Source organism: Musca autumnalis, unplaced genomic scaffold (genome assembly GCF_047663935.1).
Source record: "Musca autumnalis isolate F117 unplaced genomic scaffold, ASM4766393v1 scaffold_1, whole genome shotgun sequence".
In the NCBI taxonomy this organism is placed as follows: domain Eukaryota; kingdom Metazoa; phylum Arthropoda; class Insecta; order Diptera; family Muscidae; genus Musca; species Musca autumnalis.
This window is the reverse complement of record NW_027411644.1, coordinates 152,081,415-152,369,772: the sequence shown is the minus strand read 5'-3', so window position 1 is coordinate 152,369,772 and position 288,358 is coordinate 152,081,415. Positions and strand designations below refer to the sequence as shown.

General features: G+C 36.2%; 1 protein-coding gene across 5 annotated transcripts; it reads left to right on the top strand.

Annotated features, from left to right (window-relative positions):
• The first annotated feature begins 88,657 nt into the window (after positions 1–88,657).
• On the top strand, positions 88,658–267,857 carry LOC141388578 (uncharacterized). Of its 5 annotated transcripts, none has more exons than XR_012408894.1 (5): positions 88,658–89,564; positions 112,693–115,643; positions 201,968–202,388; positions 266,086–267,068; positions 267,555–267,857. XR_012408894.1 is itself a non-coding variant. In XM_073958499.1 (4 exons), exons 2-4 carry the CDS (start codon positions 113,515–113,517, stop codon positions 266,593–266,595), a joined length of 3,060 nt encoding a protein of 1,019 aa, XP_073814600.1. In that variant the 5' UTR covers positions 88,658–89,564; positions 112,693–113,514; the 3' UTR covers positions 266,596–267,857. The 5 variants fall into 5 exon arrangements, 3 of the variants coding, with proteins under 3 accessions (XP_073814600.1, XP_073814601.1, XP_073814602.1); XR_012408895.1 differs by lacking the exon at positions 88,658–89,564 and adding an exon at positions 112,444–112,581; XM_073958499.1 differs by having other exon boundaries at positions 266,086–267,857.
• The last annotated feature ends 20,501 nt before the right edge of the window (positions 267,858–288,358 follow it).

Sequence of the window (288,358 nt, the reverse complement as noted above, 5' to 3'; positions counted from 1 at the left end):
CACATTGGCCATGTGCCAAGATGGGTTCATTCATCAGAGGCATGTTTGGTTGCTCTTTTGTCAGCTCTCTTTTTTTGCAAATGAACATTTGAAGAAAGAGAGTGAATCGCTGTAATAATGTAAAGTTCTCTTAAAATTACAAATATTTGCCTTTAGACGGAAGGGTGAAAAAGCCTTTCAAATTAGTAAAAATGGCAAACATACTTGCAAGCCAAGAACTTTTTAAATATATCGCTTATTTCAAAATTAATTTTACTTGAGTGGGTGTGTCATCGGTACATCATTTTTATATCAAATTGTGAGTCGATTCACGATGTGTAGATATGTTGGGTTAAATGCCAATTGAACAAAGACGAGGTATTGTGAGGGGTTTAAAGCCAGGAAGGCACCTGATTAGTTGGCGAGCACATAGGGGAAACATAGGCCAAAAGTTGCTCAAAAAAGTAAAACAGTAAACAATAACCTGACCCTTTTCCCCATTCGCTATGACATTCCGCGACTTTCTGCGGTTAACCAATCCAACGAAGCAGGCGATTGAACCCAACCATAATGAAAGCAAAAAATTACATGTTCGAATACTACAAAATTAGGTGAACATTAAAAAAATATTTTCGCGAAAGCTTATATTTTTTGATTGTGCATATTCTCCGTACATTTTTATAACCTTAAATATTTCAAATTGGTTTTGCATCTTCACTCTTTAATAATGGTGGTACGTCTCTTCTATCATGTATGTATATTTTTATGACAAATTGTAAGATAACTCAAATTTCAAATTTGCGGACCATAATTACTTTTGGTGATTTATGCGTTTGAGTCTCCAACATTATATGCAATCATAATATTTTGCGCATATTTGCCCAATTCTGAAAAAAATCTCATCTTTATCAACTAAACCCATTGAAATATTTAAATATGGAAGTATTTAAGAATTACATTTACAAAATAGAAATATATTTCAGCGTTCGCCAAATCTATTTATTTTATTTGTACACATGTGTATTGTAATTGTAATTGTTCCACAAACATCCCAGGCGGGACAGGGGAGACTTCTCTCACTTTTCAACGGTGGCAAAATACCCCTCAGTAATGTTGGCGACATTTTCTGAGTATTTCAGCCTTGTACAACTTCTCTACAAGTGGTGTCTTATACACGCCGTTCGGACTCGGCGATAAACAGTAGGTCCCATATCATTGAGCTAATATGAATCGGGGTGCACTCTTTGATATGAGAGAAGTCTCCCCTGTCCCACACATGTGTATTAGATTCATAAAAATCGCTAAAGAAATTTGTTTTTGCATCTTCACTCTAGTTAATAGCGATACATTTCGTCTTTCATAAACAACTTTTATGATACCCAAATTTCAATGGTGAAAAACTACATGATACGAACGTTTGCGGACCGTAGTTAGTTTTTATATTTTATCCGCATAAATCTCGAACATTAATTCAAACTGAATACGCTACGCATAGTTGCGCCAATCTGAAATAATCACATTTTCGCAACTGAAATCAAAAAATCTGATGTAAAACTGTAAAAATTTATGTAAGCAAATCTAAAATTTGGGTCTGACTTATAACCGGAGCTCTTATTTATCAGACTAAATCAAAACTTTTGATATATGTTTGCGCCATTCCGATAAATCACAGTTTTTTCTCAAGTAAAATTGGAATTAACCCTGCGTTTACAAATGCCAGTATTGGCAAGACAATAGTAAAAGTACAAACCTTTTTCACAAATACATTTATAAATTTTCAAATATGTATAGAGAAAAGTATGAATGTATTGGTGAAAATGGTTTGTAACTTTACTATTGTCTTGCCAATACTGTCTGTGTGTAAACGCCTAGTTATATAAAGCTAATTTAAAAAATTAAAAAATATATATTTTGGCAACGTTTGCCAACACCAAATATGGGCCTGTCTTATAACCTTGGACCGAAGATATGATTTGTGCAAAATATTATATCATTCGGATTATAAATGAGGTTTTTATGAGTTTTAAACAAGAGAAAATTCACTAGATCCAAACGTATAGCCCAGTCAAAATAGACATTGAAATAGCAGAATTCCCACAAAGCCGAATTTTTCTGGAGATCTAGGTTTAGCCATTAGAAGCAACATCCTAAAAGTCCCTATCGATCACATGTGTGCAAAAAAAGTTATTCGGGGTCAAAGGTTAAGTTTAGGGACTTTTTTCGGTTTTCTGATCATATATCGAAAACAATAAGATTTTTGGGAATTATGCAAAAAGGACGTTGTAGATTATAAAATTTCGTACGAATGGCCAATTATTTCGTTGACCATAGGTTTTAATATTTAACACAATATTCCTGACAACATTTTATAAGCAATAGGGAGCAGACTTATACCCATATAGTTAGAGCACACAGTCTTATGTTCTTTCTTGTGGGCAGGGCACAGGAAGCCCAGGTTCCAATCCTCGCATTCTTTCTGCAAAATGGTGCTAAGTAGCTGATGCATACACATTGTCAGTGTTCCAATTCCGGTTTTAAACAGCTCGGCTGGTAGGCCATCGCCTTCTGCTGCATTAATATTCTTCAGCCGGTTTATTACTGTCTTTACCTCATCTTGGACGATTGGTATATATTCAATACCATCTTCTGGGATTTAATCTGCTGTATCTTCTTCGACTTCGCTAGAAATGGATACCAACAATTTGTTATTTCCATATCCTGAGCACACTACGGTATCTGTAATCAACTACCTTGCTCGTCTCTACTGGAGGATGTACCTGTATCAAAGCCATCTATTTCATGTTTCACTTTTGGGTAAATTTTTTTAAAATTTTTACAGGGGAAAGACGTTTAACATCTCCCCTTTTCTCCCGATACCTCTCTCGTGCGTTGTTATTGATTGTCGAGTAGCCCTATATACCGCTTTCTTCTCTGCGGTAGCAGCACGACACTCTTGTTCATACCATAGCACTATAGGTAATTTGGCCTGTCTTTGAGGCAAAAATTAATAGCGGTGGATATGTGGGCTTTTTATACATTTTTATAGCTTTATATGTAAAAGTAAGATAAAACAAAGAATTACAATGTAAAATTCGGATATAGCGAACATCGGTTATAAGAAACTACGTTTATAGCGAACAAAGTTTTATGTTTCCAAAGAATTTCTCTTAATATTTGTACATACATTGAACTTCTTAAAACGATCACGATTATAACAAACAAAAATTGTTACCCCGCGAGTAGAATTTTTTACAATTTGTTAGGATTTTCAGGCCCGCTTTAAAACACAAGCGATAGCGACGAATTTAAGCACTGTTTCAAATATTTTAACATATGATATTTAAAAGTAGGCTTTAATAAGAATTTTACAGACGAACTCGTTTACAACGAACGCCGGATATAACGAACAACTTTTCTTTTTCCTACCCACTATTCTCATTTTACCTATTTTATTCGTTCCAACCCAAAGAACGCGAATAAAACAAAAGAAAAATGGTTACAATGAACTAAAGTACTGATCCGCCAAAAGATTTTTATAAACGTTGATATGTTAAAAATATTGATTCGCGAAAAGATCTTTATAAATATTATTTTTTTAAAGGACCAAATAAATCACGCAATCGTGATCCCTACTTAGAACATATTACGGCTACAATTAACAAAAATGTTGACCACAACACGCCTGTACATTTTTAGAACACCTGGTGAATATTTCTTTAAAGAAAATGTCTTTTTAGTTCAAATCGGATGCTTTTTTGTGTTTAATATTTCCTTCACCAAACAAAAAATTTAAAAAATATATCGAGCCCTTCCTGCGAAAAAGGTGTTAGCGACAAAAAGCTAATTTTACAGGAGACGGTTTTTATTGAATAACTTTTGATATAACCAAAATTGTTTATCCAAATTTGGTATACTTCTGTTATTAAATCCTATTTACTGAAAAAAATAAAAAAATTGTGGAATATCTTCAATATAACGGTAGTTTGTGTCGCTTACATCTTTTTCGCTGTCACGCAATCAGGCTTTTACTTTGAGAAGTGGCGGTTACATAAAAAAAAATTATTTGAAACAAATCATTTTTAGAGTAATTCTTATCTACAATTTAAAAACAAAGCACACTAATTTTATAGCAAGTATTTATTCGAAGAATTATAAGATTAAAACATATTTCTTGTAATATAGTTGAATAACGACATGGTATGTAAATGTGCAATTTGATGTAAGCGACAATTCGCTGTCACAAACAAATGTACACAAAAAGCAAAAATGGCGCTTACATCAAAATTGTTTTTGCTCTAATTTCGTAACGGTACATGGCTGAGTTCTACAAATTTGGAAGATGATGTGTTGCAATATTCTTCATAGATTTCCGTAAAAAAACGAAAATCGAAAAAATGTCGCTTACATCTTTTTCGCGGGAAGGCCTCGATATATTTTTCTGCAAGGAGGTCACCTTCAAAAAAGTGATATAACTCAAAAAAACGCAAAAAATCGCACCTTGGTAATTATGTAGTTGATTCAGAACCCTTTGCTGAAGATATTCCCGGTAGCAGAATTACGGAGGTCACCTTCAAAAAAGTGATATAACTCAAAAAAACGCAAAAAATCGCACCTTGGTAATTATGTAGTTGATTCAGAACCCTTTGCTGAAGATATTCCCGGTAGCAGAATTACGGTCAAAGTTGGAAAATTTTGTAAAAGTCTATAATATAAAACTGTAATTTTGTAAAAAAATAATTCTTAGGTTGTATCCTATATGACGATTTCTTCTGCTGTAACAAACATTTTGAAGATAATTATTTCTTAAAATAGAAAGTACACACCACCACAATTCCACTGAATATCATATCTTTGTATTTAATTATTACCAAACTCTTACAAATTGCGTTTAAATTCTGCTCTGACTTTTAATCTTTTTTAACATTTTTTATTTTGTCTTCGAAATTTTGATTTTAACTTCGAATTATACCGCGAGTTTTGAATATTTTTGAAAACAAATTGCACATCCATAGAATTTGACATGTTCTTTCTTCGAATCAAATTAGAAAACTCGCGTTATTAAAAGTGCAAAAATTGACTTTTTGCCTAAAAACCTGTCCAAATTACATATAGTGCATAGGTTCCTTGATTAAGGTTTCTGGTATCCAAGTATGGGTTTTGAGGCTGTGCCGCTGTGCTTTTGGGCCAGTTGAGTGGAATATGCTGTGGCTATCTGTTGTGATTGCAGCTTACCTACGTCCAACTTCCGTGTTGTGTCTGTCCGTACTTTATTTGCTGCGTTTAATTGCCACAACAAGGTGGTGCTCAGAGTTTATGTTTACTCCTCGGAACGATCGTATATCCAAAACGCTCGATGAATGTCTTCCAATTATCAGAACGTGATCAATTTGATTTCTTGTTTTTTGGTCTGGAGATAGTCAGGTGCCCTTATGAATATCGAGATGCTTGAATCTGGTACTGCTAACTACCATGTTTTTGCCGCTGCGAGGTCTATCAGCCTCATACCACTGTCAGATGTTTCACTGCGGAGACTGAATTCCCGATTGTTGGGCCAAAGATATTCTCAATTCCAATTTTGGTATTAAAATCGACTAGAATAATTTCAATGTCATGTGCAGGGCAAAGGTCACATGGTTCTTCTACATTGGGAGCATGAGCGCAAAAAATAACTGATGTTGAAAAATATAGTTTTTTTCCAAATTGTAGCAAGTCTTTCATTTACTGGGGTGAAGATCATGCTTTATGTCATGACAGCTATAATACAGTGCGTCACCTTTACGTGTTGTTGTGACGCCTTTACGAATCCATCGGGTTTCCTGTATTGCAGTAATATCTGACTTGTACTTTTCAAGTACATCTGCCAATACGTAAACTGCACCTTCTCTATAAAGAGTGCGAACATTCCAGGTGCAGATTCGCAGATCATGGTCCTTAAAACGTGTGCGTGGATAGTGAACTTTAGAGGAATTTGTTTTTCGTTTTCTTTGGCTTTTCTAAATGCTATGCTTTTTGATGGAGTAGGTTACTAGCCTAACGCCTAACCGCGGTACCTGTTAGCTCACTATCTTTAACGGGTGTAGAATCACTTGATATGAAAGAGGGAGCAAGATATGTCCTGGCTTTGTCATGTTAAAGGCGGTCAGTGCTGTTGCTTGGTATCCCCTGTGTTACCCAAACAATTCACATATATAAATATTTAATAACGTATTAATAGAAGTTACCAAACTTGATCTTTGTGTACCACTCAAATCTGATATGCCTGATGAGCTGAATAACCGTTCCGCTAGATTATGTTTCAATACCACTCTTTGGATTTAATTAATCAAATTAATTAAAATTGGCGTTAAGATTGATCGGACTAATCCTCATGTTGCCGAAAGTTCTGGTAACACTGTTTGCCATATCAAGCTTTTTGTAGAAAATTAACTTATGTTGAAACTGAGGTATGGGGTATTGTAACTCGCGATCAGTATTACTATACTATAACTTTTTCACCGCATTTCGGTAAAATAAACTGTTTTAGCCCGATTCACAGAGGGGTTTCTTAAAATAATAATTTGAGCGGAAGCTGTGGTCGTTTTAATGTAAAAAATCGGAAAAAATCTTTGAAGGAATCGAGTTTCATTATGTGATTTTCCAATTAGTGGTTTTACAACACAATGTAGAGCTTAACGCTCAAAGGAGAAGTTAAAGAGTACACTTCAGAGTTGAAGTTTCTAATGTATGATTTTTTAATATATCCACTGTATCGACCTCAAACGGATGCTGACATTTTGAAACCTGAAAAATGGGGTTTTTTGAATTTTTGCTCTAATCGGGACGCGCAGCTGGATTTCCCTAAAAGCTTATTATTTGATTGCAGTACTCGCGATTTCGCATTTTTTAATGTATAACATGAGGGTGTAGCCCTCACAGGATCACACTAATCTGCGCCCAAACACGCAATTTTTGTGCGTAAATTTTTCTCAAAAACCTATTTTTTTGATTTACAAACGTCATTCGTTCTGAATCTAACAAGCCACGACGCGTAAAAATCCACCCACTAGATCGGCGGATATGATACCCCTCAAATTTCGAAAATTTGCAAAAAATTATTTTGAAAATATCGCATATTAAAACGCGTTTTGGATGTGTCAGTTCTACTTAAATAAATAGAGCGATACACGTGTTTAAACTGCGCGAAAACAGATATTTAAAAACTCTCGTAAATCCAGAGATATAATAGATTTTTTCTAAAAATTTAGTGCGATGCTACATCCACGGTTATTGATGGATCGCAATGAAACGGCATAGAATAATGTATTTTTTTATGGTGATTATTGAAATCGGATGCGCATATAAGTAAATGAACTTCGCGGAAATTATGACCATTTTAATGTATTTTGCACCCTAATATGCAGCAAATGCTACATCGTGGCCGCAAAATAGAATTTGACAAACTGTACATCAAATAATAGGGATTGATTCGCTGTGTTGGAAAATCGGATGCGCATCATGTCATTTTCATAATTAGGCGGTTTATATGCGTCTCAAATGTTGTAATATTCAATATATATATATATATATATATATATATATATATATATATATATATATATATATATATATAGGGCATCGACAAGCTCTCTCCATCTCCTTCTATCATTGGCCAGATGTTTTGCCTGGCCCCAGGATATATGGGCTGATTCAAGCTCTCTTTTTGTACAACGGATCCATGTGTTTCTTGGGAGTCCTCTCTTACGTTGTCCTTGCGGATTCCAGTCTAGAACTGTTCTGGCGATGTCACTGTGTGGTCGCCGAAAGATGTGGCCTATCCAAGTCCATTTCCTCCTTCGAATTTCTACCTCGACAGGGCTACAATTGGTTCGGTGTAGTAGTTCCGAATTTGATATTTTATTAGGCCAGAAGATTCTCAGAAGTTGGCGTAGGCACCGATTGATAAATACTTGGAGCTTTCTAGTGGTCGCTTGCGTAAAACTCCAAGTCGTACAACCATACAGTAGAATAGATTTTACACTGCAGTTAAATATCCTAATTTTAGTTGTGATTGATATGGCACTACACCTCCAGACTTTATTGAGTGATCGGAACGCATTTCTAGTTTTGTTAATACGATCGCTGATATCTGCTTCTGATCCGCCGTCTTTGGTAATCTTGCTACCTAAGTAACAGAAGTGTTCTACGTCTTCGATAATTTGTCCGTTTATTGAGAGTGGCGTTTGACTTGTTGTACCTAATCTCATAAGCTTTGTCTTTGCGGTGTTTATTTTTAGACCACCTTTTGAGGCATTTCGGGTAAGCGATTCCAATTTGGTTTTGATGTGGTCGAAGTTGTGGGCGAAAAAGCAAATGTCATCCGCATAATCGATGTCGCCATGGAAATCATTTACATTCCAACGAATGCCATGGGGGGCCTCGATGTTTGTTGTCTCTAGAACAGAATCTAGAAGTATAAGGAAAAGTGTGGGGGATAAGAGACATCCTTGCTTTACACCCTTGCTGGTTTCGAAGGGTAGACTTTCTTTGCCGTTGAAACGGACGGACGTTTTGGCGTCTCTATAGAGTTCCCTGATTAGGGATTCAATTTTAGGTGGGAGGCCTTTATTTATAAGGGCGTTCCACATAGCATCTCGGTAAACGGTATCAAAAGCTCGCTCGAAATCCACGAATAAAAGATAGAGAGGTGAGTTTAATTCAGCAGATTGTTCTATAATTATACGCAAGGAGTTGATGTGATCTGCACACGATCGACCAGGGCGAAAACCCCCCTGTTCCTTCCGTAAAATTGAATCGAGCACTGGAGATATGCGCTGTAGTATAAGTTGTGCCATTACCTTGCTAATTGCGTTTAACAATGTTATTCCTCGCCAATTTTTACACTGGGTAAAATCACCTTTTTTTGGGATTGTAACAATTGTGCCATTTTTCCATTCGTTGGGAAAGACATTTATCTTCCACACGTCTCTTATAATTGGGGTGATAGTTTGCGCAATGGGTTCCGCTCCATACTTGAGTAGTTCCGAGGGTATGTTATCCGGACCAGCTGCCTTTACATTTTTGAGTGACTTTAGAGCTCTTAATACTTCTTCATACGCAGGTGGATCTGTATTTACATCTCTCCTCGGGTTGCGGCGTAATGTAGAAGTAGATGTATATGGCTGTGTCTCATTATCTGAAGGGTTTTCAGTGCTGAAAAACCGACGCCAGCGATCTATTTGCTCATCAGGGCTGCTTAATTCCTGTCCGTTTTCATCCTTGATTGTTGAAATAGGCCTAATATTGTTGCCACTCATTATCTTAATTGTTTCGTATACACCACGAATATTGCCAATATTAGAAGCTTGTTCTGCTTGTTCAGCTAGCTTATTGTAATATAAACGTTTGTCTCTACGAGCTAAACGCTTAACAGTATTTGCGGCGGTACGGTAGTTAGCTTTGGCCTGTGTTTTTGCTTCGTTTGTTTTGGATTTTAGGAATATATTGCGTAGGCGCTTACGGTGTTTTATTGCCTCGAGAGTCTCGGTTGTTATCCATGGCTTTAGAGTTTGCTTTGCAGTTCCAATGACGGTGGTCGCTGCTTCTCTGCACGTTTCTGCTATATTTTCCCATGTGTTCGAGGTGCTTCCTTGGAGCCTTTCAGTAAGCATTAGCTTATATCTGTGCGCGACTTCTGGGTTTTGCAGTTGCAGAAGATTTAGTTTATTGCGCTTATGATGTTGACGCTTTATATATATTCAATATAACATTATTTTAACGTTATGCCACAATTGGAATTCCTTGTGATTTTATATAATGTTCTAAAAATATTCGCCAATAGGAAAACTTTAAGCGAAAAATTTGTTACAACCGAATATCATCATTATTGCGTGAAATTTTGACGAAAATGCCGAAGAACTCAAACATTTTTTCTCCAACTTTTCCTATGAAACCATAAAAAAATAAAATTAGAATAATATGGCTTTAATTTTTTTGTAATATTTTCTTCGTATTTTTGCAAATAACATGAATACTATAGCTTCAACCTTCACAACTTAGGTTTCCTTTTATTCCTCAAAATGTCTGGATGCTGTTATAATTTTTTTTATATATTTTTCGTAAGTATGAGCGCTATTGTATCAAAAATATGTTTGTAAATACGTGAAATTATTTAACAAATTTGATTTGTCCCGAATCCATTGAGACTTTGCGATTATTTTTTGCATCATTGCAAAGGTTACGAATTCAGTTAACGATAATAGGATATAACAGCTAACTATATTAATCCGCGATTTTTTTTAGATTTTTTTCTAATTATCATAATTAAAACGGTCATATCTTTTGCGCGCAACAATCAAAGTTAGTAACGAACACAGATTTGGAATGCTGATTTTTTTCTTAATCTATGTACCAAAAATCATTGATGTAGTATCAAAATTTTGTTTTGATTCTTTTGAAATGGAAAAGACAATTTTAGACATTTTTCCTGATATGTCTTTGGGTTTTGGTAATAAGAATTCCGTGAAAGATTCCCTCATTTACTTTTTTTCTATTACTTTGACCATGAATTTCTTTTCTTCACAAAACACCATATGATGCAACCTTTGCAATTACCTGTTACTAAAGGTTGCAATATTTAATCGTGTATTTTTGATGTTAACCCTCTACAAAAAACCGGAAAACTCCATATGAACAGAAAAAGTAGATCATTTATATTTGCCAATTAAAAGATACACTTAACACATATCCTGTTGTTCTACAAAAGTTGTACAACACCACTCATCTGCATCTCATTGTTGTTGTTATTGCAACAAGCAACAACAACACGTTACCCTCACATTGTAGAAGTACACTTTTAGACATTGCCCCAAGTGCATTGTACCGGAACCAAGGTTCCGCAAAATAAAAGGGCAAACAAAATAAGCCAAAAAGAAATAGCTGGCACGTTATATCCATCCACCTCCATCATCACCATCGCCATCATCGTCACTGACTGACTAAGTAAATATTCGGCCAATGACACTGAATTTCATTTTGACCGTTGTGACTCTGTTTTATTATTTATGATCACAACAACACTACATCGTGAGAAATGTTGACGGTGAACTAAGTTCTTTATAATAGGCCAATAACAAATTCATTTGGCCCTCATGACTGTCATGTTATGCCATGCGCCCTAACATTGAAATAATTGGAAAATCCCAAAGTCGAATAAATACTTAGGTGTCTTCAGTTCTCAGGTAGTTTTTGAAGTCTGGCAGCTTGACAGGTTAATAGTGAATCACATACATATGTCCACTATTGTGTTGCCAGTTGCAAAGGCTCTAGAAGCCCTTTTCTTTCCCATAAAGAGGAGTCGACAATATTTTGACTTGAGACCAATATTTATAAATTGTAATTTATTGAAAATTTTTAACCATCTCTCATCTCATGTTCTCCGTGTACTGTACCTTTATGTGAAGTTAATTTACATCTGTTTCTGTTTCATTTGTCGCTTCGTTGACTTTACGTTGGCATCGCTCATGCATTCTACCCGTGGTACAAAAAAACCTGTGTGTGAGCAATCGTATTTTATTTTTTGTGCTGGCTTACTGTTGCGTACACTGAAAAGCTTCTCCAAGCTATATATAATAAAATAATTTAAAATTTAAAATCATTTTTTTTTTTGGATTTCCTACCCCAAGACTTTTTCAATTTGATCCAGATCCAAAAACCTTTATATGAAAATTTTCTTTGTTTCCATATTAATTTGTATGGGGTCAAAGGTGCATTTTCACGAAAATTCTCTAAATGCCACAATTATGGTTCGATCGAATCAAAAATTTACCATTTTTGAAAATCGGATCTGAAGGTGACGCACTGTATTGTACCTGCCATAATATAAAACATGAGTCTGGTTGCGCATTTGTAGTTGGATGGAGGTAAAACATCTGGTCTTCCGCTTCAACCCAGTGAATGAAAGAAATTCGGATAAAAGCAAAATTCTTCAAAATCACCTTTATTTGTGCTCATGCTCCCACCGAAGCCAGAACATAGTCGTATTTTACGAGTGCTTGGAGGAACCATATGACCGTTGCCCTGCCCATGACATTAAAATTATTCTAGGCTATTTTAATGCCAAAATTGGAAAGGATAATATCTTTGGTCCAACAGTCGGGAATTTCAGTCTCCACAGTGAAACATCTGATAATGGAAAGAGGCTGAAAGACTTCGCAGCGGCAAAAAAACTTTGTAGTTAACAGTACCTGATTTAAGCATCTCGATATTCATAAGGCCTCATTGGGTCTCCAGACCAAAAAACAAGAAATCAAATTTATCACGTTGTGATAGATGGAAGACATTCGCCGAGGGAGTTGGATGTACGATAGTTCCGAGTAGCAAACATAGACTCGAACCACCACCTTGTTGCAGCAAAGATATGGACCTGATTAAACATAGCACATAAAGTACGAACAGACACAACACGGTAGTTGTACATCGGTAAGTTGCAATTAAAACAGATAAGACAACATATTTAACTGAACCATGCAAATAGCCGCAATATCCATAGTTGGATACAAGAGATCTCCCCCAAGGAACCCATGGCATGACCAGAAGTGTCGTTCTTCTACTGTAACGTAGTTTTGAGACAAGTAATCTCCCTTTCCTGGGGGTTAAATCGTGTTCTTTATGGGGAGTATGAAAACACCCGAAGGTGGAGTGAAAGTATTAGCCACCGCGCAAAGGTATAGCTCTCAAAAGTACTTTCCAACCTCTTTTCACTCCCGTGTCGTTTGGTGGACTACGAACACACATCTGTACTTAAGCCAGTTTTTTTCCGCAGGAAGAAGAAAAGCGGGAATGTGAAAAAATGGAGATGTACATGAGCCAGAATGAAGTCCGAAAATTCTACCAAAAAGTGAAACATCAAATTGATGGCTTTGGTACATACAAATCCTCCTATAGAGACCAGCAAATAATTTGGTAACAAATTATAATAATTTTGAGGTAGTTAAAGACTACGTCTACCTCGGCACCGCCATAAACACAACAAGCAACATCAGTTGTAAACAAAGAAGAAGAATAGTATTGGCCAACAGAAGCTACTTTGGCTTAAGTAAGCAGTTTCAAATCAAGAATATCAATGAATGGTTACGAAACATGGGTACTTGCGTAAGCATATAAGGCAGTGTGAGAGAAAAATTATTCTTAGGATCTGCGGGTCATTAGATGTTCACGGTGAATATCGCCGTCGTATGAACCAGGTGCTTTATCAGCTACAAAACTACATCAGTATAGTTAAACGTATTGAGCAGAACTGGACGGCCAAGACTTTGATGGAGTCAACAAGTGGAAGACGAGATCGAAAACACGATATTCAAATTTGAAAAAAAATAATGCAACAAAAAGAGGGGAATGAAAATCTTTTTTTAGTTCGGCTTATGAGACAGTTGTTCTGAAGACTAAGTATTGGTCTGTTCCTTTACTTTTGAAAATGGTAAAACCGGAAAAAGTAGCAAAAGTTGTGAACTGCTCTCATATGAATTGTATGGTGTCAGTAAAGGAACGCTTTTCGAGTAAAAAGTGGTAAAACTTGAAGATTCTTGCACGTAAAGGAACAGAGCTTATGTATACTGCATGTGTATTTTAAACACATTACTCCATGGGAATACCAACTTTATTTTTCTGTATTAATTTGTCTCCGCATCCTCTAACAGGCTCCATGACTTCATCCATGTTTGTGTCTACAATTGTTTTTGCCATAAAAAAATAAATATTTTAATTATGTTTACAATGCACTTTTAACAAAATGAAATTGTATTTCTGTTTGTGTACGACACACTCCTACAACAATAACTAATTACAAGCCAATTTCTGTCGTTTTCATGTTGCATATGTTAAATGTGCAAACATGCAGTGAATCCATAGATGGGAATTATAGAGACAACAATATAATAATATCCTTTTATCTTCTTATTCCATATGAAATACATTTGGTGCATCAAATCATTAACGGATTCTAAATTGTTTAGTCCTCAGTCTTTGTCATATCACTTGTACATCACTTGCAACTTCCCAACCCTGCATTTGCATGCAGTTGAACTTTAATCATTCTCTTGTCCGTATGAAAATAAAAAAACAGAGAGAAAAAAGAACGAAACAACCTGCACTGCATTTGCAAATGCAAATAGCGACAAGTGTGTAAATATCAAAATGCATTGTCCTCCCTAGAATGGGGATTTTTATTCTTGTATTCAAACAAATTCCTATCCAAATGGCAGAAATGTTCATTGACGCCCTGGTGGCAGTTCGATTGGTGTGCTCTTTGTTGGTGATGTAGTTGTTGAAGGTTTTTGTGTATGAATATTCGGATTTGTATATAAATCTAGAATTGAGAAAATTTTGTACACAATGCTTAGCCGGTGTTTCCGTTAACAGTCCAGCCATTTTTGAAATGTTGGATAATAAATTATATGTGAGGACGCCAGTCCTTTGTAGGATTTAGAACTTATAAATCTAAGACCCGTAGAGTGAAACAGGAAGTTTCCCAAGGCGGGGTTATATCTTTGGCATTGTTTAACCTCTACCTCTCCTGAATTCCGCCTCTCCAGACGGCATAGAGATGTCATTTTGGAAAAGTTGAACTCCCATTTGACTGATCTTACCACTTTTTGCACGCGGGGAATATACAAATATCCGCCACTAAATCTGCGATCACTCTGTTCACCACATGGACGGCAGAGGTGAGAACAGAGTTGAATGTCATGGTCGATGGTAGCAGAATTCCGATCACAAACAACCCTAAAATTCTAGGGGTTACATTCGACAGCTTGTTCAAGTCTTCTGCGCATGCCACAGCTCTCTGCGACAAGCTGAGATGAAGGTCCTCAAGTCCCTATCCGGCAGCATTTGGGTTGCACAGGTGACGAATCATGGATCTATGCGTATGAGCCTGAAAAAACAGCAAGCGACCGTGTGGGTCTTCAAAGAAGACCCAAATCCAATGAAAGTTGTTTGTGGAAGAAGCAGTTCGATGCAAATTGATGCCTGTTTCTTCGCCAAACAAAAAAAGAAAAAAATAACCATTGACAATTACAATGCGAGCTTTCATACATCGGCTCAAAGCAGCGCCGCACTTTGTCGCGAGTTCATATTAGGTGTGGCCAAAAATAGAAGGAGTCATCGTAGGTGCATCAATTTTGGTACACGCACTTATTGTTGACTTACAATCTCGAGGGCAAAAAACTGGGATGTTTGGTCCACGTTTTGATATAGCCCCCATAAAACCGTACATCTCGATTTTCGGTATTTTGAAAGTTTTAGTCACAATATCCAACCGAAATGATTGAAATTTGGTGTTTATTCTTCGGCAAGGGTATGAAGGGGTATTTGATATAGCCCCTATATAACGGCTTCTCTCAATTTTCGATATTTTGATGATTTTAGCCTCATTGTTACACCGAAATTGCTGACATTTGGTATTTAGCCTTCGTTAGCGGTATAAAACTTCTCTTTGCAATTTGTCGGTATACGTCCACGCCTTCATATAGCCCTCCCGATTTTCGGTATTTTGAAGGTTTTAGCCTCATTATCACACCGAAATGGCTGAAAATTGGTGTTTAGCCTTCGTTGGGGGTATATAACTCTCCACCTGAAATCTGTCAGTGTAGGTCCTCGCCCCCATTGAACCGTACCTACCGATTTTCGGTATTTTGAAAGTTGTGCCCTCAATATCCACCCGAACTTTGGTGTTCAGTCTTCATATTTTTTGTGGGCTTATTGAATACATCGAACTCTTGTCTTCAAAAATGAGAATTTTTCTTTAAAAACGTTTTTTGACCGATTAGCGGTCAAAAACGGCCAAAGCAACTGCAACAAGTGAGAAAAGGATATAGTCGGTACTGGGCCGATTATGTGATACCCTACACCACTACCTCTGTGCATTATCTTTTTACTCGAAAACGTTTTTTTTAGGGAGATACGAAAGTTTTCACCTATCTGGCTTTTATTCCAAATTACTTAAGGCGAACTGAACCAAAATAATTAATATTTAATTTTATATTTGACTACTTCGACATCACCAACATCAATATGCTTCTATCTCTGTGAGAAATTTCGTGATGATCCGGTCAAAATTCCAACCTGTAGTGTGATTGCAGAAAAAGTGGAAAAAAGGGATGTATTACCGACTATTGCGATATCGCTATTATTTGACCACCTACGCCAACCTACTTTGCATAATTGTAAAGATGGGATTTTCTACTTTCATAGTCAGGCTTTGCTTTTGGAAAGTCCCCAACCAAAGATGTAATACTCGTCATTACAATTAAAATTGCAAAAATTAAAAGTTGTGTGTTTATTTGCGACTATTGTGATATCTTTATTGTTTGATCACCTACGAGAACCTACTTAACATCGTTAGAAAGGTGATATTTTTACTTTCATTGTCAGGTTTTGCTTTTGATAAAAGTTATTAATTTTATTCCCGCACATCAGGAAAAAATGCGTGTACAACGATTTTCGTAGCCAGAAGATGCTGTTGAAGCGTTCAAAAACCATGTTTTGTCCGTCGACAATTAGTTTGATCTCGTTCGAAAGTGTATAAATCATGCTGGAGAATACTTTGAAAAACAATAAATCCATTTTTGATGAAAAATACTCATTATTAGGTCAGAAATATATATAATAGCCCTTGTAAGAACTGCATGGACTTTAATTAAATATTTTACAAAAAAGTAATAAAATCGTGGGCTCTAAAAAAGATGTTTCGTGGAGGGACATTTTTGATAGTTTCAAATTCTACTTATCCTTAATAGCCACCAAGCTGAGGTTAGTATACAAAATCATAACCCGGTTTTCGTTAAACTTCCACCTCTAGAGAACAGTGTGAAATTGAGTGAATGAATTGAATTAAAATTGCCTTCACTTGGAACAGTTTCGTATTATATTGTAATTCTAGTATTATTCAATGAATGAAGGCTTTCCATCTATCAATTCAATTGTAAATGCAAAATGTGAATGATATTCCCGTTAAGTGGAGTTACTGGATAAAAAATTCAATATCAGTAACATGTGGAAAATATCACCAAACTAAAATTCTACTGTATTTTCAATATGTATTTTTACAAATATTACCTACTACAATATGAGATAACAAAAACCCATTGCATTTTTCATATACATGTTCAAGATTATCAGACAAAATTTTGATAACATTGAAACTTAGATTCGATCCAAGTAAAAAATGTATTTCTTCATAACCGTGCAAATGTTTCTGCACTACATTTTTTATGAATCCAATTAAAAGTTTTGAGAGGTTAAACGAAGCTAGGATGTAATCCGTTTCCAGTCCATACCTTGTGTTTGAATCAATGTAAAGACGGAATAAGAATACAAGTCAAGGCATGTTATTTTAACATGTTTTGTGCGAATTTATTATTTACGTATTTTATTCCTTTATTTAAAATTATTTATTTTAATGTTTTATAATACAAACAGTAGCCTAAAACAGTAAAAAAGTAATTCAAAAGTTCATAGTGATCACAGGCCGTGAACAAACTCTTTCCATCTTGGTCGGTCTTTTACTAAGACCTTTATTTGGTTCGATGTGGTGTTACGAAATTGATATTCGTTTTTAACCATATGAATCCTAGGCCTGTCAGACTTTCCGTGACCCTGCGGATTCCAATTGAGGGTTTGTCTGGCTATATCGTTGGATGATCTTCTCAATATATGGCCAATCCATTGCCATTTGCACATACAGATCTCATTTTCGATGGGCTTGCAATTTCCTAGTGTAAGTAGCTGAGTATTTGTTAACCAATTTGGCCAGAATATGCGCAGAATTTTCTTTAAGCATTTGAATAATTGGAGTCTCTTTCTGGAAGTTTGGATGGAGGGTGCAGCCACTCAAGAGCACTGAATTTACGCTGTAGTCGAAGATTTCGTGCTGGTTGAGATGTTGTTTTCGTGCCAACTTCTGTGTATATCTACTGGATTGTGTATCTTTAATTCTTCCGAACTTGTTCCACCTTCCACTTACATATCATGCTATACTTTACAATTTTACATATATTTTTATTGAATGTAACACCTACATATGTGTTCACATAACAACTTTTGCCAAGAAATTTATTAATGCCGTCTTCTTTGTTACAATTGATTGGACATTAACATTGAGCGACGCTCCTCAAAGTACTGTCGCTTGCTTATACCGTTAAAAGAACTTTGAAAGCCTGTTATGCTTACAAATTATGCAATAGGTATGCTAAAGAATTTTACTTTACATTCTATTGAAACAGATGCATGCCTTTTTATCGCCTTATCTTGGTTAGTACCCAGCAATTTCTATCAATTGTTTGGATAGAATGTGCATAGGAATATTAGCTAAGAACTATGATAATATTTATGGGTTATATGCAGCGTTTGAAAAGAAACAATTTATGGTAAAAACCAAAATTACTTTACAATTCCATTTAAAAAAAATTAAAAAAAAAATTGTGAGGTTAAGGACAAAATTTTGGTTTCAAATCCGTTCGCGTTCACAAAATCTTCAAATGTAAAATTCCAGTTTACAGTGACCTTTTTCAAGTGCGACTTCATACTTTTCACAGCCGCCTTCCACATGCCGCCCATGTGTATTGCACATGGGGGCATGAAAGTCCACGTAAAATCCTTGCTCACTGTATTTGTCACGAAGCTTTTTTCCTAAAGTTTTCAACAATTCAGTATGTTCTGGCAAGAGTTTCTGGTAAGCACCGACAAAGTTACGCTCATTATCCGAGTAGAGCTTTTTTTGCAAACCATGCTTTGCAACGAATCTAAAAAAGTAGCCAGGAAGGCATCTGCGAAGAGTTCGGAACAAGCCTCTAGATGGACGCCATGCGTAAAAAACACCCAAAAACTGCAGTGTGTCGTTTCAATAATTTTGCGTTTTTGAGGTAATTAAGTCATATCTAATTCTGAAAGGATCAGCGAAGTCCACTCCCGTACAAGTGAAAGTGAGGAAAAATGTGACTCGTTCTCTTGGAAGAGCCCCCATGAGCTGATTCTGGAACTTCTTCTTATGCATTTTCGTATGACACTCCGAACCCTTGGAATATGCCTGCCTTTGACTCTGAGCATAATTTGTATTCAGAGTGAATCAAATTACCTCTTCCCGTTCTTTAAAAACTGGCAAAGTAACAAAAGTTGTAAAAGTGGTAAACGATTTTCATATATGTATATTGTGTGAAAGGGAATGCAAAATGTATAAAAAGGGTAAAAATTGAAAAAAAAAAAAAAACTTTTCAGTTCTGGAACAGAGTTAAAGTTTCATGAGTATATTGAATTAAAATGTGGCCTAACATTATATGGGTAAAATGACAGGTAGTCTTTCATTAAATCTCAATCCAGTGTTATTAAATCTTCCTCCAACTCTAATGAGATCTTCTTCATTTAAGAAGTGGTTCAAGCCCATATTTTCGTTCTTTGTGGTTTCTCCTCAAGTAGTTCATCATAATTAAGAGGATAAAATGTCTTTATGTGCTGAAGCCATCATTCTTCGTTTTGCCTCTATAATTCTGCAGTCGCAAGCGGATCTTCAGTAGTAGAGTATATCCCAGGTTCGGCATCGACGTCAATGAAAGAGTCGAATGATTTTTACTATACCTCGGATAGTTCTATCCCGTATTCCGCTTGAATATGTATTTACTTTTAGAAAGAAGAGTGATTGATGTTCTTTTGTTCTTTATAGTTGAGTCGAATATTCTAGGTGTTATGGTGCTATACCGATAACTTCTGCGGCTTCACAAATATCCAATTCGAATCGCGGTAATTTGAAAGCCTCAATGGGGCGGAAAGAAAAGGGAAAATAGTTTAAGGCCAGCCGGGACAATTTAAAGCGATATTATTATCTGTAATCTTGTTGCGAAAAAGACACACAGTCCAATAAAACTTCTTGTAATCGTATCGCATATCCAAATTCATTAACTTCGCCAACATTATAGCTCCGCAAAACTCCAATTCAGGTATTGTTAAATTCTTAAGTGGTTCTACTTTTGTTTTCGCTACCAGTAGATGGCTCGTTGGGTGCTCGACTCGTATGTACACTACTACACATTATGCTTTTTCTGAAGCATCCGATAATCAATGTGCTGACACAACTGCTTTCGGCGAATACCATAGGTATTTCAAGTTCAGCAATGGTTAGTAAGTTTTCGAGGAAATTTCTCCAGCATACGAACTGCTTCATTCCATTCAACTTTTTCTTGCCAATGACTTTGCCTAAGTAGCTTCACGAGAAATATGATGGGCCCTATATAGCCAAGTGGATCGTATAACCACGCACTCACAAATTAAAAAATCTATTTTAGTAGTCACCAATGTACGAGGGATGCACGAAAACTATTTGGCCTAGACAACACCGCGTGTTGCCATGCGCCACTTGATTTTTTTGGAAAGTTTGACAGTTTTTAGCCTAAACGTACTCAGGACAGTTTGTCATACGTGGTTTACAGTGACTTGAAAAAATCGCTTTGCCAAAAAAGGGAATTTACTTGTGAACATTTTCGTCCGATAATTTTTCACAAATTTCGACGTAATCACGGAAAGAGTGCATCGATTTAATTAAATCATTGTCTGTCGATAAAGGGCCATTCTATAGCACTATGCAAAATTGGTTTAATGATATCAATCGTGACCGACACTCGCCAAAAAAAAAAACGAACGTCGTGAAGAAAAATTAAGCCGTGCGTGAACGAATAATGCAATATCGTAATGTTATGTACCGTGAGATAGAAGCATCTTTGGGTATTTCTTCCTCCAACTAACATTTGATATTGCATAGACATGATCCGGCGAAATTGGACAATCGTTCAAAAAAGGCTCTTATTGATTGATGCAAAAAAATTCTGAAAAAACCAATGTTGCTTCAAACGACGTCTATAAGATGCTTAGGAGCCCGAAACAAAACAGGAATCGACCGTTTAGGTCTTCGAGAGCGAGCCAAACCCAGCGAAAGTTGTTCAAGTAAATAGCACTTCGAAGTAAATGGTCGCCTGTTTCTTCGGCAAAACTGACCGTATGGCGACTATTCGGCTTGTGAAATGTAGGACGGTTAATTCTGAGTGGTACACTACAATTTGTTTGCCTGAGGTCTCCTGAGAAATTTGAAAAACGAATAAAAGAAGGCGAATCTTTGTGCATCATGACAATACGAGCTCTCACACATCCAGCGCCCGTTTGACCGGACAAAACGTGGAATTGATGGGCCATCCGCCGTGCAGCCCTGACTGGGGATCCAATGACTTTATTTGATTCCAGCATATCAAGAAAAAAGCGTGGTCTACGATTTTGATCCCCAGAAGATGCGTTCAAAAACCATGTTTTGGAGGTGTCTCAATCGGAGTGGAAAAAGTGTTTGAACAAGTGGTTTGAGTGCATGAAAAAGTCTATAAATCTATTTACTTTGTTTATTATGAGCTTCCACTATATTATGCGCTTTTCTGACAATACATGACATAGGTTTTATATCTTTATACTAGCTAAACCCGGTGGGCTTCGCTACCCCGACTAACATAAAATATAGTGGAATGCTATAATTATATTAACTTTTTTATACCCTCCACCATAGTATGGAGGGTATATTAAGTTTGTTTTTCCGTTTGTAACGCATTGAAATACTCATTTGCGACCCTATAAAGTATATATATTCTTGATCAGGGTAAAATTCTGAGTCGATCTGTGCATGTCCGTCCGTCTGTGGTAATCACTCTAGCATCCACAAAAATGGAGATAGAACGCTGAAATTTTGGGAAAATGCGCATTTTGTTTGCAGGCAGGTCAAGTTCGATGATGGGCTATATCGGTCCACGTTTTGGTATAGCCCCCATATAACGGTACCCCCCGATTTACGGTATTTTGCCGTTTTCAGCTACATTTTCAGACCGATTTAGCTATAATTTGACATTTAGGGTTCTTAAGTGTCAATAAACTTATATAACAAAAGTTGTGGACATAGGTCCACGTTTTGGTATAGCCCCCATATAACGGTACCCCCCGATTTACGGTATTTTGGCGTTTTTAACTACATTTTCGGACCGATTTAGCTATAATTTGACATTTAGGGTTCTTAAGTGCCAATAAACTTATATAAGAAAGGTTGTGGACATAGGTCTACGTTTTGGTATAGCCCCCATATAACGGTAGCCCCCGATTTACGGCATTTTGCCGTTTTTAGCTACATTTTTAGACCGATTTAGCTATAATTTGACATTTAGTGTTCTTAAGTGTCAATAAACTTATATAACAAAAGTTGTGGACATAGGTCCACGTTTTGGTATAGCTCCCATATAACGGTACCTCCCGATTTACGGTATTTTGACGTTTTTAGCTACATTTTCAGACCGATTTAGCTATAATTTGACATTTATGGCTCTTAAGCGTCACTAAACTCATATAACAAAAGTTGTGGACATAGGTCCACGTTTTGGTATAGCCCCCATATAACGTTACCCCCGATTTACGGTATTTTGACGTTTTCAGCTGCATTTTCAGACCGATTTAGCTATAAATTGACATTTAAGGTTCTTAAGTGTCAATAAACTTATATAACAAAACTTGTGGACATAGGTCCACGTTTTGGTATTGCCCCCAGATAACGGTACCCCCGATTTACGGTATTTTGACGTTTTAACTACATTTACAGACCGATTTAGCTATAAATTGACATTTAGGGTTCTTAAGTGTCAATAAACTTATATAGCAAAACTAGTGGACATAGGTCCATGTTTTGGAATAGCCCCCATATAACGTTACCGCCCGATTTCCGGTATTTTGACGTTTAAATTCACATTTCTAGACCGAATTAGCTATAATTTTATATTTAGGGTTCTTAGTGACGAAAAAACTTATATTCGAAATAATTATGAACGTAGGTCCATATTTTGGTATAGCCCCATATAACGATACCTCGGTATAATGGATTTCGGTATCCCCATATAACGGATTTTCGGTATTTTGAGAATTTTACCTACAAGTTTGAACCGAATTATCTGTAATTTGAACATTTGACATTTGAAATTCTTAGTGGTCACCACACCTCTCCACCAAAAATTGTCAAGAAAGGTCGATGTATTGATAAAGCTCCCATATAAAAGTACCTCCCGATTTTCAGTAATTTGATTATTTCAGCTACAATATGAAACCGAACTAGCAGTAATTTGACATTTGAAGTTCTTAGTGGTCACAACACCTCTCCATAAAAAATTGTCAACATAGAACCATGTTCGGATATAGCTCCCATATAACGGTACCTCCCAATTTTCAGTAATTGGCAATTTTAGCTACAATTTTTAACCGAACTAACTGTAATTTGACATTTGAAGGTTGTAGTGGTCACCACGCATCTGCATCAGCAATTTTCAACATAGCCCCAATAAAACGATACTTCCCGATTTTCGGTACTTTGCGGATTTTACTTAAAATGTTTAACCACGTAGGCCCATGTTTTGGTATAGCCCCAAAACAAACCTCCCGATTTTCCGTACCTTAGCTTTATTTTTTTGGGCGAACTTTCTGTAATTTGAAATTTAAAGGCCAACAAATATTCTGCAACAAAAATTTTTCATTTAAGTTCATATTTTCGTATAGCCCACATACCTCCGAACTAGCTGTTAATGACATTTGAAGTTCCTACGTTATTTACCGATTTTCGGTATTTTGAGAATTCTACCTACAATTTTTAACCGAATTAGGAGTTATTTGACATTAAAGGCTCCCATCAAAATCTGTCAACATAGGTCCATGTTTTATTATAACCCCTATATAACGGTACCTCCCAATTTCTCGCCCACCAAAAATTGTCAACATACATAGTTAGATATAGGCACCATAAAAAAGGGCCTCCCGAATTAAGCATTTTATTTACATTATCTGACATTTTAACGTACCCACTTAAAGTTGGGGACAGGAATGAAAACTAATTATTCCATTTTAGTTCAGAATATTTTATGGTGGAGGGTATGAAAAGTTCGGCCCGGCCGAACTTAACGCTTTTTTACTTGTTATTTTTTAACGTATAAATACTATGGTATTTTTGTATTGTTACGGAATTAGGGTTTGAACTTAATCCCGTGTAGACGTTGTTTTATTCCCCGATACGATTTGTACCAAATAAAACAGGGTTCGTTTTAGATTACGATTCTACAATGCTTTATTGACTTTATTCACTTCAGCTATTCACACAAGACTTCACTTTAGTTGGTTTCCACTTTACTTACACTTACGGTTTAAATATCGCGTTCAGATCATAACTAACTAGGCCGGCAACTGCACCCGCGTATTTATATCCGCTCGCCGATGCTTAGACGTTTCTAGCATCCCTCATGTAGAATGTTCCACTATGTTCCAACGAGATCCGGATGCACATACACACATACCCGTATACAAACAGACAAATTTAATGTAAACAGTTTCGAACTTACTTTCCCACCACTGCCGACCGAGGGGGCGACCTCCCTTTTACGTAGGGATCGCGTACACACCATGATCCGCATCATGATGGGGTATGAGAGGGAAATTGAAAACCAGCTACAGAATTTACTTCATCAGCTAGTTAGTTACTTACTAATACATTTTTATATACTATTCATTTAAAAATAAAATTATGTTAGATTTTATAAGGTCAAGGCTCATGCCAAAGTCTACATTACAATACATGGAATTAAAATCTACACACATTTTGTTAATAGGATCTCCCATAGAGTAATTCGTGCGGTGGAAATCTCTAAATAAGGGTTGATAGTTTCTAATTGTTCTACAAGGAACATTTATTCTAATAGATGATATTAAGAAATCCGAGGGAATATTACCCATTAAAATTTTATGCACCATCATAGTGTTTAACATTGTGCGTCTACTTTTTAATGTAGGTAATCGAATTAATTTTAACCTGCTTGTATATGAAGGCAAGACAAAATCGATATTCCAATGTAAACCTCTCAATGCAAAAAGCAAAAATTGTTTCTGCACTGATTCAATTTTATCAGAATACCTTGCGTATTGAGGGTCCCATACAACAGAACCATATTCTAATATAGGTCTTACAAGTGACGTAAATAGTTGTTTTGTTATATAGGGATCTGAAAATTCTTTGGCCCATCTTTTTATAAATCCTAAAACTCCATGCGCTTTATTAACAATAGAAATTACATGATTATTAAATTTTAATTTTCGATCCATCAAAAGGCCAAGATCAACGAATGATGCTACAGTTAATAATTGAGAACCGTTAATATTGTATTGCCTACGTAAACGAAAGTGATTGGAATTCTATAGCGTAATTGTTGTTGTAAACTCGATTTAAATGAACTAAATGCTTACTAAAAATTTACGTTACAATTCAAATTCTTAACTTAACAGGTATTCATCTAAATTTCTTAAATCTATCAGTTATTTTCGTAACAGTATGTTTCAGTGGGTAACACTCCTCCTAAAGCCTTATAATCTTACACTATTAATTTATCTTTATTTCTACAGATTGGATTTAGATTTTCCTGACTGAATTTATTTAAGTTTAGAACCAGGTTTGAAAACCTTAAGTTTTAGGATAGTTTTAATTTGTTTTATATGTACAGGGGACTTATTGTTTCCAGGCCATATACATTTTAACATATTGTGATATCTTGAATTACTCTTAGGATAGATAACTCCCACTTTTATTTATAAATTGGACATACGTATCAAAAACATCCCAACATACCAAAAAAGCTTGAGAATTATATTATAATAAGCTTACAAACATAAGCCTTAAGCTTATGAAAGACTTGAGACATTAGTTGCAAAAAGCTTAAGTCATAATTGTAGAATAATCGAAACGGAACCCTTGTATATAAGCTTAACCTTGTAATTGTATAATAAGCTTATGCAATTAATATTGTCTTAAGCTTATCCTTGTAATTTTAAAACAATTTTTTGAATTTTTATTCAAATTTTTTAATTTAGTTAATATTTCTACATTTTTAATGATTTTACCTATTTTATTGTTATTTTTTATGAAAATTATAGAGCTGTTCAATTTGGTACAGAGGTTTCTATTTATTACTCGTAGGATGTTTGGTATTGAAAATTGGATATATCAATCCACATTTTGATATAGCCCCTTTAGAACTGACCGCCCGATTTTCGGTATTTTCAAGGTTTTAGCCGAATTTTCGTACCGAAAGGGCAATAATTCGGTATTAAGTATCCCTTGGAGGCATACAACATTTCTGCAAAGAATTATCGAACGATACCTCCCGAGTTTCGATATTTTGGAGGTTTTAGTCTCATTATCCCACCGAAATGGTTACAATCTGGTGTTTAGTCTTCATTGTATAAAGCATTCGCGCATAAAATATTCCCCACAGTTGCAGGTTTTTTATGTAGCCTCCATAAAACGGTAACTTCCGTTTTTAGGTATTTTCAAGGTTAAACGGCTATATTTGGTATTTAGTCTCCCTTGGAGGTATCAAATATTTTAGCAGAAAACTGTCGATATCTCCCGATTTTTTTTTTTTTTGGATTTTGAATGATTTATCCACATTATCCAACAGAAATGGCTGAAGTCTGGTTTCAATAAAATTTATGGTGGAGGATATAGAAGTTCGGCACGAATGAACCTAACATCGTTCTTAATTCTTGTTAAAAAAGTGCTGATTCATTGAACACGTTATTATTTTATACTCCTTAACATGAAACCCTCAGTGATTCATAAAATTACTTCAAAATGCTAGTTCGATTTATCTAGACTTTGATGTATTAAAATCGTGGTCTTGATCGTGTTATTCCAAGCATTCAAGTCAATGTTCATGTCATGTTTGCTGACCCAATTACTAAATTTAGAAATCTTGTCTATAAGTATCAAGTTTTCAAATTTCGGACGCAATCGTGGTATTCAACTTACAAAACAACCATTAATGATAGAGGCTACAATTGTTATGTTATTGAGATTTTGCAATTTGTTCAAACCCTCCATTTATCGTTATTCTCTTATTTCATCAACTTCGGTCCAGCACAATAACAATACATGCACAATATTTTGCCTGTAATTGTTATGGTGCCCGATGATGATTTAGATATATTATAGATACACCGCGTTGCTGGCCCGTCGTTTTAGTGACAACTGCACAATTTTTAGACGTTATACTTATTTAACCAAAACTGAAATTAGGATTTGCTTCATTTCTCAATAATTTTTTGAATTTCGGCCAAGTGACATTGTACATTATCGGCTTTGTACTGTATTCCAAAACGTGGGGTTGATCGCGCTTTCCCACTTATTGAATCCGCCGTTTTTGTAGTCACACTTACTAAAATTAAAGATATTATCTATAATTATTCATTTTTGAAAAATTGGCCTGACCGCGATATTCCACTTCCGAGATGACCATGCAGGATGAATGCAGTTATTACCATAGTATTGAAGCAATTTTTAAGCAATACGTTCAAAAATATGTTTGATTTCACGTTTTCTTAAAAAATTTTGTGGTGGAGGTACCCTGGTCACTCCACTGACCAATATAAAAAATAGCTAAAAACCTATTCTCAGACCTAAAAACTCCTCATACAAAATTTCATCGAAGTCTGTCCAGCCGTTTCGGAGGAGTTTAATTTCGAACATCATGGCAGTCTCGAAGAATTTTATATATATATAGATTTCGGATGAAAGACGATCTGTGAAACTGCTATCTTCTCCAAGCTAAATTAAAGTCCTCAAGGCCAAAAGTAACTGTCTTTAATTGGTATGTTTTTACAGCTTGTTCGTAACTCTATTTTTCGGACGCACCAATATCTGACGGTACCCCTTCTGTATGTCACCAGTGAAAACAACTTCTTAAAAGGCCAAAAAATTATAATTTGCACCTTATTTGCGATCAAAGTTGGTCCAGGTAGCGAATCATTCTTTAAAGAGTAGCCACTTGTAGTCTTGTTTGACCCTAAAAAACACCTCTTACAGAAGATAGACACGTTGCAACCTTCTGATATATGTGTGACTGTAAATCCAAAACATCAATCTGATGGCTTGCAATTGGTAGGTTCCTTGGTGGTGGCCTTTGGTATACAAGTATGGCTTTGGCCGATTTGTAACTTGAGATCGTTTCGTTTGCAAGTGTTAACATCACCGATCACCATAATATGTCTTATTTAGGGTGTTGGTATTAAACGAAAAAAGTTTTTTTTTTGCTTTTTTGGACTACTCTAGTATATGTTTTCTTCGTATAAACAACCCTATTCATTTGCAACATATTCATACAACTTCAGAATTTGATTTTTCGAGAACGGAAAAGTTTCAAATTATTTTCAAAGTGCAAGCGTGAGTAACATCCACTAAAAAAAATTTGTTTAATCCTGATTGCAGGGCTTTTAAAAAAGTAAAAATGTTAAAGCATTAAATGCCGGATCTTGACAATTTGTCTATGATATTTTATGGACGGCGTATGGTGGTTTGTTCCTTCTCCAAAGTATCGTAAACTTTTGTGTGTTCTTTGGATGTAAATTAAGTTTTATTTCCACCAAGATCAACATCAGTAGGGATTTGGTGGTAATGCCAACACCATTAGCACCACCAACATTATTGTCGTCGTTGTCATCCTCATTGCAACAAACAGCACCGGCATTCGTTTCCGTCTTTTAAATGCCAAATGTTTTCCACTACAATCGGTGGTGTTGTTGTTTTTTAATAGACGCATTTAAAAATAGTTTCGTTACTTTTTATAGCAGTTTTTTACGGCAATCCACTTCAAGAAGTATGAAATGAAATATGCATTTTTTCTGCATTGAAGAGCCAATGCCGGATGAAAAGTGTTGTGATTGTTGTTTTTGTTTATTAAATTCTTTGAAGGATTTGAACTTTTAATGTTAATGCCACACGAGTGGCACATACAGAAAAACATATAGAAAAATTGTCGGAAAAAACTAACAATTGATGACTAGTTTAATACTCTTTCAAGAGATATTGTTTTAATAGCATTCATAAGGTTTTCATTTATTTTTTGTTCTTTATCTTCTATAAATTGCAGTTTGCGGTCTTTACTGAGTGATTGTTTTTTCTAATCTAAATTTATGGCTAATAATTGTGCGGTAGATTCTTTACTTATTGCTATAATGGAAAAAGTTAATTAATAGATAAATTATACATATAAATTAAATTCAAATACTGATTAAGCACTTGCAACTGAGGTCTATAATTGTCTTCGTATATAATAAAGCAATGATAGCATACGAGATGACAAACAACACAGAATTGAATTGCAGAATCATCTCTTGTGGTTGGTCGGTAACAAATACTGGGTAAATTCTTAAGTAATTCTGGGTATAATTGGAAATCTGGGTATAATTGGAACCCAATTTTACTATGTCCGTCAGTCAGTCTGTCTGGATGGATCAACTGATTCGGTCCAAAATGTTGGGATTCGTAATATTTAGATCAAGTACTGCCATATCGTTTCACTACGACGAGAATCTCTCTCAAGAGTTTTGAAAATAAAACTCTCGAAGAGGGTAACCGATTTGGGGAAACTTTGGACATCATAATATTTCTACCAGACAAAGATCAGGTTCTAATATGAACTATATCGCCCTACACTTTTGGTCGATTCAAGATCAACACCGTATGGTGTTAGCATAAGCACAGGCGCGCTCAATGTTTTTGACAACGGCTGTTGTCATTTTTTGAATCTGACCACGAAACTTGTCAATATGAACATATGTGTGCTTAATTACGGTACGTTGTCCATTCTGGAAACCGTTGACAACATCTCGTTGTCAAATCGACAATGGCGTGCTCATTTCACACATATGTAGGTATAAGAGAATTCGAAAATCTCGTCCTAATTTTTCAAAATTCTAGCTCATCCCCTTTACACAATAACAAATTATATTAAATTCTATAATATTTAGTACAAATTTCAGGATTCCAGCTCTATTTCTTCTCCCAAATTAAAATTGTACCAAATTTGGTACCATTTAGTACAAATAAGTGTGTATTTACAAAAACCTCCTCATTATGCCCACTCATTATGCCCACTCAATACACCAACTGTATCCAAATACCGAATTTAATTCCATTCCATTTGAATTACAGCTCATCGCCTTTAGTACTTTTTCAAGATTCCAGCTTTCAATTGTACCAAATTTGGAGCCATGTAGTACTTATAAATACACATAAGAATAAATTCCCAAACTACATCCATATTTCTTATCTATCTTCTCACACACGCACATATCTCAATCATACACTTTAACTAAAATCTTAATTTTCCATTTCCGGATTCCTAACTCTATCCTAACTCCAAAATAAAAATTAGTACACAAAGTTATGATTCCGAAAAGACCTCCATATCTTATACTCCAACAAAAATTTTAATTCCAGATTTCAGGATTTAATCTCTATCCGTTCACCCAAATTCAAATTGTACCAAATTTAGTACTATTTAGTACACATAAGTAAGAATTTCCAAAAATACCTTCATACCTCAATCCTACACTGCAACAGTAATATTAATTCCTAATATCAGGATTCCAGCTCTCTCCGTTCACCCAAATCCAAATTGTATCATATTTGGTACCATTTAGTGTTTTTCGTACACATAAGTATTAATTTCCAAAACTACCTCAGTCCTATACTCCAACAGTAATCATAATTCCAAATTTCGCAATCATCTGAGGATAGCTGCGGCAAAACCAATATCACCGTTGTGGGAAACGACATAAAAGAGTAAGTGGAGGAGTGAGCGAGAGCATCGCAAAGCTAACAACGAAACAAGTACAGTTGTCAGGGGCTCAAAGACGCAAATTCAAAAGAAACCGGACTCGACTAAAGAAATAACAACAGCAGACTGCCAAGTATCCTTCGACTGAGACTATCGAGAGGAGTTCGGACATGAAGAGGGTGAGCGGGACTTCGAAATCTTCTGAAATCGTCGGGGACCCAGGAAAGAAGTCTAACCGCTATGCAGTTATCGACAACAACACACAAATTTCTCATTTGACCATAGCGTCGGTGTACGTCAAGGGGTACGGCTGCAAGCTCGAGACGGAGCGTTTACTCTAGGTCCTTGGTGTCTAAAATGAGACCTTTACAGTGAAGAGATGGAAGGTCTTCCACAGGGTGGAGAAGTAGGTATGGAAGGAAATATATATGTTCAGAGAATCTAATAAACGAGGTACATGAGTGGAGGGTCTTAGAGACCATAGATATATTTTATTTAAAATATAACCTTCCGAAAAAAATCCAAAACAAATTGGGCTAAGTTCGGAAAACGAGTTCGGACAAGCAGATAGAAATGTCCACAATTGTGCATTTGTTTGGGCTAATTGGTCGAATTGAGAATGAATAAAAATCTAATTTAAATTCATCATTTTTCCCAACGTTTCGTCGGCTTGTTTCCGACTTCTTCAGGGGATATTTTTATTAGAATTTCAATTAGTCATTCTTATTTCACTTATAATTATTTGCACTTTGAGAAAGGAAATCTGCCTACGAAAAACGCTGGATGACAGGGGCAATTCGAAACAAGTGCAGGGCAAAACGTAAAAAAGCATCTGTATTCTGAGTCAACTACCAGGCAAATTAAAGGAATACAACAACATAACAAGAAACGCCAAACGAAACTCCTGGAAGCTATTTTGTGAACAGGTGGATAGCGTAAACAACGTAAAAAATAAATTTCTATCCAAAACACATACTCAGACTGTGCAAATGGTTGATGAAAAGGAAAAAAGGATGGAAACAGCAGAAGGCTTAGGGTTGATAACACATTTCCCGGCTAGAACTGAGGCATCGTCTGAGTGGGCTTACTGATCAGAAGATGCACCAAAAATCGGCAGCTTAATGATCAAATAAGCTATCATGAGTTTTTCACCATACAAAACAGCTGGACCAGACCAGATCTTCCCGACCCTACTACAGAGGGAAGTGGACTGCGCTGCACGCCATTTTCACATATATTGGACGAGGACCAAACCATGTCACAGAACAGTGATGGTAGCATTGGATCTGACCAAAGCGTTTGATACGGTTAGCAATGCTAGGCTGTTCGAGGATATAGAGAATACCACCCTCCGGCCTTTTCTGAAACGCTGGGTCATCAACTATTTGTGTGGTCGCCAGTCATACGTGGAATTCAGAGACAGGAAGTCCAACCCCCGTAGAGTGAAGCAGGGAGTCCACCAAGGAGGGGTGATATCTCCGGAACTGTTTAATCTGTACTTTTCTGCAATTCGACGGCCTCCCGACGGCATTGAGTTAATTACTTACGCGGATGATTGTACACTCATGGCGTCAAGTTCCAACATCGGTAACGTTTGTGACAGACTAAACGCCTATCTCATTGATCTTGTAGAGTTTTTCCACGAGAGAAATATGAAAATATCCACCACTAAGTCCACATCCACACTGTTCACTGTTCACCACATGGACGGCGCAAATGAAGCACCCACTGAATGTGCAGGGCGACTGTTCAATTATTCCGACCACAAACTACCCCAAAGGGGGTCACATTCGATAGCATGTACAAGTCGTCCGAGCATGCCACAGTTATCTGCGATAAGTTGTCAAGTCCCTAGCCGGCAGCACTTGGGGTGCGGATAAAGAAACCTTGTTAATCACATACAACGCGATAGGTTGGTCTGTGATAAGCTATGCGGCGCCAGCGTGGTTTGTTAACGTGAGTGATACGCAACGGGATAACTTACAAATCTTCCAGAATGCTGCCCTTAGAACAGCAACAGGGTGTCACCTCATGTCTGCAGTGGACCATTTACATGAGGAGACCAAGATCCTTCCTGTGTCTCGACACAGCAGGATGTTGACGATGCAGTACTTGCTTGGATGCTATAGGCAAGACCAGCCAAATCACCATCTGGTGGATAGGATTATCGTGATCTGGAAAGGGAGGTGCAGAGATATAAAAGAGAACCTCTAGGTCAACGTTCTTATCAGCCAGGTTTGAGATATATTCACACTGATGCGGTTGCTGAGGCTCTGGCAGCCTATAGTGCGAAAATCGTCCTCGATGATCACCCACCACCCGTGGCAGCGGAGGGGCAACAGATGCTAACGCAAATGAGAGTCTTACTGGCACAACTAAGATCTGGTTGGTGCAGTCGCCTCAATTCTTACTGGGCCAAGATTGATGGCACGCGGAATATCTGCCCAGCATGTGGCACCAGCCCGCACACTACGCAGCACCTGTGTAACTGCCCAACAAACCCGACTAACCTGACTCCGCGCTCACTTTGGACTAATCCTATTCAGGTGGCGTCCTTTCTGAACTTGGAGCTGGAAGCAGAGCCGAATCAATAAAATGAATTTATACATGTTCTTGTAGAAGCTGCTACAACAACAACAAAGTCGGACAGGGAAAGCCACAGAGAGGATCCTATCTCCTCTGTTGTGGGTTACTACTATAAATAGTTTCTTAAGGACCTTAACCGACGAAGGATTTGACCCAGTCTGCTACGCAGGAAACGTTCCAAAGGACATGCTGCATAAACATTATCGGGGCAATGAGGAGCACACCGACTAGAGCTTTAGAAACAATTTTGTTTGTACACCCAATAGAAATTCAAGTAAGGTATGATGCAGCCTTCGCAGCTTCAAGGCTAAAGTCGATGAGCGAGTGGATTGAAAAAGACCACCAAGCATACCACCAAAACATACTAAAGGTCACAACGGGTGAATCTATAAATCAAATAGTATCAGACCGTATACCTGAAACTAGTGAAGTAGTATTGTGTGAAGCTTTAATACCAGACAGAGACATGTGGATTGATGGAACTCTAGCACAGATTCACGCTGGAAGCTGCGGGTTTACGGATTGTGCTTTGCTAGGGGGGAGAACCGGACTGTGCCTCTATATCATGGAACCGGAAACGAAAATCTCCCTCCGACTGCCGGATCAAAATACGATCCTTCAGGCGGAAATCCGAGCGATAACAGAGGGTCTATACTGGTTTCACACTCACACACCCCTACCACTGCAAACATCCTTACGGACAGCAAAGCAGCCATCAAGGCTATAAAAACCAAGACAGTGAAATCTAGAACTGGCTTGGAATGTATAAAATCTATAAACAACTACTCCCAACATGGTACGGTAAACATTACATGGGTACCACGGCATATAGGAATTGGGGGTAACGAAATAGCAAATTCCTTGGCAAAACAAGCCAGGGAGCAACCAACACCATGCCCTTAAAAACCGACGCGTCTAGAGCTAAAGGCATGGACAAAAAATGCACATATATCCCTCCGGAGTAGTGAAGAGAAGGAAAAAAACACAAAAATCATATGGAACCCAGGACAAAACAAATAAACTACTTTTACTAAGTAAAACGTGCATCAGCAGATTAACAGGCATCCTTACAGGACACCTGGTGCCATCCTGACCTCAAATTAGAGCGCATCAGTCGTTTCGTCTGGTCAGTCTGTCCGTCAGTCACTCACTCACTGAGCTCTTTTATATATATAGATATATAATGGTCCATATTACGAAGGTACAATTTGTTAATGGGGAGTCCATACTTCCTGAGATAATGGACAAAAAGCTCCCAGACTGTTATATGGGACTATACCAAAATATTGAACTATGTCAACCATTTTTGGTTATTCCCATTGTAATAAAAACCGCGGAAACTATACGGAATCAATTTTAAAATTTATCCACAAACAGTTCTTAATCCTACCTATCTTCGGTTTTGAGGTAGGTTTGGAAAAAGCTATATTAACTGGTTCTACTTTATTAAAATTTTTCGATCAAATATTAATGTGCATAGGTTGGGACCAAATCGGGTACTCCTTTAGAGAGTTATCTCGCACATTAGCAACTTTAGTAGTAGTTTTGTTGTTTTTTGTAGCAGTTACAATACGATATTCAGACATAGGTTCTTATAGACTCCATGACTGCATCAGTATAAATACCAGAGAAACTCCTTGGGTAACTCCCTGTTTCACCCAACGGGGTTGGACTTCTTGTTTCTAAAATTCATGTACGACTGGCGACCAAATATATAATTGGTGACCCAAAGTTTCAAACAATGCCTGAGGGTAGTATTTTCGACATCCTCGAACAGCTGAGTACGTCGGACCGTATCAAATGCTTTATCTGATCTAATGCTACCATCACTGTTCAGTGGCAGTGGTCCTGTTCTCGCATCTGTCACAACCGCGCCCTAGACGTGACGGACGTCCGATCATTCTTTTTCCAGTGTTCGATAACGCTTTAAGTGCTCATCGACTAATCTGTTGACTTCCAATGCCAGCTCTCTGACTCTGGGGTAGCTAGGTTTCGTACATCGAAGCTCATCACGCTCAGTCATTAATCCAGTCGCCTCTGCTAGAAAATGAAGTGTTTTCACCATCTGTGGTTCAATTGGTAACATAAAAACTTCTATACATGTGTCGTAGGTACGCCATTCGGACTCGGCGATAAAAAGTAGTTCCCATATCATTGAGCCAATATACAAAAATCGGTGTGCACTCATTAATAAGAGAGTCCCCATTGTTTCATCGGGGATGTAGTGGGGACATAAGTATGAACTCTACCAGCAGGAATATGGCGAGGAGCTGCAGTATCAGATGAATTGGGCAATTATAAAAAGCGTAGGTTGGTGAATTCTTTAAATTGGCTTTCCCATTACAACGGAAAGTACGGCGTTTAGGGGTTATGAAGTCGGGAGAATAGAGAGATGGTGCGACCAAAGGGAAATGGCGGTTGCCAAATCACGTCATTCTTCAGACCAGGTGATATGATGGATAATCTCTGCCAGGGGCCATCACCCTAGCAACTACATACATGTCCTAGCAATTTTAAATTTGAAATTTTTTTGTCACAAAATATTGAAATTGGCCACATGGTTTCACGAAGGGCCACGCAAATGTTGTCATGGTACCACTTATTGTTCCCTATCAGTTCGTTATTTCTCAATAAACGATTCCAGTTCCAACATCATGTTTTAGAGTGTCCTGTAACTTTCCATATTTGCTCAGAAGCTTTATCTCACTGTATACACTCTACAACCTTCTTGGACCTCTTAGTTTGTTACTTGAAGAGCGGACGAATATAGGGTTAATTGCACTCTTTTCGATTGGGAAAAGCTGTGGACTGAAGTCATCGATCATATGCTGGATGTAGAACACCGTGGTAATGCCCAACCTATCCTTATCTGGTGACACTAATTACGCAATAAATCGATATCCAGCGAACTGGACAAGGTGCTAAGAGCAGTCTCGACTTTAATAATGGGAGCTTTCAGAAGTGCTGCAAATGCTGCACTGAAAGCAATGCTGAAATTTCAGGCTATAGGACACAAAATTAAACGTCAGGCAACCCGTATTAAATCTTTGGCTCGACATCAGCTATGGGCATGGATGTATCCTAAATGAATTAAAATTTTAAAGTGATGGGAAATCTGGCGACTATATATCACCAGTCATGAAATTGGAAATTGTTGAGGTCGTTATCCCAAGTAGACATGAATTAAAACAAAGTATCCCTGCTCTGAACGGTCTGGACTTGTATACGGACGGCTCCAACATAGAAGAATGTACTGGTGTTGGCGTCTACTGTGAAAGGCTAGGTCTTGTACAAGTTGAACAGCGACTGCAGTGTATTGCAATTTGAGATCTTCGCTACCGCGAAGGCAGCAGAATTGATAACAAGTGAACTGGTGACATTATGTTGAAAATTCCCTAAGATTTTGGTGAATTTCTGTAATTGTCGGAGACAGTTGACTAGAATTTACAAAGTACATACATGTGTAAACATACACATTGTCAGGAGAATGGAATGTAAATTCCAACTATTTTAGTGTTAATGATCGTCTGAATGATTTTTCAGTTTTGTTTAAAAATTTCTCTTGTCACCCGTTCGGTGGTGCTGCTTGCATTCATTGCCACCATTCAGCTGACATGTCACTTTGAGGTTTATTGTTAAATATGAGAATGTACGGCGTAAGCCGACTCTGTATGCGGCATATTCAAATGTGCACTCAATGCAATAAGAAAGAAAGAAATGACTTCAGAAAGTTCAGAGATTCACTGGAAGACAACGAACGAACGAATCTTTGGGCTGGTTAGTCGTTGTCTAAGTTACACATTTTCAATTTGCAGTTGAACGAACATCTGTCGTTTGGGTTTTAGTGTTTTTTTCTTGGTTTACTATTCATCCAGCCATCCCGCTCAGCCAGCTATATGACGATGATGATGCTGCGATAGATAGGCTTAGATACATCGATGGTAGGAACATTTGTTGCGGCCTGATTTAGTTTTGTGGCTTAAAAGAAAGTAAACGGGCGGATGGATGACGTGCGTTTGTTTATGTTGACTGCTTTGATCGGCTTGGCAACAACACACTCTGTTGTTGTCTAAGCTTTGGAAGTTGGCAGAAATTTTCAATTGTCAATTAATCAAGTCAGCGTAAAATATGGCGGTAGAAAATCTATTTACAACTTTCAGCCTTCAATTACGAACTTTGGTGTTAGGATTGCCATTGTTGAGAAATGACTAATAAGAAAACATTCCTAACAATTTGACCTTAGGGCCTATATTGGCCAAGATCACATACAATTACGCATTAGATGCTGGATTTATGGTAAATCGGAGGGTTTAAAACCTAGTCTTCAGATTCACACTGGTTTATAAGAGAATTGGGACAATCTGCGCCCATGCTCCGACCAAAGATAAAGATGTAAAGACCAAGGATATATTCTACATGCACCTAGAAAGAACATATGATCACTGGGGGGGGGGGGGGGGGGAATATCTTTGGTCCCACGGTCGGCAAGTTGAGCCCTATCGTCATCCGATTACGCAACTCCCACGCAGACACCACAACAACAACCCCACACGCAGCACTTAACACCGTCTGGACTTTGGGGATTTTAACCAGTGGATTATAGTGCTGGCTGAGCAGATTGATAGCTCTACGTTTTGCACGGTCAATGAGGAAGCCCCTACCCTACAGTCACCTGGTCTGATAAATGAGGACACCTGGCAAACCCGCTATTTCCCTAGGATCAGACCATCTCCCCATAATTTTCTTCATTAGCAGACCGCCCGATTTCATCACCTCTGAACGCTCTGCTTTCATCAATCATGGGAAAGCTATTTGCTGAGTTTCATAGAGTCCTCTAATCACCGCTTCCAAGGTCCTTCTGATGTTCGGGTAGCGGAAAGAACGTTACGAGATATCATCACTGCTGCAGCTGCGTATTCCTGCTGGTCGAATACCCGAAGTGAGACCAAACTAGGGACTAGCAAATGAGCATGATGAACTTCGTCTTGTTAAACACAGTGACCCCAATTTTTTCGTCCGTAGCAAAGACCCTTGAGGCCTTAGTCCTCACCAGCTTCAGAAATAGCTATCCAGTTGTCGATCATCAGCATGGCTTCCATAAGCAACACAGCCCTGCACGCCATCTCCACACAAAATTTAGGCGGGGACTCAATCAGAACAAGCCATGTGATAGAACAGTGATGGATGCCCTTGACTTTTCAAAAGCCTTTGTTACTGTTGCATCCATCTCCGGCCAAATTTGAAACGTTGGATAATCAACGATATGTGTGGACGCCAGTCGTACGTGGAATTCAGGAACAAAAATTGAAATCCCGTAGAGTGAAACAGGGAGTCCCCAAGGTGGGATGATATCTTCGGATCGGTTTAACCTCTATTCCGCCCCAGACGGCATTGAGATAGTAACGTATGCGAATGATTGTACGATTTTGGCGTCAGGTATCTTCCCTGATGATATTTGTGAAAGGCTGAACTCCTATTTGACTGATCCACGTGAGGAATATGCAAATATCCACCACTAAATCTACGGCCACTCTGCACACCACACGGACGGCAGATGTTAGAACAGAGTTGAATGTCATGGTCAATGGTAGCAGAATTGCGACCACAAACTACCCCAAAATTCTAGGGCTCACATTCGGCAGCATGTTCATGTCGTCCATGCATGCCATAGCTATCTGAGACAAGTTGAGATATGGGAACAAGGTCCTGAAGTCCCTAGGCATCAGCACTTGGGTTGCATTCATACAAACCTTGTTGATCACATATAACGCGACAGGTCGGTCTACTGTAAGCTATGTGATGTCATTACGGCCCGGGAATATAAGTGCAACACGATGGATAAATATTTAAATACATGCCTCGTCATGTCTTCAGTGAACCATCTACATGAAGAGACAAAGATTCCTTTTGTACAGCAATGTAATGACATGCTTTCGTTGCAGTATTTGCTAGGGTGTTACCGTCAGAGCCATCCTAATCACCCCACCCAGGCACGTTAGGAGGGATCTTCATGACCTAGAAAGAGAGGGCCAACGTTACAAGAGATAACCCCTAGATCAACAAGCAGGTTTAAATAGAATTCACACAGATGCAGTCGCAGATACCATAAACAACTAACGTGTGAATGCGATCATCGGAGTACATTCCCCATCTATCGCAGCTGAGGAGCGTTAGTTAGCACTACAAACCAGAGTCGTTTTGGCGCAACTACGCTCGGGATGATGCAGCCGGCTGAATTCCTATAAGGCAAGGATCAATGACACCGTACAAAACATCTGCCCAGCATGCGGCCCGCCACATTTCTAAAACTGGAGATAGATGCAGATTAAGCAGAAAAAGTACATACATAATATAATATACATAATATAAAATAATGTTTCAATAACAACCGGAGTCGTATGAATCACGAACTGTACCAGCCGACCGACACCGAGCTAGTTGGCAGCCAACTACAACGATGTATCGAGCTACAACGATTGAGTTGGCTGGCCATGTCAGTAGGATGGATAAAAATGCCCCTACCAGAAAAAGCATATGCATATGAAGCAATTGACGGTAAAGGCCCCAATGGAAGGCCAAAACTCCGATGGAAAGACAAATTGACGATGTAATGGTAAAACATGGAATCCATAATTGGAGAAGTAAAGTAGAAGAGGGTGCCACCGTGGTGCAATGGTATGCCCACCCGCCTTGCACTCAGACGGTCGTGGGTTCAGGCAACATCAAATTTTCAACGGTGGCGAAATACCCCTCAGTAATGTTGGCGACATTTCCTGAGTATTTCAGCCATGTAAAACTTCTCTACAAGTGGTGTCTTTAGGACACCGGATTCAGCGATAAAAATTAAACCCCATACCATTGAACTAATATGATTCGGTGTGCACTTATTGATATGAAAGAAGTCTACAATTATTATATTTTTAAATTAGAAGATAGGTGCGTTTGTAAATCTGTTCTAACTTGGGTGTATGGAACAAAATGTTCTGTTTAGAATAAAAGTCATCTCAGTAGGTAAGTATAGGTTGACCATAACGCCCAACCTGAAATTAGACCTTGTTCCCATTGATCGTTATGACAGGCAACCCTATTAAAATGAATTTTTCATCATCGTTAATCTTTACTTTCATTTTGAACATTCGCACATCTGGGCAATATAAAGTAATTCAATCTGAAAAGACGGCACGGCACATAGCCTCTAAGTATTTCAAATGACAGCGGTTTAAAAGTCAATTTAAAAAAAGGGCTGCGGGTAATGGGCTGTTGTTAATATAAAATTACCTCAGTTCATAAGCAAATACCAACCAACGTATGTATCTACTGTACATAAAAAGTATGTGCGGGTAAGAGACATAACATGTCATCGAACTGTAGTTACACAATATTTATTGAATGCTGATTACAAGCGATGTTCCATAATCAGATGAGGTTGTTACAGTAAATCGCAGAGTTCATCAAATCATCTGGTTAATTATTCACCATGTAGCCTTCGTCAAGTTGCATTGACTACCGCCAATGTAATGCCGGCATTTACTATGAGTTCTTGAACTGTGGTTCGTTCACACGTTATCCACCAATTCGCCTCAGGCAAATGTGAGTGTGGAAGGTTAAATTAGTCAATATTTCGACATCAATGTGTGTGTTTTTTGGCAAATAATCGCGGATTTATCATATATCATTCTTCGTATTTTTTATTTGCGGAATAGAAATTCACCTAGCGCACATTACATCTACATAAAGGTTTATTTAGCAAGGTTACGCAGGAGGCGATTTCAGGCCTTAGTCTTCTTTTGATGTCAATCATTTTTGTAGCAAGGACTGGACAAGAAAGCCTAAAACCATGGTAAAATCAACCTTCGAAGTTTGCAGTCAAATGTTTTCTTAGATTTTATTTGCGGAAGATTTTAGGGAAAATTTTAAATTTTCACTTTATCGTGCTTTTAGGGCATGAAAGGCAACTCGGAAGACCGAAACAAAAGAAAAAATCGGGATTCCTTCCTTCCTTCACAGTTAGAAAAAATACTAATATCAATATAAATATGTTCAATTTGTGAATTTGTTATTCTACGAGTATAGAGTAAACGACCACAAGTGGTACCATGTGGTACCACCGCAGGGATTGGGTTAATTTTTTAAATCGGCTAATAAATGGCTAAGATGACAGTTGAGGTTCTCTGCAGTCACGAAACTTCTCCACCAAAAACTGTCAACGTATGTTGGTAAAGACTCCATATAACAGTAACAGTACCTCCCGATTTTCGGTATTTTAATAAATTTAGCTACATTTTTTGACCGAACTACCTGTCATTTGTCACTGTTGGTTCCCAGTGGTCACAAAACTTCTCCATCAAAAATTGTCAACATAGGTTCGTGTTTTGTCAACATAGGTCCTAATTAGATATTCGAGGTTCTAAGAGGTCGTACTATTTCTCCATCAAAATTGTTAATATAGATCCGTTCGTTTTGTATGGCACCCATATAACGGCACCTACGATATTCGGATTTTTTAACTGGACTACCTGTAATTTGACATTTGAGGTTTTCTGCAGTCACGAAACTTTTTCACCAAAAATGGTCAACATATTTCTATGTTTTGGTATAGCCCCTACATAACGGTACCTCTTGATTTTCAGTGTTTTGGGGCATTTAGCTACATTTTTTGCCAAACTATCTGTATTTCTCTACCAACAAAAGTTCACACTTTGATATAGCGTCTCCCACATATAGGTACCACCTGAGTTAAGACATTTTTTATAAATATTGCCTGACCTAATTTAGGTATTTGGTGTATCCTTTGTCGAAAAACTTTACTTTTACTTGTTCTGCTTAATGTGGCTCTGGGCCTATCTCCAGTTCTAGGAATTCGGCTGCTTCGATGGGTTGTAACCAAAAAGCTACTGGAGTTAGTTGAGCAGGTTTGGCAAGACACTTGAAAAGGTGCAGTATGTCATGCGGACATGCTGGGTAGCACCATCCCGAGGATAGTTGAGCCAAAACGGCTCTGGCAGCTGACGTTCTTCAGAAAACCGTGGTGTTGTACTGGCAAAATCTTTGTCTCCTCATTTAGAAGTTCCACCGAAGACATGAGGTGGCATCCAGTTGTACTTCTCAGTGTGACATTCGGACAGGTTTGAATATGTTTCCATCGCGTTGTACTTATATTCGCTGACAACACTGGCGCCGCATAGCTCATCACAGATCGATCTATCGCGTTATGTGTGGTCAACAAGGTTTCTTTGTCTGCACCCCAAATGGTGTTGGCTAGGGACATGAGGGTCTTGTTTCTACATCTCAGCCTGTCGCAGATAGATGCGTAATGTTCGGACGAGTTGAACATGCTGTCGAATGTGACCCCTAGAATCTTGGGGTTGTTTGTGGTCGAAATTCTGCTGCCATCGACCATGATTCAACACAGTACTCAAATCTGCCGTCCATGTTGTGAACAGAGTAGCCGTTGCATATTCTTGGGAATCGTCGTGGGAAAAGGTTGCAATAAGATCAGTCGAATAGGAGTTCTGTCTTTCACAAATGACAATACGGTACAACCATCAGCATACGTTACGATTTCAACGGTGTCTGGGGGAGATGGAATACAGGTTAAACAGTTCAGGAAATATCACCCCACCTTGGGGAACTTCCGGTTTCAATCTATGGGGCTTGGACTTCTTATTCCTGAATTCCACGTGTGACCGGCGTCCACACATATCATTGATTATCTAAAGTTTCAAACTTGGCGGGGGCTTGTCCTCAAATAGCGTTGTGTGCTTGACAGTTTCAAAGGTTTTTAATAAGTTGAGCGGCACAAACACTGTCTTATCGCACGGCCTGCACTGGTTGAATCCTCGACTAATATATGTGAAGATGGCATGCAGCACGGCAACTATTTTGCTTACGGAACCCATGCTGATGAAGGGCAACTGGATAGCGCTGTTTCTGATGCTAGGGATGAGTAAAACATCAAGAGTCTTTGCTACGGGCGGCAAAAGCAAAATTAGTCTGTACCAGACATTTTTTGGTGGGGTGCAATTCCCGCCCCCAACATGACCACCCTCAACATACCCCCCTCAATACGCCCGTCTTCTTTTTACTCTTCGAGTAAACTCGTACTCTATTTCGAGCATTTTCACTCCCACTCTGTTTTCTTGCAAAACTCGTACTTTCAAGTACTCGTACTTGCAAACACTTTTCACTCGCGAGTAAAAACGAGCAAGTCTGAAATATGCTTCGCGAGTGACGCGTAAAAATAGACTACTCGCGCGAGTACTCCCGCTCGAACTCCCTCGAATTTCACTCGCGAGTAGAATTCGAGCGAGTATTTCGGTGCTCTGGTCTGTACGATTCATCTGGCTTCATAGCGGGACCAATCTGTCCATTTTCCAGACTTCGAGAATGATGTGGTTGGCTAGCGACAGGTTGAGAACTTTAGTGAAATACTCGACACCCGGCTTATCCAGCTGTTTCAGCATTACCATGGGCAACATCATCCACTGTAAATTTTGGTGGTTCTTCCTTGGCAGAATGAAATCTAATTGGACGTAGTACTCTTCTCTTCGCCCTGTCACTACCGGAGTGCTCGACAAACTGTCGTTTGAAATATCTTGCGCACCTCTTCGTACAAGTCAGCGTAACGTCGCCAAACATGACTGAAGTCTTATTCTTACTCTTCAGATGTTATACTAACTAATTAACCTGTTAATTTCCAGTGTCGGTTCCCCGACTCTGGGTACAGGGGTTGGCTCGATGAAGCTCATGGCGCTCATTTCCTAATTTTGTCGTCTCTGCTCGGAAATCTGGTCTCACTTCGGTGATTCTTCGATCAGCAGGTACATGGCGAGCGGCTGCAGCAGTGATGATGTCTCGGAAGTCCTTTCTGCTATCCGAACATCAGAAAGGTTGGGCAGATCCCTGAAGCGGTGATTAGTGATCTCGCTGAATGATTGAAGAAAGTGCTTCGTTCAGAGGTGAAGAAATCGGGCTGTCTGGTGATGGAGACAATTTTGGGAAGATGGTCTGATCCAAGAGAAACGACGACGGGTTGCCAAGTGACGTCGTTTGCCAAACCAAGTGAAACAATGGTTATGTCAGGCGAACTGTGACACTCTCCTCTAATTCTGGTAGGGGCGTCGTCATGGACCGTGCAGTACGTAGAGTTTTCAATATGCCCAGGCAGTACTATACCCCTGTGGTAGTTTCCGAGGACGGAATGCTACAACTCATGTAGAACATTAAAGTCCCCCTAGACTAAACGCTTATGACCTTCCAGAAGCGGCGTAATATTGGACTGATAACTGTAACTGTACGTGGGCTGTTCCACACCTGACTGCTACCCCCATACATTTCATGTACGGGTTTATTACAGATAGGTCTGTATTGAACAGACTGGTGCAATAGGAAAGCTAACACCCCACCTCCACTCCTGGTGCGATTCTTCTTCAGTACGTTGTAACCATCACAACGCTGTAAGCTGCAGTTGAGCTTGGTTTCCTGTAGCGCCCCAACCATTCTTCCGGCTCATGAAATCCACTATTTCCTCGATTTTACCTTGGAGTTCATTGAAATTAAATTGCAAAAAGGATGCATTTTCAGGGATTGGATCAGGGGGACTGCGGGGTATTTTCATGACGACGATTCAGGGGGTTGTGTTACCACAGCATGCAACAACATATGGCGAGTAGGTATGTTAAATTATGGTATATTTGCACCTAAAAATTTGACTTTCATTTGACCATTGCCAGCTGCCACTGTCCAATATTATTCACATTTTAAACAGTATAGGTATGTATGTGTAAATATAATATTTTTCTAGGGCTTCCTTTTTCTTGAATGAAAGAAAGAATTCAATATTTTCCAATATGTTTAACAAAATGTTTAAAACAAGAAATTCAGTCATACTATAGAAATATGAGAACAACAGAGACGTCATTCCGGAGCACATTGACAAAGTGTAAACAGTTGTGGCCTAACATTTACGTATATTGGACATATTAGTATCCCACCCATAGACTGACCTTTAGACGTAAATTGTTTACGACAAAAGTTAAAAACCTCTAATTGGATTTAAAAGTAGCCATTTAAACAGGTTCATAATTTTCTATGCTGTTTTTGTTTTGTATTGATGCAAATAAGTTATGACACTTTAAGCCAAGCCACCACACCACATGATTTTCTACATATGAAAATTAATAACATTCTTGTCATAACAGAAAGTCTTTGTTTTTATTTTTACAGCAGTCTTTGTTTTAAAGTGTAATGATTAAAGCCCTGACATAATTTATACACATACTTACATACATACAAATAAATGTGTATATATACATTGTAAAATACATATTTTTAGATATTATTATACATATGTTAGATATTGACTTGGTTTTCTTGATCGTATCTGTATGATAGTATGATCATAGACTGGGAAACAGGCTGTTCTTTGGCACATAAAAAAAACCGAAGTTAAATTCATACGCCCACATGGCACGAATGGAAGGACGACGCCGAAAGGCTGCTGAACAACATGCAGCTGTAAGAGACACCCACATCACTGTCCTACAAAATTGATGCTTAAGGTCGTACAGATCAATCTGAAGCACTCTAGAATCGTTTTGGATAATCTGTGGATCTTTTTGGTCGAGGTGGATCTGGACATGGGCATAACTCTGGTATCCGATAGAAGACAAATCAAAAGTAGATAATTGAACTGTATCCGATAAGAAGTCTTTGTCAGATCACAATTGAATACTTTTCAATATACATATGGTAAAAACCAAAAAAAATTTACAATCAATGAATCCGAGTTTCGCCCTTTCAGAATTCGCGAACTGTTAACATATTTTATATAGTATGACTGACATGCTTTAAAATGATATGTTTTAGGAGGAATCCCATAATGTCGATTATTAAAATTAATTTACGTGGAAGCGGTGTTGGCATCCATGTAGAAAACTGGGTAAAAATGGATTGAAGTCAACAAGTTTGTTTATGCTCTCTTTCGATTTCTGGCTTAACCTTACATTTTATATATCTATGCCCAAAAAAAGACTCAAAGAGTACTACATGGGCAATATCGACACCTCCAAATAATAGTATGCTAAGTCTAAAAAGTGAGTTTTGCAGGGGAAGCTCTCAAAGTGTGGAAATTTTTTTGAACTTCAGTACTACGCTAAGTCAATATTTGTTTATAACTTCTGTTCGGATTGACCGATCATTACCAAAATTTGAAAGAATTTAAGTTAAAGGACGTTCGACACCTCCAAATAATAGTTTGCTAATTCTGAACAGTGAGTTTTGCAGGACAAGCTCTAAAAGTTTGGAAATTTCTTTGACCTTCAGTACCATGCAAAGCAAATATTTGTTTATAACTTCTGTTCGGATTGTCCGATTATTACCAAAATTTGACAGAATTAAGGTTAAAGGACGTTAAATATAAAAATCTAAAGAACTTGAAACCATGCTACGTCGACTTAGCATACTATTGTTTGGAGGCGTCGATATGATACTAATATATGATCTTTCGGTATATCCACTGCATCCACCTAAAATTAATGCTGACATTTTGAAGACTAAATTTCGGGGTTTTTTGAATCTTTTTAATAATTCGGACGCGCAACAAGATAATATCCAAACCTCATAATAGGATTATAGAACTCGTGATTTTATGTGGTTAGTGTATATCTCATGAGATATCCTAGTAATTGGAGTCTTCAGGCCAAAATTTGATGCGTGAATTTTATTAAAAAACCTATTTTTTGCGTGTAAAATTTACAAATGTTATTCAATTTCCTTTGATCCCCGCGTGAATTTAGTTTTTTTATTTGACGGATCTAATGAGCCCCTCACTAAAATGGTGGATATATGTAGATGCCTTGAAAATAGGCAAATCTGCAAAACTATATTTTGACAAATCAGCGTACTAAGCCTAGATTTTCTTTGAACATTTTTACATATATGGAATCCTTTATGCGCGATTATAATATTTGCGAAAAGGCATGTCATAAATTACAGAAATACGCGAGTGATATGGGTCTTTTACGCAAAATAAAATATGGAGGCACATCCGCGGTTCTTGAATAATCTATTTGAAATTGGTGTATGTTGACGTATTGATGGGTGCTCCTTGATGGGTGCTTCTGAAATCGGATGCGCATCAAAATAGTAAGCACATTGAGCGACTTTTACCCACTTTAAGTTTTTTTTTGCATTGTGTAATGCAACTGACGGCACTCTTTGACCGTTGTGTGAAACATAGTAATATGTATAAATATTGAAAGAGATTAATTCGCTGTATCCAAAAGCGGATGTGCATAATTCGGGATTAACAGGCTTTTTAATTTTCATATTTTTTAATGATTGTAAGTTGAATATTACTCTTAACTTCCTATCCTTATAAGTTATAACAGTAAGCATTAAATCCTTCGCGATGATAAACCATGTTTCTTGATGAAGTTTTAGCAGTATACATTAATTATTGTATAGGATTTAGCGAAATAGTTGGAGAACTCCCAAATATTTTCTCTAATCGAACCAAAAAATATATTTTGCATAATATTTTAACGGGTGACGTAGGGGATGGAAGATACCAAGGAACGGTCCTGACCGGTTTTAACATGGCAAAGCCCAGGATTTATCTTGGTCCCTCTTTCATCTCAAGTGGACACTGACCTCCCCGTGGTGTCACCTGGGGAACTGCCTTTAACACCCGTTAAAGGTAGTGAGCTAACATGTGCCGCGCGTTCACCCATAAGAACGTTAAAAACTTGGGTTTGGGCGTCGGGTTAGTAACCTACTATGAAAAAACGAAAGAAAAGAAAAACAAGCCCACTAAAGTTGGCGAACCCCGCAAACGTTTTAAGGACCATAATCTGCGAATCTGCACCTGGAGTGTTCGCACTCTTTATAGAGAAGGTGCAGTCTTCGCATAGGCAGACGTACTTGAAAAGTACAAGGCCGATATTACTGCCATACAGGAAATACGATGGATTGGGAAAGGCGTCACAACAACACCTAAAGGTGACGCACTGTATTATAGCTGCCATTACGTAAAGCATGAGTTTGGTTGCGGATTCGTAGTTAGTCGGAGGCTAAAACATCTGGTATCAAGCTTCACCCCAGTGAATGAGAGACTTGCTGCAATTCGAATAAAAGCTAAATTCTTCAACATCAGCTTTATTTGCGCTCATGCTCCCACTGAAGAAAAGGATGAACAGACCAAAGATCTATTTTACGAGCGCTTAGAAGAAACATATGACCGTTGCCCTGCCCATGACATTTTACTCATTCTATGCCATGTATGAGGCTGATAGACTTTGCAGCTGCAAAAAACATGGAAGTTAGCAGTACCAGATTTAATCATCCGGATATTCATAAGGGGACCTGGCTGTCTCCAGATCAGAAAACAAGAAATCAAATTGATCATGTTGTGATAGATGGAAGACATTCATCGAGCGTGTTGGATATACGATTGTTCCGAGGCGCAAACATTGATTCGGACCACTACCTTGTTGCAGCAAAGGTACGCACCCGCTTAAACGTAGCAAACAAAGTACGAACAGACACAACACGAAAGTAAGACATCGGTAAGCTGCAATTACAACAGATAGCCACAGCACATTCCACTCAACTATCCCAATTGCTTAATCAAAGCACTCCTCATCTCGATAACATATCAGCGCAATGGCAAAGCATTGCCCACTCCATGCAAACAGCCGCAAAATCCATACTTGCATACCAGAGACCTCCACAAAGGAATTCATGGTATGCCCAGGAGTGTCGTGCTGCCACCGAAGAGAAAAATGCGGCATATAGGGCTACTTTACAATCCGTAGCAACGCGTAGCGCACGAGAGAGATACAGGGAGAGAAGAAGAGAGGAGAAACGTCTTTTCCAGGGATGCAAACTGTTCAGAGGTAAAAATTGCTACAGCCACATACGCACCATAGGTCTGTAGCGATTTTTACCTTAAAACAGTTGACATTCCTGTCAAAAATCACCACAAGTAGCGGGAAAATCACCAACTTGGCACCCCTGGTCTTTTCCGCAGGAAAAAGAGAGATATGGAAAAGCGGGAGTGTGAAAAAATTGAGATGTACAGGAGCCAGAATGAAGTCCAAAAATTCTACCAAAGAGTCAAGCATCAAACTGATGGCTTTGGTACAAGCACATTCTCCTGTAGAGACCAGCAAGGTAATTTGGTAACTGATACAGGTAGTGTACTCAGGATATGGAAAAAACATTTTTCAAAACTGTTGGTATCCAAAGCAGCGAAGACGACGAAGATACCACAGTCCCAATCCCAGAAGATGGTATTGAATGTATACCGCCCAGCCAAGATGAGGTAAAGACAGCAGTAAATCGGCTGAAGAATAATAAGGCAGCAGGAGCCGATGGCATACCTGCCGAGCTGTTCAAAACCGGAGGCGACACGCTGATAAGGTGTATTCATCAGCTAGTTAGCACCATCTGGCAGGAAGGACGAGTACCCGACGATTGGAACCTGAGTATCCTGTGCCCCGTCCACAAGAAGGGAGATAAGACTGTATGCTCTAACTATAGGGGCATACGTCTACTCCCTATTGCCTACAAGATCGTGTCAGGGATATTGTGCGAACGACTAAAGCCAATGGTCAACGAGATAATTGGACCATATCAATGCGGCTTTAGACCTGGCAAGTCCACCATTGACCAGATATTTACCCTGCGGCAAATCCTGGAGAAGACCCAAGAGATGCAGATCGACACCTACAACCTTTTTGTCGATTATAAAGCAGCGTTCGACAGCCCGCTGCGCTCAAAGGTATTCCAAGCTATGTCTGAATTTGGTATCCCTGCAAAGCTCATCCGGCTTTGTAAAATGACTTTAACTGACACGAGGTCCTCAGTTAAAATAGGAAAGAACCTCTCCGAAGAGTTTGATACCAAAAGAGGTTTCAGATGGTGTCGACGCGCAATGCGTCCATTGAGCTCGGACCGACTATGGAAGTTGGTTCCTATAATATTGAGGTAGTAAAAGACTTCGTCTACCTCGGCACCTCCGTAAACACAACAAACGACATCAGTTGTGAAATAAAAAGAAGAATTGTATTGGCCAACAGATGCTACTTTGGTTTAAGTAAGCAGTTTAAAAACAAAGCCACATCTCGTCAAACAAAAATAACATAATACAAAACGCTGATACTACCCATGCTGATGTATGGCTCCGAAGCCTGGGTACTTGCGCAAGCAGACATGACAATGCTTTGTGTGTTTGAGAGAAAATTCTTCGAAAGATCTACGGACCAATCTGCGTTGACGGTGAATATCGACGTCGAATTAACCACGAGTTGTATCTGCTATACAACGACATCAATATTGTTAAACGTATCGAGATGCAGCTACTGCGTTGGTTAGGCCATATCATAAGAATGAGCGATGATGAACCCGCTAAAAACGCGTATAAATACGGCGGTGCACGCAGAATTGGCAGGCCAAGGAATAGATGGCGCAAACAAGTGGATGATGAGATGAAAAAGCGATGTATTCCAGAGTGCAAAGCAACAAATAGAGAGAAATGGAGATCTTTTCTTAGTTCGGCCTATGGAACAAATGTTCTGTAATGGGCTAGCTAAGTAAGTAAGTAAGTAATAATATTTTGACAATTAGCTTTTTTATCTTTTGTTGTTGCTATAATATGCAATTTATATACCCAATTGCTATAAATTCGGTTTCATACTTGTCTATGCATTGTCTAGATTCTGTAAATATTTATACCCTCAGCCTTTAGGCTATGAAGGGTATATACAGTTTCATACGGGCAAAATGTGCCTCATCGAAATAATGGTTTTAGACCCCAAGTATGTTTGGACGAAATGTGTTTCAGACAATTTGGAGTCGATTGAGCAATGTCCGTCCGTCTGTCTGTCTGGCTGGCTGGAGCGCACGAACGGATAAACCGATCCGGTTCAAATTTTGGCTTTCGTAATATTTTACCCAAACTTAGTTTAAGTTCGAAGATGGGCTATATCGGTCCACTCCTTCCGGTACCTCCCCCACAAAAGTTCGAAAATACTTTGCCCATCGTGGAGCGTGTACCAGACTTAGATAAGGTTTCAATATGGACTCAATCGGTCGACTCCTTGGGGTACCTCCCACACAAAATTTCGGAAAAGTTCAGTTTAGGGCCAGCTCTCGAATCGCTTTGATTTTAGCAGCTTGTATTCACTGCCCTCCATACGACGGTACAAGTTTCAGCAGGGGCAAAACCATACTTCCCGAGAGACTAGCCTGAAAGTTGCAAAAAACCCCTATGACACCGTGTGAGGTGGTTGAAGCGCAAGATAACTCTCGAACGGAACTGCCGATTCGGTCCAAAATTTGGCCTTAGTAATATTTTGTCCAAACATAGTTTAAGTTTGAAGATAAGCCATATCGGTCCACTCTTTCAGGTACCTCCCCCACAACAGATCAAAAATGTTCGGAAAAATTGTTCGTACGGTAACTCTTGAAGGTAGTTGCCAAAATGGTCTATACTTTACACATCCTAATACATCTACCAGATATAGATCAGGTTCAAATATGGACTATATTTGTCCACTCCATCCCGTACCTCCCACACAAAATTTCGGATAAGTTCACTTTAAGACCTGCTATGGAATCACTTTGATTTTTGTTGAGACAACTTGCATTCGTTGCCTCAATTACGATGGTAAAAGTTTTTTTAGGGGCAAGTCCATACTTCTTGAACAAACAGCCTGAAGAGTGTAAAAACATCGTAAGGCACCATATGTTGTGGCTGGAGATCCACTTCCATAACGGTCAATGTCGATTTGAACTTTAATCCTAATCAACATTGTTGTCGGTTCAAATATCCAAAATTTTTAAGACCCCCTAAATACATACGTATTTGGAATTTTTTTTTTTCAATATACGCAGGCTGAGGGTATATCTCTGTCGGCAAAGCCGACTGATACTTTATTACTTGTTTTAACTTATTTTTTAGATTTTTGTACGGACTCTGGTGCAGGATAATTTGGATTTTCTTCAAGATTTTTTTTTTTTTATTTGTTCATTTTTCACGAAAATAAAAATAAATTTAGTTAGTATTTAAACATCTACGCATAGATATGGGATGCTGTTAGCGATTTATGCATAAATTTTCTCATACAAATAAATAAGACATATTTAAATATTTTTTCTTTAAATGAGAATAAAACCCGCTATAAATTTCGCGCGCATCGGCCAATATTTTGGACGCGAACGGATTTGAAACCAAAATTTTTTTTCTTAACCTATATCCCAAAATCGTAGATGTGCTCGCAAAAAAATTTAAAATTTTGTCAAATGGAATTGCAAAAGAAATTTAGTTTTTACCATATATAAATAATCAGCTCTAATTAAATGTTTTCGCAATTGAAAGATAAACTTCCACACAGATACAGCCCCTAACGCGCTCGAAGAAACACTATCCGCCATGTGGACGTCCGAGCCCTCAACCTACGTAAACAGTCAAGAAAAGCCTTCAACATCAGCTACTAAAGCGGATTTTGTCAGCCTTACAAGGATAAGTGTAAGGCTAAGTAAAGTTAGGGCAAAGAGTCACTCAAATCCCACATATACAATATAGAGATTTCTTCAAATCCTTTTTACGGCGCACATTCCCGGTTGCACTGATAGAATCATCAAAGATCAAACCAATACTACAATAAATAATGACAACATTGAAACCGACAAGAGAATAAGTTCGAGTAAAGCATAGATGAACAAGATGAGCACTCACCATACAAATGCTCTCTTCGTGTTCATCATTGGAGTAAAGTCATATGAGCTATTAACAGCTTCTCTCCCTACATGAGAGATGGTATTATACCAAAATGCCACAAAGCGCGGAGAGCATAATTAACTCTTGGATAGTGTACATCAATGGTGAGCAAAATAGAAAAAGAGAAAATTTAAGGGAGAATTATTATTTAATTTTTCTTGTTGTTTCATTACATATTTAGACATTTTTAAGCACTAATGTTACCTAAAATCGTGCTACAAATGAATTTTTAAAGAATTATTACAAAAAATACTTAAACGCCAAAGTTTTGTTGAATTAATTAAATTAAGAGTATTTTACAGAAACCACCAGTGGATGGCCGTGCACACGTCTGGTGTACATGTACAGTAGATGTTTTCATACTCAAAGCAGGAAGTCGTAGTTACGAAAATGCTAAAAACTTTAAGCCTTTATCATTTCTGCTTAAAACTCCCGAAAGCCTAATCGACGTGAATATTCGAAAACTGATGGAAAACTCAAATAACGTACATATCTTCTAGTCAACACGTTTACCTTAAAGCACGCTCGACAAAACGACCATTAAATACATCTTAATGAAAGCACGCACAGAAGAGGAGAAGCAAAACTCCGCTGGGATGACCAAGGTAATCAACGTATCCGCGTTTGAAATTCTTAGTCTTATGGAAGAAATGTGCTGCGACAGGCCATCTAAGAAGCAAATCGCTTTATATACTCAAGAAAAGCATTTTGTCACCTTCGAACATTACTACATGATAGTTTAGACGGTGAACAGCATGTTGCGTTACTCACTGACATAATCCCAACTAAAATTTAACATTGAAATGAAATCGAAATTACTATAACACCACATAATCAAGGCGTAATGACGTTTGAATACTGTATTTTTTCTTCTCACAATTATCAGTGTTGTGTATGAATTCACACTACAAAATCAATCACATTTACGGCTGTGAGAATTGCATACACCATGACTCCCTGTCCGTCCGCCTGTTGTCGATTTGTCTCTGTGTAACAAATTAAAACAAAAGTGTTTTTGAGGAAATTGTTTGCAAACCATTATTGTGTTGAGGCGTATTAACGTTTGTTTGCGTGTCAATAATTAGTTTTAATTGTTTTAAATCTACAGCGGCGACGACTACTTCGAAGATATTCATTCACTTGTTCCAATTCGCATCGCGAGGGACTCGAATCGAAACGAAAGTGTCTTTGCAATTAGAAATTAAACACCTTTGGGTTATTTCAAGAAATGAAATGGAACGGTGCACGGGTAATTGCGCTTAACGCCTGTTTTAATGAATACCCCTTTTGTTTTTAGTTGTTTTTTATTTTTCGTTTTTCAATATTAGTGAAAGTTTGCGAAACATGGATCATATTATTATCATTGCAAATGTCTATTCGTAAGTTAATAGAGGCTAACATTTTTAAATTGACAAATAAACTAGGATTGTAATAGAATTGTGATACAACAAGTAAAAATGTCGGCTTTGCCGACAGAGGTATACCCTCAGCTAATGTGAATTGAAACTTTCATCTACGGACAGATAGAATGTATTTATCGTATCTTCAGAATTTTGTGGTCCTTTTTCAACATTTGAATTTGCCGACAAAAATGTGGATTAGGGATTAACACAAATGTTGAACTTTTGTGGGGGAGGTACCCTTAGGGAGGACCGATATGGGCCATTTTAGAAGTTAAACTAAATTTTGACAATATATTAGGAGATCCGAAGTTTGGAACAAATTGGTTGCACCATTCAAATGATATCGTCCTAACATTTTAGTGACATTTTTAAAATATTGGGGAGAAATACTGGAAGTTGGGGACCGGTATTGCCCCATGAAACTAAGTTTGGATAAAATGTGACTAAGACCAAATATTGCACCAAATCGGTAGAACAGTTCGAGAGCCACATATGGTGACATAGGGCTTTTTACACTTTTCGGGATGTTTTCCCAAGGAATATAAACCTGCTCCTGAAAAAAACTTTTACCGTCGTAATTTAGGTAGCGATTGCAAATCGCTTCAACAAAAATCAAAGTGATTCGAGAGCAGGTCTTAATGTTTTTGAGTTTTTCATATATTCTAACTATGTATTTAAAAGGTCAAACCCCAATAAAAAACCGTAAAAAGACAAAAAAAAAAAATAAAAAATAAAAAAAACTTGGAATCATTTTTTTTTTCAAAAAATTTAAATTTTTTCCTTGGGTTTTCATAAAACTCTTATAAAACTCATATGCATGATACAATAAGAAGGTAGCATTATCAGCCCAGCTGATGGTAACATAATGTGTCAATTGCATTGAATTTAGGTCAGGCAGTTGCTGCTACCTTCTTATTGTATCATGCTCATATGTGTATTAAAAAAATGTCAATTTGTGTGAAAAAGCTATAATTTATATGGGAAACGGCATGGTAGAACAAGAAATGGTAACAGCAATACCCAGCTGACTGAACTGGGGTGTAATGTAAGTGTCAAATACCATACGACATTTTATATATTTATTTCTATGTTCGATGTGTATTAGGGATATATATTTTTTGAAGAAAAAATATATTCATATACCCATAAAGACTTCCTCATATCAATGAAATGTAACCTCCTCCAAGTCCGAACGACGTGTCGCACACTAAAACACCGCTTATAGAGGCGGTGCAACATTTATAATATAGTGTGGTATTTTGATAAGTTTGAAAAAATAAAGCCCTAAAGTATAGTACACATTGACAAGCAAAACTGACAGTCATCGAGGTCTATTTCGTGAATATCAAAGCCTAACTGAAAAATTTCTTTTGTAATATCTAAATAATACCGTATATATTGTATTTAAAAGGTTTTTCGCTAAATAAAAGTTGTTATTTGCAGGAAAAATTTCCTAAAAGTACGTTGGCTGTAATTTTTGATTGATAGTGTGTACTCCCCTTAATAAACATGTGTTTTTTGATTTCAAAAACAAAAGATTGAAGCAGCTTCTACTTTTGCAATGAATTTTCAGCGACCTCAAACATATTTGCAATAATTCTACTTTCTGCGAGAAATTATGCATTTAGTGGAATGGTACGGAAACATTCAAATTGAAAACCTAACGAGTTTCCATTCTTGTTTTCCAAAATATTCAATCAAATGAGAAAAAATATTAGTTTTTGTAAATTCCAATAATTTATAGACATTTCCTAATTTTGTTTACATTTATTTTAACATTACAAACAAAAACAAATTCCTATGTGGTTGTTGTTGAGTTGTATTTGTATACTTTACCTGGTTTGTTCTACCATGGGGAAACGGTATGGAAAAAAACGCAGATTTTTACCCATGTAACTTCAAAAACGGACGGAACGGGACTGGTACCAAAGTATATATGGGCTGAAAGAGGACACTCTCGGGCATTATTCTGCGAAAACGGAACATAACTTTGTTCCCTAAAAGTTCTAGTCCACTAAACTTGGAATTTCACTAAAATTTAGTACGCTACGGCAATTTGTTTAAACGACTCGTAAAGGCAACAATCCTACCTACCAAACAAAAAAAAAAAAAAACAAAGAACACAATATCTGTTGTAATTTCTGAGAAATAGCTGTTTCTTTCTCGAGAAATTTGCAAAAATTACGTATTTTCCAAAATTGGGAAGCATTTTTCGTCTTTAGGAGCACACCACACCCACACCTTCCAATATTTTGATCTAAATGTTTGCTTTCCTTAGTTTTAATTTGTTTACTATCGACTCCCATATAGAAATTAACAATCGGTGACAACAAAAAATGGGGGTTTTGGCCAGGAAAATCGATTTCTGTAGTGAATTCTCTAACTGATTTTTTGAGTTATCGACAAAATGAGTTACAGAATTCCACTACTGAACCACTGTGCGCTGTCACATCAAAGCTCATGAACGGAAAAAAACTGATACGTTAGGACTAGACTAGAGTTGTTCTCTCTGGGTCCCAGGTCATAACGAAAAAGTAGAAGAATTGGCCAGAGCCGGATATCCTTCTAACGAACTTCCGAAGGTGTCCACCGCATCGCCAATGAGAGTAGTTAAAGAGGATATCTTCAAGCACTATCTATCACAAACAGAGATCAGATAGAAAAATCTACATGACCACATATCACATCAAACGTACAATGTTCCTGATTTGCAAAAATCGACGGAAGCTGGCAAGACATATTGCGGTGCTAATCAGCTAAATCTATCAGATAACAACCACTGCAGCAGAATTTAGGAAGAGAAGGAAACGGTTAAAATATTTCTTATGATGGATTAATTCGTTTTTCCTATGTACTATATGCGGGGCTTTTATAATAAAGTATTAGTTTTAACAGTTGTGTGGACCCACGTCATGTGCATTAGTTATTAAACGATAGATGCCTATTATAGAAGTACAGAAAACCTCAGGTTTAAGTTCCTCGATCTTAAGTTGATGAAGGAATGAATAAGAAGCTAATATTTAGATAGCAAATTTTTATTGTTGATGTCAAGGACAATGGTTTTATAACAAGAAATAAAGTATCAGTCAGCTGTGCCGAACTAAAAAAAGCAAACATAATACTTCTGACGTATATAGGGGGGTTTGAGTTGTTGGGCCAATTTCTCAGGAAGCATGGATTTGCCCCCGAAAAAAATTAACTAGGACCGCATACATAACATGTTGCCAAAAATGTAAAAGCTATCGCAAACCTTGTGTGGAAGGTGCCCGAAACTTCATCCAAAAAGTGCAGTTTACGCTCTAGGCCCCAATTCGACAATGTACGTTTGTAAAGATATAAATATCAAAATTTACATCAAATTCGAAGATAAAGTATATATGTCCACCCATCCTCCAAGAAAGTTCAAATTATAGAATAGAGGCCACAAAATTTTGAAACCGCCCTTTATAAATAACACTGTGCTTCACCAAAGTTATGCAGGGGTTCTGAGGTACAATTTCACTTTAGTTAGAGTCAATGGAAGACGAAAATAGATTTGGTTTTTTTGGTCACTTCATTTTTTGATTTTATAATGGTAAATGTACAGAAGAAACGGTGTTTCTCAGATTTACAACTTCAAACGATCCAAAGTTTGGCGTTAGTAATATTTTGTCCAAACTTAGTTTAAGTTCAAAGGTCCACTCCTTCGGGTAACTCCCCCACAAAAGTTCAAAACTTTTTACCAAAATTATGCGCACAATAACTCTCGAAGATATTAACGGATACATTGCAGGTTCGAATATGGACTATATCGATCCACTGGGTACCTTCTCCACAAAACAAAGTCCATACTTCTTGAAAAAATGGATCGAATGCGTTAAAAAATACACTACCGCGGATGGTGAGCACGGCAACTCTCCAACTGGATACGGGGTTGTTCCAAACTTTGCATATCGTAGTGTGTTTATATAAATATCAACATTTTTATTTAAGTGCAGTTTAAGGTCTGTTCTAGGATTCTTTGGAAATGTTTACGAAGGTCCAACCACATGTCTGAATTTGCGGTCTGAAGAAGTGTTGCAAACCACATTTCTGAATTTGCGTTTTCCGTTATAGTCCTGATACTCAAGTAATTCGATAGATTAGGAACTAGGGTAATTGCTTATGCGGACGACCTAGTCATTCTAATCATCGAAATGTGGAAGGTCCTGTTTACAGCGATGTTATGTTTTTCGTTGGCGAGTACATGGTCCAAACGCTCTAAATTATACGGTGATCAACTGAAATGACTAATGGGCCCAATATCTATCGAAAGAAATGACTCCCAAAATAAGAACCTCCTCGAAAATGGACTATGTCAGTTCATACCTTCAGGTACCTCTCCCACAACACTTTTGAGCTTTTATCCAAATCCATATTTGTGTCGGCATAATTTTTTAGGGAAAAAAGACTTTCAATTCACACAAGCTGAGGTTATATCTCTGTCGACAAAGCCGACTGATTGATACTTTTTACTTGTTTCGATTGTCAAAAACCCAAATATTTTACAAAGTATACGACGCTGTATACGTATGTATTATACGTTAGAAATTTATGTTCTATACGTCACTGTTTCTATGGGTCATCTAAGCGTTTTTTGGACTTTATGGTACATAACGAGCTCGACAACTAGAGCTGACAAACCGACTATCGTTTTGATTACTGTCGACTTTTAGTGGTTCGAGAATAACGAAATACTAGGTAAAATCAGAAAAAAACTACAAGAGCTGATGTTAGAAACAAAACAAAATTCGGACGTAACATCCAATTTTCTTAATTTTGTTGACCAGTATTATTTATACAAGGGCATGTCGACAGAAATAAATAATTTTTTGACAACTAAAAGTCGACAAAACAGGAAAAAATCGCCGGAGGATTTTTAAATAAATCGCGGTCAAAGTTCAAAATTTTAGGTTTATTTTAGGTTTTCGCGATTTTGCTTGGAAACCGCAAGTCCTATCGAAATGGGGCTAAAGGAAATGTAGTAGCTGTACAAATTCTCTAGAGAATTTACCTTTATGATTTGTTCCTAGGTTGTTCATTTTTGAGATATAGAAGTTCAGGTCACATTTTAGGTTTTATTGTTAGGTTTTCACGATTTGCTTGAAAACGGTAAGTCTTATCGAAATAGGACTAGAGGAAATCTTATAGCTCTACACGATTGGCTTTCGTAATTTGTTCCTAGGTTGTACCATTTTTGAGATATATAAGTTTAAGTTGGGAAATTGCAGTCATGACATTATTTTATAAGAAGACGATACACTCAGTAAATTGTCAAAACTTAAACTTCTATATCTCAAAAATGGTAAAACGTACGAAAATGTCATGAATGACAATCTTGTAGATAACTGCTACAACAGTTTGTTTAGTTCAATTTTGATAGGGCTTGCGGTTTCCCTGCAAAATCGTGAAAACCTAAACAAGTTAAAAAATGTGAATTTTGACGGCGATTTATTTAAAAATCACTCCGGCGATTTTTTCTGTTTTTTGATTTTTCTCATCTATGAACATTGTAGTTTCAGAATCCGCAGAAACTTCCCAGGTGTAGGCTACTTCCATTTAAAATTGGTTCAAGAGCACCGTGAAATGTAGAAAAAAACTTACGTTGCTACTACTTATTAAGTAATGAGTACGGTGGCACAGATCGTGTGTGCCCGACTTTGTGGAATAGTTGTTTTTGGTAATAATAATAATATTCAACAAAATATTGCAATTTACCCCAAAACATTATGCAATTGAGTGAAAACGCTGCGCAGTTTCCGTAAGGGCTACACCTAGAAAAAACAAGCACATTACAATTTCTCTGTCTATACATTTATTAGTCTATGGTCAAACTGTTATTGATACTTTTCATTCATAATTTTGCGTTTTAATTACTCAAAAAATGTGTTACAGAATTTCACTACTGGTGTGTTATTGATTGTGTGCAGTGGTAAGTACGTCCTCCTTGCACTCGGAAGGTCTGCGGTTCAACCCCCGACCAGAATATAAAAATTTTTTGGCGGTGGCAGATCCCCTCAGTGTAATGCTGGCTTACATTTCCCGGGTATTTCAGCCATAAAAAACTTCTCTACAAGTGGTGTCGTAAGATACGCCGTTCGGATTCGGCGATAAAAATAGGTCCCATATCATTAAGCCAATCCCCCTTGTGTCATCGGGGCTGTTGTGGGGACATATGAATTTATGTGTTATTGTTTACTTGCTGAGCGAAGCCTACTACTGCTAAGACAGGATTTCGATCTGTTGTGCCACCATGTTTTTATCGAAATAATTATGACTGAAAACTATGATTTCTATGTGGGATCATTGACATCGCTGACAGCTCTCGATTAATGTTTGTCCGTAAAACAAACTTGTCAAAAGATGGTGAAATGTTGCTGAAATGCGATAGTTTAACCGGAAATGTTGCGTCGAGTGTCACTCCAATGTGAGCGTAATTATCATTTAACTGACACTTGTCTTCTTGTTGTGTCTTAAAGCGCAGAAAAAACAATTAACATTTCATTAAAAAAAGGTTTGTAGAGAGAAGAAGTAGAAGAAGACGACACCTAACATGATGGTAGCAAACATACATACATCAATGACAATAACACGCATGTAGGGTTGGTGAAGTGGGGCCGACAGCCAGCCAGTCAGTCTGTGAGACACAGGTTGAATGAAATGCAAAGCAAACTTAGCTTTAATTAATTTACATTCTCTCGAGTACTGCTGAATTTATGTCAGTTGGTGTTTTGATTTTTTGCCTTCTTTTTCTTTACCGTTGTTTTTTATATGTTTTGTTATTTGTTTTTTTTTAAGGTCATCACACCATTCGTCGTCACATCATCACTTCACTTTCTTGTAAGAAATGTGCACGTCCAGATGTGTACTACTGCCGCAGTTGGCATACCATCGCAGTCTCATAAAAAAACGCTGGAAATACATTCGGGTGTAACGAATTTGGCGTTTATGCGATCTCTTACGTGTAAACTTGATTCGTTAAAACATTGCCCTTACACTGTCAGTATTTATTTGTCACTAATGCAGGCTCCATTGGAGAAAGGGGGCAAATCTTCGAATCAAATTTTTTATAGAACCTGTACCAAAACGTTAACCTATCACAAACATAAATTTGTCCATGTCTATTCTGGTTAGAACCTGGTAGGGACGGGACGGACGGATGTTCAATCGTTATACCAAACAAACTTACGTTACCCTCTCCACCGTGTTGTAGGGTGAAATAAAATGTTAGAACAGGTAGAGAAACAGAACCTTGCTTATTTCAACATTTCCATTTTCACATTCTGGCAAAGGGTCTTCAGGGTTTTTAATATTCTGAATTGATCTTACTTCTACCCTAATATAATAATATGTAAATACTTATGAATGTGTGCTGTTACCGGTGAACCCAGTTGTTGACGGTTGATTATTGACGATTGTGGTGGCGGTAAAACACAACAAATCACCACCGCATTGTTGGACACTTAAAATTCTATCGTCATTTTTAAGGAAACATCAAAAGTGACAGACAAACGCGTGACTAGCGAAAGTTTAAACTCTTCTTTTGCGGCTTCAAGTAAATCTTTTTGTTTCGTTTTATTACGATTTAGGTGAAGTTTCATTACTTAAATGCGATTTGGAGTCATCAAATTCTCAGTTTATTTATCAGCCGGAGAAAATATTCATCAAAATTCTAGTGAAAGTAAATTATTTTGCAATTAAAGATTTGCATACAATGTCAGACAGACAGTAAGGCACGCTTTGAATAATAGCAGGCGAAATTGAAAGGCGAAAATAATGTAGTTGAATGTTTTTATCTTATACATGAAACATTTTTTAAAGAATAAATTTGCGATTGCAGATATTTATGTAGGTACTGTGGGTGGAATTAATAACACTGTACAACACAAAAAAGAATTACAAGATAATTCGACCAGATTATGAAAGAGGACCGAAAAAAGAAGACACGTGTATCGGCGTTTTGAAAGTTTACGTCAGGAAGTAACCTAAATAGGTGTGGCAAGTTCCGCCCATTTCTACAGGTTTTGAAATATTCGACATCAGATTCCTTGGAATCCTTGCATTTGAGGTATAAAGTGTCTTTGGCAATATTGCAGACAACAATGCGGGGTATCTTTTTATGAAAAATTAACCCTCATGCGCGTCATTAAAGGAGTCTTTTTGGTCACTTTTTTCAAAAACTTTTAAAATCTCCTTTAAAATGTGATCGTAACAGATCAAAATATTCTACAAAATTATTTGTCATAAAATTTTATTATAGGTCGCCGAATACACCAAAACTCTAAATCGTACCTAAACGCCAGGAATCTGGCAAAAGTAAAATCACGTTTTTGGGTTAATGTTTTACTTTATTTGAATTTATTAAGTTTTGTCCCACAAAACTTCATTCTAGATAGAAGACGTCAAAGACAAAAATAATCTCCATCAAATTTCAATATAATTCGCCGAATAAACGAAACATGTATTTGCAATATATATCAAGAAAATATATACATCAAGTTTGCCAACAAAACACTCAAATATTTTTGAATTGAGCACACATAATCTTCTGAAAGAATTTATTATCAAAAAACTTCAATAAATTGTATTTTGTGACCGCAGATAACGAAAATGTGAATAAAAAACGTTAAAAGGTCCTAAATCATATATAAAAAGCGAAGCTTCTGGAGATGTTAAATATAATAGCTACAAATTTCTTTTGTTCAGAGACTCACAATGAAATTTGATTTGGAACAATTAATTTTTTGACACAACCCCCCAAAAGTGATATTTTAGGAGATTTTGACTCAGTATGGAATAAATTTTAATTAAGAGTCTTAAAGTTTAAGAAATAATTTCTACCTATAATATCTAATTTTGTGACGTCATTTTCTTAACAAAATATTTTACTCAGATATCTAGTTTGTTCTGGGACTTACAATGAAATTTTGTGTAAAATATTTCTTCTTTTAACACCTTTCGTCTAGAACTAAATTTTATGCTACTTTTATGCACCAACTCGAAAAAAGAACAAAACAAATTTATTCAAAAAATATTTTAGTGTTTTGTTGGCAAACTTGATGTACATATTTTAGTGATATATATTGCAAATATATATTTCATTTATTTGGCGAATTATATTGATATTTGATGGAGATTATTTTTGTCTTTGACGTCTTCTATCTAGAATGAAGTTTTGTGGGACAAAACTTAATAAATTCAGATAAAGTACAACATTAACCCTAAACCGTGATTTTACTTTTGCCAGATTCCTGGCGTTTAGGTACGATTTAGAGTTTTGGTGTATTCGGCGACCTATAGTAAAATTTTATGACAAATAATTTTGTAGAATTTTGATCTGATACGATCACATTTTAAAGGAGTTTTTAAAAGTTTTTAAGAAAAGTGACCAAAAAGACCCCTTTAGTGACTCGCATGAGGGTTAATTTTTTCATAGAAAGATACCTCGCATTGTTCTCTGCAATATTGCCAAAGACACTTTATACCTCGAATGCAAGGATTCCAAGGAATCTGATGTAGAATATTTCAAAACCTGTATAAATGGGCGGAACTTGCCATACCTATTTAGGTTACTTCCCGACGTAAACTTTCAAAACGCCGATACACGTGTCTTCTTTTTTTCGGCCCTCTTTCATAATCTTTGCGGGGTTTCTTGTAATTTTAAAAAAGTTAGATTTTGTTGTACAGTGTAATTGTTCAAACATAACACTTGATGTTTCGTGCAAAATACATAACATTTCTTTTTGAACCAATTAGGTTATTATACCCACATCCTTATGGCTAATGGCTTCATCGTGATAATGGCTCATAAGTCCAAATCCGATTCATATAATTTCTAGTCGATCTAAATATGTCGCTAATATTTCTTCCAAACTTCATACTACTCTGCTCCGAACCAGGGAAATCACTTGTGATGTGACCTGCTTTAAAGTAGAGTATTATGATCACCTGTTTCTGAAATGGGGATGATCCCCTGAATCAAAAAAACAACAATGGAATATGATTAGTGAAACTGAAGATAAAGTTAAGGTGCAGGGACTAAATAGCTCAGTATTGCCGCGGATCCTACCAATCACACCTCGTAGTCATCAAACGATCGAGAGCAACAAATTTTTCACACACTTTTTAACATTCTTCTTCACAAATTTCATATTTATTCTAGTGGGCCACCCCTAAATGAAAGGAACGAACACAGTGCCTTTCGACGTATGATTGTTGGAAGTGACAAATTTATTGACAAAATGACATTTTGAAGTCGATGCCAACTCTAGCTCAAAAAACAAATAAGAAATTTAGACATTTTGTATCCACCATTTCTGTAAAACCTAATATTTAAAAAAAAATCGATCGTTGAAGGACTAGAACCTAAAAATATATGACGATCGGTTCATTAGTTTTCGAACTAGAGTTGGCATCGCAAAACACTTTTATAAAAACAGTGTTTCGTAGACGGCTATTTACCACAAAACTACGTAATACGTAATATGTCCTTTCAGAATGTTTCGTAGTTTTCTTGGAAAAAATCATAAAAAATGGCTTTTATTGGGCCTTACATGTGGGGGTCACTCCTTAAACAATTTCGGAGATATCACTTCACCTTGAGTAGCTCCCTAATTCACTCTACGGGGCTTGGACTTCTTGTTTCAGAATTCCACGTACGACTGGCGTCCACACATATAATTGATTATCGAACGTTTCAAACTTGGCAGGAGGATTGTCAGCTCGATGTCCTCAAACAGTGAGGAGTGCTTGATAGTATCAAACGCTTTTGACAAGTCAAGCGCAATACATCACCGTTCTGTAATATATGTGGAGATGGCGTGCAGCGCTGTTGTCGTGCTGTGCTGCTTATGGAACCCATGCTGATGGTCGACAATTGGATAGTTATTTCTGACGCTGGGAAGGACTAAAGCCTCAAGGGTCTTTGAAACGGTCGACAAAAGCGAAATCGACCGGTACGATTCACCTTTGCTGACATCCTTGTCTGGCTTTAGTAGAGGGACCACCCTGCCCATTTTCCAGACTTCGGGAACGATGTGAATGGCTAGCTATAGATTGAGAACATTAGTGAGATACCCGGCACCAGGCTTATCCAGCTGTTTCAGCATTACCATGGAGATTTTATCAGGGCCCAATGCTTTGGATGATTTAGCTTTCCTGATGATATTCGCAACACCTTTGCTGACATCCTTGTCTGGCTTTAGTAGAGGGACTACCCTGTCTATTTTCCAGACTTCGGGAACGATGTGGGTGGCTAGCGATAGATTGAAAACTTTAGTGAGATACTCGGCGCCCGGCTTATCCAGCTGTTTGAGCATTACCATGGAGATTCTATCAGGGCCCAATGCTTTGGATGATTTAGCGTTCCTGGTGATATTCGCTACATCATCGATACTAATTGTGGTGATTCATCGTCGGCAGTACTCTTCTCTTCACCCTGTCACTCACGGGTTGCTCGACATCAGCGCAACGTCGCCAAACGTGATTTCAGGGTTCGAGAGTGGCTTAACTGTTGCCCAAAATTCACTTATTCCGGCATCACTGTTGCAAGTCTTTAGATGATTTAACCGTTCTTCCGCTTATGTTCACCGACCAACCTGTTAACTTCCAGTGTCAGCTCACTGACTCTGGAGTCACTGGGCTTGGCACGATGAAGCTTATCATGCTCATTTGCTAATCCCTGCTACCGAAGATCAGAACATCTGTACTGGATATCTCTGAAGCTGTGATTAGTGAACACTCTGAAACTCAGCCAATTAGATTTCCCATGATTGATGAAATTGCGGCGTCAGAGGTAATGAAATGGGGCGGTCTGCTTGCTGATTGGCACAATTATGGGGAAATTGTCTGATCCAAGAGAAACGACTAGTTGCCGCCATTTGTCAAACTAAGTGACACGATGGTTATGTCTGGCGAACTGTGACACACTCCGCTAATTCAGTTAGCGCCGTGCTAACTATACCACCTTGGTCATTACCGAGATCAGGTGACGTAATGGTTATATCAGGTGATGTATACCAATACATTCCATGTACGGGTAATTAGACCCAGGCTCAAGCGAGATAGGTCTGTACTGAACAGACTGGTACAATAGGAAAGCTAATTCCCTACCTCCACTTCTGGTGCGATCCTTCATCCGTACGTTGTAACCATCACAATGCTGTAAGCTGCAGTTGTTGTTGAGCTTGGTTTTCTGCACTGTCATGACCATGATATCCTTCCGACTCGAAAAATCCACAATTTCCCCAATTCTACCTTGGAGTCCATTGTAGTAAAAATACAAAAAGGATGAATTTCCAGGAATAAAACAGCAATGGCTGGTGTTGTTATTGTGTTAAGTCCTGAGTGGGCGGCTGCTATTGCTGTCGCGAATTCTGATGACAACAGCTGTGGGCTGTGTTCAGTGAACGCAGCATGCAGCAACCTATTCCCTGTCGTAATCCCTCGCATGAACGAGTCCAGAACAACCCCTGAGAATCACCCACTCCTGACATCTATTGCATATCACCGAAGTTTGAATGTGGGGATGCCGTTGTGACAAACTGAGCTCATATAAATTGGTCCCGGGCTTTCCTTCGTTTCGACACGTACCAAAAGGTTCCGGAGCAGTCAGTCTCTGCCGTGTGAGCTGTTGGACTTCCTGCCGAACTGTTCAAGAATGGTGGCGATATACTGATAAGGAGTATGCATCAGTTGACTGGCTGGAGGAATGCAACCCCAACGATGCTCTACTTTGTGCCGTGCACAAGAAAGGAAACAAGACGGTTTGTGCCAACTACAGAGGCATAAACCTCCTACTCGGTTAACATTAACCCGTGCCAACTTATAGATTATTGTTTCCATAGTAATTTCTATAGGGCCATAGGCGCATTTTCACCAAAATTCTCTAAATGACACAACAAGTGAGCCAAGGCTATAATCGGGTCGGGGCCGACTATGTGATACCCTACACCACTACCCCTGTTCATAAGCTTTTGACTAATAAAATTCAAAATATTAAAATTGGGATAGCTTAGCGCCTTTGCTTTGAATGTCTTCATTAACACAGGTCAATTTTTTGAAACGCATTTAAGTGGATCGACAGTACAACCCAAATAAAAAATGGAAAAGTGGGATGTATGCCAACCATCAATAGGCTTTTTTCTCTGTTAGACCTCCATCAACCCCCAAAATTTTGTGAGGATCCGATCAAAATTTCCTAGTGTTATTCCACAAAAATGGAAAAAGGGATGCATTACCGACTATGGCGATATCTCTGTTGTTTGACCACCTATGACAACCTACTTCACATCGTTGTAAAGGTGATATTTTATAATTTCCTTGCCAGGTTTTGCTTTCGATATACCTCCTACAGAAGGGAGATATTAACTTTGAAATAAAACGTTGGTCTTTTTCCAAATATTTTTTTTGTCACATTCCGATCCCTGAATAATATCCGACCATTATCAAAAATCAAAAGGTTTTTTCCTCTGTGGGAACCCAATTACACCCAAAATTTCGTGACGATCCAATTAAAATTGCGACCTGTAGCGTAATTTCCAAAAAGGTGGAAAAATGGGATGTATTACCGACTATTGCGATATCTCCGTTATTTGGATACCTACGCCAACCTGCTTTACATCATTGTAATGATGGGATTTTTTACTTTCATTGTCAGACTTTGCTTTTGGAAGGTCCCGAACCAAAGCTGTGATATTCGTCATTATTATTAAAATCGCAAAAATGAAAAGTTGTGTTCTATTAGCGGCTTTTGTGATATCTTCGTTGTTTGACCACCTACGACAACCTACGTAACATCGTTGCAAAGGTGATATTTTCTACTTTGATTAGCAGGTTTTGCTTTTGATATACCCCTTTTAGAAGCGGAGATATTCGCTTTGAAATAAAACGTTGACTTTTTCTCCAAATAAGTTTTTTGCCCATTCCGACCCCTGAATATTATCCGACCATCACCAAAATCAATATGCTTCTTTCTCTGTAGGATCCCCATTAGCCCCTAAAATTTCGTGACGATCCGATCAAAATTGCGACCTGTAGCGTGATTACAAAAAAGTGAAAAAATGGGATGTATTGCCGACTATTGTGATATCTCCGTTATGTGGCCACCTACGCCAACCTACTTTGCATCACTGTAAAGATGGGATTTTCTACTTTCATAGTCAGACTTTGTTTTTGGAAGATCCCCAACCGAAGCTGTGATATTCGTCATTATTATTAAAATCGCAAAAATAAAAAGTTGGGTTCTATTAGCGGCTATTGCGATATATTCGTTGTTTGATCACCTACGAGAACCTACTTTACATCATTAGAAAGGCGATATTTTCTACTTTTATGGCCAGGTTCTGCTTTTGGTATACCCCATATTGAAGCTGAGATATTCTCTTAGGAAAAAAACGTCGTCTTTTTTCCAAATAAGTTTTTTGCCCATTACGACCCTTAAGTATTATCCGACCATCACCAAAATCAATAGGCTTCTTCATCTGTGTGACCCCCATTAACCCTCAAAATTTCGTGACGATCCGATCAAAAATGAGACATGTAGCGTGATTTCCAAAAAATTTGAAAAATTAGATGTATTACCGACTTTTGCGATATCTCCGTTATTTGGTCACCTACGCCGACCTAGTTTACATCATTGTAAATACGGGATCTTCTACTTTCATAGGCAAGCTTTGCTTTTGGAAAGTCCCCAACCAAAGTTGTGATATTCGTCATTATAATTAAAATCGCAAAAATGAAAATTTGGGTTTTATTTGCGACTATTGTGATATCTTCGTTGTTTGATCACCTACGAGAACCTACGTTACATCATTAGAAAGGCGATATTTTCTACTTTTATTGTCAGGTTTTGCTTTTGGTATACCCTGTATAGAAGCTGAGATATTCGCTTTGTCTTTTTATCCACATAAGTTTTTTGCCCATTCCGACCAGATCGACTCAGCTCGTCGAGACATTCATTTTGGTATATAAGTATGGGTCTACGACCATTATTTCGATGCGTTACAAACTTTTTGGCCAAAACCAACTTATAATACCCTCCCCACATAGTGGTGTAGGGTATAATTATGGTCCGATCGATGCAAAAACTTCACCAGTTCATAATTGGAACTAAAAAACGATTTCTACAAAAATTTTTGAAAATCGGATCGGATTTTGATATATCTATATAGGGCCCAAATACCCAGCTATGTCAAAATCCGATCAGATTTTTAAAACTTTTTGTAGAAATCGTTTTTTTAGCCACAATAATGAATGAACTAGTAAAGTCCAAATCCATTTTCCGAACCGATTTGGAATGGGGTGTGGTAAATTCCAAATGGAGGTCATGGTGTTAGACCAGAAGAGCAAACCCCCAAAAGGGGTTTAAACTCTCAGGCAAATTTTTCATTTTATGATAAACTCCCCGAAGGTGATAGTACCGCCACTTGGATTTTTCAACGTCCCAGACCATGACCCGAAAATTGTTGCACAGTGTAATTGAAAATCTGTATATAAGTTCTAACACCCTTTCAATATGATTTATTCAAGCACGGCATCGTACTGGAGTTCAATCATCGTCGGCTAAATTTGGTACACTTCATATTTAAAGGTAGATAAACATAAGTTCGACATTTGAGATTTTATCCTCCCGCTGTTTGTTTTTATTGCCAAAATTTGGAACAAAAACCACCACTTTTGTGGAACACTTTTCGTATTGTCCTCAACACGTTCAGTTCGGTTCATTGGGTTTTGTCAAATGTGTGTATTTTTTTGGATTAATTAAAAGAAAATAACCAACAGCATAAAATTGGCAAATTGGGCAAACTCTCTCAACACCACAACAACAATGATGATTACCTCTCATGTATCGAATACTTGAGGCTGTTGTTGGTGATTCCTTGAAGCATGTCAATCATAAAATATTAAAAAACGACCCTTTGTTAGGTGCATAATTCTTTTGCCGTTAGTGGAAGGGGCGGGAAAAGTGACACGATATTTTGCTGTGTGTGATGTGGTGAGCTTGGCTTTGCCCATGTTAGCTTACCCACAGTCGGGCACATCTGCATTTGCATGCGGACACAATTCATTCATGCATTCATTCACATTTCAATTATTAATTGCTTTGAGAATGCAGTAAATTTCAATGAAAACGAAAGCCGAGACAAACAAAAAGAAAACCATTAAGACTTTTCAACGACTTTCTTTGTCGCCACGCGAGCTCTCCTCCCACTCTCGGAAAGTTTGACTGACGATTCAAACAAATTGTCTGCAATGTTTTTTTTTGGCTCGTCTGTCTACCAGCAACGGAGGAGTTCAATCTCACACTGGTTGTGATGCGCCCAGTTGTACTGCTCTGCTTAGTTGACGAGTAAGCTTGCATTGGAAGCAGGCACAACAGTGTGGATATGCGGTGCTGCGCTTTAGCAGGCATTCTTAACCATTCCAGCGCATAATAAATGAAGCCAAACATTGTGCGATGGACGTTGTTAGGCCGCCGCTACCTCACACTACTGGTGTTATGCTTTTGTCAGTAGCAGCAGCCCAGCCGCAGTATTGTATATCGAAGCAGAACTTTGTTTGTCCACACCGACATGCATATTTAAGTATCTACGTACAAGTTGTGATTACTGGAGTCGCTGTCATCTGACTAAATTGCATGCAGCTTATCAAAAGGGTGTTCATTACTTTTGCAATGGTTGATTAGATTGTAATGTGTTTTTTCTGCAACTGGAATAGTCGAATTCCTTATAGAGAAGGTGCAGCTTACACACTGGCAGATGTACTTGCAAAGTACTAAGCCGATATTACTTAAATACTGGAAATACGATGGATTGGGAAAGGCGTCACAACAACACCTAAATATGACGCACTGTGTTATAGTTGCCATGACAAGAGTTTGGTAGCGGATGTTTAGTTGGCCGGAGGTTAAAACATCTGGTCTTCAGTTTTACCCCGTTGAATGAAAAACATGCTGCAATTCGGAGAAGAGCTACGTTTTTTAACATCAGTTTTATTTGCGCCCATGATCCCACTGAAGACACATATGACCGTTGTCCTGCCCATGACGTTAAAATTATTCTAGGCGATTTTAATGCCAAAATACAGCGGCTAAAAACATGGTAGTTCGCAGTACCAAACTTGAACATGTCGACATTCATAAAGGCACTTGGCTTTTTCCAGACCAAAAACAAGAAATCAAATTGGTCACGATGTGATAGATGGAAGACATTAATGGATCGGGTTGTAAGTACGATCGTTTCGAAGAGAAAATATCGACTCGAATCACCACCTAGTTGCAGCCAAGGTACGTACCCGATTAAACGTAGCAAATAAGGACACAACACGGAAGTTGGACATCGATAAGCTGCAACAGATAGCCACATAAATACATACTTACTCTCGAAAACAGGAAAGAAGGATGATAGAACGGCTGTTACTTTCAACGGCATGAAAGTAGCGATGGGCCAACTTTGAATATCAACGGTAATGTTTAAGCAACTCGATGAACCCGGAGTGGAGTATTTAACAAGTGTCCTCAACCTATCGTTAGCCACTTATATTGTACCAGAAGCATGAAAAGTTGACAGGGTGTTCCTGCTACTGAAGCCTTGCAAAGATGCCAGCAGGATTGAATCGTGCTGGCCGATTTCCATCCTGTTGCCAGTACCAAAGATGCTAGAGGCACTATTCCTCCCACCATAGAAAGCTGTTTTCCAGTTGCCATCATCACCATGGATTCCGGAAAATTCATAGTACTACAACACCATTATACGTCATATTCAGACATATCAATAGAGGACTGCACAAGAACAGGTTGTGCGACCACACAGTCATGGTGACATTTGACCTATCGAATGCCTTCGATACCGTCAACCATGCCAAGCTGTTCGAGGATATAGAGAAGACTACTCTCCAGCAGAAAAAAATCGGTTTCTGAACATAAATCCACTGCCACACTTTTCACCACGTGGACGGATGAAATGAGACCCCCGCAATAAACATATCGGTCTACAAAAAAAATAATTGGAATATTTTATTGGACGAAGAAGCAATCGCATGGAAATAATTAGACAGCGGAATTTTACGCACCCCTATTTTCGGTCCGAATTATGTCAAATCTTGGGACTGGGCATATTTTTGGCTTCTGATTAAATTGCAATCGAAACATATGACATATGCAAAATGCATAAATTTTGCATATGCAAAAAATAATATGTGCATATTCAAAATTTATGCATTTTACATATTTTCTTATGCATCAAATATTTCAATAATAGGTACAAAAATGTTTATGTGTAAAATATTTCTGTTTAAAATTCTCTTCAGACAAGTCAATAAAATAGAGAAATGTATAACCACAGCCGCAACCTACAAAATACCGAAAATCCGGAGGTACCGTTCTATGGGGGCTATATGAAGACGTGGACCTACACCGACAAATTTAAGGTGAAAAGTTTTGTACCCCCAATGAAGACTAAATACCAAATTTCAGTCATTTCGGTGGGATATTGGGGCCACAACCCTCAAAATACCGAAAATCGGGAGGTACCGTTCTATGGGGGCTATATGAAGACGTGGACCTATACCGATAATTTTCAGGTGAAAAGTTTTGTACGCCCAACGAAGACTAAATACCAAATTTCAGTAATTTCGGTGGGATATTGGGGCCAAAACCCTCAAAATACCGAAAATCTGGAGGTACCGTTCGATAGGGGCTATATGAAGACGTGGACTTATACTGACAAATTTCAGGTGGAAAGGTTTATATCCCCAACGAAGACTAAATGCCAAATTTCAGCAATTTCGGTAGGATATTGGAGACACAACTTTCAAAATACCGAAATCGAGAGGTACCGTTCTATGGGGGCTGTATGAAGACGTGGACCTATACTAGCAAATTTCAGGTGAAAAGTTCTATACCCCCCACGAAGACTTAATAATAAATTTCAGTCATTTCACTGGGATATTGAGGCTACAACTTTGAAAATACCGAAAATCCGCAGGTACCGTTCGATGGGGGCTGTATGAAGACGTGGACCTATACTGACAAATTTCTGGTGGAAATGTTTATACTTCCAACGAAGACTTAATACAAAATATCAGACATTTCAGTGCGATGTTGAGGCCACAACCTTCAAAATATCGGAAATCAGGACGTACCGTTCTATGGGGGCTATATGAAGACGTGGACCCAAGCCGACAAATTTCAAGTGTAAAGTTTCATACCCTTCACGAAGACTTAATACTAATAATCCTTATATATATTTTTGCATATGGTTTTGCATATGCTCATTTTATGCAAATATGTAAAAATATGTCAAAATATGCACGATATGCAAACATTTCTGGGTCTAATTTGTTTTATTTTGTGATAAAACGAGTTTCTGTCTAATTCCGCTGTCTAGTCATTATACATATCAAATTATGCGTAATCGCGAGTACTTTAATCCTATGATTGGTTTTTTGAAATTTGAAAATACAAAAAAAAAAACTCCTAAAAATGCTTCAAAATGTCAGCATCCATAAAATGTGGATGCAGTGGAAATTTTGAAAAGTGATACATTAGAAGTGTAATCTTCATTTTGTATTCTTCTACTTTTACTTTGGACAGATGTCCATCTTTTGAATGGTTAAACCTCGCTAGCTTCAACGTGTTTTTGCCTATGTTTATTTATTTACGCGGCCATAACTTCCGCGCAAATTAAATTTTTTAGTTTTGTTCAAAAACACTTATTTTGATCCAGTAATAGTCATAGTTACTGGTAAACTACAATAGTTCGCGTATTATAATAGTGCAAACCCTGGATTTATGGAAACTATTTTTTTTGTCCTTCACTCATATACTTTATAGCAGAGTGAGGCAGAGAACATTTTTGGGTCTCTCTTGTGCTCTCAATGAGCGTAAATTTGTTGTTGTTCACAACGTGTTAGCATCTACACAGGCTGTGAGCGATAACAAATTTACGCTCACTTAGAGCAAATGGGCTCTCTTGTGAGTCACAATGCCTCCTCCTGCTTTATAGGATCGAAAATGATTATTCCAGTACATTACATATAAAAACACGGTATTTCGAATTGGAGAGGTAAAACAACAAATAGAGAGGAATACAAACCTTTTCTTATTTCGGCTTATAGGATAAATGTCCTGTAGAGGGCCAACTAGGGGGCCACCGTGGTGCAATGGTTAGCACGTCCGCCTTGCACTCAGAAGGTCTGCGGTTCGAATCCCAGGCCAAGCAACATCAAATTTTCAACGGTGGCAAAATTCCCCCTCAGTAATGCTGGCGACATTTCCTGAGTATTTAAGCCATGAAAAACTTCTCTACAAGTGGTGTCGTAAGACACGCCGTTCGGACTCGGCAATAAAAAGTAGGTCCCATATCATTGAGCCAATATGAATCGGCGTGCACTCATTGATATGAGAGAAGTCTCCCTTGTCCCATCAGGGATGTTTGTGGAACAATTATTATTATTATTATAGAGGGCCAACTATGTTAATAAGTAAGATAGTTCTAGGAATTTTGCCACATTAGCTGCAATTTGACAAAACCCTCATCGGAGAGGATTTTAGTCTAAATTGCTAAGTTATTTCGGCGTTTATACTTAAATCAAATAGTTTTTTTCTAATTATGAAGAATATAAAACATTTGAGCCCTGCAAATTTAAATAGGGGTTGCGAAGTCGCCGCTCTTCTATGTTTATCATGTTCAGCTTCGGATAAAACTCTGGTAAGTCATATATTTTTTAGTGGCCGCTTAACACCTCCGTGACACCGGTTACTTTTCTAAGTTTTCCATAACCGAAAATATTATCTATAGTAGTACGAAACTAAGTTCGTCTCGTCATTCGGCCACTATGATAAGGATCCCACTATGATAAACTGACAGAGATAAATATACAATAATTATTACTTGTATTTTACTTCCATAAACGTATTGAACAATTTTCATCATTCCAAATTGACTATTACCTATTCTAAATAGAATAGGTTAAATGCATTTTTTCTTGCTTGTGTCAAATCCTCTAGGGTAGGAAAATAATTGTCAAACGACAACGAAATCAATGCGGAAAGAAGCCAAAAATTCACTCGTGGAATATAAACAGAAGAAGAAGAACAACAAGAAAAAGACGGGCCGGAACGATAACATAAAAACAAATTGTCAAGTGGTGTCGAAAGCCTGAAGTCTCTTGTCTTCAGTCATTGTATCATCGGAAGGGGCATGAACTGCTCAGGACATAGATCTCACATTGGTTGACATTATTCTTTAGCTGCCGTTTTCGGCAGTCTGACTTATTCTTCCGGACTTTGAAGGAGACGAAATGGAGACCGAAAAGTTTTTATGAAGTTTGCCGGTTTTTTATATGTATGCCGCGCACACACACACAACTACACATAGAAAAACCCAAAAATGCTGCATGCCACTCATAGTTTACTCAATGGATGGATGATGGTCTGGTCAAATGGATGAACATCCATAGATACAAACATACCATATGTACTTACATAAAAATCTATGTACACACAATGAACATTTATACATCTGCACTATTGAGTGGTAGAGGGCAATGTGTGGTACTATAGAAATTTTGGCTACATGCCAATATGGAAAAACTTCACAAATTTATTGCCAAATGGAGAGAGAGAAATAAAGCTTTCTAGCATTTAGTTTTAGTCTATAGACGCCTTAATGGGACATGGCGGGAGGGACTTCTACCGGCTTACACAAACGATTCGGATGCAAATGAATATCAATATGTCAATACATTTGGAACGCGCATACAAATACAAGCAGACCACACCTGGAATAATTGAATCTGAATATCTATGAGAAGATTTAATTTCTATACTCCACTGCATTTGCTTGGGTCAATTTAAGCTGCATATGTACATTCATATGTGTTTTATTTTGTTTTATAACCACAAAAAGTGCTAATATTTGTATGTTCAAAAGCCAATATGGTAAATTCAATATGTTTTTATACGTACATACATCAATTTTATTGAGTCTGCATAGCTTATGAAGACTTGACTTTAATGATTAAAAAAATTATCTAGGCTGGCAAAACGGAACGTTTGTTACAATCATGGATGGTCTGCCGAAAATTATGACGTATCTGACATACATTTCTGACGTATATTACTTACGTCAGAAACGTCGTAAAGCTAGCCAAAAAACAAGGTTTTTGACAAAATAAGCAATCCAATTTTATAACCTAACAAGTAAGAACGGCGTTAAGTTCGGCCAGGCCGAACTTGTTATACCCTCCACCACGAGTTGTATTGAAGTAAAATGGAACAATTAATTTTCTTTAGTTTATAAAGAGGACTAAATTCCAAATTTCACCAATTTCGGCAAAACAATGTGGCTAACTTTCAAAATACCGAAAATCGGGAGGTACCGTTCTGAAGGCTTGGACCTATACCGACAAATTACTGGGGGAAAGTTTTATACCCCCAACAAAGGCTAAGTACCAAATTTAAGCGATTCCGGTGAATAATTGTGGCAGAAACCTTCAAAATACCGAAAATCGGGAGGTACCGTTCTATGGGGGCTATATGAATGCGTGGACCTATACCCACAAATTTCTGGGGGAAACATTTATACCCCCAACGAAGACTAAGTACCAAATTTCAGCCATTTCGGTGGATTATTGTGGCCACAACCTTCAAAATACCGAAAATCGGGAGGTACCGTTCTATGGGGGCTATATAAAGGCGTGGACCTATACCGACAAATTTCTGGGGGAAAGTTCTGTACCCCCAACGAAGACTAAGTACCAAATTTCAGCCATTTCGGTGGATTATTGTGGCCACAACCTTCAAAATACCGAAAATCGGGAGGTACCGTTCTATGGGGGCTATATGAAGGCGTAGACCTATACCGACAAATTTCAGGGGAAAGTTTTATACCCCCAACGAAGACTAAGTACCAAATTTCAGCCATTTCGGTGTGATAATGAGGCTAAAACCTTCAAAATACCGAAAATCGCGTGGTGCCGTTCTATGGGAGTTATATCAAAACGTGGACCGATATAGTCCATTTGCAATACCAACCATCCTAGGAGTAATAGAAACTTCCATACCAAATTACAAAGTTCTATCTTAAAAATTGAGAGCTGTATCTTGAGAACAACAGACGTACGGACAGACGGACAAGGTTATATCGACATAGAATATTACCCTGATTAAGAATCTATATACTTTATAGGGTCTCCGATGACTATTTCGATGTGTTACAAACGGAATGACAAATTTAATTATACCCTCCATATTATGATGATTTTTCATAATAATAAAACTCATTTTATTATTACTTTTGAGATCCAGGTGTAAGCTCCTTTCATTTAAATTTGGTTCAAGAGCACTGTGATATTTGTTTATTACTTCGCCCGTAAATTCTTTGAATCATTCGTAAAGTAGAGGTAATGTTCGGAATATATTGTAGATGGTGTGCTAAGTGCGTAATCCAATTTATTGTTCAATTATTTTAAAGATTAAAATATTAATAAAAATATGCTTTTATTATCAAAAAGGTACGGAGGCTCTTCAATAACAAAGACAAGCTTGCAGAATTAATATTAAGTAAAACAAGTAAAAAAGAATCAGTCGGCTTTGCCGACAGAGATATACCCTCAGCCTATGTGAATTGAAACTTTCATTTACGGTCAGATCGAATGTATTTAGGGTCTTTTCTGTATTTTGTGGCCTTTTTGAACATTTGAACTTGCCGACCAAAATGTGGAATAGGATTAAACTTCAAAGGTGTAGAAGAGGTACTTAACAGAATGGACCGACATAGTCCATTATGGAAATGGATCTTATTTTGGGAGTCATATCTTTTCGATAGATATCGAGATATCAGTGGGTCAGCCATCGTATAACTTTTGGTCCAGTATGCCAGAAAACATGGACTTGTCCACGGAAAATATAATATTCCTGTAAACAGGACCACGACGAACAGCATCGGTATACATTTCCAAAGCATCTTGGAACAGACCTTAAACTGCACTTTGACACTAATGTTGAATTTTTGAGGGTGAGGTACCCTGAGATACCTCCATTTTATAAGTTAAACTATATTTGGAAAAAATATTAGAAGATACCAAGTATGGACTAATTTTCTTCAAGATATATCGAGGGTTATCGTGCTCTCCTGCCACAACATACCGTCGGTGTCATGCTCAAGTGTTCCATACACCATTTGTCCGTTTTGAGATAATCGCATTTTAATGTTTTGCTTCACAACTGCGTTGAGCTGACTAAAGAAAATATTTATATATTTGACTTGAATTATTAATAATAGTATATAGAACATATTTGCAAAAATATTGATCAATATGTATTGGAATATAAAAGTTATAGAGAATTTTATAAAAATAGAATTTTTGTCGATTTGTTCCATATCGACACTCATGACACAAATCTGAAATATTGAACACCATATGGAACAAAGTGACAAAAAATTTTTCCACCTTTTGGTCTCAATAAATTATAAACTTTTAAATCGAATATTAAAGTTTTGATTTTTGAAATGTGTTTTTCAACTTGTAAGCGTAGATATCTCGGAAATTAGAGTAGATAGTAGAAAGCCAAACCCCTAGAAACTACCTGTATCTCAAAAAGTCAAAAATGGCGTATATAACACTTAAGCATGACACCGACGATATGGGGCGATAGGGGTTATTTACACCTTTCGGGCTGTTTTCTCAAGAAGTATGGATTTGCCCCTGAAAAACCTTTTACCGTTGTACATAAGGCAGCGAATGCAAGTTGCTTCAACAAAAATCAAAGTGATTCGAGAGCAGGTCTTAAAGTGATCTTATCCGAAAATTTGTGTGATAGGTACCCGAAGCAGTGGGCAAATATAGTCCATACTCGAACCTAATCTATATCTGGTAGATATATTAGGATGTATAAAGTATGAACCAAATCGGTCACTCCCTTCAAGAGTTATCGTGCGCATAATTTTCCCAACATTTTCAAACTTTTGTGGGGGAGGTACCTGAAGAAGTGGATCGATATCGCATGTTTTCACATATTAACAATGTTTTTACAAAATATTACGAAGGCCAAGTTTTGGACCAAATCGGTTGATCCGTTCGAGAGTTAGCTTGCTCTCCATCAACTACACACCGTGACGTAGGGTTTTTTTTTGCAACTTTTAGGCTATTTTATCAGGAAGTATGGAGTTGCCCCTGATGAAACATGTACCGTTGTATGGTGGACAGTGAATACTAGTTGTTACAACAAAAATCAAAGCGAATCGAGAGCAGGTCCTAAACTGAACTCCGAAACTATGTGTGGGAGGTACCCGAAAGAGTGGACCGATTGAGTCCATACTAGAACCTTATTTAAGCCTGATAGAAATTTCACGATGTGCACGATGGACCAAACCGGTTACTTTCTTTCTTCAAGAGTTATCTTGCGCACAAATTTTCCGAACATTTTCAAACTTTTGTGGGGGAGGTACCAAAAGGAGGGGACCGATGTAACCCAACTTCGAACTTAAACTAAGTTTGGGCAAAATATTACGAAAACCAAATTTTGGACGAAATCGGCTCATCCATTCCAGAGTTATCGTGCACACCAGCCAGCCAGACAGACGGACAGACGGACGGACATTGCTAAATCGACTCCAAATTTTCTGACACGGATTTCGTCCAAACATACTTGGGGTCTAAAACCATTATTTCGATGAGGCACATTTTGCTCGTATGAAAGTGTATATGGTAATATTCAAAAAAGTTTTACAATCGTTGAAGTTGAGGTTTACCATTTAATAAATCGCGAACTGGAAATACATATATTTTATACAATATGAATATATAACCTGTGTTGGTGGTGATAAAAAATGGGTAAAAATGTGTTGAAGTAAACAAGTTGTTTTGTGTTTTTTCTATTTCTGGCCAAACCACGCCACATTCAAACCTGTGGTCAAAAAAGTAATTAAATAATGCCCCTTGGGCAAGACAGGTCTAATGTATTGTTTTCGATATAAACACTTCATCACACAAAAATTGATCCTTACATTTTGAAGTTTTGATTTCCGAGTTTTTTTTTTTTGATTTTTTGTTATAATTAGAGGGCGCAACCAGATAATGGCATAAACAATTTATACGATTGTAGAACTCGTTTGATGGATATCTCATGAGTGTGCTCTGTACAGCTTCCTAGTAATATGAGTCCAAAGTCGAAAATTTGTTGCGTAAATTTTCTTAAAATCCTATGTTTTGGCTTTAAAAATTGCAACTGTGACACAGGTGCCATTGAACCCCGCGTGATTTATTTTTTTTATCTAATGAGTTCTTCCGCGTTCGAATCCATCCACTGAAACAGAGGTAATAGATACCTTGAAAATATGAAAATCTGCAAAAATATTGTCAATGAACCGTCTAAGAAACCTGGGGATGACATCGACATGGGTTTACTCAAAATCGATGAATAAATTATCGATGTTGGTTCACCTCTTGCAGAAGAAGAAACTTTTTTGTATTAGTATTAAGAACGAACAAGAGAGTTAGCCGCTAGGTTAAAGGTGAGATCGTCAATTTTGTACTTACTTAATCTTTTTGAATTAAATAAAGTGAAGACCGCCAGCGTCTTAGTGAATTAAAACAACTTTATTTAATTTGTTTGTTATCAATATACTTGTTGTGTTGTGTATGTTTGTGCTACATCCAATTTATTATGGTTGCTTGTCACGGTACAACAACTACGTTGCATACCTTCGGTTCCAAAACTGATTTGTAGTTTTTGAACCCCTTTAAGACTTTTTGACCGGAAAGGAACTTAAACAAATATATTTTGGCAATTCCGCGCATTGAACCGTGATATTCTTTGAAAAATTATACATATGCAAAGTCTTCACCAATCAGAAACTCCCTGCGAGAATTATCTTGTGGATTTTGCCATTTTGGTTTGTGCCGTCAGGGTTTCTTGGAACATTTAGGCCAATATCTCAGGAAGTATGGACTTGCGCAAGAAAAAAATTGTACCGCCGTAAAGGGAGCCGCAAGGACAACTTACTGAAACAAGTTTCAAAAAAATTCACTTTATCCGAATTTTGTGTGGGAGGTACCTATATCTGGAAGGAATAATACTACGTGCAAAGTTTGGACCAAATCGATTACTCCCTTCGAGAGTTACCGTTCACACTATTTTACAGACAAAATTAGAACTTTTGCCGGGGAGTTACCCGAAGGTGTGGACCGATATGTCCCATCTTCGAACTTAAAGTTTGGACAAAATATTACGATACCCAAAATTTGGTTCGAATTGGTTTATCCGTTCTAGTGTTATCGTGCGCACCAGCCAGTCAGACAGACGGACAGACGGACCTGGCTAAATCGACTCCAAATTGTCTGAAACGAATTTCGTCCAAGCATACTTGGGGTCTAAAACCTTTATTTCGATGAGGCACATTTTTGGTCGTATCAAAGTGTATATACCCTTTCTAGCCTAAAGGCTGAGGGTATAAAAATCGAGCCTTAATATTCAAAGATTATTTTTTAGAATATTTACAACAGTAAATAATCTTGCAATCACTTTTTTTTCAAAGCAGCACTTCCAAGCTATTGAAAAAAATCTAACAAATAAAAAAGTATCAGTCGGCTTTGCCGACGGAGATATACCCTCAGCCTATGTGAATTGAAACTTTCATCTACGGACAGATCAAATGTATTTAGGGTCTTTCAGAATTTTGTGGCCCCTTTTGGGCATTTGAACTTGCCGACAAAAATGTGGATATGGCTTTAAGATCAAAAGTGTTGCGAAGGAGGTACTTAAAGGAATGGACCGACATAGTCCATTATGGATGTGGATCTTATTTTGGGAGCCATATCTTTTCGATAAATATAGCGCTCTCTAGTCATTTCAGTGGGTCATCGTATAACTTTTAGAACAGTATGTCAGGAAGCATGGACTTGTCCACGGAAAACATAATGTCGCTGTAAATAGGCCCGCAACAATCAGCATCGGTATACGTTTCCAAAGGATCTTCGAACAGACCTTGAACTGTACTTAGACACAACTGTTGGACTTTTGTGGGGGAGGTTCCCTAAGGTACCTCCACTAAACTTAGAAGTTAAACGTAATTTTGTATGATAGGTACCCGAAGTAGTGGACCGATTGAGTCCATACTAGAACCTCATCTAAGCCTGGTAGAAATTTCACGATGTGGAAAGTATGGACCAAATCGTTTACTCCCTTCAAGATTTCTCGTGCGCACAAATTTTCCCAACATTTTCGAACTTTTGTTGGGGAGGTACCGGAAGGAGTGGACCGATATGGCCCATCTTCGAACTTAAACTAAGTTTGGACAAAATATTACGAGAGCCAAATTTTGTACCAAATCGGTTCATCCGTTCGAGAGTTATCGTGCGCACTAGCCAGTCAGACAGACAGACAGACAGACAGACAGACAGACGGACGGACATTGCTAAATCGACTCCAAATTGTATGAAACGGATTTTGTCCAAACATACTTGGGGTCTAAAACCATTATTTCGTTAGCATAAATGCTGAGGGTATAATTAAGCTTTGCTTACATTAATTTTTCAAACAATTTTTGACGATCAAAATAAATACCAAAAAATTTGATGTAACCGTCACGAATAAAAACTCCAGAATGTAAGTACGGCTATTACGGCCAACAACAATACAATACAAACTTGTTCATTATTTTAAGGTCCAACACAATTAAGTTTAGTTAAGTTTTCGGACTTTTGCGCAGATAGATTTGAATTTGGCCAACAGTGGACAAATCCATTTTGAAAGTGTAACTTATTTTGAGAGCCAGGCCATTTTAGTTGGTCAGAAGGCATGGACTTGTTCATGAGAATACGGCTGTAAACAAGACCACAAGGAATACCTTTGGTCATAATACCTAAAGGATTCTCAAACAGCCCATAAACTGTAGTTATGTTAAACTTTTGTAAGGGAGGTACCCGAAGATGTTTTTCAAATTTTGTGTTCGAAGTACTTGAAGGAATGGACCGATATAATTCAAAATTCGAACCTACTGCACCACCCCCTATGTCTACGTCCCTGGCGTTATTCCTGCCACATGGTGCTAACTAGCTGATGTATATACCTTATCCGCGTGTCGTCTTCGGTTTTGAACAGGTCAGCTGGTAAGCCATCATCTCCTGCTATCTTATTATTCTTCAGCCGGTTTATTGTTGTCATTAGCTCATCTTGGCCAGATGGAATGGACTCAATACCATCTTTTGGCATCGAATCTGTGGAGGCGTGCCGCCGTCTTGCAATGGTATGCACACCCGCCTAGCACTTTGAAAGTCTGCGGTTCGAGTCCCAGGCCAGACAACATCAAATTTTATACGGTGGCAAAATACCCCTCAGTGTAATGTTGGCGACATTTCCTGATTATTTCAGTCATGTAAAACTTTTCTACAAGTAGTGTCTTAAGACACACCTTTTGGGCTCGGCTATTAAAGTAGGCTTAGGGCACCCATTGGTATGGGAGAAGTTTCCCCTGTCCTTTCTGAGATGTTTGTGGAACATTATTATTATTATTAATTTTATGTTCAACCCCAACGTCCAAACCATGTTTTTAACGTTCTTATGGGTGAACGCACGGCATCTATTAGCTTAAAATCTTTAACGAGTGTTAAAGACAGCTCCCCAGGTGACATCAAGTGGAGGTCAGTGTCGACTTGGAATAAAAGAGGTACCAAGATATGCCCTGGCCTTTGTCAGGTTAAAGTCTGGCAGGATCGTTAATTGGTATCTTTCATCCCCTACCTCTCCACTTGCCTTAAGTAATCTGGTATTAAAAGCAAGGGTAATGAATAAATTTAGCATCTCCCAAAAAATGTTGATCCGTAAAAAATGTTGATCGATTCCGACTATAGCCTTTGCTAACTTGTTACACCGTCAGCATTTATGCTAACGGACGGATCAGTAGATTTATAATATTCTGTCCAAACTTAGTTTAAGTACGAAGATGAATCATATCGGTCCATTCCATCGGGTACCTCTTCCACAAGAATTCCAAATTTTTCGCAAGAATGGTACGCACGTAATCATGGTGTAAGAAGTAAGGTGTTTACATGAATTGCAACAACTAACAATATTACAATAACAACATGGTTTTATGAGAACTAAATGTCAATGGTAACATTTGAATACTAGGGTCTTTCCAAAATAGTTCAGAAAAATGTACAGGAAATAAATGAACAGATTTAAAATTTAATTTTAATTCGTAAAATTGTTAATATGTTATGTCAATTCTTTCTTTATGTTGTTGGGGAAATTACAACAAAAATATTTTTTTTATAAAGGGATTTGACTTTTCATATTCGATCAGCTGGTGTGATACCACTACCTGGTAGTTCTGCCTTGCTCTATACATAAAGTGATACATCCTACACATATATTTATAAGGCGGCACAGAATAGAACAGATTGGAAGTCTATTTATTAAATATTGGAATATTCGAGGTAGATCCTAATATATTCTGACAATTCAGTTTATAAAAAAATTCAAAACCGTATGATTTTCATTTACACATTATATTATTACACCATGCAAGTAATGTAAACCGCTTCTTTATCCAGATAAAATTCGATTTTGTAATTAGTTTTCAATAATTTATTTGAATTGAATATTTTTAAAATAAATGTATTTTCGGAATAATGAACTTATTTATTTGAAGGGAAATTGAAAAGTGACAAAATAGGAAAATATGTTTTTAGTCCGGTCAAAATAGACATTGAAATAGCAAAAATTCCCACAGAGCTAAATTTTGGTGGAGAGCTAGGGTTTGCCGTTAGAAGCAACGTCCTAAAAGTCCCCATCGATCCCATGTGTGCAAAAAAAATTATTCGAGGTCAAAGGTCAAATTTTAAGGGTTTTTAGGTTTTCGGATTTATTTCTTGAAAACGGTTGATCTAATCAAAAAGTTACTAAAGTAAATATTGTAGACAGAAAAATTATCTACAAGTTTGACCTTTTATAATTTTTTTCCTAGAAGGAACCATTCTTGAGATATAGCTGTTCTAAAAAACACGTGATTTTTATGCACTTATAAGGGAAACATGCACATATTCAGACGAAGGGCTAAAATAAGCGAAGTAATCGGGTCTGTCCCCAAAAAATATATATATTTTCTTGTAGAGCGAAATTATAGCTATCCTCTAAAAAAATTTCAACAAAATCTGAGCGTGTTTAGTAGAGTTATTCAATGTTAGAGTCATTTTATGCAAAAATAGCCCATTTAACCCACATGTATAATCGAAAGCCCAACGGGAACGACCCTAACGAAAACTCTCCGATTTTTTTTCAAGTTTTGTCCGAAGGTAGGGTTTGTTGCGCTGATTACGGAAATGTATAATTTTCAACGGTTGCGGATCCGGTTCGCCGGTTATTCGACCCGAAAGGCCAAATTTTAAAACCGGGTTAGACCTGGTTCTACTGAACCGATTACTGCAAAGTTGATATCGTTTGAAAGCTTACGGAAGTATCTAACACATAGTGTCGTTACTTTAACCGGCTCGTCTCATAATGTACTTACGCGGCTAATTTTTTATTTGACCTTTAGATCGCGATATCTCGAAAATGGTAAGTCTTTTTTAAGAATCATAAAGACCAATCCACCACCGGACTATTTAGCAGGAAATGAAAATTGTAAAGAAACAGTAATTTCAAATATGTTGATAGGAGGAAAATCATAATGGGAAGCACAAAATCTACAAATTGATCAATTATAATAAGAATATGTGTTGAGAAATTATAAACAGATATTGGATAAATGAAGTGAAGTGGGAAGAAGGAATGATATTCATTTATTAAAACTATTAAATTATTAATTAAATAAATATAATTATTATATTCGTAATCATAATACTATCATTACTCGCACGATAATTCTGGAAGCACTAGCCGAGTTGGTCCATACTTTGCACGTCGTAATACATCTACGAGACATAGATCAGGTTCGAATATGGACTATATAGGTCCACTCCTTCGAGTACCTCTCACACAAAAGTTCGAAAAAGTGCTCTCGAATCTCTTTGCTTCTTTTTGCGACAACTTGTATTTGCTGCCCCATTACGAAGGTAAAAGTTTTTTCAGGCCAAGTCCATATATTATGAGTAAATGGCCCTAAAGCTTCAAAAACCCTATGACACCATGTGTAGTGGCTGGAGCGCATGATAACTCTCGATTCGGTCCAAAATTTGACATTCGTAATATTTTGTCCAAACTGAGACCAAGTTCGAACATAGGTCCAATTCCTCGGGTGTCTCCACCACAAAAGTTCAAAATTTGTCGCAAAACTGGGGTGCACGATAACTCTCGAAGGCAGTAGCCGATTTGGTCTATACTTTGCACATCGTAATATATCACTCCGCTAGACATAGATCCTTCGGGTAGGTCCCACACAAAATTTTGGAAAAGTGCAATTTAAGGCCTGCTCTCGAATCCCTTTAATTTTTGTTGTAATAACTTGTACTCGCTGCCCCCATTACGACGGTACAAGTTTTTTCTGGGGCAAGTCCATACTTCCTGAAATAATGGTCCAAAAATGCCTGCCGGTAAAAAATAAAGTGGGTAGTACGTAAGATAACGCTCAAAGGGTGAAACTGATTTGGTCCAAACGTTGTACATCGTATTATAAAGACGTCAGAAGTTTTGTGTTTACTTCTTTTCTTTAGGTCCGAGGCTGAGGATATATCTCTGTAGGCAAAGCTGATACTTACATATTTACTTGTTTTTTTTTTTAATGAAGTTCTTAAACTGAAAGAGTAAATTTAATTCTTTCCTAAAACGATTTTTTATCCATATCAATAATTTAAAGTTACAGTTTAAAATATTCTTTTTTTATTTATTTATTAATTCATATAATTTATTTGATAAAATGTATTTTAAGTTACAATTTTTAACATAACGTAATAGCAATTTTGGTTTCTTTATTCGACCTTTATATTTGTTTGAAATGAAATAAATTGATCAAGCTCGAGGTCTAGATTTGAAAAATATCTTTATTTATCGATATTTCGCAATTACATTGAATTGCATCCTCAGGATTATCAGTGTCGCATAAATACGTAAAAAAACTAACAAAAAATATTCACTTAAAACAAGAGTAGCATCACTACCATCGTCATCGGTTGTAAATAGTGCAATATTTACAGCCGATAACGTAATAGTACGTTTAGACTTAAAAAATCCACTCGATTTCAAATGTCAATTCCTTAGCCGCTATGTCAAATCAAATCGAGTGGATTTAAAACTATGATTTATTTGACGTATACACTATGAAATTGATTTATAAATCCACTCGGTTTCAAATATCAATTTCATAGTGTTTAGATTCTAAATGTACTATAATAGTCATTCAAACTAATCCGCACCCAGATACATATTAAGAATGAATTCATCAACTTTAATACGCAAACAAAAGAACCCTTGGGGTCCACCTTAAACGCATTTTAGCGCATTTGAGTTGGATACAAACTGTTTGTTTATATTGTATTCGGATTTTAAGAATAAACATTCTATAGGAAACAATCCAGTAATTTATCCTTCCTTCATAACACAGCTCGGGGGGTTAATTAAGGGTCGCATCGAAGATACCCCATCAAGCCATTTGAATTTGTTTACCGCAGACTAAGAGAATAATAAACACTATAAGAGAGCGAAAAAATAGTCTTTTTTATAAAGTTTATAATATAAACCAATGGTGAGCAAAACAGAATTTAAGAGAATATAAGAGAATTTAACATTTGTCGTTTTTCATGGTTTTTCTAAATTGTTTTTTTAATTGTGAAAACACAGTTTTAATCTAAAATCGTGGATGAAATTATTTATTAAATAATAATTACACAAAATACTTAAACGTCTGAGTTTTGTTGAATTAATAAAAGTAAGAGTATTTTACAGCAGCCACCAGTGGATGCCCGTGCACACCATTGTTATAAACACAGCCCCAAAAAGTAACCGGCCTCGATGCCGGTTTATTTTGCATGACACAAATTTGTTTACATTTTTCAATTAGTTGCTAGTTTTGCTCCACTTCTCCCTCGCTCGCTCACTGTCTTTGTCAGCAAATTGGGGGGAGTTGTGTTCATTCTCTCTGGTATCCAATATAAACAAGAGAGTTCCCCCCATAGTGAACGCCAAGTACAAAATGAACACCACCAACGAATGAATTGCAAACAAAACAAAACCAGAAACTCGACAGCAGCAGCAACAACAACAAGAAACAAGTCACCACTACTGCATTCGGTTAAGGTGGGCTCAGTTCAGCCAGCCATCAGTTAGCATTGGGCTCTCGTGCGGTTTGGTAGTAAAGACGCGATACAATCGGTGGTACGCTATAGAAGATAGTTTCTTTCTTTCGATACGACGACGAGTAAACACAAAACAATACAACAACAAGATACGCGACAACAACAAACAATTCATGTGCTGCACATTACTACATCCAACAAATGCGGATGTCTTGTGGACCCCAGTGTTTGTTGTTGGTGTTGTCTCCTCATTCTGCGGAGAATTCATGGCGAATGAAGTGAAGTGAAAAATTCACAAGGAGGCAAATAAATATCTCCATTGAAGTGGAGTGCCAAACAAAACAAAAATCAAAGATAAATACACAGAAATCTGTGAATGAACGTATTTGTGTGTGTGCGTGTGTGTGTTGTTAGCGCGAGATTTTCTTCATTACGTGAGAAATCCTAAGAAAAGTGCCTTTGAAAGAAAAAAGAAATAAAAGGAAAAAGTGAGCCAAAATAACAACAAAGCAAAAATAAAATAAACCAAAATTTCTATCTGCAGTGCAGTCAGTGCAGCGTTCAGAGCAAAGCGGTGCGTGTGCATATTAAAAAATTGTTTGAAAGTTAATGTTGTCTGTCCGTCCGTCAGCCTGCCAGGCCCACAGCAGTTGCAACGGCTTGAAATAGCAACAACGACAACAAAAACAAAGTGTATTTTTCTGTTTAGCAAGTGAATGAAGTTGCTTGTTGGTGTAGTGCATCCATCCATCCAAACATACAACAACAAACTGATCCAACATTGCGTGGGTGTGTGTACCAAACTCTGGAAATTAACAGCAACAGCAGCAACAACTCCGTCCCATACAAAAATAGTGAAAATATCGAAGAGAAAAAGTAAGAAACAACAAATATCCAAAAATACATCAGACAAAAACAACAACAACAATTGAAATATAATTTGAAAGTATCTGTGTCTGATATGTGACTAACAAACAAACGAACGAACCAGCCAACCTACCACCCCCTACCTCAATCAAATTAAAACAAAAAATATACAAAAAAAAATCCAGACACAAAAGAAACCATTGCAAATGAAGCTGTAACCTATTTTTTGGAATTGTTATAATCGAAATCAAAAAAATGACAATGTAAATTGTCAAATAATTACGAAAATGGCAATTGCCGTCTGGGTTTGTAACTTCATAGACAGGTTATGAAGGGTTTACGAGTATACACTCGGCCGAAATGTTGCCAATCAATGGATAAATTAAACTCACTGATAGTACCAAATGAAACTAAGTTGATAAAATCTCCAACCATAGAAAAATTCTAGTACACATAAACAGCTACGGTGCAAAACAAAATATTAGGACCTAGCTAACGAAACTATTTTGGTCTAGAAAAAAAGGTCAGTCATTCATTTTAATGTCAACAAATGGGGATCTAGAGTCCTTAAGTCGTGAGAAGTTTGAAGAGTCTTAAGAAGTTTCGTGACTGTAGAGAACCTCAAATGCCAAATTTCGGGTAGTTCCGTCAAAAAATGTTGCCAAAACCCTCAACATACCGAAAATTGGGAGATACCGTTATATGTGGCCTACACCACAACATTGATCTATATTGACAACTTTTGTTGGAGAAGTGTTGTGACCAATAGGTGCCTCAAATGTCAAGAAACAGCAAGTTCGGCCAAGAAATACAGCTAAAATTATCAAAATACCGAAAATCGTTTTATAGGTACCGTTACATAGGGGCTATAGCAAAACATGGATCTGTGTTGGCGATTTTGAGTGGAGAAGTTTCGTGACCACTGGGAACCTCAAATGTCAAATTACAGCTAGTTCGGTTAAAAATTGTAGCTAAAATCCTCAAAATACCGAAAATCGGGAGGTACCGTTATATGGGGGCAATACCAAACCATAGACCTATATTGACGATTTCTGGTGGAGAAGTTTCGTGGCCACTGAGAACCTCAAATGTCAAATTACAGGTAGTTCGGTTAAAAATTGTAACTAAAATTCGGAAAAAAACGAAAATCGGGAGATACCGTTATATGGGGGCTATACCAAAGCATAAACCTATGTCCATATTTTTGGAATATAAGTTTTTTTGGTCACTAGGAACCCTAAATGTCAATTTATAGCTAATTCGGTCTGAAAATGTTGCTAAAAACATCAAAATACCTAAAATCGGTCGGTACCGTTATAGGAGGCTGTACCAAAACGTGGTCCGGTCCAAAATTTTCAGCGTCCTATCTTAATTTTTCGTGGATGCTAGAGTGATTACAACACACGGACGAACGGACGGACATGTATATATAGAATTTTACGCTGATCCAGAATATATACACTTTATAGAGTTGCAAATGATTTCTTCAAAGCGTTACAATCGGAAAAAACAAACTTAATATACCCTCCATAATATGGTGAATAGTATAAAAGAAAACGATTTTGGAAGATTCTTGAGATATACCCTCAGCCTTCGATATAAAGAAAAGAAGCATACCCAGTTTAGGTTGTTTTCCAAAACATAACTATTGTTTTGATCACAGTGAGAACTATGCGAAATCTAGTTTAAAATGTATCCTTATTTATACACGTCTCAACCTGTTCTTAAGTCTAAATCTTTGAACATTTGTGGGGGAGGTACCGGAAGAAGTGAACCGATATTGTAGTTTAGATTTTAACATAAATTTGGAAGGGCGATTTCGTTGTGCAAAGATTGGACCGAATCGAAGACTTCCTTTAAGATCTATAGTTGGTGGCCGCAAAAACACAGCTTTAGGGTAGTTATCTCACTCAGTATGGACTTATCCCCGAAGAAAATATAGTGTGGTAATATTAGTCGATACATACATGCATATGTACATATGTATGTTACCGCAATATCCCCGAAGGGACAAGGGAGATTTCTGTCATATCAGTGAGTGAACGCCGATTTAAAGTTGTATGAAGTGGTTGATATAATTTCGGAACAAAATGTCGGAATCTGAAGAAAATCCTAGAAAAATTCGGAGGGGAAATTTAGTTCCGACATTCGCTTCGATATCGAAACGAAATCGGTACAAAATCTGAATAATTTCCCCTCCGAAAAAATCGTTTAGAAATCTGAACGATGTTGCTTCCGAAATTGTTCAGACGCGTCAGACATCCGATATTTGGTTAGCTGGGCTACTTCTTATCGCCGAATCCGAATGGGGTGTCTTACAACACCACTTGTAGAGAAGTTCTTCATGGTTGAAATTCTCAGGAAATGTAAGTCAACATTACAGTGAGGTAATTTTTACCTCCATGTTCTGCTCAGGATTGAACGGCAGACCTTCTGAGTGTGGGAGGTACCCGAAGGAGTGGACCGATATAGTCCATATTCGAACATGATTCAGATGTGAAAGAAATATTACGATGCGCAAAGAGTGGACAAATGTTAATCACTCTGATCCCATCAGGCATTTCAGTTAGTCAGCTTGGATGTTTTTAGAGCTTTTGGACCATTATGTCAGGAAGCATTGACTTGCCCACGAAAAACCCGCTAGCAATGAACATTTCAGTTGTCGTAATTAAATTAGCCCAGAACTAGTTCTAAGCGGTAGTGGTACAAAATTGAAGTAAACGAAAAGGCGTCATTTGCAAACATTAGATCTCAAATAAAAACCACCACTTTTGTATATAAAAACAGAAGAGAGGAGCGATACAACATAGTGGTATATGACTGTTAACTTGGAATAGTACAGTACCATCTACGGGTAATGCAGAGTCAATTGGTTGATTTCAAGAACATCCCCATATGAAAGTTTAGAGTTGATTGCACTGTAAGTGGTCTAAAGTGGAACTATTGGATGGAAACTCCCCGTGAGTTTTCTCACCCTCTCCGTTATGTTGAAATGGCAGAGAGACAAAACTCACGGGACCACAAGAAGTACTTTCGGAACTTTTGTGAAGGAGATACTCGAAGATGCTTTCCAATATAACCCTTCATAGAACTTGAAGTAAGTTTGTAAAAAATTACGATATGACAATTTTCGGCAAAATCGGATACCAAATTCATACGAAATTTTAGACCGAACCGATTGATCGGTCGGGCAGACGGACAGGCGTGGCTAAATCAACTCCAAATTTTCTGAAACGGATTTCTTCTAAACATAATTGAGGTCTTAAACCATTATTTCGATGAGACACCTTTTCATCGTATCAAAGTGTATATGGTAATATTCAAAAAAGTTTTTCAATCGTTGAAGTTGAGGTTCACCATTTAATAAGTCGCGAACTGTTAATATATTTTATAAAATATGAATATATTTATATTAATTGAAGTGTTTTAGCCACGATCTCATAATATGGACCATAACAAATAATTTTCGTGGAAGCTGCGTTGGTGTTAATATAAAAAATGGGAAAAATGTGTTGAAGTAAACATGTTTTTTTGTGTTCTTTTTTGATTTCTGGCCAAACCACGCAAAATTCGAACCTGTGCTCAAAAAAAGAACTAAGCAATATCCCTTGGGCAACATGGTTCTAGTGTATGACTTTTGGATATATACACTGCATCCCCCTAAAATCGATGCTGACATTTTGAAGTTTTGATTTCAGTGTTTTTCGAATTTTTCTTATAATTAGAGGGTGCACCTAGATAATAATCCAAACTAGTTTATAGGATTGTAGAACTCGCGATTCCACGTCGTTCCATGTATATCTCATGAGTGTGCTCCGTACAGCTTCCTAGTAACAGGAGTCCAAAGGCGAAAATTTGGTGCGTAAATTTTCTGAAAAAAACCTATTTTTTGGCTTTAAAATTTACAACTGTCGTACAGGTACCCCTGAACCCCGCGTGATTTTAGTTTTTTTTACGTGCCGGATCTAATGAGCTCTTCCGCGGTCGAATCCATCCACTAAAACGCCGGATATAGATACCTTGAAAGTAGAAAAATCTGCAAAAATTTATTTTGACAATTCCGCGAATTGAACCGCGATTTTCTTTGATTATTTTTGCATAAATGTAATCCTTTATACGCGATTATAATACTTGCCAAAAAGGTGTGTCACAAGTTACAAAGATTCAGGAATAATATGCCTATTTATCCCAAAATAGAATGCGGTGGCACATCCGCAGTTTTTGACGAATCTGTCTAAAATAATTTATATTGACGTATTTTTAATAGGGAGCCATTGAAATCGGATGCACCTTATAATCATATGTACAACGCGTAATTTTTGCCCACTTGAAGGTTTTTTGAATAGTAAGATGCAACTGATGGCACACTTTGGCCGCTGAATGAAACATGGGAAAACCCATGCATATTGATAGACATGGACTCCCTGTATCCGAAAAGCACATGCACCTCAACCGATTTAAACTAATTCGCGAATTATACGGTTTTTAACTTCTATGTTTTTTCTTTGATTGTAGTTTCAATATTAGTCTCTACTTCTTATTTCTATTGCTTATCACAGAAAGCAAATATACTTTCACGATGACTAATTATATTTCTCGTAGAAGTTTAAGCAAAATACTTCAGGATTTGGATCGAAATTTAGCGAAATAATAGAAAAACTCCCAACATTTACTTTTCAAATTTTTCGTATTTAACCAAAAATATATTTTTGAAATAATTTCCAACAATAAGTTTCCGTTCTTTGTTGTTGCTGTAATATGCAAGTTTCAAACGCGATCTTTATAATTTTGGTCTCACATTTTCTACGCGTTGTCTAGATTCTGTTCGTATTTTTAAATTATTTTTTTAGAGATTTTTTGGACTCTGATTTAGAATAAATAAAATTTATTCCAAGATTTCTTCAATATTTTTTGATTTTCCGCGAAAATAAAAATAAATTTAGCAACTATTTTAGCATCTACGGATAGATATCAAATGCTGCTAACGATTCATATATATGTACATGTTCTTATTACAACACAATAGGAATTTTTAAATATTTTTTCTTTACAAGAGAGTAAAACCGCATATAACTTTTGAGTGCAGCATCCAATTTTGTGAACGCGAACAGATTTGAAACCACGATTTTTTTCGTAACCCATGTACCAAACATGGCGGATGTGCTCGCCAAAAAAGTTTTTAATTTTTTTTCTATGTAATTGTAAAGGAAATTTGAAATTTACCATATACCCTCGTGAGGCTGAGGTTACAAATTGCCTACATTATTTTTGTTTGGACGAAATCGGTTTCAGAGAATCTGGATTCGATTTAGCCATGACCACCCGTCTGTCTGGCTGTCTATCGAACTGTCTGGCTGGATGGTGCGTACGATAGCTCACGAGTGGATCAACCGATTCGGTTAAAAATTTGGCTTTCGTAATATTTTGTCCAAACTTAGATCATGTTCGAAGATGGGTCATATCGGTCAATCCTCGGGTACCTCCCCCTAAACAATTCTGGTACCTCTCTTAAACGGAGCAACAGATTTGGTCTAAACTTTGGATCTCTTATTTTTTTTCGGGGTTTTCCTTAGGATACCTCCCCCCAAAATTTAACATTTTTGTTTAAGTGCAGTTTAGGGTCTGTTCGAAGATCCTTTGGAAATGTATATCGATGTTACTCCTAGTGGTCCTGTTTACAGTAATATTATGTCTTTGTCGTCAAGTTCATGTTTATGGCGACCCACTGAAAAGAGTACCATAAATTTCTGAAAACCTCCTAAGTACAAAATTGTTGGTAAAAGATCTTTTTGTGTAGCCGGTATTCAATCTGTCTATAGATTAATGTTTCAATTCACAGGGGACGAGGTATACATATCTATGTCGGCAACGCCGACTGATACCTTTTTACTTATTATTGCAAAATCTATCTATATATAAAAATAGACAAATGTTTGTAAGTTTGTTTGATTGTAATTTATGGAATCGAAAACCCCTGAACCGATCTTCCTGAAAAATGGAGGGTATACTGCAACATCGCCTGAAAGTAATATAGGATATATGCATTTTTGAAATTCCGCGTCGATCTGGATCTGAGGTACCACCAAAAAATTTAGATTTTGCATGCTGATATATAACGAACGGAATTTTGTCTAGAAATAAATTTGCCAAACTATATTGAAATCGGTTCAGATTTGGATATAGCTCCCATTTATATTTTCGGCCGATTTTATGTGTTTTATGCTAACACGCTATGAAATTTGGAATGTGTGATGGAATTTGGTCTGGAAATAAGTATGCCAAATTATATTAAAATCGGTTCAGATCTGGATATAGGATTTCATGCACCATACACAGCACTGAACGGGTAGAGATCGCTTTCTTATCTCCTTTATTTATTCATTTAACTATTCAAAATGGTAGCATCTAAAGTTAATATAATTATAGTTATTCCTTTATATTTTATCTTAGTCGGGGTAGCGAAGCGCACCGGTTTCAGCTAGTATGTAATATTTATATTCCCATTATAATCCCCAGTCTACCAGACATAACGTGTGTGGAATCCAACAAGGTTATTTTTTCAAATACTTCTACGTTTTTTATCCGTGAAAAGCTTCGTACAGACTTAGTGGTGTAAGGCACATTAGCCTTTGCTTACTAGTTTTATACCCTCCACCATAGTTTGTTTTTCCGTTTGTAACGCATCGAAATAATCATTTGCGACCCTTTAAAGTATATATATTCTTGATAAATAGACATCTGATTTTGCTTTTTTTAAAAAAATCAAATACGAATATTTTGATAATTTTTCGTGATTTTTAATATATTTTGCATTATTTTTACACATTTTATTACATTATATACAAATATGACAAAAATATATATAAAACAAGTAAGAAAGCATCAGTCAGCTGAGCCGACAGAGATACACCCTCAGCCATGTACCCGAAGGAAAAAAGTTAACACAATACTTCTGTAGGTTTTTTAGCTGTTGCAACAATATTCAGAATGATCCAAGACGAGTGCATTTTTTCCAAACTTTGGGTAGGGTGTACCCGTAGGAGTGATCCTATGTAGTACATATTCGGACCTAATACAAATCTGTAGGATTTAGTCTATGGATATTTTCCTTACAGACTATATAATTAAAAATGTTGTACTTAATTTTCTGAATTTAAACAATGAAAATAATGTCAAATACGGAAAATATAAAAGGAATTGCCTGAAAATTGCCGGTACGAGCAATTTTTTTCCATTTCCATTCCCCATACGTGTCTCTCCTACAAACAGAGACTTGCCGCAAGTAAACTCGCCTAATGTAAATTGGGACATATTACAATTTTATTTTTCAATTTGCAAAGTTTGAGCAAAATCGATTTCTCTCTTAAAGGGTTTTTTACACATTAGCCAGTTTAGGTAGTGCCGGTAGGATTTTCTGGACCTTTTTGGGTCATTATCTCAGGAAGTATGGACTTGCCCACGAAAAACAATTACAACGTCGTAACAGGGGCCGCAAGTGCAACCTGCTGCATCACAAATTAATTAGATCAGAGAGGAGTTGTTAAACTATACTTTTTCCAAATTTTGTGTGGGAGGTACCCAAATGAGTGGACTGATATAGTCCATATTAGAACCCGATCTATGCCTGAAAGTAATATTAGCAATACCAAAGTTTGGCTCAATTCGGTTACTCCCTCCTAGAGTTATCATGCCCACAATCTTGGCGAAAAATTTTGAACCTTTGTGGGGGAGGTACCGGAAGAAGTGAACCGATATGATCTATCTTCGAAATTAAACTAAGTTTGTACAAAATATTGAAAGACCCAAAATTTGAACCAAATATGTTGATCCGTTCGAGAGTTATCGTGTGCTCCAACTACGACACATGGTATTATATGGGTTGTTTGCAGTTTTCGTGCTGATTTCTGAGGAAGTATGGACTTGCTCCTGAAAAAAATTTTATCGTCGTATTGGGGGTAGTGAATACAAGTGGCTGCAACAAAAATTTCAGCGATTCGAGAGCAGGCGTTAAACTGGACTTAAGCAAAATTTTGTGTGGGAGGTACCCGAAAGAGTGGACCAATAGGGTCCATATTGGAACCTCATCTATGTCAGGTAGAAATGTCACGATGTGCAAAGTATGGACTAATTCGGTTACTGCCTTCAAGAGTTATCGTGCGGACAATTTTTCCGAGCATTTTTGAATTTTTGTGGCGGAGGTACCTGAAGGAGTGGACCGACATGGCCCATCTACGAACTTAAATCAAATCTGGACAACATATTTCGATACCCAAAATTTGAACCGAATCGATTGATCCATTCGAGAGTTATCGTGCGCACCAGCCAGGCAGACAGACAGACGGACGGACATTGCTAGATCGACTCAAATTTTTCTGAAACGGATATCGTACAAACATACTTGGGGTCTAAAACCATTATTTAGATGAGGCACATTTTTGGTGTAGAGGGTATTTACACTTTGATACGACCAAAAATGTGCCTCTAGGGTATTATCATTCATTCTTCATGCATCATATTGATCAGGATAAAATTCTAAGACGATCTAGCCATGTCTGCCTTTCCGTCCGTCTGTTGTAATGACTCTATCGTCTGCAATAATTGAGCTAGAACGCTATATTTTTGCACACGAGTATTTTTTCCATATGCAGGTCAAGTTCGAATATGGACTATATCGGCCCACGTTTTGGTATAGCCCCCATATAACTGTACCTCCCGATTTTCGGTATTTTGAGGATTTTAGCTACAATTTTTAACAGAATCAGCTGTAATTTGGAATTTGAGGTTCCTAGTTGAACATATCTCCATGTTCTGGTATAGCCCCCATTTGTGACGGTACCTTCCGATTTTCGGTATTTTGGGGATTTTAGCTACAATATTTAACCGAACTACCTGTAATTGGAAGCTTAAGATTCCCAGTGGTTACAACATTTTTACACTAAAAATTGTCAACTTAGGTCCATGTTTTGGTATAGGCCCCATATAACGGTGCCCCCCGATTCTAGGTGGTTTGGCCATTTGTAATTCAACATTTGAGGTTCCTAGTGGTCTCAAAACCTTTCAATTAAAAATTGTCATCATAGGTCCATGTTTTGGTATAGCCCCCATATAAAGTTGCCGCCAATTTGAAGACATTTTCAGATACATTTGCTAACCTTATTTAGGCATTTGGGACATCTGTGGTCACAAAATAATTATTCCATTGTAGTTCAGAAAATTGTATGGCAGAGGATATAAAAGGTTCGGCTCGGCCGACATTAACGTTATTTTACTTGTTATTGATTGGTTTGGTCTTTATTTGTAGTTCTATGCTCCTAGACAAACATAGAACTCTATGAAGTCTTTGATTTCGTATTATAAGTTGTCACGATATGCATTCATAAATAACTCCCTAAATAGTAACCGACCGGTCATTTATGTATTTACGTTTGAGGTGCATCGTAAAATCTTATGGCTCATCTGAATGACAACTACAACGACAACAACAACAATAATAAGCCAACAAAAGTCCACAAGCAAAACTTCGCCATTTAATTTTTTATGAGTCATTCGTGAATTGTTGAATTGCCAATTTATTATTCATAAGTTATTTGCTGTTGATATTTTCGTTGTTGTTGTTGTTATTGTCGTTTTGCATATGCACACACAAACATAATGGAGACGAATTTGCCTGGCATTTTGCCTTACAAAGGCTGGCTGACTATTCGACTAAATAGATTCTGTCATTTTTTAGGGCAATTCTGAATCACGTTCTTCTTTTACTGGCTCCACTTCTATTCATTGATGGTTGTGCTAATTGAACGATAAGTGATTTTAATTAACGTAGTACTCGTAGGTAGGTTTGTGCGGACAAATTTACTCTAAAAAGTATGAAAATAGTTGTTGATGGTGGATTTAAGGTTATTTGCCTAAGGAGAAACTTTTGTTGTTCCCAATTGAAGATCTATTGAAATTAACGAAAAAAATAATTCTCTAGAGGAATGCGATTTAGTAAGTTATGTAGGCCAGCCAAGTCATGGAGAGGTCAAGCAAAAATCCTTGAATCTAATAACCCCAGAGGGAGTTGGAGGGAGTTAGATGTTAATATTACATATTCAAAGCGAGATTTTTTTGGACTCTTGAAGCGAATGCTATTTCTAAATTTTAGATCTTTTGAAATTAAATGTCCGCTGGTTTGATATTGAGTACCCATTCGACTTTAGCTTGTTTTAGTTTGGAGACGTTGTGATGATTCACGATTGATTATTGTTCATTGGCTTTTTAACAACATAATTTCAGCCGAAAAAATGAATGATTTCGAGACTATAATTTTAAAATATATGAAATCAGACACGGAAGTCAGATTGTGTTTGCCAAAATTATTTCGTAAGTCTTCGGTGTGATATGGTTTTATGAAGAACATTGAATAAAAAATATTTTAATTCAGTTTTGAGTAATCAGCAGGGAAAACTTTTAGCGGAACGCGACCATATAACGACATTATATTATAAATGCTTCCTAACAAAAAATAACAAAGTAAAAAGTCGTTAAGTTCGGCCGGGGCAAACTTTTTATACCCTCCACCATAAAATATTCTTAACGACTTTTACTAACTAGTTATTTAACTACTTATTTAAGTGGTCAAAAAATAACAACAGATTTCGCACGGCATGCCCTTGTTAAAATAATGGGTTAATAGGATGTTTTGTAATGAGTATTTTTGCTGGGTAAGAATACCGAAATTCGGAAGGTACCGTTAAATGGGGGCTATGCCAAAAACGAACCTATGTTGTCGATTATTTGTGAAGAAGTTTCTTGACCACTGAGAACCTCAAATATCGAATTACAGCTTGTTCGGTTAAAAATTGTAGCTAAAACCCTTAAAATACCGAAAATCGGGAGGTACTGTTATATGGGGGCTATAACAAAACATGGACCTACGTTGACGTTTATTAGTGAGAGAACTGAGAACCACTGAGAACCTCAAATGCAAGTTTCAGCTAGTTCGTTTAAAATTTGTACTAAAATCTTTAAAATACCGAAACTCGGCAGGTACCGTTATATGTGGGCTATACCAAAACATAACATGAAGAGGTTTCGTGACCACTGAGAATCTCAAATGTCAAGTTACATACAGTTCGGTTAATAAGTATAAGCATAGTGGGAACTTGATTATCCGTAATGGTCGAGACCGGAGACATTACGGATAATCGATTTTCCCGCATAATGGAGGCAATGTTTTTATGCAGTTTTCGTAAATATTTTTATGGAAAATGGCATAGCGTGTGCAGATTTGTACAATTATATTTGTCTGTGCTATTTTTAAAATTGAAATGAAATGAAATAAAATTAAGAATTCAAGAATTTATATCTGCAGAAAAATATTCCCAAAAAAAAAAAAAAAAAAATAAAGCAATTTATTACTTCCTATTATTATAATTATAATTTTTTGAGTCATGGTTTATTAATCATATTCTGACACCGCAGCGTGATAGAAGAACAAAACTAAGAAGACACGTGTCCCGGCTTTTTCCCTATCACTTCAACTTTCGCGGTTATGGGCTCCCAAAGACCTGAGGCCTTGATGACAAAAGGTATCATTTTGTCAGGCTCATATCTTTTAAGCCTCTAAGAATTTGAATTCACTCGTGGGAGCAAAGTGGTAGCTCTCGTCTTTAAGAATATTAATTGCGAACATATAAAATCCATTCAAAATCATCTTCAAGGTAAATATCGTCAAAGTCAAATTTCCGTTATAATTTTTTCTCGGTTTTTGTTCCAAACCAATCAAAATTGAAGCAAACAACCAACCACAAAAATGTACCTTATATCACAATAAACAACTTTCTCGGACATACGAACTCTGTAGAAACGGTTCTTAGTGATCAAAATAGCAAAACAATTGCCATTTTTATCCTCTTTTATCGGCTTTTGCTCCATAGATACAAAACCGTTCAAAATTCAAGAAAACAATCAACCACAATAATGTAGCAAATACATCAGTAAAAAATTTCTGGAACATAGGAACTGTCTATGAACGGTTATTAAAGGCGACAATAGCAAACAACTTTTAAAAGTATTCGATTTTTATACATTCCAATAAAACCCCATCAAATTTGGAAATTAAACCCGTTCTGCAAAAGCTGGAATACCGAATTATTGGGAACAATATTCTTTACCAAGCAAAAAAGTGTGCGAAATCGGGCTCACAGACATAAAAATTATTGGGAAGACATCCCCACTGACATAATTATGGAATATTTAATAGTCATTATTCTGAAAGTCAGTAAAAGGGATCCAGAAAGCTCAAACAAGTTCAACTACCACCATACCAAAGGCCAGATCATGACATATTAATCTTATTTGTGTAAATTGCTGATGTAATATAACGAAACTAAACTAATAAATATCTTGGACCAAAATCCTTATATCAACCCTTATAAATTTTTTGGGTTCATTTTAAGAATACAACTCGAAAAAGGTCCTCCTACGAAAGATCAAGATTTACTAAAAATTGGGGAAAAACTAAAAATTGGGGAACAAGTACGCTTAGAGTGTAACATGTCGAACCTCGAATTTTGGGTCCAAAGTGGATAAACAACTTATTGAAGAACACTACATGGTAATTCTCCAAGAAACCATAGATTTGATCATTTTTGCAATTCTTTTATTGTCACTCCAAAGTAGTAGATAATTCTTATTTTAGTTTGCATTTGTTATAAATCGCAAAAAACCTTTGTATATTTTGACAGAATATTGTTTTAAGGACTAATAGCAAGAGATTTACACAAAAACCGTATAATTTTTACATAATTCGTTGCCATAAACGAACAATTAATATGCAATTTTTTACAATGTTGGTCTTTGCAATACATTTGTCGTCTAACTGTACTTTAAAAGGTCGCAAATGATTATTTCAATGCATTACAAACGAAAAAAAAAACCTTAATATACCCTCCTTACTATTGTGGAGGGTATAGAAAATAAACCTATAGCGATTACAATTTAAAAAGTCTACGCTTAAGTCCTTTATTGTCATAACGTCTCCCATTAAAAATATATTTAAATTGATGCATATCAATAAATAAATTACATTCACTTTTAATAATATAATTTGACAGATTGATTAGATTGCTACAAAACCTTTCTTAAAATATCCATTAAAGTTAATCTAAACAGATGTAAACATATCCCCAAAAGCAAACAACTAAATGACAGAACTGATATAGCTCGACGATTTTAGTGCATCTTCAAAGTTATAGCCGTTACAATTGACGGACGCCTCAGAACATTAGAAATCAAATCACAAACACTTTACAATATTCCCATTTTGTTTTTTTGATAAAAATTTTAATTGACCCACTTAATGTGTGAACTGTTTTCATTTTACGCCTAAAATAACAACAACATCAACTTTAGCTAACCCGCCATTTGGCAGAATGCTGTTGTGGTGGTGGTGGAAGAGTACAAGTTTAGGGAAAAATGATTCCATTGCTTCAAAATGTTTTCAATTTGTGAATAAATGAATGGATCGATGGATGGGATGGGATGGGATCGAATCGATCGATGTTTGTTATTGTTGGGGGGTATTAATTACAAACGAAAACAAAAACGTAATGAGAATGTGATAAGATTGATTTGTTACGACTGATGCACACAACGTTACGTTTCGTGACCCTCTTAACCAAATTGATAAAAAATAATTAGAAATTATGATTATTGCTAATCAATGAGGTCATTGCAAACTCGAGAGGGGGTTAATTGAAATTAAAGGCTTATAAATTATATGAGGTTCTAAATTGATTTTTTTTTGTTAAGAAGATGGAGAATTGGAAAATGGTTTTATGTTATCTGTTATAAAAGTGAATAAATTTTGTCGAAGATGAAAACAGAAAATTCTAGTTTTTGTGTTTATCATTTTGAATGTAACCTGAGAATACAGATTTCAGTCTGGGAAAAACAGCAAAGAAAAATGTTATGTATTATTCCCCAAACTATGACATACATACATTTTCCATGATCATCCCCAGAGGGATTAGGCAGACTTCTCTCATATCAAGGAGTGCATCGCGATTCATATTAGGTTAATGTTATGGCACCTACTTTTTTATAGACGAGTCTAAACGGCGTGCCTAAAGACATCACATACATATGTATATATCAGTTTTATATGACTAAATACATATGAAATTTCGCCTACATAATACTGAAAAAACGTGATGTTTTCTGACATCGAAAACTGGCACCAACTTTGCACCCGAAAAAATAAGTAAAAAATATCATTATTTTTATTAGAGCAACCTAATTTGTACCTAAGATTCTCAGGTTGTCTCAGATGGAAATATGTCAAAATTTTGCAGGAAAGTTTTCATAGGTTGGAATTCTAGCTAAACGATTCATATAGATCTTAGCATGATAATTATTAAAAATAATTCAAGTGATTTTAAACAGACCATCTTGAGCCGCTACATATGCTCGTATATCGACTAGGTATGAAATTCTTGTTGAAAGCTTCCTCATCTCTTCAGAAGCAGTCGCAAATAACATCGAAATTGGACGAAAACTATTCGATTCGTTATATGAAAAACATGGAAAACAAGTGAAAAAGTATCAGTCGGCTTTGCTGACTATGTATATAATAACAACTCTTATACTCCTGGCGCTCAGTGTTGCCGCTTCCATACAAAAGTGGACAAGTGGAAGGCGTTGACCTAGGTTGATGAATTTTTGCACAAGTACTTATGAGGGCACAGGAATGACAAATGTCAACTTTTGTCCATATCGGTTTATATTTGGGCATAGCCCCCATATATATCTTTTCCCGGTTTTGCTCTCGTTCAATTTTGATCGAATAGCCTTCAAATTTAATATGTGTTATTTTCATAGGCCCCTGAATAGCTACACCGATTTTCACAGAAATCGGTTTAGATTTGGATATAGCTCTCATAAGAAATCTTCAGCACAGACATTGACACTTCAATCACCTTGTCCTAAACGTGATTTGTGCAGTGGGTTTTTAGAATTTTTGTGGCTTTTTTCGGGAAGTACGACATTGTCGGTAAAACGAACCGCTATAGTTTTAATGAATCGGTTAGAAAACGTGGATAAAACCCTTAAAATTTATGAAAACGATAGGAACTATCAATAATATGGGCCTTTATCGAAAATTGTTGGTAAAAATATTAAATGTCTATAGAGAAATGCAAATGCCATATCACATTTCTAATTTAGAGATGTCTCAATCAAACCACTGTAAGCAACAAAACGTTAACCCTAAAAACTGTCAAACTTTCCAAAAAATAGGCCAGAAACTTTATTAGTTCCCCTCGTATCTCAGTGAGTATGGTAAAAAATGTACTGTTGTAGTATGAGCCGCGTAGATTACATGCTGCAATAAGCGTAAAAACGATTCCAAATGTGGGGGCTGTACCCAATAGAGTGTACCGGTATAATCCTTATTCGAACCTGTTCTGTTTCTGGTAGGAATATAACGATGTGCAAACCGAATATCTCTTCGAGAGTTTCGGTGCGCACATTTTTTTAGAGAAAAATTTGAAAATTTGTGGCTTATCTTCAAACTTAAATTAAGTTTGGACAAAAACTTATAAGTGGAAAAATTTGGACCAAATCGGTTAATCCCTTCAAATGCTATCGTACGCTCCACACAGATAGCGGACATCCGTCCGAATTTCGTCCATAAATTCTTGGGGCCTGAAAACATTATTTCGATGAGGCACATTTTTGTCGTATTAAAGTGTATATACTCTCGTAATTCTAACGGCTGAAGGTATATAAAGTCGTTAACTGCATTGCGACGAAATTGTTCGAACTTTAGACGGAGCGGTATGCGAAGGGGTGGACCGATGCCCATTTTCGAATATTATCTATTTTTCGTAGATAAATTCCAAAATGAAAATTTCGACCAAAGCCGTAGGCGTTTCTTCGTCGTAATAGGGGTTGCGAGGACAAGCTGTTGCAAATACATCAAAGCTATTCGAGAGGTGGATTTAAACTACAATGTTTTAAAAGAATGTTGAAATTTTTGTGGTGGTGCCCGAAAGAGTTCGTATTCCATATTCCATATTCAAAGTATGGAGCAAATTGGTTTTTCCTTTCAAGTTTTATCAAGCAACCAATTTTTACGAAAAATGTGGGCTTTTGTGGAGCAGGTACTCGATGGTGTGCACCAATATTGCCTATCTTCGAACTTAGGGTTATCGTGCGCTCCAACCAGGCAGATTGACGTACGGACAGTTCTAAATCGATTGCAAATTGTCTGAACCGGATTTTACCCAAACATACTAGGGGTTTAGAACCATTATTTCAAAGAGGCACATTTTGATCCACTGATACCACTGGGTGTCATGAATGCCAAGTCGAAAATGTAGATAAAGACTTCAATATATCTAAAATCGGATGACACTTAAATGGGGGCTATATAAAACCGTGGACATATCTCCACAATTTTTTGTGGAGAAGTTTCTTGACCACTGGGAACCCACTGGGAAATCGTGTGACACTGTTATATGAGAGCTATACCAAAGGTTGGACATATGTCCGTAATTTTAGTGGACAATTTTTGATAAGGAGTCCTCTGGTTTACATATATAATTCGAAATAGCAATTACTACTGATTCGGTTGGAAATGTGGCTAAACAACTGCAACTATCAGAAATCATCATTATATGAGACCTCCACCAAAACATAGGACCATGTAGGACTCAAAATGCCGACTGCTAATCTGTTTGGAAAATGGTTTTGGGACGCCTTTGTTCTTGATGTGCGAGAATGAAATAAAGTCATTACCACCATTTGTCCGGTCAAAAAGGCGCTGCTTCGAATCCATGTGAGAGAGCTCACATTGTCATGGTGCACAACGATTCGCCTTCTCTTGTTCGTTTTTCGAATTTCTCAGGTTATTTCAGGCAAACAAATTGTAGTGTAACACTCAGCCGTATAGTCGCACATGGTCAGTTTTGCCGAAGAACGACCATTCGAAGTGCTTTTTCATGGATAACTTTCGTTGGATTTAGCTCATATGCATAGATTCAAGATTCGTCTGTGACGATCATGTTAACTTCGTTTGAAGCACCGCTATCGTATTTATTCACAATTTCTTTGCACCAATCGACAAGAGCATTATTTTAGCAATTTTCAAGATGTGCTGGATCTAACGAGAAAACCCTATTTTTGGTGGAAGAAATGCCCAAGGATGCCTCAATATCACCGTATATAACGTGTCGATCTTGCATTCGTTCACGCACGGCTTGATTTTTTTCTGGGACAATGCCCGTTTTTGGACGACCCTCACGACCTCCACGTTCTCACGTCTACCACGATGGTATTCATTAAACCAGTTTTTCATAGTGCTGTAGGATGGCCCTTTACCGGCATACAAATATTTAATTTGATCGAAGCACTCTTGCCGTGATTATTCACGTCGAAAATTGTGAAAAATTATCGGACGAAAATGTTCACAAGCAAATTCCTTTTTTTGCAAAGTGATTTTTTCAAGTCAATGTAAACAACACAACAAATGGTCGTATGTCAAACTATCCTGAGTACGTTTAGGCTAAAAACTGTAAAATTTTCCAAAAAAAAAATGTCAAACAGCGCCTGGCAAAACGCAGTGTTGCCTAGGCCAGAAAGTTATCGTGCAGCCCACGTACCACAAATCTCTAAAGTTTTTCCAACTCTCACGTCCTATGACGCAGCATTTTTTTCCTAACGCAAGTTAGGTCAGTGGAAAGCTTCTGCCCAGGACTAGTGGTGTAGTGATGCTCTTTCCTTTTTCTGATACCCCGCATTTCCCCTTCTTCTTTTGGTTATGGTGTATTTTCAATATTTATATTCATAGAATATCACCAATTTCGTTTCTTTACAAATGCCCTAATTTTATTCCCTACTTAAGAAAGAAATTCATTGATTTTACTTTATCTTCTCCACACATACAAATGCTTCTACATGCGTTTGTGTGCACATTCGGAAATGTAATTTATGTTTAATTTTCGATAGAAATGCAAGTGTTTGAACTCCTACAAAAGAAGTACTTTTGTTGTTGTTGTTGTTGTTGTTGTTGACGGTGGTTGGGGTAATTTTTGCATTCATAAAACAAATCCAGAAAACAGAGTATCGACAAAAACAACGGGAATAGACATATCCCAAATAACAACAGCCAGCAATCAACAACTCCCTCCAACTGTTAACAAAAACAAATAGAAAATTATTAAAAACATCCGAACTGATTCATTCGCATATCTTCAATATGCAAACAAGACTCGGCCAAGCCATCCAGCCAGTCATACAAACAAACAAATTTGATTATAGTGTATATAGTACACATACAGACATCCATACAACGCATGCATATTGGACCATTTGTTGCTGTTGTTGTTGTTTATTCAATCGGCAACAACAATTTCAGAAACACTTTCCAAATTACAACAACAATTATAGGAACTATCACCAAGAAAGAAAGAGAGAAAAATGAAAGAAAGATACATTTATAGATAGTCAAACATCCGACTTTACTATCTTCACATCGCGATGACCATCAGCATCAGAAACAACCAACAACAATAACAAACTACCAATATCTGCTTCGACATTGGCCTCAGCCTCACCACGTTTTGGGCTTCAAAAGCGGTAGTCGTAACAACATAATCACAACAAACCAAACCAAACAAAAAATTAGAGAAGCACCTACTTATCTGGTTTGTTTTTAAATAGCAACAACAACAACAGAAGTATACTATATGATTCCAAGAGGCAAATATTCGAATAACGAACGAACGAACCAAAACAAACTAAAAACTTATAGAGCGATAAATTTCCAAACGGACAAAAAAAAAAGATAAATATGTAGTACCTCCACTGCTGCTGCAGATGATAGTTAAATGCACGGACAGACAAACGGACGCTTGAACGGACGTATGGACGGACAGCCATACATATGGGTGCGCATGCGAACAGATAGACATGTTATCAGCAACTTGTAAAACCTTTCACCAGAAATTTGGGTGAAAAACAAAATTATTGACATAAAAAAATAAAAAAATATATATATTGAATTAATGGGGAAGAGTTATGACATCACCTCGTTAACGTGCCAGGGCATAGCTCCTAAAATTATTAAAAATTTCAAAATCTAATTAGCTGCTTGTAGTCCTTCGACTAAAAGACTGCACTCTGAAAGAGATACCAAACCCGAAGATGCGTACGATAATCGCTGCCTACTAAAATTTCCTAGAATTAAAGTTTGAGGAGAGCAATTACGCATGCAAAAGACAGATACAAAAATATAAATTTTTCAAAAACAAAATTAAGGCCTCGGTACAAAAACGGCATGGCATTCTTTCCTAAAGGCCTGGGTACATACATAAGAAGCCTCGTTTCCTTGCTTCATTTCTGACATAATAAAAATATAAGAATAAAAACGAAAAAGGATCGGCATTTTTTATTCTTTTATTTTTATTACGTCAGAAATGAAGAAAGGCAAGGAAGGCAGGCAACGAGGTTGCTTATGTACCGAGGCCTTAAGTTTCTTCTGGTAAAAGAATAAAGAACGACTGAACAAACACTTATGTACCTAGGCCTTTATGTCCGTTCCAAAGCATCAGAAAAAATCCAAAAAAAAAACAAACTGACAAACTTAGATTGTGAGTTGGAAGATATTGACTGTGAACTGCTGAAAAAAATTTGACGCTAAATGTTACCAAAAATTTAAAAACGATCCCAGTCAAGCCTTAATCTGCACACTTTCCCAAATATGTGAGGGAGGTACCCGAAAGAGTGGTCCGATGTAGTCAGTATTTGGACATAATCCGTGTCTGTAAGAAATAATACAATGTATAACGCTTGGACCAAATCGGTTTCTCCCTTCGGCAAGCTTTTTCGGAGCTTTTGAACCATTATCTCAGGGGAAAAAAATTCGCCGCCGTAACGGCCCGCAAGAATGAAATGAGGAAACCGTAGGCAGAACCAGGCGTTCTTGTGTCGTTCGAAAACCTCCAAAAGTCTTTTATTGTCTGGAGATCGCATCCAAAGGTCTTCTGTTGTCCTCTCTAGAAGATTTTCTGTTGGCTTTAAAAGACCCCTAAAAGTTTTCTGTTGGCTTTAGAAGACCTACAAAGGGCTTCTGTTGTCTTTAGAAGACCCTCAAAGGGTTTCTGTTGCCTTAGAAGACCTCTAAAGGTCTACTGAGGGCTTTAAAAGACCTCCAAAGGCCTTCAGTTGTCTTTAGAATACTTTCAAAAGTCCTCTGTGTTCTTTAGTAGACCTTCAAAGGTTTTCTGTCCTCTTTGTTGGTCTGTATATTCAAACCATATCTATGCCTGGAAGTAATATTACCATATGCAAAGTTATTAGAGCTGGCAAACTATCGAGTCGGACTATTGTTTTGATCACTGTCCTTAAGCTTTGTTTATATCGGACTCGGGAACAATTATATTTTAAATTAGTCTCGACAGATAACCCAAATAACTTGTTTTGGTGGCCGACGTAACCTTTGTTTTACGACAGCAATCAAAACGATTGTCGGACTATCGATAGTTTGTCAGCTCTAAAAGTTATGACCAATTCCGTTACTGCCTTCGAGAGTTGTCGTGCGCACCATTTGTGGTACAAGTACCGGAAGAAGTGAACCTATTGTGCTGATGACGCGGAAAAATCTTCCCTACTCATAAAGCAGGTTTGGATATTCTTCCACTGCGGCATACCACACTTGTGCCGCATAGCTTACGGCAGACCATTATTTTGCCTTGTAAGATTTCAACAAGGCTAGTCTGCTGCCTGCCAGCGACTTGAGGAACTTGTTCATACTTCTGATCTTGTCGCAAATAGCTGAGAAATGAGCGGGCTATTCAAACATGCTGTCAGACGTTACGTCCAATATCTTGGCTTGTTAGTGATCGGAATAAGGGCACCATCGAAAAATGTGTTCAGGGGTAGCCTCAGATGGTAAACAGTGTGGCAGTGGGTTTCTAACCAAAACCTTTCAACATTTTCGGAAATATCACCTCGCTTTCGGGAATTCCCTATACCGCTTTACGGGCCTTGGACTTCTTATTTCTGAATTCCACAAGCGACTGGCGTCCACACACACAGTTGACTACGCCACGTTTCAAACACTGCTGGAGGGAAGTATTCTCTATGTCCTTGAGCAGCTTAGCGTATTTGACGGTGTGGATGACTGTTCGCTCGCACGGTCTGTTCTAGTTCAGTCCTCGACTGATATGTGTGGATATGGTGTGTAATGCTGTTGTGGTGCTGTGCATTTTCCAGAATCCGTGCTGTTTTTGGGCAACTAGGAAACTGCTTCTCATCATGGAGAGGAGTAGTGCCTCTTGAATTTTCATTACTGGCGACAGGAGAGAAATCGGCCTGTACGATCCGCCTGTGCTGGCATCCTTGCATGGCTTCAGTAGCGGACCTCCCTTCCAACTTTTAAAACAATATGTATGGCTGGCGATAAATTGAGGACTCTTGTCAAAGACTCAACTCTGGATTCATACAGTTGCTTAAGCATTACCATTGCAATTCCGTGTGGGCCCAAACCTTTGGATGATTTCGATTTTCGAATGACATCTGTAACATCGTAAGTTGTGGTTGAATCTCCTCGGCTGAGAGGGCTCTTATAAGGCATAGCACGCTCCTCTTTGGATCTGTCATGCCGGATTCGAGATTGATTTAACAGTTGCCCACAATTTACTTAATCCTGCACCAATGTTGCATTGCTTCCGGTGGTCTAGCCACTTTTTTCACTTTCCACTAGCCTGTTGATTTCAAGAGTAAAGGCCTAGGTACACTAGCGGCTGGCATTCATGCTAGCTTCATTTCTGATAAAGGAGTAAAAAGCAAAGGAAACCCTAGTCCGGAATTGGCTGGGCCTTCTTTATTATTTTATCAGAAATGAAGCGGATCAAGAGCGTCAGCTCTTAATACGACGAAAATCATTTGCTAGTACCGTCGACCAGCAGTTTTATGTCATGTGGCTGCAGCTGAGATACTCGTAATGTCCCGAAAACAATTTTCAGCTACCAGAGCATCTGAGGGAATGGGCAGAGAAGTAAGGCGGTCGGCGGATATAAAGTCTGGTGGTCTTTTAACGGGGCGATAATGGACAGGTGGTCTGGGCCAAGAGAAATGACGAGCTGCCAGAACACATCTTTTATCCGATCGGGTGCCACAATTGTGATATGGGGTACTAAATGTTTCGCTCTAAAGCGTTTTGACTTGACGTTACTGAAATCCGAAAATAACTGATCCAACGATTCAATCTCGGATGGATGGTAGGATGGCGAGCTAAACATCAGCCTGTCATCCACCATAATGCCGAGAAGCACAAAAACTCTCCCTAAGTTATGGTGCGGAGGCCGTTAAAGGATTCCGATTTGGGGAACGTTGGTGCTGCATACGAAAAACATGCTGACAACTTATCTATGTCTCGGAAGTAAAACGGCTTCAAAGGCATTAGCTGAAAAAAATCATCCTCTGAGATTTTCCTTACTCACATCTTTCTCAATTTTATGTGATTGGATCATCCTGTCTACATTCCAGGCTTCGATGTGGATCATGACAAATTGAGAACTTTTATTTAATACTCCACCCCTCGTTTCCCTATCTGTTTTAAAATGGCAATGGAAGTTCCTTCAGGTCCAATCGCATTAGAAGATTTTGTATTCTTTATGACGTTTGCAACTTCAGTACTGGAAAACTGTGTCGTTACATACATAGATATGTTGCAGTTCTGTAGGTAATCTAGCCACTTGTTTCGCTTTTGATCGTCGTTCAACCTGTTGATCTCAAGCATCACTTTCAATTTTTTTCCATAAGCATTTTATGAGAATCTTAAAACGGTAACCCTGACTATTCACAACACACCCTGTTTTATAATTTTTAATTGTATTTTTTTATTTATTTTTGGTAAAAATATACCTTTGACATTTTAAATAATTTATTGTTTTATTTTTCTACCATTTTGAAACAAAATCTTTATCACACCTCAAAAAATTGCAACCCTCAACCTCTCACAACTATCAAAGTAGAACAGGTGCCGAGCGAACCATATGCTATACTTAGAACGATTTGAAATGCATCAAGTCTGTCTGTCTGTATCGATATGATGCACACTAATACAAATGTTCTTCTCTTCTCTTTTTAGATCAATAAAAACGAGTTAACAAAACAAACTAGGCCAATAAACGCCAAAAAGTAAGCCACAAGAAATATAGCCAGTGTCGAAGAACTTCATGTAACAGCGGAACAGCAGCGGCCAATAACCAAACAACTATTCCACAAAGAAGCAGGACTTGTTCGCACCCCCTCAGCTAAACTCTGCAGAAAAGAACTCCAAGACAGTGCGGCGGATATTCAATGAATTTATTTGCGGATTGTTTTTCTTTTTTCATTTTCGAGTAAACCAAAACAACTGAGAAACTTGAATAGCTAAGCTTCTACGAATGGCATAGAAGCAACGAAGTCGGTCGGTCGGTCTAAATCTGCCTACCACAGCCAGTGTAAAATCAGCTAAAATGAAACAAGTTTCTGTGGTGGCTCTGGTTAGCGTTTTATATGTCTTCGTCGTTGCCGTCGTCATCAACAAAAATTGTATGCTAAACAGAAATTGAAAATCTCAACAACCAAAACAACTGAAACGAAAATTTTAAATACCGCAACAGCCAGTGAGCCAGTCAGTCTGTCTGTCAATTAGCCAGTCAGTCGTAGAGAAGAAGAAGATAAACAACCATAACATATTCGGGCAAGAGCAGGGAGACGACAATCTCATAAGCAGTCAGACGTCGTTATAGAAGTGACCTACAAAGACAGGTTTGTGATTTTTTTCTTTGCAGTTAAAGACGACGTGTGTCTGTCTGTCTGTGAGCAACAAGAACTGCCTTCCACAAGCAGACCCAGTTGAGACAAGCAAGCAACTCACCTTATCAGGCGAGAAGTTGGAGGAATTGAAAACAGCGGTGCAAGCAAAATGGCAACCACAACATTTACAACAATGATACCTACCCCCTCGGCCAAAACAACGGCTGCCAAAAGACCTGGTCCACCAGTGCCGCCCAGACCACAACAATCCAGTTTGCTGAGAACACAGCACAGAGATGCTGTTGGCGCCTCCGCCACAAATATGCCGCAGCGTTCGTCTAGCAAAGTAGGTCTAGAACAACCTCAAATTCTTAAGAAACCAGCACCGGTAGCTGCCACAATGAGTGGCAATGCTGCAAGTGGCGGTCGCACGGTTATCTACAAATCTCCATCGTTGAATTTACAAAAGCGCCAAGAGGAACGTGAGAAACGTGGTGGCGAATCGCAAGGTGGCGGTGGTGGCACATCAACGAATACAACAACAAAAGCCAATGCTGTGACCCAAACGGCAACAAGCACCACAGCAAAATTGGCAAATGGCACGCATGCGCCTAAACCCCCTCTTAAGTTGAGAAAAGCTCCCGATGTGCCCACAGCCAAGGCACGCATTCAACCAGCAACAGATGCAACAACAGCACCCACACAACAATCCACAACGTCGGCGACAACTAAACCGGCAGGCAACGTAGTCGATGAGAACCGTGACAACAACAATATTGTCATTGTACAGTCATCTCAGGGATCAGTGACCCTTAATCGCCATCACTCAATGAATACTCCATCAACACACACCAAACCTCCAACAAGCCTCAAGGATAGCCGCCTCAGTTTGGGAAGGGCCGATTTCGAAAGAGTTGGCAATAAAATCAATCTCAGCCACTTACAACCGACAACACAACCTTTGCCACGTCCAAGGAAAATTGTCAAAATCCCTGTAGCCACTATTGACATGGAGGATACCAATTCGGTCAATTCTTCATCAACAACAACATCATCTTCATCAAACTCTCACGGTGTTGGCCTCTTTAAACGTTCTAAGACAACACTGGACAACTTTACCTCTCGGGCTCACATAACAACAGTGTCCACAGGCACGGCGGGTGGTTATCTGAGCGGTAAAACGGTGGAAATCAAAAACAATCTGAAGAATGCTGCAGAACGTCTATTTTCGGAAATTATGGTCAATCAACAGAAGCATGGTGGCTCTGATTCATCATCATCTGTGTATGGTCTCACCAATATGGTGATAACCAAACACGAAAGAGCCATACAACATCAAACTGTGGTGGAAACCGGTGGTGGTACTCCTTCTTCGGCGGCACCATTACAAAATAATGTAACTGTGGTCAATACGGCTAACGAGGAAGGCGGCTCATTGAAAATCGCTGACAATTGCACTCGTATAAATATTATAACCACTACAACTGCGGCAACACCAACACACAACACCACAACAAATGGCCAGGAACAACAGCATCAACACCAGCAGCAACACATCGGTGTCAGACAAGTTGTTTCGGCTTTTAATTCCCCGGAGAAGAAATCGGCTGCTTTTCATGAAATGCTTATTTCCGAATTGGCGGCAATGCGTACCAGATCATGTTCCATGGAAAATTTGCAAACAAAATCCCATAGCCCTACACCACCAGTACAAAAGCAGGAACAGCAACAACAACAACAGAAATTACCATTACAATTTTCTGATGTTTCAAATAAAACCCCAGAGATCAAGAACAACAATAACAATAAGAAAATGCAGGACGAACAATCAAATCCCGATGATGACATTGATGCCGATAACGTTGAAGATGCCGATGGTGATGAAGGCGAAGATGATGGCCAGGATATTGAAAATGCCCTCAAGAAATCGCTAAAAGTAATCAATGGAAATCATCAGAATTCACCACGCAAACGTACCCCGTCTGGTTGCTCATCGGATTCCTCTCCTTATGGTACAGAACGTTCGTCACGCATACGCACCTCAGATTGGATAGAAGTGGGTGACAATGGTAAACAAGTTACCTTAACCAGTTGTCACATAAGTCTGGAAGATTCTGGTTTGGAAGACGAAGAACGTATGGATGAAATGTCTTCGTCCGGTGTAGGCGATTCATGGGATAGCGTTAAGGAGGCTGAGCAATATCACCATCAGAAGCAGCAGCAGCAAGAACAACATCAACAACAACAGCAGCAGCACCAACAACAGCAAACGAAACGTAACAGTCGCAGTGTTAAAAGGTAAGTGGGACATTAGAATCATTAAGGAATAGGAAGAATTCAAAATTAAATATTTTTAGTAGAGTAGAGAGAGAATGTCAAAGGAAAAAGATTTCAGGAGAAGGGGCTCTATTTTGTAATACTTCGTATTTGAAATTATTTTGTAGCTCGATATGATGGTGCTCAATAGAAATGGGCGCGTGTCATGATCATGACACACATGATTTTGACATGTGCCCATCTCTAGCGGTCCGTCATTAAATTATTTGTTTGATAGAAATGGAAGGAGACTAATCATTGATGAAAGAAAAGATTTCGATAAACCCACAACTTTAGTAGACCTTCAAAGTGAACAGATTTGTATAGTATTTACATCCATCTACAGATTATTTAAAAAATGTACTTCCCAATATAATTACAAACTGTTCAAAGCCTACACGCGTTGAGAATCACTTAAAAAGTTACAACGCCGTTCAAGTTCACATTGAGTTCCTACTTTGTTTATCGTTAATTTTGATTGTTTTCTGCGTTGTTTCTAAACGTCTTTCCTTGATGTCGTTGTTGTTGTTTTTGTTCACATGGCATTCGTGCATTGTTGTTGCAATTTCAAATAACAATATCAAAGGGAAAAATTCTCATAGCGAGAGAAATGTAGGCGGCGTTCAATGGTAAAAAATACCAGTATACATGCCGCAACTTTCAAACAAACTGCTCAACGAATGAATCCAGAAGCTTACAGCTGGCAATCAAGCAATAGCTAATTTCATTTGTTGACAACAATGAAGAATGAAATGTCATTTTATCAATAATTAAAGTTTACAACAAATAAAAAAAAACACATAACATCTATATATGCAAATTATAAATTTGTGGTTTACAGCTACAGCTGTAATTGATGTTAGTAGAAAACAAACTGCTAAGAGCTTATTGTGAGGAATTTCGTAGCAAAGGCACTTGCAAAGAGCTGCCGAACTCATCTATAAAGAACGTTTCTATTACGAAAAATTCTCTATAGCAAAGTGTCTCATAGCAGCAACGTTATATACTGCGACGAATGGGGGTGGTCATTGGTCACCAAGTACGGCGTGCACACTGTATCTCTGTACTATGTAGCAGGGTAACTGCATCAGTGTGAGTGCTATCCAAGCCTGCCTGGTAGACTCGTTGGTCTAGAACCAGGTCAGGCACCATACTTTTCTAGACTCTAGAACAGCATCCGGCAAAAAGGGGCACACGTGCCCTTGGTGAGAATAACAAGAGAACAACCACCGCTCAGTCTTCGTTCAGAAGTCAATGAAGAAGGTACTGCTGTCGCTTGTTTCAATGATTTTTAGTTTTAGCAATGCATTAAAGCACACGCTGTTTGTGGAGAGACGTATGTGTGAGACCGCAAACAATGCGTTTGTATTAGTGCCGATACCTGGTCTAGACTCTAGAGCAGCCAAGATCATCCATATACGTTAACGTGACTACATGATATGTATACTCACAATGAGAATAACAATCAGTCGTCGTTGAGCAGCCGACAAGTACACATGTGCATGGATGTACGCATAATTTTAGTGGGGACACTGAACAAAACCGCACACACCCGCCATATGTTTACTGGTCGCAGTTCTAGCAACCACAAACTTTCTTGTGATTCTCTCACTACTTTACTCTCTTTTTTATTTTGAGCATCAATGCTCTAGAGCAGCATTCGGCAGCCCTTTACTCGCGAGCAAGCGAAGAGAGCCTCGCTCTCCACTCACTAATTGAAAAACCATGCACTGACAACAGTGTTTGCTCAAATTGTTGTTGTTGTGTGCCGATTGCTGGTCTAGAGCAGAGTGAGGCAGAGAACATTTTTGGGTCTCTCTTGTGCTCTCAATGAGCGTAAATTTGTTGTTGTTCACAACGTGTTAGCATCTACACAGGCTGTGAGAGATAACAAATTTACGCTCACTTAGAGCAAATGGGCTCTCTTGTGAGTCACAATGCCTCCTCCTGGTCTAGAGTAGGGCTGCTAATTTCTTCACGGTAGCGTAAATTGAGAGTAAGCATCAGTCGTTGTTTGGCCTGCAACGGAGAAACACATCTTCAATGTGAGCACCTCTGGTCTAGAGCACAGCCGACCAAGAAGAGGGCAACAAAATTCTCAATATTTGCAACTTTTGACAGTGTGTTAGTAACGTACGCATGCTGCAAAACAAATCAAAACATTTGTGTGCTCTTTCGTTGCGTTCGGGTCGTGTGTGTGTGTGAATTGCCAAAAAACTTCGTAACTTTAACAATATCAAAGCACGACATTGGTCTAGAGCAGTGCTCATCAGCGAGCCCTTGCTGAGAGCAAGTAAGCATATTTTACTGTATCTTTTACATCAATGGTGGGCAAATTGCGAGAGACTCATGTATTTTTTACACTTTTGTGTGTGAGGCCGAGCATTTCTGCCCATCAGTGTTTTACATTGAAATCTACGCTCACTTGCGCTCAGTAAGGGCTCGCTGGGGAACACTGGTCTAGAGGTTCTCGTTTAGACCTTTGCACCACTCTCTAGATCATTAAGATCTCTCCTAACGTGCCAGGGTGGGAGAAGTCTGTCTTTAAATCGTGACAGGGATGCTCACGACGCACAGTGATCCAGAATTGTTTTTTTTTTTCCAGGTCAAAACTCTGTAATTTTTCGGTCTAGTAGTTGCAGGTTGCAAAATGTTAAGTTTTTTTTTTATATTTAGCATAATATGTATGTTTGTATAGGAAGATATAAAAAAAATACAAAAACACTCAAAAGTTTAATTTTGACTGTGAATTCCTCTGCAGCTGCTTAAGCGAACTTGACTCACCGCAAATATGATGTGTTATCTGTCGAAAAAAAAAACAGTAAGGAAAGGATCAAAGTCGGGCGGGTTCGACTATAGCAAGCGAAGAGAGCCTCGCTCTCCACTCACTAATTGAAAAACCATGCACTGACAACAGTGTTTGCTCAAATTGTAAAATATAAATCGGAGCTGTATCCAAATCTGAACCGATTTCGATATAATTTGGCACATTTATTTCTGGACCGAATTTAGTCACACATTCCAAATTTTATCGAAATCGGACATATATAGCGTGTGTGGTACAGAAAATACGTGAAATCGGCCGAAAATATATATGGGAGCTATATCCAAATCTGAACCGATTTCGATATAATTTGGCACACTTATTTGTAGACCGAATTCAGTCACACATTCAAAATTTCATCAAAATCGGGCTTATATAGCGTGTTTGGTGCAGCAAATACCTCAAATCAGGCGAAAATTTATATGGGAGCTATATCCAAATCTGAACCAATTTTGACCAAAAGCAATAGCGTTCTTCCTATGGCTAAAAAAATTGTAGTCCCTAATTTTCAGCTGAATCGGACAAAAAATGCGACCTGTACGTTGCGAACAAAAATACATGGACAGACGGACGGACATGCATAAATCGACTCAGAAAGTGATTATATGTATATCCCCAAAAGGAACTATGGGTCTATTTCGTTTCCTTTTGTATGTTACATACAAATGCACAAAGACATAATACCCCTTACCACAGTGTGGTGTAGGGTATAAATAATTATGAAAATATCTCTATGCGTTCAAATGTAACAGAATTACACATTATCCCACCGTAATTATACCCTACACCACACAGTGGTAAGGGGTATTATGTCTTTCTGCATTTGTAAGTAACATACAAAAGGAAACGAAATAGACCCATAGTTCCTCTTGGGGATATACATATAATCACTTTCTGAGTCGATTTATGCATGTCCGTCCGTCTGTCCATGTATTTTTGTTCGCAACGTACAGGTCGCATTTTTAGTCTGATTCAGCTGAAAATTAGGGAATACAATTTTTTTTAGCCATAGGAAGAACGCTATTTATTTTGGTGAAAATCGGTTCAGATTTGGATATAGCTCCCATATAAATTTTCGCCCGATTTGAGGTATTTGCTGCACCAAACACGCTATATAAGCCCGATTTTGATGAAACTTGGAATGTGTGACTGAATTCGGTCTAGAAATAATTGTGCCAAATTATGTCGAAATCGGTTCAGATTTGGATATAGCTCCCATATGTATTTACGCCCGATTTCACGTATTTGCTGCACCAAACAAGCTACGTATGTTTGATTTCAATGAAATATGGAGTGTGTCACTGAATTCCATCGAATTACATCGAAATCGGTTCAGATTTGGATATAGCTCCCATATAAATTTTCGCCCGATTTGACGTATTTGCTGCACGAAACACGCTATACACGTCCGATTTTGATGAAATTTGAAATGTTTGATTGTATTCCGTCAAGAAATAAGTGTGCCAAATTACATCGAAATCGCTTCAGATTTGGATATAGTTCCCATATATATCTTCGACCGATTTCACGTATTTGTTGCACCAAACACCGTATATCTGTTTAATTTTGATAAAATTTGGAATGTGAGACGGAATTTTGTCTAATAAAAGGGTACCATAATATACAGAAATCAGTTCAAGTTGATATACATATATCTCCTATATATGTTTTACATATTCACAGTGGTGTAGGGTATCATATAGTCGGCCCCGCCCGACTATGATTCTTTCCTTACTGGTATTTAATTTAGAACAGATGTTTTAATTACTATAAGGATGTTTAGCATTGAAAATTGGCTAAATCGGTCCAGGTTTTGATTTAGCCGCCTATTGAACGTTACCTCCCGATTTTATCAAATTTTAAAGTTTTAGCCACACTACACCTTTTTCACATGTAATTCGAAACATTCCAGTCATGATAGAACAACAAAAGGTTACAACAATACACAGCTGACTGACGCTGCAGTTACACATGCCAGTAAATTGGTGACAGTTGAGTGCATGTATTATACTCGAAAATTCCGAAAAAGTGTTCGACTAGCATGCAGTTTTCTTGTGTGTTTACACATGCCAGTGCAAGTTCAATTTCAAAATTATTTTAAGCCGCATATAACACACAAAATTGCATTATATTTCAGATTTAAAACACAACTTACAATATATTTTATTATTCTTCTTTTATTTCGTTTTAAAAAGATTGTTTTCAATCATAAACATAATGATTCTGGTATTGCCGTCTTTTCAATATTGTATAATCCCAGAGGGGAAATTATTTGCCCACCTATATTTTCATGAAAAACGTCAAAATTATGTCTTTATTTACCATTAATATGCACAAATATGCATTAAATCTTTGCATTCGTAATGCCTTGTTCATACTGACGGCAATTCGCTCTCCATTCGTTGTTCGAGCCCAAATTATGTATAAATAACTTCATTTTCCATACAAAATTCTGAGAGCGAAGAACGATGTTTGTACGTTGTTCAATTTAAATTACTCTCCGAACGACGATAAAATATGTCCCATCTCTAACAAATGAGAGTATTTATCGAAATAAATAAATTTTGACAGACAAAATTAAAAATTTTAAAATTTATGAAAAACACTAACTTTTTTCGAAAAACTGCAAAACATGAATGAAAAGTAAACGGTGAAACGATTAGTATGCCTTCAAATCATAGTACATTTTGTCTTCTCTTCCATTGCAGTTGCATATTTGTCCATTGTTTCAAATTCATGTACAAATCTAGATACAAAAATTAAATGCTTGTCTGAAAGTCTGTAAACCAAAAATTTATTTGGCAGGCATGGTAGAACAAGAAAAGGTAGCAGCAATACCCAGCTGACTAAACAGGGCTGTAATGTTAGTGTCAAATTCCATACGACATTTTATATGTATGTATATTTATTTCTATGTTCGATGTATATTAGGGATATATATTTTTTGAAGAACAAATTTATTCATCAGAAAAAAAACTATTTCCCATAAAGACTCCTTCATATCATTGACATGTAACCTCCTCCAGGTCCGAACGACATGCCGCACACTAAAACACCGCTTATAGAGGCGGTACAATATTTGTTAATATGTGTGGTATTTAGTTAAACTTAAAAAGAACAAAGCTCTAATAAACATTTGCTTTTTTGTTTTCAAAAGCAAACGATTGAAACAGCTTCTCTTTTTTCAATGAATTACCAGCGACCCCAAACATTTTTGCAAGAATTCTACTTTCTGCGAGAAATTATGCATTTGGTGGAATGATATGGAAACATTCAAATTGAAAATCTAATGAGTTTTCATTCATGTTTTTCAAAATATTCAATCAAATGTGAAAATTATTACTTTTTTTAAATTCCAATAATTTATAGACATTTCCTTATTTTGTTTACATTTACGTTGACACTAACATTTACAAACAAAAACAAATTCCTATGTGGTTGTTGTTGAGTTGTATTTGTTGTAGTATTTACTTTACCTGGTTTGTTCTACCATGTTTGGCAGGCCTCTCTTTCTCGTTAAATTTGAAAATAGAAAATTTGAAAAATTTGTTGAAAACACCACAATTTTAAGAAAAAATAGAAAACATGAATGAAAAGAATAGAATTTAAAATAAAATGGATGTTTGAAGGAAAGAAAAGTATTTTTCCACTTCATATCAACTAATTTTGCATGTCTTTTGGTTGAAACTTCCTTTAAAATCAGCAAACAAAATGTATGAAAATATGAACTATGTTGGTATGAAGTATGTACCATGTCGTATGGACGGGTTAATTCGTATACGTAATTGTGAGAACGAACAACATAATTGAAGTGCTGGTATGAACATGGCATAAAAGAAAAAAAAGTAAATGGATAAAAAACAAGTAAAAAAGTATCAGTCGGCTTTGCCGACAGATATATACCCTCAGCCTGTGTATATTGAAACAATTTTTCCCCAAAAAAACGGAGTTTTGCGGAGGAGACACTAAAAGGAATGGATCGACATTGGCCATTATGGAAGTGGATCTCCAGCCACTACATATCGTGCCATAGGGGGTTTTTACACCATTCGGGCTGTTTGCTCAATAAGTACGGACTTGTCCCTGAAAAAAACTTTTACCATCGTAATTGAGGCAGCGAATGCAAGTTGCTTCAACAAAAATCAAAGTGATTCGATATCTGGGTACCTATTCTGTAACTTTTTAACAACTTTACTCATTGTTTATTTTACAACAATTTCTTTTGTTTGTTTTGTAGTTGTTACAAAAACAAAAGAAATTTTAACATCTTCTCAATCGTTAAAATTACAGAATAGGCCTACAGGCCTTAAAGTGAACTTATCCGAAATTTTGTGTGGGAGGTACCGGAATGGACAAATATAGTCCATATTTTAACCTGATCTATATGTGGTAGATATATTAGGATGTGTAAAATATGGACCAATTCGGCCACTCCCTTCAAGAGTTAACGTACGAACAATTTTTCCGAACATTTTTGAACTTTTGTGGGGGAAGTACCGGAAGGAGTGGACTTGCCGCTAATGAAACTTGTACCGTCGTATGGGGGGCAGTGAATACAAGTTGCTAACATAAAAATCAAAGCGATTCGAGAGATGGCCCTAAACTGAACTTTTCCGAAATGTGTAGGAGATACCCGCAGGAGTGGACCGATTGAGTTCATATTGAAACCTTATCTAAGTCTGGTACAAATTTCACGATGTGCAAAGTATGGACCAAATCGGTTACTCCCTTCAAGAGTTATCGTGCGCACAAGTTTTCCGAACATTTTCGAACTTTTGTGTGGGAGGTACCGGAAGGAGTGGACCGATATAGCCCATCTTCGAACTTAAACTAAGTTTGCGCAAAATATTACGAAAGCCAAAATTTGAACTGAATCGGTTCATCCCTTTGAGAGTTATCGTGCGCTCCAGCCAGCCAGACAGACGGACGGACATTGCTCGATCGACTCCAAATTGTCAGAAACACATTTCGTCCAAACATACTTGGGGTCTAAAACCATTATTTCGATGAGGCACATTTTGCCCGTATGAAAGTGTATATACCCTCGTTAGCATAAATTCTGAGGGTATAAATAGCCTCGGCAACTCTTTTTTCATTTTCGACATATCACTGGCAGCCAGTTCAAAATTTTACTGGAATGAAAAATCTAGTGCCAGTGGAGTCGACAATACCAAAAATTTAATTGTGGTAGTAAAATATTGTGTATGTATTGAATTTTTCGAACTGTCACTGGCATTTGTAAACGGTGGTTGAACTGGGTTGTAACGTTAGTGCCAAATTCCATACGGCATTTTATATATTTATTTCTATTTCGATGTACATTAGGGATATATATTTTTTTAAGGAATAAATATATCATTCCGAAAAAAAAACTATTTCCCAGATACGCTTCTTTATATCAATGATAAGTAACCTCCTCCTAAAAAGTTATGCAAATGACTCGACTTTAGGACAAATTGCTTCAATTTAAATTCGCACATGCATAATTGCAATATTGTACATATAAATAGAATTTCCAACTGTCGAAAATTGCCTAGCCACATGTACTATGCCTCATGATGTTCACCTAACCAGTTAACGAAACTATTGTCGCATTGAGGTTGATTTATGGGACTTCGCTAGATATCATTTTTTTAATAAAAACTTCTCAGCTCAATTAATTGAAATAGACTTTGTTGCTCTATCAAGAGAGAAATGCAGAAGCTTTAAAAACATTGCTACGGAATAAGGATTAACTTAACCCAGCATATACGTTGTTTTATTCAACGATACGATTTGTACCAAGGAAAACGAGGGTTCTTTAGATTATGATTCTACAAAGCCTTAATGCATTGACTACTTCACGACTTGACTCAATTCACGATTTACTTCCTTATTAGCTGGCGATTTTAATTCGCGTTTTGATTTACAACTCACTCACCCACCTGCTATTCTCCGTATTTATACTTGCTCGCAGAAGCATAGCCTATTTTAGAATCCTAAATCTAGGATGTTCAGCAATGGTCAAGTGAAATGTTAAACGATTCGCAAATACACATACCAACAGACGGATGAATGTAAACAAAAAAAGGGTTAGAGGTAGTAAATAAGAAAGAATAGGAGTAATAATGAATGACGTCACAATGTGGAAGAATAATTATGTAAAAACTGAGTGATCAAGACAATTGTGGGAGAGAGTACAGCAAAACAATAGCAAAATAAACACTGAAAATTTCTAAAACATGAAGTGGACATTTTTTTCTTTTTTTAGAGGGTTATTTCGCTATAACCGAATCCATTCTTTAAAGAATTTCACATAGTTCAAATTTGAAACATATTTTCAAGTTTTCAATTACTCTTCCTCCTTATTGCTGCATTATAAAACTATCCAAAGAAATATAAGGTACAATAACAAATTGCGGTTTTGTTGTAATTTGTTGTCAGCTTTGACGCAAGTGTAAATAAGTAAAACAAAGAAACAAAATTCAACTTGTATGCAAATTCATTTTCAATTTATATAATTTATTTTATTTTTTCTTCATATGAATAATAATTACAAATCGAGTACAAGTAAAAAACCACACACATCTGTACATATGAATGTTTCTATAAATGAATATAGAACGTTGGTCGGTTCTGGGATGTAAGAAGACAAATATGTAACTGGAAATATGCATTCGCCTAACCAACCAAGAGATAGATATCCAATTGAGCGGCACCCAAAGCAAACTTAGTTGCTTTGACGGTTTCTTAAGAATGTGACATATTTTTGAATTCGATCCGTCGTCGGTTTTATCTGACAAAGAATATTTATTGTGTGTGTGTTTGTATTCGAGTGTGTTTGTTTCCTACAGGTGGGTCTGTGGAACACCCTTTTTTACGGGTGGAATTTAGTTGTAGCGATCAGGTTCTTCATTCTCATACCGGGATGAGGTAATCTTGATTACAGGTTTCATTTATAACCACAACAATTTCAAAGACAATAACAACAAATTAACTGATGTTTGTTCAAGGTTATTAAAATTATTTAAATGTCTTATTAAAATTACTGCACGGTGTTTTGGGTTTTCTTTATTTCTTGTCTTAAAAACAGTTATTGCTGCCCAGCAGCTAATTAAATAGTGAGTTAAATTATTTTCAAGTTAAAGCGAATTACGCATTATTTTATTCTTCATAAGCCAATGATGAGTACGTAAGTATGTTAAAAGAATTCATATTTAAATTGGGATAGTTTAAAAAAAAATAACAACGGTCCACATTCTCACTATTAGTCCGGTCAAAATAGACAAGCGTATAAGAGGGAAATAGCAAAAATTCCCACAAAGCTGAATTTTGGTGGAGAGCTAGGGTTAGCCATTAGAAGCAACGTCCTAAAAGTCCCCATCGATCCCATGTGTGCAAAACAAATTATTCGGGGTCAAAGGTCATTTTTGGAGGCATTTTCAGTTTTTCTAATTTTTTTCAAAAACGGTAAGACTTAGCAAAAGCCGGCTAAAGTAAAAGTTGTAGATTCAATAATTGTCTACAATAGCTTATTTTAATCAGGGCATATATATGCTTCCAAAAAACTAGAGTCATTGCCATTTTTATATCAAAATGTTAGAGGTTTGAAAACTAAACTCAGTAGCTTATATTTAAAAAGTTTTTATTGTGATTATAAAGTCGTAGTGTTTACTGAAACATGGTTAAAGCCTGAAATAAGTGATACTGAAATCTTTTGCGAAGAATTTCAAGTTTATAGGAAAGATAGATTAAACAAGGTTGGTGTTGGTGTTTAAATTGCACAATTCTATTTCATCTGAATTAGTTGTAATACCAGTGACAACTTATGATGAGTTTCTTTGTGTAAAACTGAATTACCTTGGGAATATAATCTTTGTAACTGTTTCTTATATTGCACCAAACTCGGGCAATGACATTTATCTAAGACATGCCAATTTAATTCAAAGTGTTTCTTCTTTAATGTCTACTACCTCCGAATTAATTTGTATGGGTGATTTTAATCTTCCTCATATCTCATGGGTCCCTGGGGACAATAGAGTAGATTTTATACCTGCAACTAGCAATGGAATTGACGATTTTTGGGATTTAATTTTTAGTCAATGTCTTTACCAAGTTAATAATGTTTTAAACATAAAGGATCGGGCTTTAGATCTAGTCTTTTCATCTACACTCAATGTTGCATTGAATAGATGTCTACCTATCGTATTGCCAGAAGATGTTTACCATCCTACACTTTCAGTTAACCTTCAACTACAAATTTCTAGACCGACCCCTAGGTCTAAAAAATATATTAATCCTAAATTTAATTTTGGAAAAACAGATATTAATCGGCTAAAATCAATTTTATTAAGTACAAGATTTGTTATTAATGATACGATTGATTTAAGCTTTTCTAATTTCTATAATCAACTTAACTCTGCCTTCGCTAAAACAACTCCATATATGACAAAAGTTTCTGATCATGGCCCTCCTTGGTTCACATTAACGTTAAGGAGGTTGCGCAACATAAAAAGTAGATGCTTCAAAAAATTTAAAAAAATTAACTCCGCAGTGAATTACTCTAGCTATATTGTAGCCCGAAATAAATATAATTCTGCCAATTCTTATTTTTATCGGCATTATCTTGATAAAATGAGTAGGAATTTCAAAAATAACCCGAAAAGCTTCTTTAAATTTGTTAATTCTAAAAGAAAGGCTAATAATTTCCCAAGCTGTATGAAATTTGGTAGCAGAGAATCTTCGGACGAATCCGAAATCTCTAATATGTTTGCCGACTTCTTTCAGTCTTCCTACTCTTCTAAAATTCTAAATGAACAATATAACTATAGTATTGACAAGCTGAATCATCTACCTCATATTGTATTGTCTGAAGATGAAGTCCTTGTTGGCTTAAAGTCGCTTCGTTCTTCAAACATACCCGGTCCAGATGGTGTTCCTACTTATATTCTTAAATCTTGCGCTAATGAAATTTATCAACCTCTTACAAAAATCTTTAATTATTCCTTAAATAATGGTTACTTTCCAACTTTCTGGAGATCTAGCTTCATTATTCCACTACACAAATCTGGTAATAGATGCTTTGTTGAAAATTATAGGTGTATAGCAAAACTTAGTGCTATCCCAAAACTTTTTGAACTTTTAGTTTCTCGAAGACTTTCTCACTTTGTTAAATCTATAATTTCACCTTTTCAGCATGGATTTATGAAAGGCAGATCTACAATTACTAATCTCATGGAGTTTGTAACTCATGTCTATAAAGGGTTTTCTTATAAACAACAGACAGACGTTATTTATACCGATTTTAGTAAAGCCTTTGATACCGTAGTGCATAAACATTTGCTTTATAAACTTGATATCATGGGATTTCCACAATCTTTATTGAATTGGATTTCCTCTTATTTAAGAGGACACACCCAAAAAGTTTTATTTAACGAGTCATTTTCCAAGGACCTGTTCGTTTCTTCCGGTGTGCCGCAAGGTAGCCACCTGGGCCCACTTTTATTTGTACTATATATTAACGATCTTCCTTCAGCTATACGTTACTGCAAAATTTTAATGTATGCTGATGATGTAAAGCTATTCTTTCAACTGAATTCATTAAGTAATTCAATATATCTACAATATGATCTGCACTCTCTTACTAATTGGTGTTACGCAAATGGGATGACTTTGAACCTCAAAAAGTGTAAAAAATTTTCCTTATCTAGATCACTTCCGTTTTTCTCCAATTATTATATTGGTTCACATCAATTGGAAAATGTTGACTATTTCCTAGATCTAGGTGTTTTATTAGATCATAAATTGCGCTTCAATTTGCACATTGATTCTTGTGTTAATAAAGCTAAATCGTTATTGGGTTTTATAAAACGTTGGTCTAAAGAATTTGATGACCCATACGTTACGAAACGTTTGTTTGTTAGCCTCGTCCGCCCAGTTCTGGAATATGGTTGCATTCTATGGAGCCCTTATTACAAATCATACTCTGATAAGATTGAGTCGGTTCAAATCCAATTCCTACTGTTTGCCTTGCGTGGTCTGCACTGGGACACGACCGCGCTACTCCCACCTTATGAAAGCCGTTTAATGTTAATTGATCTTCCTACTCTTGAAAAAAGAAGATTTACACTAAGAGCGCTATTTTTTATTAAACTGTTACGCGGCTTAATTGACTGTCCGTACTTAATAGGAGAAATAAGATTTAATGTTCCTTCACGTATAACCCGTAATTTCTTGCCAATTAATTTGCCTACTGTGAAAACTAATTATGAAGATAATAACCCATTACGTTCATTGTGTGATATATACAATAACATCTATAATACGATACCTTTAACTAAACCATTACATACTTTAAAAAAATTAATATTGCATTCATAATGTATAAACAAGCAGGTTGCCAATCCTCTTTAATGTAGTATTAACATTTTTAGTAACTTAGTTTAGAATCTATTGCTCTGTAAACTACTTGTGCCTGTTAGGAACCCTTCAGCTCAGCATATGTATATCTACAACTCCCTCTGCGGAACAGTAGAACACAGCTAATGAGCAGAAACTATTTTTAATTTATATCTATCACCGTCGTTCATTCTAAAAAATTGAGCTCTGTTTAACGGCAAACTACATCTCCCTCAGCGGAACCAGTAGTATTCAGCCTAAAGAGCCTTTAATGTAAATACATATTAATTTCCCTAATTAAATTATGTTGTTGTAATTTTGTTTGTAATTAAATTTTTATATCGGCTGATATAATTTGTAGCCGGTAGTTTTATCCCCAACTAACCCGCCATTGACCGGTCCATGGTGTGTACGTGCTCCCTACGTAAGGGGAGGTGGCCCCATCGGTCGGCAGGGGCGGGTGTGAGTGGCGTGGGTACGAACGAAAAAAAAACAATATTTTGTGGAATTTCGGCGGAGCGGGGTTTGAAAATTAATTCGACAGACAATGGTGGTTGTGTCTCCGACCCGAGGCACTTATTTATCTCCAAAACTACTAAACCGATTTCCACGTCATTTTCAGATGATGTACTGGGATGGCCCTTGCTGGAAAAGGGGCGATATATTTTGTTCAATTTTGGAGGTGCGGGTTATGCCCTGCGCCTTATTTTGTAAAATGCGCTATATATGTATATATAACTTACGAAGCATAAGACCCAACCACTCCCACTTTCTTAAATATGTTACAAATCATTGTAAATACCAGACATTATTCATAACGAAGCTTTGGTCTTTTTGGAAATGTTTAAATTAGAAGCCAACATATCGATAGATATAGGTTCATCATTGGACATTCAATTGAATGAAGGGCACACATGCAATATTAAATATAAGTTATCATCTGAAACAATTGTACGATGGCACAAAAAATTTCCCTAGAAGCTTTAGATCGATTCTTGAAGGATTTAGATATCAGACAAACACTTCCAGTTATACCATTGCAGCAAATAAAATAAATGTATGCCTCAAGTCATCAGTTTTTGGCGGTATGTTAAAATTGCATATCGACACCAACATTTCTGAAGATTGATGGATTTTTGGATTACTTTGAATCTTTCAACTTTTCTTTCAAAAGAATGTAAAGTTTTTTAAATACTTATTAATATTTTTCAACAATAAGGCCGCACTTTTATAATAAACTGTTTATGACGCCATTAACTCTATTGACTTAGTTTAACACTTGCGGTACAACTTATTATCCCACAAACCCATATCGCATCCGTGTCTAATTGTAAAATGGGAAATAAATATTTCAAATAATTTGTATTGCAAATTATAATTTGAAAATAGTTTTATTGTGATTTACAGACAATTTGCAATTCATTTGAAGAAATAATTGAATATTTTTGTGAGTGTGTGAATGCAAGTAAATAAAAATATTTAATTGTTTTTGTTGTTGTGGGTTTTTGCTTGCATTGTTCCCGGGCTCAAAAATTTTACTTTCGTGCTTGTAGCACATTACACACTTGTTCACTTATGTATGTATGTATATCTGTCCATTCGCAGCGAATCAATTCGAGCGTTACGACTCTTTATTTTGAGAAATTTGTCAATGTGTGGAGTGAGTATTATTTCTTATCTTTTACAAAGCAGTGGGGAATCTGTATTGAAACAAGTTAAAAAAAATTACAAATGACAAAAAGTTTAAATTTGAAAGAACGGAATCATGGCGATAAATTCATTTATCAGATAATAAATCTGTGATAAGATATTTGCTAATTTCCGTTGAATTTATTTTATCCATGTTCATCTGTAAACAAACAAATAAATTAACCAGCATAAATAAGTCTTTCTTAAGTATTGGCGTAGCATGAAGAATTTTAATCTACATAGGTAGCTGTTAAAAACTTCCAAACCTTTTTGTTAAACAAACTCGAAAAATTTTAATAAATGTTTAAAGGGCAAGAGATCCCATTTACTTGCCTCAAATTTTACCTACGCCCATGTCTTTGCCTAAGTAAAAAACAAGTTCGAGTAACAATAGCTTTAATTCGCTGCCTCATGTTGTTTTTATTTATAACGACCTGGGCTTCAGTATTAACTACGTGTTGATTGTAAACATCATCTTCAAGATAATCAAGGCAATTGCAATAAAATTCAGAGCTGTCCAATATTGTTTGAAGTGACCGTTCACAAATTTGGGTTAAGTTCCAATCAAAATAATTCAATTTAATAAAAAGTGCAAAATAGTGACAGTTGTAGTTTCAATTGTTGTAACGGAAAGTCTTAAGATTTCAATACATATGTATATAATGATTGGGATTTCTTTCAGTTAATTCGTTGTTTGTAATTATGAAAAACAGTAGTGCAATGCAAGCTGTTCGGGTTTTAGGCGTCAGAATAAACGCAAGAAAAGCTAGAGTGACACTAGAGTTGCAGCGTGCATTACAAATGTTTGGAATGTCCCCAAAACTTTACAACTTACTTTCCATGACAAGGCAACTGATGAACATGGGTGTGGGGGGTGACTATTCTCTTTGAAAACTTGCTGCAGACGAACTACAACGCCTGTCATGTAGCTGGTATTCGCACTTGTTGCTGATACAACAACAACACTCATTCCAATTGATCCCCTCAAATACGTTCTAACAGTTCTGGAGTCCTTCTGCAATTGTTTGATTTTCCCATCTTTCAACTTGAGCGCAGCCAACTTAATTTCTTCATTCTTGAAGACTACGCCCTGATTAGGGTGTCCAAAACCGAAACCGGTTAACCGGTTACCCGGTTTTGAGTTACAAAACCGAAACCGGTTTTCGCCAAAAACGTCATTTTCGGATAACCGAAAAAAACCGGTTATATGTGTCGGTTAACCGGTTTTAAAAAAATAGTAATATTTTTAATATTTCGTTACAATTGTATTCTTGAAGGTAAACTAAACTTAACTAACACAAGTTACGGCAAAGTATTAAATATCAGATACCTTTAAATTTGAAAAATATTTTGTGTAAAAGTATAAAGTTCACTACGCAGTTCCAATGGTACACACCATTTGTATGAAAAATCTGCGTATAAGTGATATCACACATTAGTTTGTATGAAGTTCTCATATATTTTGGAACTAATACACTGAACTAGAAACTAGAGCTATATTAGCTACAACTTAAAACGAATGTTTGGTACAACTTAGTCATTATTCAAGTGACCGCCTAATTGTCAGTCAAAAAAAAAAACACAAAACATTGTTCCACAACATCCCATACGGGACAAGGGAGACTTCTCTCATATCAATGAGTGCACCCCGATTGTCAGTCATTTCACGATAATTTGAGGTTGGCGAAGCAACACGAATAATCCGAACTTAATAAAATGTAAACTTAATTCTTTTGGTACTCAATTTTATATTTGTAAGGACTTTTACTATTCTTAGGACAGAATTTCGGTCTTAATTTTGCTGTCGCTACTTCGAGGTTGAATGTCAAATAACAAGGTTATTACGATATAATTATATAATAACGAAGTCGTTATACTTAATTTACCCCTTGCCGCACATTTTTAATCAAATATATATCAATTATGAGCAAATTTGTAGTTACTAAACAAAACCGGTTAACCGGGTTTGAAAATTTTTGAAAACCGGTTTTTGAAAAAATTAAGAATTTCGGTTAACCGAAAACCGTTTTGTTTGGAAAAACCGGTTTTTTTGGACACCCTAGCCCTGATATTCAAAGCTCAATAAGAGTTGGTCATCAAAGAGCATGCTCCATTTCCTCAGATAAAGAGAGCTTACCAAGCTCTCCTTCACTCGAGCAACTTCCTTGCTTGTGGATTCCTGACATGAGGTTGTCATTTTAATGGCCTCAGCGGAAGGCTGGTGGCACACCGTTGCTGCTTTGGGGCACCAGATTTGAGCTTAGAACAAAGCGTCTTACAATGCCTATGGGTTATGTTTCCCTTTGCTCGTTGATGCTACATTGTCAACCTCCCAAGGACTACCCGTTGTGCTGCCGGTTGAGTCCGTGCTACAATCAGCCATTGCTAATCTGGAAGGAGTGGATACAGTTGCTCTCATTTTCCATTTTCGTTTGGATGGGAGGATGATATTGGCACTGGCAGGTTTGACGCTGGAGGAACCAATGCGGCCCTTGCTCCCATTTTGCAGTTTCTTGTATTTTTTGCATATCTATTCGCATTTTTCATTGGTGATGTCAGACAATTCCTTCAATGAAACAAAAATATAATTTCAAAATTGTTTGTGCGTGATCTTTTCAATATTTAAATATTATTAAAAAGGAAAAGCCAACTTATTCCTCCTACAGGAAAATTTTTCGAAGAAAAAGACGAAATGTCATCCTCCTATTATAAACTTTGATACGATTTAAAATGTGTCTCACCCCAAGATAATTTGTAGTCCATTTAACCCTGTCCGTCTGTCTGATACGCACGATACTCTCGAACGGATAAATTTTACCCAAGCTTCTTCCTGTACCTCCCTCACGAAAGTCGAGAATCGTTTTGAAAGTACTGCTTGTGGTCCTGTTCATGGCGATATAATGTTTTTCATGGACAAGTCCGCGCTTCCTGTCGTAAAAGTACAACAACTTTAAAAAATCCTACGGTGACCATCTAAAATATTCGTTTGGTACAGTGACTGTATTCGTAGAAAGGAATGACTCTCAATATCAGATCTAGTTCGAAGATTGAATTTATCGGTCCAATCCTTCAGGTACCACCTTGCCAAACGTTCAGTTAAAGCCATTTCTCGGATCATTTTAAAATTTTAACAGCGGGTAGTAGTTGTAATGAGCATTGGAAGATTACATTTTGTTTGGTAGCTGACACTAATGCTTTCTGAGAAGTGGACCAAATATTTAGGGCCAGTCCATCTCAACTCACAACTCTTACATTAAATACTTTAGAAGTCTCTGTTACAACATACTTTTCTTGATAATGGCCCTTATGTTCCAAAAACCCCGCCTAAGTGCTATTCTTGCAATATAAGAAGGACTATGTTTCTTTTTTTGGTGTTGACAGTGTGGATTAGGTCTTTTAGGCCCACCGTTTACGGTACCCACTCACAAACGTCCTAAAATTTATTCTGGAAACTTCCAAAACTTTTTTTGGCACCGACGACAGCATTATATATTTTTATACATATGTATGTTCTATGTGTAATATGCTCTTTGAGATCCATCACTCCTTTTGTTTTAATATAAACGTTGTAGTAGGGTTGTCTCTTCATTTTCAGTGATCTTCAAATGAGATAAGTTTACATAAAGTCTTGACTCAATTGTTGTTTTTTGAATAAATATTGCATTGTCATTAAATATTTTTAATATAAACGAGTTGTCATCACCATTAGCTAGCTGAAGAAATTTGAAATTATATTACCAATAAATTTAAAAATTTCATTGCGCTATAATTTCATTTTGTTTTGCTTGATTCTTTATTAAAATGTGCAATTAAAGCAGTACTTTTTGTATTAGAGAATTTTGTTGTTGTATATGTAGAGAAAAGCTTACCTCTCATCAAACTTCTTTACATCCCAATACGTGAGAGAGTCCAAGAAAATGCATTTTATATGTTAACAATTTTTATTTTTCTTTAAACCCTGACAAATGTTCAAAGTGAAATCTTACAACTAAACGATATAGTATTACGATCCTAGCAATACATATTGCTAGGCTGACCCCAAACAATGCGCTGAAAATGCATTCATTCTTTAAATTCACTGTGCCAGTCTCCAGGAGAAGCCTAGTAGGTTGAGTCCATTCCAAAACTAATTTTTAGACACACATACATACATATTTGCTTGAAAATTATGTGTTATTTTTATATGTATGTTTATATTGTTTCGAAATGCGTACGTTCATACGCATTATAACAAAGTATTGAATTATCAACTTGTTTACGAACTTATAACATCATTTATTCCTCTCAAAACCATTTAGTTAACTTTTATCTTTTTTACATTGAGCCTATTACTCAACTAAGACCCCATAACCTTGATTTGGCCAATTACGCGGGTATTGTCAATAGGCGCCATTTATGGGCAAAATCTAAACTATCTTTTCAAATAAATATGGCAATGGAATTGTGTTGATATTACCTTGAATTTCGTATTTTTTTTAAGAAAAAACAAAATAATTTCTTTGTGTTGCGTTTGTTTTTCTCGTCTCGCAGAAGACGGAAATAGACTTTAATGTTTAACTGTAAAAAAATCTGATAAAAAACTCCACTCTGAGATAACAATTATTAGCAGATACAAAAGAAATCAATGGTATCACTGAAAAAAAAACTACAACAGAAACGTTTATATACACGTACGAATGCAACATTCGCAACTTTAATCTCAGCTGCTGGACGGACAGATCACAGAACAAACATTCAATCAATTTCCGTTTCTGTTTTGTATTGTTTTTATTACGGCATTTCTACTCTAGGTATGAGCAGATAAAAATGAAGAAAAAAACGAAAAATAATAAAATAAGTAATATCGTTGTTTTGTTTTTATATTGATCTGACACTTTAAATAAAATAACCAATAATTTGAACAATTGGTAGTAACTCAGCAAAAATTTGGAAGTCGCACGAGCCGAATAGTCCATTTCAAAGCTATGTAAACCACATTTATGTGCGGTCAATATTTAAAGCCCCGTTTAAAGCTTAAAGTTCTATGGAGCACAACACAGAACTTTAAACTGCACTTAAAGAAAAATGGTGAATTCTTGTGAGGAAGGTACCATAAGAAGTGGACCATATGTTTGGACCAAATCGGTTGCTGCATTTAAGAGATACTTTTGCGAATGAGGTACCGGAAGGAGTGGACCGATAAGAACCATCTTCGAACTTATTCTAAGATTAGCAGAAATATAACGATATCCAAATTTGGACCAACTCGGAATCCTGTTCGAATGTTATTGTGCGTACCAGCGCCATTTCTGAGAAAAACCTGGTCCGAGAACTACCTGCAAGTACAGTTACTTTTCTGAAATTTTGTGTGGGAGGTACCCGAAATAGTGGAGCAATATAGTCCATATTCGACCTTTATGTCTGGTAGAAATATTACAATGTGTAATAGTATGGACCAAATCGGTTGGTCCGGGTTATTTCTTAAAAAAGGCAAAACTACTTACTTTACTCATAACTAAGTAATCAGTAGCTGTTAGGCATGATTTTTTTACATAAATCACATTTATTAGCGGCCAATATTAAAAGCCCCATTTAAAGCTCTATGGAGCACAAGACTGAACTTCCTGCATATACAAAACGGAAAAAACAAAACGTTGATTCATTGAAGGAACTGTTTGACATCACAAAGGAAAAAGGCAAATGGATGTGCAAAGAGGGAAGAACATCTACTAACTTCATATTGAGCTCAAAGGCCGCGTTGGCTACTACAGCGTCATGTCTGCTGGAGCAAAGGCCGCATAGGTTATATCAGCAACAAAGTTGCTGGTGCCAATACCATCCACACATCCAAGCGAAGGAGGACAATAGAAGCAACTTTGTCCACGCTTACCAGATCATCGATATCTGATTGTTCCGAAAGACTCATCAGACAGATAGTCCTTGGGAGGATGACAATGCAGCGCATCACCGAGAAAAAGGAAGAATATCCCAATAGGCATTGCAAGACGCTTTGTTATAATATCAAAGCTGTCGTCCTCCAAAGTAGCAACGGTGTTCCAACAGCTTTTCTCTGAAGGCATTGATGAAGTTGGCTTCCCATGTCAGTCAGGAATCCACAACACTATCTACAACGAAACTGCTCGGGAGTACTTGGCAATCACGTTTTAGCTGGAGAATCAGATCATGCACTTTAATGAGAAACACCTTGTATGTTGACTGCGCTTAAATTGAAAGATGCGAGAACTCAAACAATCGCAGAAGGAATCTAGAATGTGTTAGATGTGTTCAACCTGTGATGATTGTTGTCGATATAAAAAGCGTGAATAGCAGCCAAATTACAGGCTTTGTGGTTCGATTGCAATAAATGTTCGAAGTGAAAGTTTACTCCACACACAAGTTCATCATAATGTTGCTGTGGAAGTTGGGATCTATGAGTCGCCTAAGCCACCGAACACCGATTACTTTGTGCAGGATTTGATGAGAAATTGTGCTCAATGGCTGCTTTCATCACCACTAGCAAAACTGAGATTAAGGAAACATGCGGTTGTAAAGGCGACATGAAGTTTATCTTCCTTCATATCACTGTTAGGAGTGTGATCCGCGCTGGAACTTTCGTGTCATTCCAGCTCTTTTTCTGTTTATTGTGATGCCTGAAAACCGTAATAGGTTGCGTAATATCTGTTAATTCATTTCTTACTCTCGGGCTGAAGATTTTGACGAACTATCTGTAGTCCTGAATGACTATACAAAAGCTCTCAAAGACCCATTGGAAAAAAGATAAATCTCCAATCTGCATTGCGCGAAGCAACCACTGCTATTAGGGTGCAATCAAAGATAGCATACTTATACAACTCCTGCCGAAACAAAGACAACCTTTCACTGAGATTCATCCTCTCTAATGACAACGTGACTTCAAACAAGTAAAAAAGTATCAGTCGGCTTTGTCGAAAGATATATACCGCTAATGTACACGCCTTTAATTTAAATTAAATCTCACCATACACGAACATATAGTAGTACTGTCTTGTTCATCTCTGATGTATACCCTCAGCCTGTGTGAATTGAAACAGATCGAAAACCGGTTTCACAACAAAAATCTTTTTCACAAAAAATTGTACTTTGGGGTTCAAAATTTTGTGGGCCTTTTTGAACGCATAAACCAGCGACGCACTTCTTTGCCTAGACAGTATAGTGAGGGCGCCCACTGAGTTGTTTTTGCATTTGCTTCTCTCTCACGTACAGTGTAAGTGTACATCAGAGTGAGGCAGAGAACATTTTTGGGTCTCTCTTGTGCTCTCAATGAGCGTAAATTTGTTGTTGTTCACAACGTGTTAGCATCTACACCAGAGTGAGGCAGAGAACATTTTTGGGTCTCTCTTGTGCTCTCAATGAGCGTAAATTTGTTGTTGTTCACAACGTGTTAGCATCTACACAGGCTGTGAGCGATAACAAATTTACGCTCACTTAGAGCAAATGGGCTCTTTTGTGAGTCACAATGCCTCCTCCTGATCTACACAGGCTGTGAGCGATAACAAATTTACGCTCACTTAGAGCAAATGGGCTCTTTTGTGAGTCACAATGCCTCCTCCTGGTGTACATAAACAAACGATGAACATCATGTGGTTGTTGTTTTTTCACCCATGCATACACACATGCTTTAGTATTGATGGAAATGTTGTGGGCGACACTGGTATAAACGTACCGACTTGCCTGAAGGAATGTACCGACGTAGTCCAGTTTGGGAGTAGATCTGATTTTAGTAATCATTCCTTTCGATAGATATCGCGCCCTCCAGTCACTTCAGTTGGTCCCTGTATAATTTAGAGCTTTTCTGCCATTATGTTAGGAAGCATGGACTTGCTCACAAAAAACATAGCATCGCTGTAAAGAGTACCACAAAGAATACCTTAGGTAAAAGTTCCAAAGAATATTCAAACAGAATTTAAGCTGCACTTAAAGAAAAATTGTGAACTCTTGCGAGGGAGGTACCATAAGAAGTGGACTGATATGGTCCATTTTCGCACTTAAACTAAGTTTTGACAAACTATTATGAGATCCGAAGTTTGGACCAAATCGGGTGCTCCGTTTAAGAGATAGCAAACGTACCATTTTAGCAAAAAAAAATTGAACTTTTGCGGAGTAGGTACCGGAAGGAGTGGACCGATAAGAACCACCTTCGAACTTAATGTAAGATGAGCAGAAATATAACGATATCCAAATTTGGACCAACGTGGAATCCTGTTCAAATGTTATTCTGTGCACCAGCCACTAGACATGGTGGCTTTGCGGGGTTTTTACAGCATTCGTGTCATTTCCAAGAATAACCTGCAGGTCTTTAACCCGAAGTAGTGAACCAATATAGTCCATATTCGACCTTTATCTATGTCTGGTAGAAATATTACGATGTGTAATAGTATAGGCCAAATCGGTTAGTCCCTTCGAGAGTTATGGTGCGCAACACTTTTTGGCAACAATTTTGAACTTTTGTCTGGGAGGTATCCTAGGGAGTGGACCGATATGACCCATCTTCGAACTTGTACAAAATATTACGAGTGCCAAATTTTGAACCAACTCGGTTGATCCGTTCGAGAGTTATCGTGCGCACCAGCCAGACAGACAGACGGACATGGCTAAATCGACTCCAAATTGTCTTCGTCCAAATTTTCGTTCTAAAACCATTAATTTGATAAGGTACATTTTTGGTTTTATCAAAGTGTATATTAGGGTTATAACTTTACTATAGAGCATGAAAAAATATTAAGAAGTGCATTATCACTTTTCCTCTACCGTCAAAAAAGTTTCCGCACCGATTGCATACAAGTTGTTCATTGCAGTTCTTTTTATATGTTTTCCATTATAATAGCATATCGTTATTAAATAAGTTATTTCTTATTGTAATTGAAAAAAAAACCTTCAATATTGGACAATTCTGAAACTGAAATAAATCATATCAAATAAATTTTTACAAAGAACAAATTATCAAAAGGCCATTAGAAATCGTAGTCGGTGCGGAAACTTTTTTCACGAAATCGAACTAAAACACGCGTTTTCGTTATCAGGACAATATTCCGAACATGGTGCTATCGTGGTATTTTTTGGTTATAGCCCTAGTGTACATACATACCTTCGTTAGCCAAAAGATTTTTTTAAAATAATCTGGCTTATTCCCATTGTTGTTTTAATACTTTAATATTTTTAAACAACCAATTTATTAGTGGAGAAAATTTGGCATTGTTCGCCAAGGGGTAAGGCAAGGGAAGACTATAGTTTCTATTCTTGCCACAGAATCTCATCAGTTCTCTTCTTTCTTGTTTGTGTATATTCTCCACCGAAGTTATTTTTCAATAACATTTTCAACAAAAAACTTTTTATACCCAAACATCAATCGTCACCGCTTGACGAACAATGCCAAAAGAACAAAATTGCAAACGCTATCCCAATAAAAAAACGACACCAATGTTTCTAATTGAAGCCACTGGCACGGTCATATATATGTATGTTGTTACAAACTCGGGTTCGACTAGATTACGAGTTTTGCAATAATTTATTTGAATTTCTTCACTTATTCGCATACGACATTACTTCTTCAGAAAGCGCACAGCTTTACTTAGTTTACACTTTACTTCACTGACGATTTTAGTTCGCGGTCTGATTAACAACTCACTCACCCACCCGCTATTCTTCCGTATGTATACACCCTCGCTGAAGTATAGACTCTTCTAAGATCCGCAATCTAATAAATTCTACAATGGTTAGACGAAGTGACAATCGATTCGCAAATACACATACACACATATACAAAGAGATGGCTGGCTGAATATAAACAACAAATCGGGTAGAAGTAATAAATACGAGGCAGTAAAAGAGGTAGCAATAATGACGCCACAATGTAGACGAATAATTAAGCTAAAACTGAATGATCAAAACAATTATTTGAGAGAGGGCAACAAAAACAATAGCAAAATAAACAGGGAAAATATAGACTGAGCGATAATTCACGATTAAAAAATATACAGTAGTTGTTGTTGTAAAACTGATTCAAATAAAGTAACTGCTTAATTAAAATAACAATACAAATCAAATTTTTAAATTAACGTAAATTCATCTAAATTAACTAAAAACCATCTGCAACATTCATAACAGTACTTTCTTTTACATTTGTTCTGTATATTGGAAATTTCAGAATGACACAAAATTAAAAATCTAATGAATTTAAAAGTAAACCTTTCGACTAAAACGACAAAGATATTAAAAAAACAGGTCATTAGGCCTAAAATATGTCGATATCCAAAAGCTATTTGTTTATTTTGTTTCAAAGTTAACGTAAATGTTGGAATTTACAACAGTTCGAAGAAAGACAATGTTGTTCTGAGTTGTATAACCTAAATTCAATTTGCCATTTTAGAATAAGTTTTTCATTAGTTCTGTTTATATGTAGGCTATTAGTGTGTCATGCTCCTGACATTAACTTAGAGTTACTACTGTACTTGGGACCGATCGTTGGTAAATATAACATTCTAAGAGGGTGGTGGAATATTCCCACAGTTTTCGAAAAATGTTTCTCTTATTGTCTTGAGAAATTATTTCGCGCTTTGCTATGAAACTTTATTTCTCTATTAAAACCTTAAACCAGCATCCGGTAAAAAGGGGCACACGTGCCCTTGGTGAGAATAACAAGAGAACAACCACCGCTCAGTCTTCGTTCAGAAGTCAATGAAGAAGGTACTGCTGTCGCTTGTTTCAATGATTTTTAGTTTTAGCAATGCATTAAAGCACACGCTGTTTGTGGAGAGAGCGAGAGAGAGACGTATGTGTGAGACCGCAAACAATGCGTTTGTATTAGTGCCGATACCTGCCTTAAACAACAACTTCCAGGCTCTCAACTCTCAACTGTTTTCGTTTTTCCTTACGATATCTATGAACTTCTTAACCCTGTCTCTTCAGAAGAAAAGGATGTTAAATATATTCATATAACTGAAACATTTTATGCATTTTTATTTTCCCAGCAAGTGACGTTTTATGTTAGCGACCTCAATCAACTCTGTTTTTAGTAACAAGTATGACGTGATGTATTTCTTGGCTCGTTGATGCCTGCTATGGTGAAAACATTTTAAAAATCACGTGGATTAATTTTACTAGCTTCCATCCTTGTAAGTTCAATTGTAAATAACTGGCGATCAAACAAGCAACAACTGGTAGAGTACAGTGGGGTATATGTAACGGTTATTTTGGATTTGAAAAAAATCTCTTCTATATTTTTTAATTTATGGATTTGATTCTCTAAGACGTTTCGAAACCTAATTCCAAACTAATGTTTTATGAAAATTATTTTACTCATTTTTGTTTTCAAACAAACAAAAATTTTCTACAATAACATGAGTTTGGCAGTAATTCGAACAAATTTTGTCTTAGAGAAACTGCACATGTTTTTTACTTTAAAAAATTATGAACCCCCAAAATGTGCATCTCTACTCCACCTCACTGTATAGCATTTGGAGTGCTTTAAAAATCTTAAATAAAATCCGCTATGATAACAATGATGCCTTGTACGGCGTTAATGACGTTTTTGTTTTTCAAAACTCCTCTATTACACTATCGGGTGTATTTGGCGTTTTTTGAAATATTTTAAATGTTTGCTATGTTATTGTTTTTAACTGTTTCGTTTTTTTTTTCATTTTTGTTGTTTCGGCTTTGTTTGAATACAAATTATCTGCATAGGCTCTCAAGCGTATGTCCGCCTTAAGTTTATCCGGGGTTTAGTTTAATTAACGGCACGTCGCTTATTCACCACTCAAACAGGTTCACTTCGTTTTCGTATGAAAATGGAAAATGGGGAAAATTGTGATTTTTTTGTTCATTTAAATTATGACATGATCTTCATTAACGGAGAATATTTTGATGTTTAGCTGTTGGCATTGTGTCTGGTTACTGTTGCAAGTAAAAAAAAAACAACAAACAAACTGATTGATGGATGTGATTGCTTTAAAGTAGGGGAAATAAATGTCAAGTTAAACTGGTTATGTTACAATGGGAAATGTATATTTATATTCATAAACATTGTGAATGCAATTTGAACAATAGTTTGGATCGGAACTAAGAAAAGTCCTCACTTCTGGAGTATGAAATCCGTTTCAAAAAATGTTCGGTTCATTTACCCATGTCGGAATTTATTTTTGGCCTCTGCACACGACTTATTTTGAAAGGTCAAAATTGTCCTTTCGTACTTACTTAGATGTCATTTATTCTAAAAATAACATTTTGTTCCATAAACCGAATTAAGAATAGATTTCATAACGCACCGACCTTCTGCTTTACTTTTCCAATTTCGATGCCATGTTTTGTGAAATCATCTTCAAGTTGATCTTTCCATCGATGTTTTTGCCTTCCCTTGGAGCGTATACCGTCAAGTGGCTCGTATTCATATGACTTGCTGGCATATTTATCCATTCTGCTGACATGGCCCAGCCGATGCAATCGTTGTGGCTAGCTGGAACAACTCGTGGTTCATACGACATACATTCGCATCTCGTATGACGTTTTCCAGTAGGATGTTAAATAAGTCCCACGATAGACTGTCACCTTGCCCGAAACTCCGTTTTGTATTAAAAGTCTCGGAGAGGTTCTTTCCTATTTTTACTGCTGATATCTTGTCACTTAATGTTATTCTGCATAATCGTATTAATTTTGAACGAATACCAAACTCAGACATGGCTTGAAACTCCTTTGACGTTATTGGGCTGTTGAAAGCGACTTAATAATCGTCCCATCCTTCATGGGCCTTCTCTAGGATTTAACGTAGAGTAAAGATTTGGTATACTAAAGGTAGGGTCACATTAGGCAAATATTTGCCGAAAAATGACAAATATTTGTTTGCTTCAATCTGACCAGCAAATATTTTTCAAGGGCAAACAAGAAAACAGCTGATTTTGGGGAAACAAAACCATTTGCCAGCAAACAAAAAAATTTCCAGTTTGCCCATAATGTGAACACTCTTGAGCAAATATTTTTCACTCTTTTGTGCAAATATTTATTTGGTCTTACAAAAGTTTTGTAAGAGCAAACAAGGACAAATATCTGCTGAAACACATTGTTGTCACCTATTAAAAAAGGATATTATGAATATAAAAAATTAACATTACTTGTAAATATATAATACAAAGCGAATATTTAATGAATAAACAAGTAAACAATTGAAAGGTGAGGGATTTATATATTATATTATTATATACTGAATGATGCCCAAATTCAATTTTTCGAATTCTCTGGACCAAATTTGATATCATTTTAGGTGCAGATTTGTTAGGTATAGGAATAGGCGAGCTGTTTTTTATAACGGAAAATAGAAGAGGCAAAATTTATTTGAAATCTATCGTTGATGGATGTCTTGGAAGTAGAATACCGCTATAGAAAATATTTCTACATTTAGTCAGTGGGACTGGAAAAATGCCATGAACATTGATTTCAATGCTTGCATTACAATTAAATAATTATTTTGGTTATTATTGTACTACTTCGTGGATTTATTTTTTAGTGTCTATTGTCTTCAAGAAGTCGGCCAATTTTTACAAAAAAACTACATCTTTATCACGGTGCGCCTCAAACAAATTTAAATGGTAGGTGCTTACACCTGGGAAGTTTCGTGGATTCTGAAACGCGTTGCCGTTTAAAGTTCATATTTTTTGGGGTTTTTTTAGGTGTTTTATTTTGCTTGGAAACAGCAAGTCCTATCGAAATGGGACTAAAGAAGGCGTTGAATGGAAATTCTCTTCAAGGATTTTGCTTGAAGTCTTATAGAAATTGGACTAGAGATAATCTTATAACTGTAAATATTCTCTACAACTTTTGTAATTTTTTCCTAGATTGTAATATTTCTTGAGATATATAACCTTAAATTGTGACATTGCAGTCACATGCAGTTATAAGCAGTCGATGGAGTCAGTGCATTGTCCCAATTTGAACTTCTATATCTCAAACATTGTAAACAATAGGAAAAAGTCATAATGGTCAATATAGAATTTTCAATGCTACATTTTCACTTGCGGTTTCTAAGCCAAATCTTGAACGCCTATAAAGACCCGACAAATATGAACTTTGACCGCGACATATTTTGATATCGCTTAGGCGATTTTTTGTTTTTTGATTTTTCATTGAACATTGTAGTTTCAAAATCCGAAAAAGCTTTCCATGTGTAAGCACTTTCCATTCCAAATTGATTCAGGCGCACAGTGTTATCTGTCAATTTTAATAAATTAACATAAAAATCCTTTTTTGGTTTTGAAAACATTACATTGCAAACTAAAAATTAAAAGCTGTTAATAAAAATAATTTTCCAAAGCACAATGTCAATGTACCATCATATACATATGTATGTATGTACATACATTCGCAACAATACGCAAATAAACTCATTCCGACAATGCACTCACTGCCAAACAGATTTTATTCTCATTCTCCACAACAAACAATAAACGAAACGCCATATTTTTTATTTCTCTCTTTCTATTTTTCTAGTCCAAATAAATTTATGTTTTTCGACAGTTTGCTCAAACAGTTTTTGGGTGAAAATATGTTTTCAAATGTGAACACATGGCAAATATGTTTGCCCGTTGCGTTATTTGTCACTGTTTGAGCAAACAAAATAGGCCAAATATTTGCTTCTAATGTGAACGCAAACAAAAATTTGCATGAAATTCACATTTGTTTCGGCAAATATGATGAAACAAATTTAGAGCAAATATTTGCCTAATGTGACCTTACCTTAAAGATTTCCCAGTTCTAAAACCGCATTGGTATGAACCGATTATTCTATTGACCATAGTTTTTAATCGTTCACACAAAACGCCCGACAGTACTTTATGTGCGATGGGTAGGAGACTAATGCCTCGGTAGTTGTCACAAACCATCTTATCTTCTTTCTTGTGCACGAGACACAGCACACTGAGGTTCCAGTCGTTGAGTATGCATTTCTCCAGCCAAATTTTGCCAATCAACTGATGCATACCCCTTACCCCTTTTGAACAGGCAGCCCAACAGCTCCTGCTGCTTTATTGTTCTTCAGCCGATTAATTTCTGTCTTGACCTCACTTTTTCTAGGTTGTAAAGAATCAATGCGTTGTTTGGGATTGGTTCTGGGTTATCTCCATCGCCACCATATTCCATGCCAAAAGCTTGATAAAATGCTCCGCAGATCCTCAATACACTCTCTGTATCAGTTACCATATTGCCTTATTCATCCTCGGAAGAGAATGTGCAGGCACATTCAGTCTGGTGTTATATTGAAATTTTCGACTTCATTCTGACTTCTGAACATCTTATTCTCCTGAAAATCCGCTTCCCCTTTTCTCGAGATATTTTTCCTTGGCGCTTGGTGCTGCTACTGACTGCAAGGTTTCGCGTTTTTCTCTCCAGCAGCCTTACGATATTACTGATCGTACATGGATTTTTAGGTGGTGGTTTTTGGTTCCCAAGCATAGATTTTGCTGCAGTTTGAAGAGGGTGGAGTATTCTTTCTCGATACGTTTTCACATTATTGGATTAAAGAGTGCCGTCTTCCAACATGTAGGTCAGTTAAGCGGAGTAGGCTTGTGCTATCTGTTGTGTTTACAGCTCGTCATCCATCTTCTATCGCACTTTTGCCGTAACGTTAAGACGAGTGCATACCTTGGCTCTTACAAGGAAATGCATCGAATCGATGTTAGCTCCTCGAATCGATCGGGCATCTAACACACTGGAAGATTGACTTTCGTCTATCACAACGTGATCAATGTGGTGACATACACGTGGCCTTGTGTAACTCCGATGTGTTGGAACCTACTGCTTCTCACTACAATAATTTTTTGTCGCTGCAAAATCGATCAGCCGCATTCCGTTTTCGGAGGTTAGCTCATGAAGTCTGAGCTTGCCGACCGTATATTTTTCGAAACTTTTCCTACCAAATTTAACATTGAAATGTCCTAGAACAATATGACCGCAGCCGTGGCCATGGCATTAAGCCACGGCTGCGGTCATATGCTCCCTCCATTAATGCACACCTAGCTTATTTTTAATTTTTTTTTCAGCTATAATAACCGTTTATGACCTTTACGCCTGCCCGATACCACCGCACTTCCTGTTGAGCTATAATATCAGCTTTGTACTTACCAAGTGCATCGCTCAGTGTTCAAATTGCACCTAAAAGCATTCCAGGTGTATATTCGCAGATCATGGTCCTTTAAACGTTTGCTGGAGTCGTCAACTTTATTTTTGCCTTTTAATAGTATGATGTTGTTTGTTGGTTGAATGGATTACTATCCCAACACCCAACCCAAATTCTATTCTTCTTATGGGTGAACGCGCGGCACATGTTAGCACATTACCAGACGACACCACGGGGAAGTCAGTGTCTACATGAGATGAAAGATGTACCAATGTAAATCCTAAGATTTTGCCATGTTTAGCCAGGATCGTTGCTTGGTATCTCCCACCCCCTACGCCACCCAAATTTTCCATGTCCTAATATTTATTCCAAACTTACATCAAGTGTTCCGGGCCTGCTTTCTATCTTTTAAGTTAATTTTGATGAATTTCCGAGTTTGAATTGTAACGTAGACTTTTATTAAGCATTTAATTAGTTTGAATCACTTTTACAACAACTACTCTATAAAATTTCACTCCCTATTTTCAATGTTTTTGTTCTCTAAAATTTGTTTGGATCGAATGATTTAAGTTTAATTATTCTTCTACATTGTGAAGTCATTCATTTCTACCACTTCTACTCATATTTATTACCTCTGCCTCATTTATTGTTTACATTTATCCGTCTGTTTGTATGTGTATTAGCGAGTCGATTAACATTGCGCTTGCCCACTGTAGAACTTCCTAGATTGAGGATTTTAGAGAGTTTATGCTTCTTCGATCGAGTATAAACACGAGAGAGAGAGCTAATGAGAGAGTGAGTTGCAAATCATATCGCGTGCTAAATCCGTCAGCTAACTAAAAAAGTGTAGACTAAGTAAATTGAAGTCGTGTATGGATAAATGTAGTAACGTTAATAAATCATTGTAAGACTCGTAATCTAAAGAACAAGAGTTTTATTTGGATCAAATTGTAGCGGGAATAAAACAATGTCTACACAAAATTAAGTTAAGCCTAATTCCGTAACAATTGGTGTCAGAAGTGGGATTATCAAAATACTACAATGCATTTTAAGAATCTACGAGTAAAAGTCTTGAAGAAGGAGCTTCGCAAGTTTGAGTTTCCGACTACCCGAAATAAGGCTTCTGGAATAATTCGAGGGCCTAGGTACAGACAACGTACATATGAGTTCGACTGGGGGAGGAATCGTTAGATACAGCTGCGGATAGGTGGTGATGTAAGATGATGAGGATGAAATCAGGAAATTCTAAAATGATGCTGCAAATAATTATGAAAATAGAAGAACTCTCCAAAAGTCAGAAGAAAATTCTAACAATCTCAAAATAGAATTAGACGAGAAATTAGGCTAAATTAGAAGAATATTCTAAAAGCATGCAAATGGAATTAAAGGAGAAATTAAGTGCTAATTTTTGAGAAAATTCTAGAGTAGTGCAAGGAATCGCTAAGAGCATGAAGGAGAAATTATGTAAGTTCGTCGATAAATTAGAAGAAAGTTCTAGTAGTCTCAAAGAAGAATTAGAGGATAATGCTAGAAAAATTAACGAGGAACTCGAGAATACTACACAAGTTATTGATAGGCGTGTGGAAGATGTAGAAGGCCAGTATAAATAGCAATTGGGTGAGTGAGTGGGTTTTAAACCAAACCGCTGTGTGCTAAGCTGTGTGCTTCGTAAAGTAAAGTCTTGTACGAATGCGTTAAGTAAATTCAGTAAAGCAATGTAAAATCTTAATCCCGGATTAAGCTAATCTGATTCCCTAAAAGTACTTTTATATCGTGGTCCTTCATTGGTCACCATACTTTTCTGTCTACGGCCAATCGTCATCTCTTTATATGTTAACATTAGGATGTACCGTTTTCAGTTATAGTTTGATGGCAGAGTAGAGGCTTAACATACCACTCATTACCCCATTTATACTATATTTTAAAACTCACTAAAAACAAACCATTAACGCAAAAAATTGCCTACCATTTCGTTTGCTAATGTTCTCACTAAAGCCTCACTTACATATGATGAACAACGCTTGAAATTCTTTGAAACTTTAGACATTCTTGCAACACTATTTTAACATTTCAAATATCAATTACACTGATCAAATCAAGAAGCATTAATCATCCGTTAACTTTGTGTGGCCCCACTACCATTGAGCTTAAAAAAAGTTTTGAACTCACCACGACCCCAATTGAATGGGATTCTAAGATTTTTATATTTGAATAGATTTTCTTCATAAAAGTGTAGATTTTTTCTAATTTCTTTGGAAATATTTAACAAAAGATTCTAAATGTTGAAATAGTTCTTCTTCTGCTTCTTCATCATCGTAGACCATTGTAATATTGCTTGTCATAGAGACACTCACAGACGACACCGCTAACCGTTAGAAACATTGCTGACAATTGTAATTAATTTGTACTTAAGTTAAGTACTTCGACAGTCATTGAGTCTGTCTTCCAGCCAGCCAGTCAGTCATACAGTTTTGGCCTACAGCTAAAGAGTGTTCGTTGGCTTTAATAGACTTAACCGTTTACGGTGTTAATGTGTGTAATTTTCGTCTTCTTTTGTTTCGATCACTTGTTTAGTCTGATCTCTATGTCTGTCCGACGCCTGGTGTCCGTTAGTTGGTGTTTTGGTTCTCAGCCAACTGGTTGTGATGATGATGATGAGATCTTGTTTATATGAGTAGCTGACTGAGCTGCTTGGCCCACTGCTGGCTGGCATGGGTACCTATGACTATTTTCCTATTGTCGGGATCATAATTTGTTTTGCTTTTTTCTCATTGTTTGCTCTTTTCATATTCTTTGTAGGTTTTTATTCTTTGTCTAGCATTTACACTTGTTCCCAGATTTCCATGACGAGCCGAGGTGTGTGTACGATTATAAGAATTTGTGTGTGTGTGTCTGTGCTTGTGGTTCCATAGGAAGCTTTGAATTATCTTTATTATTGGTTTGGTTGGTTCTCTAGTTTATGATTATGGCGGGCTTTGAGGGCACACAAATGCTACTAGGCTTTTGTAAGCTTGTGGCCTTTAACGGTTTTCGCGCTTAAGGTTATACAGGCAACAACAAATTCCAGTCTGTAAACAATTCCAAGCACAATAAAATGGGCAGGACCGTAGTTATAATGGTACGTCGTCTATCAGACAGAAAATGCTGGAAAAGGCCTCTGTAAAACTAAAAAGAAGAAGAAGAGAACAAAAGGAACATTGTGTTTCAATTGTTGGTGTATTTGTTACCCTCTGGCGTTAAAAGCGACTTACAAAAGCGAGTATCGACCATTGTAATAGTACGAAACTTTTTGTCTAGTGAAAAACAACCTTTGAGGCACTTAATATTATTGTTTTTTTTTTTTTCAGAACCACAATAATGGAATAACGCATAAGAAGAAACAAAAAAAAAAAAAACAAAACAAATTGTGGATATAATTGAAGATGACTTTTAAAATTTCAATCCATCCACCCATTCATGCATTAAGTTCTTTCTGAAGAATGTTTGAACACCTGTTGATGACCATGTCAAGTGAAGTTCATTAGAAAGTTATTGGAAATTTTCGTTTACTGTAAAATTAAGGGAATTTTGAGAAATTTAAATATTGTTAGAATAAATGGTTGTTTGTCGATATTTTCATAATAGCCTGAGGAAAAGTTAAAAATTGAAAAATATTGTTACGAAAGTAACTGGTGGATTTGAGTTAATGTAGATGAATTTTCATTAGTTTAAAATGTTGAATTGTAAAGTAAATTTTAATTAAGCAGTTACATTATCTGGATCAGCTTTAGAACAACAACAACCACTGTATAGAATTTCTAAATTATGAAATTATCACTTATTCTCAATTTTCTTTGTTTCTTTTGTTCTTGTTTTTGTGGTACTCTCTCAAATAGTTGTTTTGATCATTATTCACATTTAGATTAATCATTCTTCTACATTGTGAAGTCATTCATTATTACTCTTCCTATTCTCTCGAATTTATTACCTCTGCCCCATTAGTTGTTTAAATTCATGAGTCTTTGCATTTGCGAATTGATTGGTATTTCGCTGGCCATTGTAGAACATATTACATTGCGAATCCTAGAACAGTCTATACTGCTTCGAGCGTGTATAAATACGCGGAAACAGCAGGTGGATCACGAACAAAAGCTCACTAAGTAAAGCTGTATGCTTAGTTGAGTCAAGGAGAGTGTAAAGCATCATCGAATCATAATCTAAGCGAACCATCGTGTTACAAATCGTACAACGTCTACACGGGGTTAAGTTGAACATAAATCCGTAACGAAGTGTAAAAATGCACTAAAAGCAAGCGTGTGGATTTTACAAATGGTTTTATTTTTATATTTTCATTTCCTCAGACTTTAAGCTAAGGAGGGTACTCATATTTTGATACGACTAAAGTGTGCCTCCTCGAAATAATAGTTTTGGAGTCCACATATGTTTGGGCGAAATCCGTTTCAGAAAATTTAGAGTCGATTTGGCATGGTCCGTGCGTCTGATTGGCTGGCTAGAGTGCAGGATTACTCTCAAACGGAACTTTGCCACTAGTAATATTTTGACCATCATAGATAGATCAAGCTCCAAGATAGAATATATCGGCCCACTCCTTCTGATACTTCTGCCACAACAATTCAACATTTTTCGCTAAAATGGTGTGCACCATAACTTTAGAACAGGTCAACCGATTTTGTTTGGTCCACGTAATATTTCATCCAGACATAGATCAGCATTGAATATGGACTATATCGGCCCATTCCAACGGATAATATTTCATCCAGACATAGATCAGCATCGAACATGAACTATATCCATTCCAACGGGTAGCTTCAACATTTTTCACACAATTGCTGTTTAAGGACATGCCTCGAATCGTTTTGAATGTTTTTTGCAGCAGATTGTTATCACGGCTCCTACTACAACGATACATTATTTTCTGGGGCAAGTCAATACTTCTTGAGATAATGGATCAAAACTTTGTAGTACCCGCCGACACAAACAACAATGATTGATGCGTCTGATGTGCCATTACCCTCGGAATCGATCAAAGAGGTATATCGATGGCTGAGCAGATTAATAGTTCTCCGTTTTGCACCGTCAATGAGGCCGCCCCTACGGGAACTAGCGCAGTTCGGCTGTCATAACCATCGTCACTGGCAACCTGTCGTTCCTCGTAGGTCAAACCATCTCCTCATAATGGCCTCCATCAGCAGACCGCCCGATTTCATAATCTCTGAATACCGCACTTTAATCAATCATGGAAAGGAGCTGACACTGAAAGTTAACAGGTTGGTCGGTGAGCATAAGAGGTACAAGCGGTTAAATCATCTCAAAAGATGCAATGTTGGAATCGGTTAAGTCACTATTTAACCCTGCAAAGAAGGAAGATAGAACCTTAGTCACGCTTGACGACGTCACGCTGACGAAGAGGTGCGCAAGTTATTTCAAACGACAGTTTGTAGAGCATACCTAGAGTGACAGGTCGAAAAGAAGAGTTCTACGTCGCATCAGATATCTTCCTGCCGAGGATGAACCACCACAATTTACAATGGATGACGTTGCGAATGTCATCAGGAACGCTAAATCATCCAAAGCGGTGGGCCCTACTGAAATCTCCATGGTAATACTATAAGCCGGAAGTTGTGTATCTCACTAAAGTTCTCAACCTGTTCAACCGAATTCCCGAATTCTGGAAAATGCTGTCAAGCTCTCCAGGCTGATTGAGGACATCGAGCATTTTAAAACGTTGGATAATCCATTTTATGTATGTGTCGCCAATCGCCAGGCAGTTAGGTACCTTCCCTGATGTCATTTGTGAAAGGCTGAACTCTTATCTTATTTTCACGCGAGGAATATGCAAATATCTGCCACTAAATCTACGGTCACTCTGTTCATCACATGGATGGCAGAGGTGAGCACTGAGTTGAAGGTCATGGTAGATGGTAGCAGAATTCCGCTGCCACAAACTACCCCCAAATTCTAGGGTTACATTTGACACACGTTCATGTCGTCCGCGCATGTCACAGCTATCTGCCATAAGCTGAGATGTAGGAACAAGGTCCTTAAGTCCCTAGCCGGCAGCACTTTGGGTGCAAATAAAGAAACCTTCTTGACCACATATAATGCAATATATTGGTCTATGGTAAGCTAAGCGGCGCAGATGCCATCAGCAACTACCGTGTGAATGCTGTCCTCGGAGTATATCCTCCATCTATCGCAGCTGAGAAGCGTCAGCTGCCACGAAAAACCAGAGTAGTTTTGGCTAAACTACGCTTCGGGCAATGATCGATAACACCCTGAAAAACATTTGCCCAGAATGCAGCACGGCCCGCACGACACACTGCTTCAGCTTCCCTGCAAAAACCTACTCAACTAACTCCAGTAGCTCTGTGGCTACAACCCATCGTAACAGGCACATTCCTTGAACTGGAAATGATAGACTCAGGGATAACAACAACTTTTACTGATATGTACAATAACTTGCGAATTGAGTATTAGGGTGGGGCGATTTGAACACCACCACGGGCTCCTGGATTTTCTGATTATTGGGATTGTACTGAGCAAAACAGTCCACTAGACCATATGTCTACGGTGAAAATCGAGCCCCCCGGATTTTGACTTGAAGTTTTTTTCAAGGTTTTTTGGATATTTTGGAATATATGTAACAGCCAAACCACTGAGATTTTCGATCCAACACAAAGACAAAAATTGTAGCCAAGACAATAATTAAGAACTCTCTAGTACACAGCAAAAGCATTGGAACGCTGCTTCAGGCAGTTATGGCCCCGAGAATGTGCACATTTTTCGGAAAATATCGATAAATTTCACTGTGCTACAAAATTTGACTTAAAGTCAGTGGGTGGAAATTTCCTTTTGGAGATGAAAGCCCTTGGGGAGGGTACTAAGAACGCAAAAGGACATTTTCAGGATAGGTCAAATTTGTGAGATATGGTTTGGCCAAAATATCCTTGAAAAAAATTTCAAGTCAAAATCCGGGGGCTCGATTTTCACCGTAGACATATGGTCTAGTGGACTTTTTTTTGCTCAGTACAATCCCAAGAATCAGAAACTCCAGGCGCCCACTATCACTTTTTTCCTTCCATACAAATCGCCCCGGCCTATTGAGTATACGATTTGGCCAAAACTTTGCACATCGGACATCAAGTTCCTAGAAGGTCTATATCGGACAACACCTCCCTCCCAAAGTTTAAAATGTTCGCTTACCCAGCAAAATTTGACGGAAGGGGTTCTTTGCGATGACGTGATTTCATGTCATCTTTTGCATTGGTTCAAAGGAAGTCGTGGAAGATCCGATCTTTTCATTAGGATTTGAACCAATGCAAAGGAAGTCGTGAAAGATCCGATCTTTTCATCAGCATTTGTACCCATTCCATCGATCCAATAGAGATGATGTTTGTGTTTTTATTTACACACCTGTAGTGCGATTCTCTAACACATTTTTTGATTTTCCGACAATTGTCGGTAAAATTAAAATGCTTATAAATTCGGTAATGAACGATATTTTTCGGTAAGTTAGCGACCAAGAGAAAGTAGTCGTAAAGTTCTACCGATAGCAAGAGTGTTGTCAACTTTTTTTTAACTTTTCATTCATAATTTTACGTTTTAATTTTACCGATTTTTGTCGGTAACTCAAAAAATGAGTTAGAGAATCGCACTACTGTTTATTTTCATTTTGGTATGTTCCAGTACTGCAAAAATCTACTAATTTTTACTATTTTTTCCGATAACATAAAGGAAAAATTGTTATCGTAGTAAAAATAAGTAGATTCTTGCAGTTTCTGGAACAGACCAAAGTTGTTAGAACTGTCGTCGTGATGTTGTCTTACATTTCCTGCATATCAAACAACTAAAACTTCTAAACAATTGGTATTATATGAAGTCCCAACCATCGAGCTAAAAATAGAATCGGACTGTACACATTGCTATTTTAAAAGTTCCCTTGTCTGTTCTAAATTTGACATAGAATGAAATCAATCAAATCTCGTTTCTTGGAATTTGAAAAAAAAGTCCGAAACGAAAAGGAACAAGAATCTGAAAATAAAGAAGAACCTATTTTTGGAAAGAAACAATTAAAAATAAATTAATTAAGCATAAATGGTATTTTCCATAAAAAGTCTCTCCTCCCCGTTCGTTACATTTTGTTCTTAGAGATCCCTAAAGCAAGCCGGGTTGTAGATCCCTACATATTTCCGTCACTAAACAAAAGAGTATAAATTACCAAAATGTTGTTATAAAATAACAAAATTATAAAATAAAAGTAATTTACGAAATAAAAATACTTAAAGGAGTGCATTTGGAGTCCATGTCGAAACCTGAACTGGTGATGGGAAGATAATTGAAAAAACCTTTTGTAAGATGAAAGAATATCAGTTGCGGAGAACGGAGGAAGTAATCTTTTGCGTTGCAGCGGTGGTGATTACATTGCAATTTTGGATGTAAACTTTTGAAAAACTAAACTGATAAATTAATTGTAGTTATTTCATGAATTCGTTTGAATTAATAAAGAGTTTTGTTTTTCATGAAAACCATATTTCAATACAGCATTTCCATTTTCCAAACAATACATGAAAATTTCATGCCAAGGGGTTGGTGGAAATGACATGCCAAAGCATTGGTTAAAATGACATGTCAAAGCATGGGTGAAAATGACGTGTCAAAGCATTGGTGAATATGACATGTCAAATCATTAGTGGAAATGACATGCCAAAGCATTGGTGGAAATGACATGCTTAGGATCCAGAAAAGAACGTCATCTTTTGGGGTCCACGCTCATATAAAATTCATCGATGAAGATGCTAAAACAGATGACATGCTAGATCACTTGCACCCATGATTGAATGTCATCTTTGGCATCGAACATTTTGCTGGGTTAAGTACAGTTTGAGGCTTGTTCGAAGATCGTTATGGAAATTTTACCATTGGTACTTCTTGTGACCGTGTTTACAGCGATACAATGTTTTTCGTGGGCAAGCCATGCTTCCAGACATATGGCCAAAAAGCTAACCGATCTGATTTTCATAAATTTCTGTAGAAATCATTTTTTAGCCCAACAATGAACTGGTAATGTTTTTTCATTGATTGGACCATAATTAAGGCCTTTAGAGAATTTTCATGAAAATTCACCTTTGGCCCCATACAATTTGCTAGGTTGGCAAGGGTTAACGTTACCCGATCGCCATAAAATTTCATATACATTGTTTTTGGATCATATGAAAAACATTAGGGCCAAGGAGTTCCAAAACAAATTTTCTTTTGGATCGCCCTAATATACAAGCCTAATATACAAACATTAACCCCCATTATTATAAGTCTTATTTTGTTATAGTTTGGATTTACCGAACAGATTTATAGCTTTCCGGTTAATCTAAAGTTAAAAGTGACGATTGAATTTCAAGAAGCAGCTTCTTGGCAATAACTTTTAATGTAAAAATTATATTTTTAATGCCTCTAAATTGGTTTATTTTGCGTTTTCAAATCCATCAGATAGTAAAGGAACACATATAATAATCGCCCTAAATCTGAAAAGTTTTACCTGTTATTGAGTATAAGAACACACACGTATTAAGCAATAAATTATCCATGCTTTCCAAGATTTTTGCAAACTCTCTGAATGAATATAATTCACAATTAATAAATACGAATTTAACTTATATAACACAATTATCAAAGATGCCACCACTTCTTTTGAAATTAAATATTTGAAAAACAAAAAATCATAGCTTCTCATTGTAGTCCTCCCTTTTGATATTTTCATTTGTTGTTGGTTTTCTTTTCGATTGTGTCAAAAATCAAAAAGAATTGAATATTATAAAATGCCAACAACTTTCCATTTTATTTCGAAGACAACCCAAAAAACAAATCATTAGTTTGACTTTGCATATCCAGCAAAGATTTTCTACAGCATAAAATCTTTATTATGTGGCTATCATTGATCTTTCGATTCGATGACCAACTGTTGCAGCTTATTGCTGCAGTGTGTTGTTTTCTTAATAACTGGAATTTTCGAAAAAAAATTAAACACGAAGAAAATCTACAAATAAAAAAGAAAAACAAATGCTAGCCCCCACTTGTCGAACAAAGATAATTCCTAGAAATTAAAAATGCAAAAATTAAAATCTACAATTATGGCAATCGATAGTTGAGTTGGAATTTGATAACAACAATTAAAGACATAAGAAAATGTCTTTGATCACATGATGGATGGGATCGATTTGGTTGTTTTTCCATCACCGGTCGGTCTATCGATCTGCAGTTAAGTTGCATGTTGTTGTGTTGCCACAAAATTTAGTTTGTTTGGATTTTTTGGTTAACATTTAATTATGTATTGCACAAAAATTATGTACTAACAACGGATGCAATAAAAGCAAAACCTCAACTGGAAAAACAACAGGTGATTTGGTAGTTTACTTGCATACATACATATAGTATGTGCATGTACGAGTATATTGTATTTGCACATAGCCACTATTGTAACTAATATTATTTGTAATTGTAAACAAATGTATACTTCACATTATGCAATCTTTCAATTAAAACAACTACGTTATTGGTTGTCTTGATACCCTACTGAGCACCACACCAGCCGACAATTCTTACTAACTTTCCAACAATTGTTGTTCAAAAACAATAAAATTAACACTTTTCAAACGATAAATGTTACTGAATTCCTATACAGAGGTCCTGTATTCTCACATACAATATAATAATATCTGTAAAGCTGGGTACACATTGTCAGTTTTGAATGACAGCTTTGTTGTTGCTTGCTAGTGTGTCCGTTCATTTTTGTCATTCATCGTGCAACCACAAAATGTTTTGTGGTTGCTGGACGGTTTGACAGTTATCGATAATTGCGAAATATCGACATTCAAAACTGACAATGTGTACCCAGCTTAATGGAATTCTGTAACTCATTTTTTGACTTACCGACAAAAATCGATAAAATTAAAATGCTTATAATTTCTGTAATTAACGATATTTTTCGATAAGTTAACAACCAAAACAAAGCTGTCGCTAAGTCCTACCATTAGCAACACTGTTGCCAACTTTTATTTCTACCTTTCATTTATAATTCTGCGTTTTAATTTTACCGAGTTTTGCCGACAACTCCAAAAATAAGTTATAGAATTCCACTACTGGTATCTTTAAAATAGAACCGAACTTCAATAAAACGTAGACTCTGGGGACGAAGAATTACATATTACGTTAAAAAGAAAATTCTTTATAAAGAGGCTATTTTGTGTGGGAATATATATTTCATTGTTTCATAAAACGCTCCACTATGGAGAATTATTCATTATAGAGACGTTGGTTATAGCGAAGTTCGACTGTATGCCAAACTGTCGTATAGCACATTTGCGCTTAACCCACTTAAAGCCACTGGCCGTTTAAACGCCACCAAAAATGGTTGCGAAAATTGACGTTAACTTGGATATTTTCGCACATTGTTGTGGGGTTTTCTGCATTTTCTTATATTATTGTCTGTTATATGTCATTCCATGCTCATAAAGCTTTATTTGGCCTATGGATCTCCACAGAATTGACCTAAAATGCAAGCAATTCAAAAAAAAAAAAAAACGATTTTTTTGTTGTAATTTTGACTTTTGATGAAAAATTTAAATATGCGATAAAAATTTACTCATAAATGTTACATTCATATAAAGTCGGGGATTTGTTAGGAGTATAGTAAGAGTAGTTTCTCAATCAAAAACCAAGGGATTGGCATGGAAGAATACACCTATATTAACCTTCAAAGTTTTCGGTACTTTTAAAAGAAGGTCCGATTGCAGGAAAACTATTCCTTTTAGAGAAAAAAGTTACTTAATTTCTCGTTAGAGACGAGCTTACTGACCAAGATGCTTTTTGAAAAAGGAAAGCCGACGATACGAACCCACACAATCACCACTGTGTGACATGCATGTTTCGCCTTTGGTTTAGGAAGGCTCCTCAGACACATCGACTGTGGGGCGGCTTCGCTATCCTCTAACTTATTTCCTCTTTCAAATGCAAGTTGTTTTTTTACAAAGTTGAATTTTTTGTTCAAATCTTTGTATGGCTTTCATGACAAACGCTTAGCGTAGCCTTTGAAAGTTATGAGTTTGGTTCTGAACACTAACATGCCGTGACAACACTTTTTTCCATGTGTTTTTCAAGGACGTGGGTTCGAACCCCAGCCTGGCTCAAGCTGATTTTTATTTTTATTTGAAAATTTTGCCTATTAGGCGGAGGTCATTTTTTTTATTAATTTTTTAATTAATTTCTCGTTAGAGACGAGCTTACTGACCAAGATGCTTTTTGAAAAAGGAAAGCCGACGATACGAACCCACACAATCACCACTGTGTGACATGCATGTTTCGCCTTTGGTTTAGGAAGGCTCCTCAGACACATCGACTGTGGGGCGGCTTCGCTATCCTCTAACTTATTTCCTCTTTCAAATGCAAGTTGTTTTTTTACAAAGTTGAATTTTTTGTTCAAATCTTTGTATGGCTTTCATGACAAACGCTTAGCGTAGCCTTTGAAAGTTATGAGTTTGGTTCTGAACACTAACATGCCGTGACAACACTTTTTTCCATGTGTTTTTCAAGGACGTGGGTTCGAACCCCAGCCTGGCTCAAGCTGATTTTTATTTTTATTTGAAAATTTTGCCTATTAGGCGGAGGTCATTTTTTTTATTAATTTTTTAATTAATTTCTCGTTAGAGACGAGCTTACTGACCAAGATGCTTTTTGAAAAAGGAAAGCCGACGATACGAACCCACACAATCACCACTGTGTGACATGCATGTTTCGCCTTTGGTTTAGGAAGGCTCCTCAGACACATCGACTGTGGGGCGGCTTCGCTATCCTCTAACTTATTTCCTCTTTCAAATGCAAGTTGTTTTTTTACAAAGTTGAATTTTTTGTTCAAATCTTTGTATGGCTTTCCTTGAAAAACACATGGAAAAAAGTGTTGTCACGGCATGTTAGTGTTCAGAACCAAACTCATAACTTTCAAAGGCTACGCTAAGCGTTTGTCATGAAAGCCATACAAAGATTTGAACAAAAAATTCAACTTTGTAAAAAAACAACTTGCATTTGAAAGAGGAAATAAGTTAGAGGATAGCGAAGCCGCCCCACAGTCGATGTGTCTGAGGAGCCTTCCTAAACCAAAGGCGAAACATGCATGTCACACAGTGGTGATTGTGTGGGTTCGTATCGTCGGCTTTCCTTTTTCAAAAAGCATCTTGGTCAGTAAGCTCGTCTCTAACGAGAAATTAATTAAAAAATTAATAAAAAAAATGACCTCCGCCTAATAGGCAAAATTTTCAAATAAAAATAAAAATCAGCTTGAGCCAGGCTGGGGTTCGAACCCACGTCCTTGAAAAACACATGGAAAAAAGTGTTGTCACGGCATGTTAGTGTTCAGAACCAAACTCATAACTTTCAAAGGCTACGCTAAGCGTTTGTCATGAAAGCCATACAAAGATTTGAACAAAAAATTCAACTTTGTAAAAAAACAACTTGCATTTGAAAGAGGAAATAAGTTAGAGGATAGCGAAGCCGCCCCACAGTCGATGTGTCTGAGGAGCCTTCCTAAACCAAAGGCGAAACATGCATGTCACACAGTGGTGATTGTGTGGGTTCGTATCGTCGGCTTTCCTTTTTCAAAAAGCATCTTGGTCAGTAAGCTCGTCTCTAACGAGAAATTAATTAAAAAAATAATAAAAAAAATGACCTCCGCCTAATAGGCAAAATTTTCAAATAAAAAAAAAAAAAAAAAAAAGTTACTGTTTTTTAAGAAATGCTTAAAAAGTCTCAAAAATATAATTTTCATATAAAATATTAAGTTTTCTCGCAAAAAATTTCTCGGCGTTAAGTGGGTTAACCATCGATGATGTTTTTAAGAACATTTAAATATTCCTAAAATTGGAACTTTTACAAACTGTCCAATAAAATTTTAATTACATGTTTTTTTTTTTTCAAATAATTTCCATAACAAAGTGCCACTTTTGTATAACCTACAGAGCTGAACTTTTGTTTTGATGATATTGAACGTTTTATTAATTTTTTTTATTAATTATTCATTATTGTGTAGGTGTTAAGCGAGTCATCTCTTGATTGGAATTTATGGTTAAATTCCATTCTCACAATCGTATGGTATCATCAGTTTTTTTAATCGTCCCACATGGCCTCGTAGTTACATGTAAGCGTATATGCAAATTTACGTATGAATATACAGTTTTGATATAAATTCAAATATATAAAAAAATTCAACACTGAATTCAAATCGAATGGAATCAACCGATGGAAGATCGAAATGATGTTCCTTAAGTAAACACAGCGTTACCTGCTAATTAATTAAACTCGTTTTTTTCTCGAAGGAAGTGATGAGATCCCAACCAGGAGCTTTGATATGATGCAGATTTATATATTCAATATACACTGAACTTTCCGTCTACAATCACCGATTTCTAATTTATATATAGAATTCGATAGTAAGCATATCGAAATTCGGGAAACAAAACAAGTAAGAACGGCGTTAAGTTCGGCCGGGCCGAACTTGTTATACCCTCCACCACAAGTTGTATTGAAGTAAAATGGAATAATTTGTTTCCTTTCGTGTATGAAGAAGAATTAATACTAAATTTCAGCAATTTCGGTAAAACAATGTGAGGCACCATTCTATGGGGGCTACTTCAAAACGTCGATCTATACCGACAAATTTCTTACGGAAAGTTTTTAGGCTCAAAGAAGACTAAATACCAAATTTCTTATATTTCGGTAAGAGAGTGTGGCTAAAACTTAAAAAATACCGAAAGTCAAGAAGTACGCTTCTATGGGGATATAGGAAGACGTGGACCTATACTGATAATACTCTTCTGGAATATTTTATTACTCTTGGAAGACGAAATAACGAATTTCAGCCATTTCGGTTGGATATTGACGTCGCAGTCTTCAGTATTACGAAAATCGGGAGGTACCGTTCTATGGGGGCTATATCGAAAAGTGGACCTATACCGACGAATTTTAGTCAGAAATGGGGCAATATGAAAGAGTGGACCTGTACAGACATATTTCTGGCGAACAGTTTTATATCACATTGAAGACTAAATACCAAATTTCAGCCATTTTGGTGGAATATTGAAGACCCAACCTTCAAAACACGAAAAATCGGGAGGTACCTTTCCATGGGGGCTATATAAAGGCGTGAACCTATACCGACAAATTTAAAGGGGAAGTTTGAGTACCCCCAACGAAGTCTAAATACCAAATTTCAGCCATTTCGGTGGAATATTGAGGACACAACCTTCAAAATACCGAAATTCGGGAGGTACCGGCCTATGGGGGCTATATGAAGACATGGACCGACACCGACAAAACTCTGGGAGAAAGTTTTGTACCCCTAAAGAAGACTACGTGCCAAATTTTAGCCATTTTGGTAGGATAATGAAGCTAAAACCTTCAAAATACCGAAAATCGGGAGGTACCGTTTTATGGGGTCTATATGAAGGTGTGGACCGATACCAACAAAATTCTAGGGGAAAGTTTTATATCCCTAAAGAAGACTACGTACCAAATTTCAGCCATTTCGGTGTGATAATGAAGCGAAAACCTTCAAAATACCGAAAAACGGGAGGTACCGTTCTGTGGGGGCTATATGAAGGTATGGACCGACACCGACCAAATTCTGGGAGAAAGTTTTGTACCCCTAAAGAAGACTACGTACTAAATTTCAGCCATTTTGGTAGGATAATGAAGCTAAAACCTTAAAAATACCGAAAATCGGGAGGTACCGTTCTATAGGGGCTATATAAAGGTGTGGACCGATACCGACAAAATTGTAGGGGAAAGTTTTATACCCCTAAAGAAGACTACGTACCAAATTTCAGCCATTTCGGTGTGATAATGAAACGAAAACCTTCAAAATACCGAAAAACGGGAGGTACCGTTCTATGGGGGCTATATGAAGGTATGGACCGACACCGACAAAATTCTGGGAGAAAGTTTTATACCCCTAAAGAAGACTACGTACCAAATTTCAGCCATTTCGGTGTGATAATGAAGCTTAAACCTTAAAAATACCGAAAATCGGGAGGTACCGTTCTATGGGGGCTATATCAAAACGTGGACCGATGTATCCCATTTTCAATACCAACCATCCTGCAAGTAATAGCAACTTCTGTACCAAATTTTGACTCTCTATCTTTAAAATTGCGAGCTGTATCTTGATTTCAACAGACAGACAGACAGACGGACGGACGGACGGACGGACGGACAGACGGACATGGTCAAATCGACATAGAATTTTATGCTGATCAATAATATATATACTTTATAGGGTCTCCGACGAATATTTCGATGTGTTACAAACGGAATGACAAATTTAATTATACCCTCCATATGGTGGAGGGTATAAAAATAGGTCAAAATTATGGAAGGTTGGGCCGTAAATACGACTATTATATACCTACCGCCATAGTATGGAGGGTATATTAAGTTTGCTTTTCCATCTGCAACGCTTTAAAATAACCATTTACGATCCTATAAAGTGATCAGAGTAAAATTATTCGATTTATTCATGTCCGTCCGTCCGCCCGTTTATGGTAAACAATCTAGCAACCACAAAAATTTATATAGGACGCTGTCCATAACTTTTTCACTGATAAACGTTTCTTTTATCAGCTACCCTGGAAATTAAGATACCCGATCGTCTTTTTTCACATTTCTAGTATGTACCACGCAACGTAATTGGGATTAATTTTAAGCTCAGAATATCTTCATTAATATAGGTTACTTTTGTTGAAGTTTACCCAACCAAATTCCAGATTGGTCAGTACAATTCAAACCAAAAAAAGGGGAAAGTGTTATGTGTGGCCAACATTGGCCACCTATTTTGCATCATTGTAAAGGTGGTACTTCCGTTTACCATTGACGGGACTTCCATCTTGAGTACCCCTCTACCACACATACGTTTTTTGCCAATTCCGACCCTTGGGGGTTGAGGGGGTTCCAAATTTTGTGAGGATCCGATCAAAATTCCGAAATGTAGCGTGATTACAAAAACGGGAGAATTGGATGCATTATTGCGATATCTCCATCATTGTAAAGGTGGAATTCTCCACTTTCATTGTCATGCTTTGCGGTCCTTAACCAAAGCTGTGATATTCGTCATTATAATTAAAATACCATAAATGAAAATTGGGTTGTATTAGCGACTATTGCGATATGTCCATTGTTGGAACACCTACGCCAACCTACTTTACATCGTTGTAAAGCTGACATTTTCCACTTTCATTGTCAGATATTGGAGATATTCGCTTTGGAATAGAACGTTGAACGTTGAATATTATCCGACCATCACCAAAATCAATATGCTCCTTCCCATCAGGGATCCCCATCAATACCCAAAATTTGGAGACGATCCGATTAAAATTGCGAACTATAGCGTGGATACACAGTTTAGATGGACAGGCGTACGGACCGACATAGCCAGTTCGACTCAGCTCGTCGAGACATTCACTTTGGTATATATATATATATATATATATATATATATATATATATATATATATATATATATGACCACGACCATTATTTCGATGTGTTACAAACTTTTTTGCCAAAAACAAACTTATAATACTCTCCCCACATAGTGGTGCAGGGTATTAAAATTGTGGACATACATAAGTCCATTAGGTTGGTTTTAAAATGTGAACCGATTTTCACAATTTTTGGTGGGATTATCTTTTTAGCCACAACAAAAAGCTTGTAAAATTTTTTTATCGATTGGAAAATTCGCCTTTGGCCCCATACGAAATATTATGGAAACTTCGAGGCGCCAGTGGCACGTGTTAACATATTCCGATTGTGCTCAAACTTTAATCTCAATCAATCTTAAAATCTAGTAAACTAAACACTATAGGGGTGTGCCGCCTAAAAATATCCGACATCAATTTTTGCCCTTTGATCGTTTTGGAAGCTTTTGAATCAAGTTTCTCTTGGGATATCTATTACAACGGTAAAGTCTATACCTTCTGAGATAATGACCCAAAAGATCGAAGAAGTCCTGCCGACACAAAAAATAACTGATGAGCACAATAACTTACTAATTGAGTGTCCGATTTTGCTGAAATTTTCATCAAAGATGGGCTGTCAGAAAGTGTAATGTATATGACATACTTTTCCGACGTATATTATACACATTGAAATCGTTGTATACCTATCCAAAATCAATAGGTTTTTGGCAAAAAAATATTTTAACACAATTGAAACGGTCTAATTCAGTAAAGAACTAGGGAAGGTCATTAAGATGATATAAAATTGTGGACACCAAGAGGCCATCACAATCCTAGAATGCTATTGGAAACACTTCAGTGAGGAAAACTCATCAAGTCCACTCAGCCACATTTGTTTTTATTAAAATTTCTTGGCCGAAAACCCAAACAACACACCACAAAGCTATTGGTGACGTTATTTGGCCTATTATATCCTTACCTTTATTAGACGAAATAAAATATTAGGCCAAAATAAAGTTCCCCGAAGGTCTATATCGGACAACATTTCTTGTGGTCCTGCTTACAGCGTCCATACTTCCAGGCATAATGGTCCAAAAACTTTAAAAATACTTCGGCGACCAATGAAAATGCCTGGAGTATAGGTCCCGAAATGACCCAAGTGGCGCTGAAAACTTACAAAACTTTAGTTAATTAGATTTTACCCTCCACCATGAAATATGCGGGCCTAAAATTAAATAATTACGTTTCTTTCTGTTACGAAAGTACCAAAGTCCACAATTTGTGGTGATTTGCTGTGTAGGTTAAAACTGTACTGTAGACTAAACTGTACGGTACTGTTTCATGAGGGCTGTTTCAAAACGAGGAGATATGCCTACAATTTTTAATGGGAACCCTAAATGCCAAATTACATCCAATTAGGGCCGAATACGTCGTTTTCCAACACGTGGACCTATGTCCACAATTTTTTGTTTTCTGGATTAAAAACTTCGATAGAAGATGTTTGCCAAATTGCATCCAATTTGGGACAAAAAAATATTTTAAATTGGGGAGTATCGTTATATGGGGCTATTGCAAAACTTGTCCACAATTTTTGGAGGAGAAATTTCTTGAACACTAGGAACCTTAAATGTCAAATTACATCCAATTTTTGACCCAAAACTTTTATAAAATCTTCAAGATAGCTGAAATCGAGGGGTACGACTATATACCAAAACCTATATAGACACTTTTTTGTAAAAAATATTTTGTTACCTCTGGAAACGCAAAATCCCAAATTACAAGCAATTCGGCGGTCAAATGGTACAAAATCCTTAAAAATTCGTTAACTTGACGCGCCGGGTTATATGGAGACTATACCAATACGTGGACCTATATAAACAAGTTTTGGTAGAAATGTTTTTTATCCTTTGGAATATAATAATAATTGTTCCACAAACATCCCAGACGGGACAAGGGAGACTTCTCTCATATCAATAGGACCTACTGTTCATTGCCGACTTCGAACGTCGTGTCTTATGACACCACTTGTAGAGAAGTTTTACATGGCTGAAATACTCAGGAAATGTCGCCAACATCACTGAGGGGTAATTTTCCACCGTTGAAAATGGTGCGTGCAAGGCGGGTGTGCATACCATTGCACCATGGATTACAACTAAATCGGAAGGCAAGTTGGACTAATACCTTCAGAATTCCTTAAATCGTCGTCGCTTCACGAGTCACATGGTATGGGGGATTTACCAAAACGTGGACCTATATAGCCCATTTTAATACCAAAGTTCTACCAAAAGTCCCACCTACTTCAATCCCTTCGAACTCGAATTTTCACAGACGGACGGACACGGCTTTATTGATGTAGAATTGAACACTGATCAAGAATATGTACTCGTATACTTTGTGTTATCTAAAATAACTGTTTCGGGGAGTTACAAGCGGAATGACAAATTTAATATCCCCTACATTATATGGTGAAGGGGATGAAAAGAGGAAAACTTGTGAACCCAGTGTTCCTTTAAAGTTAACTTGTAAAAATAAAAAAAAACGGTTTATCTGTCCGATACCGACCAACATTTAACTACCGATTGGTTATAATAATGCACTTGTATTTATTAAATCTATTGAGTTGATTTTCAATTATGTAAACATGCTATTATAAACTTCTGAGTCAAAATATACACTCCCCTCAATGCGGTTATGAGTATATGAATTAAAAATTGTTATTAATATTAATTTTATGTCACTGATAATTTAATTCGAAAATCTGCAATTTTATGGTAGATGAATAATAATATTTCATTTTTTATTTCTTTTCAGGTAAACATTGAATTTGATTACTAATGAAGCTTATCTATAGTGAGTATTACACGTACAGGATTTAAAATATATGTATGTATGATTTTTTTTTTCTAAAATAGTTTTAAGACAGCCTTGAAGATATACTTCGTGATATCATTGATGGTGAATCCATAGAATAACTCAATGACTGACTGTTGGAAATGTACCTATGCACTCGTTAAGGCAAAATAATTAGTGTATTGAATGATAAAACATGTGCTCAAACATTTAAAAGGAAGCTTAGGAAACAAACTACATTCAGTTGAAATATTTCAGAGGCAGCCAGCCTATTGTACCACAACATATTTTAATGAGACTTGTTGGACCCTGTTATTAGTTTCATAAATACTACCAAATTTATGCAAAGTGTATATGAAAATGCGTTCTCATTTTTTTCTGTTTTTAAAAGAGAGCACTTTATCTTTATCAGCATTTTATAAACCGCCTAATTGGTCGACATTTTACCGATACGAACCGCATATTTTTCCTAACTGTCCATCCATATTCACAAAAAAACATAATGTTTTCCTTTATTAATGCTCACCATTTTCAAGGTTATTAGCTAAACCTTTTTAACGTACCAATTAACAATAAAACCAATTTCCAACTTGAAACAAAAAATTTGGTTATCTTTTGATAGTCATTTGTTAAATGTCCACTTTTACTATTTAAATCAAAACTTTCGCTTTTTTTGTTAAATAGAAATTATCAAAAGAATGTTCAATCAATTGATCGCCACCATCACCACAACAACACTATTGATGCGAAGACGCTACGTCTTCTTCAGGCAGCAGTTGGGCGGGCGGTCAACCCACCAATGCCAACAAACAAAATGATCAATTAAATATTCAAAAGCATGACAATCATGCTAAGTTCTGATACTAAAGACAGTTAATGTTGTCTCCAACTCTTACACCTCAAGTCAGAAAAAAAGAAAATTTCCCTTTCATTTCAACTTTCATGGCACGACGCATTTGATTAGCTATTGCGATCGCTTAATGTTAAGCCTTTTCAGGCGAAGAAGAAGCAGCAGAAGAAAATACCTTTTTTTGTAAAGAAATAATCAAAACATAAAAGATATGAATATTAATTACAAAGAAAGAGCGGTCGTCGTCATTTACATACATAAACACATACATATATTTCTAGTAAATACTCATAAATAAAGAAAGAAATTAAAAAATACCCATTATGAATGAATATTATTTGCATATCATTAAAAAATTTTTTGTTTAAGAATGGAATAAATCATTTTTTTCAATCAATTCGAAATCGACAGATAAGCTAATTCACGAATTTTTACAATCATTTTCGACAAGAATATTTTTGGGTGTTAGAAATTTCATAACATATTTTGAAAATTGTCAAAAACAACTTTGTACTTTGGTCCTCTAGTGTTTGCCTTTAATCACGGAAATTGATTAGGAGTTCTCATGATATATCATTATGTGTTTTCGTTTACTCAAAGTTTTGTAGAAATTGTTACTGGATGTTGTTCGTTTACTTTACAGTACAATGCAAAAGACCTTAGTCGTTTACAAGAAGTTGCTGGACTTGTACAAATTTGTACAAATTGTTGAGTAAACGAACATACCTATTATCATGGATTTTCATTGTACGATAGGGTCTCCTATAAACATGCATTTTAGACAGAGTAGGCCCATTGCCCGCTCTTGAAACAAACATTGCTAAAAGAAGCAAGCAAAAGCGAAATCGGGTCTATCACGTTAAACATAACACCATTACCACCGCATATAAGCTTTTTGCGGATCAAAATTCCTTTAGAAAAGAACTACTTATTATTTCCAATAAAATTCATACAGTTTATGTTGTAAATGGATAGTTGAAAATTGTCAATAAAAAGGCCATTACAATAAAATTCGAAAAATTTAAATACATATTGGAATAGTTTGACGCATTTTGCCATATGTTTTACATTTGACCACTGTCAACAAGCTACTTGGTACTGACTTAAAAAAGCCAACGTTTTATTTCAAAGCGAATATCTCTCTTTTGTAAGATGAATATCGAAAGCAACATCTTTTTTTGTGTTTTTTTTTTTATCAGCAATTTTACTTTTTCAAGGCACGATATCTCTGGAACTATTAGCCAAAATAAAAACTGAAAATATAGTGAAATGTGTTGATGAGGAGCAGTATCAACACAGCAAAAAATAAAGGAAATCAAAAATCACTTTTTGCAAAAGTTTCCAATTTCACTCAGAATTCCCCATATAATACACTTTGATTCGATCAAAAATGTGCCTCATCGAAACACTGGTTTTGGACCCCAAGTTTATTTGAACGATACCGCTTCAGACTATTTGGAGTCGATTTATCCCTGTCCGCCCGTCTGTCGCACAAACGGATCAGCCGATTTGGTCAAAACTTTGCATCTCGTAAAATTTTGTCCAAACATACATTTTGTCCAAACAAAAATCTTTCGGATACCTTTTCCAAAAAAGTTCAAAGTTTTTCACGTAAACAGTACGCACGGTAGAGATCAAGTTCCACACAAAATTTCAAAATGTTTCGCACTGGTGCAGTTGAAGGATCGCTTTAGAAATTTTTGCAGCGATTTTTCCTCTCGGCCCCTATTACGACGTTACACTTTTTTGGCGTCAAGTCCATACTTCCTGAGATAATGGCCTAGAAGCTCGCAGAAACCCTGTCGGTCGATGCTCTCTGACATGAAAGTGTAAAACCTCTAAAAATCCCTACGCTGACCAACCAAAATGGCTGGTGGGCACTATAACTATCGAAACTAGTGAGAGACATTGATCCAACTTTTGCACATCGTAATATTTCCCTCAAACTACAATCAAGTTCGAAGGTGGATTATATCGGACAATTCTTTCCGGTACAAAAGTTCAAAATTTTCGCTTAAGTGCTTAAGTTAAGTGTTAAAGAATCGTTTTGAAATTTTTACCGGAGACACTCCTTGGACTTTTGCTTAAAAACTCAAACTGATCGAAGCTTCCCACACCACTGTCATTCTTCCGATTAACATTGTCGCTATTCCCGAGGAGATAATTGGCTTCTCAGTGCTGATTCTTTTCTCCTTGGTTTTTGGTCAAGGACAGTAGGTTAATGGGTTGAGAAACCATCGTATTCTTGGGCGAAAACTGAGGGCCTTCGAAGGCCGAAACCACCGATCTAGCGGCGCGAAAGTCCAAAAATCAAACTATAAAATTGCGAAATATTTTCCATTGTATCGATTACAGACACTTTGCTGACAAAAATTTTGTTTTTTCATTTTTGTTGTTGTAAATATTCACTCAGTTATTTACTATCAAATACAAGAAATTTTCTTGCATCAGATTTTAAAAAAATTGTTGCTAAAAATTGTCTTCATATTTGTTTAAATGTTAGATAAATTCGTAATAAAACTGAACATAATTTATTTTTAATTTATAGTGGATGGTGTGACTTAAATTATAAGAAATAGTTTTGTGTCAGGAGGTACATAGTTATATAGCAAAAAATTAAAAAAAAAAAATAATTTTTATAGGGTTTTTATTGGTTTTACGCTGTTTTTCCATAGACTTGGCCGAACTTGAGTTCTATTATTTTTTGGGGAATTAAATTGGACTCTTTGGATACGGAATAACCACATTAGGGCTGCAAATATTTGCAAATTTTTAATAACTGCACTTTTAAAATATGAGATTTTGCTTGAAATTAATACTAATTTAGCTGGGCATTTCTATGTGAGCTATATCAAAATATGGACATATCATGAGAAATTTTAGCAAGGAGGAGTTCTACTCCCGGAGACCCTAAAATACCATATTATAACTAAATCCGGTAATAAATATGGGATAACAAGCAAAAATTCAGTGAATCGGGGGGTACCATAAAAGGGGCTACATCAAAACATAAATCCACATTTAAAATGTTTTGTAAGGAGATTTTACACGCAGTGATAACACGGAATGGAAAATAACAGCCAAGTCGGTTGAAAATTTGGTCATGATATTCAAAATACCTTAAATCGGGAGGTACGGTTACATGGGGACAATATCGGAACGTGCATCTATGTTCATAATTTTTGGTGGAAGGAGCGAACACCTTTCACAGTTTTTTGCTGCGGAGATTGTTTTGTCTTCTCAGTTTAAGGCTAGGTTCTTTAGCCTTCTTCATACATTCTTTTATGGGTTAAGTTCAGTTTCGGAAGAGAATTTGACTTCGCCTAGTTGCTTGAGGCATTAGATTGCATCGCTCCAATTCTTTCATTGCCGCAGCTTCTCCAGAGGCTTTAGCTTGAGCCGCTTTAGGGTCTGGGAGAACGATCTTATCCACCTGAAGGTCGTGTCGAAAAAAAAACTCCCCAGCACTTTTGTTGTGCTTGACATCAATAACTTCTGGCCAGATCTGTCCTTAGAGTCCTTAATGTTAATTTTTATTAATTTTTTTATTTTTTTATATATGTATTTTATAGAATTACAAAGAATCCACCTAAATACCATAGCTACTCTAAATGCAATTTCATATATATCATTCATCTTAATTCTAGAAATTGGAAGTCTAATTATTTTGATTACAATTATGTTCTTGCATTTTTTAGAAAATTCTTCATTACATCATAGCTACTCCAATGTTAAAGCAACTCGTAAATTGAATACAAATTAATAATACAATATATCGTACAATTTATGAGTTAAATAATGAAATGATAATTAACAGATATATCATGTGGTATGTAAATGATAATCAATTTTTGCGCAGAGAAAAAAAATTATTTTGATTACAGTTATGTTCTTGCATTTTTTTTAGAAAATTCTTCATTACATTATAGCTACTCTAGTTTTCTCGTTGGAGTTGAGCTGCATTCGACCTCACACAACCATCGAATGATGTGACAGGTTTCAAATGCAATGTGCTCTTTGCTGTGATGAGCTTCTTCCCATTCAACCTGCATGGCTTCCAAGCGCTTTTTAGCGCAGCCTTTGGAAGTTATGAGTTTGGCTTTGAACGTCAATACGTCGTGATAAAACTTCTTATGCTTTCGAGGTCGTCGTTGGAGTCTCCTTGGATTCTCCATCGCAGTAAATGTCGTTGTGGTATTCTGTCCCTAAAGTTTTTACCGGAATGTACTGTCAGTTGAGAATCTGAGTATATACCTCTTTCATCAATGTTACTTTCCTTTTAATCGTCGGTCAAGGTCAGATTGAGTAATATGTCCTGGTTCTGTTCTTCTGGAACAAGCCTTTCCAGTTGGTCGAGGAGTTCATTATTTTGTTTCTCTAAGATATCCTCTATAGTTTTTAGAGTCCCGTGTAGGTCGCCTCAGCCCATAATTACGATCCTGTTAGCGGTACATCAGTTTGCATTATTGTCCTGAGAGATCGCCAGGTCTTCATCTATTCTATCAGTCATGTTTAATGCACTTGTAGTAAGTGCAGCTGTAGGTGACATAATCGCTTGATATCGACGACATATGACTTGTAGTCACACCAATTCATGCCGGTGGAACCCGGGGTTATTTATTTATTCCTTTTACTTTTCGTCTTCCCATCGTAGTTGTTTGATCCATTATTGATCCACGGTGATCTAAAGGATCCGCAGTATACAGAGGAAAGAAAAGCCGTTATCTTTTAGAGATTGCTCATTGTAAGATACCACTTTTCAAATCCTAGCATACTGAGGGTTCAAAAGAATCTCAACGATAAAAAGGCATCTTTAATCAGTTCCGTCACAGGCTAGGCTCAGACAGTTCTGATTTAACATGTCTCAAGAAGCCTCTTCCCAGTAGCCACTTTCCCGGTCGGTAGGAGAATCCCATTTCCCTCCATTGTTGTTTATACGGAAACCATTCCATTACGAGGGGAACTAAAACACTTTCTCGACTGGGCAACACGCAGTGACGCCAGGCGTCGTTTGACATTTTTTTTTGATGATTAGGAGTCTGAAACAGAACAGGAATCGACCGTTTGGGTCTTCGAAAGCGAGTCAAATTTAACGAAAGTTGTTCATGGAAGAAGACCTTAGAAGCAAACTATCGCCTGAGAAATGTAGGACGGTTAATTCTGAGTGTTACACTACAATTTGTTTGCCTGAATTCTCCTGAGAAATTCGAAAAACGAACAAGAGAAGACGAATCGTTCTGCATCATGACAATGAGAGCTCTCACACATCTATTCAAAGCAGCGCCTGTTTGACCGGACAAAAGGTGGAATTGATGCGTCGTACAGACCTGACAGGGAATCCAATGGCTTCATTTAATTCCAGCACATCAAGAAAAAAAGCCGTGGTCAACGATTTTCGTCGTCAATCAAGCCACAGTAATCAACCCAACACATGGTCGTATGTCAAACTGTCCTGAGTACGCTTAGGTCAAAAACTGTCAAAAATTCCAAAAAAAATATCAAATGACGCCTAGCGACACTGCCTCTTGCTTAGACCAGAAGGTTTTCTAGTGTCCCTCGTATAACTTCGAAAACATTCGACGTGTGTTCATTTGTCTGTTTAATTTGACTTTGATCGCGAGATGTGACCACGAAAAATGTGATGTTTCAAGGGATCAGTCATATTTCCAGCGATTTATTTGCATTGGGTGGCCAGAAAGCCTTCCTTTAATCATTTTTACGGCCAAGTCCTATTTGTTCAAAAATGGTTTGGAGGCCATAACGTAACTTTTTGTTTTTTCTTCTCTTGCTCAAATTAAGTTTTGATTTAAACAAACGAAGGTCGGACACAATCTATTTTGCTAGGTTTTGAACAGAAAGATAGGAAAAAAAGTAAAATTTTACTCATCACTCTCCCTTCTCACTCCTACAATCAAAGTTATTCGATTTTTTCTTTAAGAATAAAACGGTTCACAAGGACGATATCTTTGCGTAAACCTTCAAAATTTTTGTCACTTTTTGACACTTCTTCCGTTCGTAAAATATTCAAATTTGATACAATACAAAAATAAACCCAAGCTTATATCACATTTACCCATAAACAACATATCATTTTTCGTTTTTTACACATTATATTTTTTATGGCTGATAATAATTCGGCAAACAAGTGGCCATTGAACTTCTTCGCTTCATAATATGGGCGGCTAAAAGTTTAAGATTGACCCAAATCTTTTTAAAAAATTTCTTTTTTTGGAAATTCAAAATGATGACGCAGATCCAATACCCAAACAGCACGTTTGCCTTCTCATTGACAATACAAAAAAGGTTTCAATTTTATTTATTCCGTTTTCAGTATTTTAAAAATTCGACCTTCAATAATGCATAAACAAATGCACTTGTGTTCGGATAGATGGATGGACACTGGCGATCACGCACAAGCCATAATTCAATTATTGCATTACCCAGTTTTGTTTATTTCTTTATTTTGGGATTTTGTTGTGCTCTTCTTCTTCATAGTTTGTTTTGCGCTTCTTTCAATTCCATCGCTGTGCCAAACCTGCTTAACAACTGGGTGAGTGACGGTAATGCAATGGACGTAATTGTTTTCTTAAACTCGCCATTGTCATGCATTTTTATGACTGACTAACTGACTGACCATTTTGGCCAGAAGAAGACTCGTTCGTTTTCGCTATGGCCGGCCATAATGAAATTCTGTTGATGTTGCTGGTTGGTAATGAGCGAAGTTAGGTTGGTTGGTAGGTGAGTGAGTGATACTTGTTGTTGAATCCAAAATTTCAATTTCAATATTTAAATGTTGGAAAAACTCAAACACTTAGTTTTACATAGTTGTTGCACTTGGTGTTTTGCATTTTCTCATTCGAAATAAAGCTGTTTATACTGACCCCGTTTTTTTCCTTCCAAGCTGCGATCCAAACAATTAAACAACAATTAACTTGCTAACGATGTTAATGTTAGCAACAATATTTAATGGATTTTTGCTGCTTACCTTTGCTTTTAACGCATTCAGAATAATGATTTTTTGTTGTTGGTTTTACCATCCATCATTGAATGCAACAAAAAGTAAACCAGTTAATAGTAAATAACAAAAAGAAAAACAAGTGTATAAAATAATAATAAAAACTGTAAGTTGGTCAAAGTTTCACAGCACACTTGGGTGAAGAATATCGAAATTGATTAATTGTTGAAAGAAAATTATTTTAGTTTGGACTTCTAATGTTGAAGACAATTGGGCGAATAAATCTTTGTTTTGAGCCTTTAAGCAAATTCAGATTTTAATGGTTGAAACGTTAGAAAGTAAATTTAAATTTGTCAGTGAGTTTTCTAAGTTATCTAAATATATAACCATAGACCATATTGAAAATATTGAAAACTAGCAAAGTGCCCGCTACTTCGTATGCGGAAAGGATATAAAAAACAAATAAACAATATATAACATGGAAATGGCGAACACTGAAAATTTTATTGTACTTATATAAATTTTAATCAAAAATTAGTTCGATTTTCAAAAATCAGCCGTATCTTACCCTTACATGTCAACAGCGAGACCAACATTGCACCCCCATACTCACACTAAATCCAAAAAATACAGATTCCAGCACTGTCCCTACACCCAACAACAAATTGAGTGTCATTAAGTACTCTTCGTACCCATAAGTACGATTTTCCAAAACTACCTCAATCCATCACTTCACCAGTAGCCTTAATTCCAAAAAAACAGGATTCCAGCGCTGTCCGTGCACTCAAATTCAAATTGTACCATTTGATATATTTCGTGCCCACAAGTACGAATTTCAAAAACTACCTCCATGTCTCAATCCTACACTCCAACCGTAGTCTTACCAAATTCCAGGATTCCAGCTCTATCCGTTCCGCCAAATAGCCACTGTACCAAATTTAGTACCATTTAGTACTTTTCGTACCCATAAGTACGAATTTCCAAAACTACATCAATCCTACACTTCAACCAGATTCCAAATTATACCAAATTTAGTGCTTTTCGTATCCATAAGTACGAATTTCCAAAACGACCTCAATCCTACACTTCAACATTAATCTCAATTACGAATTTAAGGTTTCACGCTCTTTTCGTTCACCCAAATCCAAACAGTACCAACTGTAGTATTTGTACCACTTAGAACTTTTCGTAACCTTAAGTACGAATTTTCAAAACAACTTCCATTCTACAATCCAACAGTAGCCAATCTTATACTCCAGCAGCAATTTTTATTCCAAATTTCAGAAATTCAGATCTATCCGATGACCCAAAACTTAATTGCGCCAAATGTATTACTTTTCGTAACCCATAAGTACGAATTTCCAATTTATCTCCATCCCATACTACAACATCAATCTTAATTCAAAATTTCAGGATTCTAGCTCTATCCGTTCAACCTAAATCCAAATTGTACAAAATTGAGTACTTGTCGTATCGAAAAGTACGAATTTTGAAAACTACTTTCATTCTATTCTCTAACAGTAGACTTAATTAAAAATTTCAGGATTCCAGCTCTGTCCGTTCGCCTAAATCATGATTGTACCAAATTTAGTATTATTTAGTACATTTCGTACCCATAAGTACGAATTTTCAAAACTACTTCCATTCTACTCTCCAACAGTAGCCTTAGTTCAAAATTTCAGGATTCCAGCTGTGTCCGTTCGCCCGAATCGTAGTTGTACCAAATTTAGTATGATTTAGTACATTTCGTACCCATAAGTACGAATTGTGAAAACTACTTCCATTCTACTCTCTAACAGCAGCCTTAATTCAAATTTCAGTATTCCAGCTCTATTCGTTCGCCCAAATCGTTATAGTACCATATTTAGTACCATTTAGTACTTTTCGTACCCATAAGTACGAATTTTCAAAAATTACTTCCATTCTACTTTCTAACATCAGCCTTAATTCAAATTTCAGGATTCCAGCTGTATCCGTTCGCCTAAATCATGATTGTACCAAATTTAGTATCATTTAGTACCCATTAGTACGAATTTTCAAAACTACTTCCATTCTACTCTCCAACAGTAGCCTTAATTCAAAATTTCAGTATTCCAGCTCTATTCGTTCGCCCAAATCGTTATTGTACCAAATTTAGTACCATTTAGTACTTTTCCTACGCATAAGTACGAATTTTCAAAACTACTTCCATTCTACCCTCCAACTGCAGCCTTAATTCAAAATTTCAGGATTCCAGCTTTATCCGTTCAACCTAAATCCAAATTGTACAAAATGTAGTACCATTTAGTACTTGTCGTACCCATCAGTACGAATTTTTATAACTGCTTCCATTCTATTCTCTAATTCAAATTTCAGGATTGCAGCTCTATCCGTTCGCCCAAATCGTAATTGTACCAAATTTAGTATCATTTAGTACTTTTTGTACCCTTAAGTACGAATTTTCAAAACTACTTCCATTCTACTCTCTAACATCAGCCTTAGTTCAAAATATCAGGATTCCAGCTCCATCCGTTCGCCCAAATCGTAATTGTACCAAATTTAGTACCATTTAATACTTTTCGTACCCATAAGTAAGAATTTTCAAAAATACTTCCATTCTAATCTCTAACATCAGCCTTAGTTCAAAATATCAGGATTCCAGCTCCATCCGTTCGCCCAAATCGTAATTGTACCAAATTTAGTACCATTTAATACTTTTCGTACCCATAAGTAAGAATTTTCAAAAATACTTCCATTCTACTCTCTAACAGCAGCCTTAATTCAAAACTTCAGGATTCCAGGTCTATCCGTTCAATCTAAATCCAAATTTAGTACTTTTCGTACCCATAGGTACGAATTTGTAAAACTACATCCATTTTACTCTCCAACAGTAGCCTTAGTTCAAAATTTCAGGATTCCAGCTCTATCCGTTCGCCCAAATCATAATTGTACCAAACTTAGTACCATTTAGTACTTTTCGTACCCATAAGTACGAATTTTCAAAACTGCTTCCATTCACTCTTCAACAGTAGCCTTAGTTCGAAATTTCAGGATTCCAGCTCTATACGTTCGCCCAAATCATAATTGTACCAAATTTAGTACCATTTAGTACTTTTCGTACCCATAAGTACGAATTTTCAAAACTGCTTCCATTCACTCTTCAACAGTAGCCTTAGTTCGAAATTTCAGGATTCCAGCTCTATACGTTCGCCCAAATCATAATTGTACCAAATTTAGTACCATTTAGTACTTTTCGTACACATGTGTGCACTTTCCCTAAACCAACTCCTTATGTCAACCGTACCTTTTAACCTTGATTCTCACACCAAATTTCAACCTTTAACCTTTATCCGTTCAAGAATTTCTATGTAGTGAGATTACAGAATGAAAATCTGGCAGGTCTGTTGGAAAATGTGGTCAATACATTTTAAATGCCTTATATCGGGAGGTAAGGTTACATAGTGTCTATATTAACGGTTCACTTCGACAATTTTTGCGAGGATTTGTTCTAGCAACCCATTTGGGCGAACAATGTAGTCCAGTGAAAACAAATTAAATCGGAGCAAGGTTTGGAACACCTTTGGGACTGTCAAAGGTGGCTTTATAGTCGACGAATATGTGGAATGTATCGATCGGTTTTTGGTGAATTTAGGATTTGGCGTAGAGTAAAGATTTGATCTATGTGATGGGTAGGAGATTTGAAACATATCAAGCGAGGGTTCATTGGGTACGGCTGCAAGCGCCATTTTGACTGCAAGTGCTTTGTATCCCATTAATTGCAGTTCTGACATCACTTTGGCTGGGTATGAAATTTGTTTTGGTAATCGACGGAGCCAAAGTGAGGCCCAAAAAGTCAACAATTTGTCCATTAGGTCACCCCGAAATGGTGTCGAGATCTATTTCTGACTACGTCGGTGTTTCTGGTATATCTTATTCGTCTCCAGTTTTTGATAAAAAAAGTTTGTTCATTCTATGGATAGAAATCTTGGTGCGATGCGGGGGCTTAACGGCACAATTTCTTCCACTCAATATTCTGGAAGTTCGGAGATAATTGTTTCCGACCAAAGGTTACCCACGTGGCCTCAGCCTATATTCTGAAAGAGATAAGGGAATGGGGGGAGTGTAATAGTTTTCGACCAAAGGTTACTATTAGAGATTCCCTAACGTCCGGGTGTCAGGCAAACTCGTGACTATCGGTGTTCAGTAGTTTGTATCTCAACGTAGTACATACTTAGTTGTCAAGTCTTTGCCATGGCACTGGACGGCTACGATATGCTATGCTCGCCTCCCCCATTAACTCGATGATCCGATTACAATTAACTCGAAGATCTGATTACAAATTAGAAAAAAACTACAACTCCGATTTGACGAAACCACGTCTGAGGGTTTCCCCATACATGCGTCATCGACGGTCATACGGTTGGCAGGACGGTAGTATCGGGAGTTGTCCGTTCCCTCCCGATACTACCGTCCTGCCAACCGTATGACCGACTGCCTAGTAGTTGTCAAGGATGTGCTGGCTAAATAAAGCCTTCAACTTCTGTCCTACTGGAACGGACGCTGGTCCTGAGCCTCAGCCAGGGTAGTGCTAATGCTGGGGCCGATGTCAGCTTATCGGGAGGCTTGACCCAGAGCCCCGCGATGTATTCACCTCTCATGACTTCAACTCCCTCTTCAAAGGAAAGACCTGTGTCCCCCAAAGTTGAGGGAGCGGAAAGCAGAAGAGATGACTGAACCCACGAAAAATCAAGAACGCAAAGCGTGGGGAAGTCTGACCCAGAATCGGCTCCTGTACCTGTAAGTGTCGAAGAATACGGTGAAGAGTGTTAGGTCAATGGAAGAACCACAACCCTACGCCAAGAGAACCACCCCGTCAGGACCCAAATGTTCTACATCTTCCGCCGGGTGTCAAAAAAAAAAAAAACATGAGAGCCGGAAATACATCATAGCCAAGACAGCCTCTCAAGATAAACTGAGCCAAAAAGTGTTTTACGACCAATGGTACCGAATGAACTTCGAGTAGCAGTCATCAACATATCAGACCATGAAGGCAAGATCAGCGACAATCGATGACTACTAATTGAAGAACGTATACGTGACAATGTGCTCGCGGGTGATGGGGAACCTCCTAAACACACGCAGTTCAATATCGCTACTCCCTACAGAAGAATCAAGGGCATTTGTTGCGAAAAAAAGGAATCTTTAGACTTCCTTGTCAACACGATAGACGGCCTTTGAAAACTCTGGGAAAGTTGCCGACTAGCGAATGTTAATATGAAGGTTCCAGCTCTTGGAAGTTTGTTAGTCACAATCAGGAGAATAATCTGTTTATCAAGGTGTCAATAGATCAGCGCCGACCATACGAATACAAAAAGTGAAAAAAGCTACACACAAAATTAATAATCAAAGTGAAAAAAGCAACAATCAAATGATTTTTTGTTTGTTTGTTTTTGTCCACGCATAGTGTACGTGAGGGAGAAAAGCAATTGCAAGGGCAACTCAGAGGGATCGCTGAGTATACTATCTTTTGCAAAGAAGAGCAGCTCTGCAATAGATACACACGGCCGGTAGTATTTAAAAATTCGTTAGGGCAAACTGTATTTCGGGATAAGATGGATAGGTTCCGTGTTGCTCAAAAGCAGTAAAAGAGCGCAAGCAGCAACTGTTTCGCAATATGCAGATCAACCTGCATCACTGCAAAGCGGCTAAGCTTCTACTTGCCCTCAGAAAGTTGATATCGCCTTTGTCCAGGAACCCTATTTAAACAAAAATGGGATTGGTGGCCTAACCAACGTCAACTATACCACCTTCTCCAAATCCACATTAGACAAGAAGAGAACTTGTAGAGACTAATTATTTTTAATTCTTTCTTTTTCACATTATTTCCTTTTGAAAATGCGCTTCTCTCCTTTTCTCCCAATATTTTCCCAGTTTCTACTTACAGCAGAGTTGCCCCGTTTGCCGCATTCTTCCTTTCAGTAGCTTAACGACCAAACATACATTTTGCGGCGGTTTGAAGGGTGACGGCTTCATATTATCATTGCGCTTCCAAAGAGTGCAGTGTAGTGTACTTATATGTTCGCCAATTTTCAATGTATAGTTTTCGAACCGCCGCCGCAATAAGATGCGTTCTTTGGCTGCTACAAAAAGTTGATCTATCCTGGGGCTCGATTCTGTTTCTATGAAAATGTGAAATGAAAAAAAAAATATAAATTAAATAAATGACAAAAAAATAAATATGTATGTATAAAGAAAATGTTTTTAATTTCTAATATTCATAGAACAAGGATCCAGGGGTTGATTGCATGTTTATATGATTAATCTGACAATATCTGAACAGCAAAATGTATTGTTCTCAGATTACGGTTATTTTTTTCGTGTCACAGAGTGTATTATTCCATTTCGATAATAGGACAGCTGAGATATAGAGATAGCTTATGTTCTCGTTCGATCGCCACATGCATTTTATACACATCATCGCAATTTTTTCATCCATCGGAGGTAATCTGGAGACATAGTCTTTAGTTCTCTGATTTACTATCAATGCAACACCCGGTTCAAGTCACGTAGACACAAGCCTTTTTTGAACAAGCTTCCCTCTTGCCAGATGGTGCTAGTACGCGTCACCTCTTGCTGTCTTATTATTCTTAAATGGTATAAATTCTATACCATATAATAAGCTTTTATCCTAATTGTCGCCAGTCATTTATACACCGAGAGTAAGCCTTGAGGCGAGATGTCAGAAAAACTTATCTCTACTTTCAGGCCAGCTATAATACACTGCGTCACCATTTGGTGTTGTTGTAGCGGGATAGACGTTTCAAAACTAACATAAATTTGCAATATCATCGAAATATCATTGCAGTATCTTTTTATTATTATACACTACTTTGTTATAAATTTATTAATTTCTAGTAAAATTGTTTATTTTTCATAATGGTAAAGGTCATATGTGCCAGTCGCATACAGTGTCGCTCAAAACTTTTGCAACTGGAATGCTACCTTCAAATTTTATATATATCTGGGCAAGTTTTGGGCTTTCAAATATGGAATATTTTATACTTATTCACGGTGCTCTTGAACCAACTTTAAATGGAAGGTGCTTACACCTGGAGAGTTTACAATGTTCATAGATGAGAAAGATAATAAATCGCGATTCAAGTTGACATTTTAAAGGTTTTTTAGGTTTTCACGATTTTGCTTGGATACCGCAAGAATTATCAAAATGGAACTAAAGAAAATGTTGTAGCCGTTAAAATTCTCTACAAGATTGACTTTTATGACACGTTCGTAGGTTTTACAGTTTCTGAGATATAGAAGTTCAAATTGGGACAATTCACTGATACAGTCAATGCCATGTCTACAATTTCCCAACATAAAATCACATTTCTAAAAAATGGTATTACCTAGGAAAAAATAACAAAAGCCAATCTTGTAGAGAATTTGCACATCTATAAGATTTTCTCTAGTCCAATTTCGATAAGACTTGCCGTTTTCATGCAAACTTTCTCTATCTCAAATATGGTAAAACCTACGAACAAATCGTAAAGGTCAGTCCTCTACACAGCTACAACATTTTCTTTAGCCCCGTTTCGATAGAACCTTTGGTTTTCAAGCAAAATCCTAAAAACCTATCCTATAATAAACCTGAAAATGTGAAATTTGACCGCGATTTATTTAAAACTACCTCCAGCGATTTTTTCTTGATTTTGGATTTTTCTCATCTATGATCCTTGTTTCAGAATCCGCAATAACTTCCCCAGTGTAAGCGGTTTTAATTTAAAGTTAGTTAAGGCTCACCGTACATGACTTTGTTCCATAAGAAGGCGATACAGTTAGTGCATTGTCCCAATTTGTACTTCTATATCTTAGAAACGGTAAAACCTACGAAAATATCAATGTTGTAGAGAATTTTCACTGCTACAACATTTTCTCCTATCCCATTTCCATAGGACTTGCGGTTTCCAAGCAAAATCGTGAAAACCTAAAAACCCTAAAATATGAACTTTGACCGAGATTTATTTAAAAAATCCGCAAAAACTTCCCAGGTTTAAGCACCTTCCATTTAAAGTTGGTTCAAGAGATTAAAGATTATTGCACACTAGTTTCGATCAAACCTAATGTAAGACCAATTAATACGAAAATTACATCAGAAATAAGGTATGTAGTTGGTATTGGTACCTAGGAGTTGCCCATGTTGGTGATTTACATATTCTTTAATAAATTGTAAAAACCTTAATAATCTTTGAAAATATAAAATATTTTCAGTTTGAAAATGTTTTGAACAGCACTGTACATAAGCAACCTTATCGATAAAAACAAAGAGAGCCCTAAACAGATTGTCATTTGTTCTCCCACAAGGAATTTATGCCCATTCGTTTCATATTGGATATTTGACCCACCACTGTTTTATTCGTTTTTGTTTATGGACAAATGTCGTGTTATTATTTTGTATTTGATTTTAGGTTCGCTTGTTGTATATTTTTTATTCTGAGAATTTCTTTATATTTATTTTGTTTCCTATTCAGATGGTGTTGCCAGAGCACGAAATGAGAATTTCGCGCGATAGTGTTTAAGTTAGCGACACCTACAGCACTCAAAAATTTATTCAAAATGTATGGGAACCTATATATGATACAAATATCATAAATTCGTCACATCAATAATTCAGATGCTAGGAAACACGCTGCTAATTCTTTGTTCTACAAGAAAAGATCCATTTTTATTTGCTTATTCCGATATTTGTGGCCAAATGTGCACAGGAGTAAAATTTTCTAACTAGAAGAATGTTACAGACAATGAATATAGCGAAATTGTAAGAATATTTAATTAAATTAAGCAACTTTTTATGACCGAATTTTCAAAATCGATGTCTAGTTATATATGCATTCTATAACAACTATATGCACAGATAATCCGTTACTTCTTCAAAATTTTGGGGAATTTACACTTTATTTGGTTGAAAAATGTGGCAACTTTAACCTTATTTACAACTCAAAACAGAGAACTGAAACAGTCATGAGAGAAAATGTTTTGGTCGTTTTTATGAGAAAAGTCATAACGTCGACACCAACGATGATGACGCGGAAAAGCGCGAGCATTGAAAACAACACACAAAGTTTTCATCTTTGAAAATGATTTTCCCTTTATATTGCTGTTGTCGTTGTTGTTCTTAATCATTTCAATGTGCTTAATAAACGCAACAACGACGACATGGCATGGCATTTCTCAGCAGCAACAACAAAAATCGCCGCATTGTCAGCATGTCGAAAAGAGGAAACGTGTATTTATTCTATAAATACCATAGCCAATACAGGGTGTTTGCTCGGTGGTCAGAATTAGAAGTAAAGTTTTTTAGTTTTTTTTTTTATTTTATAGTTCAAAATTTTACATAAAAATTAATTTGTATAACAGTTATTAGACTAGAAAAATTAGGTTAGGCTGGTTATATTTTATCATATTCTTTGGTAAATACCCAGCAAAACAACTCATAACAAATCGGCCTGCTAACCCAGACTTCTCTCATATCAGTGTGTGCACGCCGATTCATATTGGCTCAATGATATGGGACCTACTTTTTTATTGTCGAGTCCGAAGGGCGTGTCTTACGACACCACTTGTAGAGAAGTTTCTATTGGCATTACTGAAATGCTTACCACTAGCCCACGGTGACTCCCAAAAAGGGCATGTCACCAGAAATAAGTTGTTATTTTTTGGCCACCTATGACTTTTAGTGATCAAAGAAATAACTAATTATTTGTGGTGGTATGCGCTTGTTAAAATAATGGGTTAGTATGTCAATTTGAACGTCCACATTTTCGTAGCCTTTCCAAAAATTGTGAACACATGTCAATCGCCCTTGCGACGATATCGCCGATTTGAGGTATTTTAAAGATAAGCTGTAATTTGCTTTTATGTTCATAGTGGTCAGAAAATTTCCGTACAAGAAAATATGGATATGGGTCCGCGTTTTGATTTAATTTAACGATATCGTCCGATTTTAGAAGTTTTAAAGTTTTTAACTTAATTGTATGTATAAATTGGCTGTTACTTGTTTGTTTTTAATAATACAAACAATTTTGATGATGATATCATGCTTACTTATACACTCAACCTTTAGGCTAAAGTTCAAACGCTACGTCCGATCCGAAATCGTAACGATATCTTAACGAAAGTTGTATGAAGTGGTCGGAACGAAATGTCGAAAACAAATCGGATTTCGGGCAGAATTCGGAACGAAATTGGAAGAAAATCCTTATGAAATCCGGAAGGCCAATTTTTTCTTCCTTCTAATTTTCGTACATATTTCTAAACGATTTCGGAATAATGTCGTATGAATATCAGAGGTACATTCCAATTCTTCGTAAAGATTTCTGAACAATTTCGGAATAATGTCGTATGAATATCGAAGGAGACGCCTCATTTTTGTTGATAATTTTTCTTTGTTATGTTTTTTATGGTACCTTCCAAATCTTCGTAAAGATTTCTGAACAATTTCGGAATAATGTCATGTGAATATCGAAGAAGAAGAAGTTTCTCTGACGCCTCTTTTTTATTGATCCATTTTTCTTTGTTATGTTTTTTATTTGAAGATTGTAATTTCAAACGTTTCTCATGATTTTCACTGCTGTTATCATTTTGTAGTTATATTAGAACAATGTAAACTTTGTGTACGAATATGTTGAGTCTATCAGCACTAGCTTGAATTATATGTTGCATTTATATTTAAAATTTGTATATGCGAATTTTATAACCAACCATTTTGTTTTTTGACAACAAACTACAATGATACCAACCCCTTGCTGTTAGATATATACCAGAGGTGTTTGTTGTGCGAAGGGAAATTTGTTTCCGACATGTCGATCCGAATTCTTACCGAAATCGGAAGAAAAACATTGGTATATTCGAAGGGAAATTTACTTCCGACATTCTCTCCGAAATCGGAGCGCATTCCCCTACGAAAAATTGTATAGAAATCGGAACGAAATCTGAACGATTTTGCTTCCGAAATTGTTCATATGTGTCGGACATCCGACATTTGGTTTGCTGGGTATATACAGTTTGATAAGATATCTTCCAAAAATCGGGCTGCAGTGTTCTATGGGGGATATATCAAAAATTCGATTTTGCTTCCGAAATTGTCCACATGTGTCGGACATCCGACATTTGGTATGCTGGGTATATACACTTTGATCAGATAACTTCCGAAAATAGGGCGGCGCTGTTCTATGGAGGGTACATCAAAATTAGACCTATATCGATCATTTTCTGCGGCAAAGTTTTTTGGCTAAAACCTTAAAAATTCCCAGAATCGGAATGTACCGTTCTTTGGGGGAGCTATATCAAAACGAGAACCTGCCTAAAATTTTCTGTAGAAATGTTTTTACCTACAACGAAGACAACATACGAAATGTCAGTCATTTTGGTGGCTAAAACCTTACCTATGGAGGCTGTATCATAACGTGAACCGATACTTTCAATACCAAACATTTTAGGAGCAAAAGAATTTTCTATTCCAAATTATAAAGCTCTATCTTAAATAATGCGAGCTGTATCTGGATTTCACAGACACACGGACGTACGTATGCTGATCTATATATTCTTGATATGATACTTTATAGGGTCTACAACGAATATTTCGATGTGTTACAAACCCTCCGCCTTATGGTGGAGGGTATAAAATCTGTCTCAACGGAAAAATGCTTTAGACCCCACATGTGTTGAACGAAGTCTGATTCAGACAATTTGGAGCCAATCTGTCTTTCTGGTTGGCAGGAGCACGTGATTACCTTCGAACGGATCAACCGATTTGGTCTAAAACTTCGTCTGTATTCTGCCCAAACATATATCAAGTTCGAAGATGGGCCATATCGGTCCACTCCCACTGGTACCCCTCCTACAAAAGTTCAACATCTTTCGTTAAAATTGTGCATTAGGTCCAACATGTATTTCTCCTAAGATGTCTTCCAGACATAGATCAGGTTTGAAAATTTAAAAAAATTGTCGCACAAGTGCAATGTCCTTTGCAACACGTTTGTTACGGATTGGACGAAATCCGTTTGGAGTTGATTTAGCCATGTCCGTCCTTATCTTTGCTTGGATGTGTAGTACACGCGATAACTTTCGAACCTATCAACCGTCCGGCCATATCTGTCCACTCCTCACCCCACAAAAGTTCAAATACTTTCGCTAAAATTGTGCGCACGATATCTCTCGAAAGGAGTAACCGATTTGGTCATAACTTCGCATAATGTAATATTACTTCCAGGCAAAGATCAGGTTTGAATATGAACTAAATACTTCGTGTACCTCCCACACAAAATTTGGAAAATTTTCAGTTTAACATTAAGTGCTTCTTACGGGACGACGATTTTTTTTTGGTAGCAAATCTTTACGAATTTTGCTGAAACATCGGACCACACAAAGTTTAGAAAGTTTAGTGCAGGATTCGTCTCGGTTCCTTTTTAAATTTTTGACAACATGTTGTGTATGCGTCCCAAGTTACGACGGTACAATTTTGTTGGGGGCAAGTTTATACTTCCCTAGAATTTGAACCAAAATCTCAATAAACCCCTATAGACGTCAAAAGTATTATATTTACTTCATTCTGTAGATCCGAGGCTGTGGGTATTTCTCTGTCGGCACAGCTGACTGATACATTTTTACCTGTTTTGTATCACGCTGTCCTCGTGATTCCTATTTGATACACAAACTAAAATGACGTGCACGAGTACGAATTGAGTATAAAATAACTAGTAATGCAAGGAAAAAAAATCGGGGCCGAAATAGTAAATTGGGCCGAAACTTTACACTTCGTACATTTTTTCCAATCGCATATAAAGATTGAAGAAAGTCTAAATTAGAGGACTGTTCGAGGATCTTTTTAAAATGTGTAGCATAGGAACACCGTTTGGTCCTGTTTACAGCGACATAACATGTTTCGTGATCAAGTTCATGCTTCCAGACGTAATGGACCAAAAGCTTTAAATAGCCTGACCAGCTCAAATGACTGGTGGTCACGATAATCAAAGGGAGTGATTGACATTGGTCCAACATTTGCTCATCGTAATATTTCTCTCAAACGTACATCAAGTTCCAAGAAGGTCTATATCGGACAACGAATTCTGTCACTTTCCCTACAGAAGTTCAAAACTTTGCTTAAGTTCAGTTTAAGGAATGTTCATAGATTGTTTTGCAATTTTCATCGGTGTAAGTCCGAGTGCTTCTGATCACAACTACGAATACCTATAATATTTTTCGTGAACATACCCATGCTTCCTGGCATAATGGCCCAAAGGATCAAACAAATCTTACGGTGATCAAATAAAATGTATATTTTTAAACGATAACAATTGAAAGGAATGACTCCAAAATTATATCCAATTCAATGATGGACTATGGCGGGAGAAACTTTTAATAGTCTGTAGTCATTGTAACCTTGACTACAACATTATATATTTTGTTACTAAGAGACCCCGGTCCGCGTTGCTGGCCCTTCGTAATGAATTTTAATGACGTTCTCATCTGATGTCATTACCAACGAACTTCATTTGATTTTTATTTATATAGTTTTCTGATAGTGCAAGACCATACTTCCTGAGATATTACCCTCGAAATGACCCAATACTTAGGGCCTCTCCTTCATACATCTCACGTACCTGTAGTCCTTGTTGCAATTGCTTTGTTCCAGAATCTACTTCTTCTTCTTCTTTATTGCTTATTCGATTTTCGAATGTTAGCGATCATATTACAATTGTCAAAAAAATTACATATTTATGTTTTTTATAAATTATTAACAAAATAGGAAAATATATCTCTATTTCTCGCTATGCTTATTAGATTTTCGAATCTAATCTACTATTTTTTACAAATTTCTAAAGAATAAAATTACAAAAATTTCAAAAATTTTGCAGTTTCTGGAACAGAGTACATACACACATACATATGTATATTCCCACAACATCCCCGAAGGGAAAGGAGTATATGCAGTAATTTTAGCCAGTGTAGACTGTGTGAATTCTGTCTGTCAGCGAAAAAAACAGGGCCACTGTTTATGTTACGTACTCCACAAACGCCTAAATAAAGTTGAACCACTGTGTTTTTATTTTAATTTGTCCTTGTTGTTGTTTGAATAGGCTATAAATGGTGTTAAAGCATGAACCTTTCTCACCTGCGGAACTACGAGTATATTACTTGTTAACACAACTTTATTTTGTTCAAATAAAACAACAAGATTTTTAGCCTGTCATGTTACACTGTCCAATACGCTTCTATTTTGTCGTTGACACCCTGTTTTATACTCTCTTCATAATGGGTGCGAGTGTATATGAAGGCATTCACACGTTTCTTGCCCATTATATTAACCCAAAAACAAAAATGATCGAAATAAAAAAAAAAACTTTTTTTGCCAAAATATGTTTTTATTTTGTTAGTATATTTTCTTTTAGTTTATTGTTAACATTCGACATGTTCTCTCTCAAGAAATAGCCTTTGTTGGTTCGATGTCTTGACCGATATTGCCTGTATTTTCAGTGTTATTATTTGAGTTCCGGGTGCGTTTATCTTTAATAAAATATTTCAATTTTATTTCATTCATTTGTTTGACTTCAACGAAATTTGAAAATATTATAATTACTTTATAATATGTCTTACTCTGTTAATTAGTATCAATATTTTGTTCTGGTACGGGGAAATTGGCCAGAACAGGTGAGTGAATGTTACTTCTTCTATACGGTGAACAGAAAATGACACAAATCGCGTAAAACAATCGTCGTCCATGTATGGCAATAAACACAAAGGAGGAATTTCTAGTGTTTTTGTTTTTTTGTAATAATAAAAGTGTTTATTTAATAGACGACTAATGAACACGCAATAGAAAGAAAAGATGGCGCGAAAACATTTCTTTAAAAGTGTTTCTCTTGTTAGAAGTGAACATTTTTGTGATTAAGTTAAATCGTCATTATCAAGTTCATGGTGCTTTCGAATAATACGAACAACAGTCTAAACATATTAATAAATGTGAAGAAGCCCGAATGTTCTCAAAACTATTTATAATTTTTAAGAAATATTTTATTTTGTGACAAATTTACAGAAAAGCAAAAAAATGATTTTTGAAAAAAAAATGTTTTCACGAAAAAATTCAGAAACAACGAAATAGTGTTCTATTGGACATAGAATTAATTTAATATTGGACACTTAAGAAAGTACTACTTGTTAATGAATTGCAGATATTGTTGTCAGAAAAATGGACAATGTTAAACACCTCTGCATTTAGCAACACCTGTGTTATTTTGGGACTATCATTAAATAACGAACTTATATTGGCGTAAAAGAAACAATGCTAATCACCACCCGCAAAATATGACAATTCCTATGACCTTCAATCACTTATAAATTCACAGCGATATTTCTAAGGGGAAGATGAAAATTAAATACTTTAAATAATAGTATTTTAATGAACATCAATAACATGGTATAATTTCGCTAATAAAATGACAGCCAAAACAATTAACCATGTAATACATGTACCATCTGTTACGACTCAGCAGAAAGTCTGCTGTTGAATTCCTGACCAAAACATCAAAATTTGCGGCGTTGTAAAATTCCCTCAGCGCAATGTTGGGGACATTTCCTGAGTATTTTAACAATGAATAACTTCTCTAGAAGTTGTGTCTTAAGACGTGAAGTACAAAAAATCGAATATCAGTGAGAGACAGAAGACAAGAGTCTATATAAGACAAGGTTTATAGTCTTAACTCTGTGTTTCTGTGTTAAATAGAAATCCGAAACCTCCGTACGGGAACAGTCAACCCAGGTGTAAAAATACAATTGTTTGCAAAAAAAAAAATTAAAAGATTTTGAAATTTCATGTGGGAGGTACCGGAAGCATTGGGCAGAACATGAACCACATCTGGATGAAACACTACGACCAGAGCTCCAATTTTAGTCGGGAATGGGAGTAATCGGAGAATACGAGTTTTGCAAGAAGTTTACTCCCCAATATTTTGTTTTAAATGACAGCGCTCGCGAGTACTCCTTCTTGAAAATATAAGTGGGAGTCACAATTTTCAAACAGACTTTGCTCTAAAATTGAAATCGAGTGGAAAAAATAAATTATTTATTCCGATTTGTGTGTTTGTGTAGTAACATTGTTGTTGTAGCAGTATTTAATATGTTTGCATGCTCGTTTTCATTCTTAATATGGCTCTGGGTCTATCTCCAGTTCTAGGAATGTGGCTGTTTCGATGGGATGTAACCAAAAATCTACTAGAGCTCAACTAACTCTAGTAGATTTGTGGTTACATCCCATTGAAACAGTCACATTACTAGAACTGGAGATAGACCCAGAGCCATATTAAGCATGAAAACGCTTGACAGGGCAGTTGAAAAGACGCAGTTTGTGGGCAAATGTTTTGCACAGTGTCTTTGATCCTTGACTTGTACGGCTGCACCATCCTGAGCGTAGTTGAGCCAAAACTACTCTGACTCTCCTCAGCTGCGATAGATGGGGATGTTCTCCGCGGACCGCATTAACACGATAGTTATTTATGGATCTGCTACTGCATCTGTGTGAATGCTCTTTATACCTGCTTGATAGGCTTATTGATTTAGGGGTTCTCCCCTGTAACCCCGGACCTCTCTTTCTAGATCATGAAGATCCCTCCTGGGTGGGGATCCTATCCACCATATGTTGATTAATATGGTTCTTATGGTAATATCGAAGCAAATACTGCAACGAAAGCATGCCATTGTGTTGCTGTAGTGAAAGAATCGTTGCCTCCTTATGTAGATGGTCCACTGCAGACATGAAGAGGCACCCTGTTGTAGTTTTCAGGTTTCTGCCAGGTTTAAATATTTTTCCATCACATTGCACTTATATTCACAGACCAAACTGACGCGGTATAGCTTACCGCAAACTGACCTATCGCGTTATGTGGTGTCAACAAGGTTTCTTTATCTGCTCTCCAAGTGCTGCTAGGCTAGGGACTTGTGACCTCTAGAATTTTGTGGTTGTTTGTGGTCGGAATACTGCTACCATCGACCATGACATTGAACTCTGTTCTCACCTCTGCCATCCATGTGGGGAATAGTGTGTCCGTAGATTTAGTGGCGGATATTTACATATTCCACTCGTGAAAAAAGTTGGTAAGAAAAGTTCTAAGTTTGGAAAAAATCGACTCGGATTTTAATATTAGGTATATTATAGGGACCAAATTACCTATAATATATACATATTAGAGCAATCTCAAAATCTGGACCAATTTTCATAAATTTCTGAAGGATTCGTTGTTTAGAAACAACAATGAATTTTTCATCTTCTGATTTTTTTTTTATCTTTTGAAAATTCTGAAAATTCGCCTTTGGTCCCAATCAAAGTACTATGGAACTGTCAGGGGGCACGGGTTATAGTTAACCGATCGTCATAAATTTTCATATATAAGGCTTTTGGGTCAAATGGAAAAAATTATTGGATCTCCCAATCAAAAAAAAAAAAAAAATGTTTTTGTTTCGCTGCCACACTGCGACAAATTTGATTACCGAATACAAACGATTGCATTGTTATACTCTACCGAAGGCTCCGGTGGAATCCACGAAACCCTTTGTTACGTTCGTGGAGAAATGGGTTGTTGGGAGCTACATCCAAAGCTGCACCGAAAATTCCAAATTCCGTCATCAAAATTGGACTGATATAGGTTCTTTATCGAATGAATTGTACAAAATTGGGCCGAAATGTATGAGAGAGCTACATATTCAATCTGAACCAAGTCCAAAAGCAATAGGGTTCTCAGTATGGGTACAACAAATTTTCTTCATCTGAATTGGACAATACATTCGAACATGTTTAAATCGACTTAAACTGTGCAAGTTACATAGAAATGCACAAAGACATAGCCCTTACCGTAGGGTATAAAAATAGAGTTTTAGTTGAAGGTAAAAATCAAAAAACCGTAGTTTGAGTTCAAATAATTAAAATGAAATAAATTGATTTTAAATCGTTACATTCATGTTGAGTTAAAATTACTTTAAGGATTTTTTATGTCAAATGAACGACCTCGCCTCGCCTCTGTTGTAGTTTTTTGCAGTCTTATTACATTCATTCATTTTATTCATTTATTTTATTCATAAACCGAAATACATTTCATACATTTAAAATGAAAATAAATTATAATAAACTACCAGTCAATGTTGTACAAATATTTTCATCTCAACACACGTCTACAAGTTGTTGTTTCAATAATAATTTCTGGACAATGCACCAACGGCGTTGAGCTGAATTTTCAAGTTAAACAACGGAACAAACATTGCATCATTGTTGTGTTTTTTCTCTTTATTTTGGCTAAAGTCAAGTGTCCAAAACAATTCAAGTTAATTGAAACTTTATAGATATTGTGTGGGTGTTGTTTTTAGAAATAAAACTGATCCAAAAATGCCAATTGCGGACAGACTATGTGAAAAAAACTTGCAATAAGCAGTTTTGTTTATTTCAAAAAATTGAAATTTGCTGATGCGTCTTTTTATTACTGTGTTTGTTTTAGCAGGAAGACCTTGTAAAAGTTCAAAGATGTACAACGTTGTTTGCCCGAACACCAGACACCATCACAGACTCTGAGATTGAAATTTGCAAAGAAGTCAATAAAAACAACGGTGTACATGGAAATATTTAAAACGTAATATTCACTACACCACCACTAGAATATAAGTATGAACGAGTGGTGTTGCAGATTGAAGCACGAATATCACGCCATGGTATTTATTATTATTCTATTTCTTTGAATTTTACACTCACTCCAATGTTAATAAACACTTCTTAATGTAAATATTGAAATTTAGTTTGAAATCAACCTGATCCATAGCTAAGAAATATCTGCAAGTAGTTTGCATTTGCATGAACATATTTTTAAGGAGGGTGTTATAAGAATTGTTTGGAATTTAAGTGCAACTGTCGATATATCCCCACATACTTTGTAAAACTCTTCGAGAGTTTTCCGGGAGAAAGTGAAAATCAGGAAAAATATGAATCCAACAAGCACGTCCATGAGCTTTAAATCTTCGTTGCACTGGTGAGGGTACGAACAACTTCGTATCCCTGTATAATATTTTGATAAGGTGATTCTATAAAAATGCCTTCCGCACAATCCACTTGGGAATGAGTTTTCTATTTTTTAACCATTTTGTACGGGAGGGTTTTTTAGGATCATTTTATCTAATCTTAAATAAATATTTGCCGCTTAGCATGGTTACCAAAAGCCAGCCCCAATTCCACGGCAGCGGGTTCTTTCGTAGCGGATTGATCCAGCATCAAACCTAAGCTTCTACGTAGGTTTCTATGCTGCTACAACAACCATTAGCCCAGTCCAGCGGCGCCGCACAATGGTTCAGGAATCAATTTTCCTGGCCAAAAATCAAAATTTTGTTTTGTCAAAGATATTTAATTTCTATATGGGATTCGATAGTAAACATATTCAAACTAAGGAAACCAAAAAATTAGGCCCAAATATTGGAGGGTGTGGGCGTGGCGTGCCCCTAAAGACGAGCATTTTCCCCATTTTTTGGGAAATACGTAATTTTTGCAAATTTCTGGAGAAAGACGAAGCTATTTCTCTGAAACTATAACAGTTATTGTGTTTATTGTTTTTTGTAAGGTAGGTAGGATTGTGGCCTTTAAAAATCGTTTTAGTAAATTACCGTCGCGTTTACACAACATGATCTATTTTATTTTTCCTCGGGTACTAAATTTTATGAAATTCCAAATTTAGTGGACTAGAACTTTTGTGGAACAACATGAAACAAAGTTCTGTTTTCACAAAAAGATGCCCGAAAGTCTCCTCTTCCAGCCCATATATACTTTTGTACCCGTCCCGTTCAGTCCGTTTAACACTTTTTTCAATTTATTGAAATTACATGGGTAAAAATGTGTGTTTTTCTATACTGTTTCCATATGAATTACAGTTTTTTGACACAAATTACAACTTTTTTGAGTATATGAGTTTTTATACGAGTTATATAAGTTTTATTAAAACCCAAGGAGAATTTTTTTAATTTTTGAAAAAAATTAAATTTTTTTTGTAAATTTTTTTTACAAATTTTTGAAAAATTTTTTTTTCGAATTTTTTTTTAAATTTTTTTGATAATTATTTTGTTTATTTGTTGGTGTTTGACCATCTTTAATGCATAGGAAGATATAAAAACCCCAAAAACACTCATATTTTGATGAAAAATAGTTAAAAAACTCAAAAGTTTAACTTTGACCTTGAATTTCTCTGCAACTACCTGACCGAACTTTACCGCTTATAATTCGTCTGAAAGCTGATTGTGTTATCTGTCTAACAAAAAATTATGAATATATCTCTATCCGTTCAAAAGTTACAGAATTTTGACCAGGAAAAAACGATTCTGAACCACTGTGCGCCGGGTACTTACGTACCAGTTTGACCCGAAACCATAGTGTTTCGGCCAGCGGTTGCCAACCCAGCATCAAAACGATGCTTCTACGTAGGTTTCATGCTGCTATAACAACAACCAGGTTCTGGCGATTTTAGCTAATCAGTAACTTTTGAAGATATCCTTTTTAACTACTCCCATTGGTGTTGTGACTGACGCATTTGGGAGACAATAGAGGACAATCCTGTTCTGTTTTTTTGTCGGCTTTTTTGTTACTAACAAGTGCCTTATGACCTGTGTAAGAACTACTCTAGCCGGAGGTCATAACTTAGCAAGTCCGTATTTTCATTCGTTCACCAGCTTTGATGTGACTGTGTTTGATTTTAATGCTAGGATCGCCGCATAGTCGTTCAGCATCGTCTTTTCCTGATCAAAATTCTGTAACTTTGGAACGGATAGAGATATTTTCTTCTTTTTATATTTATTTTGTTTTTTGTTTGCTCGACAGATAACACAATCAGTTTTCCAGCTTTTTATTTATGCTAATATTTGCTTGTTTTTCGATGAACCGGGAAGTGCATCGTAAGAAGTATTTCAAGAGATTCGAAAGAGTTTTCTGACCAGGTGCTTTTATTTCTCTTTATATAAGTGGGATTTGATTGGCCTTTTGCCATAACTTTATCTTTCGTGCTATATAGCGATCCACAGAATCCAATCCAGGAATGTTTTTTTTCTGTTGTTGACTCTTAATGTAGAGTTGAGAGATCTGACGTTCATGGCATTATAATTTAAAAACTGTAAAAAAGGATTTTTCTAGAATGGATACAGCCATAACTGCCGTATTATCATCATCGTTGTGTAGAAGTTTATGTTTCAAACCCATATTCAGTTCTTTCTTTTGGAATTGGGAAAACATTGACGTTGATTTTTGGAAATATAAAAACTGGGTTAGAACTTCCCACTCGTTAGTTTCAGTGCTGGCCTATAAGGTATGTCTTCCATTAGCATCGCAGCCAGTCATGATGGTGTTGTTAGAATGAATGACCCTCATTTACATCAGACCTAACTTGGTGGATCTTCTCTCGAGTGGGCCATATCGCAAGAGGCGATATGGAACTGCTTACTTTTCTCCAGTTCCACTCTTGCCACGGTAAAGTCCGCTGTGCTAAACTGCAGACATAAGAAAGCATTTGTGGTGTCTAATTGTTAATACACGATCTAGGCTTACTACAATGCTTCAGGTATACGGTTTTGTAGCCTCTGTTATCCAATCCCTTTTCTTGGTTTTCGCAATCCTATGTCTATATCCCCCTCGACCAGAAGAATCCGAAGGTAATCTGATGCGACTCTAGAGTGCTTTAGATTCATCTGCACGACCTTAAGCATTATTTTTTCTTCATTCATCTTTGGCCTCCCTTATGCCAATTCCTTATGTTCTCCAATCTCTATAGCCATGCTGTTGTGGTTGGGTGGCTCAGTGGTGATTACTGAATACTCGCCCATTGGAAGATACACTGCACTCCGGTTAACTACCTTTCATAAAATTCCAACAAATTGAGGCAGTTATGCGGGAAAGGCAGTTACGAAAGGGTAGTTACAAAAATCTCATCTCAGAACATAATCGTCAAAAAACAAATCGGTGTATAGTAGAATAAATTATTTCAAGTCTAAAAATATATAAGTTATATTATTTAATCCATAAGAATTTTAGTCATCAGTGAGTATAACACCACAACATAACACTGGACATGTTCATCACAATTTACGTAGTCATCGAAATTGATTGTTTCAGAAATACACCAGTGCGGGTAAAAACCGCGATCAGCTTCAGGCTGATGTAGTTTTTTATGGACGTAATGATAGCGTACTAGCAATAGTGGTCGTACATAGGAACCACCACCGCTATCGCATTACCTTGTGATGAATTCATTAACTGATATTTTCGGTTCTCATTTATTTTACAACTCCCCGTCCATTATGACTTAGCATTGTGATGTGGGGTTCGACGTTGTTGTTAGTAGTCTTTTTTTCCTGTCATTACATCTTGGTTGAATGCAGAGTATTTTCCTTTTGAGAACTCCATTTGTAACAACGATGTATGTACCTCACATGGTCGACATAAGGCACAGGAGAATCTACGTTTATAAAAACATATTTCATATCTTGTTCACACAACAATTTACGCTATTCCGCACTGGCGATACGGGACAGTTTTTCGTTCTTGTCGTTGGACACGGGAATCATCAGGTTGTCCTAAATGACTTCTTTGAAGGGTCGTTTTGTTGTTGAAGGGGTAGTTGAGTTGTGCTTTAGTTTCTTCCTCTTAGCTAGCTTTATGACCTTGTCCAGGAATGTTCTCGCTTGGAGGTAAATGAACGGACGTTCGTCAATTTCTGAGATTTTGGATTTTAGATTATGTGAGGTTGTCCGCTTCATTCTGTTCGTGCACAGTGCCGTTGGTTTGTCCCTAACGCCTTCGTTGAACGGCCATTGTGTAGTTGAAGAGACAATTGAGTTGCGCTTTATTTTCTTCCTCTAATCAATCTTTATGGCCTCAGTTCAGAAATGTTCTCTTTTGGAGGTAGATGGACGTTCTTCGATTTGTGAGCTTTTGGCTTTCTTATAATCTTAAGTAATTTTAGTATATGCATGCTTGTCTGCCATATGTCTTTCGTGCATTTTGCCGATGGCAGCGTTCGTGGCAATCTTGCCTATAATGAACTTTATCCTTTGGCACAGGGCTTTTCGAACGTCGGACTTCATCTTTTGGGACGGACAGAGTCGTTGCTTTTTTGTGATTTGCTGATAAAATGATTCAGAACTAGACATGGGCGCATGTCTTGTCGTGCCATTTCAAAAAAGTCGTGTTTCGGGGCACATGTGCTGAAAAATGTTTTTGCCGTGAGTGCTAGTGCTTTTATTGTAAAATTGTAACACGCACGAAACATACACGTATACACAAACGTTTAAATCGCCGTGCTAGTACATGCAAATTCAAAGAAAAAAAAACATTATGGTCAGTGTTTCTTGCATATCTTGACATTCATGGGTTCTCCATCTTTGAGTAGTTGCTTCTTTGTGTTTTGCTGATGAAGTGATTCAGAACTAGACATGTTCGCGTGTTGTGCCTTTTCAAAAAAGTCGTGTTTCGGGTCACGTGAGTCACGAAAGTTTTTTTTTTAAATTTTTTAAAATTAATTTTTTAGGCACACGCCCTTTTTATTCCGCACTGTTTCCAGTGCTAACTGCACATAATTGGCTAGTAGCCAGTTCCTGGCCAGAGGCTAAGAGTTCATGCTTTTAAATACTGCAGTTACTTACATTTCAACGTTGGCGTTGAGTTAAATTAATTGACAAGTGCTTCCTCTCCACGCTGATTTTAAGGTGACATCGCAGCGTCAATATAATATCATCATAGATTAGCGGTATTCTTCTTTCAGATGGTCGTGGTAAAATACTAATGAACAATTTATATTTCATAGATTCCACCGTGGTGCAGTGGTAAGAATGTCAGTCTTGCACTCCGTATTTCGATTCCCAGGCAGGGTATTCTTTTTTCAGATGGTCGTGGTAAAATACTAATGAACAATTTATATTTCATAGATTCCACCGTGGTGCAATGGTAAGAATGTCAGTCTTGCACTCCGTATTTCGATTCCCAGGCAGGGGTAAAACATCATACTTTCCTGAATAATTCCAGCTATGTACAACTTCTCTATAAATGGTGTCGTAAGACACGCCGTTCGGACTCGGTGATAAAAACCAGGTCCCATATCATTGAGCTAATATGAATCGGGGTGCACTCATTGATATGAGAGATGTCTTCCGTGTACCTTCGGGGATGTGAAATCTGACAAGTATACATTTAAGTTCCATTCTCGGAAAGGCAACAATGATATTTTCGCATTCTAGCCACATTTTCTGAGTATTTTGGTTATAAAAAAACTTCTCAAAAAGTGGTGTCATAATATTAAGTCGCTTAGGCCTCAGACAAATAAAAGTCGCATATTATGCAGATAAAATATAATCGTTGTGGATTTATTGATATAAAGGAAGTCTCCCCTTATACCTCCGGAGATGTTATTGGGAAAAAGATTTTTAATTACAAACAAGATTAAAAGTCGAGTTTTATTTTCGATTAAGGAAGCTGACGCAAAGTTCTGGTCGCTTTTGCGGACTTTGGGTCTTAAAGAATAACAATTTTCTAAGGAAATGACAAGGGTTCTAAAGGAATGCCGGAAGGAAGAGCAATAATATCTTACAAGTCTAGCACTATTTTGGTTTTTTCTCAAGAATTCCCTCTACTTTTCATACGATCCTCGTTTGTGGCATATCATATGAACATTGATTTGTTTTGAATCTGGTTTACCAAATAAAATCTAGTTTTTCTATTGTTGTTATTATTGTTACTACAATCATATGTAAAACGGAATTCGCACAGATGCAAGTACGGTCGGGCACAGGGGTTATTATTCAATTTGCCCCAAACAACAATCATTCCACATATAAATATCCACCTTTTTGGACTGAGAAGGGGGTTTTCGGATCGGTAGCCCAACAGCATAATGAACGTTAGCTAGAGCTGAGCTTGTAAACTAATCTAATGTCTTAACCAATCTATATGTTACCGAGCTATGGCAGCCAGCTTGCTCTACTCCACTATGTCATGATTTCTACCGCCGCTGCTGCTGCCATATTTTATACGGGTTATTGTGATGGTGGTATACATATTTCTGCTATTGTTGCTACTGTTGTTGTTGTGGTTGATTATTAGCGTCACGACATTTTAACATTGCAACATAAATTAGAGTTGCTTCATGTTTTAAGTTGTTGTCATTGACGTCGTCGTCATCGTCGTTGCCATCGTCATTGTTGATTCTTGCTGGATGTTGCTGTTGTTGTTTGCTGTTGCAGTTGTTGTATTGCATGGTGTGGTGTACGGTTGCTGTCATAAGATTTAGTTGTCGTTAGAGAGTTAGTTAGTTATTGGGCCATTGTTTGTCATACCTTCTGATCATTTGGCAAGCAAGCAATACGCTTCGAAGTTCGAGTGTTATTCTGACCCAGAAATCACGTTCAACTGGCATGATATTGATTACAATTTATGACATTTTTGTTCTGTACCTCTCCATTATTCTTGGTTTTTTGTTGTTTTTAGTGGCTTCTCACTCTCTTCAGCTTCAACGTTGTCATCATTCAACTACGTATTTAGTCTTCTTTTGTTTCTGTGGTGCATAGAATAAATTAAACCGATAAAATAGAATGTCAGTAGAATAATACTCGACTTGCAGTCGATGGTGGGGTAAATCCACTTTTGTTGTGGATTGGTTGCAGAACATAATCTTGGTTGGATAAATTTACTTGAAATTTGGGTTGATGTTGCAATCTATGAAAAATAATATCTTTATTCTTATGAATGATTGGTTACTTCGTTTCAGTAGTCATGGATGTCGGATTTTCGAAATATACCATAAAGAAGAACTAGAATATTACAAATCAAACATTAATAGTTTTGTTGTTGTTTTGGTTTGAAATGTTATACCCTCTTTAGCATAGAATGGAGGCCAATTTAATTTCGTTACATATTTGGTTTGTAACAGTCCCAAATGATTATTTGGTTATATATATTTAATTAGTGATAAAGTCTATGTTGTAAGCCCAACCGCCTTTGCACATAATTTGATGGGCCAGAAAAACCGGTCAGGCAATGAAAAAAAATATAAAAAAATCCACGTTTATTGGTCTGATGGCCAACGAAAAAATAGTCTTTAGAAAATCCACGTTTATTGGTCTGATGGCCAACGAAAAAATAGTCTTTAGAAAATCCACGTTTATTGGTCTGATGGCCAACGAAAAAATAGTCTTTAGAAAATCCACGTTTATTGGTCTGATGGCGAATGAAAAAATATTATTTAGAAAATCCACGTTTATTGGTCTGATGGCGAATGAAAAAATATTCTTTAGAAAATCCACGTTTATTGGTCTGATGGGGAATGAAAAAATATTCTTTAGAAAATCCACGTTTATTGGTCTGATGGCGAATGAAAAAATATTCTTTAGAAAATCTACGTTTATTGGTCTGATGGCCAATGGAAATATATTCTTTAAAAAAATACTTTTATTGGTCCCATGGCCAATGAAAAAATATTCTTTAAAAAATTCACGTATATTTGACTGATGGCCAATGAAAAAATATTCTTTAAAAAATCCACGGTGATTGGTCAAATGGCCAATGAACAAATAGTCTTTCAAAATTCCACGTTTATTGGTCGGATGGCCAATGAAAAAATATTCTTTAAAAAATCCAGGTTGATTGGTCTGATGGTCAATGAAAAAATATTCTTTAAAAAGTCCACGTTTATTGGTCTGATAATCAGTGAAAAAATATTCTTTGAAAAATCCACATTTATTGGTCTGATGGCCAATGAAAAAATATTCTTTGAAAAATCCGCATTTATTGCTCTGATGGCCAAAAAGAAATATTCTTTGAAAAATCCACGTTTATTGGTCTGATGGCCAAAAAAAATATATTCTTTGAAAAATTCACGTTTATTGGTCTGATGGCTAAAAAAATATTCTTTGAAAAATCCACAATCTGATGGCCAATGAAAAAATGTTCTTTAAAAAATCCACGTTTATTGGCATTTTTGATATTTGCAAATACTGCAAAAAAAAAGGTTTAACCCTAACGTACATTTGTATATCAATTTAAAGAGTTTAAGTTAATATCTAATTTCTTGTGTGTGGCTCGAAATAGCAATTAATTTTTTATTTTTCCTTTCTTCCTTTTTCAGAATAATGTCCATCAATGATTTGCCACCATTGCCAAAAAGCTTAAGCGGCATTAATAAAATGCTTGCCTCTGATTCCGGTCTCATTAGTGATGTGGATACCGAAATGGCCAGGAATGCCAAAAACAGTGAAAGCCAAAAAGAAAATAATAATATTAATAATAATAATAGCAATAACAACAACAATAACATTAGCATTAAGGATACTGGTGACAAGTTGAACAATTCAACATTAATAATGGCGGCGACTACAACATCAACAGCATCAGCAGTTTCCGCTTCCGCAACCGAAACTACAACAATAGCCACAACAACGACAACACCTCTAAAAGAAATAAATGGCAATGAGACCATTTCGGAAATACCGCCCGCGATACCGGGCAGTAAATTGGATAATCAAATAGCAACGTTGCGTAAAGAAATGGTAAGTTCTCTCTCTTCCTCTTCTTCTGTAATTGTATGTTATATACTCCCAATGACATTTGGGGGAGCCCATCATCATTTTCGTCTTTTTCACAGGGCCAACAATTAAATTATGTTTTTTTCCTTAGCATGAACTTTTAACCGGCATAAGTGCAAAAAGTTCGGTTTTGTAGACGCTTGTTTATGATTTTGACATTTTGTAACGTTTGCTTGGTGTTGGAGTTGTCTATCTTCCCCACCAGCCGATCTATTGCCCACAATATGCAACAAATTTATCTTTGTTTAGAGTTTTCTTCCTCTTGACGCTCTGTTTGGTTTGTAAAATAATGGCAATTCAGCTCCAAAGAGAGGGTCTTTTTGTTAAAGAAAAAAAAAAAAAAAACGAAACAAAACAAAAGTAAAAGTCATTCGAACTCACAACCAACAGACCAACTAACAAACAAATAAGCGTCAAGACAAATGATGTTGTGTTGACGGCTTGCCGCTTTTGCTGGCAACGCTGATTGCACAATAGCTTCCTAAATTGCTGTCATTTTATAATGAAGATGATAATTTGCCATTCTTTGTTTTTTCTTGGTTCAGTTCTTTTATATTTTCGAGTTAATTCATTTAAAAAAGTGATATAATATGTATTTAAAGTGATAGAATATGGGAGGATTGTGGTTGGCTATTCAACGGCATGAGAAAACTTTGTTGAAATATGTTTTGAGTAGTGTGTTAGATTTATCAGATGTTTTGTAACAATTTTGAGATCTTCTCACTCTTGAGGTCTTTTCAGTCTGTAGAAGGTCTGAAATGGTCTCTTGTCTATAGAAGACATCAAAACGTCTCTGTCCTGGGGCTCAATTCTGTTTCTATGAAAAAGTGAAATAAAAACTTTTATAAAGGAAATAAATGTCATATGAGAAATGTTATAAAGAAAATATTTTTCATTTCAAATTTTCATAGAACGAGAATCCAGTCCCAGGATTTGTCCTCAAATCCTCAAAAGTTATTCTATCTATAGAAGACCTCAAATGCTTTCCGTCTGTGGAAGACCTGAATAGGTCTTCCAAGTCTTTAGAGTTATTCTACTTATAGAATACCTGAAGAGATTTTCTGCTTATAGAAGACCTGAAGAGGTATTTTGCTTATAGAAGACCTCAAGAACCCGTCTGTCTGTAGAAGACCTCAGGAGGTCTTCTCTCTGTTGAAGACCTCACTAGGCCTTAAGTCTGCAGTCACTAGGTCTTAAGTCTTCTGTCAGTAGAAGACCTCAGTAGCTCTTCTGTCAATAGAAGACCCAAGCAGGTCTTCTGTCTAGTGAAGACCTCAAGAGATTTTCTTTTGTCTATAGAATATCTCAAGAGGTCTATAGACAACCTCAAGAGGTGGTGTGTCTGTAGAAGGCCTCAATGGGTCTTCTATGTCAATAGAAGACCTCAAGATGTCTTCTGTCTTTAGAAGATCTCAAAAGGCATCAAGAGGTCTCAAAAGGTCTTCTATATATAGAAGACCTCAATCGCTCTTCTATGTCTATAGAAGACCTCAAGAGCTATTCTGCCTAAACAACACCTCAAGACGCCTTCTGTCCATAGATGATCTCATGAGGTGTCGGTATAAGACATCAAGAGATTTCTCTTGTCTATAGAAGATCTTAAGAGGTCTTCCGCGTATAAAAGATATGAAAAGTTAATTTGTCTATAGAAGACCTTAAGAGGTAGGTCGTTCGTCTGTGTAATACCTCAGTAGGTCCTAACTCTATAGACACCTTCAAGAGGTCTTCTGTCTGTAGAACAGCTCAATTGGTCTTCTATGTCTATAGACCTTAAAAGGTCTTCTGTCTGTAGGAGATCTCAGTAGGTCTTAAGTCTATAGAAGACCTTAAAAAGTTTTTCTTTTGTTTGTGGAAGACTTCAAGAGGTTTTCTATAAAAGACCTAAACGGTATTCTGTCTATAAAATAACCCGAGAAGTCTCTTGTCTATATAATATCTCAGAATACCTCGAGTGGTCTTCTTTCTTGTCTATAGAAGACGTCTTCTGTTTATAAAAGACCCCAAGATGTCCTCTGGCTATAAAATATGAAGTCCTCAAGAGGTTCTCTATCTATAAAAGACCTCAAGAGGTTCTCTATCTTTTAAAGACCTCTTCTGTCTATTGGAAACCTCAAGAAGTTTTCTGATGAATTCTGAAACTCTTCTATATTTTTAACCCCATGGATAGGACAACCCAACACCAAAACTTGAAACATTTGGCATTTCTCGCTACTAGAGCGTTGTTTTTTTCTCACTCATTGTCAGTGATCATTATACGGTTATAAATTACGGCAAAAGAGCATGATCTCATCATCTCAACGATCTACCGGCCGTCATCAGGGGTGATTTAATTACAAATGCCGTGAGATAGCCGATGGCTTCTATAGAAGTTATGGCTATGAAAATGTGCGACCTTTCTTGTGTCAGTGAGATGTGGTTGGTTGGATGGTGGTTGACGGTCAAGCATTGAAAACCTGTGCTGACAATGTTAAGAGGAACGATAGTGTCACTGCTACGGTGATGACCTGTTAAAAGAAAGTTAATAAAAATTAAATATTTTTTTTTGTTAATCTACCTCCATCTAATCTTTTTTGTATTTTTAATTTTTGTTTTGGTGTTGTTATGTGTTGTTGTTGCATTGATTCTTTGTTGTGTCTGATTGTGGTTGATATTCACTCCACATTCTCCAAAACAGAAACAACAACAATTGTTGTTGCTATTGTTTTTCATGTCGTTGGTGGTGATGTTGGTGGCGGTGGCACGAGTTGTATTTTTGTTTTCTGAGGCCAGCAACTTGGCCATAAACCAACTCTATCCAACCAACCTACCCAAACATCAATTGAGTTTGAAACGGCGGCTATTCCTGTTGTCTGATCTAAGAAACGAGTTTTTAACCTTTCACTTTTACAAACGTCGGCGTTAGCTTCAGCGCCAATGCCGTTAAATGGAGACCGCAACACAAAGTATTAGCATTTTTTCAAAGATATATTGCTCTCCTTGGTGTTGTTGCTGTTATTAGTATTTTGTTAGAAACCTTTTTACTGCTCTTAGGAATGGAGTTGTTTTTTATTTATTTATTTTTAAGAAAAAAGAACCTGTTTCAAATTAAAACGAAGTGTTTTTTATTTAAACTAAGGCACAAAAACAAATGAATTGAATTTGAACAAAAAAACTCTTCCAAATCTAGAAATGTCAAGTGTGCTTGGTTTTAGTGCAATTTGATGTCTGAGAAGTAGAGGTAGGTAGGTAGGTGGTAGGTTGATGATGATGACAGTGATTGTAAGCAGCTAAAGTACACAGTATTTGTTAGACAAGTGAAGGTGCGGCAGCTTATGTCTCGAACATGGTTTACTTGGTTTATTATTGCCGTGTTGTTCTCCTGTTACTTCGTCTTCGTTTTGCGGCTTGTCTGTCGATTGGTGTTACATGCTGATAAATCGGGTTTACGGTTCTTTTTGTTTCTTCTCAACAAATATTTTTAAACGCTTAACAAGTTGTTGTTCTTTAACATGTCGATATATTGTATTTTTGTTGTGTGATTTCAATATTAGGGTTTGACATGCTCGTGTACATACATATGTACATAGGTTATGGTTTTTCTAACAAGTCGAATGACAGATTCTCATACGTTGAAATGTTTACATAATACTATTCTTGATACTATGAAGTTGAAATTTGAAGTCGCTATCAAATAATTCTGTGTGTGAGGTGACATTTCGAAAGTGGGTGGGTGTAGTTTTCATAACATTATTATAGATCATCATTAAGTACAGAATATAATGTTTATACCCTACCCCACACTGTGGTAAGGGGTATTATGTATTTGTGTACATACAAATTTGTATGTAACATGTAAGAAAAGGAAATAGACCCATTGTTCCGTTTAGGGATATACCTACATAGAATCACTTTCTGAGTCTATTTATGCATGTCTGTCCACCTTTCTGGCCATGTATTTTTTTAATCAAATTATTATCCTGTCCGATTGAAAATTGTACAAAGGACGAACGCTATGCTTTTGGTGAGAATATGTTCAGATTTCAAGATATTTGACGCACCAAGCACAAAATCGATATATATTTTGAAGTAATTTTGAAAATGTGACGGAATTTGCTCTAGAAAAAAATCGCCAAGTTATATTGAAATCGTGGTGGTATATGGTATCATTAGGTCGGCACCGCCGATGTTGATCCTTTCCTTACTGGTTTTGGAGTATGAGTGTGATGAGACGCTTTTGACTATAATATGCTACTCCAGTACCTTACATAGAGACTGTTGTAAAATTCTGTAACCTACTGACAAAAACAGGTACAATTAAAAGACAAATTTATTTATTTTTTCATGGTATATTATGAGTTTTTTAGGGTTTAGGGTACATTATCTTTACTCATTGTAATTTTATTTGTTTTGTTTTTGAATCAATAAAGACTCAAGTTCTGGGGTAAACACCCCAATCAATGGTACCCCTATTTCAAGTATTTCGATCATTTAACGTCACGTACCCCAGATACAAAAATGTTCGACATAAAACCCTGTTTATTAGGGTATTTAAAGAAACATGTCGCTAATTTGATAAAATAAAATCGTTTGGTACTTTTTATATGGAAGCTATACTAAAACGACTGAAATTCGGTCAGAAAATAGGACGAAACATCCGATTTTGGATGAGAGTTTGAACCGACTATATAAAACGTGAAAAAAATAACAGATCTGTTTATCGCCCCTTAAGAAGACAACATATCAAATTATAGCAAAAATAGAGCATATTAACAAACCAAACTGTCTGAATTCAGAAAATAGGACAAAAACATCCGATATTGGATGAGAGTTCCAACCGATCTCTGACCGAAAGTCATATAGAGTAGTTGAAGTGTTCTTTGATGATTTTGATTTTTTTCCCACATTCGCATCGGATTTGGTCCATATGATTTCTGATTTATTAGTCCGAAGGAAATTCTTATGAAATTTTGAAGAAAATTCTTCCTCCTGTTTTTTACTACTGTATATGTTCTTGCGGAAAAGATGTTTCTTCTTTCTCATTTTCTTCCGATACTTCATTCCTGTTTTACTCTTTGCTAGTGAGTACAGTACGCTTCTTGTCGAAAGACCATAGTCCCCAACTATCTTGAGTAAGTATAGAGGTAAATACTACGTCGTGTGAATTCCTTCGTTATTGGTAATGCTGAAACGAGTGCGAACCTACGATGATCCGAGTCAACACACTTCAATCTACAAACGTAATCCATCTGTTTCATTTTTTGGTGAATTGTTCTTTTGCGCTCATGTTACCTTATGTATAACGAGATATTTCAATGTTAGGCTGTTTTGGATTTAATTTGGCGTTATATGTAGTCACTGATCTCGATGGCATCCTCCGAGCTCGATTGCAATTCTAGATATATAGATAGGATGTCTTGTTCAAAGCATTCCACCACGCCATAAGCTCCATTAGCATAAATTGGGCGTCTTCGGTAGGCGCAGATAAGACTGATAGCGAAGATATTAGCCGAATTCCTTCGAGTCTTTCATCAATGGGATTTAGTTTCAAGCACAGGTGACAAATGCGCCATCTTTAAGTTGCGTTTTGATACCTTTTCCGACCTTGTTTAAATGCGATACAAATGTATTCAATGGGTATAGATTTGGATTGATTAGGGTTGGTTGAAGATAGTTCAGACAGACTGATTGGAGCTTTGGCAGCTGGGGAGTTTGTGGTGAGTCTGCGATTCTGCTGTAGCCGATTCGGAATGACGGTTTGTCGATAATCGGGAAACGATCTATTCGGTACTTGGGTTTAAATAATCGACTGCAGAAGATCAGGAAGAAATGTGAAATATTAAAATTTAAAAATGAATATAAATCTAATTAAAAATTATATAATTAAAAATGAAATAATTCGAATTACAATTGGAGTTTTCAAATTACAAGTGAAACGTTTCGAATTTCAAATGAAATAATCCAATTACAACTGAAATTCTTCTAATTACATGTGAAAATGGTGATGTTTCTATCATGCGATGCTGATTTCTAAATATGGAACAGCTGACATGATGTGTGGAACTTTTGACTCGAAGCCCACAAATCCCCAGTGAAACAGGTCTAGTAGAATAGGTGACCCGAAAGACAGATCTCTTTATGATTTAGCCACCCCACCTTAATGGGTTGCTCTGAAAAGGTATTCCTAACGCTATGACACCGAGTTGTAAGTTGGCAGTAGTAACTTCCCCTTCAGCATCAATTTGTGAAATATTTGAGTGGTCTGACGTATAAAATGAGGGCAGGTAGTAGTGATGTATGATGCAGTGTTGTTGAAAGAAGCTGTTCCCGTATGACTTTAAAGGGCGACGAGGTAATATAGGCACGATACAAAGAAATGATCTTATAATAATTGATCGGCAAGCGGTATAATTGCCTCATGTTTCTATATGTAAGTTTGAAAATTGCTATATTTCACTATCGTAATTTATAAATAAAATCTAATGTTTTCGCCATTATCCGCAATCAGAAGTCAAGTGAAATGTTTAGGTTTTCAAATGTCGATTATCTGCAATTAACAAAGTTAGCGAATAAGAGGTAAAAAAACAATAAAAAATGTACATAAGCAGATATGTTTATTTACACAACGTTAATTGGGTGAAGCTACTTGAAGTTTTAATAAATTATTAACCATTGATTAATGATGTTTTTACAAGTTGTATGCTTCAAATATCGAACCAAATTATATAATTTTCAATAATCTCTTACATCATATTCGCATGATGTTTCGAATGGGGGGTTAATATTATACCGTTAATAACCAACTTCTATTAACATTTTCAAGAGGCAACTACCAATTATCAAATTTAGACGCATTACCATTAGACAGTTATAACTGCTGTTTACAACTGCTGCTAAACCGCCGTATAATATAATGGACAAATATTAATTTAACGCATTTAAAGGTAATCAGGGAAAGATAAATGTTTTTAATGCTTATACATATAACACATATTCACGTACATATCTCAACAGAGTGACGTAAAGGTAAAGACAGATTAAAATTCTCATATATATTGTAAGGAAGAATGTAGAGAGAAAAATTTCTTCTGGTCTTGATTTTTCTAAAATTATTACTTATTTTTTCTTTTTTAAAAAATATTAATGCATTCTGTTCTCATATACATATTCATTTCAAGAATATCATAAAAGCTGATCCATTTTCCATGAAAATAATATACCGCCATTACTGCTGTCAAAATACATATCATACTTCTATTACCGATCGCTCCCTTGAAAGTATTATGCTTTTTTCATATTTCTATGCGGATTATATAATATTTCAATGGAAAATAAATGGCATATCAACGATTGTTACAGACATGCCATTATGACCATTATCCACACAAACAAACATAGACAAGGCACATTGCCGATGTCAGAAAACTTATGGCCAAGACAGAATTTACATTCTTTCGTAATTGCAACAATTACAATTGTTAAGTTTCGACGTTTTCTCATTGTGCGGTTGGTGTTGTGACTTTATCGAATTATTTAAACATTTAACTAAGCAAAACTAGAATCAAGCTTTACTATTCGCAAGACCCAACGGGGGTAGGAGGTAGACATGAACTAGTTTCTTTTTGTTTTGTTTAGATTTTCCATTTTATTACCACATAGAGCTCTGTAGTTAAGTTAGCGATGATGGCTTGTGGCTGACGGTTGGTGGTCGCTTCCAATGAACTCAACAGAAGACAGACAGAGAGACAGATTGGATAGACAATAAGCCAGTCAATAAAAGCGAAATTAATCCGTGTTTAAACGCATAACACACACAGACATACACTAACAACGGATTAACAAACCTTGGTGGAAAAATTAAAACATGAAACCGAAACGGATATTTTTTTGTTGATGATTTTATGGCAATCTATTCTGGGTTGGTTTATGCCGAAGTATATTCTCAAAACGAATAGTTGCACATAAATTGTTCAAGAACTGTAGTTATTTTGGCATTGTGTAGTGGTTAGCTAAGTGACTAGTTTCTTTTTGGCCATATTTAATCTGCCAGAGTTGGGCAAACACGATATTTCAAACTACAACAACGATTATATTTATACCCTCAGACTTTTGTCAAAATATGGTATATAAACTTTAATACGATGAAAATGTGGTTTTAGACCCTAAGTATGTTAGGACGAAATCCGTTTCAGAATATTTGGAGACGATTTAGTCATGTCCGTCTGTCTGTCCGGCTGGCTTGAGCGCACGATAGCTCTCAAATGGTCAATCGACTTGTTCCAAAATTTCGTTTCGTAATATTGTGTCCGAACTCATATCAAGTTTGATGATGGGCCATATCATTCCAATCTTTCGGGTACCTTCCCTACAAAAGTTAATTTTTTTTTTCGTTAAAATTGTGTGCGCGATATTTGTGGAATGGAGTAGCCAATTGTCCTCAAACTTTGCACTTCGTAATATTTTTCCAGGCATAGATCAACTTCGAATATGAACTGTATCGATCCACTCTTTCGTGGGACTTTTGTCGGATCGACAAAGGTAGCCTAAAGGCTGTTCGAGGATCGTTTGCAAATCTTTACCGAAAGTGATAAACTAAATTGCCTGCTGGACACAATGACTATCAAAAGTAGTGATTGGCATTGGTCTAATGTTTGCGCATCGTAATATTTCTTTCACCCTTAAATCATGTTCGAATATGGACTACATCGGTCCACTCATTCGGGTACCGTCCACACAAATGTTCAAATTTTTAGGGACATGTCTAGGATAGTTTCGAAATTTTTACAGCAAGTTGTTCCTTCGGCTCATACTACGACAGTATAATTTTTATCGGGGGTAAGTCTTTACTGACTTAGATAATTACAATCGCACATAGCAATCGCTCTTCTAAACTACGTTCAAAACTGCTCGCGGAAAAAGTGTAAACTTTATTTCGGATAGTTCTCGCATTAGTCATTAAAACAGTAGTGTTTTGGAAACAATTCATACTGGGTTTGTTTCTTTTTGTTATGTCACAGGCTGAGAGTACATCACTGTCGACAAAACCGACTGATACTCTTTGTCCCATAAGCCGACCTAAGAAAATATTCCAAAAGCACCCATATTCTGATTTACTTCTCCAATTTTGGATGCCATGTTTTGTGATATCACATCTTCAACTTTGTCTTTCCATCGGAGTTTTTGGCTTCCGCTTGGGGCGTATACCGTCAATTTGCTCGCGTTCATGTGTCTTTATTCTTCCTTTTGACATGACCCAGCCAAAGCAATCGTTGCAGTTTGATAATTTTGTTCTATATCGATGTCGGTCGGTTTGTACAGCTCGAACCACGAGCCTCAAGGCATTTTGGTCCATAAATCTTTCGAAGAATTTTTCTCTGAAACACCCCAAGTTCTGCCTCATCTGCTTTCGCAAATACCCATACTTTGGATCCATACATAAATGAGGGTAGTATCAGTGTCTAGTAAAGGGTAATTTTTATGTGACGAGATGTGGTTTTGCTTTTAAACTATTTATTGTTTTGGTAAAAAGTCAGTAATTTGTAATAAACATTAAATTGGTCTTATCGTCGGCCCACTTTGGCAGACTCTTTTTCAATGTTTCCAAAGGTTGCTGTTACGGCTCGTTTTGATCGATGTCATCTGCGTACGTCAGTAACATTTTTTATATTATATTTAGTGCACCTTGTATGACCTTTTCCAGCTAGATGTAAAATAGGCCACACGAGAGACTATCACCTGTTACTCTGCATAATTTTGCATGAATACTAAACTCTGACATGGCTTGGAACACTTTTGATCTTGATAGGCTGTCGAAGGCGGCTTTATAATCGAAAAGTAGGTGGTATGTGTCGTTTTTCACGAGTCTTCGCTAGGAAATAGCGTAGAGTGAAGCTTGGTCTTCTGTAGATTTTCCAGGTCTAAACACGCTTTGGTATGAACCGATTATTCCATTGATCAAAGGTTTTAGCTATTCACACAATATGCCCGACAGCACTTTGTATGCCAGGCACCTTTTTTAAGCACGGGATATATAAGACTGAGATTGCAATTGTTGGATTTGTTGCATTCCTCCAGCCAAATTTTTGCTAATCAACTGATGCATACTCCTTTTCACCACCTGTCTTGAACAGTTCAGCAGGCATCGCATCAGCTCATGCTGCTTTATTATTCTTCAGTTTATTAATTGATGTCTTGACCTCACTTTGACTAGGTGGTAAACACTCAATGTCATCGTTTGGGATTGTGTTTAGGGTGTCTTCATCAGTTTCCAGGTTCCCTCAACCATCTTTGTAGGAGGATGTGCCTACCCTTCAGTATGGTGTTTAAGACTCTGATAAAATGTTTAGACTTCATTCTGACTCCTGAACATCTCGATTTTATCACACTCACGTATGTCCTGCTCTTTCTTTTTCCTTTCGAAAATAAGCTTCTTCTTCTACTCTTCACCCGATATTTTTCCTTGGCACTTTGTGTTGCTACTGACTGCAGGGTTGCCCTGTATACAGCGTTCTTCTCTTAAGTAGCCTTACGACTGTTCTGATCATACCATAGAATTTAGTGGTTTTTGGTACCCAAATATAAATTTTAAAGAGAGTGGACTATTCTTTGCTATTCCAGCATGTGGGTCAGTTGAGCGGAGTAGGCTTGTGCTATCTGTTGTGTTTGCAATTTATCTATATCCAGCTTTCGTCCTGTGTTAGATCGCACTTTTGCCGAGTGCTTGCCTTGCTGCTACACAAGAAAATGGTCTGAATCAATGTTCTTTCCTCAAATCGATCGAACATCTTACACACTGGATGAGTGTCTTCAGTCTATCACAACATAATCGATCTGGTTTCTTGTTTTTCCATCTGGGTACATCCATGTGACTTTGTATATTCCGACGTGTTGGAACCAGGTGCTGCTTACTACCATGTTTTTGTGCCGCTGCAAAATCGAACAGCCTAACTCCGTTGTCGGATGTTTCCTCATGATGGCTGAACTTGCCGACAGTGGGGCCAAAGATATTTTCCCTCAAAATTTTATTAGAATCTCCTAGGACAATCTTAGTGTATCTCTCTCTCTAGGCGTACATATATCCTTGATCTGCTCGCCTTTCTCTTCGGTCGGGACATGGGCACAGATGATACTGATATAAAAGAACTTTGCTTTTAAACGAATGGTAAAAATTATCAACCGGGGTGTATCTGGAGATCAGGTTTTGAAACCTCCGATTCATTGTAAATCCAAAACATAGCTCATGTTTCGTGTAATTTCAGCTGTTTAGTTTTGTGTATGTGAAGTCATATAGATTTGTACTCAAGCAAGAAAGTGTTCAATGACTGACCTGCCCTAACTGTTAAAATATAAGGATCTTCTAAGTTTTGTAGACAAACTGTGACTTTTATTATTTATCATTTGTAAGTAGAAAATAGAAAGTGGTGCATAATCGTTTGTGATCTTTACGTCTGCCCGGTTCCGGGACATTTCAGGTGCAGATTGGCGTCAACTTCTGAGGGGTTGTTTTTCTTCTATATCTTTATTTTTCCCTAGGTGACACCACGGTAGGTTAGTGTAGACTTGAGATGAAAGAGGGACTACGATAAGTACTGAACTTTGCCGTGTTAAAACTGATCAGGTCCTTTGCTTGGTAGCTTTCATCCCCATGTCATCGTTAACCGATCGTCTCAATAATTCGTATCTAAGTATTGGGATCAAATGGAAATAAAATTGGAGGGTATGAATTTTAATTTTTTATGTTTTCTGGGACCCCGTAATGTCCGTACATTTCAGTTGGATTACATATGTTGATATATACTCCTATGTACATGTATTACAATTTAAATGAATGTATTGATGTACGTAGATTCACAGCAACAATGGCGCTCTTAATCTACTAATCCGACCACAACTAATGACACGCTTATGGGACATATCAGTTCACAAATTTATGTATTTTATTTTGCGGTCAAATAAGCTTTAATTTTTTTAATGTTTTGTACAATAAACTTTAACAGCGTGAAAAAACAGAATACTGACTTGTAGACTTTGGTCGAATCTTAAATTAAATAAATGTGTTCGTATATTGAGGTGGTGCAGTTATAATGAAAGGTAAGTAGGTAATATCCACTTGGATTGCACAATGCAATAGCTAATCTCCCGGGGGTGGAAAATTCCAAGTGGATCTGGTAGTATTAGATCAGCAGGGCAAAACTCCAAATGTATAATGAGTTTCCAGGTCAAAGTTTGTGTATGGCCTTTATATATAACACAGAACGTTGTAATATTTAAAATAGAGCATTGAAATTTGATGGGGAGCTTTGGATCATTTAAAATTGGTATCGTTACAGGCCTTGGGGTTCCATGTAACTGAAAATGAGTTTTTGTGTATTGCATTAAAGACAAATATTTTTTATTCAACCCTAAACCTACCCTAATACACCCAAACGTTTGAATAGCATTGTTATGGGTAACTGAACACCTGAATTTGTTAGATTAGTTACGATTTTGTTTTTTTTTTTTTTTTTTTTTTTTTTGGAAACCACCTCAACTATTGCCTAATAATACATATACTACAAACAACACATTCATGTTTATGTTACATGTATGTATATGTCTGGGGTTTTATGCTTAGTTAAATACATAAATTCAAGTAGGTTTTACGGTTTGTCCAAATAATAAAAAAACAAGCAACTCTTTCAAAAATTTTCCTACTCCAATTCTGGTTTTTTTGATTATTGCGCAAAAGTTCAATCAACTAAATTAAAGCAACAGAATAAAAGTCACACACACACTTACAAGCACCCCAAATACTACAACTGCAAATTATAATTGTTCATGGCAAGAATACCAAATGAAAGGTGTAAATATGGTCAATATAAAATAGCCAAGCCAACTTGATTTTTTTTCGTTTTCTTGTGAATAAATACATTTTTGTTTTTCTTCTCAGTTTATTAAATTAGCGTATTTTAGTTGTTTGTAGACTTGGCTATTTCATGCATTTCTCACTAATTAGCACAACCATAAAATAGGGTCTTACAAACGTCTTCACCTTATCACAATAACAATGCCGCTCGCTGCCAGCGTCTTTATGTGACTTGTGAAAAGTTTCAAGTCGTTTTACGAACACAAAGAATGGCCTGAAAACAGAATGCTATTCATATAATTTGCCACTGCTAGACCATTATTGAGTAATAAAACCAAAAGTTATGGCGACCATAACAAATTATGGCTTAAATGCCAAAAAGATTTGCGTTAAACAAAACAAAAATAAAAACGCGCAAAGGAAACCCTTCAAAATACGTTGAATAGTGGTAAACAAAGCTTTGCACAGAAAACCTGTGATTCCCAATTAGCTTGCAAAGTGAAAATTGCTTTGTAGAATACCGAAACTAAGGAGAATTCACGCATTAAATTAACTAATTTCATTTGCTAGACAAGCTATTGAACTTGAAAATTCTGGTATTGATTGTGATGTAACTTGGCCCATTGGATTATGTTTTGGCCATCCCTCCATTCCCATTTTGAAAGGTTTGGTAGGAAAGCTCCTCTTAGAGTTTTATTAATTCTGTAGAGTTTTCTGTTGAAGATGGTTTGCACTTTCTCGTTGTATTCCCCCAATTTCTAGCCCATGTCCAAAAAGCTTAGAGCAGCTAAGATTAGTGAATATACACTAAGGTTTAGCAACAAATAAGAAAAAAGATTTGTTTGGGAATACTCTCACATACATGACCATTGCGAGCTTAAATCCCGCTTTCTTGACAAACACTGGATTGCTAAGTTTGTTTATGAACTGCTCCATGGAGACTAAATGGTGAGTTTTGAGTTTAAGGGCTCGCGAGCCAATACGCTTGCGGGCGATTTCTGAATAAAAAGGCTCCAAATTTTAATTGAATACCCATGACATGTATTTTCTAACTTTTATGCTGAGGCCCTAATAAGCTAAATAGTCGTCGCTGATGACTTTTAGATTTTTTCTCTGTAGAAGAAATGAACGAACTTTTGTTTATTAATGACTAAAATAACGTTTATTCCACAGAATATATTGATATTGAGGTTATAAAATTTTTGTATTTATTTTTTCTTGAGGATTGTATATTAAGTTTGTCATTCTGTTTGTAAGTCCTCGAAATAATCATTTTAGAAACCACAAAGTGTACATACATATTCTTGGTCTGCCCTTCAAATTGGTTGTAAATTTGTTTTTTTTTTTGTTTCCAAAGGCTAAAAAACATTTCTACCAAAAAAAACGTGAACCAACGTTTTGATATAGCCTCCATTTAACGCCCCAAATAATGCGACGCTTCACTTTAAGGAATGTTTAAGGACCTTCAATGAAGGTTCAGTTCCATTTGGCTACCGAATTGGTTGTAATATGGGATTTTGTGTTTCCAGAGGTAAGAAAACATTTTCATCATCAGCTGAGCTGACAGAGGTATACCCTCAGCCTCGGACCTAATGAAAGAAAGTAATTTTTTCAAAATTTTGTGTGGGACGTACTCGAAGTAGTGAACCTACATAGTCCATATTCGAACTTGATATATGTCTCGTAGAAATATTACGATGAACAAAGTATGGGCCAAGTCAGTTACTGCCTTCCAGAGTTGTCTTGCGCACCATTTTAGCGAAAAGTTTTGAACTTTTGTCGCGGAGGCACCGGAAGGTGTGGACCGATATTGCCCATCTTCGAACATAAACTAAGTTTAGACAAAGTATTGCGAAGCCAAAGTTTGGACCAAACCGGTGATCCGTTCGAAAGATATCGTGTGCAGATATACGGGCATGGCTAAATCGACTCCAAATTATCTGAATCTGATTTCGTCCAAACATACTTGGGGTCTGAAACCATTATTTTGATGAGGCAAAATTTAACTGCAGGATTTAATGATCAGATATACTTAATAGAGAGGCCTTCAACAATGGTAAAACTGAGATTAAGGAACAAGGCGGATGGAAGAACGACATGAAGTTTCTCTGCCGTCACTTCACTGAAGGGAGTGAGATCCCTTTGGTTAAGTTTAAGCAAATCCCAAACTTCTACAATGCACACTGGAATTCTCGTGACATTCTACCCCTTCTTGCGTTTATTTCGATGCCCGAAAAGTTCCGGAGGTTATGTAAAATCAGTTCATTCATTTCTTACTCATGGCCTAATCTTTACTTCAGCAGTAATTTTTTCGAGCTGAAGATTAAAAAAAATATAGCTCTCAAATACTTAATGAGCCACTGAAAAAGGATGAATCTCTAATAGGGATTGCCCGAAGCAACCAGTGCAGTGAGCGTGCTATCAAAGTTATGGAAGATTTATACAAGTTCTGCCGCAAGATGGACAACCTCTCACTCAGATTCATTCTCTCCAATGACAAGGTGAATATGTAACTTTCTTGTGTGTTTAATTACTGTATGTAATGTTAAATATCCGCTCACTAAAGCTACATAAATAATTTTTATGAAAATTCGACTTGAACAAAATCTGTTCCTCAAACCTGAATGATATTTTCTAGAATAAGATACAGTATCATTTTTTTTTTCAAAATCTGAGCCAACAGCAATCATTCTCGTAGACAAGGCCGTCAATGTAGTCAACTAACAAGGAATTAGTACTTTGTGCCGACCGTTATATGTATACTCATGTTATATTTGTAAAAAGGAAAACAAAAATTAATACCTGGAATAGTGAACCAAAAGTCCCATGAGCAGATTTGGCAATCTAAATTTTTGAATCTTCCAGGACCTTTACAAAGAATTTCTCATGGTAAAAAATTTTTAATATCATCCAAGTGTGGATTTAAACTGGTGATAGATCCAAGACTGTCTATTCTGATAAAATCCTGAATTTCCATGTATTATATAAATATTGTATTGGTTAGTTTAGTACGGACGAGAATAAATAAATAAATAAATAAATAAATAAATAAATAAATAAATAAATAAATAAATAAATAAATAAATAAATAAATAAATAAATAAATAAATAAATAAATAAATAAATAAATAAATAAATAAATAAATAAATAAATAAATAAATAAATAAATAAATAAATAAATAAATAAATAAATAAATAAATAAATAAATAAATAAATAAATAAATAAATAAATAAATAAATAAATAAATAAATAAATAAATAAATAAATAAATAAATAAATAAATAAATAAATAAATAAATAAATAAATAAATAAATAAATAAATAAATAAATAAATAAATAAATAAATAAATAAATAAATAAATAAATAAATAAATAAATAAATAAATAAATAAATAAATAAATAAATAAATAAATAAATAAATAAATAAATAAATAAATAAATAAATAAATAAATAAATAAATAAATAAATAAATAAATAAATAAATAAATAAATAAATAAATAAATAAATAAATAAATAAATAAATAAATAAATAAATAAATAAATAAATAAATAAATAAATAAATAAATAAATAAATAAATAAATAAATAAATAAATAAATAAATAAATAAATAAATAAATAAATAAATAAATAAATAAATAAATAAATAAATAAATAAATAAATAAATAAATAAATAAATAAATAAATAAATAAATAAATAAATAAATAAATAAATAAATAAATAAATAAATAAATAAATAAATAAATAAATAAATAAATAAATAAATAAATAAATAAATAAATAAATAAATAAATAAATAAATAAATAAATAGTTATTGTCCCAAAGTGGTCGCAGCGACCATTGGCCAAAATTTAAAACAAATTAAAGTCTACTTTTTGGTACCAAATGTGTTCATATCTACTCTTAAGATGTCAAATTTCTATAAAATAAATGTGTTATGAATTACTTCTTACCGTGCTCTTTGAGACTAGCATCAAAAAATAACAGGTTGGTTTTCGACTGTATATTGACCAAACTTAATTCGAATATTGAAAAACAAGGTATTATCTTAATTTTTATGTGGTCTTGTGTCCTTGTCCCATCTGGGATGTTTGTGGAACAATTATTATTTTATTTGTGCTTGTTAATTTTTTGGATTCATTATTGAATACGTGTGTTGTCTGAAGGACTTTTGTAATGTCATTTCTTCAGTATAATTAAATTTCATGTAAAGTTTTAGTTATGTTCCCCCTCCTTCACCCCAAGATCAGTAGTAGTCTGAAGATTTTATTTTCAAAATATTAGCTTTTCTTTTTAGAACTTGTTCCCAAAATACTAAGGTTATTTTTCACGATGTTTTTGTAATTTTTTTTTTCAAAAATGCAGGTGATGCATTTCAGCTTTTTAAATATATAGTAGACAAATTGCGCGCAGCAGTTACATGGAGGTTATGTCCAAATGTGGTCCACAATGTAAAATTTCGAAAATTCATCCACTTTGATTGAATATTACAGCTAGAACCCTAAAAACACCGAATATTGGGCGTTACCGATTTATGGGGACAACATTAAAGGATGGGCTTACATTAAGAAAGATTAAGTGCCATTTTGGCTATTTCGAATAAATAATTTGCATAAAACCTTCAAAATTCCGAAAATCGGGCGGTACCATTCTGGGGACGCTATCAAAACGTGAACCCAATTCGAAAATTGTTTGCAAGAAAGTTTTCTAACACGAGGGAATACTGATAATTTCATTGAAAGATGTGGTCAAGAATCTCAAAATGCCAGAAATCAGGGTGTACTGTTATATGGGGGATATACCTAATGTAGGACCTGTGTTGATTTTTTTTTTTTTCTTTTTATTATTTGTGTTGCTAAACCTTTACTGAAATTTTCGTATTGATATCTGAACAGGAGGTATTTTTGGCCGCTTTTCCCATAAAAGTTCGACCACAGGGTGCCGGAACATTCAACAGACTAACGGAGCTATCTAAATCAACTCGGATGAGGCACATTTTTGTCGTTTTTGATATTGACAGAGCTTAAGGTTTATTCCTAACGACAACACTTTTTGCATATTGTGATGATAAACTAAAATTTGTGGGTTATGCTGTTGGTGTTCCCATAACCTGAAAGAAATGTTCACATAGAATTTTAACATGATTAATTCAAATATCAACTCTTTAGTTGTTGTTTAGGTTTTTTGTTGGTTTTTCTATGAACAAAGTCGAATTATCATTGTTTTGTATTAAAATACTGAAACAGGGCGGTAGGTCATTCTTAGCATAGATTTATTTCATATTACATAACTTCTTATCACATAAAATATGTGATATATTTTGTAATGTCAAATTCAAATATAAATCTGCCATAATTTATGCCACTAAAAGTGTAGGTTGCGTTCTAAAGAGATTGAATCGGTTTAACCATATTTGTCAAGCCCACATATAGAACAGAACAGAAAACATGTTTGTTTCTTAAGTCTTTTGTTTTCGTTAGTAACCTTCTTCTCTAATTCAATTCTCTTGTTTACAGAAGCAATCGCGAATCTCCATTTTGAGTTATTAACACTACGTTGTGATCATTATAACACCTTTCATTCCATTTCGACCATAAAAACCTCCATAGATCTCTCCATAATAATTGCCTTAAGTACACATATTTTTAATAAATGTCTAATGTAAATGCCATAAAATACATTACCAAGTTGTAGTATAATATATGACCACGGCTTTCTTATACTTGCCATAAGTAAGTTATTATTTCAATCTTGTTATAAATTTAAAGAATTTACTTTTCCATTTCACGTTCTTTTGCAAAAGACACGACCGATCGTGTTAGTGGTTGGTGCATACTTTTAATATTTTGTATCCTATTCGCGTTAATTAGAGTTTAACCCAAATGATTATGGTGATTTATTCTCAGACATGTAGCAGTTTTATGCTTCGGTCATTTGACTCGGTTGGCTGGCCGGCCACTTGTTGTCGGTGGTGGTAAGAAAGAGTTGAAGTGTTCGTTGGTTATGTTTTACTTTTTATTTACGACAACATTCCAAACAAACTTGTTCTACTTGACGTTAAGTAAGCAAATGGCCTTGGATGATTAAGTTGCTGGTAATGATGTCGATTATTTTTACCACATCTCTTCCCCCTCCAAGTTCTGAAATTCTTGCAAATAAGCACGAAAACATTAAGACATGCATAAATAATTAAATATATATTACAAAAAAGTTTTTAGGTCTTTCTATCTCCTTAACTATAACTAACTGAACACTATTTGAACGCTATAAAACTTGGAAACACGGCAAACGAAAGGTATATAAAGTAGATCTCAAAAATGTCCGAAATCAATTATCGATATTGAAAATAAAATATACAAAATAAATAAACAAATAAACAAACAAATAAATAAGTAAATAAATACATAAATAAATAAAAAAAAAATAAATAAATAAATAAATAAATAAATAAATAAATAAATAAATAAATAAATAAGTAAATAAATAAATAAATACATAAATAAATAAATAAAACAAAATATATAATGTCCATATCCGAAATCAATTTCTATATACACTTACGCCTGTTCCGCCCCCACCCATAATTTTTTTTTTACTTCGTTTAAAGGAATATATAGAAATATATTTCCTCGTGCCATTGCCTAATTGTTAATATGAAAAATGTCAATATTTATTTGGTGAGCCTTCCTTAAGTGATACAAAAAAGAAACTTGAATTGAATTGAAACTTGAATCGATGTCAGCAAATGATAAGCATAGTTTTCAAATCTGGCGCAAGCTCTTCTGAAACACTTGTTGGTGATACACAAATGTACATTCGAACATTCGTATTCAATTCATACTGTAAAGTTAACAAAATTTGTATCAAATATAAAAGTATTTCTTTACTTTGTTGTTTTCGTGTTAGTTGTTATTTGGAGTTTTGAGCAACTCGCTGTATGATGAGGCACATTTTGGCTTTTCTTTAATACTGCTGCTGTTGTACTTGTCGTGTTGTTGTATAAGACATCCATAAACCGAAATATGTACATAGTTCGACGACGACGAAATAGTGTCTGCAATTTTTTCTTTTTTCGGGTGGCCTATTAAGAGACTCTGTGATGTTGTATTTACACACTGCTGAATTACATAATTGTACCCTCGCCATAGTCTGGTTATGGAGGTTTTTCTATTCAAGTAGCTAGCTAAACTTATATGCTTCCATGAACATGTTTATGATCCCGAGCATGTGTGCACATGTGTGTATTTGAAAATTCATTGAAAATATTTAGTTTTGGTAATCAAAAAACTAAAATAATAAAAAAAAAACTACCAACGACATCGGAAAATTTATTAGTGAAATTGTGCGTGCGGAGAAAAACCAGTTGCAAAAGTTTGATGATTATCTAAGCTGAACGAACTACCATACACATAAATACGTCATGTCATTTGTAAATCGCAAATACCCTATTCAATTAAATGGTATATATGTGAAATATTGTTACAAATGTTTAGTTGAAAATTTGACATTATTCGCTTGACAAAACACAAATAATATGAAGGTCATACGAATTGCACGGTGCGCGAAGTTTTTGCGGATTCTGAAACCACAATGTTCATAGATGAGACAAATCAAAAACAAAAAAAATCGCTGGAGGGATTTTCAAATAAATAGCCGTCAAAGTTAACATTTTTAGGAATTTTTTAGGTTTTCACGATTTTGCTTGGAAACTGCAAGCCCTATCGAAATGGGATTAGAGAAGATGTTGTAGCAGTGAAAATTCTCTGCAAGATTGACCTTAATGGTTTTTTCGTACGTTTTACCATTTTTGAGATATAGAAGTTCAAATTGGGACATTGTACTGACTGTATCGCCTCCTTATAAAACAATGTCACGCAGGGTGCACCTTAACTAACTTTGAATGAAAACCGATTACACCTGGGAAGTTTTGGTGGATTCTGAAACAGCAATGTTCATAGAATGAGAAAAATCCAAAAACAAGAAAAAATCGCTAAAGGGATTTTTAAATAAATCGCGGTCAAATTTTACATTTTTAAGTTAATTTTAGGTTCTCAGGATTTTGCTTGGAAACGAAAAGTCCTATCAAAATTGGACTAAAGAAAACGTTGCAGAGGCTACACATTTCGATACTACTTTTCGTTTCCAAACAAAATCCTGAAAACCTAAAACCATGGTATTGTGCGCACTATAATTCTCAAAAGGACTAACATAATTGGTTCACACTTTGCTCATCGTAGTATTTCTACCAGATGTCGATCAGGTGCGAATATTACCCTTTCCTTTGGGTACCTTCCACACGAAATTTAAATTTTTTTGGAAAATTGCAGTTCAAGCCATCCTTGGAATTTGTTTGCAACAGCTTGTCTTTCCGGCCGCTATTACGATATACATACTTGTACCCTACGCATCCCAAACGGAACAAACGAGATTCCTGTCACATCCGTGAGTGCACGCCAATTCATATTAACTCAATGACCTATGGGACCTACTTTTTATCGCCGTGACCAAAAGGTGTGGACAATTGAAACTGCGTAGTGAACTAGATAGTTCCATAGAGTTCATTTGACACAACTCTAGTGGCTGATGCGCTGGTCCATACTTTGCATATCATGATATTTCTTCGAATCTTTCGGTTACCGCTCTTACCTTTTTTATAAAATCATCCTCTAGAGTAACAATAAAAATTTAACTCATCGTAATAATGGTTTTAGATCCCACATATGTTTGCTTCCTGATATAATGACCCAATAGCTCTAAAATCATAAGCTGACCAACTAAAAGGAAAGGACTCCCACTATTAGATGCACTTCCACAATTTCAACACTTTTGTGCTTTACCCCGTGTTTTTGTAAAAATGTTTATTCTTTTCACACGAATTGTCAAATTTCGTTGATCGATTTACTCGTCGTAGCGCAAATGAAGAGCGCTGATTTTTAAATGAGGAATCCTTAACTATATATGGAACACGTCTACGAAAAATTAGGTCTGTATGTCATCTGGGGCCTGAGCTATGGACGCCTAAATTATTACGAATATAGACGAACGAACAAAAATAAGTTACAAAAACAGGGGTTTAATCTAAATCGAAACAGAACTTTCATAACACGGTGTGTAATTTTTTGAGTCATGTTTTATTAACCATATTTTATCCTGTTTTCTCTGGTTCTGGTTCACAGATACTAAACCGTTCAATATTCAAAAAAAAAAAAAAAAAAAAAACAACCAACTGCAATAATGTAGCAAAGACATCAATGAACAACTTTCTGGAACATGCGAAATGTCTATGAACGGTTCTTAAAGGTGAAAATAGCAAAAAACTTTTAAAAATATTCAATTTTTACACTTTTTTCTCCAATTCTGGTCCAAAGATACCCAACCGCCCAAAAATTAAGGATACCGTCAACTACAAAAATGTACCTAAGATTTCAATAAACAACTTTCTAGAACATATGAAGATTCTAATATTATGGATTAAACGTGTTCACAATTTTTGTTCCTTAAGACAAGATCTACAACTTTGTCTCTGAGATAAATTCAAAATTTCTAACGGTTTGGAAGATATAGTCTTGAAAAATGAATGTGCGTGAAGATAAAAACGTTTTTGAAAAGCCACCACCACTAACACCACTACACTTAGCAAAGACACATTTCTCATGTATAACAGTTATATGACAGTTTTGTTCGAGGCTAAAAACGTTTTTGACAAAATGATTTTGAAGGATAATTGTTTTAGACTATTGCTCAGGATCTAGAAAAGATACGCGCACACGGAAAGTAGCGTTGGACAGCTAAAGGTGCCGAAATTAAACAAATTAAATGGCCTGAACATTTCATTGTAGAAAATTTGAGAACAATTTATTTTTTTGAGAATAGATGTATTTTCAAGGATGTTTTGGGCTATAGCCCAGGATCTAAAAATGATACGCGTATACAGAAGGTACCGTTAGAGTCCTGACAGTCCTTGCTCTTCATAAATGCACAGGATTGAGCATTTCATTGTAGAAAATTTGAGAAAAATTTATTTTTTTGAGAAAAAAAATTATTTTCAAGTATGTTTTGGGATATAGCCCAGGATCTAAAAATGATACGCGTATACAGAAGGTACCGTTAGAATCCTGACAGTCCCTGCTCTTCACAAATGCAAAGAATTGAGCATTTCATTGTAGAAAATTTGAGAAAAAATTATTTTTTTGAGAAAAAATTTATTTTCAGGGATGTTTTGGGCTATAGCCCAGGATCTAAAAATGATACACGTACACAGAAGGTACCGTTAGAGTCCTGACAGTCCCTGCTCTTCACAAATGTACAGAATTGAGCATTTCATTGTAGAAAATTTGAAAATGTATTTTCAAGGATGTTTTGGGCTATAGCCCAGGATCAAAAAATGATACGCGTATACAGAAGGTACCGTTAGAGTCCTGACAGTCCTTGCTCTTCATAAATGCACAGGATTGAGCATTTCATTGTAGAAAATTTGAGAAAAATTTATTTTTTTGAGAACAAAAATTATTTTCTAGTATGTTTTGGGATATAGCCCAGGATCTAAAAATGATACGCGTATACAGAAGGTACCGTTAGAATCCTGACAGTCCCTGCTCTTCACAAATGCAAAGAATTGAGTATTTCATTGTAGAAAATTTGAGAAAAAATTATTTTTTTGAGAAAAAATGTATTTTCAGGGATGTTTTGGGCTATAGCCCAGGATCTAAAAATGATACGCGTACACAGAAGGTACCGCTAGAGTCCTGACAGTCCCTGCTCTTCACAAATGTACAGAATTGAGCATTTCATTGTAGAAAATTTGAGAAAAATTTATTTTTTTGCGAAAAAATGTATTTTCAAGGATATTTTGGGCTATAGCCCAGGATCTAAAAATGATACGGGTATACAGAAGGTACCGTTAGATTCCTGACAGTCCTTGCTCTTCATAAATGCACAGGATTGAGCATTTCATTGTAGAAAATTTGAGAAAAATTTATTTTTTTGAGAAAAAAAAAATTATTTTCAAGTATATTTTGGGATATAGCCCAGGATCTAAAAATGATACGCGTATACAGAAGGTACCGTTAGAGTCCTGACAGTCCCTGCTCTTCACAAATGTACAGAATTGAGCATTTCATTGTAGAAAATTTGAGAAAAATTTATTTTTTTGAGAAAAAATGTATTTTCAGGGATGTTTTGGGCTATAGCCCATGATCTAAAAATGATACGCGTACACAGAAGGTACCGTTAGAGTCCTGACAGTCCCCGCTCTTCACAAATGTACAGAATTGAGCATTTCATTGTAGAAAATTTGAGAACAATTTATTTTTTTGCGACAAAATGTATTTTCAAGGATGTTTTGGGCTATAGCCCAGGATCTAAAAATGATACACGTACACAGAAGGTACCGTTAGAGTCCTGACAGTCCCTGCTCTTCACAAATGTACAGAATTGAGCATTTCATTGTAGAAAATTTAAGAAAAATTTATTTTTTTGCGAAAAAATGTATTTTTAAGGATGTTTTGGGCTATAGCCCAGGATCTAAAAATGATACGCGTATACAGAAGGTACCGTTAGAGTCCTGACAGTCCTTGCTCTTCATAAATGCACAGGATTGAGCATTTCATTGTAGAAAATTTGAGAACAAATTTATTTTTTTGAGAAAAAAAATTATTTTCAAGTATGTTTTGGGATATAGCCCAGGATCTAAAAATGATACGCGTATACAGAAGGTACCGTTAGAATCCTGACAGTCCCGGCTCTTCATAAATGCAAAGAATTGAGCATTTCATTGTAGAAAATTTGAGAAAAAATTATTTTTTTGAGAAAAAATTTATTTTCAGGGATGTTTTGGGCTATAGCCCATGATCTAAAAATGATACGCGTACACAGAAGATACCGTTAGAGTCCTGACAGTCCCCGCTCTTCACAAATGTACAGAATTGAGCATTTCATTGTAGAAAATTTGAGAACAAATTTATTTTTTTGAGAAAAAAAATTATTTTCAAGTATGTTTTGGGATATAGCCCAGGATCTAAAAATGATACGCGTATACAGAAGGTACCGTTAGAATCCTGACAGTCCCTGCTCTTCACAAATGCAAAGAATTGAGCATTTCATTGTAGAAAATTTGAGAAAAAAATTATTTTTTTGAGAAAAAATGTATTTTCAAGGATGTTTTGGGCTATAGCCCAGGATCTAAAAATGATACGCGTATACAGAAGGTACCGTTAGAGTCCTGACACAATGCATTTCTTTGCAACCGATTTGAGAAAAACTGACATTTTTACAAAAATATATTTTTACTGATGTTTTTTCATAAAAACACCGAGATTTGAACCCCCACAGCAGACGTAACTTAACTTGACCTCACAGCGGTGTTGGTTATGAAAAACCTCAATATCCTCTAACAAACACAATTTGTATATAATTAGTTTGGACGACCAACTGTAGAGTGTCTGTGGAAATTTGTGTCAACTGGCGAATGGACGACCACAATTAGCATACACGTTTTCCTGCAATAATGCGTGTGTTTTATGTTTTGTTGTTTTATTTGTTGCTGTTGTTTCGCTGTTTCCTCAAGAGATAAAATGTTTTGTAGGTTTTTAGGAAAAACGCTTAGCCAAATGTGGGTTTTGTGGTCAATCACAATTTCGTGCATCTGCGTTTCGATTGTCGATAGTTGTATGGGGTTTGTTTAGCACTCGCAACATGACTAGGCTTATTTTTTCTACCATTCAGTTTCTTTTTTGTGTGAAATGCTTATATAAATCATAACGTGTTATGTGTGTTACGATAATGAAAAGGAAACTCAGAAAACCAATGAGCGCTACAAAAACATCGACGACAAGAAAACACAAACAAAAGACTTTCTTTAATTTCTTTCAATACGCAAAATTTAAGCGTTTGTCGATATGCAAATATGGCTTCTTGAATCACCACCAACCCACAATTCATTAAAAGCGACAACAGCAGCAGTGAATGATAAGACCAATGGTCGGTCGACGGTGATGGGTCGTGCAGTTGCCGTTGAGTGTAGGTAGGAAAAAAACCGCACTAACTTTTTAGAAGTGGATGACGCCACTTTAGCTTTTTGTTTTCAAACATAAAATTTCTTTGTTGTTTCATTTCTATTTATGCGTATGCTTTTTGCGTAGAATCTTTGTTGCCGATTTCTTGGCATTTACACCTTTTACGGTACCGCGTTTATGGTTTAGCATAACAAATTGAAATTGAAATTCATGCTTGATTGAAAAAATATGCGTACGCACCATCTAGAAATTCTCTCCAATACATTGATGGGTGGCCACAAAGACTAGCCAAAGCATTTGCTTGTGGCACACCTAACTTCAAGAGCCAAAGACCGTTAAGGTGTTATGTGATTCAATTTTGTTCAGTTTTCACGAGTCTAAAATAAGTATTATGTATTCTAGGTACATACATATAGAGAAGACTTTAAAATATCGTTAGACAATTCAAGAAATGTTTGTAATTCAAATCGTGGGTATTGTCTTGGGTGCAATGGGTGATATTCTCAAAATTGATTGATTAAAAAATGTAATGATTCAGTTTCTTAATACTAATTTGTCTACAGGGCCACATCGACCCATAAATGTGAATGGCAATAAGCCTGGTAAGAACAAAACGAAGGCAAATATTTGAAGATCTTTTAGATCCTACATTATACACACTGACATTTATGTATACCACCATTTTTAGAATTAGAACACCCTGCTCTCCTTTTGTTGCATCTATTTTCAATCATGATTATAGGTTTTTAGAATAACTCAATTAATATCTAGATACGTATCCACACTCAACCTCTATTTGCTGAGCTCCCCACTAGCACCATTTCCCCTTATCGCATAAACCCATTACTTTTTTCCTTTAGTTGTTTTTCGATATGAAAAGAAATTCAAATGTTTGCCTAGGTCATGTGCTAAGGGGAAACCTCAAATAAACATAAAAATGTCCAAACAAGTTTTCACTGCAATGCAGCAGTTGTCTTACATTATGGGAACAATGTTCATATTATGGCGGTGGTGCTGGCTGGTATGTTGTACCTACTATAATTTTAGGTTAACATTATTTTTTTCGTTGCCTCAAAGGATTACATTGCTTTGGACCATGAACGAAGATATGTAGTTTCATATGCTAGAAACGAAATATGGAAATTATATGTTGCATATTTCACGTCGCCGTCGTTGTTGTTGTTGCAATGTAACACTAATATTACAATGGTTGTGTGAGTATTTCAGTGGGCCTGATGGTGGTTGTGTCTGCTGCATTGTCATCAAAAATCATTTAACTTTCACTCAATTTGGTGTTGGAAACCATGCACAATACTAGAAGCAGCCAGAGCAACTGCGCTTCTATTTTGGTGTCATAAACTATGAAATTCACCACTGTTAACCATGCACATGGTTAACCAAAATTCCAGCTGCATAGGAGGTATAGACATGCAAGAATTCATAGAAAAATAGACATGAAACCGTTCCTTTAAATTGCTAGGCAATAGCGGCAAGGAACAAACTGCAGTTCCTTGCTGTTACTAGGGTTAAGTTCAAGGACACCATCCTTACTATCTGCTAGAGCAGAATTGCTTTGGGTTAAAGAACAAGCCACCCACGTGGTTTGTTGTAACAGCATATAAACATTTGTGCTTTCGTTTTTATGCTTAATCTGGCTTCGGCTCTATCTCCAGGTCTAGAAATGTGGTTGCATCAATAGGTTGTCACCACAAAGGTACTGGGGTTAGATAGAGTAGGTTTGGTAGTGTAAATGGGGCATTGTGTCCTACCGGCACCTCGTGTTGGTTGGATGTGTTGTATTGCGTCTTCAATCTATGCCCTATTGGACAATTCCTAGGAGGCTGTACCATCCCCATGTAGCCAAAAGTATGTACTCAGAGGGAAATGAGGGATGTAATGTAATGTATCACACACATATTCGTAAACAAATATTATGGCACCTGCGAGTTCATCTGTGTGAATTCATTCAAGCTTAACAGTCTTGCTGCATTTGTATACACTCCACCATACTAAGGAGGGTATATTATACCCACGTCCGCAATAATTGAGCTAGAACGCTATATTTTTTCTCCCGAGTGTATTTTTTCCGCAGCCAGCTCAAGATCGAATATGGTCTATACCTGTCCACGTTTTGGTATAACCCCAATAAACGGTACCTCCGTATTTGAGGTATTTTTAGTATTTCAGGTGCATTTTTTTGTCCGAACTAGCTATAATTTGGCATTTTGAGTTCCCAGTGGTCACAAAACTTCTCCGCCAAACTTTATCTACATATATGCATATTTTGGTACATACCCAATATAACGTTACCTACGGATTTTAGGAATTTTGAGGATTGAGGAGATTCCCAGTGGTCACAAAACTTCTCCGTCAAAAATTGTCAATGTGGGACCATGTATCGTTATAGCCCCCATATAATGGTACCTTCCGATTGTAGTTTCTTTGAGAATTTTGACTACATTTTTTGACCAAACTATCTATAATTTGACATTTGAGTTTCATAGTGGTTCCCAAACTTCTTCCAAAAAATTGTCAACATAGGTTCATGTTTTGGTCCCATATACGGCAATTTTGAAGACATTAGCTACATGTTTTAACAGAAATTACTGTAATTTCACATTTGAAGTTTCCAGGGATCACAAAACTTCTTCCCCAGTAGAACTTCTTCCAGTAGAACGGTACCGCCCAAATTTCGGTATTTTTTAAGTTTTAGCCACATATGGTGGGTGTATAAAAAGTTCGGCCCATCTAATTTTAACGCTGTTTCAATAGTTATGCATGGTGCGCGTGATAACTCTCAATGGAAGTAACCGAATTGGTCATCACTTTACATATCGTCGGTGTCATGCTTAAGCATTCCATACGCCATTTTTGGCTTTTTAAGAAATAGGTTGTTTCTAGGGTTTTAGGGTAGGCTCATTCTGAATTCCTGGCCGGCTTTTTCCTATCCGCTCTATTTTCCGAGATATCCACGTTTCAGCCCGAAAGCATAATTTCTTTTCAGTTATGATATTAATATTTTAATAACATACAAATTTAAAAACACATTCCAAAAATCAGAACTTTAATTTTCGATTTAGAAGGTTAGAATTTATCGTGGTAAAGATGGGATTTTTTTGTCACTTTTTTCCCACGTGATTTACAATATTTTGCATTTGTGTCATAAATGTGGATATGGAAAAACTCGACAAAAATTATATTTTTAAAAAATTCTCTATAACTGTTTTGTTCCAACAGATTTTCTTCTAACTTTTGGCAAATATATTCTATATACTATAACTAATAAATTTAGTTAACAACGTAAACGGGGAAATGTCGTATCGAACACTTAAGCATGACACAGACGATATGATAATGTTGATTTCAGGCATAAATAAGGTTTGAATATGGTGTAAATCGGTGTACTCCTTCGTGTACCACCCACACAAAATTTGGAAAAAGTACAGTCTCGGGACGTTTTGAATTTGTTTACTACAAGTTCTTTTTGGGGGCCCTTTTACGACGGCGCAATTTTATTCGGGCCCAAATCCATAATTTCTGAGATAATGACCCAAAATCTCCCGCACCAAATAAACTGGGTGGTACGTAAGAGAATCCTCAAGGGGAAAAATTGATTTGATCTAAATGTGGTTCATCATATTATTTCTTACAGACTGGGGTTATGTCCAAATATTGACTACTTTTCGGATACTCCCACGCAAATTTTGGAAAGAGTGCAGTTTAAAGACCCGTCTGGAATAGTTCTTAAATTGTTGGTAACATGTTGTGTATGCGGCCCTAGTTACGGCGGTAACAAGTCCATTCATCTTGGGAAATTGGCCCAAAAGCTCGACAACTTTATAGACGTCAGATGTATTGTGTTTTCTGCTTTTCTCTATGTCCGAGGCTGAGGGTATATCTCTGTCGGCATAGCTGACTAATACTTTCTTATTTATTCTATTGGAAAAGGATAGTTAGAAAAATTCCTAGCAAAATTACATACACATGTTCCCAAAATTCATATTAGCTGAGTGATTTGGGACCAACTTTTTATAGCCAAATTCGAACGGTGTGTCTAAAGATATAATTTTAGAGAAGTTTTGCATGGCTGAAATTCTCAGGAAATTCCGCCAACCTTACCGGAGGGGTATTTTTGTTAACGTGGAAAAGTTGAAGTCCTGGCCTAGGAACCCAGCAAAATTTAAAGTAAGGGGTTCCATGCGATGACGTGATTTCATGGCATATTTTGCATTGGTATAAACGAAGTCGTTAAATATCCTATATTTTCATTAGCATTTGAACCCATTCCATCGATAGAGATGAATTTTGTGTTTTTATTTATACACATTTTTCTAAATTATAAGATTAATTATTTACAATTCGGGGACTCGAAATCACAACCAACGTTGTTAAAACTCTCTACGTAATGATAATGACATTGCAAAGGGTTGGTGAAAATGACATGCCACAGCATTGGTGGAAAGGAGATACATTGGTGTAAATAACATGCTTTGGATCCAAAAATTAATAGCATCTCTTGGGGTCCACGCTCATATAAAGTTCATCGATGAAGATGACGTGCCAGATCACTTGAACCCATGATTGAATGACATCTTTGGCATCGAACATTTTGCTGGGAATCAAACCCGGGCATATAGTGTACAAGCCGCATGTGCTTACACTATTACACCAATGTGCAGGCGAAAGCAAGCGGACATCGTTATGCTGATCAAGATTATATATAAATATTAAAGAGTCTCTCCGAACTTTTCATTTTGTTACAAACAGTGGATGGTATAACCATTTTATGGTGGATGGTATAAAAACGCTTCAGTGTGAAAATGGAAATTTTCATAAACTATAGTAAAAACTAACAATGTATCCACATGATTAACTTTGTTATTTTTTCCTCACAAAACTCACTACAAAGCAACGACGGTAAGGGGTGAATGACTACCAAGCATTTTGTATGAATGCGACTCCAACATGTTTAATGGGGCGATCTGTCACTATGTTACACAGGCGAGTATTATTAAAGTGACTTTATTTCCATATACCCGTACATACATTTATGTACTTACCAACAGACATACGAACATATGAACATTAGGGATATAACTTTTTGCACTTTTTTGCAAATATCAAAAATACCACCACATAGCCGTGTAGAGCATGAAAAACTGTTACGAAATACGGTGTCAATTTTTCTCTACCGCAAAAAAAGTTTCCGCACCAAATGCATTGAAGTTCTATAATGCATTTTTTAATTTTATCTGTCATAACAACATATTTGCTTTTCATTAAAATTTTTATTTTTTTGTAATCTAATTTAAAATCATTATCAAAGCGTTCTGGACCAATTTGTTCTCAAATCGCGCCATTTCGGACCATATTAGGATTTTCTGACACTATTGCAATTTTTGGTTTTTCTTTATAAACTCGTGAATTTTATGTTTATATTTTTTAGCCTATCGGACAAGAGAATATGGGGTCATTTGCAACGAATTCGCGAAAGTTACAGGATGTTTTTGTTGACTTTGCCTGTGAGAATTGTAATTTCTTCTATAAATATTTATTCAAACAAAGCAAATTTAAAATTATAAGTAGAAAAAGCATCAAAAGGGTTTTAGTAATTAAGGTTGGTGCGGAGACTTTTTTCACCGAATCGATCTTAGAAACGCGTTTTCATTATTAGGACAAAATTCCCCACATGGTACTGGTGTTGTATTTTTGTAGAAAACAAATACGATTCTCACAAGCAAAGTCAACAAAAACAGCCTGTAACTTTCGCGAATTCGCTGCAAATGACCCCATATTATCTTGTCCGATAGGTTAAAAAAATATAAACATAAAATTCACGAGTTTATAAAGAAAAACAAAAAATTGTAATAGTGTCAGAAAATCCTAATATGGTCCGAAATGGCGCGATTTGAGAACAAATTGGTCCAGAACGCTTTGATAATGATTTTAAATTAGATTACAAAAAAATAAAAATTTTAATGAAAAGCAAATATGTTGTTATGACAGATAAAATTAAAAAATGCATTACAGAACTTCAATGCATTTGGTGCGGAAACTTTTTTCGCGGTAGAGAAAAATTGACACCGTATTTCGTAATAGTTTTTCATGCTCTACACGGCTATGTGGTGGTATTTTTTTGGTTATAGCCCTAATGAACATGCCCCGACACTGATCTCTATTGTTATAGTACAATAACTGTCTACCAGAGTAGTTACTGCCGCCCAGACTTCTTTTGTCTTAATTTCGGCATTGTTTTCAGTAATCAAATGGCTTGTTACCTAGTCATGACTAGAGATAACTCTCATTTGTATTTAAATTAACCACAAAGTAATTCTGATTGTTGTTTTGTATGAATTATACTGATTTTTACAAAAACAAATTTTTATTCGTTGTTTGGAAATGACTTACATACATTTTGCAATAAAAGTATATACTTTTGAATATAGGACAATCCTATTGTTTAATTTTAATACAGTCCAAGTTGTCTAAACGAACGTCCGTGTAACGAATACTTCTCTGTACCGAAGCCGGTTTTAAGACACAAGTAGAAAATCTAATATAAAATGATTACTCTATAACGAATTTTCTCTATAACGTAGTAATTTGTCGGTACCCAAGTGCTACGTAATAGAGAAGTTCGAATGTAATTATTAATCGTGCCTCTTGACCGATCTTTATTTACAGAGTAATTGACTAATCAGCGCTAACGATCCATTTTACCACCCCCATATTTAATTCAACATTGATAAAATGGGTAGATGGGCTGAGAAAGTCAAATTGATGTGCATGGTTATAGGCGCAAAATATCCCGGCAAGATTAAATGGAAGTACCCTGCCAGCATTTGGAAGTGAGTTTTACACTCCCTCGCCTAAGACGTCACTCCGGAGACACGCCAAGGAAGATCGTTAGTGCATTACACAAACAATTTCTATAGCATTATTACGATTACCTTTTATCGCGTATGCCAACACTTCGGAGTGGCTTCTGAGTGACTTCCATGGCGATTGTTTACATTTATATAATAATTCAACACATTGAACAAATATGGGACATTTTTCTATCTGATGATTATGTGACACGGTGATGCAGTGGTAAGCATACTCGCTTTGCACTGTGAAGGTCCGGGTTCGTTTCCCAAGTGAGGCAATAAAACATCACATTTTTAAAATGAGAAATAATGATAAATTCTCTAAAAACGTTCCTTATAAAAAATAAATAAAAATAAAAAATTAAATAAAATAAAAAAATTAAAACAAAAAATAAAAAATATTTTTTTTTTTAATTCCAAGAACTATCGCTGAAATGATCTCCAAGAAGTGTCGCTGGAGGACTTCCAAGACGACACGCGGGCGTGGTTCATTTCTTCACAACGGAGGTCACTTCAGGGTGACTTCCGCGGCTATCGCCGAAGCAGCGATGCCGACCATCTTTTACTATTGCATATCTTAGGGGGTGTCATTGTGTGAGTGCATGCATTTTCAATTAGTTGAGTTGTGTGTGTTGAGAGAGAAACATTCATTGAGAGCCCATGGGCGCTCTCTTGGGCAGCATTGATATGAAGTAATTAATGGTTTCACTGGTTATTTTGCATGAATTCCAATGTAATCGTGAAAGATCCAATTTTTTCGTCATAAAATAATAATAACATGTTTTCAAATATCGGATTGGATTCTTTAGCTTCAAAATTTATTTTTATTATGAGTTCATATAGTTTGCTCATTTACTCAAAGAAAGACAATACAGAAAATATAAATTTTATCCTACCCTAATTTTAATCTTATTTTTTAAGTACATCACGAATTTAAACATCCTACAGTCCTACTAACAAAAAATAAAAACAGATTTTTTTTATTTTTAAACCTGTACTTGTAACATTTGCAATTTGTAACAAGCATACTAACTTCAGTTATCTCTTTTTCATTAATTTACAATCTTTATATGCATGTATGTGTGCACGTTGTTATAATTTCCAGCCTGTTGGTTGCTCAATTTGCTTGCTCATTTTGTGTTGCATATTCAGACTTATTTAGTTACTGCCTCCATTGCGGCTTCAACATGGCATAGCACTTGAGTTTAGTGACATGCTTTAGTTTCATGCCTAGAAACGATGTTGACTAAGTGTACAATGGCTGTTATCTTTTGTTTAAATAATGCTATGCTGGTGCAACATAACCTTTGGCCCAAATGAGGCGCTCAGCGCCAAAACGGCCTAACCCACATTTTCAAAAAAAATCAAACTGACTATGCTGGACGAACCGGAACCTTTTGTAATACATACTAAAAAAATCCCCAATTGCATAGATTAACCCTATGTTATTCTACATGCCGAAACCCGTTTTTCCTTTACTGAAAGTTTGAAAAAATGTGGACGCCAAAATGGCCTAAGCCACATAGACAAAATCGAATACTGGAAAAAAATACATGTGGGTTAGGCATGTTACGTTTTAGTCAGGAGTATATTTGAAAAATAATATAAAAATAAATTTTCGAGAAGATTTTGTAAGTAAAAACCAAAGATTATGTAATAAAGTTGACTTACGCCCTGGCGTCAATGTAGAATGTAAGAAGTTAATAATGTATCGCGATCAATGTAGTGGCCAAAACCGTAACATAAGCATGAACACTATTTGCACATTCATAGGCAATAATTCGACCTTCTCAGTGGAACGGATAGACCACAAATTTTTAGTGTCTGGCCATTCATGCCTTCCATACGATCAAGATTTTGGTCTCTTGGAAAAGGAAAAAAATATTATAAGGGCATTTTTACGCCTGATGATTGGGATCGTGTTGAATTGCTTAAGATTCAGTGCCTTCGATTCCAAAATGCGAAGCCATTTATAATTCAATACAAATATTCAAATAACATAAATGTTTTATTTCAAGAAGTTAATATTTCAAAAAGGAACTCCAGCAAGTACGTAAATTTTGAATTGGAACCGCTTTATCCGGGAGGAAGATTCATTAAAGTTGCAAAGTTTAAGGATTTACAGAAACTCAAAGGGTTAATCATGCATTTTATAATAATTTAAAAACAAATTCGAGAGCCGAAGATGAAGATATCCAGGAAGAAGACCAATAATTTTTATTGATATGTATCAATTAAAATGCTCACAGTTATTTTTATTATTCATCTGCATAACTTTTGTTTTAATAAATGGAGACAAAATGGCCTAACCCTCAGTTCCTATCAATATATTTTTTTTAAATGGATGCCAAAACGGCCTAAGCCACTTTAATTTTTTTATTAACTGATTAAAACAGTCTTTATCTATGTAAACTAATACCTAATGATTAACCTAAAACAAATATTACAACAAATATGTATTTATGATTAATAAAAAAATTATAAAAATATTTTAAAAACTTGTTTTCTTTGAACTTCGTTTTTCTCAAAACCATCTCTATGTGGGTTAGGCCGTTTTGGCGCTGAGAGCCTCAAATATCATACGAATAATGAAAGTAATGTGGGTGGCAAAAAGTAGTGAATTTACTTATGTACCTGTATTCATTAATTATGAACCCAAATGTCATAATTATAAATACCAAATATGGCAAAATAAAGAGGTTGATGATGAAAATAATAAACTAGGATGTTTTTAAAGAAAATTTGTGTAATTTTAAGGATGCATGGAAGAAATGCGATTTTATCAATGAATTTGTAACTATTTATGTCTGTAATATAAATTTAGTATAATTGCAAAAATAGTATTATCTTGCAGGTTCTGAAACATAACTAATATGTGTCAGACGAACACAGGATTTTAGTCTATGATAACTATTTCAGAAACGTTCATTTTCCCAACGGATATTCTGTTAGTTCTTATTTTTTCATTTTTTAAACAAGCCAAATATTTTAAAATCGATTACAAAATAGCTGTATTAAGCGCTCATTACTATCGGCCTGTTGCAAGTCGCATCTCGCGTTAATAACAACAACCACAAGAAAACATCAACGCATCATTGTCGTGTGATTGTTGCAACGCCACACTCAAGGGAGCCATTGTGCCGAGACCTTTGTGGTTGGAAAAATGTACTAAAAACAGAAAAAAATCCCTGGGGGTCTAAGCTGCATAGAGGACACAAGCAATATAAGTATTTATTAATGCAAAAAAGAAATTAAGTAAGCTTTCGAAAATGAAAAAATAATAAAATCGAAATTAAGCTGTTGTATTTTTTAATATTGCCACTCTAGTGCGTATGATTTTTATTAATTAAAAATAGTATAATAGACGTCATACGCACCATACAAACTATGAAATATTACACTATGCAATACTGAAAATGCAAACAACTTCTAATATGCATTTTTTGAGAGTACATATTTAGACTACAAAAACCCTAGTAGGGTTTTGTCCTGTCAGATCCAGTTCGAATTTTATGGCCTCATCTAAACCGGGCTAAAACTACAGTTTTTTGCATTTAATGGGCCTTTATCTCAGAAGCGATTAGGAATTTGGCCTTTCTGTCTTTGGCAATATGGCACATCAAAATCGATCAAATATAGAAAATGTTAGATAATTGCTGAAATTCTGGTCAGTATCAGCTAAACTATCGAGAGTTGAACCAAGTAACCTTTTGCAAAAATCTGCAAATCTTGCAAATAAAGTTCTCAGCAATTCTTCAGAACCGGGTGCCACCGTGGTGCAATGGTATGCACACCCGCCTTGCACACTAAAGGTCGTGGGTTCGATTCCCCGGCCAGGCAACATCAAAACACTTTTCAACGGTGGCAAAATATCCCTCAGTGATGTTGGCGACATTTCCTGAGTATTTCAGCCATGTAAAACTTCTCTACAAAGGTGGTGTCTTAGACACGCCGTTCGGACTCGGCGATAAACAGTAGGTCCCATATCATTGAGCTAATATGAATCGGGGTGCACTCATTGATATGAGAGAAGTCTCCCTTGTCCCGTATGTTTGTGGAACAATTATATATAATTCTTCAGAACATTCTGAAACTCTAAAATGCTTACTTCATGTTGTTTCAGTGGTATTTTGCATCATATCTTTTACAAGAAGTATTTCAATCACAGTTCACACTAACAGTTTATTCTCGCATTTCGGATTTCACCACATTATTGACATATTTATCAAATCGTCGTTGAAAAATATATTGAAACCAGCGTGATAGAGGCATTTTACAACAATGTTATGTTTTGAAGAGTTGTGTATTATATACCAGCGAATATTTTTCCAAAAGAAAACATTAAGAAAAAAATTAAAATTAAATTTGTAGATATGGTGCGACATGTATACAAATTGTGGAAATTTTTGATATTTTATAAAATTTGAGGCAATAAATGTAGTTTTTCAAGTTCATTATTTCTCCAAATATTTATACCCTACACCACTATGTGGTGAGGGTATTATAAGTTTGTTTTGGCCAAAAAGTTTGTAACGCATCGAAATAATGGTCGTAGACCCATACTTATTCATATATACCAAACTGAATGTCACGACGAGCTGAGTCGATCTGGCTACGTGTGTCCCTCCGTCCGTCCGTCTGTCTGTCTGTCCATCTAAACCTTGTAATCACGCTACAGGTCGCAATTTTGATCGGATTGTCAAGAAATTTTGGACGTTGATGGGGGTCCCGGAGGGGAAGAAGCCTATTGATTTTGGTGATGGTCGGATAATATTTAGGGGTCGGAATCGGCAAAAAATGTATGTGGATAAAAAGACAACGTGTTTTTCCAAAGTGAATATCACCTTTCTAATGATGTAAAGTAGGTTCTCGTGGGTGATCAAACAACGAAGATATCACAATAGTCGCAAATAAAACCCTAATTTGAATTTTTGCGATTTTAATTATAATGATGAATATCACAGCTCTGGTTGGGGACTTTCGAAAAGCAAAGCCTGACTAGGAAAGTAGAAAATCCCATCTTTAAAATTACACTGTGCAACACTGAAAATGCAAACAACTTCTAATGGGCATTTTCTGAAAGTACATATTAAGACTACAAAACCCCTAGTTGGGTTTCGTGTTTTTAGATCGGGTTTGGATTTTATGGCCTCATCTATACCGGGCTAAAACGACCCTTTTTTTAATTGATTCGTGCATTATCTCAGAAAGTAAAACGAATTTTGCTTTGCAATCGTCAGCAATATTGTAGTCCTAAAGTAGTAGAACATATATGTCTGACATACGAACTACGAAAAACCGCATATAGCGCATCAAAATTGATAAAAATATAGGAAAGATTACATAATTTGTGGAATTATGGTCAGTAACTGCCAAACTATTGAGAGTTGAACCAAGTAGCCTTTCGCAATAACGTTCCAAATAATGTCCTTAGCAAATCTTCAGAACATTCTGAAACTGTAAAACACTTATTTCATGTTGTTTAGGCGGTATTTCATATCATACTTTCTACAAAACATATTTCAAACAACGTTCACACAGGCTGTTTATTCTCATATTTGAAATTTCAATGTATTGTTGATATATTTATCAAATTGTCGTTGAATAATATGCTAGAAACAACGCGATAGAGGCATTTTACAACAATGATATGTTATGAAGAGTTGTGTATTACATTCCAGTGAATATTTTTCCCAAAGATAACATTAAGAAAAATTTGACTGTTTAGGAGATACGCTGCGAAATATATACAAATCACGGAAATTTTAGATATATTATAAAATTTGAGGCAATAAATGAGGTTATTCGTGTTCATTATGTTTCCAAATACATTCGTCTTGTTCTTATCCACAAGTTTGCTGCGGATGCCATGGAATGATTCGTATTGGTTTCAAAGATATAGCCCCGATTTTCTTTAAAAAGTCTATATTTAGCCATGTTTAGATAGGGTCCTAAAATCCGAACCCGATCTAACAAAACAAAATCCAAAGACGGTTTTTGTCTATAGCGTCTGTACTTTCATAAAAACCGCATATGAAGTTGTTTGCACAAAATTACCTTGAAAATGTTGCACAGTGTTATGTAAAGTAGGTTGGCGTAGGTGGTCAAATAATAGAGATATCGCAATAGTCGGTAATACATCCCTTTTTCCACTTTTTCTGCAATCACACTACAGGTCGGAATTTTGATCGGATCATCACGAAATTTTCTCACAGAGATAGAAGCATATTGATGTTGGTGATGTCGATAGTAGTCAAATATAAAATTAAATATTAATTATTTTGGTTCAGTTCGCCTTAAGTCAATCTCCCTAAAAGAAATGTTTTCGAGTGAAAAGATAATGGACAGAGGTAGTGGTGTAGGGTATCACATAGTCGGCCCCGTACCGACTATAGCCTTTTCTCACTTCTTTATTCTTGCCTTTATCTACAAATTTGCTTCAGATGTCAGATGTAGATTCACATAGGTTTCAGAGATATAGCCCAGAATTGCTATAAAATGTCTATATTTAGCCACGTTTAGATGGAACCATAAAATCCAAGCTGGATCTGACACAACAAAACCCAACAAGGGTTTTCGTCGTTTGGGTCTGTACTTTCAAAAAATCCTCAGCTCAAATTGTGTGCACAAGATCACCTTAAAAATGTTGCACAGTGTTATTAAAAACCAAAAAGTTATAACACAAAAATTGCATTACTTACATATCTATTTTTAACCGATTTTATTATTTTTTCATATTTGAAAGCTTTGAAAGCCAAAATAACTTGCTTTTCGTAATATTAAATGCTTATTTTGTTTGGTATCTTCCAAGCAGCTTGGAGCCTTATAAAATACATTTTTTATTTTAATGCGTTTTTATTACACTGTAATCAATATAAATTTGCCATTTATTAACCGATTAAAATATATGGCTTGTTTGAATAATAATATTCGACTCCTCTAAAGAAAAAAAAGAAATAATAGAAATCTGTTGCCAAAAGAGAAGTTATGTCCGTTTAAAGTTGAAAATCTATATTTACCTTTTAAAATTACTTAATGAAGTGACTTAAAAAACCAAAAATATTTTCGTTTTCAATGGACTCTAACAAATCCAAATTCAGAACCCCTGAATATTTTTTTTTGTATTACAGAGTTATTATTTTTCTCTAGTTATATCCCTAGCACGTAAATTAACGAGGCTACACACACTTTGATAGCCCGTCCGTCTCTGTGTGTGGCTGGTGCTCACGATAACTGTCGAACAGATCAGCCATGTATTATCCAAACTTAGATCAAGTTCGAAGATGAATCATATCATGAATCATATCAAACCTTCGGGAACGTTCCCCATCAATTTTTTTTTTTAAATTTCCGCTAAAATGTTGTTCACAATAACTCCCGAAGAGATTAACCAATAAGGTCTATACTTTGCATATCGTAATATTTATACCCTCAGCTTTTAGGCTAAAGAGGTTTAAAAAACTTTGATAAGACCAAAATTAAGCTACATCGAAATAATGGTTTTAGACCCCAAATACAATTGTACGAAATCCGTTTCAGGCAATTTAAAGTTGATTTAGCTATGTGCGTCTTTCAGTCTGGCTGGCTTGTGCGCACGATAATTCTTGATCGGATCAACCGATTTGTTTTAAATGTAGAGTATCGTAATATTTTGTCCAAACTTAGTTTATGTTCGATGACCTTATCGGTCCACTATTTCCGGTACCTCCTTCACAAAACGTCAAAAATTTTCCCTGAAATAGTGCGCACGATAATAGTACTTCCAGGCATAGATCAGGTTTGAATACGGACTAAATCGTTATACTCTTTCGTGTACCTCCCACATAAAATTTGGAAAATGTAAAGTTTAACAGCTCGTTTCGGATCGTTTTGGAATTTTTTGCAACAAGTTATTTCGGGTCCTGTTACAATAAGCTCCAAAATGTCTGCTGGAGCCAACTAAACTGGGTAATACCTAAAATAACCCTCGAAGGGAGAAACCGATTTGGTGCAAACGTTGTACATTGTATTATTTCTTACATACTCGGATTATGTCCAAATATTGACTTCATCGGACTACTCTTTCTAGTCATTGATCGTTTTTAAATTTTTAGCACTATGTTGTGTACGCGGCGTGGCCCCCGTTAAGACAGACAATTTTTTCGGGGGCAAGTCCATACTTCCTGAGAAATTGGCCCAAAAACTCAAAAATCCTTATAGACGTCAGAAGTATTGTGTTTACTTCATTTCTTTAGGCCCGAGGCTGAGGGCATATCTCTGTCGGCACAGCTGACTGATAAACTGAAATAACTGATGAGATTGATTGCTGCTTACGAACATCTTCGGTTATCCCCCTCACAAAAGTTAAACTTTTTTCGACTTAAGTCCAGATTAAGGGCTTTTCGAGGATTGTGTTAAAAAAATTAACCGAATGTGTGAATGTATGGGTGAAACAAAACATCAACCTATAGAGCTGGCAAACTATCGATATCCGCAACATTTGATAGTTTCGATATTTTAATTTCAAACTATCGATAGTATCGATACTATCGCCCTTTCGTTTCAACACAGTATTGGTTCCTGGTGAAGAAAACCCATTACAACCGCAAAAGTCAACTTTGTAGGTCCGATTTTGGTTATAGTTCCCATATAAAGGTTCCGCATGTTATAGGCTATTTTGAGCGGTTTAGACACATTTGCACTTTCTAAAAATATGTCTGTTCCAGAACTTCAAGAATGTAATAATTTTTACTATTTTTTCGAATTATAAAGAACAAAAATTTTATCGTAGTAAAAATTACCCATTCTTCGTCTGCTTCACTATTTTGAAAAAAAAAAATCTGGATCTCAAAACACTGATATGCATTCTTATGTTGTCTCATGTTTATTTTATAGGTTTTTACCGGGTTAACCTTCTTTATGAAAATTTGAAACCCAGTGGGTTTATTAAATCCGGTTATATGTAAACGTACTATTAGAAAACAATTCAATACTAACATTTTGGTTTAAATCATGGATACTCCATGAATTCTCAATAAATACCATGGCGGAATGATAAATACCCAAAAAATACATTGGAAATTTAGCCAATTCAGTTTTGTCCGATAATATCGATTGAAAAAACTACCAATCGATAGTGACATTCAAAATAAAGTATCGATATTATCGATAGTGCCATCGATTGTTTGCCAGCTCTATCAACCGAACTCTCGCAAAGCTTTTAGTCCCAATTTACATTAGGCGAGTTTACTTGCGGCAATTGTCAGTTTGTAGGTGAGAGAGGGTGCTGAGAGGCAAAGGGTTACCATATGCCTCACCTCTCTCTCCTACAAAATGACAATTGCCGCAAGTAAACTCGCCCAATGTAAATTGGGACTTAGTAGTCTTTTTGGACATTTTTACAACACAATTGACCTGTTCCCCTACATTAAATGTCAAAAGTTGCAAAAGTAGTAAAAATGATGAACGACCCCTAAATAAACTATGGTGTGTTTTGATGTAAGGGAACACAAAATGTGCTTAAGTGAAACGACTGGGTTCGATTTTCAGGCCAGGCAACATCAATTTCAACGGTGGAAAAATACTTTTCAGTGTAACGATGGTGACATCTACTGAGTATTTCAGTCATATAAAACTTCTTTACAAGCTGTGTCTTAAGACACGCCGTTCGGACTTGGTAGGTCCCATGCCATTGAGGTAATACGAATCGTGGTGAACTCATTGGTTGATTACATTCCCTTGTTGCATCTGGGATGTTTGTGGAACAATTATATACATATATCATTTTATTCACCACACTTTCCTCGATAATTGAAGGATCCAAAACCCCCGCCAAGTGCAGTTCATGTAAATGAAATTACTGATCTTTTTTTTGCTTGTTTAATATAACTAAATATTCGCTAGTTAGTCCAAAAATTGATTTTACAAATATATTTGTCCGAGATACGGGAATGAAAAAATGCCAGCTATTTGAAAAACTCTAAGAAAATGTCAAAATCAACATATCAGCCACTCAGACACCAGCAAATATGCTGCTAGCTATATTTGTATAGTAGAAAGTATGAGAAGAGACCACAATATTTGTTTTCACTTCTTTCAACTTTTGCTCCTTTTTGGAGTATAGGAACACTTTACTAGTAAAAAATTGCAAATACAGTACTGTCTTGCAACTTCTGGAACACAACTAATATGTGGACCTTGATATTTAGTCCATTTAGGCCATGTTTATATTATAGCCTTTTGCAGGGTTAACCTTCTTAATGAGGATTTATTTGACGTATACGCAAAGGAAATGGCATTTGAAACCCAGTGGGTTTGTTAAATCCGGTTATATATAAACGTACTATTAGTCTATCAGTTTACTTTTGTGAAGCTACCATATCCATTCGAGGGTTGTTTCTGTTTTATATAATTTTTCCTTTCGATAAAAGTTCAAATTCTGCATGGAATCAATAGGTCTGTCTGGTTACCCTAAAATTTGTAACAATTTGTACCAATTGTTGCTGGAAGTCTGTTAACACAAAAAAACCAGCAAAAGAGAGCAATTCGAGAGAGACATTTTGACAGTTCTTTCACTGAGAGTTTGCAAATTCTTGCTGGACAAATTTCTTCCAGCAAACATTTGCAACTCTTCTTCTTCCTGAAAACAATCAATCGTCTGTTTTTAATTTTTCGTTGATTTATGTTTGTTGAAATAAAAAACAATTTTATTGCGGAAATAGCAAGTCTAATTATATTATTTGTTTGTAGAACAAAGTTGCAAAGTGGAAAAATCCATTTTTGGGTCATTCTCTTTTTTATTTTTAATAAAATACAAGATTTTTGCTTCCTTGGTTCCTTCATTGGCCGACAAATTGTTCTGTTTTTGCAAGTCAGCTGATTGCTCGCTGGTTTTTGCTGGGAAGGTGTTTGTTTACTTTTTATAATTTTCTAGCAAAAGAGAATAAAAACTCCTTACTCTCTGAGAAAGTTCCTGCTGGACAATTCTTGCTGGAAAAGTAACCAGACAGACTTAATAGCTTATGAGATCTTTGTGTAAAACTTATATAATTTGTGAATATTGTTCTTCATTGTTAGCTCATTTTATTTGCTTTCATTTTGTAGTTTGTCAATTTATGCCAATGTAATCCCACCAATAACAAGTTTGACACAATTACATAACAAACAAACATAACTTGCTACCATTCTTGAATTGTTTTTTATTTCCTGTTTATCTCTCAAAGTTATGTATTGTATTTTTTCGAATTTGAAAGCATTTGAATTCGATTTGTAGAAAAACAATACATCGTAACTGATAACTGAACTCGATTCGCAATAATACGCATAAATTTGTATTGTGACAGCGTATAAAAACCTTTTACTTTTAATTTTTTGCCAATTTTGTAGAAAAATATAAGTCAGCCAGCCAACAATCGAACAAAATAGCATTAAAATATCAATCACAGCCCAGCAAGCAAATACCAACAAAAAGAACAATGTGTTTAAATGACCTCAACTCAGACAATTGGCATTTTATGTCACAGATGGATGACATGACATCTGCATATAGTATTCCAACCATCTATCCGTCCAGCCATCTATCCATTCTTCCAATCAAGCGTAAATCAAATAATGAATTTTTGTTGTTGCTTGTTCGCATTATCGAGTGACAGATACATACATGGATGCCCGATGTGGTGTTGTTCGTTTGGTTGTAATGCCTCCTACTTTAAATAGTGGCCAAATTGGTGACACACATTTGGTTGAAATGAGAATATGTAAACAAACATAACCTAACAAGTAAGCAAATGGTATTAATGTCAGCTCAAAGTAGTTAAAAAAAATAACTATTTTGATGCTGAGGGGAGGCCTACATGGCAAAAAAACATTACCAATATTGCTTTGGTCAACAAGTTGAAATGCTTTTTTTAATAACCATAACAGAATATTGTTATATACATATCTACGTATTGTTATATTATATTATATAATGTAATTTAATTTTATTTTGCTATAAATTGTCGAATGGGAATAAAAAAGTTTATGTAAAACGTTTGTAAACATTTAATAACAAATTTCCTTTCCTTTAGAAAACAAATAATAACTAATTCAAGCTAATATTCTGGTAAATGACAAGCATCTAAAATGAGTTTTTAATGTTCCCTCAGTAAAAAAAAACAGAAGTTGCGTGCGACAAATTCTGTGGCTGATGCTCCATGTTGCATTTATAGGTTCTTTTCTTTGTTTTGTTAATGTTTTTATAATATGCATTCGCATGCCAAGGAAATGCAAAATGTCGAACAGAACAAAAACCACAATCAGTCGAGAGGTACTCAGCCGGAGGCACGCGGTGCCATGCTTCGTCGAGTTGCATTGAAAACAAAATGAAGAACAAAAAACTTAAATTGTCTGTCTGTCCATTCATTCATCCATCCATCCATCCATCTGCAACAAACAACCTCCCAACCAGCCACCCAGTCTCCCAGTTTATTCGCCCATCCATATTGCAGTCGTTTCATGCTTCCAGATATTTTCACTTTTTGTTTTTCCTTTTTTGCTTCTTGTTCCTTCTTGTATTGCATGACCTCAACAATTAACCTTAGGGGCTTTGATTACGAAATATTTTTCTATGAGGGTATTGGTCTTCATTGCCATCAATCGTCGATGTAATTTACTGTAATTCTGGCCTTAAATGGTGGCTGTTCTTAATGTGGGCATATTTAGGTTCTACTGAGATTTTATTTGCAGAACAAGTAATACACTGCACAGTGGATCCACTTGTATAGAGAAAGTGGCCAAAAATATTTCCAGTGTAAATATCAAGCTACTGCGCTGGTTACAGTTTTGTGCTGCTGCGAAGATTGTTTTAAAAAAACATGAGCCTACCATTCCCCCCTATTTCCCCTCTAAAGGGGGTAAACGCTATGAATTGTTTTATAATGTTAATAAAAAATGTCATGTACAACAGCACCGATTATTTAACGATGCAAAAATAGGCATGGGGAACAAAACAATATCCAAACCAACATAAAAACTAGCCTATTTAGCGGATTAAAAATACCAACATTTTTGTCTGAAAATTAATAAAATTTTCAATATAGATCTAATGGCATTCTTCCCGAAGGACACGTACGGCCCACGTAAGTCATATTTGGAAGAATAATTCTTGACCTTTCCGTTGACGTGGCCAAATAACAGAGTTATACCCTAATATATCCATAGAAACCATATTCTGAGGCAGCATTAGTCTGCGACCCACCATTTAAAGTCTGACATTAGATGGCAGCTCATTTTAATACTGGATAATTTTAAATTCATGGCCTACATTGGAAAATTTAATCCCGAGGTGGGCACTGGTGGGCATCATGTCTAAAACCTTAGGTCAAATTAAAGTACTTGATCGAATTGTCATTACAAAATACACTAAGAAAACATACAGCTAACTGGAATTCCTATACATATATAAACCACCATTAAAAAAATAAGCCATTACCTCCAACTTCAAAATCCATTTTAATATTTTGCAATACATATTAGTTTCGTTTAGTTTACTTGCACATAAAATGTATTTTGTACTCACTACAAAAAATATTTGTCAAATGTTCCGACTTTTGGAGCGATTCTTAAAGAACGCGTTCGAATAAAACAAAAACTAATATATTTTTAAAAAAGTCCATATCATAGCTGTCAGAATTGCCAGATGTTGTACCAAAAATTTTACATTTATTTTTGGCCAATGGGCGAACCACTGTGCACTGTACATACTTTACGCCTAATGTTATTTTTGCTAGAATTTTTTAAAGCTTATCAAAAGTGAATGCTGTGGAGAGGTTCTTTAAATACTTACATTTGCATACAGCAATTTTAGTATTCAAAGCCTCTCCTAATATATAGAGAATCGCAACTGTAGTCTTTCCTGCCTTACCCCTTGGCGAACAATGTCAAATTGTCTCCACTAATAAATAAGTTGTTTTAAAATTGTAAACAACAACAACGGGATAAAGCCAGATTATTTTGAAAAAAGCAAAATTTATTATTACGAAAAAGGAAATTAACGAAGCTTCCTCAAATGGGAAAACAAGAAAATCGGTTAAAAATAGATGGGTTATGTAATTTTTTGTGTTTTAACTATTTTTGCTTTTATACTAATAATTAGAATTTTTTATCATTGGAACGTCAGTGCGTTTTATTGTTAGTAATTAAAAAGATTTTAATAACAATCACACACACTGGGACCCCAGTTAAAATAAAATAATTAAAAATTTATTATTAATAAACAAATAATAAAATCTGTCAGAGTATACCCTCAGAATGTGACATAATGAAAAGATACATACTTGGTTGTTTCCCATATTGAGTTGTTTTCCGAAAACATTACGCTTGTAATGAGTACTTCGAAAACTTTTCGAAATTGAGTTTAAAATGTATCAGCGACCTGTTAAGCATAAATGTTTAAACTTTTGCAGGGGGGAGATATCGGAAGAAGTGGAAAGACATAGTCCATCTCCCATTTCGATATAAGTTTGGAAGAACAATTACGATTGGACCAAATCATAGACTACCTACTAAAATTTTACTGCAACCAAATATGGCTCGGTTGCAGTAAAATTTTTACAGCTATAAGGTTTTTATCTCAGTCTGTATGGACTTACCCCTATAAAAATTATACTGACCCGCGAGGACTACCGCCTGTAACAATTCCAAACCCATCCTAGGCATATCCCTGCCAGAGTTCGAAAATAAACAGTACACTAACATAGTGTACCGCTCCGAGAACAGTATCACTAAAATATTTTTAGAGTTAGTGTTCCGGAACACAAACACTAAAAAATATTTTAGTGATACTGTTCCGGAGCACAACGAAAAATGTAGTGTACCACATTTTGGTACACTAAAAACGTTGGGTACCGCAGTCGGAACACTAAAAATCGTAGTGCTCCGCAGCCGGAACACTAAAAATCGTAGTGCTCCGCTTTCGGAACACTAAAAATCGTAGTGATCCGCAGTCGGAACACTAAAAATCGTAGTGTTCCGCAGTCGGAGCACTAAAAAATCGTAGTGTACCACATGTCGGAACACTAAAAAATAACGTAATGATAATGTACCACACACGAGTTTCTTATGATTTGGGAGGAAAATTAAATATTTATAATTTTTGAATTAAGTACAAATTAAGACATAAAAACACAGATACACCTGTTATATCCATGTATGTATACATATTAATTAATAACGTTGGGAACTTAAGTAGAAAATATGACAAACTTTAATTCGGTTCTTGTACAATGGCGCACTAAAAATTGTAGTGTTCTGACTGTGGATACATAGAAAATACCACAAAGGAGTTTATTATGATTGGTGAGGAAAATTAAATATTTTATAATTTTTTTTAATAAATACAAATTAAGAAATAAACTATAATAGAACACGTGAAAAACGTCTGATTTGATTTTTGGAGAATGGATTAATAAAAATCGTAGTGTTCGGCTGCGGAGCACTTAAAATCGTAGTGTTCCGACTGCCAGATCACTAAAAATTTTAGTGTTCCGACTACCGGATCACTAAAAATTTTAGTGTTCCGACTGCCGGATCTCTAAAAATCGAAACGAAGGATCAATAAAAATCGTAGTGTTCGGCTGCGGAGCACTAAAAATCGTAGTGTTCCGACTGCCGGATCACTAAAAGTCTTAGTATTCCGACTGTCGGATCACTAAAAATTGTAGTGTTCCGACTGCCAGATCACTAAAAATTTTAGTGTTCCGACTGCCGGATCTCTAAAAATCGGAACAAAGGATCAATAAAAATCGTAGTGTTCGGCTGCGGAGCACTTAAAATCGTAGTGTTCCGACTGCCAGATCACTAAAAATTTTAGTGTTCCGACTGCCGGATCACTAAAAATCGAAACGAAGGATCAATAAAAATCGTAGTGTTCGGCTGCGGAGCACTAAAAATCGTAGTGTTCGACTGCCGGATCACTAAAAATGTTAGTGTTCCGACTGCCGGATCTCTAAAAATCGAAACAAAGGATCAATAAAAATCGTAGTGTTCGGCTGCGGAGCACTAAAAATTGTAGTGTTCCGACTGCCGGATCACTAAAAATTTTAGTGTTCCGACTGCCGGATCACTAAAAATTTTAGTGTTCCGACTGCCGGATCACTAAAAATTTTAGTGTTCCGACTGCCGGATCACTAAAAATCGAAACGAAGGATCAATAAAAATCGTAGTGTTCGGCTGCGGAGCACTAAAAATCGTAGTGTTCCGACTGCCGGATCACTAAAAATGTTAGTGTTCCGACTGCCGGATCTCTAAAAATCGAAACAAAGGATCAATAAAAATCGTAGTGTTCGGCTGCGGAGCACTAAAAATTGTAGTGTTCCGACTGCCGGATCACTAAAAATTTTAGTGTTCCGACTGCCGGATCACTAAAAATCGAAACGAAGGATCAATAAAAATCGTAGTGTTCGGCTGCGGAGCACTAAAAATCGTAGTGTTCCGACTGCCGGATCACTAAAAATGTTAGTGTTCCGACTGCCGGATCTCTAAAAATCGAAACAAAGGATCAATAAAAATCGTAGTGTTCGGCTGCGGAGCACTAAAAATTGTAGTGTTCCGACCGTCGGAACACTACGATTTTTAGTGCTCCATTGTCCAAGATTCAAATCAGATATTTTAAACATTTACTTCTAATTTTTATTTATTAATATGTATTTATTTATCCTAAAAACATAAAATATTTAATTTCCCTCATAAATTATAATAAACAGACGATTACCTTAACGTTATTTTTAGCGTTTTGGCTCGTGGTACGCTACGATTTTTAGTGTTCCGACAGTCGGAACACTACGATTTTTAGTTCTCCGCAGTCGGACAAACTATGATTTTTACTTATCCGGCAGTCGGAGCGCTACGATTTTTAATGATCCGGCAGTAGGAACACTACGATTTTTGTGCTCCACAACCGAACACTACGATTTTTATTGACCCATTGTTTCGATTTTTAAATATCCGGCGGTCGGAACACTAAAATTTTTAGTGCTCCGCAGTCGGAACACTACGATTTTTAGTGCTCCGCAGTCGGAGCACTACGATTTTTAGTGCTCCGGCATGCGGTACACTACGATTATCGTTGTGTTCCGGTACAGTATCACTAAAATATTTTTTAGTGTTTGTGCTCCGGAGCGGTACACTATCGTAGTGTACCTATCCACCTTGGTACGGTACAGAACGGTACGGTACGATATTATAGTGTTTATTTTCGAACACTGATCCCTGCACTACACAATTGCAAAAAAAAAAATAAATTTTGTGTGCGAGATACCCGTAGGTGTGGAGCTATATAGTTCACTTTAGAACATGATTTAAATGTTAAAGAATATTACCATGCGCAAAGGTAGGAACAATCTCACACCTTTCAATAGTTATGGTACCCATCGGGAACTAAAACTATCCTCGCACAGGAAATAAACTGCACTGAACCAAAACTGTTGAGCCACCGTGAGATAGGTACCCGAAGATGTTTTCCAATATAACCCTTCTTAGAACTTGATGTACGTTTGGAAGAAATTTTACGATGTGAAAAGTTACTGCCAAATCGGATACTCAATTTATAAGTTTTAGCGTTCATCAGTCATTTGAGTTGATGCCGGCGACTTGCCCCCCAAAAAGGTACAAAGAAACAAAACGACTTCCCAAAAATGTTTTGAAATTGTATGTGGCAGGTACCCGAAGGAGCGAACAGATATAGCCCATATCCGAACCTGATCTATGTATGGTATAAATATTATGATATTCAAAGGATGGAACAAATCAATTACTCCCTTCGAGAGTTATCGTGCGCACCACTCTGGTGCAATTTTTTTTACTTTTGTCGGGGTGGTACCCGAGGGAGTAGACCGATATGGCACATCTTCGAATTCGTCGTATCAAAATATATATACTGAGTATATAACGGGCCTAACTTTTTATACCCTCCACCATAAAATATATTAAAACCAGATTTAAGCAATTTCGTTTGAATAATGTGGTTGAAACCCAAAAGTACCAATGATCGGGCGGTACCGTTCTATGGGGACTATATAGACAGATTTTTGTGAAAAGGTTTTCTAACCTCTGAAAACACAAAATCGGTAGCCAAATGTGACCAAGACCTTCAAAATACCTTAAATCGAAGCGTTGCTTTATATAGGACCTATACCGTAGCGTCGACCTTTATAGACAATTTTTGGTCTCTATCATCTTGAAACACAAAATTTCAAATTACAACCAAATCAGTGGGTAAATGTCATCAATACCTTCAAAATACCAAAACGTGGGCATATGTAAAAATTGTTGGTAGAAATGTTTTTTAACCTCTGGAAACACACTCTCTCAAATTACAACCAATTCGGAGGGCAAAGGGGACTACTAATACCTTTAAAATGTCTTAAAGTGGCGCTTCACATTACAAAGCTCGACCTATATATAGTCCACTTTCAATACCAAAAGTTGTACGGACCTACAATACATTTTACCAAAATTTTGATCAGAGTGATTTCCAGAGACGGTTCGGCGGACGGACAAGGCTATAGCGATATAGAATTTCAAGAATATATATGGGGATTTCTGAGTGAAATCGCACTTTTTCAAAATGAGGTTTTTGATTTCATTTATTTTTGCTGTGGTGATGCTGCTCATCACTAAAATATTTTAGTATATTTTCAGATTTTTTGACTAAAGGTTTCAGAGATATCGCGCCTTGAAAAAGTAGAATTCTGTAAAAACCATAGGCAAAGAAATACTCATAGCTTCTTTAATATTGGCCCAAATAGAATTTTTTGTATTTTTTATCTGTGATAGTACTCTTTGATTTTCTTCAATTTTTTTGTATTTAACTACGATTAATTAAAAAAAAAATGAAGTACAATTTGGTAGTGGGATTCGAATAATTACTACTTTTTTAATTTCGTTAAAATTTGTTAATACAATTCCTTTATACCAGTGTGAAATATTTGTTAAAAATTATTTTTTTATTTATTTATTTATTTATTTTTTTTTTTGCAAAATAACAAATATTTCACACTGGTATAAAGGAAAAATTGTATTGCCAAATTTTTAAAAAATTAAGAAAAAATAGTATTCATTCGAATACCACTACCCAATAGGACTTAAAATTTTTGTACCTGATCGTAGTTTAATACAAAAAAAAATCAAGAATATCGAAGAGTACAATCATATTGAAAAATTGATTTTAAATATTGAATCGCGAAAACTGCATCCAAGCCCATTGTGCATTTTTTTATTCGACTTTTTCAAGGCGCCATATCTCTGGAACCGTTGGTCAAAACAAATCATTTTAATGTTACCGACAAAAATCGGTAACATTAAAACGCAAAATTATGAAAGAAAAGTTCAAATAAAAGTTTACAAGACTGTTGTTATCGGTAGAACTTCACGACTACTTTTTATTGGTCGCTAACTCACCGAATAATATCGTTAATTACCGAAATTATAATCATTTTAATTTTACCGACATTTGTCGGTAACTCAAAAAACGAGAGAATCGCACTACACGTTTTATGTACATCGAGGTATTCCCACCACAGTTACGATTTGCTCGACTTTACTTGTGATTACTCTCAGAAATTGGTTCCAGTCAGCGTTGTCAGTATTGGGGATTTTTCCCCAAATTGGGGAATTTTTATTTGAAATGGGGAAAAAAATTTCGACTTGGGGAATTGGGAAAATGTTGAGGAAATCTGAAAAATATTTGGGGATTTTTGGGGAATTTCTTTTTTGGCTAATTACTTCAGATCATCTTTTAATTTCAGTACGTTAATAGTAGCAGCGCACGCGTGACGCACAAATAACATGCATCATATACTAACTGGTCGCAGCTGTAATAATTTATGACAGATTTGAAGATTTGAAGTGTTATCATGCGGTTCGACGACTGACAGCGTTCTAGAACAGTGGGTTGAATTGAAATAACATTTTCCATCATTTCTACTGCTGAAGGGGACTTAACTGCAGAAATGATTACTGTATTGATGGGCAATGATTAAATTAAACTTTATTTAACATTCATGGTTCCAATTATAAAAGAGATAAATAGGCTAAGTCCCGTTATTATATCCTTTTTGTAGTTAAATGTTGGCCGATATCGGACAGATAACCCGTTTTTTTATTCCTACAAGTTTGCTTTAATAATAAGTGTCAGATAAATTAAAAGGAACTTTGTGTTTCTTTTAAAATTTAAAGTGCGCCCAAAAAACAAGAACAATTTGAGAGCAAATTCAAATTAACCAACCCAATTTGAGTAAATTTGATGTATACGGACGGTTTTGCTTGAAATGGAATGTAAGATGTAATAACAAATCCCTGGTAATGCGAACTTTATTCCTTATTTTTCTTAAAGTAAAGTATAACAAAAAGGGATTTGAAAGAAAAGATGTAAGAAACCATTTATAAAAAGTAAGAAGATATTGAAAAAAATAGTGGAATCGATCGAAAACGACTTGGCATATTTACCATGAGGAGACATGGACCTAAGCTTTAATTTTGACTTGTAATTTTTTTGAGTAAACAATTATTAAAGTTAAAAAGACCAGTGCGGAATATCTATAACACTGTTAATACAAATGCTGAAACCGATGCCTACAAATATGCAATTTTTAAACTTACAAGCAATTTTACCCCAATATTTGCAGCAATTCACTGGGTCAACACAATTTAGCTCTATACAAACCTTTTTAGAACCAGTTGTCAACACAAAAATCTCCACGATTGTTTACGAATCGCAATGGAGATAGTTATCATTCGTAAATTGGAGATGGTATTAAATATGCTTTCCGTTCCAACAAGTGAAGGCCTGGGTACATAAGCTGCCTCGCCTGCTTACCTTGCTTGCTTCTGATAAAAGAATAAAAAAGTAAAGGGCAATCCAGTTCGAAATATGCTGGACCTTCTTAATTCTCTTATTTTTGTTATGTCAGAAATGAAGTATGAAAGCCAGGCAACTAGGCGAGGCAGCTTATGTACCCAGGCCTTTATTCTTAAGTAGAAAGAGTCTTCTATTTTGAACCATATTCAGAAATAAAATGCAGTACGAGTTACTAGAATAAATAATCAATTTTCTAACAACTCCATTTGTTGTAGAATTTTTGACCCAGCTAAAGAACTGTTACAACTCTTTCATTATACAAATTTATATAAATCCAATGAGACTAATGATTCTGAATCACTTAAAAGTGAAGTTTTGAATATCGTTAATTTAATTCATATGTAAGTGTATAGAATACTTTACAAGTTTAATGATATGAATTTTAATAGTAAAATAAAACTAATACTAATATTTTTTTTGTAATTATTTGTAAAAAAATTGGGGATTTTTTTGAGGAAATTCAATAAAATCTGGGGAATTTTGGGGAAAAGTTTTGGACAAGTTGGGGAGATGAGTCTAAAAAATACTGGCAACGCTGGTTCCAGTCTTGGCATTAAGATTCCTCACGACCATAATAGTTTTTTTGGCCTGCCCGTTCAACCCTAATATGCTTCCCATTTGTCAGATAAGAAAACATTCATAAACTGATACCAACAACATATTTTCACACTTGTAAATACGTTTTGAGCAATTTGTTGTTATCTTTTTTCATTCTATGTTTTCAACCTAAACTAGTTTTAAACGGTTCTTTTGTTTTGCCCCCTCCATTCTTTCAGGCCTTTGCGAATTTCATTCAATTTAGAGGAAGGGCGACAATGGTGACCAATTTTTTTAGAATTTCAATCCGATTAAATTCTATTGATTTTGGATTTCGTTGTCGTTCTTGTTTTGTTATTGTCTGCCGTCGTCTTTGGTTTTTCAATTCAGTTGATTTGTGTTACGCTTTGTGTGGCTTTTGCCGTTGGCAAAATTTTTGTCGATTCAAGGCACATTTCTGGGTGTGAGTCTTTGATTGTTTTTCTTGGTAGCCATGGATGGCTATTTGTTCTCGCCAAATGGAATAACGAATAATATGATTATGTAATTGTTATTGGTATTAATTAAAACACTTTTGTAGCGTACATTGTGTGAGGTCAGAATGACATGTGACCAATGAAAAACAAAAGAAACAGAAAAAGATTGTCGATTTCATTAACAACAACTTTTGCTATGACATTCAAAGCCAAATGTTATTTCACCATTTAGTTTAATGTTCATCCTCGAAGGGAAATTTTAAAATCCTTGTATTCAGTGAAATTAACTTCGGGAATTGTTAAACCGCTTACCTGTGTTTAAACAGTATTGAAATGTTTGGTTATCAAAAGGTTAAGTTTCAAATATGAGAGAGCGAGACTTATAGTTCATTCTTACATTGGTAGCTAATACAAAATTTAAGAGAAAATTTTCATACAAATTGATTTCCGTTTTGTAAAAAACATACTTCTCCATTGAAGATCAAACAACAAAACCATATAACAGATGCAATGAATTCCTCGCTTCTTTTAATCGTTAAGCAAATGGAAATTCTGCAATATATCAGTTTTATTGAAACTTAGCTCCATGACCACGGTTAATGTTTACAGTTGATCATTTCTCCATCCTCAACGAAAAACCGCAAATGGAAAATTTTCTTTTGTTGTTTACATCAGAAGTGTGTTTGCTTAGCGGTTAAGATGGAACGCATGCTGTTAAAATAAAGAATTCTGCTTTGGTGTAAAAGAAAGGCAACAAAAATGTGAATAAAGAAGTTACAAAAGAAATGTAGAAACTCTTAGCATATTGCCGTAGCAGCCATGGTTTATTAACGTCACCAATGCGGAAGAAAATATTGTAATATTTAAATTTACAATCAACAGCCCAAGCCCGACAAACAACTCAAAGTCATTGTAATTTAATTAAACCGAACATTAACCGAACGTCAAATCATTCATTCACTATATGTACCGCAAAAGGGCGAACTATCGCTTCTAAAGGCAAATCTAGACAAGAGCCATAGCAACGGATGACAAGAAAAGACCAGAATGCCGCTTCTGCTGTTTTACATGCGCAACGTTGTAACGGCAAATGACATTGGTACGCATTGCGAAGATTTGATGTGGCTATGCGCAAAAAAGAACGAAGAAGACTGGTATTGGGTCAAATGTGTCGAAGAGTTGTGGTGAAATTCAACAAAGTGTTTGTTTTCTTCAGAATATTTGTATATGAATTAATTATACTGATATCTAATAATTGAAATTCATAAATTGAATTCTTATTTTCACATATTAATCAAATTTTTAAAAGCTTTTCCAAATGTCGAAATGTTTGAAAATTCGCCAGAAAAGAATAAATTGCTCTGACGGAATTTATACTCTTTCAAATGTATAGACGTAAAAAAAGAGGCAAAGTTGGCCAAGGAACGCCACAGGGAGTATCATAGCACCTCTACTGTGGGTTACTTCCATAAATATTCTGTTAAGTATTTGAAGCATTCTGTTATGCAGACGTCGTTATAATACTACTAAGGGGTAAAATTTAAATCTGTTTTGTACCAGGACCGAAAAGGCTCATAAAATAGCTTACAACTGGGCCAGACCAAGAGGTCTGAATGTTTACTCGAATAACGGAATTTGGTCTATTCACTAGGAAAATGAAACTGGGAGCTTTCGAGGCATCAGGAAACTTAAATGGAAAGACAGAAGGAGAGGCTAATAAACCCCACAGATGTTGGCCAACTTGTAAGAGGACAAAAATGGGGTTTTAATTTTGGGATGATACACTGGTTAAACAGAAGAGTCTTCTTGGGATGAACTTTAACCCCCTGTTTTGTAAACAAATTTATTCTTCTCACACGAATTGTCAAATTTTGTAGATCGATTTACTCGCATTATCGCAAATGTAGAGCGCTGGGGGGTTACTCTGTATTGCGATGCCTTTGCGTTAGATATTTTGTTAGCGCAAGATATTTGCGTTAATGTACGATTTTGACATAAGCTTTTGTATTACAAATTGCGCTGATGCCAGAAAGGAAAATGGGAAAAAATAATTCCTAAAGGAGATACGAAAACGCATTGGAGACGCATTTAATTTCATCACGCATCGCATTTTCCTTACGCATCGCAACAGAGAGTAACCCCCCCGATTTTTAAATGAGGAATTCTTAGCAATATATGGAACGGGTATACGAAAAATTAGGTATGTATGTCTTCAGGGAGCTGAGCTGTGGATGCCTAAATTATTACGAATATAGACGAACGAACAAAAATAAATTACAAAAACAGGGGGTCAGCCTTCTACAGAAAGACCTTTGGGTTTTCTACACGAAGACCTTTTGCTCTTGTGTGAGAAGTACTTTTAGGCTTCTATACACGCAAAAAAAAAATCGGCCTCTCTAACATATGTCCCAAACATATTTTGCAGCAAACATATATATGTTTGCAATAGTCCCAAACATAATATATGTTTGGGTCTCCAACAAATATATGTTTGGGTGCAAACATATATATGTTTGGGTGCAAAGATATTTATGTTTGGGTGCAAACAATTTTATGTTTGGGTGGAAACAATTTTATGTTTGGGTGCAAAAAAATACAAACCCAAAAGGCACAAAAAAAACAAACACATGCACCAGTGAGCGCTTACTAAGAGCAAGGGAGCGTAAAATTCAATTTAGCACTTTAAAATGTGTGCTCACTTGCTCTCAGTAAGAACTCACTGGCTGTCTCCATAGTATACACACAAATGTTGAGGTTGTTTATTGGAAGGCAAAAGAACAACAAACACATAGGTACATACAAAATTCCAAAGAAATACATAACACAATTTAATAAAAGAAAAACTGATTGAAATAATTTGTAAATAGTCACACTTTTAAAAAGAAAAAATATATAGAAACGTAGTTGAACGCTTCTCCTTTGTTGTGAAATAAAACAAATTGTCCTCATAGTTGAAATCATCAGCGGGGAATCGGCATCTAGAATCAAATGATTATGTAATGTAATAAATAAATATGGATATGCCATATTTCAAATATAAATAAGTATGTATGTAATTACCAATATTAAATGCGATTTCTTCCTTGTCCAATAAAATAATTCCATTCAACTTTCCGATTCAATTATAAAATGTATTGGGCATTTAATTTACTAAAAAGCACAATTTCTTTAAGAAAACACAAAACACTGATTTATTCACTCACTTTACCGTCTTGACTCTACAAAGGCATCTAAAACACTGAAGAAAGAAATAAAATATAATTCATATCATTTCTTCTTTTCTTCTTCTCCTCCTAAGTTGGTTAACAACAACAAAACAAGAAACACACGAGTTTGTCGCATACACGCCACCAAAGCCCCCTTCTTCGCTTCTACGTCTTCTATTATACAATACACACAACTCTTCATTATAAAACAGCAATCCACAGCCGCGAGAGCACTGTTATTACTCTCGTTGACAAACATCCTCTCTCCACCCATGAAAAAAATGTTCCAACATAAAAAATATGTTGGTACCCAAACATATCAAATTGAGATATGTTACAAAATGTTGCAAACATATATTTGTTTGGACCCAAACATATTATGTTTGGATCCAAACATTAATTTGTTTGCAAGCGGTCCCAAACATATATTTGTTTGGATCCAAACATATTTCTAACATAAATTTTTCTGCGTGTAGGATGGTCTTTTGGTTTACATAGGAAGGCATTCTGTGGGGAGGCTTTTGGTCTTCTATAGACCGATTCTAAAATACGCAGCTCGGGTATGGTGGACAGCTATGGACAAAAAATTCAATGTGCAAATATTGCAAAGAGTCCAAAGAATGTGTTGCTTAAGTAATAGCGGGGCCATGAGGTCTACACTATCTAAGGCTTTAGAGACAATTTTGTTTCTCCACCCCATAGAAATTCCGGTATGGTATGAAGCAGCCATATCAACTATAAGACTTCGATGACGTCGATGAGCTAGTGGATCGAAAAAGACCAGCAAAACATACTACGGGTCACAACGGGTGAGTCAGTAGACCATATTTTATCAGACTGTATACCCGAAACAAGTGAAATCGCTTTATGTGAAGTTTTAATAGCGAACAGAAACATGTGGATCAATGGAACCATAGCACATATGTCCGTTGGAAGCTGCGGTTTTACAGATGGTGCTAATGTTGAATAGGACACTGAGTATCTACATATATCAAAGAAAGAATCTGTCTCCAACTGACGGATCATAACACGATTCTTGAAGCGGAATTCCGAAAATGAAAAGAAAGGAAACATACTGACATATTTATATTCTCCTACACATCAGCGAAGGGACACGGGAGACTTCTTTCATATCAATGAGTGCACGCTGATTCATATTAGCTCAATGATATGGGACCTACTTTTTATCACCGAGCCCTAAGCCATTTATTAGAAGAAAATGTTGCCTACTTTACGTTGAGGGGTATTTTGTCATCGTAGGAAAGTATAATGTATTGACCGGCCTATTGCCACAAACGCACCCGCACAAGGTAGGTTGTATAGAAAACAGTGAATGCAGAGCATGTGGGGAGGACGACGAAACGTTTGAACACTATCTCTGTCATTGACTAGCCTTCGCGGCCCTAATAACCCAATTCCTGCAAACGATAACAAATAATACAAGAACTCATCCAAATTAAGGTAAAGGAGTTTGAAAACTTAAGAGACTTTGTCAACGGCACAGAATTTCTGTGCTAATAATTAATAATATAATTTTATAAAACCTTCAAACTAGAGCGCACATCAATCCTACTCTGACTTAAGTGCATATCCATACTGATATGTGACGATAACCTAATAATAATAATAACCTAACCAACATAAGGTAGCAATAGTCAACTCCACCTCTTGATGTTGCAGTTACAGACCTGTGATGGTTCCACTTTGAGAGGATATGGATATTCCGTCCACCTTTTCGAAGTATGCGTTCTGAAATTGGCCAATTTATTAGCTCATAGGTGGCCTAATAAAGCTTAAATTGGGTTTGTCAATGAATCGCTCTCAAGTTTTTTTCTTCATAACTTGAGGGGCCATCTGGGTTCAAGGCCGCTAACCAACTCGGCTGCAGTCCCGATAACTAGAATGTATTCAATCGATGCGTTATCCCAGTATATATCGTCGCCTGTGTGTTCCCCCACTTAAGATTCCTCTGTCGTCTACCTTCAGCTCAGGAATCTCTACTTGGACTTACTCTATGCTAGCCTTCTATAAAGGCTATAGACACTCCTTTCATCTCCATTTGTTTGTATGACCTTCCCTTTTACGTCTATTAGGACTTCCCTAGGGGCTCTAATTTCTGACAAAAGTAAGTCCCTATTAATCTAAAATAATATTTTGCCATAAATACTACCTTCTAGCCGCTTCTATTGGCGTCTACTAATCATCTAAAGTGCTCACATCTAGTCGTCAGTAAATACTGATCGTGAAAAGATCATGATCGTCTATGAAGTCTTCTGTTTTAGTGTCTATAAGATCATTTGTAATAATTCCATTCTGGTCGTATATATACTGTATATACCGACTCTCATTTGGTCACCAAAAATACTATTCTTTTCGTTCATAGTCTGTCCTCTACCCATCTACAACAACTCTCCTTAGGTCTGCTATGTAAGCCCCCGTCTGATCGCATGTAAAGATTCCCACCTATTCGTCTATAAAAGATTCCTTTGGGCAACAATAAAACCTCTTATCTGGATGTTGAAAAAGGGAGTCTTAATAAGTGTCCTTATTGTATGGTGAGAATTCAAGAACATTGTCTGAAAATCATTTATAGGGTGTCTACTGGATAAAAGTGGGCTTTTGGAAGAAAAATATACAAAAAAAAGTAGCACAATTTTTCATTCTAGCCAACCTCCGGCGCACAATGGTTCAGGGCTCTATTTTCCTGGTCTAAACCACAATTATTCGTCGTCACCGGCTGTTAATTTCTATGTGGTATTCGACTTGTTGTTAAAAAGTTACAGAATATGGGGGCAGGGGGCCTATTTTGTAACTTTTTAACAACTTTACTCATTGTTTGTTTTACAACAATTTCATTTGTTCGTGTTGTAGTTATTACAAACACAAAAACAATTTTAACAACTTTTCAATCGATAAAAGTTACAGAATTCCTATACAGAAGTTTCCAATTCGGGCCTTTGTAAAGACTTCTTTCTAATTCTCTCTGCTATTCAATTATGACTTCCGTCTGCTATTACGTATAGACTTCTTGCTGACCTCTAAAAATACTACTTTCTAGGCATCCATCAGTTTGGATTTCAAAGTACGCTTTGTCCGACACAACTCCCACAATATTTAACGCAAAGTTTCCACATGATCACTACGATATCCTTCCCACTCAACCTGGGGTCCATTCAACAATTTAATTTGTTTGTTTTATTGTTGTAACAAAAACAAGAGAAATTTAAACAATATCGATAGTTGTTAAAAGTTACAGAAGAGGCCTACTGAGATCTCCAACGATTACAAAAATTGTTTTTAACATTTCAAATGAACATTTTAAAATAATTTTTAGTAATCGTTACAGATCTCAAGTACTGCCGCATACAGGGTTTCGGAGTCGAGGTATTTTTGGCTCGACTCCGAATCCAGACTAGTTTTTTTTTCACGACTCCGACTCCGGGTCGACTCCGAGTGTGAATTCCTATACCACTAAAGATTAATAAAATGTTCACAAATTTTTAACTTTTTCCTGTATTTTTCCTGTAGGCTAATGTGTTAGTTTTTCCTTACATATTCATTGGAAAGGGCATTCATTGGAATACATTCGAAGATGTCAATATTGTATCTGCCGAATATTACATTGAAAAATAGCAAAGTTAGAAAGGTTTTTTCGGTTTTCTATTAATTATATATGAAATTCGGATGGTTACGCTTCTCAATTAGAGCATCATAAATTCGTTGTTGGTCAACGACAGATTCATCTCGCCATAACTCAGAAGTCTGACAAACGGCGAATCTTTCTTCTAGGATTCATTATATACTCAATGAGGGCTTTAGATGTAGACATTCAAATAACCGGATCCATCCGCCAGCATGCACGAAATCCAATTAAATACATAATCATAGAGTTTTCATAAGAAAGGATCGGGTAAAAGTGATAAAGGACAATGAAAACATGATAATATCGATTTCTCGTCCTTGTGGACCGACCTTACATAAAATTTTCCTAGCAACATTTTTGTAGAATATTTTCGTGCACGAAATCTCATCATGTGCTAATTTTTCAGTTCCAGAAAACATTCATCTGCCTACGTGCTGGGTGGTGTACACAATATATCTCAAATAGTTCAATAAAATTATCCACACCACACCAACGTTTAATATGTAAGCGCTGGATTTTAGTTTAAGTTGTGATCCCTACTTATAAATTTCAGAAAAAAGTTGAACGTATAAATAGCATAGAATATGTGATCAAATTTTTAAATCGATCGGAACAATATTGCCTTAGTATGAGCGTTGGATGGGAACAATTTATTTTATTTTGTATGCAGCCTACTGTGTTTTTCTCGAAATCGGCCACAAAAATATATGACAATTGGTTTATTAGTTTTCGAGCTAGAATTGGCACCGCAAAATGCTTTAATAAAAACAGGATTTCGTAGACGTCCTCAAAACTTCGTAATATTTATCTCTTTCAGATGAAGAAAAAAATCTACCAAAAAGTTACGCAGTTTTCTCGAAAAAAAAAAAATCATGAAAAATGGCTTTTATTGAACTTTACAATTGGTGGTCTCCTTTTAAGGCTAAGCACACTAAAATGTTGGCTTACATCCAGTCTGAAACTTGTCATGAATTGCTTATAATTTTTATTGCATGTAGTCCTTATGATTTGTATTGCCCCTTAATTTTCACATATTTTGAAAGCTTAACGATTTTCTCACGCGGAAGAATTCCGTCCAGAATATACTCGTGCAAAAAAAGGTTTTTTTTTTGAGAAAGTAACGAGTAAAACTGATAAAGGGCAATGAAAACGTGACAATATCGATTTCTGAATATGGGAAACCTAAGTATAATTTTCGGTGGAACGTTTTTGTAGAAAATTTCATTTTGTTTTACTTTTTGAGTTCAAGAACAAAAAGGACGTGGAAGGAACTGAGCTAGAAGGACAGCATATACAAGAGAAAGGTTCCTCATTTTATTTAACTGAAAACATGTCATAAAAATGATGAAACAATAACTCCAAACGGAGATATAAAGCTATTTTCTCAATGATTGATGGGGGTCAATTAAAAAACTCATTATGTCATAAATCAGAATTTTCAGCTATGAGATCCTTTGGGGTTCTCAATTGGGGCTTTCATTCCGAAAAGGAATTTTTCAACCCCCAGATCTTGACTTCCATTTTGTGTCACAGGGTATCCAGTAAGATTTCCTATAGAGACCACAATGTCTTTAATAGAAGACAAGGATGACTTCTCAAAAAAAGAAGATGAGAATACCAATAGACCTTTGTGAGAAGACCACTAAGTCTTCTGACGAAAGAGGTTAAAGGTCCAATTTTAATTCTATTATCATAGAACTTTACTTTTGTTTGCAAAAATGTAAAGAATCAATTGGATCAACAAAATAGGGATGAATAGACTACACTTCAGAGGATAGTAAATATTCTTTGAATGGTCCTTTATCTTAGTATAATATACCGTTCGCATATATGTTTTCTTATACCTTTCTTTAAAAATAAATAATGATTTTTAAAAAAAATTTCTTGTTTCAAATTGAATGTTATATTTCTATAACGTGGAAAAAATGTTGTCCGGAGCCGTAGACTCCGACTCCGACTACAGAAGCTCCTTCCTTATGCTACTATACTTCTTTGCCATTAATACCATTAACTGTTTTCGCTATTATTAATATTTAAAAAATAATTTCACATAGATATCGAATTTAAACATAACATGAACTAGGAGCATCTTAGACTTAGTCGTAAGCGACAGCCATTGAGATATCTGTATATTTTTTGTCCAATTTTAAACCGTTCTTATCTTTACCATTCTCTTATTTTATTTTTCCTCCCTTCTTCCATTTTTCTTTCAGTTTGGACTTCGCCAATTGGATCTCACCCTACTCTCACAACTGTGGGCCCTCAATGATTCTATACAAGAATTTCGCACCATGATACAGGAGAATGAGCAAGAAGACGATGAGACATACTCGACCCATTCACGTTCACCCTCACCCTATGATTCCGTGTCATCCGATGGTGATGATGAGATATCAGCTTTGAAGGGTAAAAAGCTTTTGGATATGCAAAATGCCAATGGCAATGCTAATGCCACCAACGTCATTACAACCCAACCGAAATTAACGCCTAAATCCTATGCCCCAGAAAACGAAACATCGAATAAACTCGCAAACAATCGGCAATCTACAATGTCTGCCATCGGTGGTGGTGACATGACTTCCTTTTCTGAACAAAAGTCGCATCTGATGAAACCACCATTGCCCAAACCATTGGATGTTAAACCGGTGCCACGCATGCGCAGTGCTCCACCACCACCACCCACACATCGTAAAAGTCAAAATGCACCGCCACGACCCACATGATGCTACCTGTCTGACTTCTTAGCCGAAGTCAAGATGGTCATGTGCAAAGTGATTGTGGGCGATACAGCCACCAGCACCAACGCCAACAATAACAACAAAATCGAGGTCAAGAGGAATTCCGAATTTTATGTTAGCAACAACGAGACGGCCGTTGTTCATCATCAATTGGCCTTCAAGAATTTCTCCATGTCCAATGACCATCCCTAATACAGGCGACATCTACTACTACATGAACAACAACAACAAACAATATTTTATATTTATAATTATGATGAGGACCAGAATCCCGAAATTCCAAATCGTAACCACAATCAAAGTCGTATTGAGAATCCAGACAATCAAATGTTGGCAAAAGTTTCCCTATGAAAATTCGGAATTGTATTTTCTAAGATCTAAAAAAATGGAAATTAGTATCGAGTGAATTGAATTTGGAGTGGATAGGTGCCAAACAAATATAATTGAATGGCTTTAGAGTGCGTATTCTATGTATCCTACGTATAACTGAGTTCATTATGATTTTTGTGAAATGTATCAACCGATAAATCTTTAGATAGATAGACCATCTATGTGAATGTGTGTGATTATTATTTTATGTTAATTAATTATTGTAATTACTCTAATTATCAAACTATTGTTAAGTTTATATACCATTTTTATTTGTTTATAATCTTATTTTCTTTTGTATTAATTCTGTTTTTATCTGTTTTTAATATTTTTGTTTTAATAAGGGTCCAGGTCCACCGGGTGTCTATTTATATAACTCTATTTTATTATTTGTATTCTATATTTCCTTTTTTTGTGTATTTCATGTCAATCTACATTTATACCTTAATCCCGTTTCATATTTAGAATGCATTTTCTTCATAACCCCCATTAGTTTTTTCATTTCGCCTTTGTTTATTTGATTATTTTTCTATTTTATTGTTTGTCTTTGCTATTTCTTTTTTCTTTTTGGTTAGATTTCTTCTACATTAAGTGGATGAGCGAAGTTAAAACAGAGGCAGGCTGAGATTTAAGATAATTACTATTAATATTGATGGCTTTGAAGATGATGAAGATTGGATTTAATCCTTTCCATGCTTTCAATCGACTATTTGATTGGCTTAAGAATTGAACTCTCATATTTTGTAAATATATATCTATAATAAAACTATAAAAATAATAACTATAATAACAATAAACTAATAAAGCTTAAAAATTCATCTGAATATCTTTTATACTCTGGCGAAAATAATAAACAATCAATAAAATATTATAATAAATAATGTCTTGTGTTTTTTTTTCGTCTAAAAAAGGAAAATGAAAAAGGGAAGCAAATAATGCAAAAGTCCTACAAGGTATGCATACTACTAAATCTTAAGATCGTACTTCGAACTCATTATTTGCACGAAGCATATTTATTTCATTATTAGTGACACCGTTATTAATTTTTACCTTACACCGATAGTCTTTAAGCCAATTCAAGGTGAGATATCCCATCTTTTAACTCTCTATATACATTACAAAATATTGGCAAGATTATTTTTCTAAATGCGAATACTTTCTAAACACATGTAAAATTCCATGTCAATTGCATTGTACTTGTTTCCTATAGCTTGAAGGCCAGTTTCAGGTTAAACTACTTTCTTATCAGCTACCCTGCGTTTTATTAAAAAAAAAAACAAAACAAAAAGTATCAGTCGGCTTTGCCGACAGAGATATACCCTCAGCCTGTGCAAATTGAAACACAAAAAAACTTATGTATTTAGGGGGTTTCAAAATTTTGGTCGTATGAACCGACAAAAGTGTTGATTAGGATTAAAGTTCAAAAATTTTGCGGAAAAGGTACTTAAAGGAATGGACCGACATAGATCATGGGGGTGCCATAGGGGGATTTTACACCCTTCGGGCTGCTTTCTCAAGAAGTATAGACTTGCCCCTGAAACAACTTTTACCATCGTAATTGAGGCAGCGAATGTAAGTTGCTTCAACAAAAATCAAAGTGATTTAATAGCAGGTCTTAAAATGAACTTATCTAAAATTTTGTGTGGGAGGTACGGGATGGAGTGGACGAATCTGGTCCATATTCGAACCTGATCTATATCTGGTAGATATTATGAGAATGTGTAAAGTATGGACCAAATCGGTCACTCCGATCAAGAGTTATCGTGCGCACAATTTTTCCGAATATTTTTGAACTTTTGTGGGGTAGGTACCTGAAGGAGTGGACCGATATGACTTATCTACGAATTTAAAGTAAGTTTGGAAACAATATTACGAAGGCCAAATTTTGGCCGGAATCGACATTTCCGTTCGAGAATTATCTTGCGCTTCCACCCATAAACATGGTGTCATAGGGTTTGTTTTTCAACTTTCAGGCTATTTTTTCAGGAAGTATGGACTTGCCCCTGAGGAAACTTGTACCTTCGTATAGGGGAGAGTGAATACAAGATGTTACAACAAAAACCAAGGCGATTCGAGTCCAGTTCCTAAACTGAACTTTTTCGAAATTTTTTGTGGGAGGTACCCGAAGGAGTTGACCGATTGAGTCCATATCGGAACCTCATCTAAGTTTGGTAGAAATTACACGATGTGGAAAGTATGGACCAAATCGGTTATTCCCTACAAGAGTTATCGTGCGCACAAGTTTTGCGACAATTTTTGAACATTTGTGGGGGTGGTACCTGAAGGAGTGGACCTATATGGCCCATCTTCGAACTTAAATCGAATCTAGACAAAATATTTCGATACCCAAAATTTGAACCGAATCGATTGATCCGTTCGAGAGTTATCGTGCGCACCAGCCCGCCAGACAGACAGACAGACGGACGGACATTGCTAGATCGACTCAAAATTGTCTGAAACGGATATCGTACAAACATACTTGGGGTCTAAAACCATTATTTCGATGAGGCACTTTTTTGGTCGTATCAAAGTGTAAACACCCTTTAGCCTAAAGGCTGAGTGTATAAAAACAAAACGTTATAATCGTCTACTTATGTTTGACCTTGCACAAGTCCAGTAACTTCTTGTGATCGACTAAGGTCTTTTGCATGGTGCTGTAGAGTAAACGAACAACATCCAGTAACAATTTGTACAAATTGTAAGTAAAGGAACACACATATCGATGCTTGAAAATTTGAGTGTGAGTTGTTTTTGGTGTGTAGACATGACATAAGGCTGGGTTTTTTGGAAATTCGAACTTGAAGGGTACGAAAAGTACTAAAAGTTACTAAATTTGGTACTAAATAGCTGAAATCTTGAAATTTGATATGGAATTCAAGGTTGGGAAGCGCTGTTATCAATATAACATCGTTGTCATGCTTAAGTGTTCCATACGCCATTTGCCTTATTCGAGAAAAACTCAAGTTAATGTTGGAGTCTATACAGTCTAAAAGTGGTGCATAAATTCACTACTTTAAGAGCACAATTCTAATTAACTAAACTCAAAGAATATAGCAGCAGTTGATTAAATCAGATATCTTTTCTAGTGTAGAAGTTATGGCCAATTTTAATAACTGCAAAAAGTTGCTGATTTGTTCCATGGGTTCTTTTTTCCATGCTTATGACAGTTTGCTTCACATGGAACACGTTATGTCACATTTTACCAAGCCATCTTTTTGTCAATTATGTTCCACCTCCCTTATGTGAAGTGCTACTGTGAACCGGAAATTCGGGGGGTTAAATGAAACAGTTGTATGTGAAAGAAATACATTAGATACCACTTGTTGCCACTTGTCACTTTGAAGAACCCAGACTTTTTTTAAATTATCTTATATGTTTTATGTTAGAAAGAGGCGTTAGAATTAAGCGAAAATAAATTTAGTTTCATATAACAATACAATATTCAAAAATATTTACATTTAAAAACTATTATTCTTCAGTTTTTAAACCAAGTCCTTTAAAACAATTTGTTGCATGCGCCACATTTTTTGTAACTTAAATAAATTCGGCAATTTTTTGTTCCAAGCGCCATCATTTTTGGTGCGGAACAATTCGTTTTTGTCTCTTTTTGTTCCATACGCCAAACGACATGGATATAGAACTAAAAGTTCAAAGCAGTTTTGTTCCATACGCCATGATTTATGGATATGGAACAAAACGACAAATTTTTCGGTGTCGCAAGGCGGATATGGAACATATTGGCATCTAATTTTTCAGAAACTATAGCAGATAGAGAAAAACCGACCAAAAAATCTGAATGAGCATCAAAACCTTGTAGGGTATCTTTATTTCAAAATGTCAAAAATGGTGTATGGAACACTTAAGCATGACATCGACGATAAGGAAATGGTTTTGGAACTTCGTACTTATGTGTGCAAGAAGTACTAAATGGTACTACATTTGGTACAATTTGAATTTGGATGAACGGATGCAGCTGTACCCAGAAAATAGGAATTAAGTTTACTGTGGGAGCGTAGGATTAGGAATTTTTGAAAATTCGTACTTATGGGTACGGAAAGTACTAAATTTGGTAAAATTTGGATTTGAGTGAACGGATAGAGCTGGAATCCTGAAATTAGGAATTAAGATTACTGTTGGAGTGTAGGATTGAGGACAAATTGTGAAAGTTGTACTTATTTGTACGAAAAACACTAAATGGTACTAAATTTGGTACAATTTGGATTTGGGATAGAGCTGGAGTCCTGAAATATATAATGAAGATTACTTTTGGAGGGTAGGATTGAGGCATTTTTGAAAACTCTTTCTTCTGGGTACGGAAAGTACTAAATTTGATACAATCCAGATTTGGGTGAACGGATAGAGCTGGATTCCTGAAATTTGGGATTAAGATTACTGCTGGAGTGTCGTACTTATGGGTACGAAAAGTACTAAATGGTACTAAATATGGTACAATTTAGATTTGGGTGAACGGATAGAGCCGCAGTCCTGAAATTTGAAATTGAGATTACTGTAGGAGTGTAGGATTGAGGAAGTTTTAGAAATCCGTATTTATGGGTACGAAAAGTACTAAATGGTACTAAATTCGGTACAATTTGGGAGAACGGATAGAGATAGAATCCTGAAAATTAGTTTGCAGTTGGTCTGTAGCATTGAGGATATTTTGAAAATTCGTACTTGTGAGTACCAGGGTTTTGGAGTCGAGCCATTTTTAGTTCGACTCTGGAGTCGACTTTTTTACGACTCCAGACTCCGGAGTCGACTCCGAGGTTAATTTCCATTACCACTAAAAATGAATAAAACATGTAGAAGTTTCCAATATTTGTCCTATATGTTGGCTTTTTCATAAGATATTCCTTGAGAGAACGTATAAAACTTGCATATAAATCTTGATCTTGTCCCATTGAAATGAAAGATCAATAAAACCACAGTTAAGTTCGATTGGCACCCTTCCTCGCGACAAAATCTTTGAGCTTTAAACATTGTCACCTTGAAAGGGCAAAAAATGAAATTAAAAAAAATCGGCTTAATCAGAATTTTGTGACGAATTTAAAATATATAACTTAAAACTCTGTACTGAATTCAACAGACATACTGACATGACAAAACAGACATAGAAATGGAATATGGTGGAGCTCAAATGATAATAAATATCCTCTGCCTCATCCTCTATCTGAGTACGAGTATAATACATATAGATTTTGCCAACATATTTTCTTATAATATGAATAAACGGGTCAACATCATTTTTTGTTCAAATATTTGTCATATAAGAATAAAATAAACCTTGTATTAAGAAATGTAGGAAAAAATTTTGCCCGGAGTCGGAGTCGAGTTATTTTTTTCGACTCAGACTCCGACTCCAGCAAAATTGCTCGACTCCGGCTCCAACTCCGAAACCCTGGTGGGTACGAAAATTACTAAATTTGGTACAATTTGTATTTGGGTGAATGGATAGCGCTGGAAGCCTTAAATTTGGAATTAAGATTACAGTAAGAGCATAGGATGGAGGAAGTTTTTAAAATTCGTACTTATGGGTACGAAAAGTATGCAATTGTACTAAATTTGGTACATTTTGGATTTGGTTGAACGGGTGGAGCAGAAATCCTGAAATTTGGGTACGGATACAATTTGGTATTGGTCGAACGAATACAGATGGAATTCTGAGATTTGGAATTAAGATTACTGTTATTATTTTGTATTAATGTCAGTGTAGGGTTCAGATATGTGGTTGTCGAAATACGTACCATAAGTATACTAAAATTACTTACTGGTACTCAATTTGTTGTTGGGTGTAGGGACAGTGTGTAACGTTGGTATATGGACGTATCATAAATATACGAAACGTACTAAAGCGGACTAAATGTTGTATCGGGTGAGGTTAAGATATGGAGATGGTTTGGGAATGCATACTATGAAAAGTACTACGTGGTACAGAATTTGGTATAATTTGTTATTGTGTAAAGGCAGGAATTTTTGAAATTTTAGGAGGTGGTTTCGGAAATTCGTTTATATGTACTTACATGTAAAGTACTGTAATTGGTTTTGGAGGAACTGATAGAGTTGGAAATGAAAATCGCGGTTGGTTTATTGGGTTGAAATAAGAACGTAATTTTTTAAACATTATATCCACGTTACGAATTACAACTGGAATGTTTCGAATTACATCTGAAAAAGGTGTAGTACTATATAAGAAGATCTATAGGTCTTATATTAATAAGGCTTCTTGATAGTTTTCGAGAAGACTTATAAGAAGAACTAGGAGAAAACTTAATCGTCTACTATGTTGTTGGTCTTCTAATAGAAGTATATCGGATGACTACTTGGGAAATAATTATTTTATGAGGAGTCCTATAGTTTTAATAGTTTTAATATGAGAAGACTAACTGGTCTTCTATAAAAACCAATTGACTTTTTGAAGAGTGTCTATGAGAAGACCGACTGGTCTTCTATGAGAAATCCTGCAATGTAAAGAGCTACTGGTCTTTTGTATAATGCATAATGTAAAGTTTGTACATGTTTTGTCGATTTAGTAATATATTTTTGGCGAATAATTTAAATTAGATCAAGTTCGAAGATGGACTATATTGGTTCTCTTCTTCTGTTGCCTACTCTCATGATGATACTGTTACGAATGTAACTGATAGGTTTAAGTTAATTTAGTTTAATTTCCGTTAATTTAAAAATTTGAATTGTAACGTAACGTTTTATTACGCAGTTATTTTATTTAAGCAACAACAACTACCATGTAGAACTCTCTTCATCATTCTAGTCGTTACATTACCTTTTGTTAATGTTCTTTTGTTTGTTTTGCCATAATCATGTAATTATCGTTTAGTTTGTTACTTCTTTTCTTGCATTTATTTGTTGTTGTAATTACGTCATTGATCATCCCCCATGTATGTGAGTCTGGTTGTTCGCTTAGTGCGAATGTGCGTCGGTGTGTTCGTTGTACATATTCGAGGAGTTGCCAGACATTTTCTAGAGGACTCTCGAACAGGGAGACTTTGGGATATAAATACAGGGGAACTGGCAATGACGAGTGAGTTGTGTTTTAAGCGTTGAACTGAACAGATCGGTTAAATAAGAGCTGCGTGCTAACTAGATACAAGCTGTGTGCTTAGTAAATAAAGTCGGTTCCGAATAAGTGTAATAAAGTAAATAAAGCATTGTAGAAACGTAATCTAAAACGAACCCTGTTTTATTTGGTACAAATCGTACTGGGGAATAAAACAACGTCTACACGGAGATTAGTTAAATCCAATTCCGTAACAATACTTTTATTCCTATCACCACTGTAATTTTTCAGAACTTTATTCGTCTTGATATAAAGTGCCTCAAGATAAAAAAAACTCTACACCCACCAACCAAAATAGCTATAAATTGGGAATGTAGCAACTATCCACTCATCATAAACAAATGGTTAATGAAAACACTCGTCCTCCCAATCCTTGGAAACTGTCTCAAAATCCGCTCTTGGGTAACAACTTGAAGAATGCAATAAGTTGCACACGATCGTGATCGGGAGAAAAGGAGGCAGAAGAAAAGTCTTTTCTGCAATTCTACCAAAGAGTGAAATACTAAACATTTCACCCTTCTAACCCCCTGTTTCTGTAATTTTTTTCTTCTCACACGTATTGTCAAAATTTGCTTCAGCGCAAATGTAGAGCGCTGATTTTTAAATGAGGAATTCTTAACCATATATGGAACGGGTATACGAAAGATTAGGTATGTATTTCTTTTTTGGGGCTGAACTATGGATGCCTAAATTATTACGAACATAGACGAACGAACAAAAATTAGTTACCAAAACTGGGGGTAATTCAATTCTTTTCATGCCCTTTTTAATTATTATCTAGAAACGTTGTTAAAGTGAGACAAGATAAAAATTTTGAACATTCTAAAAAATAATAATTATATGAGAGCAGTTAATCATTTTTTGTCACTTTTATTACTTAAAAAACAAGTAAGAAAAGTCTATAGTCGGACGGAGCCGACCATGGGATACCCTATACCACTATCCCTGGACAATCGCTCTCCACGGAACTTCTTTCCAATGATTGTGAAAATTTAATTATCAAATATCAGAGATGAAATGTATAATACTTATGACCAAAACCAAAAAGTTATCTAGCATGACAAAGACATTTTTGTAGCAGGAAAGGAAAATTTAGTTCACACAAACTAAAATGTAATTAAACCCACTTACTTCCGTTGTTTAACCGCTACGTTATTGAAATTTTTACCAATTTCACACAAACGTTTCAGTCCATTTAACCCGCTAAGTATTATCTGATCTTCACGTTGGTTTGTACGCTTCTACTTCATCATAAACTCAAACTTTGTTTAAAATTTTGCGGGTTATTATTTTGACGTACAGAGCCGCTACAAAATTGGTTAAAATTTGGTTTTTGGTCCATTTCATCCCCTGAACATTTCACGGTCATCACCAAAAACTAATTCTAGCCCGAACCCAACCTCCTCAAAAAATTCGTTACAATCGGTGCATAACTGCGGCCTTAAGCTTGTTTACAAATTTTAATGGACGGACACACATCGCTAAATCGCTTTATCTCGTCGAGATATGAATTTTGGCATACCAAATAAGGGGTCTAGGACGAATATTGCGTGGTGTTACATAAACTTTTGGAGAGACAATATGTGGGATAAAAATGTGGTTCTCTACACAGAACCCATTATATATTAGGCAGTAGGCCTGTTATCTAGCAAACACTTTATTGCAATTTACATCAGAGGAAAGGTCAGTAGTTTTTTTCCACATGTAGGCTACTTTGCGAAATATATATGTCCTCAAGGAATTGAAATATCGACCAAAAATAAAAATTTTATATTTTTCATACAGAAGTAATGGTCCATTTCACCCGCTAAAGAATATCAGATCATCATTCAAAATTGTAGGCATCTTTTTCGACCTATACTCTTACCCGGTGCACAATTTCGTGACTATTGATGTATAATTGCGACTTCTAGCGAGTTTATTATTACACTACAAACATATAACGGAATATATTAGGCTGTAACTCTGTTATCTGATCATGCACACCAACATAATTGGCATCAATTGAAAGGTCAAGCGTTCCACTTTCAAGTATATCTCACTTGTCTGGAATGTCACTTCCAGTAATTAAGATATAAGCTGTATATTAAAAATTTTCACAATTTTCACAGAAAAGTTTTGGTCCATTTAACCCTCTAAATATTATCCGATCGCCATCTACTATTGAGACCTACAAAGCCGCTAGAAAATTGGATAAATATTATGTTTTTGGTCCATTTCACCCGCTAAATATTTCACGATCATCAGCAACAAGAATAGGGATCTATTCTGATCTGAACCCGACTTCCATATAAAATTTTGTGAGATCGGTCCATAATTGCGGCCTGGAGCGTGTTTACAATTTATAATGGACAGACGGACGGACACACATCTCAAAATCGCGTCGAGATATGAAGGTTGGTATACCACATTGGGGGTCTCCGACGAATATTTCGCGGTGTTACATGCATTTTTACCAAAACAAACATATAATACTCTCTTCCACATTGTGGTATAGGGTATAATTAACGAAACAGACCAAAGGCAATTTTAAATTCCCACTTCGTTTTATTCGCACTTGATAATGTGTATAAATTAAAGCATACGTTTAGGACTAAATATTATTTCAGTAAAAGCGAAATTGATTAACGTAACCTGGGAACAGTTCATTTATCTTAATATAAAGTATAGCATATTTTAAGGATTATCGTTAATAATCCATTATGAAAGAAGTTGGTAAAACCAAAAATTAGTGCCTGCATATTCACTACAACTGGACATCGGATTTTTGCATATGTTTGAAAATTTCAATGCAAAATTCGTTTATAAAACATTAGAAGCTGGAGATTTAAGCGCATTATTAATTATTTTCAATATGACATCCAATTTCTATCATTGGAACGATGTAATCTATAAATATAAAAGAGCAGTGAGGTGAGTGATTCACTGACTGACTGACTGATTCATCAACGCCCAGGCTAAACGGCTGAGGCTAGAAACTTGAAATTTTGAGTGCGGGTTGTTGTTGGTGTGTAGCCGTGAGATAAGGCTGGGTTTTTGGAAATTCGAACTAGAAAGGTACTAAGAGGTACTAAATAGCGTACCCTTTGTATTAGTCAAACGGGAAGAGCTAGAATTCTGAAATTTGGTATGGGGTTCACTCATGGGTAGTTACAAAGATGTAGCAAAGGGTTTATGGAAATTCGACCTATAAGTGTACGAAAAGTACTAAATGGTACTAAATATTTGGGAATTCATATTTATGGAAAAGTGTTAAATAAAACTACATTGGTTATAGTTTGGATTAGTTTAGTTAGTAGTTTTTGGAAAGTTGTGTATCAAAAGTACAACATTTGGTACCTTTTAGTTTTTTCCATATGATAATTTGATTGTGATTGTGTAAAGGGGTAGAACGCGAATTTCGAAACTCAGTATTAGAACGGTATTTAGAGCGAAGTTAGGGAGGAGGTTTTGAAAATTCGTACTTATTTATACAAAAAATACTAAATAGCACTAAAATTTGTTTTCGGGGGAACAGAAAAAGCTGAAAAAGTGAAGTGCGGTTGGGATATAGTTTAGATACAAGGAGGTACTTTTTGAAACGTTTACCTTTGTGTACGTTTGGTACCATTTTGGTATTGTGTAAACGGTTAGTGCTGGAATTCCGAATCTTTGTATTAGAGTCAGTGTTTGTGTTTAGGTAAGAAGTTTTTGGAAATACGTATGAAATCTAAAATTATATATGGAGATCAATGTTGGCCGAGTTATGGAGTTGGTATTTGAAATACCACTATAGGGGAATGAAAAGTACTAAATGGTACTAAATTTGGTGCTGGGTGTAGGAACAAAGCTGGGATTATATAATTTGGAAATACGCTATTTGTACAAAAAATACCAAATGACAAAAATTATACAAATTATAAAATTTGAGATAAAGTTCTGAGTTTGAAAAATTGTATTGAATATTGTTCCATTGATTGTATGCTAACGCGAAGGCCGCTTCTAAATAATGTACTGAAAAAAAGTAGTCAAACGTGAAGTATCTTTTCAAAAAAAGTTTTTGGTTCTGAACGCTGCACAGTGTCCGATTTTCCAAAAAACCTGGCCAAAAATCGAAAAAAATTATCAATTTACACTAAAAAGGGTCAGATATTGTTTATAGGATCCCAGTGTGTGTAGTTATGAAAGAATATATACATTTCTTGTTTAATAAGTGGGTATAAAAGCATGTCGAAGTGACCCTATTTTGAATTTTTTTTTTTCTTTTCAATATTTAAGTTGTTTATACATCTATGATAATATGTTTTAAATATTTTCTTTTTGTAATTGTAATGAAAGGTATGTGAAACGTATTTAAGATGTTCAGTGTCGCAATGAGTTGTGCTTTCTTTAATAACACTGTGCTACAGTGAAAATTTGCAGGGGTTCTAATGCATAAATTCGGTTTTGTGGGAGTCCACAGAAGACGAAAATACCTTTGGTTTCTTTGGGTCACTTCGGTTTTTCAGTTTATAACGGTAAATGTAGTGAAAAATGGGCTTTCTTGGATTTTCAACTTTAAACGGACATTACTTCTTTTTTCCACAACCGATTTGCACACACTGTTTTTTATTATAAAGGGGAGAGTAATGCCTTTCGAACAAGCCATAGATTTTTAAAATCGGTTAACAAATGGCTAAGTAATAGTGGTTTAAGTGTGACAAAAACGCATTAAAAAACAGTAAAATGTTTTCCCTTGTGATCTAGGCTGCGTAAACGATACCTAACAGTACAAGTATTTACTGTTAGCAAGTAGGATTTTTAGGTGGCTTTCCAAAATGGGAAAAACCAGCAAAATCCGTTGAAAAATGAATGCGTTATGACATTTTTTGTGTTTCAACTTTTTGGTTTTTTTCATATTTTCCTTTATAAAACATTGATACCTTGTGCGTAATTGTTAAGCAGGATAATCACAATTAGAATCATAAATGCTAAGATACCCATCTTTTATAAAGGAAAATATGAAAAAAAACCAAAAAGTTGAAACACAAAAAATGCCATAACGCATTCATTTTTCAACCGATTTCGTTGGTTTTTCCCATTTTGGAAACCCAACTAAATTTCCTACTTGCTAACAGTAAATAATTGTACTGTTAGGTGTCGTTTACGCAGCCTAGAGCACAAGGGAAAACATTTTACTGTTTTTTAATGCGTTTTTGTCACACTTAAACCACTATTACTTAGCCATTTGTTAACCGATTTTAAAGATCTATGGCTTGTTCGAAAGGCATTACTCTCCCCTTTATAATAAACAAGTAAGAAAAGCGTTAAGTTCGGTCGGGCCGAACTTTTTATACCCTCCACCACAAATTTCAGCCATCTCGGTGTGATAATGAGGCCAAAACCTTTAAAATACCGAAAATCGGGAGATATCGTCCTATGGGGGCTATATCAACACGTGGGCCTATACAAACATTTTATGGTAGAAATGTTTCTTAGCCTCTAGAAACACAAAATACCAAGTTACAACCGATTCTTTGGTCAAATTGGTCTAATACATTCAAAATATATTAAAATGACGCGTACTTTATAAGGGGCCTTATGTGGGGGCTATACCAAAACGTGGACCTATATAACCCAACTTTGGTACGAATGTTTTCTGGCCTCTGAAGACACAAAATACCAAATTACAACTAATTCTGTGGTCAAATGGGTCTAATACATTCAAAATATATTAAAATGACGCGTACTTTATATGGGGCCTTATATGGGGGCTATACCAAAACGTGGACCTATATAACCCAACTTTGGTAGGAATATTTTTTGGCCTCTGGAGACACAAAGTACCAAATTACAACCAATTCGGTGGTAAAATGGGCCAAATATCTTAAAAATTCCTTAAAACGACGACGCGTCACGCGTCATTTTGTATGGGGGCTATACGAAAGCGTGGACCTACATAGCCCGCTTTCAATACCAAAAGTCCTACGTAAATATAACATATTTTCCCAAAATTTCATCAACCTACGTCAATCCGTTCGGACGCTAGAGTGATTTCCACAGACGGACAGACGGACAGACGGACGGACATGGCTATATCGATGTAGAATTGCACGCTGATCAAGAATATATATACTTTGTGGGGTCTACAATGAATATTTCGAGTAGTTACAAACGTAGTGACAAACTTAATATACCCCCATCCTATGGTGGAGGGTATAAAACATTGTGTGCAAATCGGTTGTGGAAAAAAGAAGTAATGTCCGTTTAAAGTTGAAAATCCAAGAAAGCCCATTTTTCACTACATTTACCGTTATAAACTGAAAAACCGAAGTGACCCAAAGAAACCAAAGGTATTTTCGTCTTCTGTGGACTCCCACAAAACCGAATTTATGCATTAGAACCCCTGCAAAAAAATTTTGTCCACTTTTGTATCACAGTGTAATTGATGTCCGTACTTGTTAATTTTTTTCAAGATCAATTTTCACAATAAATAATGAAAATAGTTGTGAGTAAGATCGAGTTGGGCCGTGTAATTTATCATCTCATAAAAAAGGAAGGATTTTTACCAATTTCCATCGAAACATTCTGCACATATTTGCACTTTTTGTTTTTATGTGATATTTTGTCTTGCAGGTATGTACAGATTTTTTCCTTCAGAATGTCAGAATATAGTATATGGTCACTTTCTGGCGTTTGGGTATAATTTGGAGTTTTGGTATATTCTAAGACCTATAGTAAAATTTTATGGCGAACAAATTTCTAGAATATTTTGGTCTGATCCGATTACATTTTATAGGAGATTTTAAAGATTTGTGGAAAAAGGGACCAAAAGGACCCCTTTTATGACTCGCAAGAGGAATCCAAGTGATCTTAACTCAAATATTTCCAAAACTGTAGAAATGGTAGAAGCTTGCAACCCTATTTTAGTTTCTGGGTTTTTTGGCAAAATTGATACCGATGTTTTCTTGGTATGTAATGCAAATAGAGATTTCTTTTATTTGGTAACTTATAGTGAAATTTAGCAGAGAACATTTTTGTCTTTGACGGCATTCTTCTAAAATGATGCTTTGTATGACAATTTTGCCAAAACTCACATGAAGTACGCCCTTAACCCTAAAATGTGTTTATAATTTTGCATATTTCTGGAGTTTAGGTCAGGTATAGAGTTTTGGTGTATTCTAGGACCCATAGTAAAAATTGATGGCGAACAAATTTGTAGAATATTTTGATCCGATAAGATCACATTTTATAAGAGGAGGGACCAAAAAGACCCCTTAAATGACCGCCTGAGGGTTAAATAATATCAAAAATGTAATCAGCGGCCGGAAAAACATAAGAACCAAAGGTTAGGTCAAAATCTATTAATTTTTAGAGTTTTGGCCAGGTTTTTCGGAAAATCGGACACTGTGCGCTGCGGAAATTTTGTTAAGAAGGTTCTTACCTCCAGAGAATAAAAAGGCCAAAATTGAAATGCCTTAAAAAAATTACCGTTATATAAGGGTATACCAATACATACACATTAAGTAATTTTTTTTTTGAAAAAAGTTGTTCTACCCTTTCCGAAATTCGGTTGGAAATTGTGCATAAAATTCTCAAAATATTCTAAACCTTTAAAATATCCATTCTAATAAACGTGGATAGAAGTGTGCATTTTTTAAATTAAACATTTATATCATATGAGAATTCAAGGTCAAATTTAAAGAAAATTGGACAATATAGATTTGTTCGATTTTTAAAATACACTAAGTCGAGGGCTACGGTTATATGGGGAAAACGTGAATTTTCGCCCTCTTGGCGAAACCGCTTTTTTGGAAATTCTAAGTTAAAATAGGTTGTAATACAACAGAATCTCCAGTGTTCATCATTTCCATATTAAATATTGTTTATTTATCTTTTATCCTTTCCGTATTAGAGTTATGACTTTTTGACATTTTTTCTCAAAAATGATTTCCTGTAGCAGAGATGAATGAACTTTTGCCTAATAACCACTACGCTATCGTTTATTCCATTGAAATATAAAAAAAAAAGTTCACGCACAAATCGATTTTAAAAATATAATTTTTTGAAAAAATATATGAAATGAAAAAAAAAAAAATCAAAAATTATTTTTTTGTTGCACGAATGAATAAATATAAGCCTACTAATAACTATAATAATGTTTTTTTTTTTCATTCAAATATTGAAAAACGTCATGCACAAACCACTTTGAAAAATTTTAAATTTGTTGTTTTTTGTTAAAAAATTATATCTTTAAATAAAAGCGTTTACGGCATTTTTACGATTCTCAGAATTGAAAAAAATTAGTGAGAAATAAATGTTATGTCAGTTTAATTATCTCATGTGGCTCTAAAGTTTATTTTCAATTGTATATCTGCTTACAGTGACTTCAAAAAATTGTCCATAATTTTGATAAATTCAAATTTTAAAATCATTTTGTGCGTGAGGTTTTTTCACCGAATCACCTTATAATTATGATTTCATGTAATCTTATGGCAAAACTCATCACGCTATGATACAGGGATATGAGGTTGTAAAAAAGTCATAACCCTATTCCGTATACGTAGTAGCGGGCATTTGATAGTTCTATATAATAACGTAGCTACATTGCTTAAAATTTCAAAAATATGCTAAAACCCGATGTCTAACTATAACTCTGTTCCAGGACTAAAAAGTTTTTTTAAAATTTTGTTCACTTTTACACATTTTGCGTTCTCTTACACACAATTTATATGAAAGTCGTTTACAACTTGTACAACTTTTGTAACTTTTGTCAGTCAATAAAGTACGGGAACAGACCATATATATTTAGAAGAACAGAGAAAAACGTTTGATTTTGGTTTTTCATAAGAAATATATACAGATTGCAACAATTTACAAAATATATTAAACTACATTGTGGTTTTCTACAATAGCTTTAAATACATCATGATCCGGTTCCACCAACTGTACACCTGTTGTACCGACATCCACACAGCCAATTGGCCAATTTATCAGATTAAAAGTTAAGATATTGACTGTGACATTGCCGCATGCATGCAGTGTGTTGAAATTATGATGGCCCAAACTGTGAACCTGCAGACATCCGGTCAACGCAAGGGGCGCACTAATGGGAAAACAGAATGGTGGTATTTTCCAAGCGGGAAATTCGTTTGCATACAAAATTCTGTCGTTAAGGCGTAAATGCATTCTTATGATCCATGTCCGTGTAGTTACAATCCAATCAAGACAAACTGGAAGAAAATTTTAAAAATAACTTTTGACGATTAATAAAAGAATGTTCATAAAAAAACAAACATGTATTTTGGTGCAAAGAAGGGGAACGAATGAAATGCGAAGAAATTGATATTTGAATATTTAAACATTTCTATCTCTTAAGTTTATTATAGGTAAAACACCGTGATAAATCTTTATATTCCAGCTACGCTTATAGAAAAGATAGAACAGATTTTAAGTAATCTTCTCAGATTGCCAACTACGAGTAGCATGTCAGATTATCGTTAAGGAAGTTGTTTACATTTCACTTACATTTCTGATGAATATTCAATCGATCCTTATCAATTTTGGCACAGCATTCACACTGCCATTGGGATGAACAATGACAGGCATTGTTAAGAAAATCCGATACCGTCTTTAATTTCTGAACATTGGTGGTATTGTTGTTGCTGACAACCCGAATGTAGGTTATAATTAAAAATATCACAAACGACCGTTTCTTGGAAAACATATTGATGGTAGCGGGTAAAACCCAGAACTTCTACTGACAAATAACATGGATTGTTCATATCAACCGTCCAATTCGCATCGTGCATATATATTTTTTGTACAGTTTGTTAATTAAATATTTTCAACACAAATGAAGGAATTCGAAAATTTGAAAATGTGTGACTTTTTGATCTTCACTATAAATAGGTCATTCCGTTTGTAACACACCAAGATATTTGCCGGAGACCCATTGAGTCACACTGAAGGGTGACTTACTAAGGTGGCTTCACCTTCTGGGAAACATCTTTTAACTTATTTCATTAAGTCGTTATTCCAAGAGAGTGATAGAAATTTGCCTTAAGACTTACTCTTACAAATTTAGCCTTTGCAAGTGGATAATGAAGTTAAACGCTTTACAATACCAGAAAGTAAGAACGGCATTAAGTTCGACCGGGCCGAACTTTTTTATTTGTATTAACTCTGTAGAGGGTGTTTGTTAGTTCACCTACCGGGACCGTCCCCACCGGCAGATAGGGGGAGGCGGATGATCGTACTAATTTGCTCTAGGGAGTTTATTTTCCCCACGGTCAAAAAACTTCCCCTAAAACAAAAAACACAAATATGAAGAAAGTTGGACAATGCGAAAAAGTAACGGATCAGGGCCTAATAAACCCAGTACCGGCGGGTGATGTTGATCTGCCTACGAGTCACACCCCGTCGTCATCATGCGATCGTGATCAAATCTCTCCCACAGGTGTGGGTGCCTTGGCACCTGTGGTCAAAGGTACTGCGACAAGCACACAGTCTAAGGGCAATTATAGACTTCAAATCCGATAGCGAAAGCAATAGTAATATAACCGTCATGGAAATCCCAGATAAGGAGGAGGTACAAGATGGTAGACGAAGTGAGCGACAGCATTGCAAAGCTCACAACACACAAGAAGCAGCTGTCTGTGGCTCAACGACGCAAGTTCAGGAAGCAACGGGCAAGCAAAAAGGCTATATCGCAGGATGCTCCCAAAGGGATCATGAACACTCCCTCCACTTCTTCGGAAGTGGCGAAGAGGATCAGATCCCCCGAAGAGCAGAACACTGTAAAGCCGACAAAGAAGAAAAAGAGATCCACATCTCCAAACGCTTCGAGTGCACCGCGTCCAGAACCACGCAAAGGAGACTGTTCCGAGAATCCTTTGGCAGAGGGCGACAAAGTCAGCTCGAACATGAAGAGGGTGTGCCCAGCCGCAGATTCGACTGCAGTGTCTGGGGATTCTGCGAAGAAATCCGGACGCGGCGGAAGATAAAGAGGGCTGCGGAGACTGGTAGAGAGCCGCCATCTTACGTCAATTTAGCCAAGAAACCTTACAGGGACGAACTCTGCTATGCAGTGATCGATACCAATAGAGGTTCCGGAAAGCTACCCAAAGACCATCCTCCAGCAATTGAGGAAATGGTCAACAATAAAATATTGGATCACATAATGAATGGAGATGATACAATTCAAATTATCAGCAGTGGTGTCAAAGGGGACGTGATGGTGTTCCAATTTGCCCAGCATGCAAACGCTGCCGCACTCAAGGATACTATCAGCAGCATAAAACCTCCATGGGAAAGCGGCAAACTCAAATTGGTGAGGAAAGACTAAATTCCTCAACTAACAAAGACTTCGGTATTCGTCAAAGGTTGGGGCAGAAAGTTCGAAGTGTTTGGTCGCCAAAACAAGGACTTAGACGTGAAGAGATGGGAGGTCTTCCACAGGGAGGAGCAGGAGGACGGAACTCTCCTTTTGGTCGGAATTGACCATCTCTCCATGTCCAGTCTGACAAAGACTAAGGGCAGGGCTTTCTACATCTCCAACGCTGTCCGCTTCAAAGAAGGAAAGGCGGCAATCGGCGAAAACGAGGAAGCCAAACCAAACAGCGAAACCTCCCAGCAAAAATGAAAAAGGGAGTCGATGCTGTAATCACCGACTCTCAAGAAGCCCGTTTACTGGAGGACCAATGATTGAGGTCATCCAGAAAAACCTCCATCGGAGCGAGACGGCAACCATGGCCCTGATGGAGCAAATTAATACAGGTAATATTAAAATACTACAGAAAGTCCAACGAATGTGTTGTTTAAGTGTAAGCGGCGCAATGAGGACAACACCATCGAGGGCATTAAAAACTATTCTATATATACACCTGATAGAAATCCAGATAAGGTATGAAGCGGCTGTCGCAGCTATCCCACTTAAAGCGATGGACGAGTGGATCAGTAAGGACCACGTAACATACCATCAAAACATTCTACGGGTAACAACGGGAGAGTCAATGGATAACATTGTATCGGACCGTATACCTGAAACAGTTGTAGCTGCCTCATGCGAATCATTAATTCCAGACAGAAACTCGTGGATCGGCGGAACTCTACCACAAATGCCGACTAGAAACTGTTGTTATACGGACGGCTCCATACTAGGTGGGAGAACGGGACTGGTTCTCTTTATTGAAGAACCAGAGACCGAAATATCCCTTCGTTTGCTCCGGTGCATCAAGCGGAGATCCGGGCGATTACAGAGTGTCTGAACTGGCTTAATGCCAACACGAGACCAACTACTGTAAATGTCCTTACGGACAGTAAAATTACAATCAAAGCAATAACATCCAAGACAGTAAAGTTATTCTCAACATGGCTCGGTGCATATAATATGGGTACCGGGACATGCGGGGAATAGAGGTAACAATGAACGTAAACAAACAAAACGATTCCTTTACCAATCACACAAAGCCACAAACTTTTAAGCTTCTCCGAATCGTTTCATTCTCACAACCAAAACAAAACCACAAACTTTTCAATCTAAAAAGATGAAAACCGTACGATTGCTCAAATGTACTTCGGCTATGCTTTGCCGAATTGTTTCATTCACCACCGGAACAAAAAAATTTTTGGCAAACGTTTGCCGTGCGTTATGGTGAATTACACATGTGATTGCTTAACAACCCTATAAACTAACATCAACGTACCACAGTAAATATTTTATCAACCACCAAACGTTTTTGATTTATTCGCATGTGTTTAGTACTATTTAGTTTTCTATCTTGTGGAGTTGAGTACTTTTCACATATCGTTATGTTCGCACTCACGAATGTAAACAAAACGAAACTAAACAGCGAACTCCGAGAGCTTGGGTTATGTTTCGTTTTGTATTGTGTCTATGGAAAATACGAAACGATTCGAAATGTTATTTAAATTATTTTTACGTTCGCTGAGAGGTAATGAGATAGCTAATTCTCTGGCAAAAAATGGAAGGGAATTAACAACAGCAAACTTAGAGAACGCAAAGCCACTAAACGCGTCTCGGCTAGAGTTAAAAACATGGGCAAAAAATGCCCACTTATCCCTATGGAATAGAGAGGAATTAGGGAAAACCTCAAAAATCCTATGGGGAGACCCAAATGAGGAAAAAAACTAAAAACCTATTACTGCTAGGTAAGGCAGAGTCGAGTAGACTTACATGTGTCCTTACAGGTCACTTGGGTTTACAAGCTCATCTGCACACAATTAATCGTGCAGACAACAACGTATGAAGGGCATGTGGAGAAGATGACGAAACATTGGAGCATTTTCTCTGCCAATGCCCCGCTTTCGCAAACATCAGATCCCAGTTTTTAGGGAACGACACAACACCAGATCTTAATCAGGTAAATGTAGACGACCTGAAACAATTACGGGATTTTGTTAAGGGAACAGAGTTCCTTCTTCAAAAAACCTAGTCTAGAGCGCACAACAGGCCTACTTCATGGCTGATGTGTATGTCCACCAGGGCATGTGGCGATTACTTGTCCCTCTTTTCAGTCTAACCTAACCTAAGTCTATAGATTACAATAATCCTTACAGACGAAAATATACATATATTCAACATTTCAAAGCAATTTAAAGAGATTACATATTTAGATATAATAGTACGTTTATATATAATCGGATTTAACAAACCCACTGGGTTTCAAATGTCAATTCCATTGCTTATATTTCAAATAAATCCTCATAAAGAAGGTTAACCCTGCAAAAGTCTACAAAGCCATGTTTATATTACAGCCTTTTGCACACTCACAAATAAATGACCTTCGTCCTAATAAGGCAACAATTAAACAAAAGAAGTTGTTTTTGAACTGATTCGATTGAATGTGTATTGAATAAACAGGATCCCAGACAATACTCGTAGAACCAAATTCCAGAATGCAGCTGACAAAAGAGATATAGAGTTGTTTTGTTATTCCAGGATCTGTTTGATAAATCCTAGACTTTTATAAGCTTTATTAATAGTTAAAGATATATGTTCCTTGAAATCTAGACGATGGTCTAATAGAATTCCCAAATCATTCGTCGAAGTAACGCATTCGACTTTGCGATTATTTAAAAAGTAACATGAATCGATTTTTTAATCTAAAAAATTGCAAGTGTTTGCATTTCAGAATGTTTAGTTCCAATAGGTTAGTATTGCACCATTGACAGAAATTATTTAGATCGGACTGAAGTACTACTTGATTTGCTTTATCTTTGATCGAATAAAATATTTTTACATCGTCTGCATACATTTGAACATTTGACCGATGTAATACATACATATATATATATATCTCCTTTATTTACATCAGTATATCA

Bases quoted from the DNA above. Each gene is read 5' to 3' on its own strand.
- LOC141388578 (XM_073958499.1), top strand. From the start codon at position 113,515: ATGGCAACCACAACATTTACAACAATGATACCTACCCCCTCGGCCAAA. The intron at 115,644-201,967 runs GTAAGTGGGACA...TTCCTTTTTCAG, and splicing joins AACAGTCGCAGTGTTAAAAG to AATAATGTCCATCAATGATT. The intron at 202,389-266,085 runs GTAAGTTCTCTC...TTTTTCTTTCAG, and splicing joins CAACGTTGCGTAAAGAAATG to TTTGGACTTCGCCAATTGGA.